We start from the raw sequence: 287,489 nt of genomic DNA, 5'->3' as shown, positions 1-287,489 counted from the left end.
TTCCATGGTTCTGTGAATTATGGTCACGTGTTTTATAAAGATGTAATGGCAAAGGGGTTTGATTGTGAGCAGTGCTCCATGCACATGCAGCATAAGCTGATTGACGTCCACAAGTTATATGCGCATTTATAGGTTAAGCATGTACTTCAGCAGAGGTCATATTATCTACTTCCCTATCATTTTGTGACTCAAGCGAATCGTCTTTTTGATGAGCTGAGACATGCCTTACTTTTAAAGGATACCTTTGTACACATCGCCAGATTTGTTGCCATACATCTGCCTCCTATATAGGGTATTTTTGTTTGTGCCAATCCTCTTGGGCCCGGCGCAGTAACCACATTGAGAAGTTTTGGTATGCAACCCAACTGTCAGTGTGTAAGTAATGTGCCTTCCCCTCCAGCGCAGCAAGGGATGCTGCAATAAATTCAGCCCACTGACTAGATGCCTGTGTGCCTGTTTGCCATAATATAATTTCTGGAATCGGGGCACATGCAGCTGCTTTCCATTGTCTTTGTCCAGTTGCCGTGTACATTGCACTTCCATCAGCAAACCAGGCATCTCTCTTGTGCTCTTCTATTAATGCATCATAAGGGGGAGCCCACTCCACAGGAGATACAGCGATATCTCCAAGCAGAAGAGTTTCCCGTAGTGTGGGCATTTGATTAAATGGTACAGTTCCTAGAAGAGTGGTGTGTGGAGTGGCTAAAAGTAGTTTTCCTGGTAGAAATTGTTGCTGTGAATAATGTTCCGATTTCCAAGGGGTGGCTGCTTGAGCTACCCCTGCGTGGGCCCAAGGGGGTCCTTAGTAACTCAGCTGTGAATAGGTACGGGGGAGCGTACAATCATTCTGTCTTGGCCTGTGATTATTTCAGTTTCTTGTAGTGACAGGACTACAGACAAATTTTTTTTTGCTATTGGGGTATAATGACTAATGGAGGTTTGTAATGCCTTGGACCAAAATCCCACAGGTGCTTTCTGATTTTTTTTTTTGGCCCGCTCATCTGCCACAATCCCCACGAGACTATATCGTCTGGAATTGTTACTTCTAAATCAAAAGGGCATCCTCGCCTAGGAGTGGATAATTGCACATGCTCAATCAAAGCATTTCTGCAGGCATCAAAGGCTTCTTGTTGCTGCTTGGTCCCCTGCTCGACACCTTTCTTCCTAGATAATTTCTGCAGAGGGAGCATTAACCCTGCCAGATGTTGGGTAAAAGTTCTCCAATTCCCTAAAAGCCCCAAGGTGGTCTGTAGCTGTTTTGCTGTGGCTGGTACAGGAAATCTCTGGGCTGTTTGCTGTACCCAATTTGGTATTTCTCTAATCTGTCCATGCCAAGCTACTCCCAAAAACTGTACAGTAGTCCTAGGGCCCTGTATTTTCTTTGCATTAATTGCCCAGCCTCAGTCCTGCAAATGCACTTTCAGTGATTTGGCAGCTGCTTTGCTTTCTTGTTGTGACTCTGCCTTAACTAATAGATCACCAATATAACGGTCAACAGTAAGTGCTAACTTTTGCCAGCAGCGAAACATTTCTGGTGTTGTGATCCCATCTATTTCTGATGGTGGGATACCAGGGTGTACAAGATCATTCCCCATTTGTTTCCTTGTCATCTGTGCTGAACTCTTTTTGGTTTTGCCGGCTTTCTTTTACTCACCAGGCAAACAGATGGTCCCAAAATTACAGCCCCAATTTCCCTCATAGTATTTGCTAGGGCACCTACACTACCCGTAGCATTTGTCACTGCTGATCTAATCAAGGGTTTCAGTGAGGCAGATGCTTCTCTCAGAAATTGCATTTTGATACTTCTCGTTACTGCTACACTGTCCGGATTTGATCCCGTAATGCATGAGCCATCCCCGTCTGCCGCACCAAATTAATACCTTCCATTGTCCCCCAGTTTCCGAGGGACGACACTAATCGGACACGTTCTGCATGTGCTGTTGAAACTGCTGCACACAGCCATGGATATAGTGCAGGTGCAATAACGTCTTGCCTGTCAGAACCTCTGATATTTTGCAGCTGAGCATATCCTCGTTGTATCTGATCATCACTGGCTTTGAGGCTTAACTAATCTTTTTTACCCATTAATAAATGGATAGATGCAGGTCCACTACCCTAAGCTCACAAAATCCATGCCAGTATGCCTTCCCCACTCTTTTGCTGTTAGATCTCTAAAAATTCCCTTAATTATTTCAAGCTGGAAGTACACGTGATCTGCACTACCCTGTCTGCTTGTTTCTGCTGCCCCGTCATTTGTATGAGGGGTCGTGCTTCCACCACCTCCCTGTCTTTTAAATCCATCTGGAATTCAAACTCAATCTCGGAGGCTGGGGATTCACTCCAAATATTTCCATCCCGTTCCTTGCGATCCCAGGAAGGTTTTGTGGTTAAAGCATGAACTTGGGAAATCAAAAACCTTACTTATTTCCATATTTGTCCCTTTGTTTATTAGTGATACACACTAGCAACTGCCCTACGCTGTCATACTGAATGCTGCCCAGTAGATGTATTCGATAAATATTCAGCATTCTATGCAGAAGTTTCGAGATGTTTCAGCTTCGAGTTGTTAATACGTCACTAGAAGCCCAGGCTTTTTTTCTGCTGTCCATTTCAACGGAAAATGCGAGTATCTATGGTAGCAGGTAACTGTTCTCAGCCATTTTTACCAGATATTGTAGTTAGAGGGTAAAGAAAGACAAAACAGAGTTAATTCGGGTTAGAAAAAAAATACTTTTAAAAATAATATATGATACATTGAGTTGGGAGGAGCTTTTGTTTTTTTTTTTTGGTAATGATATTTGTCTGAAGAACTTAAGTCCAAAGCTTTCAGGTTTGATTAGATGCAGCTTAGACACTTCTAAACAGGAGTCAGATGTCTTGAAATGTTCATGTGCCTGAACGATGTTTGAAAAAAATTAGTGTTTTACTTCAGCATGAGAAGAAACACTCTAACATTGTTCACAAATTCATTTATTTATTTTTTTAATTCCCTGGGTGTTGCTCTCGGAGCATTCTTAGCTGTGCTCTTGGCAGCATGATGAGGGGCAAGCAAATCGGTGTGTCTCCAAGGGAGGAGCAGAGCAGCCCTACCTCAGTACTAATGTAATTTTTCTTGGTTCTCATTTTAAACATTTTTATAACTGGAGCAAAATGCCAGGTTTTAGGACGAAGTATTGAACCGCGTGAGCAGTGGTGGATGTACTGGCAAGGTGCACGGGTTTCCAGGGTGCTTCATAACTGAAGCTGTGTCTGCATTAGCCAAAAAAACAGACAATGGGATAAAGGTACAGGAAGCATCCTCTGGAAAAGATGGTAAGTTTTACTTTAGTAGGGCTAGGGTTTCATTCTGAGCCTGACTTTGTACTTGTATTAATTGCCTTTTGCTGTAGCATAGAGAGGACAGTAACCTAAAAAAACCCCAAAAAACAAACAAACCAACCCAAAAAAAAACCAACCAAAAAAGAAACCAAAAAAAACCCCCTTGCATAATTCAAGACTTGTGTGTTCACTCTGTTCTTCCAAGCAGCAGAAGAGAAGTTCTCTTGCCCATAGAGAAGCAGTGTGTTCTCCAAGGTTTCAAAACTCCACAAACAGTGCAAGGATGAGATATCAGAACCAGCTGGTCTTCAGACACAGCCCTTCTCTGTGGCTCTGCCTGCTCTAGCCACGATACCCAGTAACTCTCAGCTACACACAGCTGCTTGGGCCCCATCTGGATAACAGGTCATCTTCTTACATATGTCTGTTTCCAGGGTCTTAATGCTGTAAGAGTTTTGGTACTGTATCTCAGATGGAGATACAGCCCCTCGTGCTCCTGTTGGGTGACTATGTTCGGACAGCTCTGAACTACATGCAACCAGGAATGTGGCCTGGCAAATTCCCTAATCTCTCCCTGTAAGAGCCAAGATTATGCCTGGTTTTACTCTGGCAGAAACTAACTCAAGATGTAGCCCCTCTTTTATTCAAGCCAAATACAAAATAGGTTCAGGGCTGAGCTCCATGCACCATGTCCAAAATATTTCTTCCTCGCTGGATAGTTATAGTCCTTAATCACACAGCTTGGCTTGACTAATTCACAGAAGGGGAATGGAGCCACCCACTGGGGAAGATCAGCGTTTGGACCAAGGCAATTAGCCATTTGAATTGAAGCAACAGTTGAGATAGACGACCTTGGCATCCTGACAAGGATAGTTCTTCGGCTTGAGCGCTGGAACAGCAATCCTGCGCTTGGGTCAAAACTTTGCATCAAGACTACAAAAAAGTTGAGCCGGTCTCACGGTATACGGGGGTGTGTGACAGTAGGGGGGAAATTAAGTTGAGAGAGAAGCGGTGTGTTTCACCCATCCTTGTATAGCTTTCTCCAGGGACCACTGAATATTCAGGAAATGTGTTCCTACTGGGGACTGGCAGGAGTGCAAGTGGCAACTTGAATGGACATGATGGAGTGCTTAGATCCAACAGTATAGTCCAGCATGGCAGCCTGGGGCTTCTTGGCAGAGTGTTGTATTTACTTCTCAAACTGGGTGTTCTTCAGTCGTGAATGATTTGAAGTGTCCCTTGGGTTATGTTGACATTTCCCCGGGCATTTGGCTTAGCTCTGCCCATGATGTCCATGGAGCTCACCAGGCCCTCCTGCAAAGACAAAAGCTGAAGGAAACACAAGTGCGTCAGAAATCAATCTTGCTTGGTAGCTGGTGCCTCTTTAAGTAATAAATCTGACTTATAAAAACCAAACGCAAAACTGCACATCTAAAAAGCAAGCATGCAGGCCATACCTAAAGAGTGGGCAACTGGGAAGCAGCAACCATACAAAGGCTCGAGCACCTAAACAGGAATGAATAAGCAGTGTCCCACCCAGGGTCTCCAGTTCAGTTCAGGTGGTGTACGTAACTTCATCAGATGTTTGTGAATGCTCTCTAGAATTGCATCAGATACAAAAGTTGTATTAGGTTTGATAAAGGATACACTTTTCTTTGCATGGCTTAGACTTTTAGAGGCTGCAGAAGCCTGGATTGTCCTGAACAGAAGAAGAGCAGCCTCTGTGCTGGTGACAGCGTTTGCTCTTCCCACACCCCTGCAGTGAGATATAAGCTTAACTCCTCAGAGGTCTGCGGTTCCTCTGCAGTTCCTCCAATTAGCAAGTCTGTATGTCTACAGTTCCTCCAATTTAACCGAGTCTATATGTAGCTCTTCACCATGACTTACTTGCTGATCTCCAAAGTATGGATATATTTTCATCTTCTACCTGTAAGTGGATTGTCCTTACAGTGGAAAACATGTAATCCTTGCTTTTCAGGACAGGGCTTTCCCAAGTGCTGCTATTCAGGAGAATTTAAAAGTTCTTGATCCCACATTGCCTTCTGGGATCGAGGATATACTGGTTGGGCAAATATTCTTGCAGTCAACGAGACTAATATTAGGCTTTTACAGTTTAAGCAAAGAGAACCAGAAAACTAGGAGGTACTGTTGGAAGGAAGGTAACAGAAGGTATGTTCAAACCAGGCCTCTCTGCAGAAACCAGCACCTGCCTTTGTCCATAACAAGGCTCCTAATTCTGTGCTCTGAATCTCCCCCTGGAGAAGCTGCTCCCAGATGACTGCACAGGGAGCCTGGTCTTGGGATGATGGAAACGTCTGAGGTGGAATACTGTTGTTGGGTCTATGCTAATTGACTGCTAGATAGGCTGAAGCACAGTGAATTGTTATCTTCTTTGTCTCCTTTTTTGATGATGTAAAAAAAAAACCCAGCAAACTCACGGGTTTTAGGACAGCACGGCTTAAAGCAGCTCAATGTGTGTCTGAGCAGGTGACCAGTCCTACTGATCATCTTCAATCCATACAAGTCTGTTAGTGCTAATATTGTCTGCCTTGCTTTGCTGGTCTTCTAAGAATGAAGCTGTTTCAAATAAAAGGTGCAAACGACATTTTTTGTAAGGCTGACTTCGAACTAGGGAGCCCCAAGAGCTCTAGCTGTAAGTGCAGACACAGCTATCTCCAGCTGTGGGCCAGATGGGGACAAAAGGATACCAGAGGTTGACCTGCTACCTGGTTATTGCCACCAGCTGTATTCACCAGTTGTGGATTTAGATGTCCCTGCTCGGGATTTGTCTCCACCGCAGAAAAAAATGTTGGATTTCCCAGTCTGAATGGATATTGCGCATCCTGGGCTGGAACTGGTATGAAATTAGGGTCTGCTTTTGCTCCAGTTCATGCTGTACTTGCTGGTTCTTGGTTGATCCATACATTCAGTTCCAGTGTATCGTGGAAGAGCTTGGCTGGCCTACTGAGACAAGGCTGAACACATGTATAGCAGAGGAGACAATTCAGTGTTTAATTGTTGGATGCTGGTTCTGAAGAAGTCCTGCAGCACTGAGTGCAGAGATTGCCTTATCATGCAAATATGGCACAACCATCACATCATCTCTTGTGGTTTCAGAACACCTGTCAGAAAAGGCAACCTGCATGAGGATCCACCTTAGATCTCCAATGATATCAGGGCGATGGGTGTTAAAGTCAGTGGTGAAGCTTGGAACTGGCAAACTCCTTGCTGGGTCTGGGATGGTGGTGCAATTATGTGGCAATGTTCAAGAGAATTGTGGTATTTCAGGTGGAGAAGGTTGCTGCTGTTCTAGGGACTTGTCAAAGGACTCCTGAAATGTATGGGGGCTGTCAATGGCTCATCTGGGCTGAGGACTGCCATCCTCTGCTGACGCACGTGAATGTGTGCAACGGAGTTTGATACTGAAACATGCCTGACAGCCTACATTGCTATATGTTGTTGACTAGTCAAGAGTCCTTTCCAGCTTGTAATGTTTTGTGAATTTTACCCACTGCTTTAGTACTGTTTCCCACTTCTCTGGTCCAGGCAACCCTCCCCGGAGTTGAAAGCAAGGGGGGAATAGGTTAATGTGCCACTGGGTGAGTACAGAGTGGCAGCAGAATGGGCGTTTGGCTGTCACGAGGCCCTGTGTGCACATCTGCATTTTAAAACCAGCTATTTCATAAATTCAGCAGTCAAATTCATGGTCCTTGGAATGGAGGGTGGAAGACCAGGCTGAGGGGGAAAAGCACCTAAAAAAATCTCTAAGAAAGGAGACTGAGAGCTGAGGCCTCAGAGAACGCAAAGGGAAGAGGGTGCAAATGAATTTACCATTTCTTAAAGATGCAATATTGAAGACAGAAAGTAAAACTTGTTCAATGCTCAGGAAAGGCAAGTGCAGTAAGGAGTCAGTCTGTCTGATTTGCAGTCTTTTACCTCAGGCGAAGTGGATACGAGGACAACTTACACAGGGTATTACCAAAGAATGGCATGAATGTGCACAGAAGGAATTGGAAAGGCAAAAGTGGGCTAATAAGGCACTAAACCTACAACAAGAAAGTATCCCCAAGAACACTACTGTAAAAGCCAAGGAAAATGCTAATCTTCTACTTAAGAGAAAACTATTAAATTGAACAGTTTAATGACAATATTGCTTCAGTTCTCATGAAAACATCCAATTGTAATTAGGCAGCTTCCAATATAAAGATGGCTGACGTCTTGGACTAGGATCTCAAATGAACAGGCCAGAGGGAAGTTAACCCAACTCAAGATTGGGGAAATCAGGTGAGCTTGATGTATTTCACCTCAGTGTCAATTTGAGGAGATTTGAGAAGACTGGGTGTGACTAGCCAGTAACCAGCCCCCCCACCAAGGAGGGGGGGAGGTGATCATCAGGGGAGTCATGTTTCTGCAAGTTTTCCCCAAAATGTCACTAAACAAGCTGCTGGCAAGTTAAAAAGCCCTTGTGGCTATGGATAAGCAGCACTGTCACATGTCTTGGCTTAGTAAGACTTCAGATACCGGACACTTTTGTGAGCATGGAGAAACATGTTCTGAATGAAGCTTCTAAGATAGCTGTAAAACTGCTGGAAAACCATGGAAGCTCTGTCAATAACTCCCTGTCAAAGAGGAAAGATGCATGGAGCATGCTTATTGTGGAGCAGGAATAATCGATTTCTTAAATACGGATCAGGGAACTAATGGCCATATAACAGTTCTGCAGGAAAAAATCCGTCAGCAGAGCCCACAGGTGCTGTGGGTTCAGGTCCAGCTTGTGAACCATGGCAGTGATGGCTCACAAGCTGTCTCTTACCCCACTGCATCATGCTCTGATGGAAAGGAAGAGATTACACCAGAAAGTGTGAGCAGATGGGTGGTCTGGAATGGGATGGCTGGTCAGAATGTGGAATAGAATCATAGAATCGTTTGGGTTGGAAGAGACCTTAAAGACCATCTAGTTCCACCCCCCTGCCCTGGGCAGGGACACCTCCCACCAGACCAGGCTGCTCCAAGCCCCGTCCAACCTGGCCTTGAACCCCTCCAGGGATGGGGCAGCCACAGCTTCTCTGGGCAACCTGGGCCAGGGGCTCACCACCCTCACAGCAAAGAATTTCTTCCTAATCTCTAATTTAGCAGACCTTCCCCTCCACAGGGTGCTGAGGCCTTTGCTGCAGTGGTGGGTCCAGTGCTGGACACTGAATGAAGAAAATCAGGGCACATGAAAGTGTGCAGCAGAGATCAGTTTGAGAGACTGGAGAGCTGGAAGCGTTTGAAGGAATGAATCCTGGAATGCTGGTTATTATTGGGCTACTGTAAAAGCAGAAAGGGAAAGAACAAGAAACATGCAAATACCATATCTAACTGGTATTTTCCAATATATCAATATGTCAAATATTCAGACTTTCAGAGAATAGACAAGTTACTGCTGAGCTGATCCCAAAACAATTAAAAGCTTTGGCTCAGCAGTTAAGCTCTTTAAGCAAAAGCCATGTATATTATATCCCCTGTTAGGTGAGGAAGGAAACTCAACTGTGAGTGACCCAGGGAGCCCTGCCAAGGCAATGAATGCTGCTGCTTCTGACCCAGCAGTTGTAAAAACTGAACTCAGGGCAGCTCCTACAGCAGCAAATGGTCAGTGTGCTATGTGAGCTTCAAAAGCAAGAGCAGAAATAGAAGAAGAAAGAGAAAAATAAACCATCTAGAGGAGCTCAAGTCCGATGAAAGCACAGAAATACATTAGGGGTTGAAAGCTTCTGTTTGTGGTCTTTTAAATAAGAGCTGGACAGGTTCCAAATTATAACCAGGCAGCGTTTAAAACAACTTCAGTGAATGGCCTGGTCCCAGGAATGTGTCCGTGCATCTAGCCTTCGGGCGTGTAGATGTAGGAACAGCATGGGATGCGTTAGAAGCTCTGGGGCAGGAATAGGCTGTGAAATAATTAATACAGCTTAAAAAAAAAGGTAACTGTAAGGAAAAGGACTGGCCTTTGCTACTTTAGCTCCCTGACACCTTTTCTTGGGGAAGGACAGAAAAAGAGAGTGACTGGGTAAGAAGGAGTGACCAGATAACGTAACCCATGAGGGAGCATCAGATAAATGTTGCAGCGATGGACCTGCAACAGGAGCAAACATGAGCTCGCATATGGAAACGGCCTCGGGGGTTTGGGGAGGATGGGAGGCAAGTCTTCAGGATGCGCCCTGCTCGAGCCCTTGACAGAGATCAGGATGAAACAGAGGGATGGTGAGCTGGGGGCCTCCATCACACCAGGTCTGGAGCAGGGATGCTCATCACCTGCTTTACCACTGCCTGTGGACCAGAGAGCGCCCTGCAGGTACAGTGAATTTAGAAGGTGAGAGGGCAATAAAGAGCCCAGGATGCTGCTGGGCACTTGTATGCCCATCAGCATAATGCTGGGCACCTGGCTACCAGCCTCCCTTAAGTCAGGGTACAAGAACAACTATTAAGCTTGAATTTTTTTACCAGATGCACAGCAAAATCCCAAGAAATTGGATCTATTGAAGTATATATTGGCTTCGGGAGAGGAACTAGAACACTTTGTACACAGCCTAATGCTAAGAGCCTACCAGCAGAGTAAGAACAAGACCTTCTGCCTCTAGCCTTTTCGGGAGAAAATGAATTAATACTGGATTTAGCAAACCAACAAACTGATATTCTGTCACAGAGAGAGTCAAAATACCCTTGGCCACAGTGGAAAGCTGGACCCCATCCCAGAGGCATATTAGACCAAGCAGTAGTTGTCCAATGTCACATGCCTGTAGGGATCCCATTTGGCATGTCCGTAAAGCAGATGGCAAGGCTCACCAGCTAACACGTTCTTGTTTGTTAATTAATAATTCCAATTTAAATTCTAATGTAGGACCAACAACATTTTTATCCATCATTTTTTAGGATTAAATGCTATTATGAACCAAACAACACCTGTCGTAGCAAACACCCAAAAAAGCCAGTGGCCCTAAATGTCATAGTGGCTGAGGCAAAGTGGTTCAGTGTAATAAACTTAGCAAATGCATCACTTGCCCTACTACTAAGCAGTGTTGGTACAAGTTTGTCTTTGCAATCAAAGGACGGCAGTAGTGCTTTACTCCGGTTCACCAAGGGTTTCACAGCATCCAGCAATGTTATCCTTCCATCATCTGGATGCAGGAAAAAATATCCTAAGCTGATAAAGCCCGTGTTTCATACGTAGATGCAGTGTTTCGTGGTCACTGGAATAGAAGTTAGTGTATTAAACAAATGTTAGCTATAGTTATGGCAACAGGATTCAAAGTAAGTTGGGAGAAGAACCTACTTGGTACAGAACAAAATAAAATGCCTGGGAGTAGATTTGGATGGGAAGGCTGTCTTTGCAGGGGCTCTTCTAGAAACATGCTCACAACTTCAGACCAGCAATGGCGCGCGAGACCTGCCTGAACCAGGTTGCTCTGTCCTGCACAAGCCTTTGAACCCAAAACTTGGAATTCTTTGCAGAAACATCCCCATTGTCACTTCAGCAATGACTGTGACGCTGCCTCCCAGCTGTGCCAACGTAGACAGTGCTAATGTGGTAAATATGGGTGTAAAGGTCTTGTGACAGCAAGAAGGCTGTCAATGAGGAGGTTAGTTATCAGGATGCTATTATCCAGCTCTCCAGCCATACTCATGGGGAAGAGCAGCATTCAGGGGAAGGACAGCAGCAGACAGCCCTGACCCTTGCAGCTTAAGTAAAAAGGAGGGGGGAGTATCTACCTGTAGGTTGTTGTGCCATACCTTAAGTTTATGATGTTTGTTTCCCCTTCCACTACTTCAGTTTCTCCTTTTTTTTAAAGAAAAAAACAAACCCAAACAACAAAACAAAACACCAAAACTCCAAACCCCAACATGACCATAGTCCCATGCTAGCAAATAGTAAAGTCCTACCTGTTTCCAGTCACAGTCCACGCCGTTGTCATTCGCTTCTGTCTCAGAAGGCCCCCCTGGGGTAACTGATCCTTGTTTCGTTTGTTGGCTGCAAAATTAAATAGCATTACATTGATGAAAAGGAATTGGGAATATGAAATTACAGCCTTTGCATTTAGAACTGTACAATCAGGTCTTCAAAAGAGCAAATAGTCCTGTCAATCTTTGACAGGAGTTGCCCGAGGAAGAACTAAGGTCATAATTTAAAAGAGGGTAGCTAAACTACCTTAGACCCTGTACAGATCTTCATTTAAACGGTTTAGATTCAGTTTGTCTGATGAATTTTCACAGGCTGAACTATAAAAGTACACAATTTTCTTGAGCAGCCACGGGTCGTTCCCCTCCTGCCACCCACCAATGGTGCCCCAGTGACATCCCAACGCTGTACTGCATATCAAAGTCCGTCCTTGCCCTAGTTCCATGTTAAAGTGTGATGAGGAAGGTGGTTCTTTCTACTACAGTCCTTTAGGGAGAGCGGAAAACTGTTTACGAGATTTGAATCTGCCCTGGCTGGGTCCTGATTGAAGCAAATGGAAAGCAGGGCCAGCAGCGTTGAACTACAGTGCCAAGATGCTTCTATTAAAACTTAATGAGCAACAAGCGCACTGGTCCAGTTTTAGATGTTGCTTTGTTGGATTTGTAATAGGACCACAAATCAGGTGGGAACTAATGCAAATTGGAAACAGAAATGTCATTTTCATTCACATCTCTCGCATATGAAGTGGCTAAGGCAGAGACGGGACCAGATGGCAGGCTTTGACAATTAGGTGTGGAGATGGGGAAACCAGCAGGGGATTAGGGGAGAAGAGAAACCTTTGCAGCTGGATTTCTTTTCGCCCCTCTTTGTTTCTGAGGTCCCAGAAATTCTGTCTTTCTTGTCCCCTTCCTAGTTTAAGAATTCATTAGATTCCCTAATCTCTTTACATTTTCCCTCATCTTTACATTCGCTACAGAAATATGTGTCTGGTCTTTCCTGGTTCATTCTTTTTCGTTCTTTCTTTCTCCTTTTCACCCTCCATTTCTTTCTTTGCTTCTGCTTCTATTCCCCCTTACTAGTTTTTCTTCTCTATTTTTCTTTCCTGTACAGATTGGATTTCAAAAATCTGTGCTGATACATTATGGCAATATAGCTCTGCAGATATAATATATCAATGCAGTTTGTTGGAAACTCTTTGCCTTCCCCAGAGGTTCTCGCGATTGGGAGACAATGGTCTGAATGACTGGCGTCATTTGCACTAGATGACTTACCAAGATTAGTTATTTTTCAGATACGATCAATGTGACTGCTGAAACTTTTGCTGCCGACCTGTTCTGTACTACAGATAAAGATGTGTTTCAAGGTTCTATATCGCAGTAGATAAGAATGAACTGTATTCCAGGTTTATTGCTGCTCGGTTAATATTGATGGTTTGATCCCCTCCTGTGTTTTTTGCCCGTACGTTGCAAGAACAAAAATGCAATCATTCTTGGCTCAGCCTTATTCAAGCCCTGCCAATTTCATCACAGAAATCAATTAGGAGGGATATTACATCACCAAATATTTTATAAATATGGAGGTAACGTTGCTTCACCTTTGTAGATAATGAGTAAGGTATGTAATAGGCTGACTTAACTCCTTGCTTAAGCTATAAAACCCATGTGGGTTGGTTTTTTTTTCCCATTCTTTTGAAATGCAAGATTTAAAGGTGTGGGCAAACGCGTCTACTTTTAAGAAGGAGGGCACAGTTAACAACAAACGACTTCCACGTTATGTTTGGGGTAACCCCAAGCGGTGCACAGGTCTTGCCTGCCTTTATTTAGGTGCGTGTTATTTTTGGTACGTGTTTCTGTCCTCAATTCTCTAGCCTCTACATCAGGAACAGAAAACTCACTTTTTTCTCTGCAATACCTAGAACAAATTTAAAGGAGCTGCTTTGACATGTCACCCATTTTGCTTTGAGTAACCTGACTGGGCCTGAGTGCACTCAACTACAGCACCTCGAAAATTCCAGACTATACATTAACAGTTCTGCAACGGTGAAATCAGTCTCCCAGGAGATACTACAGGCAATGCTGGTTCCTTATCCAAAGAAATGGACAAATACATTTAAGGGTCAGCAGGCACATGGTTTGTTAATACATAAAATACGCTGCCCTGGGCTGGTGACTCCCCCATCACCAAGCGGGAGAAACTTTATGCTGAGGCACTGAGGGCTTAGTTCATGGTGCAGAAGAGCTCGGTCCTCTCCTGAATTTCTGTCCTCCTCCTGGTAAATATGAATGTTCTTGTTAGTCTCGTGAATCTCTAGCCCTTTCCTGGATCCTGTTAAGCTCTTGACTACAACTTTATTTCATGACTGCGAATTTCACATTTATTTCAGTGAGGTAATAAAACATTCTTTATCTGTTTCAAACCTGTTGCCCTTCACTGGTGTCTCCTGCTCTTCCATTAAAGAGATACCCTGATTTTCATAATAATGGGCATGCTCAGATGTAAGTCTGTTATATTTCCACCTGTTCTTAATTTCTTACTGGAATTCACTCGCTAATTAGCATAGCTGCACCTTTACAATGTATGTAACAAACACGTGAAAGACATTTCAATGCTAAGAACTTCTGGAAACTTTGCTATTTTCATCTTTCTCATGACTTTTTGGGTTAAATATTTACATTTCTTTGAACACAAGGAAAGTATTTTTATTCAGAAAATTTTTTTTTTGCAGATGACTCTATTTCCGTGAAATCTTAATAAATAAAGCTTTGTTTAGGATTGCATTGGAAGAAATAGTGTGGTTGAAATTACAGAGAATAGAATTCAATTAAAGGAGGAATGAAAATTGAAGTTGTTCAGCTTTGGCTCAACTTGAAAATCAAGTTTCCTATTTGGGACCATTCTGTCAATAAGTCAGAATTCTTTCATTGTTATAGAAACCTCATGCAGACTTTCTCATATCCTTATAAAGTCCGTGCGTTAGAAGAAAAGATCTCACTGTCTGAAGAACCATTTCCTTTTGAAATCTTTCATTACAAAGAAATGAAATGTTTCTTCAAATCCAAAAGAATGATTTAAGCATACTTTTGATCATAAGAGAAAAATTGTCCCGAATTATTCAGTAGTTTCCTGTGAATTTTACAGAGAAGACGCATGAACTTTATAGCTCCTAACAGCATATCAAACTGTGGGATGGGCAGTTGCTTTTTGTTGTAATATTTGTGGTCAACGATATATTTGCATATGTAAATATTGGGAGGAAATTTATATTGCACTGTTGATTCACACTTGTTTCATTCCTCCTTGATAGACAATTAGAAACTTTTTGAATTTCCTGAGTGTAAAAAAACTCAAGGAGGCGAACTTGTTTTCAGCCTGGAGTGTCAGGCAGTGATTTCTTAGCTCTTTGCTTTGGATAGCCACGGACGAGCATTTGAAAAACAGCAAAGGGCAATTAGTGGGACAAAACTTCACAAGATATAATACGATAACCCCAAGAATGGAGTTTTGCATGAGTGCTTGCAGATATGATACATTACATCAAATAACTTCAAGACAGAAGGGCTTACCAGCTCCTTATGTTCTCCAACACGCTGTCATTCCTGTTTCTGACTTCCTCTCACTATATTTAGAGTTTCCTTAAGCGTGTTATTTTCTATCTCCAAGATCTCTCTTCTGAAGCCTTCCTTTTGAAGGTTACGTTTTATGGCAAAGAAAACCAAAGCCCTTCGTCCAGGAAAGATGCGTCTTCTGATTCCATCTCCTACCCTGTAAGTAGGGGATGTCACCCCTGTTCCTGTCCTTTAAAACAAAGCCAGGGTTATCACTGCAACCTGGGAGCTACTTGATCCTCTTCAGTGTTGCAGATTAGAATTATATACATGGTGTTTATGGTAAATTATGTAAAAGTTAATGGAGGAGCAGGAATGTTCAAAGTACAATCCATGAAGCAAAAAGAAAAAACCGAAGCAACATAAGACAAAGTGAGGAATATGAAAAATGGCTGAGGAAGGCATCACTTAGACGCATCTAGAAAAACTCCATGTTGAGTAAAGAAATAATCCTTCTCCTAAACCTTTTGGGATTGCTGAGTCTGCACAGTGCAGACCAGCAGCGCCATTGCCAAGCACCTTCTCCTAGTCTTATCAAGAGATGCACATACTGGCCTGAAAAGGAAGGGACACCCAAAGCCTTTTGGTGCCACCCCACCCATTTTATGCATGTTTTGTCTGTTGATCTTGAAGATAAGCCCCTCAAATTTCCATGGGGGTGAATGGTAGGGGCTAAGGATGCACAACTCCGGGCAGCGCTGCACGGCAGTGTTCCCATGGTAGGTTTGACGTGATGCGCTGTACTCAGAGCTGCACAGACTCATGCCCTGACACGGGGACACATTTAGCAGAACTATTAAGTACAAGCTCAGACTCTGGTACGCTCAGGGAGAATGGGATTGCAATTGTTAACACAATGTTTGGGCTTTCTTCCTGGACAAAATAGTTGTCTAAAATGCAGCAGCTACCTATTAAAACATGTTTATGGGTCAACCAAGCAGCAAATTGGAGGAGAGATTTGGAAAAGCACAAAGATTTTTGTTTCCCTGATCACCTTGTTGCTCCCTCTAAGCATGCTGCTCCCACAGCCCTTGTTCCGGTTTTGAAGCTCTGGCCCATTTGGCTGCCCTGATCCATTACACTGGGCATCTCAGACGAATGACTCACGGTTTTGATTTCCAGCAAGCTGCCAGGCCGTTCCTCAAGGCTGCTGTGAACCTAATCCTCACTCATTTGGACAATCTCCCAGAGAGAGAGTCAATAGCACGGTTTATTTCAGGAATCCCAACTCAGTGCCTCAATCATAGGCCTTTGCAAAACTCAGCTGTTCTTTAATGAATAAATAACTCTGGTAAGGTTAGTGTACTGCCGAGTCGATGCACCAGCCATGTGGCTTGGCAGCTGCAGGTGTATGAGTGTGGCTCTCGGGGCAGAAGTCGTAGCTTGCTGCTGCTGGGGTTTGTTGTGCTGCTTTCAGTGCAATCTCGTCATCTCAGCCTGCAAATGCTGGTCCGGTTCTGTTGACGTAACTAAATCTGTGACTCCAGGTGCAGAACGTGGCAAATACCGTCACTTTGAGACAGCATTTGGGAAGGAGAGAGCCTTTGAGAAGCACTGTGAGACCATGAGTACATCTGATGGTCTCAGAGGCAGCGTGATCCAGCAGAATTGCTTCCATGATCTTACGGTCGGTTTACGCACAGTTTGAGCCGTTGGTTTCGTGTATGTTAATAGCCCCTTAGCTTAGCTCCTAAATTTAAAATAATCTCATGATCAAAGGTGAAGGCAGACAGAGATTAGAAGGGAATTCCACTCCACCACATTATATCTTCTTAGTAGAGTCTACTGTGCAGAATCGCGGGAACTGAAAGGTCCAGCAGATACTGTCACATGAGACAAAACACAGGGTTTCAGAGATTGGTGCACCCCATTGTGCCTCAGCCTGCTGGAACGGGGTTCCTGTGTTTTACCTGGGGAAAACAGTCAATTTCCATCACACAATCGTGCCGGAGCCATTGCCACGGTAAAGCTGAACTAGCTCCTAAAACTGATGCGATGTGCCTTATGCAGAGAAGTTACCGGGCAAGGCATCCCTTCGGTGGAGAAACAGATACGCCAGAGGCACGAGGCAATTTGTGATTACAAGGAACTCATGTTTTGGTGTCTTAAGCAAAAGCACTCCCAGCTACTGTGGAGTGACAAACAGGCAAGAAGGAAGAAAGATGCACGAAGTGAGAGGATCTGTGGCAATAGGCAGAGCACGGCTCTGAAGAGGCACTGTGGTATGGTCACGCAGTTTCCTCAAGACAAACTATATGGGCAAAAAGAACACTTTCCTTGGGTCAAAGACACAAGCCTTGCCTGCATATCCAGTAGTAAATGACATATATTTCACTGTAGCTGTACGTATGTGCACCTGTATGTGAATACATGAATGTAAAGAATGCTGAAATAATGAAACAAGCTCTACGCTAAGACCTGGTTTGAGAGATGTGGAAGGAAAATAAAATGAGAAGTAGCCAACAGAGCTTGGAAAATATTTTCTAGCCCCCATAGCAACAAAGTGTCACCCAGCTCCCTGTCATCACAAGAAAGGTTCCCACTTTCCCTAGTACCAAACCAACTGCAAGATTTTCTACCCTGCTGGGAGGTAAAGAAGAAATCTCCTAAAGCTAGGGCAAAGTATGTGATTCTCAAAGACAGATAACAGTTACTAAACGTTCTTCTAATGAACCATAATGGTCCCGTTCATGGAGATACAGACTTTATTGGACTATACTGGAATAATAAAAATGAACAAGTTCTAAAAGTCATGCTTAATTTTGCTACCTTAATTGCTCATGACAGCAGAGATCCTATGATAAATAAGATGTTTTTTCTTGCAGGGGACGCATTCTGCCTCGGAGAGGTCTCCACACCAGCCTGAGAAATATCGCTAAAGAGCGAAGCCCACAAAGCAAAAAGGTGAGTGCTGCTTCTCAGTCTGTTTTGCCTCTCTCCTTTTGAGCTTAAACTCTGCACAGGCCCCCGAGAGCAGAGCGGTTTCATCTGTTTTCCTTTGTAAAGCGCAAATACTGCAGCTTTGCTGAGCTGATGGCTGGTGGGTCTGCTGCCGGGCAAGAGACCAGCACGGTGGCCTCTGTGGAGGAGATGGCTCATGATGACTAACTCAGCTGTGAACTGTTGTGGCTAATCTATGAGGCCGCGACTGCTCCTAGCTCACTTATAAAGTGGGTAAATCACAACATCCCTTTAAATCACAAAAAAGCTGCTTTTTGGTTCCCCTCCTCTTTCCTGTCCTGCAGACCAGGGGCTCCTGGGGAGGGAGAGATTGAGAGATCAGGCTTTCTTGAGCTTTGGTTTTGATTTGCTTTGAGGTTAAGGTTAAAGATGACACCCCATGACAGTCTCTTTGTTTAGTGGGTGTTGAAAGGTATTGTTCTGCATTCGGGTGCATTTCTGGGAAAAGTATTGCTATTGTTTGGTTTGCTGTCTTAACTGCCCCATGGAAAAAAATCAAAACAGCGGAAATTGGTGTCAAGGATTGTACTGGATTTGGGTGGCAAGGTTTTGGTAGCGGGGGGACTATGGGGGTGGCTTCTGCAAGAAGCTGCTAGAAGCTTCCCCCATGTCTGACAGAGATAACACCAGCCCGCTCCAAGATGGACCCGCCACTGGCCAAGGCCGAACCCATCAGTGATGGTGGTAGCACCTCTGTGACAACATATTTAAGAAGGGGAAGAGACTGTTGCACAACAGCAACAGCAAATCTCTAGGAGTGAGAAAATGTGTGAAACAGCCCTGCAGACACCGATCAGTGGAGAAGTAGGGGGAGGAGGTGCTCCAGGCACCGAAGCAGAGATTTCCCTGCAGCCCAAGGAGGTCTACGGTAGAGCAGACATCCACCTGCAGCCCATGGAGAACCTCATGCCAGAGCAGATGGATGTTCCCTGAAGGAAGCTGTGATCCTGTGAAAAGCCCGTGCTGGAGCAGGCTCCTGGCAGGACCTGTGGACCCATGGAGAGAGGAGCCCACACAGGAGCAGGCTCCTGGCAGGACTTGTGACCCCGTGGGGGACCCACGCTGGAGCAGTCTTTTCCTGAAGGACTGCACCCTGTGGAAGGGCCCCACGCTGGAGCAGTTAATGAACTGCAGCCCGTGGGAAGGACTCATGTTGGAGAAGTTGGTGGAGGACTGTATCCCATGGGAGGGACCCCATGCTGGAACAGGGGAAGAGTGTGAGGAGGAAGGAGCAGCACAGACGACGTGTGATGAACGGACCACAGCCCCCATTCCCTGTCCCCCTGTGCCACACGGGAGGAGGAGGTAGAGAAATCGGGAATGAAGTTGAGCCTGGGAAGGAGTGAGGGGTGGGGGGGAAGGTGTTTTAAGATTTAGTTTTTATTTCTTATTACCCTACTCTGATTTCATTGGTAATAAATTAAAAGAATTTCCCAAGTCAAGTCTGTTTTGCCCATGACTGTAATTGCTGAGTGGTCTCCCTGTCCTTACCTCGACCCACGAGCCTTTCGTTGTATTTTTTCTCCCCCTGTCCAGCTGAGGAGGGGAGTGATAGAGTGGCTTTGGTGGGCACCTGGCGTCCAGCCAGGGTCAACCCACCACAAGGAAGGAAATATAAAATAAGAAGGAAGATTGAATGGCTATATGTGGCAACACGTACGGTTTCCCACAAAGAGATTTGTACTGAAGCCCGAATGTTATTCCTGCACAACTTCCATAGAGGATCCAGCTCTGCAGGGGTCTGTCTTTCTGTAACCACTTCGAAAAAAGTGTCATTTCAGTACTTAACATCCTGGGCTTTTCACAAGAATCTGGTGAAGCACAATAGAAAGACATAGCAGAGCTGCTGAAAATGCTTAGCTGCCGCCACAGCATCATAAGAATATAACATGAGTTTCACCTCAAAACAAACTTGAAGAAGGTAATTCTAAATCTTTGGCAAGTTTAAAGTAGCAGCTTCTTGTCATTTTTTCTCTATTTGTGAAGGTGCAGCTTGGTTTTGAGTTGAATTCTTAAAACAGAGAAGTGCTGTTGGATAGTTAGTACAAGATAAACTGGCACCAGAAAATGCAGGAGAAAGGGTGATGCTCTGTCTGTGAGGGCTGAGCGGAGATGAAGCCACCAGCCTGGATAAACCGAGCTGGTTCCTACCTGTGAGGGGTCAGGCTCGGGTGCGTCTCTGTCTGCAAACCCATGGTGAGCAACAGGTTGCTTAGGCTTTAAATACCTTAAAGAGTGGCAGACCCCTTGTCAGGCAGAATTGTAAAGCAAAAGGAGACAGTGACACCTGCAGAATTTGAGCCAGCTGCCAGTTGCTTTCCTGAAAGACCGGTATCGGGGGAGAGTCTGTAAATCTGCCAGCTCAAAGGGGATCAGTTTCTAAGTAAACAGATATATAGACAAAACTGTCAAGGAGAATGGCATTACCCAAACTATATTTCTTCCAAGAATAACTTCCTGAAATGACAAGGTGCCTATTTAGATTTAAAATATTACAAATTGTTGTATTTAAAAGAGACCTGGATCAAATGCTGCAAGGAATGAAAGCGCTTGCCGTATCTGATAACTGAGTGACGTGCTAGTAAGCGAGAGAAAGTCTTAAAAAAAATAAAACAACCTCAAAAAAAGAGATGTAAAGAGTTTGGAAAGACTCTTTAACAACAGTAAGCATCTTTTTTTTTTTTTTTTTTTTTTCCCCCACCCCCTCTCAGGCCTTGTTTTCCCTGCAGCATGAATCGAAGCAGTTAACGCTGCAAGCGGGCTACCCCAAACTGTATCACTGAGTCACAGCGACTACTGCGTGCACGCTCTTTACCCATGATGGATGCTGCCTTTCGTCATCCCCCACTGAAGACCGTTCAGCTAAAGTGCATCGCTTCGCACTTGCCATTGGCTAAACACTTGACACAGAGTTACTGCAATTGGGTGGATGTGGTCTAGTGACCAGTAGCTTAGCAGATGCGGCCACTTGCTGCCATACCCTAAATTACTCGTGTCTAGTTTCCCAGTTTAAGCGTGTATCTTTGTTATTCATAAAAGCGCCCTCTGAAATGCCTCTATATTGCAATATGGAAATGATAAAGCGAATAAAAAGATAAAATTTTGAGGCAGAGGTAGGTAATGCTCCATTCGTGGCCCAGGACTGCATGGATGGTTATTGATCTTCGTGGTTGACTGGTGTGATGGCTGTTACAGGCCATCAAAATAACTCGTTATTGCGGGTATCCTGTTTGAATTGACCCATTCGTAAGAAAACGTACAACGGGGAGTGTTGCACTGTTACAACCTATTACTGGTAGAAATACTGCTTTGGAAATGGGCCAAGTCTCTGCCTTTCAGGCAGTGTTAGTAGTTTCAGACTATGGAAAGTGTACTGGCTGAGCTTAACGTATCTCCAGTTTTCCTTTCATTTTTCTGCAAGGACTCTGAGTTGCACATAAACCTCATGACAATTACATAATATATGTACTAAAGAGATATAGCAAGAAGTTGTTTTGTGAGGCCAAAGTTGATAACAAAAGGAAGTGAAAAATGTTCCTTTGAAAAAAAATTGGGTATTGATTTCATTACCAGATGATGAATCCCACTTGCTGGGAATTCTCAGATCCCCTGTAAAACTTCCTTGAGCTGCAATTTTTCATGCTGAGGTTTAAAAATTAATATTGGTGGCAAGCGTGTCGGAAGGAGCTACGTTTTTAAGAAAACGTGCTATCGGTTTTAATTGTAGAAAGTGTTTGTTTCCTGCCTGCAGGTTAAAGTTCTCCAGGGACGTATGTGATCAGGATGTTCTTTCTACTTTCATTTCAAGTTCAGGTTTCTTGCAGCAAGATGGCTTCAATTATTTCTGTAAAAGAGGATTTTTATTTCGTGATGTTAGAAGACTTTGTTGTAGATTCTCCAGGAAGAATCTTTCTGATGTTGCCTGTTCAGACAGAATATAACTCTTGATCTGGATTTTCTTAACTTCACCATGTATTACAAAATCACAGCAATCATCAGAACGTTTTTCCTTTTGATGCCAGTTCCGGTAGAGCAGGTGGACGGCAGGAGGGTACTTGGACTGAGCAGAGACTGAACTAGCCATGCTCCGAGGCCTGAGAGCTGCCAAGGGCTGGGGGAGCAGAATGCCTGTCTTGCCTTCTGAGAAGCTTGTGTTAATCTGAGCTCTGACCAACGCCCTGCGATGGACCCATCGCTTCAGGTTCAAAGCTGCTGCCACGCTCCGGGATTTATGCCTGTGGATCGGACCTGAATGAAACACATGGCTGAAAGCACAGAATGCGTCCCCAAAGAGAAAACAGAATGACTCTACAGCTTTGTTCCGACACCTCTCAGGGCAGGAATCATCTTCACAGAATCATAAAATGGTGAGAGTTGGAAGGGACCTTAAAGCTCATGTCATTCCACCCCCCTGCCCTGGGCAGGGACACCTCCCACCAGACCAGGTTGCTCCAAGCCCCGTCCAACCTGGCCTTGAACCCCTCCAGGGATGGGGCAGCCACAGCTTCTCTGGGCAACCTGGGCCAGGGGCTCACCGCCCTCACAGCAAAGAATTTCTTCCTAATATCTCATCTAAATCTCCCTCTTTCAGTTTGAAACCGTTCCCCCTCATCCTATGGCTCCCCTCCCTCATCCAGAGTCCCTCCCCATCTCTTCTGGAGCCCCTTTAGGGACTGGAAGGGGCTCTAAGGTCTCCCTGGAGCCTTCTCTTCCCCAGGCTGAACCCCCCCAGCTCTCCCAGCCTGTCCTCACAGCAGAGGGGCTCCAGCCCTCCCAGCATCTCTGGGGCCTCCTCTGGCCCCGCTCCAACAGCTCCGTGTCCTTCTGCTGTTGGTGCCCCAGAGCTGGAGGCAGCACTGCAGGGGGGTCTCCCCAGAGTGGAGCAGAGGGGCAGAATCCCCTCCCTCGCCCTGCTGCCCACGCTGCTGGGGGTGCAGCCCAGGGTGTGTGGGGGGCTTTCTGGGCTGTGAGTGCACGTTGCCGGCTCATGTTGAGCTTCTCATCAGCCAACTCCCCCAAGTCCTTCTGCTCAGGGCTGCTCTCAATCCTTTCTCTGCCCAGCCCATGTTTGTGCTTGAGATTGCCCCGACCCAGGTGCAGGACCTTGTTGAACTTCATGAGGTTCGCACAGGCGAACATATCTTCCTACATGTTTGCAGAGACCACATTGTGAAAAAGCCATAAGCATGAGGGAATCGATCTAACGAATTACCTTATGGGTTGCTGCACATAGATGCAGTCTTGGGCACTTCCAAGTGGCTTGGTGGGCACCTGGCCTCCAGCCAGGGTCAACCCACCACATGCTTGTTCATCTCTGCAGGCGGGGGAAAGTTCCAGATTGTGTTGCACAGAGGGATGTGCAAGGGAAAGGCAAGAGTCAGAGACAAAAGAAATATACTTCTCAGAAGCTACCAGTGATCTGATGAACTAAACATGACTTTTGTATGTATTTATCATTGCCATTGGTTACTAATCCTTACCATTTACTGTGGTTTGGTTTATTCACTGCTGCGGCTATAACAGAAGTCATGAATTTGGTCAGGAAACAGAGAACTGTCTTTTTCTTCTGGAATAAAGGAGTGATAACAATAGACACTGAACTGAATTTTCTCCCCTCCTGGCAACTGGGATGGCAGACTGTTTACTGCAAGAGGCAAGACATTTGAGTCAACTTGTTGGCGAAACCTTTCAGCTAGGGATTCCCAGCTCCTCCTGTACAGAACGGACACCAGGAGCTTCTGTCCCTCTCAGATACCTCTTTCTAAACGGTTCCCTGCTGAGTGCTTGCTCTGCTGTGCGCTCCCTTATCTTCTGCCCAGTGCCTGTGCCATGGAGTTACAGCACAAATCTGTGTTAACCTCATCCACTCAAACTGTGGCAGCAACCGCTACCAAGCTTAGAAAATGATCCCAGTTGTCTTCTGAAGCAGGGCAGGACTCACTCCATGTTGGAGGCTGAAAGGGAGTGTCTGCAAGCAGCAGGGAAGTGTTGAACATCAGGACCCCATGGCTCTACAGCCTGTGGTTTGGGAGCAATGTGTAATCAAGTGCAGAACAATAGCCACAAAAATGGTGTCCGTGGCACCAAAGCTGTGGAACGTATGTTCTGACAGGCAACGGAACTGAAGAGAAATAGTCCATGATGCTTTAGTGCATGGGGTTCCTGATTCTTGGTAAGCTTTTCAGGGGAAAGAGGTATGTGGAAAGGGATTTTATTCCTTCTCCAGCGCTGCTGCTCATGGGTCAGGGAGAAAATGGTTAAAACAGTAACATGGACACACCTGCTGGAATTCCTGAAAGCCAGGCTGTGTCCCCTAAGGGCTTTCTCTGGAGAAAGGCTTTCACCATAGACAGCCTCTCCGCCAAGCCAAAATCTGTCCCTTCACCAGGGGATGATTCAAACCAACCTCCTGGACCAATTCATTTCAGAGCATTTCAAATAAACACCCTCTTTCTGCAAGGCTTCAGTCCAGCCTTGGTCGTGACTGTTGCACCATAACTTAGGAACTCGGAAAAAACAAAACATGCCCTCAAGGGTGCTTATAGACCCTTCAGAGCACGCTGCCTTTCAGCAGGGAAAACCTCAGAGCCTCTTAGAGCAAATTTTAGTAGCTAAAAAGCTCGATCCTTTTGAGGATGTAGATGGGGATGGATAAGTCTTCCCGATGCTCGAATTCTTATGCTAACACACGACTGAAAGTTTAAAATCTATAGTGTGGAGTGGAAAATGCCACAAAATGAGAGTACTAGTGTGGCGTGCAGCAAAGCAGATGAGTGTGAGTCAAAGCTTCACAAATCTCCAGGCATGTTTCAGCTGCTTTCTCTGTGCCTTCATATGGCACAGAGAAGACCAGGGCGTTCTGAGGAAAAGTATGTTTTCCTCTCCTGAAACTTGGACTCCTGAGTTCTGTTTTCTTTCTCACTTGGCTCAAAACAAACAGAAGTATTCAATACCAAGGTGGATGCTTACTTGTTAAGAATTTCATGGGGCTTTTTACCATGAAAAAAAACACTTGTGGGAAACCTCGAACGACTCTTTGGGAGTCCAGGGTTTTCCAGACAGCTGCGCTGTGGAGATTGTGCTGCTACTGACAGACGCAGGGAAAGGGGTGCCTGGTTCCCCTTTCCACCTAATGGGTTTCTTTTCTGGACCTGCATCCTTATGTTCAAACCCAGACAGGGCTGGGAACTAATTTGTATTTAGTTTTGTGTTTGTAGTTCAAAGACAAAAAACATTAGATGGGTGGTCAGAAACCCTGGGCTATCTAAAAGCTTAGTCTTTCCCTTCGTAGAGCACCCCATAGCCACCAGCAAGACTATCTCCTCCTCTGGTCCAGTTCCCACAAGGATGTTGCTAATTACTTTATTTCTTTCCTTTTTTTTTTTTTTATTTGAGTGGTCTCATTTGTGCCTTTCTAAATGATTTTTCTTTGTGTCGGATAATCTGTTTTCTGTTTGGCTTATTGCTGTAATACAGACTATTTTCTCAGCAACTGTATTAGGCACATGTTCATCATCTGCAGAGGCTGGAGAAGCATCAGCCAGAGCCACACTTACTTGGCACGTGTCTTGCTGGGAGGGGAGGTTAGCTTCTGCAGTTAAATAGGGCTAGTTCTGGACTTACACACATACTACATAGTATAGATGAGGGAAAGGGAGCACTGATGCTTGCTTGATGTGGATTTGGGTTTCCTTCAGACATGGAGCTGGGAAATAGTTTTGGTCTTTCCCTTCTGTAAAAGCACCGGTCACTGAGCTGACTGCACAGAACCTTCTGCTGTGAGAGCGTGTAAAGATAACAGAGGGAAGGAGACAGGAGGTTACCTTTGCCATTCCCTCCTCCAGGGACCATACCTACAATTAGTGCTATCAGAATGACATGATTTCAGCTGTAGGAGTGGCCCAGCGCCCAACGGGTTGGAGATCCATTACATCCCAGGTCAAGCCCAATGCACATTTGCTTAAGTAGCCTGAATAGTCCATGAGGGAAAGCTCAACGACTTTCTGGCTGTGCTTGGTGCGGAAATTTTGTTCTGCCAGATGTGCGCAGAGCAAAGCACACACAGCCACGGTTGTCCTTATGGAGGTTGGTCCATGTCCATGTCCTTCTGCTGTTGGTGGCCCCAGAGCTGGAGGCAGCACTGCAGGGGGGTCTCGCTAGAGTGGAGCAGAGGGGCAGAATCCCCTCCCTCACCCTGCTGCCTACCCTGCTGAGGATGCAGCCCAGGATGCCAGGACCTTTCTGGGCTGTGAGTGCATGTTGCCAGCTCATGTTGAGCTTCTCATCAACTAACTCCCCCAAGTCCTTCTCCTCAGGGCTGCTCTCAATCCATTCTCCACCCAACCTGTATTTGAACTTCAGACTGCTCCGACCCAGGTGCAGGACCTTGCACTTGGCCTTGTTGAACTTCATGAGGTTCGCGCAGGCCCACCTCTCAAGCCTGTCCAGGTCCCTCTGGATGGCATCCTTTCCCTCCAGCGTGTCGACTGCACCACACAGCTTGGTGTCATTGCCAAACCTGCTGAGGGTGCACTCAATCCCAACATCCAGGTTGCCAACAAAGATGTTAAACAGTAACGGTCCCAGTATCGACCCCTGAGGAACGCCACTCATCACTGGTCACCAGTTGAACATCAAGCCATTGACCACAACTCTGAGTACAGCCATTCAGCCAATTCCTTATCCACCAAGTGGACCATGCGTCAAATCCATGTCTCTCCAATTTACAGGCCAGGATGTTGCATGGCACAGTGTCAAATGCTTTGCACGAGTCCAGGTGGGTGACATCAGTTGCTCTTCCCTTATCCACCGATGCTGTAATGCCATCGTAGGAGGCCATCAAATTTGCCAGGCATGATTTGCCCTTAGTGAAGTGATGTTGGCTGTCACCAATCACCTCCTTGTTTTCCATGTGCCTTAGCAGAGATTCCAGGAGGATCTGCTCCATGATCTTGCTGGGCACAGAGGTGAGACTGACCAGCCTGTAGTTCCCTGGGTCGTTCTTTTTTCCCCTTTTAAAGCTGGGGGTTATGTTTTCCCTTTTCCTGCCAGTGGGAACTTCAATGGACTGACATGACTTCTCAAATATGATGGACAGTGGCTTAGGAACTTTGTCTGCCAGTTTCCTCAGGCCCCGGGGATGAATCTCATCAGGTCCCATGGACTTGTGCACCTTCAGGTTCCTTAGATGGTCTTGAACCTGGTCTTCTCCTACAGTAGGTGGTTCTTCATTCTCACGGTCTTCTGTGACTTGCCAGTGTGGCTAGAACACTTGCCGGTGAAGACTGAGGCAAAAAAGTCATTCAGTATCTCAGCCTTCTCCATATCCTGGGTGACCAGGTCTCCTGTTTCCTTCCGGAGAGGGCCCACATCTTCCCTAGTCTTCCTTTTATCTCTGACATACTTACAGAAGTTTTTCTTATTGCCCTTGATGTCCGTGGCCAGATTTAACTCTATCTGGGCTTTAGCTTTCCTAACCTGATCCCTGGCTGCTTGGACAATTCCTCTGTACTCCTCCCAGGCTACCTGTCCTTGCTTCCACCCTCTATAGGCTTCCTTTTTGTGTTTGAGTTTATCCAGAGCTCCTTGTTCATCCATGCAGGCCTCCTGGTGTTTTTGCCTGACTTCCTCTTTGTTGGGATGCATCATTCCTTAGCTTGGAGGAGGTGATCCTTGAATATTAAGCAGCTTTCTTGGGCCCCTCTTCCCTCCAGGGATTTATCCCATGGTACTCTGCCAAGCAGATCTCTGAAGAGGCCAAAGTCTGCTCTCCTGAATTCCAGGGTAGTGAGCTTGCTGTGCGCTTTCCTCGCTGCCCTGAGGATCTTGAACTCCACCATTTCATGGTCACCGCAGCCAAGGCTGCCCTTGAGCTTCACATTCCCCATCAATCCCTCCTTGTTGGCGAGAACAAGGTCTAGCATAGCACCTCTCCTCATTCGTTCCTTTACCACTTGGGGAAGGAATTTATCGTTAACACATTCCAGGAACTTCCTGGATTGCTTATGCCCTGCTGCTTTGTCCTTCCAACAGATATCAGGGTGGTTGAAGTCCCCAGTGAGGACCAGGGCTTGTGAACGCCAGGCTGCTCCTATCTGTCTATAGAGGGCCTCATCCGCTCCATCTTCCTGGTCGGGTGGCCTGTAGTACACCCCCACTGTAACATCACCTGCCCCTGTGTTCCCTTTAATCCTGACCCATAAGCTCTCAGTCAGCTCCTCGTCCATCTCCAGGTGGAGCTCCATGCACTCCAGCTGGTCATTGACATAGATGGCAACACCCCCTCCTCCTCTCCCCTGCCTGTCCTTCCTGTATCCTTCCATTCCAACACTCCAGTCATAGGAACGATCCCACCATGTCTCCGGGATGCCAGTAAGATCATAGCCTTACAGGTGCGCATATCTCCAGCTCCTCCTGTTTATCCCCCATGCTACGTGTGTTCGCATGGAGGCATTCAAGTTGGGCCCCTGATGAAGCTGATTTACTGGCTGGAGTCCCTGCAAAGCTTCCGTTGCAGGTGCAGTTACCACGGCAAGACTGCACATTGAACAGAGTATCTTTGGCCTGTGTGAGATGGTGAGTTGCTGGAAATGGGATTTTAAAACCCACTCGACATCTGCCTTTTTGAGAGATTTATTTTGACTGGGCTTAAGTCAATCACTTATAAATTTAGGTAATAGGAAGAGAAGCTGTTGCTTAAGTGAAATACATGCATTCACAAGATTTGTGCCTATGTGACAGTTTAGAAATGGATCTAATTGCTTTCTTTTTTATTTCCAGGACTTTGAATTCTACAACCGAGATGCAGTTTGATTCTGTCAACACTTAAAAAACTGTGTTGATTCATATTGTCAATTACCACTAACAGGTATGTGTCAACTGCCAGTGAAGGGGCTATGATGAGAAAATAACCTAAAACGTATGCTCTTGTGTATCCATTTTCTTCCTATATTTGCCTGATCAAAACTTGTGACAGAAGGCAGCATTTCCATCAAATCTGGAAAAGGTTGTTTATGGTCTTGTGTCATTTCTAGACATATATTTGACATTTTTAACCGCATGCAACTTGTTGAAATACAGACACGGAACAGAGTGTTTTCTGGCAGTGAAGTTAGGACTTACTCCTTGTTTAAATTGATGCAATTAAAATCTTGCTTACACATGGTGGCGTTCTTGATCAAACCCATTGACCGTTTTTCCTGAGCAAGCTGCTACTCAAGAATAGCAACGGTGCTTTAAATGCTTTTGATCTCAATTAAGCCTCAAGTGCAGGAAAGTCTTAAATAAAAAAAAGCGACGCCTCTGCAAATGCGACTGTCTTGCAGGTGGCTTCTGCACCTCCGTAAGAGGAAAAAAGCCTGACGGGGACAGGTAGTATTGTTGCAATCTTCTTACGTACAAAGGCAAAGTCCCCTGTTCCTATGTATACAGGAGGAATTGACCATGAACCGCGTTCTTGGCTGTCAGGACCAAGCCTTGCTTCACTTGCCCTTTCTCAACCATATTTAGAGCTTGTCCAGGCCGCGCGTTCAGTTTCCTTTTTTTTTTTTTTTTTTTTTTAATGCTCGAAGGTGTTTCCCCTCTTTCTCCTCCTATTTTCCATCTGCATTGAAAACATTACCTACCGAAACGTCTGTCTGCATATTACTTCATTCCCGAATGGATTTGTCTTTGATTTTTGCCATGCAAAGCAATAGGAGGGACAGCAATGGCATGTGCTCTGGGTTTCCTGGGAGCTCCTAGAGAGGTTCTAGACTATGGCTACCAAAGCTACCAAATCAGGTAAGCAGGAATCTGACTATAAAAGCTACATTACAAGGGCTACGGTTCCCAACCTGAGAATTTTTCACACACTGAACAAGATGTCTATTTTAAAGGACACTCTGTGCAGTTATCCAGGCAGAAAGTTTAGAAAACTAAATTGTGACATAGGAGAGTTAGGCTCTCTACATCCATGGTTTTCAGTGGATTGTGAGTACCTGATTTGTTTAGCACCTGTTGAAAATGTCTGCAAACACCATGTTCAAACTAGCAAAGAGTTGGAGACAGACAGAAGAACTAAGCCCTGCCTTGCCCCCTTCCTCTAAAACAGTGAATGGTGTGTTTAAACTTCCCTTTGCAAGCAATGATCAAGCAGTTTCAAGCGTAAACCTCTGCATTAGCTGTTACTGCCAGATTTGAACTGAAAGCTGGCCAATCTACCAATGTTCTAGGACAAAAGGGCTCTGATCTCTACCATGAGCCACCATGCTCTCCCTTATCCCCTCTCCCAAAAGAGGCGCAGAAGAAACGGAGCAGTGCTCCTGCCTGGCATCACAACATCTTGCTACCTGCGGGCTGCAGAAGTCACCATAGAAGCAAACCATCCCAACCCAACAGAGGGTCCTGGGACCTTTCAGACCCATAAGTTCCAGCTTGAGCCAAAGCATTTTCAGTGCTGTCTTCTTTCAGGGTGCCGTAGTTGGGGCAGATCATCTACCTGTGTTATCAGAGAATGTCAGGGGTTGTAAGGGTTCTCTGGACATCATCTAGTCCAGCCTCTCTTCTGAAGAGGGTTCACCCAGAGCAGGTTGGACAGGAATGCATCCAGGCATGTTTTGAATATCTCCAGAGAAGGAGACTCCACACCTTCTCTGGGCAGCCTGTTCCAGTGCTCTGGCACCCTCACAGTAAGAAAGTTTTTCCCTCATGTTGAGATGGAATTTCCCATGTTCCAGTTTGTGCCCGTTTGTTGCGTGAAACGGGGCCAAGCGGTTTTGGCAGAAGATAAACCCCCTTGCGTTCTAACACTCCTCACCGAGGTGGGAGGCTAGGTGCGGCTAGGTTTAAATTCTGAGTGATGCCCAATTCAGCACTATCAGTCCAATCGCGTTTAATATGTATTAAACTACTACGATTTGGATACACTAATAGTGGACTGCACCTTCAGTCTAGTCGTGCTCCTGAACTAGCACGGCCTCTCTGTAGTTTTGGTCGCGTTCAGTGAGAAAGCGGAACGACTAGCTACTTAAACAGTGCAGTTTATTTAAACAACAGATATACAGGTTCCTTAGGATTGCCGGTGATAAATACACTGTCTGCAAAGCACGTGCAAATAAAGATATTGCTAGGTATACAAACGCGCGACAAAATTATAAACGATACAGCCTGGCTATAAATGTAGGGTAGAGATTCTCTAGAGAAATTTCTAAGTCCCGAGAAAGCGCTCAGTGTAATCGAAGTCTTACCCAAAGGCGTCCCTATGGGGGGGAAGAGAGGCTCAGCCCGTCGACTGATCCTGGAAATCAGCGGTGGAATCCTTCGCGATGGTGTCTTCCCTGACATCCCCTCTCTCTTGGGCTATTTATATATTATTTTTTTATCTTCAAAGTGGAGTTTGAGTGACTTTAGTCATACATACTTTTATTATGATTAATGTATTCAAGGAGGAGTGTTCACACCTCGGGGGCGGATAGCCTCCGGGATGGAGGTGTGTTTTGGTACATTGTGGTGAGCAAAGTTCGCACAAAAGGACAGCATTTCATCAACATTAGACGAAATGTTGGCTCGGGTAGCGTGTAGGCTGCTTATCAGTTCCGTAGTACCATCTCGTCCCCATATCTGCTACTTGTCACAAGGGAAGGCCACGGAACAAGCGTGTTCCGTTCCATCCCTCATGTAGTTTCGCAAACAACCTTGTACAGGGAATCACAGATGTTGCATTCTTCGTGTGCTAGCTGCGGCTGTATTCTACCTCAGAAGCCTCTTGATTTTATGACTTTCCTTAATGTGTGAACAATGCTGTATTTTTGTATTCTTGGCCAATTTAGTAATTATTCCACATAATCCACCCAGTGACTACAGTCACTCAAGCTCCACGATAATCAATACTGATGGGGAATATCACATGTCCTCTTATGGCGAGGGATATCAAGTGCAAATACTTCTTGTGGGGTGATTAAGCGAGTTAAGCGTTTCATCATAATCCAAAGTCTAACATACAAAACAATTGTCAAAGCAAAGCACAATACAGTGAGTACTAGTAGAACAACAACAGGATGGAGCATCTTGTTAAAAAGTCCTGTAGCTGTTGGTGACCATCCAAAGAGGGTGTCCCACCATTCATGTCCTCCGTCTCTCTTGACCCTTTCCAGTACATGGTGTATTTCTTCAACATCATGATGGACAGTAATCAGAGTTCTTTGTCCATTTTCTTGGGCCTCTTTCAACAATCGCTTCAATTCATCATGTTGTAGCAACTTCTTCACTAGTGAGAGATTCATTCCGATAGGGGTAGGCAGCAAATCTCGAATCAATGTGTAATTAGATTGTAGCAATTGAAAAGACGTAACAGGAGCTGAATAACTGAAGTCACATCCAATGATGTTAGTAAAGTCACAAACACAAAGATTTGAGTTATTACTTGTATCTACTGCTATGTCATCTACGAATACAAAAGTACAGGGAGACCTCATGCAAACACACCCTTTCCCGATATATACAAGCACAGTTTCTGGGGTTTCATCAGGTTGTATCTCAAAATGACAAACATTCTGGTTGGTGTCAAGACAAATGTCTTGTGCCTTGAGAGTATTACTCTCACAAATGAATCCTTGTTGATCTCGTGAAATGCATGCTTCAACATCAACAGTTTGCCATTTATTCTCGTTTTGTTGTGCCCACACTCTGTGCTCTACCGGATGGAGTATAGCTCCATGGTGATTCAACCCCAGTGCGATGATTGGGTATATGGTGTATACTGAGGCATTGCGTATCGTTAAGACAAAAGCTGTGGCTTTGCTCTCAGTGGGATCATAGGTGAAATTAACCAGATACCACCAGGATTGAAATTTTCTCTCAAACTCAATTGCATTATCCCATATTACTTTTCGAATTTCGGTGGGCAAGGTGCCTTCTTCACCTTCCCTTATAATTGCGGCTGTCATAGATTGCATCCACAGTTGGGCTTGGATACAACTAAGGGCCAAGGAAACATTGTTTTGGGTTGTACCAAGTGCATTTGTGATCAGCTGATGGTCTTTTTCACCTGTTTCCTCCCACTGAGGCAATATATTCGATAAAAGCCATTGGTGATTTCACAATGCTGATAGAGAGGACTGTAGAGGATGTTTTAATTTGTCTAGATCACTAGTAGTTGTGACTAGTTTGTTTGCAAGTATCTCAGCATCTATACTATTTAAGACTCCCAGTCCTGTTCCTAAGATACCAGTCACCTCTCTCTTCAGTCGTTGTGAGGTGGCAAAAGTTCGTCTGTCCACGTACAGTTCATTTAAGGTTCCTGTAAGACACAAAAGAAAAGGGAATCTGCTCGGTCTTACTTGACCGACGGGGTTAAAAAGACAGCGAGGTCCACCAGGAATAGTTGTTAAAAACACTCCTGGTCCCCAAGAATCTCCTGCTTCTTCCTCACTCAGCATAATTCTGTCCCCCCCTTCAGAAGAAACTCGCCACACGTACTCAACAGCTGACTCTTCTGGTCGCCTCGAATATTTCTCCCTTATTTTTGTTAACTCGGTTGGTGTCCATGGAACGGTACGCACAGTGGTGTGAATTTCATCATCATCATCAACCGCAGTTTCAGTTTTAACCAGAGGACGTAAAGGAAAAACTTGGGATTTCAAAGTAAAAGTCCTTTCCTCCTCATCTTCTTCGTCATCCTCACTATTAGACAAAAAATCTCCGGTCTGGGTTCCGGAATTTGGATAACACATTAACTTACGAATCTGTTGGACCTGGGTCGAGGGCTGCATTTTATCTAAGAGCCCAGTCACCCTTTCTAATAATATTTTAAGTTGAGCATTCTGGTTTCCTAAACATTCATTCTCACTCGCAAGCTTATCAACTTGAGTTCTTAATTTTTCTCCTGTCTCCTTTTGCAAGGCTAATGATGACTTCAGCACCTCATTCTCCGATTTCAGGGTTGCATATTCTACAGCTGAAATCAGATTAGGAGCAGGGGTTTCTCTAGCTTCTTGTTGTGCACAAGATAAACAGGCGCCTAACACAGCACAAATCACACCCTTGCCTTTCCCTGCTCTGAGCTTCTGTGAAACCCGACACTCTTCAATACGTTCCACCACTTTCTCTTCATCCTTCCAAAATTTTTGGGCCCACTCCTTCCCAGCCTGGGAAGGGGCACAATCATATTTTTGCAGCAGTTTATCCATGGCAATCCTGCCGACTACGCCAATTCTGTTGCGTGAAACGGGGCCAAGCGGTTTTGGCAGAAGATAAACCCCCTTGCGTTCTAACACTCCTCACCGAGGTGGGAGGCTAGGTGCGGCTAGGTTTAAATTCTGAGTGATGCCCAATTCAGCACTATCAGTCCAATCGCGTTTAATATGTATTAAACTACTACGATTTGGATACACTAATAGTGGACTGCACCTTCAGTCTAGTCGTGCTCCTGAACTAGCACGGCCTCTCTGTAGTTTTGGTCGCGTTCAGTGAGAAAGCGGAACGACTAGCTACTTAAACAGTGCAGTTTATTTAAACAACAGATATACAGGTTCCTTAGGATTGCCGGTGATAAATACACTGTCTGCAAAGCACGTGCAAATAAAGATATTGCTAGGTATACAAACGCGCGACAAAATTATAAACGATACAGCCTGGCTATAAATGTAGGGTAGAGATTCTCTAGAGAAATTTCTAAGTCCCGAGAAAGCGCTCAGTGTAATCGAAGTCTTACCCAAAGGCGTCCCTATGGGGGGGAAGAGAGGCTCAGCCCGTCGACTGATCCTGGAAATCAGCGGTGGAATCCTTCGCGATGGTGTCTTCCCTGACATCCCCTCTCTCTTGGGCTATTTATATATTATTTTTTTATCTTCAAAGTGGAGTTTGAGTGACTTTAGTCATACATACTTTTATTATGATTAACGTATTCAAGGAGGAGTGTTCACACCTCGGGGGCGGATAGCCTCCGGGATGGAGGTGTGTTTTGGTACATTGTGGTGAGCAAAGTTCGCACAAAAGGACAGCATTTCATCAACATTAGACGAAATGTTGGCTCGGGTAGCGTGTAGGCCGCTTATCAGTTCCGTAGTACCATCTCGTCCCCATATCTGCTACTTGTCACAAGGGAAGGCCACGGAACAAGCGTGTTCCGTTCCATCCCTCATGTAGTTTCGCAAACAACCTTGTACAGGGAATCACAGATGTTGCATTCTTCGTGTGCTAGCTGCGGCTGTATTCTACCTCAGAAGCCTCTTGATTTTATGACTTTCCTTAATGTGTGAACAATGCTGTATTTTTGTATTCTTGGCCAATTTAGTAATTATTCCACACCGTTGCCCCTTGTTCTGTTGCCGGGCTCCACTGAAAGGAGTCTGGCCCCATCCTCCTGACACCCGCCCTTTAGATATTAATCAGCATTGACGAGATCCCCCCGCAGTCTTCTCTTCTCCAGGCTGAACAGACCCAGGTGTCTCAGCCTTTCCTCAGCGGAGAGATGCTCCAGTCCTCTGAGCATCTTCGTAGCTTCCACCAGACACTCTCCAGCAGTTCCCTGTCCTTCTTGAACTGGGGGCCCCAGACCTGGACACAGTACTCCAGATGCGGCCTCACCAGAGCAGAGTAGAGGCGGAGGATGACCTCCCTTGACCTGTTGGCCACGTTCTTTTTATTTTGGTATTTTTTTCTTAATTTTGGTAAAAAAACAAAGCCAAAAACCAAACAACACTCCCCGCGTTTCCCCCACAGCCTGTTTTATTAGATCTTCAATTTCTGTTGCCTTGCTGTTTTTCAAGGCTTTGTCACTCTGCCCAGGGGAATGACAGCAAACATTGGGGTTGTTTTTTTTTTTTTCGCTTGCTGGCCCTTGCCAGAGCAGCCCGTCGGTGGCTCTCACCCGGGGGACCGGGGCTCCCCACGCCGCCCGTCCGCCCGCCCGCGCCGCGTCTGGTCGCCTTTGCGCCGGCGCCCTCTGCCGCCCTCGCCCCGCATGGCCCCAGCTCGGAACGGAGGAAACGGAGATGAGAACTTCCCAGGAGTTTGGGAGCGGTGAGGGGTTTCTCTGCGCGCTGGGGTGTGCAGGGGTCTCTGCGGCAGAACCCCCGAGGGCTGCGAGGGTCACAGATACAGGACGAGGGGCGGTGACAGAGGAACCTACACGCCAACGGCAAATCTTGAAACACAATCACACTGGTAAGTAACCGGCGTTTTGACCAAGTGCTGGATCCCTTTGGGAAGAGCATCCCCACCGTATGAGTGCACTGATTAAATTGCAAATTCGGCTTTTCAAACACACGTGTTGTTAAAGCAAGCCCACGGGAAGGGTTTGAAATCCTCCCCTCCTCTTTTTGGCTGTTCCCCCTCTGCGCAGCCAGAACCGTGTCACCTGTGTCTCCATCAGTTGGGCTTTTGGCTGCGAAGCAAACCTTTCCCTGTCCTCACTCCCAGGGTGTGATTAAGTCCTGCAGGCTTCCTCTGCCCGATCCTCCGCACAGGGGTATTTTTTGTCGGGGCTGCTTTGCTAGAAAGTTCTTTTTTTCCATGTGACTACTTTCTTCATAAAGTGGTCGTATGGAAAAACCTCCTTTCACCCATTCTCCAGGCTTCCCTAAGAGCACAGATTTTGTTTGCTCCAGGTATTTATCAAGGATCCTGCTTCTTGCTGTTTCACTCTGATGAGGGAATATCTGAAATCCAAGGACCCTCTTGTGTTCCTCTCTTTTTGGGCAGAAATAGGGCTACAATTCTGTCTTACAGATACCTTAAGCAAAGGGCAGTGGTTAAACCCCTGTCAGCTGTTAGCAACGCTTATTCCACAGCAATCTTTAGACCAGACATTTTAAAATTAAATTACTGAGAGCAGAATTCAGTGCTATGCATAGATTTAGTAAAAACTGACTTACACCAAACTTAAAGCAAAATCTACTTTAAAACTCAATGCTTACGCAAGCCTTAAATTGCGTTTAGACTTAAACCAACATCGTGGAAGCGTAAGCTTCAGTCTGTACAGAAAGAGATGCTTGGCCATCACCTAACAGTGGCCAGAATGAAATTCTTCCTTTTGCTCCCTGGGAAATCATACAAACACAGCTGAGATTGAAACAGTCATGTACAATTCTATAATTTCAGTGGATGTGTGTAATAGCTACTTAAAATAGCTGTCTGATACCTTCAGTTCTTGGCGTGGTGTGAAAGCATGGCTTTGGCAGCACAGGGAGCTCAGAGCAGGGCTCAGAATTCAGTAAGGCACATTCACAAGGTCTTTTTTTTTTCTGGTGGGCTGGGTAATACTCAGCGGGAAGACACACTCGCAGCCTCCACCAGCCTCTTTCACAGGATTGCGATTTTCATTGAGCCACCTGCCCCCCCCGCCCCCGGATTCAGGGCTGCATTTGAAGTTTATTCATCCCAGACTGTGATTGCTCATCGCTTTCAGACTGTAACTTGGGTAACTGCATATAATACTTCCAGTGCACTCCATTTCTGAGCTTTAGCTATCCGAATTTTAGTTAGTAAAGTTAAAATTCTACTTGACATGCTGCATCATATGTCTCTTTCTTAATATGTCATGACTGTTGCTCGTCAACAAAATAAGAAAAAAAAGAAATGTTTTCATCTGCATGTTTCTGCAAACTCATGTTTTTTGTCTGTGTGTTTCTGCAAACTCATGTTTTTCACACAAAACCAAAACTCAGGTAGGACTTTTTTCCCCAAGATACTAGTTCCAGCTGTTCTTGGTCAACCGTTGTCACTGGTAAACAACTAATGAACAACTAATGTCACAGCGCTCTTAAGTTTCTGGAACGTATTTAATTCACAAGGAAAGCAAAGAAGAAAATAGGACAGGAAAGTCCTTCATCCTGAATAGTCTTTCAGCAGAGGAGGAAAAATCAATAGAAGGCGGTCTCCCCGGCATGCCTTTGATGTCGAAGTGTCTGCAGCCAAGAGCTTCAAAGACAGCATTTTTGGTTTCTATCTGAAGATCAGGTCGTAACTCCAGCACAGCACTTCCAGCGGCGCCCACTAGCTTTCCTTCGGTCATTTTCCGAATATTGTGTATTATGTATTATGTGCATACAACTTTATGTATTACTCATTAGGCAGCCCAGCTGGAGGAAAGCTCGGGATTTTTGATCACCGAGTATCTTCAGGGTATTTGTCACCGATAATACTTGGTCCCCAAGTATTACTGCCAAAGAAAATGGTGAATGTTATTCTAGAGTGTATTAACATCTATGTTATGGATGAGACACTGGGGGGAAATGTGCTTCTCTGTTTGGTACTGCCGGGGCATCGCATGAAAATGCCATGCTCAGTACCGGGCACCGCACTTAAGAAATATGTCCGTAAGTAAGTGAGGCGCAGAAGATCGCAATGAAAACGAGAACAAACGATTATGATCTCGCGAAAAAGGTCGAAGGGGCTGGGTTTGCACCTTTTGAAAAAGACGACTGTGGGAGCAAGACAAGAAAGGGCACAGCACCACTCCAAAGGCCCGTGGGATGTCCGTGAGCTTTTGTGTCCTCGGGGGGCACTACAATAGGCATCGGAGTAAGTCACAGCAAGGAAGACGAAGACGCTTTTTTGCCAGGCGCTTGAACAGGCTGCAGAGAGGATCTCTGTCCATGGTGGTTTTTAAGAACAGCTTAGACAAACGGAATTGGGGGTAATTTAAAAATACAGTTATCCTGTCTCAGGGCAGGTTGGTCTCGGTGAGCTCTGGGCAGGGGGTACAGGCACAGCCGTTAGCAATCCACGTGCTCTGGCTTCATGGCAGTGGAAAGTGTTTCGGTGCGAACAGTCTCAGGGAGGATGAAGTAAACGCTTGCAGCAAAAGAAGAATTTGGCGGGAGACCATCTTCAGCACTACAGCAACATTAAATGTGTCTGCTCCGCTTACCAACAGCATTAAAGAGCGGCTGCCTGCAGTACCTGAAAATCCACGGTGTCCCCACGACATAACGGCAAGTGACAAAGACACAAATGCTGCAAATACCCAGGGAAACGTGGTGGTATCGAAGCAAAAGAGAAAAATAATCTTTTGAAGTTGCATTTCAGAGGTTTAACAGAAAAATATTGTAGTCGTACTGGGAAAAGCTAAAACTGATCCTGTCCTGGTGCCCACTATGTCTCCAAACGAATGGCTTTGCGTGCAGAATATGCTGGGTGTCCTCATTTTTGACTGAGACAAACAAGAAAGGTCGATGAAAGGAAGACCAAGGACAGACAAGATGGGCAGTCTTTTCTTGTAGGTGATTAAAAAGTTAAATGATATTGTGTGCATGATCTCCCGCTAGCGTAAAAAGCATAGTGCAAGTTTACACCACGTAATGGGAAGTTATGGGACTCCAAGAAGGCAAATGGTCCGGAAATATTAAAATGTAAAACATCCTGTAACAATGTGTGGGCTGATGGCTCTGTCTGCTTTAACACTAAATCTTGCATGAAATGGCTGACCTTTAAATTTCAGAGTTGGTCGGGAGGCAGAATTTTAACACGTACTTTGCGGTAAGTAATTCTGTTGTGTACTAGTGCCATATTCTTTTATTAGCTACTGTCAGGGAAATGGAACGAGGAAGAAGGAGGAGAAGCTGAGAGAGGCTGGATTGTTAAACCTATAAACGAGAAGGCTCAGGGGGATCTTATTAATGTGTATACGGGGGTGTGTGTGCGTGTGTGCGTGTGTAAACAAGACAGAGCCAGATTCCTCTGGGTGATAGGACAAGGGGCACAGGTTGAAATGCAGGAAAACATAGAAAAAACATTTTTATTGTGAAGATGGTGGAACAGGTTGCCCAGAGAGGTTGTGGTGTCCCCACCCTTGGAGATAGTCAAAACCCAGCAGGACAAGGTCCCGAGCAACTAGTACTCTGCATGAGCAAGCAGGTTGGAGCAGACGCTCTCCAGAAGTCCTTTCCTACACCAAGGAGTCTATGATTCTGGGAGAGGGAGGAAGGTCTGCTTTTTTTAATGATGGACAAACGGTATTGCATGTCTCCCCTGCTTTGATCAGAGCAACCACCCAGTTCTCTCCCTCGCCTGCGCCTCAGCCCTGTCATTTTCTGATATAGAATCATAGAATGGTTAGAGGTGGAAAGGACCTCATGGACCACCCAGTGCCACCCCCCTGCCCTGGGCTGGGACACCTCCCACCAGACCAGGTTGCTCCAAGCCCCGTCCAACCTGGCCTTGAACCCCTCCAGGGATGGGGCAGCCACAGCTTCTCTGGGCAACCTGGGCCAGGGGCTCACCACCCTCACAGCACAGAATTTCTTCTTAATATATCATCTAAATCTCCCTCTTTCGGTTTAAAACCGTTCCCCCTCGTCCTGTCACTCCCTTCCCTGATGAGCCCCCTCAGGGACTGGAAGGCCGCTCCTTTTCCCTTCGTGCTTTTGTGTGCAATAAAACTGGAAAGGAATGCTACTCTTCCTGGGCCAAATAAACCCCTGGAAAAGGCGCCCTGGGAACACCAAGGACACCCTCAGGGCACACAGCCCTGACTTCGCGGCGGTCCTGCCTCCGTCGCCGTCCGACCTCCCTCCTCCTCGCACCAGCAAGAACGGCCGCGCCCCGACCCCTCCGCAGCCCCTTCCACAGGCGAACGAGCCCGGACGGAGGAGCCTGTAGGAGCCGCCTGGGGATGCCGAGGGGGAGACAAGCTCCGCCCGTTGGACGCCAAGACGGGTGACAGCCCCGATTACTCCAGCGGCGAGGAAAGCCCGCCCCACGGCCCCGCTCCCGCCGCCCCACGGCCGCTGGCTCGCTCGCGGCGCAGGCGCAGCTCCGGAAACGACATCTCCCGCCAGGCGCCGCGGAGGCCGCGCAGGCGCGGGGGGAGCGCGGCGCTCGGGGGAGGGGAGCGCTGATGCAAGAGGCGAGCGCGGCGGCTGCGGGTAACGGCTGACCGCGTCCCTCCGCTCCGCTCCGCCCGCCTCCCGCACCGCTCCGCACCCGGCCGCAGCCATGTCGGGCGACGAGGTGAGACCCGGCGGCCGCCACCCTCGGGGGAGGCGGGCCCGAGGCCTAGAGCCGCGGCGGCCGCCGCCATGTGGGCGAGCGGGCCTGAGGCCTGCGCCAGGCAGCGAGCGCGGCCTCCTTCCGCCCGCAGGCAGGGCCGGCGCCTCGCTGCTCGGGCGGTGCGGGGGCCCCGGCCGCTGCCCCGCTCGCCGCTGTCCCTGAGCCGGGGGGCGGCCGCGGGCGCCTCCCGGTGCGGTGGGCGGAGGCCGGGCCAGGTCGGGGGCTGGCGCCTTCCCCCGGAGCCTTCTCGGCCTCTGCGCGCCGCGGAGCCCCGCCTGGCCCGCGGCTGCGGGCTGGCTCCGCGTGTCGTGGGAAGGCCTAACGCCGGCCCGAAGCCCCCCGTGTGCTGCTGGCGCCCGCCGCTGGCCGGGGGAGGGCCCGGGGGGAAAGCAGATCTTCCTGCCGTGTTTCTTGCTCTTCTAACGATACGTAGCGTTTAGTCAGTTTGCTTAGCGCACTGGCTTTATGGAGCTTTAATATCTTGTCCTTTAACCCTGGGACCTAAATAGCTACATCTTAAAAAATGATCACTTCGTTTTTTCGGGCTCCGATGGTGTTTGCTTAGGCACACTTCAGGGAAGCAGATACATCTGTTTCCCAGAAATTTTTCGTGTTGTATGTACCATATGTCGGCACCTTTACTGCCCTCATTTCGGTTGCTCTCATGGGGAAAAGGAAAGGTGTAGGAGGCTGTGAGCACCCTGACGGACGACTGTGTGTCCTGTGGGAAACTGCACTGGCTGAGTCCACGAGATGGCTGCTTTTGGTCTTGTATATTTTTCCTGGCGTTGTTTAAAATACCTGTGTGGCTTGTTTCCTTCTGAGCAAAGTGATCACTCTAGCCTTGGAGACAGGCAAGTCATAATTTGTCCTACATAATAAAGGAGAACTAGTGTAATTACTAATTATTTTAATGGTAACTGAGACTGACTTACTCAGCTCCTTTAACATCTAGAATGAGTGTACTGCGTTTTTACACTTAATTATGTCCCTGCAACTGCAGTTCTAATGTCTAGATTGTACTCTGGTTCCAGAAATCAGGACCCAGGAATCCTTGCATCAGATGCTTTCTGTCTCAGGTGATCATAGCACCATAGAGCAGTTCATCTGGAGTTTTCTGTTTTGTATTCAGCTTAAGTGTCAGTAAAATTATTTTTCTTGCATAACGCAAGAGATTGTTCTGGCAGTGAGGTGATATCGGGAATATCTAGTATAGTAAAGTTACATCTCTGGATTGCTTTATGTGGCTGCCTGACAGAGAATAAAAATGGTAGCAGATATCACAGTTGAACTGTCGCTGCTGGAGCTTCTGGCTAGTGTGTGCGTGAGAGCGCGTGAGCGCACACGCCTTCCAGAACTTGTATATCTTACTGTTAGGAGCAAAATAGTTTGTTACCGATGTTAAGTTGGTGAAACTTTTTAAAGCCAGTGATCCTATAAAGATGAGGAGGGTGAAGACACATGAAGACAAATTCGCACCTTAAACTGGTATAGGTGTTACAAAGCTTTGTTTTGTAACTGTAGCTTAAAATTTTCAGAGCTGTGTACAGAATGAAACTCCCTGGTAGAAACGTTTGTTGTCCAGTGTGAAACTCTGTGTCCAGAGTGCTGCCCAGAAGTGACACAGCAGAAGCAACACAGGCCCTATTTGCAAGGGGAAGTAGTCCATTAACATATATTTGCTTTATTAAAAATCCTACTATATATATAATCCTACTAGATATCTAAAAGCTCCTCTGGCCCTGTAGTTTTATGAAGCTCCAGAAAATGATATTAGAGGATGCTGTGTTTTGAGCAGCCAGCGGGTTTAGGTGCAGGTTGGTCTTCATAATTTTGCACGCCATTGTAGACATCAGCTCAGTGTAGTGTAAGGATACCTGAACTAACTTTATTAGAGCAGAGTTGCTGTCTGCTTTGTAGACATGCCTGTGTTTATTCAGACTAACGAAACGGGATTTATTTGTGACCTCTGTTAGAATCCGCAGCATTCGCCACTGTCGCAGCAGTTTAGAGTAATACTGGCTTCTGTCTTGAGAGTTGGCGTTCAGACTACGAATCTCTGCTGCCTCTTTTTCCCCACCTCTATTCTTTCATTTTCTCTCTTTCTGTAAGTCAGGATTGTGACTGTGTAGGCATTTGAAATACGGAGTAGATATATAGAGCTGGATGTGAGAAAGAACTGTGTGGTCTACAGAAGAGAAAACCTCATATAGGAATTTGGCTCTGAGAGCAGAAAAGGGATGGAAATTTATAACCATTTCTACACAGAAAAGCACAGGGTTTGGTGTATTTGGGCTGGGGGCTGCAGTTCGTTCTGTAGAGGGCCTGCAACTTGGTAAGAGTTTTTCAGCACTTAAGTGGTGCCATAAGGCTTCAACTAATCAAACATACTGAATAGAGAAAAGGAAGTAAGATTTCTAAAATATCTAGTTCAGAAATGCAAAACACAGAATAGCCTGGTTATCAGGCTCGTTAGTTTATATCCTGATTTGTTAAAGCATGTGTGACTGAAGACTCCTGCTTAGTTTTCATTGAAGCCCTTGATGAACAAAATACTTCAGGCATAGACCTCCTTCTCCAGTTGTGGAACTCTTACATTAGTTTCCTGAGAGCAGTTAGCATGTTATAACTAGGTCTTAGGTTTGCAGAAGCTTGGCTTGACCTGACAGGATGGAGGGGACCTTCAGAGCAGTACAAGGCCAGCTGCGTAGTTTTAATGCTGGAAAAAAAAGAAAAAGGAAAGCTCCTGTGTCCTTGTTTGTTAACTTCAGTTTAGTGTGGTACTACTGAAGATGCATTCGGTTTCTTGTGTCTATACAACATATGCTTTATGGTGGGTGAAGTTGAAAGATGTCTCTCCCCCCCGCAAAAGCGAAGAGTGATTTGGTACAGGTGGGTTGGTTCCTTCTCAGAAATTAATACACCCGATTTAAGCATAATTTTCTGTTTGCTTAATCATGGGAGAAGATAGAAAACTCTTCAGATTCTTGCAAAGCTCCTTCATTGAAATGAGTCATGATCTCGAAAATGGTGTTCGTGTGCTTGTTCCCAAAGCTGTGGACTCTTGCCGGTGCAGGCAGATTTCCTTCTGTTTCAGCAGACGGGAGGTTCCAAGAGGAAGCCAGCAGACAGCGTAACCGGTTGTGCACATTCTTTGATTACTGTGCGTTACAAGAGCATGATTCATACATGTGTCTGTCGAAGCATTAGAGGGAGGCCCTCTGACGCAACTTTTCTCAAAATCGTTCTAGCGCAGTGTGTGCAACTAAAGACATGCTTCAGCAGTTTGAAAGCCTCAAGCTTCAGTGTCCCGTATGTGTGGACGTTTTTGTGATGCTGTGCTTCGGACACCCTTGTGTGCGGTTTACTGCCTTTCAGTAGAGCCTTTATGAAACATACAAGTTCCAGAAAATTGGAAGGGTATCGCAAGAATATCACATGTAGGAGAATAAGAAGTGTGAGGAAAAGATTGCTTTGTTGGGGGGAAACCACCAAACTTGCAGGGTATAACAAAACAAGAAGTTGGAGAACTGCTCCTTTGGTGAAGTGGTGGTATTTTCATGAGTGAGGGTATTCATGATGTGGAATTTTAACTATCTGTTAAATAGAACACTTCAATTATTCGGTAAGAAAGACTGGAGAGGCTCATTAAGTGTCTGAAGTTGTTTGATGTATTAAATATATACTATGGTGTGAAAATATGGCTGGTTGTAGGTAACAAGACTGACCTATTAGCTATGATGTCAAACTTGCATCTTAAGTGAAAAAAGTAAGAAACGTTCCCACGTTGGAAAACTGAAGAGCTCGTGTGTTAAATACCTCAGGTCTGCAGATGATGAATAGGTTAAAAGTGAGTCTTGGGGTTAGTGCCTTCTTCCCAGTCAGACTAGGTGAACTAAGCTGCTTTGCTGGCTAAAGAACTCATTAACAGCTTTTAATCACTTGGTCTCTGAAGTTCAGTTTCCCACCTGTGAGGGAAAAGAACGAGACCTTTGCTACTTCCTAGTGTTGAGAGCCGATACAGGTCTTGCTGTATCACCAGCCCCTTCCAGGTTTCTCCCTAGTCCAGAGCATTCTTGTCAAGAGAGTTGTTGGTAAATCTTGCCTTTTAATAAATCTGGAAATTAACGTGTCTCACAAGTGGAAGTACAAAGTGTAACTGACACAATCAGGCTCTGTGGGATAGGTGTGCATGAATTTTTTTTCTGATGCTGAGTGTGGTTCAGTGATTGCTTTGCATAGTCTTACTTCAAAATTTGAGTCCGTAATGATAATAAAACGGCGAAGTAGCCAGTAACTAGTCTGTCAAAGAATTGCAGCTTTAATACGTTTTCAGATGAACTACTACATAGATGGCAGGAAACTTGTACTGTCACAGGGATCGTAGCAGAAGCTCTACGCTGTCAATTGGTCTTCTCTTGTAGTTGGTCACATCAGTTATTCCCTGGGACAAGATCTGTGTCGTTTTTAAAGAAGCCTGTGTAATCACTGTGTTGAGTCAGATGACTTGTATTACATTGTTACAGATCTAGAAAAATCCCTAGTTGAGATTGAAGCCAAGGAACAGTTTGGGTAACTGAAGGAAGAGGGAGAGAAGCTTAAAGGTGTTATAAATATTAAATGGTAGGAGGTTATTATGCTGCTAAGGAACTCTTGACTTTTACAGATGATTTTCGATCCCACTATGAGCAAGAAGAAGAAGAAAAAGAAGAAGCCCTTTATGTTGGATGAGGAAGGAGGGGATACACAAGTGGAAGAGACTCAGCAATCGGAAACAAAAGAAGTTGAACCAGAGCCAACAGAAGACAAAGATGTTGAAGCAGACGAAGAAGACAGCAGGAAGAAAGGTAAAGTGAATCCACGTAGATAATCTCAGAGGTAGTCCTGTATTTTGAGATTACAAGCCCCATTTCAAGAATTTGGCCTCACAGTGTATAATGCTGTGGCCCGGGTTTGTTTAGAGGCTTGTGAGTAATACTCTGCTGCCTGTTTGGAGAGTGTATTTCCCTCCTGCCTGAAATCACGTCCCCAGACATCCAGCAAACGACCAGTGGCTTATGTAAATGCCGCTTTCCTGACTCGGGGTCTATTGTGTGAGACAATGAAAAGAGAATCCCTGAAATAGTTAGCATGAAGTTCTACGTCCTCCATGTGCAGTTGCAATAATTACACAATTATGGCTGTGTTTCATTTGAACAACTAAGCATGTGTGATAACAGAAATACGGTTAAAAGGGTTTCTAGTTTTTGGACAACCGTGTGATAACTAGAGTGTTCTTCAGAATCTTTCAGGAAATAAGGTTGTGATTGTGTATATAACCTTGCTTTTTAAATTGAGGCCAATGTCATTTCAAGATGACCTGATTCAGGGAATGCTGTTAACTTAAAACCAGTTTGTTGATAAAATTGGCTCCTGCAGTAGACCACAGAAACTATACCTTCCTACTACAGTTTTCCTGTTTTTCAGGCATATCTACTATAATGACAAAAGTTGCTAGTGTCTTTTGTACAGCAGAAAGAAAAATTAAGCGTTTAAAAAATAAGAAAATGCAGACGCAGAAACTGTAAAATAGTACTGAGCTATGTGGGGTTAGAGGGGAATAACCTCTTCAAAGCCTGAAGGGTATCTGTAGGGACTGCAGATCATTGCTTATGTCTTACTGTAATGTTTTGAACATTTGGATGTAAAATAGAAACCTTACTGTCTAAACGGTTTCTACAGTTATACTTTTTTTGGCAATCCTTTGGTTTTTAGACGCAACAGATGACCTGGATGATTTAAACTTCTTCAATCAAAAGAAAAAGAAGAAAAAAACAAAAAAGATATTTGATATAGATGAAGCAGAAGAAGGTGTAAAGGTTTGTTTATGTAACTAGGCCATCTTGGCTATGGCTGAAAACTTTCTTGCTTTCATTTTCTGGGGATTGGCAGTGCAGGAATTGTTCCGAGTCTGTCATTGTGTCTTAGTGCAGTTAATAACGAAACACTCACTGTGAAAGACACTTTCACTTTGTCTTTCATGTATAGTAGGTTCTGCTGAACATGTTGCTCCTGCAGGGCTTTTTGCCCAGAAGTGAAAAAATCAAACTGATCTGCACAGTGAGCAAGTAGTCCTGTAATGTGTAGGAAGGGTTGACTAGCATCAAGGTTAATTGTCTTTTGGGATAAGAGAAGTAAGTGGATGTCAGAAGCCACGCATAGAATAGTCCTCTAAAGGCCAGCCCTTCAAATAAAAGATGTATATCTGCTAAGAAATCTGTTTTACTCCGGTGTTTTCTTTAGAAATGATTGGCTGCTGTTCTTTATTCCAGAAAGTGTGTGAGATATTTCTACTCTTCTCAAGTTTTATTCCAAGTTGTGTTTTTATATCGCGTGTCGGTGTAACTGGCAAGCCCAGACAGCACGAGGACAGAGAAACGTTATGTTACTTGTAAACCTCTTCTTTAGATTCTGCCTTTTTGGGAAAGAAAATGTCCTTCTGATCTGCCCCAGACAGGCGAAATGCTTGCTCTGTGTTCTCTATATGTGCAGAATTGTGTTAACAAATCGGACTGCCTGCAGGTAGCACAGGTTGTGCTTTACCTTTACCTTAAAACTTTGCCTTACCTTGTTGTCGGGCATGTAGGGTGTTTTGTTCCCTTATGCCCCAAATCGCTGATGCTTTTAGGCAAGTATCGCGTGACCTTGCGCCTGAGCAGCCAGAACTTAGACCAGAAGATAAAAATCTGGCCCTGCTTCATGGTAGTAGTGCAGTGCTCTCTTCAACATACTTTAGTTCGGTTCTTATCTGTTATGTTTCAGGTTTGTGGTGGATATTACTAGTATTCATCTAGTATAGTGTGCTACTAGTATTATTTCTCTTGCTGTGTAATGGAGTTTTGTGTTAAGTACTGTAAACTATAGTTTTATTATTTCTCTGCAGGACTTAAAAATTGAAGGAGATGTGCCGGAGGCAGTAGAACCTGAAGATGACCTTGATATCATGCTGGGCAATAAAAAGAAGAAAAAGAAGAATGTGAAGTTCCCAGATGAAGATGAGATGATGGAGAAGGACGAAGGTAAAAGTATAACCTAGCTCAATGAGGTGTTGAAAGTGAAATGTAGTCCATGTTGTAGGTGAATAAGTTCTGTTCAAGTGCCTTTTTTGTTTCTAAACTCACTTTGTTACCTTTACGACTATATTATTTGTCAGAAAAAGATTCTGTAAAAGCACTGTATAAATTTGTCCTAAGTGCTGACGTCCCTTGTACACAGACAAACGGAGAAGAGTTGTCTCCACACATTACTGGAATCTTCTTTGATATACCTTTTTGGAATGGAGTAAGCATGAGGTTAAAGAATGTTTCTGTTCTTAATGAATCCCAAACAACTTTCTTTGCAGCTTTTGAGGATGAAGATAGCAAAAAAGATGATGGAATTTCTTTTAGCCTTCAGTCAGGGCCTGCGTGGGCAGGCTCAGAAAGGGACTACACATATGATGAGGTAATGTTCAAAAGACTTTTAAAAAATACTTTCCGTGTGGATGCGCATCAGTAGAGCGGGGCCTTTTGCTCGTAAGTCCTATTTCTAACTGAAAATTGAAGGACTTGAGTAAAAAGCTCATGAACAGAAAAATAACAAAGCACATCTTCTACCACAGTTAATTTTCATATAGAGTAATATTAGTGATATTTAGAACACCTCTGCAAACGGTACTGAGGTACTTGTAGGTTATGAAGTGTACCCTCGGGGAAACAGCTTTTATATTTTGCATTTATCAGAACTTTTTTTTTTAAAGTATGTTTTCAAAAGCATATGGAGAAATGTTAATGGGCAAAGATGGTCTAATATTCACTGTGAACGCTGTTTCAAGTTTTTTTAGAAGTGATGTGCTTCATTTGAGAAATGCAAGATATTCATGTTGATGAGAATCCCTTTTTTTGCAGTTGCTCAATAGAGTATTTAACATCATGCGAGAAAAGAACCCAGATATGGTAGCTGGAGAAAAACGAAAATTTGTCATGAAGCCTCCGCAGGTTGTAAGAGTAGGGACCAAGAAAACATCTTTTGTCAACTTTACAGATATCTGCAAATTGTAAGTTTCCTCTTTAGATGTCCCAGGAACGGCAGATAAATGCACTTTTCTGTGCTGTTGGGTTGAATGCATGTTTTCTGGCGAAAGGCTATGTCAAACCAGAAGTAACGTGAAAGCTATTTCAGTCGTACTGCTATATCAGTCCTCTACGTTTCTCCGTGAGAAGATGATTTATGAAGAAAATTTATTGAGATAATTTCTTATTTTATTCTTAAATTATGAAAATGGTAGACTTGCTACGTGGGTCTCATGGACTGAAACTAAAACTGTTGCCTTCGTGAGTGCACTGGCTTCTATCAAGTCTGCAGTTGGGTCACCAGTGATATTTATTAGCAAGTCTTGGTCGGGGGGTAGGGAAAGTCCTTTCTAATTTGAGTTGACTACAGATACTATTTTCTTGGTAAATGGTATGAGGTTCGGTAATTTTTTTCCACTGTTTTTGCAGTGCTTTCTATGTATTTATTATTTCTTGTGAAGGCAGTTCTGTTCTTTGTGGGAACGCGTATCTGATTTGTTTCATAAGTGTGCCAGAAAATAATGCTTACGAAGTCATACAGAGAATCTGGGTAGTATACCAAAGTGAATTTTTAACGGTAGGTAAGTAACACTTTTTTCAGGGAATGGCGGGGGGATGGGAAAATAAGAATGGAGAATCTCAAATAGAAAACTTGGTTTTGATAGTTAGTCTAATTGTGAGTTTGATTTGCAGGGGGATGCTGGGTTTTTTTGTGTGGGCTGTTCAGCTTTCTCCTGTCCTCAGTCGTTGTCTGCCTGTGCTCTTTGGTGCAGACCGTCTGGCACTGCTCCCTTTTAAACTTCGTAACTTAAGATTGTTTTAGCCTGCCAGTCCTGTATGAATATCAGATTTCTCTGAAGCGGGGAGGTTAAACATATTCTTACTTTATTTTTAGATTACATCGTCAGCCAAAACATCTTCTGGCATTTTTGTTGGCGGAATTGGGTACGAGGTAAGGCTACTGGGCTATGTACGTGCTTATGCACGTAGGAAGCAATGGCAACGTAGTTGACATTGTCTAATCAAAAATAAAATTATTGGGTTTAGGTCTTGTGCTTGAACATCAGGCTTTTCTTCCCTGCCCGTAGATGCTGTGCTGGGTGATTGAGAGATACCATCTTAGGGAAAAGAAAATTTAAAACATTCAGCTTCCTGTATCGGAATGGCTAGAAGGAGGATCTTATTAGTGGTATTACACCTTACAAGGGAGTTGTCTTGCTCACTTCTGTGAGATAAGCAGGTGTTCATTCTCAATTCTGTAAAGTTCTGCTGATTGGGTAGCTTAACTATGAGGCTGCTCCCTGCTGGAGTTTGCTTTTGCTGCAGTGAGGGTTGTGCTTGGGCAAAACTTCCTGTAGGTTTTCAGGTGCCTTCAGAATTTTGCGGTTTTTTTTTCCACAAAGTAATTCTGGCTTACTCTTATCTTGAAGAATACGTTGTTATTTAGCTTCGTGTTCTTGGCTTGTTTTAATGCTTGACGTCTTCTGCAAATCAAATAATTAATTTTTCTTTTAAATTAGTGGCTCAATAGATGGTAACAACCAACTTGTAATCAAAGGAAGATTCCAGCAAAAACAGATAGAAAACGTCTTGAGAAGATATATCAGTAAGTATAACTCCCTTTTCCATGACAGACTTCTCTCACCCCTTTTGATGACCAGTGGCCGATGTACGGCCCCCATGTGTGTGCACGCTGTGGAGGTTATGTGCCCAGAAGCTACAACTCTGCTGCGGTTTTATAACGGAATAATGCAAGTACAGGAGGTTCTACCGTGGTTATAATAAACACATAGATCATACTCTGTCCTGGCACTAAAACATACCAAGGGAAACAGGAAGAGCATTTGAGAATTGCTTGGTTTCATCTGACTTTCATTTTTTGGCTTTGAGGACCATGGAAAATAGCAGTAATTGCTAATTTTAAACTCTGTTGTACATGTTAATTAAGAAATACAGCGTGCGTGCTGCTGGTCAAAGGGCTTGCAGATTATATGTAACGAAAAATACTGCTTTAATGTGAACGTGCAAGAGTTGCTGACATCTGGGAATGCTGTTTCAGCAGAGGAAGTTGTGGAACGCCAGTGGGAAGTCTTAACTGGTCGTTGCTATTTTTAAAATGCCAGGGTCAATGCATAACGTACCATATGAAACCTAGTCTTTATTAACCTGGGAACTAGGGGGAATTTTTAGGTTGCCTCAACCTCTGTGATTTTCCCGGTAAGCCACTTCTGAGTCGGTAGATACGTTTGAACAGCCTTTTGAGACAACTGTTAAATTGAAGGCTGAAGAAGTGGTGACTTGCCCACTGATAATGCATTCTCTTTTAACTGCGACTTAATTCCTTTTCTGCAGAGGAGTATGTCACCTGTCATACGTGTCGGTCACCAGACACAATCCTACAGAAGGACACCAGATTATATTTCTTGCAGTGCGAGACCTGCCACTCTCGCTGCTCGGTCGCCAGCATCAAAACTGGTTTCCAGGCTGTCACAGGCAAGAGAGCACAGCTCCGTGCCAAAGCTAACTAGTTTGCTAATCAACACTGGATTTTGCAAAGTGTTCTGGGGAGATATGACTGGACAGGTTTACAATCGGAATGGATTTACCATTGTGTTAAAACAAGATTGTAAAAACTACAAGAAATTTGGCTTTTGATTGATTGGTCTGTGAAATCCTTGCAAGGTGCAGATCCTCAAGCTGTTCACATACATTTGCTCATTGAATATATTTTACCAACTGTAAGGAACGTGATGGGAAAGGAGGTGCTTTTTAATCCGTTCAGACTTCTGTAAAACACAAGATAAATTAAAGATACTATAACAGTGAGTGTCTTTTGATTTGGATTTTTCCTTCAGTTTCCTCTTAAACAGTTCATGGGAATGGTTGGCCTGTTGTTCTGCAGATCATGTCACTGAACTATGTCCAAGACCCAGAATAAAGTTTAAGATAAAGGTTATTTTGCTTTTACATAACAAGTTTATTTTTAGTTAGGCTATCATTAAACAGAGAAACCGGTCACAGAGTCACAGGGATGATACACCAACGTGAGAACCGCTCGTGCTTTTATAGCCACATTTATATGGGAACGCATTTTGCACAGAAAGTGACATCAGGACATGTTGATGCTGCTTAATTAGGCAGAATGTAGCTCTGAGATAGCTGAGACACCATATTGATGCCGAATCTTAACATAGAATTGATCAACTGTACTGTAAGCTTTCATAGTGTCATAATACTAAATTTTGCAATTTGTACTAGAGAAGTGTTTATATTTCTTAAGTCCTGCGCTCTTCACCACTTTAAAAAGAATAACTAAATGCAGCAAAAAAAAAAAAAAAAAATATAGGTGACATCATTCTACGATGGCTGCGACACTGTCTTACATAAATCTTGAACTTACAGAAGATACTGCCAAGTAGTTTGAGTTCCACATTAACACATTATGCTTCTTGATCGTAACGTGCACTTCTCTCCGCCGGCAGTCGGTATCGGTCATCTCTAGGGGACACGCATAGGGCTGTCCTGACGAGTTTTTCTAGGGCTGTAGAAATTTTGTTACAGCTGCCAAGTACAAAGATGCAAACGGGGAGGGAAGTCCCTCTTGAGTACTGTTAAGGGGGGACAATTTTCATTTAATTGCCAAAATGGCACAAGGGTCAGGATAAGGTGTAGTAACTCAGGACCCCGGGCACCCATCCCTGCAGGTAAGCGGAGTAGCCTCCTCCCCAGGGAAACAGTGATCGTTCTGAGTGCAGTTCATCAAGTCACGGAAACTGAAGGGTTTCTACTAAGTTTTAATCTTTGTATGTATGTTAATACAGAACACGGTCTCGCTGGGAAGTCACTTACTTGCTATTTGAAAACTTGACAGCACTGTAAGGCAAAAATCAAGGTTTTATGGTTGGTTTCTTAAAAGCATTTTGAATTTCAAGTGAGCTATAACAAATGTTGGATGTATCTGTAAGTGAATAAAGCCAGGATCAGTGCCTCTTGTAACATTATCGTTGTATTCTTGTTTTTTCTCTAGCAAATAGGCATTCTCCTGTTGGAAGTCAAACTTTTTGGAGAAGTGCTAGTTGCCGTTTTGTTTCAGTGACTTCTGAAAGAGCAAAAGAAAATGCCGCTTTCTGTTTTTAAATGCTTACTTTTTCCTCGGTTAAATACCTTTAACATACTTTAAAAAAAATACAGTATGGCCTTGAGCTGGTGCTGTATTTTAGTGCATTAAATACAAAGTCTGACTTCGGTATGTTTGGATCAAAAAGATCAAGTTGTTAAAGAAATAATTGTTCAAAGCAATCATCCATGAGCTCTCCTGGCTCACATAGAATGATTCGGGTTGGAAGGGACCTTAAAGATCATCTAGTCCCAGCCCCCCTGCCCTGGGCAGGGATATAGCTGTATTTTGAGCGTGCGCATGAAATCTTGAAGACATTGGTTTCGATGACTAATATTTGAGTGAGACGTTTTGAGCTGTAAACTCTGATTTACCTGTGGAATAACTTCACTGATGCATAAAGTGTCTTCTGTTTCTAGGAGCAGATATTAGTTGATTTTTTTTTTATTATTCTTTTTTTTTAAGAACAAGCACCTTCTTCCAGTGCACGTTCGAAAAGGAGTATAGTCTACCACAAGTGGTGTAGGAGCATGAACCTCTTTCTGCTTGTAAGGCTGATGTAAGTTTGGAGCGCAGTCACATTCAGAGGCAAAAAAAAGGAAGAGTTTTGTACCTAGATGAGTGCAAGCAGCCTAAGGATGGAGTTCTTAACGGAATAAGGTGGTAGCCTTGTTTGCCTTGGGTCTGCACGCAGGCATGTGTTTGGAGGCAGACAGAGCTCTGTTTCTGCCTGCCTTTTTCTCCGTGAGCTGAAAACTGGCCGTATGATGCTGATGGAGATGTGGGAACTGGATTTTTCTTTTTTTTTAGGTAGTGAAAAGGCGGCGGAGCAGAATGGGATCCCTGTTTGAAGGGGCTGGGGAGGAGCCTGGGGGCTAACAAAGAGCCCAGTGATGCAGCCGGGTGGCTCCTCTCCACGGCTCTGGCCATGCCTGGAGATCTCTTATGTCTTACCCAAGTAATTTAAGCTGTTGCAGGGCTGTTCCTTTCCTGCGGTGAAGATAAAACACATCTTTCAGCCCAGACCATGCAAAAGAAAATGTGAGCCTTGTCACTGGAGGTCCTAGGAGAACTGCGCAGGAGTTGTGTCGCTGTCAGTCAGCCTGAAACTTACTGATGGCCTTAGAAGAAGAATGATCTCTTTATAACTTACTGCGGCCAGGTAAATGCTTTTAGCTCCATTGTGTAGTTGGGGGGTTGGAACTCAAAGGGTTGCACGACCGTGCTCAGATCACCAAAGTAACTGCTGAAAGGAAAACGATCTAGTTCCCCATCGGTACAGATGCGGCGGGATCAGCTGCCGTAGTGCTGCTGTGGGTCTGTTCTGCTGAAATAACTTTACTGTTGTGAGGACAAGTGAAATTAAACTCTTCGTGGAAGCTTCTGGCCAGAGGAAGGATTTAATCAAAGCAGTCGTATTTTTACAACCAGAAATGGTGCAAAGTATAAGAAGTTTCCATTGATAGCGTGGGATTTGTGGTTAGGGCTGTGCGTGGGTCACCGTGTGCTGTGTCCTCCAGATGGACACCACAGCCTGAAATCCCTGGCTTGTGTCAGCTGTGGGCCACTTGACAGGGCCACTTGGTCACCTAAGACTGTAAGCCAGGAGAAGAAAATGCAGACTTTCAAAGCCGCTGCTGAAAACAGGAGACGTTTTGTCACGAATTGCATGGGATGTTCTGTTGTAGTCAGGCGAAAGCGCGTATGATGGTGTCTAGTGGAGGAGGTACAGAAATAGCAACAGCAGGAAAGCTCTGGAAGTCAAGAGAATATGAAGCTGAGTGTGATGCTGACAGCTAAGACTCTTTAGAACTTAGCTGCTAATCTTTTAAATAACATTTCTCCAGCTTCTTCTGCCCCTCTGCTAGTTTTTTTCCCTAGAGGTTCATTCCAGTCTACCTGAGTATCCAAGCAAGTGAGAGGCCAAGCTTTGGGAAGGAACTGAAGGCAGATGTTTAAGAGAAAACGGTAGCTGCACAAGAATTACCAGTTCAGCTTCAGCCTGTAGGGACCCCAAACTGCAAAGCCACGCCAGCTTCCAAAATAATTGCTTGCTCTTTCTATTTTTAAATTGGTTTTGCCGTAGCAAAGGTTGGTCCCATGTAGCAGAATATAATTTTCTGTAGCTTTCCGTTTGACAAGTGGTTACCCTCATGGTGTGTGGGTTTGCCCCCTGGCTGCTCCAGCGCAAGCTCTTCCCTGGGAAACCTGTTCTTGGCCCCTGCCAGAGGCAGGACGTCGATCTGGATGGACTGTGTATAACCCTGGCCGGTAGGTCTGGCTTCGTTTCCCCTGCTTCCGAGCTGTCCTCTTAACTGTTGTGTTTCTCCAGCCACCAAGCTCACTCTTCCCTAGAAACGTGAAGGACTCCAATGGTGGGGGAAATGGGCCGTTCGCCATCCCTGCAAGGAAAATGGCCAGAAACAGCCAGGTTAGAGAGAGTGGTCGGGTGTCAGGACAAGCCTGTCCTGATGAAAGCCTCTCTTGGGCTCTTCCAGCAGTGCCAAAGTCTGCAGGAGTTTGGATTCCCACAACGTTCATGGGGATCGCCCGGGGTTAGGTTGGACCTTGATGGTTCTACCTTGCCGCCTGCTCTCTGCATTTTGGCAGTTAACCGAGGCCACGGCTTGCTCTAGTCCCAGGTGTCTCTCAGCCTTGGGAAAACTTTTCTCTAATGGCTCTAATTTGGGCTAATAGCTAAAAGGATTTTGGATAAACAGTAAAATCCTGTGGTAGAGAAGGGAGCGCAAGTCCACATGTCCTTTCCCCCAGTGCGCCTTCCAGTGCAGAGAGCGGATGGAGAAGAAAGGTTGCTCTGATCCTCACCAGGTGCTTAAATGATCTTGTGACGGGAGGAGGAAAAAGGCTTTTGAAGGAAGATGTTGTGGAATCCTAAAGAGAAACAGGTTTGAGGGCTCTTGCTGATCTTTAACGTGCACTACCTCACCTGTGAGAGCCTTTGGCTTGAAGGGGCCTCACCTGGTTCCAGTCCCTTGGCTAAGAAATCCAGTTTTTTCAGCTCTTTCTGTAGTCAATAATGAAGGCAGGACGTGCCTCCAGAGGCGATGCAGCCACTCTCTTAGTTTTTAGAAAGAGCCTAGGGAGACTGCTTTTACTGCAGATGCTTCGCCGTAGATGAATGTGGATAAGATACGTATTCACATAGGTATCGCACGTATAATGTACAGTATACACTCCTACATATGCTGTATATAAGAATATGGCGGAACCTGTGCTGTTAGTCTCTGGCACAAGAACATACATACATATTTCTTCATACAGAAGTAGCCATATTTCTTCCATACAACCGTATTTCTTCATACAGAAGTAGCAATTTAAGCTGGCCCTGGGAACACGTTGTTGCCTGATAGACATGAGGAACTGGCTTTTCCTTGCAGGAAGAAAAATACTTTCTTACTGCCCTTCCGCTTAGAATCACAGAATGGTTCGGGTTGGAAGGGACCTTAAAGACCATCCAGTTCCAGCCCCCTGCCCTGGGCAGGGACACCTCCCACCAGCCCAGGCTGCTCCAAGCCCCGTCCAACCTGGCCTTGAACACGAACGCCAGGCTCGTTCCTTGCTGTGTGAGCTTGCACTTCCTCCTTTTTCCTTTTTGCATGTTGCAGGCAACCGTGTATTTGTGAAATAAGAGAGTCATAACTTTACATCTGTGTCGTTAATCATTTTTCTGCCAAATACCCAGCAGAAACCTGGGGATGCCTCCCTCTACATCCCATTGCGTCTTCCACAGTGGGGCTCCGGGCTCAGAGTTTTCTAACTTTTCTAACAGTTTTCTGGGTTTTCTAACACAGAAGCAGCTGCTTTAATTCTACATTCTGTATTAAAGCAAATTAGTTCTTAAAACCTTTGTTTCTTCCCCCAGCCTCGCTTGCTGCTTTGGGTAATTATCCCATAGGTTTCGTGTGTTTCTTCCTTCCATGTGGAAACATTTCACGTGGAGTGGGACCGTGGGACTTTGATGGCAAAACCATGCCTGTGCCCTAATTGTCACCAGTGTTAGGTCACATGGCTGGATCTTGGTGTTTCTAAGGTGGTCTTACAGTCCTCTTCTGATAATATTCATTTTCATTAAAAAAGTAAAAGGGAGTTTTGTTGCCTTTGTTCCAGGGAGAAAAGCTAGATGTGATTCATTTTGAAAACAAGGCACAAAAGGCACGTAAAAGAATAAATTTTTGGTTCTTTTTAGTTTTGCGGACTGCACTGTCCTTCTGTGCTGCTCATTGTCCTCGGAGCCTGCTGCAGGCCTTGTTCTGTGCTTTTCTTCAGCACCAAAATAGCCTTTTTTTCCACCATGAACGTGAAAAAAATAAAGAAGTTCTGGGAAACATGAGCTCATCTGAAATAAAGCTTAAAATGTTTTTCTTCCCTGAATTGTCTCTGCGCTTTCTGACACCCTCAAACAATGGGTTGCTTTCCTCCCAGTCCCAGCCAGCAGGGAGGGTTGCGTTTCTCTCTTTTTTTGTCTTCCGAGGGAGCTGTGCAAAGATCTCTTGGGCTCTTTTGAAGTGGTTATGTAGATTTGAGGCTATGGTTGCCACTGAGATTTCCCTGCTAGCGAGAGGCTGCCTGGAGCTGGCCATGTGGTCGCAGAATTTTTTTTTGTACATGACAGTTTGTTTTTAATTCCAGACCTACTCCACTTTCCCAAATTCATTTAAGCTGCGTGCTGAAGCACATTGTTTCCCTCTACACTTTGTTCTGGGTGAGGGAGGTGGCCATTGGATCCCGCCCGCGACCAAGAACATACCGGGGCTTGGAGAATGAGGAGTGTGCTGGGGCTGGAGTCCCATCTGCACCTCCTGGAGATGCTGCAGGCAGAGAGGTGTCTTCTGAGCTGGCCAAAATCAGGAGGCAGGACATTTTGGCATGTGTGGATATGAAGGGGATCTTCTTAAGGAGGGGACCAAGCTGGAGCACTGGGTGAAGGTCAGGAGTGGATGTCCCAGCTGTGTTGTCCTCCTCTCCTCGGGTGGCTCAGGATCACCCAGCAGAAGGAAACTCCAAGCAAACACGGGGAGCATTTGCACCGTCGTGGCTCCGAGCCCCTTCTGCCGGGGCTGAGCTCCCCTCCGCAGCCCGAGCCCCGCCCTGGGCTGGCGTCTCGCGTCTCCTGCTTGCCACCGCGGCAGTCCCTGCCACTTCACCAGAGACGGAGCTACGGTTGTCCCCGTGCAGCCAAGAGCGGTTTTGCTGTGCAAGTTGAAGGGTTCTCGAAGATAGAAAGGAAATACGTAGGTAACAAAAAATAAGATTAAACTTAATGCATAGAAATAACAAAAGGCGAGGACTGGGCGAGTATGCAAATGCCATAAAGAAAAAACTTAAGAAATGTAAGTGGAAAGGTGTCAATTTGCGTGTGCCGAGGCACCGGGTCTGGGCTAGTATTCCTGCTGTCTTGAAATACTGTTGTTTGAGAGCTCTGCTGTTACAGCGGTGATTGCCTGTATCGGATTCACCTTTTGGGTGAATTCACCTAATTGGGATTGTAATGCCCAGTGTTTTCTGAACTTTCTCTTCTAGAAAACTGAGTGTTTTCTAGAAGAGTATGACACTCACAGGGGGTCTGGCACGTCCAGCCGTGCGGGTTGGAATGGTGCTTAAAAGGAGCGAAGAAGCCAGAGGAAAGGGAGAGGGGAGCGCTGTGGGGAGCGGAGCTGGTGGGGTGAGGCAGAGGTAGGAGCTAACACCGGGCACAGCGACAGCCCCTTGAGTGCTCTGCCGAGGCACCGCTATGGCCAGCCCTGGTCTTCTCAAGTACAAAAGGGATTAGGCTATATATACTTTTTTTCACTGGTTCTGTCTGTATGTTTTATATGGCCACATAGGAATTAGGGCGTGAGCAGCGTTTTTCCCTCTCTAAGTTGGGTTGCTCTTTGTGTAACCTCTGTGCCACCGTGTTCTTACAGTTTCTTTACTGGCTTGAGTTCAGCAGACTCTGTGCGCTGGTCCCCGCTATGTGTTCGGCAATCGTCCAAGACGTTCTCCATACGCATCCGGCGGTGATGGACAGCAAAGGTGTTAAGTTGGATATCGAAACGCAAAGCCCATCCCATTAAGATAGTTCCTGGCTGTGCTTTGGAAGGACACAGGACGTTCCCACACGTCTGAGCTGGAAAGGCAGGGAGCCTTGCTGCTCCTTTGCCAATGCAATTACTTTTAATTTGGTAAGAAAAGAGCAGAGATCTGTCTTGGATTGGAAAACGATGGCACAGCAAAAATTATAATGTGGGAAATGGTATCAACTATGATATTGTAGAAAGACAGCATCATACTATTTTCAACATATATATTTATAATTAACGGAAAAAGCTGTCTTTTACCAGAAAAACAGCTGAAGTGATGGCAATAAACCCAGGATTTTTTGTTCCTTGCAGTGAAGAGGTATGAGAGGCAGAAATAGTCTTAAAACCATGACAAACGAAACATACCTCCTGCAAGTCAGCGCTATGGATTTTGCCCCGGCTGGCCGGTTCTGTGTTGGTTCAGTACCTCGCTCCCAGATTCAGTGCAGGTTTTGTACGCTCTGCTGCTGGGGAAATGCTTTTCCTGCTGGGGGAATAATTCCCATCCATTAAGGCATGAGCTGAAAGGTGGGTTTTTTTTGGTTTGTTTTTTTTTTTTGTGTGCCTGTGTTGTAAACGAGTGCAGCGACGGATTGTGATGTGGGATGATGGGGAGCATATGTTGTGCCACGCAGGAAGAGCAGAGTCCTGCTTGTGTGTTGCCTGTTGCTACCCCACCACATACCCCCATTATCTTCCCGGGCTTCTCTCTCCCCAGTGCAGGGGCTGGCTGAGGTAACCAGCCCAGTGAGGATGGACGGGCGGGTGTTGATGTGCCCCCATGGAATATCGCTCTTTAAATGCATCGCTAAGGTTTTCTGCAGATGGGAAAAATTCCCAATGGACCATCGCCTTTGATTCATTGAGGACCAGATTTCTCCAAAGCTTTTTGTAAGCACAGCTTCAAAGTGTTGACATCCACAGCTGTGATACGTTTTTCAAAAGAACTCGACACCCACTGCATCGAGTGGTTTTGAAAGCTGGACCTGGAGTGAATTAGAGAAGCCAAGTACATCTTTTGTCCTTATTTTTGCTATTAAGGTTCTGAAACATTTGAGTTTTAGTGGTGGCTTTGTGGTGTTGGCATTGTTCATCTCAGCCACGTTTTGGGCCACTTTCCCACCAGCGTCTCAGTCCCCGCGGACGCAGCACTGCCCTGATCCCGGTGCTCCTGCCGACAGCCTTGTGCTGAGCAGGGCTGAGTTCCACAACCTGGGGAACACTCCTGGCGTTGCGAGGGAGGAAGAGGAATTTTTATGATGGCCTGGTTGGGAAAACTGTGTCACGTGTGTGCCAGGTAACGGTGAGGCCGGAGCAAGGGTGCCTTGCTCAATCAACTGCTGCTTTTGGGGAGAGGAGAAGAAGAGCAGGGGAAACATCAGATGAAAGACCAGCCGCTTGCACGGCCCGGAGATTCAGCCGTGTTGACCTGCCACCCCTGTACCTTCTGTTTCCCTCTGGGCAGGAAGAAATGCCGCCTGGATGAATTTCCTGCAGGAATTCTTCCAGGCAGCCCCCAGAGAGCTGCTTTCCCTCAGATTTGTCTTCCCTCGGGAGAGCGGCCAGGCCATGGCTCTTGGGTTGGAGCCAGCTGGATTCACCCAGCACCAGACAGAGTGTTGGTGGGACCAGCTGTGTCTGGTAAGGCTTAAAGCCGGGCTGTTCTGTAATAGAGTAACTGGCTACAAGTAAAACTGATAGGAATGATGTTTTTGCTTCAACGGAACCCCTGGGTACCCCTCGAGTTGCCGTGCTGCTGCTTCCTCGGATGTCCCGTGTGTCTGAGCCGTGGGAACTGGAAAATTTCACGGGGATACAGGTCTGCTGGGTTACACTTCAGGCAGCAAACGTAGGTGTCCCGGAGGGTTGGGTGCCTGTGACACTGTTTTTCTTAAAGTCTTCTTTTTCTTTTTTTTTTTTTTTCTTTTTTTGCTGTCCTTTTAGTTTAAATCCACCTTGCCGCATTGCTGTTAACACATCTTTGTTTCTCCTTTTATCTCTCCTAGTGTCTCTTGAAGTTTTGGCTTTTGAATGCAAATGCCCGTCCCAGGTGGCTGCATTGGCCACAGTGCTCCCAGCGCGTAAAAGTGATCTCTGATTCCTTGTTCATACCCAGTCAGCCAGGGGCGTGTGAATTATTTAAAAGAGCTTTTAGGTACAAAGATAGTTCATTACGGTATGTTTAAGATGGTTGTACTTTTGTTCCTGTTCCTCCTGCTGGCTGCCTGCTCCCTGCCCAGCCTGAACTCCCTTCACGTAAAGCTCTTACCGCATTTACTGAAATATTATATTAGATGCTGCTACGCAAACAAACTCTTCATTTCGTGCGTTAGCAGCATGTGCCCACGCTCTCTCCCCCTGTGATACCGAATTAACAGCCAGCTCTGGTGGCCCTTAGACATCCCTGCTTTTGCCGCCGGGTTGCTCTGCCGTGGTCCGGGGCTGCTGGTGCAGCTGGGCAGAGCCGCGCGCGGGGACGGACCTGCCTGTGAGGACGGCTCTCCTGTCGTGCCGGGCTCCTGCATCGCGATGGGGCAGGACACCGCATTTGGGTCCCTGGGCCGTGCGGCCAGACTGGTCTTTAAGCAGTTCAAATGGATATATTTAATTGTTGCCGCCTTGTCGCACCCAAAGCAGTTTTATCAAAGGAGACTGTCCTGGGTTGAGCAACACGGGAATGACTTCTCTTCTAATGCTTGGGAAAACTGCATTTTTAGAAGACTCCAGTGTCTGAATTTGTGAAAATATTTACTTTATAGCCAGCTGGGCTCTGTGGGATTCAAGGTCTCGGTGTTTTCAAGCCTTGCCAGGTGCAGGGATGGGGAGGAGCGAGACGCGGGCACTTGACCCAGGGTGCCAACAGGATTATTTCATACCACAAATGCCACGTTCAATATAAATTAGAAAGTTTGCTGCCTAGTTTCTCTCTCCCTTGATGTTGGTGGTCCAGAGAACTCCTTGCCCCGGTGCCGGAGCACTGAGCCCTTCCCTTCCTCCCGAAGCCGCAGCGCTCGCAGTGTCCCACATGTGCTGTCCCCTGCCGGGAGTGCACGGCTTCTGCTGATGGAACGGGTTGAGCATAGTCCCTGTACATCTTATATTGGTATTGGGATCAATAATGGCTCTTTAGTATTATTGGTAGTTATTTGGTCTTAATTTTATTAAATCTGTTTATATTTTAACCCTTGGACTTCCCTGTTTTTCCCCTGATTTCCCTTCCCGGGTGGGGAGGGCTCAGCAGGTGAGAGAATGTCTAAACCACAATAAACCGTTGTGGATTCTTCAAACCATAACAGAGACGTGCAGACGAAAATTCCTGAACCCTCCCAGGTCTTGGTCGTGGTTCCTAATGAAGGAAATTTTCACCTTGGCCTCAAGGATCTTCTTCTGCTGTGCCCAGCTGTGATGGTCTGTGCCCCGGCGCTGCTGAGAGCATTCCCACCGGCCGCTCGCAGCGAGCCCCCAGCCCCTGGGGCCAGCTCTGCACCAGCGGGGCAGGAGGGGTGACGGAGTGGCGGGGGAGCCCACGGGGGAGGCTGCAGCTTTGATTCCTGCTTCACCCTCAGCCCCGTCTGCTCACAGACGGGAGGAGAAGGTGTCGGCGTGGAGGCTTGCGTGCTGCAGGCAGCTGCGTGGGCAGGGCTGGGGGACCGGGCTCCTGCTCCTGCCTGCGTCCCTCACCCCTGCCCGTCCCTTTTCCCCCTCTCGCATCCCGGCTATCTCAGCCATGCTTTCTCCGGGCCTCCTCTGCAACTAGTTTGGGTGAATCACTGGGGCTGTGAGCCCAGGGAGGGGGTGAACGCTGGGATCCATAAGGAGCCACGTTTGAGGAACCTTCTCAAACCTGTCAGAGAAAATAATCCACCTGCTAGGAGGTAAACCTGGGCCACGAAAAGGTGCTGAACTGGAGGGTTCTCTGGCTAAACTGGTACAGCGTGTCCATACTGGCATGTGCCCATCCACGATGGGTAACGAGTGGTGCTGGTGGCGCGGGGCTTAGTGCGGGAATGGCTGTTTGGACCCCTCTGCTGGACATGTGCAGAGGATTTCGGATATGGTTGAGTCCTTTTGGCATCCCCATCCCAGGCTTGGGTATGTTTTCCTGGCAGAGGGTGGACAGACTCCACCAGGAGCCCTTGGGGTTCTTGACACATCTCCAAATGTTTCTACAACTTTCTTGAGAAGAGGAAAAATATGGAATTAAATCTCTTGCAGATAATGGGAAGACAATGCAGGAGGGATATGACAACTGTCACAGAGGCAGCAAGTGGCTTTTACAAATTCTCCGAAGAATGGGTCCTGTTACAGCTGCAATAACTCAATAACTGGAGTATTTCCAAAGCGCTGCATGGACTTTAACCATGATGTTCATTAAAGTAAATGGGATTTATTAAAGTCAGTGGGGGCTTTTCGTTGCGTCTCCTGACTCAAACTGAATGCAAGATTACAGGCGTTTTGGCCCGACAGATAGTCTTTCCGTGTCCAGAAGCACACAAAAGGAGGATGTGGGACTGGAGTAACCTATTGCTTTATTGCTCTAATGACTGCCGAGGCCAGACTATGAAAAAGCAGAGCACCAAAACTTCCCGCACATCTGCGGTTCCCATCCAGAGCAGCCCATGTAAGCCCAAAATGTGCCGGCAACCTCCCACATTTCCTGTTTCCTGCGCAGAGGTGCAGCCAAGGCAGTGGGGATTGAGGCCTTTGGTTTCGTTTCCAACAAAGACCACGCTGACGTCGCCACCAAATGCAGGTGGGACAACAACAAGCAGAGAAGCAAATGGGAGAAACCAAGCAAGGTCCGGGGCACTCGGTAACGAGATCTTGCCTTTGTGGGTGGTGGGAAAAGGCTTTAACACAAGCATTTATTTTTTTTCCACTTCATAAGATAGAAGCTGTGTGTACGTTTGGTTGAGTTGCTCCGTTTATCTTGGTCATTTTTCATCAGAGTGTGCAGATGTTGGATTGGCTGTTGCTGGGGAGAACAGACTGGCCCAAGCCTTGTCTCCCCACATCCCAGAAAGGGAAGAACAATTTACACGGAGTGACTTTATGGGGATCTGCTGGATCATGGAAAAGGAGGTTGGGTGCATGAAGGGTGAGACCCCTTGATGTTGATTCAAGAGCTAATGAGATCCGATGGATTTTTTTGTATCATGGATATTTAAAATGCTTGGGGAGGACCACACATCTTTCTGTTAACCAGGACAAGCCCAGTAACGGGGCTTTGGCTCTTCACGGCGGTCTGTTCCCCTGTGAGCGCGGCGCATGGTTTGGGCTGGGGTCGAGGATGAGGGTGGACGGGCTGTGCTTGTGTTCTGAGCATGCAGCACGCCACACCGCATCTCGAGCGCGTGGTCACGCTTGGAAAGATGGGGCGGGAGGAGCTGGGGAACAGGAGCTGTGGGCAGGTGCACACTTAAACAGCACCGATGGCGTTGTCTGCACCGTGTGTGTGTGTGTTCAATGCTCTGGAGTCCTTAAACACCTCCAGTCTGTGTGCTTTCACCCGCCTCTTTCTCCAAAGCTCTGCCTCCTGCCCCTGCAGTGGGCATCTGCCTTTCCCCCTGCCCTCCCTCTCCGTCCCCGCCAAAGCAGTGCTCAGCGGGATGCGGTGACACCTCCTCTCCCTCTGCCCCTCTCCTGATGGACCCAGTGCAGTCAGCAGGAAGCTTTGCAGCTGCTCTACGGCCTCAAGGGGTGAAAGGGAAGGAGCGGTGACGGGTTCCCTTTCCCACCCTGCTGAAGAAAATCTGGATGGTCGCATACAGAACTCAATAAGCACAAAAACCTCAGAACTCATTTCATTGAGGCCCTGTCTACAGCCAGTAGCAAAGCTAATTACCACACAGGGGCCTGCCTAGGAGCTCCCAAAGTCCCTCGCTCTCCCCCCAAAATAATTAACAGAACCAAAACAGTTGTTTGCTGGGAGACCTCGACCCTGCTCTAATGGCCTGAAGCTGATGAGTTGCCCTGCGCTGCCATTACCCGTCCCCAGCCAGGGAAGCTCACCACCCTCCTCCGAGGCACTGGGCCACAGTCGCTCCCAGAGCTCAACGGCCCTAAGGTTGAGCTGATGTTGATCTTCTTGATAGCCAAATGTTTTTATTTGCTTTTTTTCTTTGTTTGCCCCGTCTTTCCTCCTTCTTCCCAGCTGCACGTCCAGCCATTAGTCTGACCACGCGGCTTTCCTCATCTTGAAATGAACTGATGATGGATGGCAGGATGGATGGACGGACGGACGGATGGATGTTCAAGGGACGGATGGATGTTCAAGTATCCTCAGACTCACCATGAACTTGAACGGGGGCAACAGGCAGCTTTGTCCTCCAGTGCTGGATGATGGCTCAGGCCAGGCCCAGCAGACAACTTTCAAGGACCGAGAACTTCAAAAAGCATTGAAAGCGTGGTAGCAGCTGGCTCCTTCCCATGTGGTCACTGCTGCCCTCCAAACACAGCTCAGGTGCCCAACGTGCCAGGGTTTGGGAAAATGGCCAGAAGACATGCTTTAAAAAGCATTTATTAGCACCGTTTTCTTGTGCAAACTGAAACAGCAGCCTCATTTTTCCAGTCCGTTATGAGCTGGACCAGTGCAAAGTCCAGAGATTAAAGGCCTGGATTTGCCCCCTGCATCAAATGAGTTTCGCGGCCTCCAGAGGAAAAGTCCCAGAGCCAGAGACCAGTCCCAGAGTCAACCCAGATGTTCTCGCTCAGCCCAGTGGGACACCCTTTGTGTAAGGGAAAGCAAATCCTGCCGGCAGGGCTGAAGCTTAGAAAGGGAAAGAAGACTTACTTGTCTGAAATAGAGGAAAAAGGCGCGTGTGTGTGTGTGTGTGTGTATGTGTGTATGACAGAGAGAGAAAAAGCAAATTAGATTTCTTTATTTTATTATACAGGATTGTATGTACAAGGTCACCTTTCTCCCAAACATCAGCATCACAGTCAGTTCATAGCAAAAACTGCAGCTCGTCTCTCAAAGCCTAGAAAACAGCTCTACAACGGCTCAGTACAACGCAATGGATAAATTGTACAGGAACCGGAAAAAGGTAGGGGAAAGCACAGTTGTCCCTTTAATCCCTCACGAATATTTGAAACTAAGAAATGCAAATAAAACGTTGTGCTTCAAGAGCCATGCTTGCTCCGGGCTGGCCCTCGGGGGAGGGAAGTGTGGCCCCCTGGGACCTGTTTTCCCCTTCGCCCTTCAAAGAGAGATGCTGTGGATGAGGTCTGGCTCTGAGCGCTGAAGCAGAGAGCAGGAGTCCCCTTTCAGAGCACTCCGTACGACCTGGGTGGGGGGTGCCACGCATTTTCTGGGAGGTTTTGACCAAGGAGAAGCTGTAGACACCGGTCTGTGTTCAAAGCGCTGATATGTGTTTGTGTGTTTTGGAGGGGAACGGTGGAGACGGGCAGGACACATCTGCTCTGAATAAAGTGCTGCATGAGATTCTGTCCCTTCTGAACTCAGAAAAACAGGAGAAGCCCAGGAAGGAGGAACGAACAAGAAGAGAAAGGCTGAGAGACCTCTCGGGTGCTGCGGTGTAAGGGGGTTCCCACGACAAGCTGCCTGCTGCAGCCTCCGCTGGCAGGACGCGGTGTGGGTCAAAAGCAGCTCGAATTTGGGTAGGCAGGGGAGGTGCTTGCACGCCCACATGCATCGTGCTTGGGGGGATTCACCGTTAACCAGTCTCATTACGCTCAAGCAAACTGTCGTCAGGCTGGTGACAGAGCGCAGCCTTCGCAGTCAGGAGCAGGAGCTGCCGCTCCGCTCTCCTGGTGTGCCAGGTTGGTGGGAAGACCCAGCAAGGCTGGGGCAAAGAGGAGATGCGAGCACCCTGGGGAAGGGGCTGATGTCTCTGGCGCTGGGCTGGAGAAGCGGCTGGATGACATCCCTTCTAGGGAGCAGCTGGTCCAAGAAAAGGGTCTCATCCACACATGCTCGCACCCCCTCACTCGGCAGAGATGTGCTCAGCCTTTACGTCGTGGTTTCCCAGTGGAGAACGAGGAGACCGAACCATTGAAGATGACGGATGCTTTGTTTCTCCTGCTTGGGATCACTTCTTTCCTGCAGGCAGCTCCTTTCCCCTTCCCCTCTCCTCAAGCAGCTGCAAAGAGCACAGCAATGCTCCAACACCGACTCCTCTCCAACGGGACGAGACTGTGTACCCACGGCAGCTCATGGGGCAAAAGAGACACGACAGGAGGTGACCACTCTGGGAGGACAGGTCACCCCACACCCGCTTCCTCAACGTGACCTTTAGCGTGAGAACACAAATTGTCCAAACTGAGACAGTACTTTTCCCCCAGTCAGCAAATGCTCTGGCTCTCACCCAGCACGGGAAAAAATGTCTTTATTGGGTTAGGCTTAATTCTCCCTCCTCTCCTACAGAAAGTTCTATAACATCTCTGACTTTTTGGGTGACACAACTGCTCTCCCGTTCTCCAGTCAGTGATGGGTACGGACCGTGCAGGGGTCGGTTCCTGCCTCTGCTGGCTGCAGAGCTCCGGATCCATTGCACGGGGTAGTGGGGATTCACTGGGATGATGAGTTTGTCTTTGTCTTTGCTTTACAGATGGATGGAAGATGTCGGGCCGTGTTTCTCCTTTTGAATGCCAGGTAGAGATGACAGCAGCACTTCGATTCAGCTTGTCTTGCTCAACGTGCCAGGGTTTAGCCTCGTGCTTTCCTCACACTCTTGCTCACTGCTGTTCTGAAGGGGCTGCACGGAGACAAGGGGGGGCGGGAAAAAAAAAGTACATCATTTTCCTTGAACCTCAAAGGTTTGTGACTTAGGAAAGGGAGCGAGGGGCTGATCAGCGACCCAGCTGAGCAGCCAGGCTCAGTGCTAGGAAAACACAGAGGAAAAGAGCATCTTCAGAAGCGGCAGCTTCCAACCCCAGCATGCATGGAATGAAAGCCATTGCTCAGCCTCAGCCGCTAAAAAGCAGTGTGTGAGCTGTACCTGGTTACTGTAGTCTGGCATCCTCCACATCTGTGTAATGGCTGTTCTCCTGGAGGGAAAAGGGAACCAGAAACAGTAAATCAGCACGTGTCCCTCCTGCCCTGCCTGGGACACCGTGACACCTCACAGGTGGTGACCAGCTGGCACCATGGTGTGGGAGAGCATCAGGTTGCTCAGCGTGGTGGAGGAGCTACAAAACACACCTGGTGTGGACACCGGGCACCGCGGCTGCAGTTTCTGCCAGGCAAAACCAGTAACTTCCTCTGTCTCCTTATTCTGGAAGGGCTCTGCCAAACAGACCTGGGACGTGTGATTCCCTCTTGGATTTTGAAGTCTGGGTCCTGCTGAACCTCAAAGGGACTGGGATGAAATGAAGCCCACCTTGCCTTGTGTAAAGTCAGGTGTCGGATCTGGGCTACCCCAGAGCCAGCACCTGCAGTGGGCACGTCCCAGGGAAGGTCTTGAGCCTGTGGCACGAGTTGCCGTGCTTAGACTGGATGCGTAAGTTCTGCATGGCCAGGTTAAGTCCACGCTCAGCACTTTCATGAAGTTTACTGCTTGTGCTTGCGCAGCTCGTGCTTTGTTGTAGCACTTTGAGAAGTCAATTTGGGACCTAGGAATGGCCTGCACCAGGGAACGGGCATTCCCGCGTCACTGGAACAGCCCGACGATGTTAAGGTGCAGTCAGTCCGCTATGGCAAATCATGCACGATGTAACGACCCTGCTGTTGGACACAGAAACTGGTCCCCATTTGCAGCAGAACTCATCATCCAGAATGGTAACACTCATAATATTCATCACTCCAGAGGCCACAATAATAGCGCTGAACCACTCCCCACGCAACAGCGGTTTGGAAAGGCCAGTATGTGAAAGTCCCCCTCCTGGAGCCGTTCTGCAGTGCAGTATCATTAAAAGAATTAGATGCTCAGCAGTAGTGTTTTATTTCCTGCATAGGCTAAATTTTGTGGTGAATATTTTTGGAGATGGAAATGGCTCCAGGAGATGTCTGCGGGGGATGCTAGGTCACCTGAAAAGAAAGGCCAGGGAGCCCAGTCCCAACCCTGTTGGCAGCAGCTGGTTTACAGGGCACCAGGAGAGATGATAAATAGATTTTTATAATTAGGGAGACCAACGGGGTCTTTGCAGAGACCCTACAGGGGAAAAGCCTGAGGACTGCAACGCATGAAGAAGGGACAAGATGGAGTCTACACTCAGAGGAGAGCGATGGAGACTCCCAAGAGAGGGAAGTCTGGAGGCTCGTGACTTCTGGCAACAGAACAAAGGCTCCTTCTCTGCAGTCACAGAACAGGTAGTGCCCTGGGAACAGGCTCTTCCGGAACGCCAGGTGAGGTGGCGTGTGCTCCGGGCAAAGGAATAGCCCAGATGCACAGGGATTTGCCTTGGAACAGGCGACGAGTCAGCTGAGAGCTTGTGGGTGAGGATCAGGGGACAGACCAACATGGGTGCCATCATGTCAGGCATCTGCTACAGACCGCCTGATAGAAAGGCTCCTCTGTGTGGCTGGAGGAAGCCTCCCGATCGAAGGCCCTCGTACTCCTGGGGGACTTCAGCCGCCCTGGCATCTGGTGGGAGAGCAGCAGGCCTGGGAGCAAGGAATGCAGGAGATCTCTGGAGGGTGTCAAGCAGAGATTTGTGCACAAAACCAGGGCAGCCAACTTTGCTGAAAGGAAGTATCTTCCCAGCTCCCCTTGACTTCCAAAGGAAATTGTGCGTCTGACTCCCTCGGGGTCTAAAATGCTGCCCCTCACCCAGCTGGGGCTAACGCCACTGTGAAGCACCACTCTGCTTCGCCGTAGTACGAGCTCTGGTTCAGTGACCTCCCCTACGAACAGGGATGCCCAGGGCTGCTGGTCCCCAGGAGACATCCGACATTTGTCTACAGGGTATAGGTGGGACCTAGACCCAAATCCAATTGGATTTTCCCCACTTGTCAGTAAGGGGAAGAGGCTCGTGGCAGGGAAGCCGCTGTGCTGGGTACTGCCCAAGCGTTGGCAGGTCTGGTTCCTGCCTTGCATAAACTGTGTCTTTCCCACTTGTGATGGATTCCTGCCTCCGGTTTGAACTAACTGGACTTTGGTCCAGGCAGACGCTCAGCCAGCCTAAACAACGGTGTGAGGCTATCAGTGAGAACCCAGCATGCACACCAAAAAACCAGTCTGGCTGGAGACTGGGCTGGTAAGCGGCTGAAACGGCACGAACACAGCAGCAAATCTGACTACGAATCAACCACTTTGCGCTATAAATATCTGCAGCCATCGGGGCCCATCGAGCTCTCCCTGCACAGCAGCTGGCTGCACGGCGGTGACCTCCCCTTGAGCAGGGAGGCCTCTCAAGGTCACTCCTCGAGGCTGGGAGAGCCCTTACCTGACACCAGACATCGGTGGGTCGGTAAGTGACATTTTTTGCATGCATGTAATATTTAAGGTAAGTATAACGAGCTTACATGACAATCTGCGCATCCCATAGTAGAGGACTGACCACCAATCCAACTGTACTCACTAAATGTTTTACATACCAAAACTTACTGATTGCAACTCAATAAATTACTAAATTAGATCTATCTGAGTGACCCCTGACCCTTCTCCTGCCCCACCACTGCCCCTCAGTGCCAAGGGTAGATAATGCTTTTAGGGACCGGGGTGGGACCATGTGGTCCATGGACAGCAGGAGGTGAAGCCCACACTGATGTGTGTAAGCCAAAGACACGTGGGATAAAGGAGTCACTCCCCAGGAAATGGAAAGACTTCAAAACTCTTCGGTGTTGTAAGCTCAGGAGCAAAATATAAAGGATGGCTTTCATGAATCACCTTGCAGCATTTAAGAGAACATCCCTGCATATGAACTGCACACATTGACCTGCCCCATGCTGAGCACATGTGAGCCCGTCTGACGTTGGCAGTAAAATATTTCTGATCTCAAGGCCACTTTAGGACCAGAGAGTTACAGAATACAGAGATGTAAGGGAGCTGAAATAGTCAGCTTGTTCATCCGCTCTTAATGAAGACCAGCTCTTCTTAAATCATTGACAGCAGATGTCTGCCCACTCTGTTTTCTTATCCCACGAATGGCACAAAAGTCCACATTTTTTTGTTGACAGGCTGCGTGCTGTTTTATCATCATTAGCATCAGCAAGTTTCCCCCTAATTTCTACCATCTGTTTCCCTTGATGAAATTAAAACCTGGCCTTCCTTATCCTAATTGACATACAGAGGTCAGCTTTTGCCTTTCTTCTTTACAGCATCTGTTGTGATGTCTCCTCCCCCCTTAATCATCTCTTCTTAGCTTTACCAGCAGTCATGGACTTCGGCTATGAGGCCCCAGACAGCTGGAAGACCCTGGTCAGATCCCTCATCCATCACGGCTAAGGTGGGGCAGACCAGAAGACTACAAACAAGCTGGGAAGTGTTTTGAGTTAGAGGAGGTTTTTGGCCGTAGGCAGAGTGCTGCGCACGTGCAATGTGGTGGGGTCACCCCAGCGATGAGGGGGTGAGGAAGAAGAAAGGGATGCTGCGCTTCATCCTCACTTCTGCTGCTGCCAGTGCCGGGGTGAGGAAGGAGCAGAGCTGCTGCAGGGGACACGTGCTACAAAGATGTCCCTTCTTACTGCAGGGGGGCTGGACTAGATGACCTTTAAAGGTCACAACGACATTCTACGGTTCTATGATTCCACATGCTCAGAGGCTGCCCCGATGTGCCCTAAGCCTCCGCAGGAGAGCCTTGCCGGCCAGCCCAGCTTCCCAGGAAAGGCAGCAAGCAGGGATGTCCTTCCACCCCAGCACCTGGTTGCCCTTTACCTGGGTCGGGAGCTGATCTTGTTCTCAGAGGAGTCTTAATTTGAGATAAACGACAGTGCTGCCAGCGGTAATGCAGCATTACCCTTACCCTCAGAGTACCCGAGAACAGAGCTCCCATCCAGATGCTTTTTGGGCACGTGATTTGCTCACTGGGTTCACCGGGAGTGTCCTTATTCGGGGCAGGACTAACACCGACGGGGCTGACGTATGCCTGACCTCAGGCCCACCTGCCCTCGCCCACGTGTACAGCTCCATGCACAGCGGCCCTGGCTCGCTCCCACCTTGTAACTAGGTTTATGCCATTTGGTGTCCGTCTAGACGAAAGGGCACCGCAAACGCACATCGTTAGTAAAGTGTAGTTAATATAACATGGCCTGTCTTTGCCATATGTTTCAATCCATCTGAGAATCACTTGGGAGCAGAGCAACTTGTTTTAACCATTAATAATTAGTTGTGAAACCAAGGATAAATCTGGTCCAAATTTCAAGAGCCGACCATGTTTCTTCAGTGTCTACGCATGCATTTGCTGGGTCAATGCTTTTGCAAGCAGCAGAACAGTTTGAAAGAACAAGCTGGGAACAATCACGGGATTTAAATACAACAGTTTCTTTTGAGGAAGCAAAACCCATTTTTCTGGGGATTTACTATGTTCCAGTAAAACCATGGTCCATTACTGAACTCCTTGGCAGGAGGGACTGCATTGCCCAAACTCTCTTACCAGTTCATCTTCACACTCGTCCCGTGCGAGACCCTCTTCCTCACCCTCATCCCCGTTCAGCGGCTCCTCCGTGTTGACCTCTGCCTCTGACGCCGTGTCTTCCTGCGAGATTTCGCTTTTGCTGCCATCCGCCTTCTTCCGTACCTCTGTGAGGGCAAGAGCCAAGCCACCGGCATCAGGGGCTGGGGGAGGAGATGGCCGGAACCTGATGACACTAATCCAGTGGGGCCCCGAATTCAGTTGGGAGGTAAAGAATGGATCTAGGTTGGGTTTGTTTTTGTTTTCTTTTTTTCTGCAATGGGAAGTTTTGCTGATTTGGAGGAAGCTGCCTGAAAGCAACCCTGGAGAGGGCACAGCAGGTCATCATTCTGTGTCCCCCCGGAATGGGTGTGGGAGGCAGAGAACAGAATCGAATAGAACAGAATTAGAATAGAATAGAATAGAATAGAATAGAATAGAATAGAATAGAATAGAATAGAATAGAATAGAATAGAATAGAATAGGAATAGGAATAAGAACGGAATGGAATGGAACGGAACAGAACAGAATAGAATTAGAATGGAATAGGAGTAGAATAGAATAGAATAGAAATAGAATAGAAATAGAATAGAATAGAATAGAATAGGAATGGAATGGAATGGAATGGAATGGAATGGAATGGAATGGAATGGAATGGAATGGAATAGAACAGAGTAGGACAGGATAGGATAGGATAGGAATAGGAATAGAATTAGAATGGAATAGGAATGGAATAGGAATGGAATAGAATAGAATCAAACCCAACAGAATAGAACAGAACAGAAAAGAAATAGAATGGAATAGGGAAAGGGAAGGGAAGGGAAGGGAATAGGAAAGGGAATAGGAAAGGACAGAATAATAGAACAAAAAGCACACTGAAAAAATACAAACTATATGACAAAAGAAAAAAAAAATCTCATCATTTTAAAACCCAGTTCCATAATTTGGGGCATTTTGGCGTGTAATTTTGGCCTGTGATTCCACCCTGGAACCTGGGAGTCGACACTTCACCGTCAGAGCCCGGAGGATGCTCCAAGCCATGACGGTTTCAGGGCCAGCTCTGCAGGGCCTTCCCTGCATTCTTTGCCGGTTCTGGGACCGGGACACCCAACTGACCTGTGGACACCTTCTGCTCCTCAGTGATCTGCTCCAGCCGGCCCAGGAGGGCATCAATGTTGGATTTGATCTGCGTCAGCTCAGTTTTGATTGTTTGCAGCTCGCTGCACTTCACTTGGAGGAAGGAAGGAAGGAAGGAAGGAAGGAAGGAAGGAAGGAAAAAAAAAGGCATTTAGTGCCCCATGGAGCACCCGTGGCACCTGCTTCACCCCTCTGCCTGGCCCAAGCCACCTCGCCCAGCAGGTTAAAAAATCAACTGGAAACCCCACGCTAGGAACATACTCCTCACATCCCGGGGTCAACATGCGGTGATGCTCACACCTCACTGCATGCTGTATTTGGGCTTGTCTACGCTGGCAGGAGCCGCGGTGAGTGGTGTGAGGGCATCCTGCACAGCAATGGGGGCTCGGTGGGCAGGCGAGGAGAGGATGGCTTTGCACGGAGCACCAACGCGCTCTCCTCCACCACCGGCCCTCGCTGCCCTGCTGCCTGTTACGGCAGTGGCAGCGTGGTGTGGGTGTTCATATGCACCCAAAAAAGCCCACGTGTCCGTCGTCCAGGCACGTTGTGGAGACTGACGCCAGGCTTTGGCACGCTCAGGTCGTACTTGCGTCTTCCCCTGCTGCATTCGCAGCCTCCTGGCTTCTGGAAGGCATGGGCTGTTGTTTACAGATGTTTTGGGTTATTTAAGGTTTGCCCTGGGAGCACCTGGCCCCGTGGGTGAATGCCTGGGGACAGGAGGTCCATGAGCACGCCAGTCTCCGCGCCATCCCGCTGCACCCCCACCCCCAGCACATACTCACGCTTCAACTTGGCCGAGCTGTTGGCGATGGCAGCCGATCTGGCGAAGAGCTTGACAGGGAGCGTCGCCTTCACCCGCCGGACGAGGGGGATGGTGACCCGCGGCCGCTTCACGGGAACCACCCTGGGCACCGGGGAGACCCGGCCCCGGTACTCGAAGAGCCTGGAGTTGGGGGAAAGAATGGGGGGGGCTGAAGCAGCCCTGCAGCACCCCCAGCCCTGCCCTGCTGGTGACGGGGTGCCACAACCCAAGCAGGGCTGTGGGTGAGCCGGGGCCATCCCACCGCACTGTGCCGGGCTGGATCACCCTACGCCCCACGTTGCTGCCCATGGCAGCAGCCGCGCTGCAGGGAAGGTCCTGCCCCATAGAGAAGCCCTTTGGCTGATGCCCCCCCTGCTCACCTGTCGTAGAAGTCATCTCTGTAATAGTCATAGTCGAAGTCGTAGCCACTGCAGAGACAGAGTCAGGATGGCACAGGTTAATGAGTGCTGGCAATTTATTATTATTACTTCCTCACCACCTGCTGACCCTCCCAGGTCCTTTATTTATTCCCCCTCCACTGGGGAGCCCCTGAGTTTCCACCTGCAGGACGTGCACACTCGTCCTCCTGCTGCGAGGGTCCGCGGGGAGGCGGGCTGAGCCCGGGAGAAAGATCTGGGGGTGCTGAACGCACAGGTCAGGGCGATGTTGGCAGCAAATCGTTAACCTGGTTATCTCAAGGTGGAGAAAGAAGATGTGTGGGTCGATTAAAACCTACAAACGTCTGCAAGCACGCTGTGAGGACGCCTGCCGAAGCGACGGCTGAGGCTGGGGAGCCGGGAGCAGCCCTCCACCCTAGCTAACGGGTAATTAAAAGGACAGCTAATGGGTTGTGTCTGTAAAGCGTCAGTTGAACTGTTCTCACAGCATTGCTGACATCCCTCCCTCCTGCCTCCTGTGCAGCAGGACCGTGTCAGGAGGGCGTTACTCTGCCACCACCCCCGTACGATTATTTTTTTATAGCGTATATAATTACTGGCGAGAAGTCAGGAAAAAGGTTATATTTATTAATTTAATATCTTTGCTATCGAAGATGCTTAAACCTCTGTCCTCCCAGCGAGACATTGCCCATGTCCTGTTTTCTTAAGCTTGAACTGCATTTTAACCCAACGTCGGAGTGATGCATTTCTCACTCCCTGGAGACCCGGTAAAATGCTTCCTCTCTTGCTGCAACCGGTTTTTCACAAGGCAACACAAACCAGGTGGTTACAGCAGGCAATCGCAGCTCTTCAGAGACAAGACCCGCTCTGGTGCTGCCTCATGCCCCAGCCACCCCAGAACGTACCAGCCTTCCCCAGCCAAACGCAGCCCGCAGGCCCCTCGTGTGCCGCGGGCTGAACTGATGCTGGTCAAATAAGAAGTTACTCTGACGTTCCTTCCTCTCTGCTCTGAACAAAGAGAATGGTTATTGCAGCCCTCGAAAGTGAAGAGTCTGTCCTGCATCGTGAAACCGTCTAAAAAGTGGCTTATAAAAAAAGAGAAAATCCAATAGGAAGAAAGAGAGAGTGATGGGGAAGGGGAAGGAGCCTGAGCCAGGAGAAACCGGGGAGTGGGGAGAGGGAAGGATGAGTGCCCAAGTATGTAGCCGAGAGAAAATTTGGTGTCCGGCATCTTAGGCAATAAGTGACAATGCGAACATGTGGCTGGCCAGGATGGCTGATGGTTTCGACCAGAAATTCCAGGCTGCACCCAGAACGCCTGTCCTGCCCTATGCAGGCACCGGGCTCCCCACACAATGTTTAGCCTCAGTAACCCGCTGGTTTCTTAAATGTTTTTTTTTTCCATGCTCCTTTGTTGCTCCTTGGGTTTCCCAGAAGCCTGTGGCAACACGCGGAGACTCAGGCTATGCCTCGGGGCGACCCGAAGCACACTTTGGATGGTTGGAGACACCCAGGCTCCTCTGGGGCCAAAGACAGTTGGCGCAAGGGGTTAAGGACAACAAGAGCGTTGACACCTACTGCCTCCTTCGGGGTTTGCTGCCACCATCACGCGCTGCCAGGGTGACTTCAAATGAGGAGGTATTTTATAAAGCCGGAGCTTATCTCTGAGCAGCCGCTGACCACGGCATCCACGGCTGGGCAGGATGCTGAGCGCGGGGCTTGCTGCTGGGCTGGTGAGAGGGGTGTGGGGGGAGATGTGACCATGGAGGTATTGGCACCATAAGCCTTCCGAATTCAATTGCATGATGAAAAGCAGCCATTTTGCTGACAGTCTCAGCACAGATGAATTTCAACATCTTTGCAGCCTTGGCGTCCTCCCCCTCTGACCTGACTCGTAGACAACGTTTCTGCTGGGCTCACAGAGGAGAAATGAAGGTCCCATCAGCGCTCTGTCCCAACCACTGCATGAGCTGTGTTTATTCCCTTGGGTGCTTTTATGAATTGCAAGGGAAAGGTAAATCCTACCACCTCAGCTCTTGCTGGAGTACAACCGGCCTGTTCCTACGGCTGAGATGGGCAGTATGGAACGAGGAAATGTATTTTCACGGAGATTTTCATGACTCCTAACTTGATTTTCATTCTGACCTGTGACGAAACCTAGAAAACCAGAAAATCTCCAAGAAAATAGCTCCCCTTGGCCCACCAATCTATTTTTATCACCAAAGATGTTTGACTCCAGTTCTGCTTGAATCCAATAAGCACAGAATACAATCAAAACAGGAAGTTATTTGAAAGGAAAATTGAACTAGGATGCTTCTACGCTGTCAGACTCCCCCTCTTCATTTATTATTTTTGGTTTGTTTGTTGTTTTTTTTTTTCGCCCCTTAGATGCAACTTAAATGAAATTGCTGCCGTTTTGTAATATTTGTCAATCCTGACAGGCTGTGGTGAACTGTTCTGGCGAGCTCCAGCCATGCCCTGGAGCCAGTGTTCTCTCTAGTCACAGGCCTAGAAGACAAGAGTCTTCTAGTCACAGAGTCCCAGAGAAGACGGTGGCATCTCCCTGCCCCTCCCTGCGGCTCCAGGACCCCAAGTGGGATGAAGCAGTGTCTATTCATGGCAAAAACTCCCTCCATGGGCTGCTGCTCTTGCTGGGAAGCTCGCTGTGGCTTGGTGACCCCAAGGCAGCTTTAGACCATTTGCTCATAAACAACACAAAGCCTGGGGGCATTTGGCAGGATTTTGAACCGCCCGCGCTCCTTTCTTCGCGCTCTGTTCACACTCCTGCTCTGAGCTGGCTTTTCTTCCAAGGCTTCGCTCCCTGGTAGAGCAGTGGACACCATGGGCTCCACGCACGGCCGGCTCCCTGGAGAGGTGGGGATGGAGAGGGACTGCAGCTCCAAGGCCATCGCACGGGCATTGCCCTGCTGCTGTCAGCGCTGGCCCGGGCAAAGCCGTACATCTAGGAACAAGGAATGAAGCCCCGAAGGGGGTGGGCACCCCCCATCTCCATCACTGACCCTGCCCTGCAGCGTTTGGGCACCTCCCCCTCACTCCTGGGCTCGACTCCAGCAGCAACAGGACAAAGCCCAGCCTCGAGTACCTGTAGATCCAACCGGGTGCGGACTGGAGAAGCCTAAAACCTCAGGCGAAGTCCTAAGTCTTTTTCAAGTCTAGTCAAAACAGAGGTTTGGTATATGAAGTCTCTAACAGACACTTTTATAATGTTATTACACTATTTTTGCAGGGAAGGTGTGGGCGAAGCTGAACAACCTCACCTCTTTCAGGTGGAAATCACTACTGGCCTGATCTGCAGGGCAGCGGGTCCAAAAGAGCCTTCGAATATTTGTGGGTGAGAAGCAAGGGGGTGGAGGGGTGCTCCTGCCTCAGGCGATTGGAGACACTTCCACTAATTTCAAAAGGAATTAGCGGCATAATTATCCTGGGGAGATGGTCCTGACTTCCCCAAAACAGCGGGATTCATTTCACTTGGCTTCAGACGCTGCGAATGCAAAGAGATAAATCCAAGCCAGGGGGAAAAGAAGCAGTTCCAGGTCATGGTACATCACATCCAAAGGCAGACATCTAAAATACTGTCAGGTGAAGAACTGGCTTTATATCCAGCAAACATAAAGGGAATCCAGATAAGCAGACCACATAAAAGCCTGACAGCACAGAGGGCTGAACCCACGTGAAATGACTCCAACCATAGACTCAGGGCGGCGCGGGATGGCAAATACTCTGATCTCCTCCTCTGGCAGTACCGCTTTCAATACCTGCTAACCATGAGACAGCCCTCAAGGAAGGCAGCGGGCCGAAATAAGGAATTTTCGGAAGGCTGTGACTGTATGATCCTGCTATAACATGCCAGTCAGGTCATGGCTTAACAGATGCTGCCAGGGAAGCAGTGGCTGGATGCTTTTACCAGTATCCTTGGAAGTCAGGCGTTGAGCAGAAGGCAGGTCTTCCAACACGCGTGCAGAAAAAAACGCTAGTAAAAAGCGGGTGCCTGCGCGTGGGTGATTTATCTGCACATTGTGTGCCTGAAAATTTCAACTGCACGTAGGATAAACCTTCCTGAGGCTGATGGATCATTTCTCAGTGACCTGGTAGGGCTTCCTTTGTGTACAGGAATAATTTTTGCCATTTTTCAATCAGTTGGCGACATTGCACCCTTTAAAAATACAGCAGGGAGAATCAGAGTGAGGGGCAGCAGAGGGCTGTAAGGCTGCGTCAAGTAACACGATGCTTCCACCTCCTGATGCTTTGTTTTTCCTTGGAAATTAAATAACATTTATTAGTGACTCACAGGTTCAAAATCCAAATATTCATAATGGAAGGGCAATTGTTTGTACGTGCTGCCTTTACATGACGTTTGTGGTGGCATTTCTGAGCGTATACCTGAAGAGCAGATGTACATTTGAGCGGCTGCGCTTTTAATCAGCAGCTGCCAGCCCTGCACTGACAACCACAAGTGACACGTCGTGCTCAGCTCCCATCCTTCTGCTAATTGCACAACCTTAATTATTGCAGCAGTAGAAATAACACCCGCTGGAAAGCTACTTGGAAAATCCGGCATTGATCGAATAGTGAGCTTGGAAGACCTTGTGTATCTGGTGTGAGATTCCTTCCGCCTGCAAATAGCCAAGGTAGTGGGAAGCCGGGAGAGAAACGTGGGAAGGGAGCCTGGCATTTCCAAGATGCCGGGGCTGTGGAGGCTGAGACAGCGCGCGCGTCCTCGCTGCCATCCAGCGTTGGGTCTGCTGGGTTTGGGTGCCGTGGTGGTTTCTCAGCCCTGTCTGTGTGGATCTGGCGCCAGGGCTTGCTGGGGTGTCTCTGCTCCCAGCACCGCTGCCGAGGTGTGGCAGGAGCGGATCTGTTTGGAGACGGGCTGACCCCAGCTGTCTGCAGGGATCACGATGGGTGTAACAAGGGATGTGAATCCCAGCTGAGCTGGAAGGACATTGTCCACTTGCATCTGTAGACTGGGAAAATAAGTCAGTGGTGGTTTGCGTCTGTCACCATTTCAGAGACAGTTCCTTGGGCCACTGAGCTGCCAGACCCTCGGTTGCTCTTGGAGTTCTTGCTTAGGTTGTCCTCACCGTCCTTTTGGCTACAGAGCGACATCAGCACCAGCATTACGGGCGACGGCAAAGACGCGTGCCTCTGAAGCTCAAGCGCAGCACTGGCAGACCCCCCTGCCCTCGGGCAGAGCCGCCTTCACTTCCCAGCCCACGGCAACAAGCAGCCAACTCGCAGCACAGCAGGATCACTGGCACCAACCCAAACGTGGCACAAAACGTCCCAGGAAATCCTGTCCATTCGCTATGCAGGCAAAAAAAGTATTGCCAGAAGGCAAAAGTGAATGTGAATGAACGTGAAAAAGTATGTGAATGGGGGACATGGTCAAAATGCCGGATCTCCAGGCATGTCTGCATTCAGCAGCGGTGGCCGGGGTGCCAGGCAGGAGCACCTAGGAGACTTTTCCAGGTGCAAAGGGATGCTCTGGGAAATGCCGGAGGCAGAGGGAAGGAGGGCCTGAAGATCTGGAGAGATCAGGGAAGAGCAGTGATGACAGCCAGGTTTTATACTAACTGAAGGTTGCTCTTGTGGAAAGACCTGAGAAAATTTATGACAGCATGAACCTGGGTGTATGTTTTACCTATTGGAGGTAGGTGGGAGGCTACATCCCAAAGGATTTCTATTAAACACCCAGATACTCCCCCTGGGCTGGTGGATCAAGTAAGACTGTCAAGATTGTTGCTTCCTCTATGTCCAAAATGAGATTCTCCTCCCTTCCCCCTTTTCCTTCTCCTTCCCCCTCTCCTTTCCCCGTCTCCTTCCCTTCCCGTTCGACCTGGTCATACAGACTTGGAGCGAGGCAAAGTAAAACCCAACCTTTGAAAAAATAATCTTACATGTTTAACACAGCATTTCTATAAATTATAGTGCTGTGATTTTTGAAGTCTAACATTTAGAGAAATTTATGAACGTTAGGGAAGCAATAACCACGGCTCACTGCAAACCTGGATTCCCTGCTTTCCATGAGATATCCTAAGTTCTGCTAGTCCAGATGGCAAAGTTTAAATCTGTCATCAGTCTGGGATGACATATTGCTGAAGCTCAGTGCAGTGTAGTTCTCTGGACCATATTTTAGCATATCCATATTTGTGGGAGGAAGCAAACATCTCGTGTTCGCTCGCTTTTCATCTACGTGGCAGCCTGAAAGTCTGAAACATTGGTCATTTCAAGAGAAATGGATTAGCGGTCAAGGCACGGAAGAAGAGTAAATGAAACACTCTTTATTGCAAGATGTATGGAATGAATTGATTTGCGTTATGGCTACCAGCACCAAGGAAGTAGTATATGTACAGCTAAATAGAAAGATTTGTGTCATCTCTGTTTCCACACATCAGCGAGGGTAATGCAGAGAGTCCACTTTCCCTTGACTGGTGTCCCCTGTGAATCCAGAGGGCCAAGTTCTGGTGAAGGCCCAGAGTTCTGGTGAAGGGCCAAGCTGGTCCGAGGTGGGTGGAAAAATTTGCCTGGTGAAGGCTGCAAAGGAAGAGCTCAGCTGGGAGACTCGGGAAAGGTCTCAACAGATGCCATGGGGGCGGTGGTGGGAGGGTTGCTGAAGCTCTGGTGGGTTTGCCTACGCCAGAAGAGCATTGCCACCACTGAGGTTTGCCATTTCATAGCACACTGCTGTTGGACTGCGTGGTTGAGTCTGAATTATAGTTTTTTTTCATTGCTCTTCATCCCTCTCACTTTTTTTTTCTTTTCGTAGAAAACTCTACAGTCCTCTCACGATTTCCCTTTTTATTGCACCCACCGCTAACCCTGATACTGATTTTAGCCTTTGCTTCCCAACATCACACCATCTAAATCCTGACTCAGTGCCCCCGTCTCCATATCGTGAGACTGGCATAAAAAAATCCCATTTTGGGATCTTGTTACATGTTTTTGGGTTCTTGAAACCTGCAGGGTACTCTCCAAATACCTTTTCAAGTTTTCCCTTCTGCAACCTCAGGAGCAAGAACTTAATGAGTTTCCCCCATACTCCCGTGACTCCAGACTCTGGGGCTTAAATGAAAATCTTCACTTCTTGTGAAAACCTTGATAAAGTCTGTAGAGCTGGCAACAATGGCACTGAGGGCTCACCCTGACATTTTTAACACCCTACCTCTCCCACAGACCTATTCCATATCCCATTTGTCCCTGCAGTTCCCTTGATCCCTTGGTCATTGCTCCACAGTACAGGTTCCCTTGGGGCTTCCCACCTCCTTGGTCCACCTCCATTTGTTGCCCCAAGGGCCTCCCACTTTCTTCCCTTCTTCTCTCTCTTTCCCTGACGTTCTTCTCTTGCCCTTTTCTCCAATGTCTTTCCCTAAATTATCCCCATTCCCTGTTCTCCCTCAAGACTCAACGTAAGCCATTGTGCCCTATTCCTACTCCCCAGCTGGCAGAGCTGGGCTGGAGGGCAGCGCTCCTCCTGCTTCATCTCTTTCAAGACCTCTGATGTGGTCAAAGCAGGTACTGCCCGCCTTTCTCCAACGATCTCCAGGTCCAACGCCGTTCACAGGTTGGACCATGTCCAGGCAGAGTCCCCCAGGGCCACGGGTGTTGGCCAACCTTGGGTCTGCTGCTGATGCCTCTTGCTGTCTCTCCTCCCTGCAGCCTACCACCGAGGGGCATTGCAAAGGCCAAGAAGCCCATGGGAGGGGAAGATCTGAACGTGCAGCAGTGGCCCGGGGCTGCCTGGGGTAAGGGCCAGGGGGCTCAGGACAGCAGCCTGTGGGGTGGGAAAATCAGCCCCAGCCAGAAGGCAAACACCAGTATGGAGACCTTGTCGCAGTGGGGTGGCATGGTGGAGACGTACCTGTACAACGCGGAGGCTGCTCTCTTCAGCCCTTTAGGTCTGTTGGGTTTAGGTTCCCCGGCCATGTTGATATCTGCAATGAACGGACACGCAGCTGTGACACGGCACGTCCACGCTCACCGGCAGCTGCGCCCAACCACGCAGCAAGGAAGGCCGTGCACAGCCCTGCCATCAGCAGAAACAACCTCCTCCACATCTCCCACCGCATTCCCACCTGCTTTCAGCGTGTCTGGGGCCCCGCTGGGCCTCCACAGGAAGGAAAATATATGCTCGCGCTTGTCAAGTCTCTTCCCTTTCCTTTACAAAGCTACTAACCATTTATTTTTGAAGTCAACGCCCCGCACACAGTCTAACCCACGCACACAAATTCAGGACAGGTTTCTCAGGAGAACGCGGTGCTGTTATGATACGGCACGGACAATATATAAAACCGCTGCGTGCTGCCTACTGCTAACAATTTATGCCTTTGCTTCTTCTGGAATAAAAATGAGTGCTAAGCAGGAGCCAGCCAGGCACCGCCGTGGACTGGGCTGTGTTAAAAGCCGCACGGGGTGCAGGCACACGCCTGCAGCCACCCCAGCGGAGCTCGGAGGAGCATCTTCTACCACGGCAGGTGAGAATGAGCTCTTCTAATCCACTGAGGAAATTTCACTCCTCGGCCTTGGTGCCAGAGGTGCTTTTGACATGAGAATAAAGCGATACAGGCAATTTCATGGAGGTTGCCGAGAGCCTGGCAATCTAACGCTGAGTGTGGCCCCAGAACCGCAGAGAGGGGAACACAAGGCTTCACCTCCGCGTCCTTTCTTGGCCTAGGAGCGAACAAATTCCCTGCTGGCATCTCCAATCAGCCCTAAACTTTTTCTGTTTTTCAGATCTATTCTGTCTAAATAGGTGCCAGACCTCTGGGTATGCCACATCCGAGCCAAGCAAGACAGGATTTCCTTACGTAGTCTGCACTGGGCTGGACACGGGCTGCCCCACAGCACTGGGACAGGTCTTTGTGCTAAGCTGGTGGCACGAGTTATGGCTTCTGAGGTGCAGGTGGATTTGGAGGTCCGCATCTGGGGCTCAGGGTTCGTGGATCTCTGACTGCAAACCGGGGTATTTAAGTTCTCGCCTCTTCAGGACTTGCAGGATGCGCCATGAAACTCAGCAGGTTTAAGCTTAGCAATTGTTGCTTTTTTCACGCTGCATGAAGGGGCTTCATGGAGAAGCATAGACAGGCTGGCCCGCTCACCATCAAAATAAAGAGCTTGCAAAGGGATCCGAAGTGAACAGCGTGCTGATTTCGCTACTAACCAAGAAAACCATCTCGAGGAGCACAAGAAAGCTGCAGCACTGCTGAAGCAACCTGAGCAGGAGCGGTACAGGCTGCAGACGTGGGACACGGCTCTGGAGGAGCACGGACACGCTCCCACTGCCCAAAGGTCGTGCTGTGCAATTCCTCAGGCTACCTTTTAGGGTCTAGCAAGAGACATCATTCCTACTGAAGCTGGAGCTTAGCCTATTCATAAGCTTGCATAACGAATGTGGTATTAGGGTGTCGCTCAGCCGTTACATTGGATGTTCCCCCGGAGGCACATTCAGATCAGAGCGTGTGTTTTCTCTGCTGCTTTTCACGCCCCCCCATCCTTCCATCCTCAGCTGCTAAGGGGGATGCAGAAGAGTGCAGGGGCTGAAGCCTAGCAGGGATGCGCGTGGCCATAGGACAGGTCTGTGGACAACTACTGCCAGCACATTATGCAGTCTGTGGAGCAACGCAACGTTTGTGGCAACGCTGTTTGTGTAAAGGAAGAGAGGAATAAATGCTTCCTTGGTGCATCCCAGAACACATCCCTGCTCAGCTCCAGTTCCCTTGTCGTGAACTCTTTTTGCTGTCAGGGTGCATCTCGCCAACTGGCAGTCACTTCTCTTGCAAAATGGAGAGCTAATGACAGCACCGTGCTGATTAACACCCTTCAAGGGAGACGCGACGAAAGCCCAATGGAGGATAATGACAACAATTAGCTCAATTTGCTGGTATGCACCGCTAGAAATAGCACTGCTGAGCTATTGTCTGCATGCAGACAGACCAGGAAATTTATACTTGCAACCTGTAGTGGTGATGAGCAGTCAGATCCCTTGGGACTCCCTTGATAGTGAACAAGGAGAGACAAGAGCTCAACATGCACATCAGCCTGGACAGATTTTGCATCTCATTCCTGTTCTGGCTCCCTCCTCTGCATCGCTGAATCCATCCGCGCACCCCAAGGCAGTATCCATCCCTCCTGCTCATATCCCGGCACCTCTGCCCGCACTAAATGGGGAGGTCGTGCTATGTCTCGCCAACACAGCAGGGTGCCGTTGGATCCAGCTTCCAGTGCAGAGCTCCCCCACTGCCTCCCTGCGATGACTGGGGTGTCTGGAGCCTCTGGAGAAAGCACAGAGGTGGCCAGAACCTGCCTGGCAGAGCAGTCCATGTCCCAGCACATGATGGGCTACAGCCGTCGTTTCAAACACCTCCATTTTGTGGTACATTCAGTATCTTGCCGATGCGTTAAAATGCAAGTCCGATTGTTTGCATATCTGGTGATGAAGACGAAGAAAAAAGACACAATGGAAGAAATGCTATCAGACCGCTCAGCTTGAGAGCTCACCTTAGCTGGGAGATGAGAGCTAGAAAGATGCTGCTGCTTCGCCCGTTCATTCTGGTACATGCTGGAAAATGTTACCTGCAGACTATCATTGGCACTGGGGAGCAGAGGCAGAGCTCAACCCTCCTGCCACTACGGGCACGTGTGACTGTCCCACGGCAGTGCAGGCAGCTGTTCCCCTGGAGAGATACGTACCACCGAGAGCTGGAGGGTTTCTGCAAGGACCAGCTTTTCTGTGATCTATTAGAAGGAGCTGCAAGAGCCCCGATGGATGCTGCGAGGGGATATGAGATCCTTCGACTACGCGCCCGCTCAGGTGAGTCAGGCCCAGCACTCACAGCACGCACCAAACTTGCATTCAAAAAAATGCTTTCCCACCACTTTTCTTAAACGCTGCTGCAAATTCTCTTTGCCATCCGAACAGCCGCGGCAGGAAAGGCAGTTTCACTCGAACGGTGCCATGCAGGGCTGCCGCAGCCGAGCCATCACAGCAAGTGCTTGCGGTGCAGGGGTGGCTCTGGATTCGGACAGGGATGCTGTCCTGCTGAGGGACCACCTGCTGGCACCGGGGAGGGGTGGCCTCGCACTATCAACAAGCTGCTGCCCCTGAGCAGGTTGGGGGTACTTTGCCCCTACGCCGGGCGCTGCCTTGAGCCACCGTGTGGGCAGTGAGTCCCCGTGAGCTCCGGCCATGCCGAACGCAGCCGCTTGCCTGGCAGTCATGGTTTGCAGCTCTTCCAGAAGATTGCACGGCTGCACCCTGACGAAGTTACTGGCTGGAGCTGCCAGGGCAGAGAGTAGCCAACCTTCCTGCTGCCCGCCTGGGGAGGGAAGTTTCCTCGTCACCTCGAAGGACACCCCCAAAACCTTGCCCATGAACAGGGGCACGGACAGCCTCTTCAGCAATGTGTCTGCCACATTCCTTGCCTGTCCCATCCCGTCCTTCCTCTCCACAGTCCCGCGTGGCCATCACCTCCTCTTTTTTTAGGGGTGGACTTTCTACCTTGTTTTGCGCGAAGACATTTTCTAACCACATTGTTCAAGCTCTTCTTCTCTGCAGGATTCTCCTGAAAGGGGAGCGTCCCTGTGTTCATACTCGTCCATGAAAGCCTGCTGAGCTCTTCTGTGGTAAGCCTGTCCCATGAAAGGAAGGCAGATGAAAGGGATCTGAATCTGCACCTCGTCCAGTACACGTGCAGGGCTCACAGCTGTAACACAGTCCTTTTGTCTTGTTGGCACGCCAGACCTCTGGGACCAGCACTGAGAGTAAGTGGTTCCTATCACGGTAAACCTTTCACCTCTCTCTTGAGCTAAGGGGGCAGGTGCTGCCCATCTCTCAGCTGCATCTCCTGTATCTCTCCGGAGCATAGCGACAAAGCTCCTTTGCTCCCCAAGGCCCTTTTCATCATATCTACGAACCCTGCATCCCTGGGCTGGAAGCATCCCTGGCACACCACGCTCCACCTGGGTCTGCGGCTCCGCTCTCTGGGCCGTCAGAGAAGTGAAAAGAAGTTTCTGGTATTTGAATATACCATGAATGGAAACAGCACACTGTCTTAAAGATCAGATCCAGCACGCAACTTTTTATTTCAGACTGCTGTGCCAGAAGCAGGGTGGGAATGGGCTGCAAAACGCTTTCCTGGGTGCCCAATGCCCGCTGCCTGCAGCAGGCTTGGAAATAAGCATTTTTCATTAAAAATACTATCGTCAGTTCCAATTCTCAGCTTGGAGCTGGTGACAAGAGCTTCTCAGCAGGTGACACTTCAGAGCAATCTGCAAAATCAGGATGCAGCTGGGAGCAGCTGGGGTGGTTTTGTTTGTTATTTCTTATCACACAGCGGAGCAGATGAGAGACTTCCATGTGTCTGGGGGGCAGTTATCTCATTTAGCATCAGCTGGCTAAAGATCGTCTGAGCTAGTCAGAGCTAGACCATCACCTCTCTTGACACGCAACGGGTAAGGCCTGGTCCAGAAAGGGACCCAGGCAATCTCTTTTCCCACCCTTGTTCTTCCCCACCAGATCAAGGACAAGGACACGGGATGATTCACTGTGTTTTAGCTTCTACAGTTGCAGCCTGTAATATGAGTTTTTGGGCCACAATGTCACAGCTCTGAGGTTACAAATATCCCTGAATGGCCATGACCAGCCTCACCCCTGACCCCTGCCCACATGGGACCCAGGAGCCTTCAGCCCCCACCTGAGCTGTGCTGTAGGAGTGCTGGTCTTCAGCTCTGTCACAGCCATGCCTGTGCCTGGCCATGGACCCTGCTGATCCCGACCCTCTGGCTGACTTCCCAGCCTGGCCCCGGACCTGCCTTGTCACTACGGACCTCCTCAGCCATCACTGGGTTGTCTTTGGCCTGCTCACCATCAGTGGACCTGACCCTGATCTGCAGATCGATGTCCCAGCTTGACCTTGGCCATCCGTTGGACCGGCCGTCCCTTGACCATCCCCTAGGGAGCAACCGTCCAGGTCCGGGTACAACCCGTGTTGTACCCGGACACCCAAATGGCTGAAGAAAAGACTCACCCAGCGTCTGGCCAGCAAGCACACGCCCGTTCTCGCCCAGGACAGCGGCTCGCGCGTGCCTCTCGTTGGAGTACTGTACGAAGGCATAGCCCTTGTGAACGGAACATCCCACCACTCGGCCGTACTTGGAGAAAATGGTCTCCACGTCGGACTTCTTGACCACAGCTGTGTTGAGGTTGCCAATGAAGACTCTGGAGTTGATGGACTTGGGGTCATTCTTGTTTGTGATGTTGCTCGTCTGCACCTTCAATGACATCTTGAACACCTGAATAAATAAAGTGGGAGTCAGGAAAGTAGGAAGGGAATTACCGGAGTCTTACAAAAAGGGGGGGAGGGGATAAATCTCCCAGCAAGCCTGGAGCGAGGGAACTGTCTCCTCAACTTCAATTGGTTGCAGCTGAGGGGATCCCATCTCCAGAGAGCACCTGTGTGCTGGGGAAGGGAATGTCGCAGCCAGTGCAAAACTTTTGCTGGAAACCCATGCATCAGGCTGACGCTCTGGGTGTAAGCTGATTGCTTTTGGGGGAGAAAACAAGATTTAAATAAATTTTACATCTGACTAAAAGCTTTAATGCTATTATAGGAAAGCTTTTACCTCTCTATACTTAATTGCGATGCAAAGAACTGCTCTTTTTAAAGCAGTTTTGCATTCAGCACCTTTGTTCATGCCCACCTTTCTGGGCTTTCCCCCGCTGAGCACCTCCCCACACAGGCCAGATCTCACCAGGCACAGGGACAGTTTGGTCCCTGCGGGCCCGCGCTGGCAGCTGGAAAAGGACTTGAGCTTTCTGGATGGAAACGAAGAGATTTAATGGTGAAGCGACCCATGTGCTCCCATCTGCTATCTGCACTCTGCTGCCCGCCTGCGCATTTACACGCTGGGCTCGGAGCTGAATTTTGTGCAAACAGGAGGTGTCACTGTTAGCTTGGGAATCACTAAACCATCAGCCAGATCTGCTGGAAGCCACTCCAACCCGCTGCCGGTAGCTTCAAGGTGTGATCCTCCAAGTTTCTTGCCTGGGCTATTTCATGGGCAGCCCCCAAGAAGAGGCTTCACCTCTGAGGACCAAGGGACAGGGATGGAAATGGTGTGAAATTAAAGCTAGTCTGGCTGCCCCATCACACTTCTGCAGCAAAAATTACAGCTGCCCAAAGACATCAGTTTGATTTTCATCTCCCAGAAACAGAGGGGATGCTTTGGGATCGCTGTTGCGTGCTGCATACGTAGCGCGTGGCATTTACCCGGGAAAAGTCAGCTCAGAGCCGCGGAAGGTATTTTATGATGCTCTTCCCCAGCCCCTTCCAGCAGCGCCCGCAGGTACTCCCAGCACCCGGGGCAATGCCACCAGGATTTCCACAACTCCAGGCAGCCTCCAAGCCTGGCACGGGGGAGGCACTGTTACCACAGTGCCACGGTGTCCCCTCCCTGGTAGTCCCCAGCATCTGCCTTGGCACTGGGCAGAGCTAAAGCCCTGCCTGGCTTTGGGGCTTTGGCTCTGTGGGCTCAAAGTCCAGGTTTGTAGGAGCAGCCTGGCCCAAGGGGGCATGGTGGCACCTGCCTGGCTGCACGGGTGCAGCTCCTGTGGGCCTGCTCACCCTGGGCCCCCAGCCCTGGCAGGCTCCGCTTGCCTGCACCCAGCCTGCCCGAGGCACCGACACCGGCAGTGTGCGATGCTCTGGCTTCGCTGAGCCCTAAAACACATAGTTAGTCTTTCCTACACCCCTCGCTGTTCAGGCAGAGGCCTGGGAAAATGCTGCAACGTTTCCTGACGTGCTTTTTGGGGTTTCACCCAAGACTTTCAAAGAACCTAAGTCCTCCTTCTTCCCTGTCTTCTCCTACACAGAGCTTCCACACGGGACACGAAATCTCTGGCTGCACCTCTCTCCCCCTAAACTTTTTAGGGGGGATAACTTCGTTATACCTATCTCACCCCTTTGCCAGGTGAGCCCCATTTTGGCTTCTTGGGTGACGAATGTCCTTCTGACGGAGCCTGCTCAGCTGCTGGCCCCCCAGGACACCTCGGGGGGGCTGCTTCTGCCCATAGTCCCATTTTGCCTGAGGGTACTTCTACCCACGCGGACAAGCGTTAGGGCTCGCTGCTGCTACCTCTGTGTCTCCAGGACTTGAAACTTCAGTCCAGCATGGAGCTAAAGAGACAACAGAGGAGACGCACCCAGATGGTACCTGCAGCCCGACCCAGGGAGACACGGAGCATTTTAACACTGATTTCAATCAATGAGCTCTGAACAGACAAGCTGTGATGTCCAGACCTCTGCCTTTTTCATTTTCAGAGCACAAAGGACTGGACACTCGATTCCTTCCATCGTTTAAAGCTGGATCATACAGAGCGTTTGGAGATACCTGGCAAGGCTGATCCTCCACACGGAGCAGGGGGAGGAAGCGATGGCACAATAAATCTCGTCCGGCTCTAACACCTGTGACTTTATTAATCTGCCGTTGAGGTTGGAAATGATCTCCCTGCTAAATCCAATCAAAAAAAAGTTAGACGTTGTCTGAGTGTGGCTTGTTATATTTGCCCATTCACCCTCACACATTAAAAGAGCCGGAGACTTTTGTTTTATTTTTTTTAAAAACAGTTCCTGGCAGCACGGTGTTCCTAAAAACACTGCAAAAAATAACCAAAGGACAGGACTTCTAAGGCACCTAAGTGAATTAAATCCTCACATCTTTGGCAAGTGGTACCTGGCCTCTTCAAGTTGCTCAAAGTTCCAACCCGTACATAACCTCGTTTAATGCTATCTATTTTAACGTACTTTTGCAGTGCAGTCTGGAAGAGGTTCACAAAGGAAACTGTCTGCATTCTTGGTGCAAAAATGGAGAAATGGAGGGAAAGCCAAGACTGTTTCCAGTCATTCAGTCATTCTGGCTACCCAGCTTGAGCCTCAAGGACTCTCTTCTCAGAAATCACAAGTATCTGCAAAAAGCCTGGCCAGAGGCTGCTCCAGGATGGCCAGTTCCCGGACAATCACCATCCTAAGCCCTCCAGGATCACATGAGGCTGTGTGGGACCTTCAGAATGCATGCACACAGGTAGGGTATCCGTATCCAGGTAGCCCTGGACTGTCTTGCTACCCAAGGACATGTCCGACCCCTTGTGAACCCATGGCTCTCCCAGCCCTGGGGTTTCAGCAATGTTGCACGACAGTGACTTCAACACGTGGCTTTACACTTGGTGACTCTCGGGAGTTTCCATTTCCTGATGCCCATATTTTCTATTTCAGAGTAAATCTGCCCTGGCACCTCTCTTGCCCACACCAGCCCATGTCACACGGACATCTTTGGCCCCACGTAGCTACTTCCCCTCTAGATGATGCCCTCCCACTTTTCCATCCTTGCCTATCTGCCAGAGTTTATGCAAGTCTCCAACCCACTTTGCTACCCACCCTCAACCCTCCTTTCCCCCACCCCATGTCCCCGGAGGAACTCCTCTTGCAGCTGGCCTCCAGGCAGATTACGAGTCCTTATCACTGCCCTTGGAGCCCCACCATCCAGCTTGCACTGCTCTTGGAGGCCACCCATCTGGACTGCTGTGCCCCAACTTGGATGCCAGGGTGCTGTGGGAGATCACGTCAAAAGCCTTCCTGAAGTCAAGGCAGACAACACCCATGTCACCTTCTTGGCCACACACTTCGCCACAGAAAGTGAGTAGGTTGGTCACATTTGGCCATACCATTTCCACGTCTGGCGCGGCTGCAGGCTCTCTCTTCCTCAAAATAAAATATAGCGCTCAAATAAAATATACCCCTTTCTCTGTTTTCCCACCTCACCTCTGAAGAGCTTTACTGCTGCTACCCCAAGCCCCAGCTTAGGGATACATGAAGCTGCTGTTTGCCCAAATCCTTCCCAAATTCTAACGAGCCCAGAATTGTGTTATTTACAATCGCCTGAATCTCTGACCAGCTGTTTGCAGCTGCAAACACCAATTGCATCAGGGCATTGAGCTCCTTAAGCCCATGTAGGAGGGATGTGGGTTAAGCTGCCTCTGTGCACGGAAATAGAAAGGGCCGCCTGGAGGATTTGGGTAGGATGAGGAGTGTGTGGGGGCATAAAACATGTGGTTTCCCCCCCAAGATCTAATGGGCTGCCCTCTCTCAGTGGGTACAACACCAGCCAGCAAGGCTGCTGTCAAGGGATCCTGCACTCTGTGGGCTTGTTTTAAAAATAAAAGAGCTGGATGAAGATGGGCCGTTCCTCAGGTGGGCACAAAAACACCAGATGGATCTTCACTTGGAGAAGGACATCTAAGGCATCTCTGAAGGTATGACCTTGGCTGCCATGGAGGTGGGGGCGTGCAGGAGAACCTGTGCCCCTCCCAGGTCCCTGCTCCCCCAGCCCCACCTTGTACCCTCCTTGTCTGGCTCCTGTGACCTTCCCCCCACTCCTCTCCTCCCCACCTGCGACGCTGGGTCCCCCCGATCTGATAAAGCCTGTGGCTGTAGGACCTGGCGACAGGAGAACTGACTCCCAGCACCCATCGCGGTACCAGCAATGGGGCGGGTAGCTCAGCGTAACCCCTCCCTCAGCAGAGCCTTTCCCCCGGGGCTCCGCACATCGGGGCCATCTCGGGACACCGCAGGTCTGCGCAAGAGACGTGCCTGTGGCTGATGAGCCATGGGACGGGGCCACCAGATGGCAAACTCAAGGTCAGGCAAGGTGACGGCCACGCCGCTGGGAAAGACTTTTGGGAGGAAGCCAATGAGGACCCGAGATCTCTGGGGACGGGACGCTCTCCCAGTGCCATCTGCCCGCTGGCTTCGGCAGGGAGCATTGTCCAAGGCCAGGGAGCTGGGTCTCTGGGCTTCTAGTACGGCATTGCTCTGAGACTTCAGGCACCATCAGTGATGCCCTCCATTTCGCAAGCAGCCTGCACGGCTCTCATTTAGCAGCTTATAAAACACTCAGCATTTGGTGTTCAAAAACCCTGTGCAAAGCGCTCTTCTGCTGTCCCCACGCAAGCCTGGCGTCCCCGGGAGAAAACAGCCTCCCTCGCCTTCTCTGTCCCTTTCATTTAGGGTTTCTTCTTACACACAATATTCATTTCGCATCACTTATTGGCCCCCTTACTCCAACAACCGGAAAGGACATTTTAATCATCGCATATTAATATTTCATACTCCACCTAACTGCCTTCCAGCAGAGCACTTTGCGTTGTGCCCAGATTAAATCTAGCCGAGCGTCAGCCACGTCGGCTTAGCATCCCTTCCACGTGAAACGAAAGAGCTCGCCCGTGCAGGGCAACAAAGTACAACGTCTTCTCAAGCCGCCGGCTCTTTGATACGCCACGTAGAAAGCAGTGGCCGTGAGTCAGAGCAGAGTATCTTGGTGATATGTCTGATGAGAAAAATATACACGGCGGAGACACATATCACTGGTCATAGATGAATATTCTAATAACTCCACTGTCTTCAGCAGATGCATTTTCACAGCTATTATTTCACCTTTCCTCCCCCAACCCACAACGGCAACAAAACAGACTTGAGTTGGAAAACAGAACAAGGCAAAGCGCAACTAATAATAATACTTAGATATAGATAAATGAATGCATAAAACGGTTCTTCATCTGTAGGACCTCAAAGAGCACCAAGGACAGATTGGCATGATTATCCCTGTTTTCTGCAAGGTAAACTGAGGCCCAGACAGGAGAGGTCTGGGATGGGGAGGTTTGTGCCACTGACCTCACCAATGCTTACAGAAACGTCGTAACGTCGCCTCTGGCTCCCAATCGCCCCCAAAGACAGATGCACTTAAGGATGAGCTTGTCAGAAGTTCCTTCCTTCCCTCCTGTGTGTCCCATGTCCCTCTGTAATGGCAGGTGCCTGTGCTCGTGGGACCCCTGTGAGCTCTGCAGGGGACAGCCGTCGAGCCACACCATGGTGCCCCCAGAAACACGTCCGTCTGCACCCGGACGCCTCAGGGCTCCCTAACCATCCTTTGACCATCGTCAAAACCTGCCTCGACACGTTCCTGTGCCACCTGCTGTGGGTGACCCTGCTCTGGCAGGGGGTTGGACGGGATGATCTCCAGAGGGCCCTTCCCACCCCTGCCAGCCTGTGATTCTGTGGTCCTGCAACCTGACCCCGCCATACAACCCAGGACCGCAGCACTCCCTGGATTTATCCTACCCACCCCCCCGCTACGCACGGCACAAGGAAACCTGTTTACCACCACCAGGCTGAGAAGAAAATAGGACATGGCATTGCCACCTCCAGGCTGAGAAGAAAATACGACATGGTATTAACTGAGATTTCTACCCCAAGAACACAAGGACACCCCCCTGAGACATCTACTAGGGGTGGTGAGGACCACTCTGAGCTCCCAAAAGCTCCCACACTCGAGGAAAGGCTGTGCCTGCCTGATTGTGCCCCTGCTCCGGACACCCACCACCAAAATCCCCTCCCCGCCAGCGCTTCTCCTCTCTTCCTAGGACAACATGGCTGGAAACAATGTCACGCTCCCTGCTGCCGCTAACATTCAGGAATCCCTTAAAAATATTGATATTCAATCCTTTAACAGCCCAAGGCCAGAGCTGGTTTACTTGATAAGCTATTTTTCCTCCCTGCTTTAAGTGCCTTGCTTCACAGATTAGCTGTTTAATTGAGAGCCAGGTGTCTGAAAACCCCAGGGGCCTCAGTCTTAGTGACGAACTGTCAAAGAAGGCGGCTGCAAAGAAAAACCACCGAGCCCCACCACTCTCTCCTGCAGAAAGCGCTCTTTATTTCAGCGTGACAGCAACACGCAGCCGGGCTGTTATTCTCCTCTTATCACGCTTGTTCACAAAACGGGAGATGCGGTTTTTCATCCCGTCTCCATCCAGTAACAAGTTTTCCCAACTTAGCTGGCTTTCCACTGGGAGCCAGGTGACAAATGAAGACAAACGAGGAGCCAAATCCGCTCCCCGCCAAGTCTGGGGAAAATTTGGCATTTTGGGGTGCCAAAAAAAAGCAGCAGCAAACCTGCGTCCTGCCAGCACGCGTGATGGATGTTACAGACCGTGGTGCACCCACGACGCTTCAGCGTGGTCCTAGTGACGCCGTGGTGATGCTGGGTGGTCCAGGGCTGGTGCACCCCTGCTCAGATGCTGGAGGAAGCCCGACCGACGCAGCTCTTGGGTCAGGTCTGCTTTAACCATCTCGTATACTCTGGCCCAGGACACGACCCAATCCTGCACCGCCTTCTGGAGGCTTTTTGGAGGTTGCCCCCCCGCCTTCATCCCAAACCTTTGACGTCCGTACATCTTTCTCGCCGCTTCCTTGCAAGTGGCAAGAAAGATGATTTTTAAGGAGGAAGAGGACGTTTCACATGCCCCAGCACAGATGAACTGGCCCGGCTGTCACACGGCGCGCATCTCGCTTCGGTCAGCCATCAACCCTGACACTTGGCTCCGAGGGATTTCTGACTAGACCGGCTTTTCTTTTAGCCAAAAAAAGCAGTTTTAAAAAGAAACACGGCCAGCTACAAGACAGAGGGACTCCACTGATTGCAGTGCCACAGCCCCGCTGATAGCACTGAAATGCACACGCATTTAAAAGCCAAGTCCCTGCTGCCCCCGGTGCCAATCACTCCTCCCCGGGGAGCTGCGAGTAATTTGCTCGTGAAGTCACCAAACGCCAGAGCCAAGCTCTGAAGCATTAGTTTAATAACCAACACAAACCCTCCAATCTTTTTAATAACGTCTGAGTCCCCAACACGTCCTGCCTGGAAACCCGGAGGGGCTCAGCCCTCCTCCCAGAGAGCGCAAAGACCCAGCTCGCTCCTGTGCGGTTCAAGAAATAGAATAAACTGGAAGGAAACCTGTCCTTGGATTTTCTGGGGAAAACCAGCTTCGATTCTCTAACGTGACTGTTAGAGGATCAGAAAGTTATTAAAAAAAGGGGATAGACAACGAGGTTGCTATTATTAGACTAGTTCTGCAGGACCAGGGCTGTCTTTTGGGGGAATTTCCACTATGTTGAGCGAGCTGGAGGGGCCAGAAAGCTGGAGATCAGCTCAGCTGGAGCCAGACTTGCTTTTGTTGTGAAGCTGTGGGTTCCCTTTGCAAACATTTTTTCCCCTGTAAAGTGCAACTGAGCACAGCCTGGTAAGGGAGGATGCTCTTGCTGTGGGCAGAGCGAGTCCTGGGGTCTCTCGAGTGCTCTTTTGGGCTGTTCCACCAGACGTGGGGCTCCTTGTACGGGGTATGTGAATTTTTCCAAACGCTTCCCAGGGCTCCGCTTCGCAGACGAGTCAGCCCAGACCTGCCCAGGCTCAGGCTTTGTCAGTGGCAGTCACTGACCTGGCTCCCGGTCACCGCAGAGGTGCCCATCTCTCAGGAGCCCCGGCGCCATCCCCAGCCCGGCACTCCCTGTTGTCACCCACCCCTGCCCACTCTCCACACCCACGCCACCCCTTCAGGGCTGGGTGGCTGGGGCAGAGAAGGAGAAGGCACCCACGCTGCACCGCAGCCCACCCTGCATCCCCACAGCCCCCCCGACATCTTCGCTGGGGGAGCCTGTTCTGCCTGAGGACGCTGTTTCCTCCTCCCGCGCGTGCAGGCCCTGCAGGCTCAGCTGAAGGGCCCAGTTTCAGCCCCGTTGCCCCCCTGCACATCACATTTCCCTTCATAGAGTGAAATGGCATCAACACCTGACATGTCAGGAGACAGGCCGCTAGAACAGCCCTGGATGGGGACCCGTGATGACACCCAGGGTGATGCGTCTGCATGCCCCGGGTGCCGGGACAGCACCCAGCAATTCTTGCCTTCGCAAGCAGCTGGAAACTCCCAGAGGGCTGGGGGTCACAGCCATATTTATAACCCCATCTCATTGCCTTGCTCTCCACCGGTGCTCGGGTCTCAGTTTATGGGGTGGGTGAAGGGGGGGGGAGACCTGCCACCCACCCCTGGTCTCCGTCAGTCCTGCCGAGACGGAGTCTGCACCCGGCCTGCGCTCTCGCAGTGCTCAGAGGAGAAAGCAAAGCTGCCGAGCGGGTGGGAGAGAAAACATCAGCCGAGTCTGGCTCATTAAAGCACATTTGCTGCAGGACGTAAGCAAATAATCCAGACTGACACCATTAGCTCGTCGGAGATGCCGAGTTCTGCCTCTCGCAGGGCTCTGGCAGGAGGGGCTGACTCCATCCCCTTGATCCATCTCCCTTTATGCCACGGCTGACGCACTGGGAATTTTTTACATCGGCGCATCCTCCCCCAGTGCCGCCCTGGGCTCGGCGCGCCTGCAACTCACCGTCACCACGACACGTTGGCTCATGTCACCTATTGCCGAAGCACGGGGACGTCCGAGTGCGGGGACATCCGCGGTCCCGCCTCTGTGCCGGACGGCGGCGTGCGAGGCAGAATCCGTTTCCTGAACCTCGCTGGTTTGGAGCGATAAGTCCACAAATTTGGGGTTCATTCCCGTTTGGTGCAGGGTGCTGCCGCCCAGGCGAGCGGATGCTGAGCACGCAGCGGCGTGAACAGAATTAGCTCCCTCGTAATCTTCCTTCAACTGCCCGTTCTTGCTATGCAAATAGCCTCCTTTTTTTAATTTTTAATTAAAACAACAAGTCATTTCAAACTGGAGGAATCCTGCCAATCCTTTGAAAACCTGGCTCTGATTTAAATTTCAGTGCAACTGGTAAATCCTTCATAAAGAAGCAATAAATAATCAATTGCTGTGTTAATAAGGATTTAATCAGTCGTTAAAGGTACAACGGTTACAAAATCTATCAGGTCAGCATATAGTTTATAGCCATAGCTCTGCCCTACATATTATTCGTGTCTATAGAAAGCTTAAAAATCTATTCATTAGAGTCTTAAATCCTTCCTTATCAGCATGATAAAGGGATGACCTATGGCTGGAAAATCCGAGATCCACCCCAGCAGCCCCTGCAGCAGCCCTGCTCCTTCCCCTGCCCGTCCCCACAAATATGGGGCTCGCTCCAAACGCTGCACAGCTCATCGCGCACAGGCGCGTGGCCGTGCTGGAGCTCACGGGGCTCCCCGCGGGGCAGGACACGGCTCCAGTAAGGGAGATTTCAGGAGGTAAGTACATCGACGTGCTCCTCACCGTTGGGGTCACGATGCTCTGCCTTTACACCAAAGCTGCTGCTCTACGTCAGCTTTGGACCTGCTTGATAAAGCCAAAGTCTCTCCTTGGGCCGAGACAGACAAACGCCGTCCCACCAGCAGCGCGATGTGACAGCAAAGAGCATCCAAAGCGCCCCTGAGCCCAGTCCTGCCCTTCGGTTCAGAGCTGAATTCCTCGGAAAACAAGGATGTCTATTGTGAAAACAAGGATTTTCAGGCAAGTATCAACCTTGGCGGGTTAAATTTGGGTTTCCGCTCCCATGCTAACAACACTGCGTTTAAAACAGAAGAGCAAACAGGGCCAAAGAAAGAAATCCCACCATTAGTACTGTGCTAGAACCAAGAATTAGGGCATCTTCTGAAGCCCACACGGATCAGCTCCCCGGGTTTCCCCCTCCTCAGCAGCTCTTTGACTGTCTACCTGAACGTGGACTCCCCATTCGCATGGAACTTTTCTGGACTCTGATTTTCCATGGAAATATTTTTAAAATTAAGGCATTTTTCTCCTAAAAAAACCCACCAAAGCCAGGATCATCCTTTGATTGCAGAATATGCAACAAGTAGACTTTTCAGGAGTCTCTGCTTCTAATCATCTTGGAAATCTCCCGTGAACAGACTCACATTCTTTTTGACAGCAGCAAAATAAATTTTAAAGGTCAATTGAATCAGATAAGCCCAGGCTGGCAGCACTTGCAGATGCAGAATTCCATGGATAACATTTAGCTTATGTTTGAGAACAGAAACAAAATTCTTTGGAGGAAAGAATCTTTAAAAAGAAAAAAGAAAAAAAAAAGGAAAGAAAATGAAAAGGAAACAGCAATTAAATAGAATGTCATCCGTAATCCCACTGGTGCAGAACCTGATGATTACCTACTGGGCTATGGACAATGCTGCATGTATTAATCTAATTAAAGTCCTTTTTTACAGGCATCTGAAGCCAGCTCATTAGTGTGTTACTGAGATGCTCATTAATGGCTGGCCGTGACTAATTCCTTGAGAATTATTCTTTAATTCTTTATCATTCACAAGCCTAATAGGAAAACACAATGTTTCCATCCCCCACTCTCTCACTGGTACGCAGTGGAGACAGGTTCTCATCAGCCACCTATTGACTTGATGTTCCTTAACGAACATTCCCCGGCCCCCCCCCCCCCCCAGCCCAAATGTTGTTTTAACAGCAAATGATTTATTTATGAGGAATAGCAAGTGAACTTTCTGGGAACTTTCTTAGCTGTTAATGAACCGGCACCTTCACTGCTGCTTTTTGCATCTCCCTGCACGCGGCAGAGAGGAAAAGGAATGGTGGAAGAGTGGGGATCCCAGTCTGGCCCCAGAAGAGCCTCCTGCCCAGGTTCATGAGCCCTGTGCTCACCTCCTCATCCAAAACCCCTCTGGCCATGTCTAATGGGTGGCCTCAGGGGTACTCCCAAGCTCCAACATTGGGCCATGTCCCACCCTACACAGAGCACAACGCAGGTCCCTGTGGGAAGGATGTGTGGACCTCTTACCATAAGGCAACACTGAAGTAGGGGAAAAACGTGGGCTCCAGGAGGGACCTCGTTTCATGCTGCCAACCCACCATCAGATAATTCAATCCCCTGCCAGGGCCACCCAGCTCCCAAGATGGAGCTTCAGTGATGCAGTTCTTGTTATGCAGCTCCACCAGTGTCTTCTAAGCAGAAATCCTGCATTTTGATGCCATGGCTTCTTTCACACGCAAATACTGCTCTATTTCCAGCCAAACTGGTCCTGCCCATCCCCTAGGCTGTGTTGTGCTCCTGGGGCCATCCCTGCCTCTTCCAAGCCATGAGGGCTATGGTTGGTCTTTCTGAATGACTGAGCAGAAGTCAGGGATCTCTACATCACCATGTGCTTCCTGCCACTGGGGACTTTAGCAAAGCCCCACATGCCAGGAGATTTGGCAAAACCGTAAGCTGAGGAGGATACCCTGAGTGGAGTCACCACCTGCAGAGCAAAGGGGCAGCTCCAGTCCCCTCCAGTCCACTTGGCCGGACTGTTCCTCCAAAACACTTGTCCATGTTTTCCTACAGAGAAAAACAGCTGATCTTCCCCCCACCCGCTATGGGACTTCATGTCACGGGTATCCCCGAAGCCAGGTGCTCCCTCCCCGGAGATCATGCTGGTGGGGAGGGGAGCAGGACACAAGGTGGGGAGCCTTAGGGAGCACAGAGGGAGAGAAAGCTGCTGGTCCTTGGCACGCTAACTCTCAATTCTTTATAACAGCTGAGGTTTTTGACATGCTCCTTTCCTCTCTCAGGGTTAATTACCAGCTTTTCAGCCTTTCACAATTACTTCAGACACTTTAAATATGCAGAATGACGTAAATGATTAAGATACAGATCTCTGTAAAGTTGCTGAGATGTGGGCTCCTACTTCACTTCTGGTGGGATTTGCTGAGGTTTGGTTGTCTGAACGCCACCTCCGAGGCTCCACAGAGACTGGGGAGGCACCCTCACCCCAAAGAAAGCATCTGAGATGGGAGGGATGAAGCCTGCAGTGATGGGAGAGGGAGACCTGAAATGCAGCTGAGCCACTCGAGGTGACTTCTACAGCAAGACCCACACTGGTAGCCATCCCCTTTCCTCCTGAAAAATAGTAAATCCCGCTCTCCATCTACTGGCCCTTGCCTCTGCAGTTCTATGTGGATGCAAAGCCTAGGAGAACACCTGGTTCTACAGAGGTACACCCGCTCCCACGTGCTGTGCTGCTGCCCTCAGCGTCGGCTCGCCCAAAGCCCAGAGGTGACTGATGGTCTGGCGATTTTCCCACCGACGTCAGTGGGCTTTGGGTCAAAGCCAGAGATGAAGGTACGTCAGCTACTGCCCTCATTCGCCATCAATAACGTCACGCTAGCCTTGCACGCTGTGATTATGCGTGACGGTTCAGGACCGTGTGGACTCTCGGGGCTCCCTCTTGACGCTGGTTTCATCCCTTCACACTCCGCCGGCCCTTCTCCACGACAGTATCACCCTTCCCTTCGCAGCGCTACGCTCCCACAGAGCGGGTAAAAGACACAGACCCCTTTTTTAATAATACAGAAAGATTAGTAACCCATCATTGTTTGTTGATTATGGTCATTCTTTTCTGTAAATGAAGTTTAAAAGTCATTAAAAGATTTGTCAGCTGTGACTTATGAGCCCTTCTTGCCGTAGAGGAGTGAAGCAATGACAAATACCCTCCACCGCCGTATCATCTGTTATGTGTTAGAAGTTGCCACGTTCCAATTACCAGGGACCCACCGAATCCGCAAACGAAAAGCAACTCAAATATCCTACACAGCTGCTGGGACCATTAGTCAGAGCTGGCGGGTTTCACTGCCACAGCATCAGGGAGTCAGCAATAAATAACGCTTTGCATGCGGGCAGGGCATCGCTGGCTACCGCTTTATCCATGTTAATTATGCCTTGGGCCCACCTTTGGGGAGGTGGAGCAACTCCTGGCTTCCCAAGCAGGAGACACGGCTGAAGGGCTGAAGGAACTGAGGACTGGGACCACTGGGACATGACCAGCATCGGGTGGTGGGTCGGAGCCAGGACAGCTCTACAGCTGAATCAAAAACGAAATAAAAAAAAATCATCTTGCTTGTTTTTCTTGCTTGCAGCACAGCGGCAAAGGAGATGGTTAATGCCAAGTGCTGTGCTGCCCTGGAAGCCGCTTCCAATGAAGCCTTTCACGCTGGGGCAGCCACAAAACCCTGAAGACAGAGAAGGGCTCAGTTATCAATGATCTCAATGAGGAGACGGGCTCAGATCTCAATGATCTGACACCTTCTAGTGGGAGGTGTCCCTGCCCATGGCAGAGGGGGTGGAACTAGATGATCTTTAAAGTCCCTTCCAACTCTCAACCATTCTACGATTCCATGATCTGCCCTGGTCCTGCCAGCCTGTGCAGGCAGCAGAGCGCGGCTCACCCCACTTCGCCTTGTCCCCCCACCCAAGGAAGCTCCTCCTGATGGCACAAGGAGGAGGAACATGAAGCACAGAGAGCATGTGCTTGCTGTGAGAGCAGCTAGTGTTGTACATGGTACAGGAGATCTGTCTGGGGTGCAGGACACAGGGCCACCTTTCTCAGGTACCCAGGGAAGCGTCTGAGTCGCCCACCATCCCTGGAGGTATTTAAAGGACATGTAGATGTGGTGCTGAGGGACATGGTTTAGTGGTAACTTGGCAGTGCAAAGTTAACGGTTGGACTTGATGATCTTAAATGTCTCTTCAAACCAAAACAATTCCATGATTCTATGATTCATCCCGGCCAGCAGGGCCTGGCATGGCCCGTTGTGTCTGCTCTGGGATAGGGGGGTTGGTTCCCATAGCTCATCCTGACGGAGGCATCCGGTTAAAGTCAAATTCTCCTGGCAGGCCAGCGGCCAGCACTGGCACCAAACACTCCCTGGCTCTGTGGGGACCCTGCAGCTCCTCACCCACACGGGCTGCTGACCTTGCCCTTCCCATGGGATGCTGAACAGCTTCCCTGCACCAGAGGGGCATTCCTTCTGCCCACGCAGGGCTCCCAGATACCCCAGGGAAGTCAGGACCAAGTTACTGTCCCCTGAAGCGTGGCAGGACGGTAGAAGCTCTCCAGGTCTCTGTAGCATCCTTTCTCTAACCCTTGCCCCGAGGACCGACCCCTGCATGTGGGTTATACGCAGAGCTGATGCCCACCAGCAGCTCCCAGTGCTCGCCCACCGCGGGGGAAGGGCATGCACCAGATGTTACCAAACTGTCTGGGTGATGTCCAGGGAACGCTGTAAAGCTGCTTGTTAACAAAACAGCTTATAAAATCAATTAGATCCCATTAAATTCCAATTTGGCCCTCATCACACTTAACCTACCCTGTGAGAGGGGTAATGGCCCATGGAAGTTTATGGCCTGTTTGGCTTTCATTTGTCAGGCATGGTGGAGGGACCACTCACAATGGCAACCCTTGCTTTCCCAGGCAACAAAATCCACCACTGAAATCTTTGAGACGAGCTTCTCCCCAAGCTTTTCTCTACCGGAGCCCATTGGAGGAGTCCTGGAGGAGCCACAACAGAGCAGGGACGCGGCGCTGCCGTCGAGACCCACTCATGGGGCTGTCACGACAGACCAGACCGCTGTGTCAGGAGCTCTGTGTCCTGCCTCTGGCAGTGGCCAACACCCAACTGCTTCCCATAACGCCAGCAGAGAGAACTAATGTGCCTGCTCAGTGCGAAGAACTGCCTTCCGCTCCCCTGAAGTGCACGGCTGACATCCTCATGTATCAAGGCTGATTATCTTTCATTCACCCTCCCTGGTCACGCACAGCAGCAGGCAGGAATTTATCCCGTTAACCCTATTTTATCCTATTTAACCCTATCAAATCTGATCTTTTATCAGATTTGGCTGCCTGGGGCCGCGTCTACCATCACCAACCCACAGATCTTTGGAGACTCACCCGAGTCAGCATGACTTTCAGCCGCTGCTTGCTTTCCTTGCTCTGTAGGGCATCTTTGACTATCCCCAAGGACTGTGAGCAGAAACAGTTCTGTCTGGACACGACTGCTCCACAATTACTCATTTTAACAGTAGCAGTCATTGGAAAAGCAAAAGAAGAAGAATGATTTCATTTTCATAACCTTGAGTTCCCCCTGCCCTGCTTGTACGCGTTTGCCTGCATTATTTTCATCCCCCGGGAGCGCAGACACCACATCGCTCCTGCTGCAGAGCACACCACGCGTCTTCCACACACGCTGGAGACTTGGTCTCGGCACTGGGGTGCCCAGGGCTTGTTCCAGTCTGATGGGTGATGAACATCCCCCAGGGAACCTGCTATCATCGACCCTAACAGATAAACCCTGGGCAACCAACCCACACTGGGTTCCTCGGGTTGGTGCTCATCTGCAAATGCCAAATGAGCTGGGTGCTCCATAATAAATAACGAGGGAATTCATGCCGTCCGTGCGCCCACAGCCCAGAGCCGAGCACCGGCTCTTTGATGAACTGGAGCTGATGAAGTTAAATGGTGAATTCAGGGTGGTTTATGAAACCTTCATGGTTTGCTGCGGCAGGGTTTCACCTGTTCCCTCCTCTTCCAGTTTGCAAGGGTGCTGGTTGCGCACACTGATGCACAGGTAAACCCTCGAGATGATACACCAAATGGTCTTGGGAGAGCCCGATTCTGGAAAAGGCAATGAGGAGGTTTTATAATATTATGCGTGGCTATTTTACAGAGGAGTCTGAAACATGCCCACACCTCTCCACAACATGCAGCTATTGCTTAGGAACTGCAGAATACCAACACTAGAGACACAGAAATCAAAAAAATTCCATTTTTAAGTGTTTTGCTAACCCCCGTCCACCCATAAGACTTTAATTTTGTTAGGTCAAAGCGATGGCTGTTTTGTTCTTTGCAGGTGGAGTATGTAATGGCAAAGGGGAAGCACTGGGCATTCACATTTAATGACTGTATTGGGAGCCCATTGGTAACCGGCATTTTCTCCTGGCACCAGGTGATATTGTGAAACTTGTTTTGATTTTGCAAAACACAACTCCCAGCCCGCCTCTGCAGTGGAGAACAGCAAACGTATCCTAAACGCTTTGGCAGGAAGAAAGAGAAAAGAGTGTTTACTTTAAAAAATCCTCATATTTTTAAAACCAAACTGGGGAATAGAGTGAGGGAAGGAAAGACCAGCTGCCAAGTCTACGGAGTTGGCAAGAACTCTCTTCATCAGCTGGTGCGAGGCAGGTGATCTCCAGGAACTTGGAGAAACCTTCTCTGGGTTTCTGGAAGAGGCTAGGTGGGTTCAGGAGACTCCTCATCAAGGGTCACCTACTGAATGTGTTGGCCCTCAGGGGTCTATCGCCATGTGCCCTGAGGGAACTGGTCCCCCCCCAGAGAACCAGTGGCTGAGGATGTTCCACCCATGGGTACACTCTGCAGCTCCATGAGATCACTGCCCCACGGGAGCGATTGGGATGGACCAGAGATGTGATGGGAAAAAAAGACGGCTCACTTCTGATACCTGCAGCTTATGGGGCATCAAGTCAGCTTTTATCACATCATTTTTATTCCAAAGGAAGAATTCATAAACAGTTGTGTTTATCTTTCTGGCTTTGCAGAGGTGTTTTTCCACAGCGTTACCTGGCCAGCTGACCTCTCGCTTCTGAGCGAGGAAGAGTAAATATCACTGCAGTCACTTCCTCCTAAGTTATTTAATTTCTCAACTTGTCTATTATGGCTCACATGTGCTTCGTCTCTGCAACTGGCTGCCAATTCAGGAGGGCAGCTGAAATTGGGAGGGCTCTGCAGCTCTGCAGTAAGGGTGCTGATCATCCGTCACGTAAGGAGGTGAAAACCTCACCCTTGGAAGCACCCATGAGAACACCTTACGCAGCAAAGCTGGGAGAAATCCTCTTTCTTGCACTATGATCTTTAACCTCCCTGTGCCACAGTCCGCATAAGCATGAAGGGGTTGCTTTTTGGGTTTAATATAAAGTCGTGAAGATTTGTTCGTGGCTGCAAATCACCTTCAGGAAGAGCAACCTGCAAACGCAAACGATGACAGCGATAGCTGCTATATATAATGTCTGTAAGAACATTAATGCCAATCAACTCATATACGGAATATACATCTTGTCAAAGTAAAGCGAGATCATTTCACAAGAAGATCCCAAGCTGGGTTTATAGAGGTAATAACAGTATCAATAAACCGAGGCTTCTTCAAGATGTTTGACTTGGGCCACGTTTTGGATTAGGACCCAGCAAACCAGAGAAGTCTCCAACCATCAGCACGCAGCCACTACCAGGGTCCCACCACAGCTGGTTTTCACACCCATCCTGTTTTCTGTCTCTATTAATGACCCGGAGAAAGGCACTAGACCATCGCTGCCGCTGTCTGCAGGTGAGAGAAAGTTGGGGGAGCAGAGAATAACAAAGAGTGGGTCACAGCAGAGCAGAGCACGTGGGCTAGACCCACGCGGTGAGGCACCCTCCTTTGGGAAGCAGAAACTCTGGGAAGTCCTCGAGCCAATTGTGGAAAACTAACTGGACCCAAAACGGCTTATGAAGTCCTGGGGTGATCGGACCAGGAGTAGGAATTAGTAATTCTGCTTTTGGCTCTGGCAGAACTATTCCTGGGCAAAATCCTAGAAAAACACAGACAGTTTGGAGACAGCTTGGTCATAAGAACTATTCAAGGATTGGAAAGCACACGTTTTTGGAAAATCTTTGTTGCTTGACAAAGAAGAATTTACCTGGTGACTTGGCCAGGGGCTGTAAGTGCCATTATGGAGAGGGCAAATGGAAAAGAGAATTTATCAACCTGCTGGCCCAAGGCACGAGGGCATCCAGCAACGGGAAGATGAAGCCGGACAAAATCAGATTACAAACAAGGTACAAATGCTGAACGCTGTGGGTAATTAGTCTGAGCGACTACTTGTTTGATAGATTCTCTATTGTTTTTAAAGCAAGGCGGATTATTTTCCTAAAGAAACCCGCTACCGTTTATGTGTTACTTCAATATGGAATTCAGGGCGGTCCCAGGGCCTGATTTATATAGGTGGTCAGATTAAGGGATAATTCAACTTAATAAATTTATTCGGCACCTTACCATACTCGTGACTGCTCATGCACACGCTGTGTTTGTTTCCCTCCAGTTTTACTGCCAGGATTTCTCCTCCCTTCGCCGCCACCAGAACATGCCGCCAGAAGCAGGAGATGATCCCGTTGCCTGGCTAAAGCTAACGTTAGTTTTAATGCTTTATCTAGACCCCTAAAATCTATAAGAATGTACCTTTGGCTGTTAAATTATAAGTTCCTCCATTTAAAGGATGTTCAGGTCCTACTTTTAATTCTCTTTGAGATTAAATCCACATTTTCATTCATTTTTTGACAGCCGCTGTTACCAGATGAATCCTAATTTCAGCCCAGCACCACGTGATGCCGTTGGCATCACTAACACTGAGCAGGGAAGAGACACTCCAACGCGTACAGTGAGGGTGATGGATGGTCCATCTTGAATCTGCTGTCATCGAGATGGGTAAAACTCCCAGAAGGTGGGAGAGGAAAGGGACTCACAGAGGGTTTAGATAGAGATCCCTTTCTTCTTAGCTGGCTTTCAACTCATGAAATCATTATCTCGCATATTTGGCATTGCCCTTCCTTGATCTGCCGGGCAATGTGTCACCGCAGAGCTCCCTGGAGCACGGAGCAGGAGGGCATTACACGGGAATTTGGTGAGATTTCCACACCTTTACAAAGCTTCCCGCTGCCTGGACATCTCCTGACTGGAAAGATTAAAGGGATTAGAAGCTTACAAATGATGAGGCAGGGAAGTGAAGGGCTTTAGAAAATACCAAGGTCTTAATTTACAAGGGACGTTTGAAGAATGAATGGAGCGACGATTTTCTCCCGCAGGGAAGTGGGAAAATTTATTCTGAAGCAAAGTTACTTAACCAGTAAAATGGTTGGCTCATCCCATGTGAAAGTACTAATGTATATTTTATACGGTGCAGAGACAAAGGCATCTCTCATTTGCTCCTCTACAGATCAGGTGAAGCGAGTGAATAGGGTTAGTGGGATGGGAAGAGAATACGGCTTTATGAACCCAACAAATAAACACTGCTAGAGTAAAGCCGGGAAGCACATTTCCAGATGAGTAGTTCGTCTACTAAAAATGATATTTTGGGGTAGGCTGAACACTACTCCCAAAGCATGCAAAACATCCCACTGGAGCGCTCGCAGAAGGAATAAAGTGCAGATGTCTTATTTTCTAAGAGAGAGCTCGGCAGGGTGTTGCCAATGCTGGTCTAAAGTGCTCCTTTCACCCCCCATTCCTGCCCCTCGGGGGGTTGTGCTCTTTATTTCCCACACTAACTGGTTGCTTGGGCCAGTTTAGTACCCAGCCCTGGTTAAACCAAAATTTAACCAAGCCTGTAAAAAGCAGGGGGTGGAAAGAGCTCTTGAAGGCTTTCCAAAGTGGGGTTTACAAGTCAAGAATATGTTCTTCCCGTTCCATTCTCCCCAGGCACAGACCCGGCAGAGAAGGAAAGGGCAGGATGGGCGGCGCTGGAGAGGCTGGAGGATTCCCAGTCACACATTACTTCTGCTAGTAAGAAACCCCCACAGTCCAGACACTTCGGCGCAGAGTAAAGACTAAATGTGACCTCAAAAGGGAAGTAGCATGAATTTCTCTATAATTAACCCTGTGACAATTCTGAACAGCCTGAGACGTACAGAATCGTTTTTTAACTGATTCAGGATTGGTTTTAATGCAGGGTACAGCCAGATTTTCACCAGACAGCCTCTACGTCCTCAACCTTGATCCGATCTTCCCCCGCCCATGCGGCTAACACAGCATTAAGTCTCCTTCAGGTACAAAGGGTAGGTACGTTACGTGCAGTCCCCCCCAAACCCCGAGGAACACAGCCGGTGACGCTGATGGCCACAGACAGCATCAGCGCTAAAAGCGGCATCAGAGCTCACCAGCCCTCAGCGCTGCAAAGGCCACGCTGGCAGCGAGGGCTCCTGGCGCCCAGCTCTGCGCCAACACAACCAACCCGCTGCAAACAGGTTACTTACATTTTGTCTTAAATTAGCAACAGGGCTGCAGAGAGACGTAAAGCGTGACACAAAAAGAAGCGTCTCCACGATTTTGGGGTTGCGGTTAATATTTTTATGTAGTTGAGCCTCCCCTGCGGCGTCATAAACCGTAATGAAAATAGGTCCACGGCAGAGGGTATGAACTGCAGTATTAAACCTGTTAACCTACTGCAAAAACCTATGCAAAGTTAAAAGAAATTAAGACAGATTAGGGCTGTTAATGGAATTAATGGTTTCAGATGTTTCAGCTAAATCACAAAATCCCAGCCGCAAAGCCCAGAAGGTGGGTAGCAAGGATGCTCCACCGGGGCTTCCAGTTCCCAACAGCCTGACCATGGCCATAAGGTCTCTGGAGTCCGCTTGTCCCTTGGTTCACCTGCACTACGCCTTGCAGAAAGGGGCCGTATTTCTTAATTTGATCTGTAGTTCTCTCCTGCAGAAAAATCAATAATCACTGTAATCACACGCGAGCAGTGCTCCCGCTCTGGCCCTCTCTCATTACCCTCATTTTGGAGGGGGTGTAACTTTGCTGCTTTCCCTGACGTGCTCCCCATTTATTTCTAGGGTTGTCACCTGTCACTTTCTGAACGGCCCCCAGGCTGTCGCAGACGACTTGCTGGTGGCCCCTGGGGAGCGTGGTGGTGTGAAGGCAGTGGTCCTCCACCATGGGTGTTGGGGGGGTCCGGCTTCAGAGGGGCATCACAAGTGAGACGAACATGGGCGTACCCATTTCAAGTGCTGGCTGGCTGAGTTGAGGTACCTCTCAGGCTGGCACCTTGAGGCCAGGGCAGGAGAAGACCCTTCTCAAGCCTCAACTATCACCCCTTGAGGAACGCTGATGCACCGCGAGTATTTACCTTAAATCTGAGAATGGGAAATTTTAACTATAGGCTACTCTCTCTCTCTCTCTCTCTCATCCACCTCTCCACCTCTATGATGTGAGATACACATTAGCTTTATGGATGTGGATGCTCTTCTGTCCATTCGTTAACGTGTAGGACCTAAAAGCAGCACCTTTCAGCTTGATAGCATTGCCTGCTCTTAAGAAATTCCTGATTGGAGACCTGTACGTGTGTGTGTGCGCGCGCACACTCCTATGCATTACTTAGATATATATATATAAAAGTATTAATCCGTGATTTGTACCTCTACTCATATGTTTATGTATATGTATATGTATATGTACATGTACATGTATACGTATATGTATACGTCTTGATTTGGGATACCTTCTAGTAATTTAGTGTGAATCTTCAAATCTGTAACTAAGTCGCCGCTCAATTATTTTGTTCCCTCACTTTGTAAACCCTTAAACCGGTGAATGATTAAGTGCTGCTAAAATTCGACCCCTCAATCTGCCTTACATCGTTATTAAATTTTGAATAGCCGCTGAACCGTAACCATGTCAAATATTTTCACCCATAAGAGCGGCACCAACCACTGATGGCTGAGCACAGAGTTCCCTTCTCCCTTGGGTACAACCCTGGGGGTGGCTCTAGTGCCCCCCAGATGCTCCACGTGCCCCTGCTTCGGGCACCGTCTCTGCCGGCTCTCCTAGCAATGGCAGGGTGACTTGACAGAGCGCTTTTAAAACTTTGCAGGCTTCGGGTGAGATTTACAGAGCACCGGGGGTAGGAAAGTATTTATTGTGGAGCAGAGGCGACAGTGAACCCAGGGAGCGCGGGACAAGGGAAGGAAGGCAGCATGATTCATCAGCGGGGAAGAGCAAGACAACTTATCTGTTTTCTGCAATTCCACTTACAGCCAAGAAAAATGAGCCATCGTAACAGAAATTATGTGTGACAGGGAAGGACAAACCGCTCTAATCAAAACAACAGTGGTTCAGATAACTCCTGGAAGAACCCTGCCACTGGCACCCGACTCCGTTTGGAGGGTGATATTGGGCCGGGAGGATGCTCCTGGCAGGACAACGAGGCACAGACACCGCACACCCTCACCTCCTCCGGGATGGATAAATAAGTACTCAAAAAGCAAGCAACAACGCACCTCCAGAATACTGATTCCCCGGTGCTAATATTTTCTGGCTCCCTGCTACAAACCCAAGGCGATTTGATTTAAGCCAAAGCATAATAAATAAATGAGAACTTCCCAATTGTAGGGTGAGGTGAGGCAGAAGAGAAGGGTGAGGAGGAAATACGGAATGAAAACAAAAGATAATAATGCAAGTCACTCAGAATGACGGGCTCCCAGAAATGCTTGAAACGGCTCACGAAGGCAAAGCTTTCACCTGGGTCTCCAATACACTGTTCATTTTGCTCAAGTGAATTGTGAACTTCGGGGTCAACAGCATCACCTTGAAGCTCCTTTTAAGCTCCTCCTGTGGATCAGATGCTTTATTGATGCAAACTGATGGACCGTGGGTGACTTTAATGGCGTGGTATCAGTTTGCACTGGCAGAGGACTTGGGCACGGCCGATGAGATGTATAATGTTAGGACTGGGCTAAGAAGTAGATTTCCAGTGGCGTAAGCTGAACTCAGCATCAGTCAAGAAGCGTATCGTATGCTTTCCAAAAAGACGGAGTCCCAGTGATGGAGCTTTATCTAGGAGAATTCATTTCCAATTTGAAAAAAAAAAAATAATAAGAAATGGATCTTAGGGTTCACTGCAAAGGTGAGGCAAAGGTGAGGTCCTGCAGCTGCACATCTCAGAAACCTCTGCCCGTGGGCACTGGGTTAAACTTATTGGACTCACTGTGTTGTGAACACGTAGCCCGGGGCACACACCGCCCCTCCCGGGTCGCTGCCGTTGTACCTGCCAAGCGCTCGCCCTTCGCTGCAGCAGGTCCTCAGGTCTGCAGCCAGGGGCCAGGAGCTACGACAGCACGTTTCTCGTATAAAAAGACGTTAAGTAGACAAGATATGCAGGGAGTAACCCTTTTGCCAGGCAACAGCAGGGAAACCTTGTGTCCTAAAGTTTTCGGGAACTGCTGTGGTCCTGTGCTGGTGATGAGGGAAAGAGCACACAGGAGGCTCATGCTGGGAAGAAGAAATAAACTGGTGAATAGTCAAAAATAAGAGTTCAAAGACAGTTCATTTATTTCATTTCCAGTCAGGAGTACCCACGTGGTATTTTGGAGCACCACTTCTGCAGAGAAGGCAAAGACCAAGGTGAGAGCAGCCAGGAAGAAGGAAGAGGAAGGCTTTCACTGCTCTTCCTTGGGAGGTGCTGGAAGAAACAGGCTGGAAATGGGGCAGTGCCAAGGTGTGGTGGCGCTTGGGTGTCTCGAGGGTGTGCAGAACAGACAATGCAAACGGAAAGCTCGTTGTTCGGCATTAAAACAGGCTATGGCCACACTCCCCTCATGGGGTAAAAGCCACCCCACCCAGCTGGGAGCCCTAACGCCAGCCTGGGACGAGGTACAGCAGAGGGGAAGATGCCGCTTCACAGGGTGGGGGAAGCTGAGCTAAAGCGTTGTGGCCACTGGTCTCGCAAAGGCATGCTTCATTTTACCACTCCCTGCACTGCACCACGGTTTGTTACCCGATTTTGTGCAGTCTTTCTTTGCCTCTTTAACACCACGTGCTTTATTTTATACACAGCCCTGGTGCTCATGGCTTCTGGCTCTTGACTCTTCCTGGGCCTCCAGAAGAGGGCCTGCATCACTGTTCATCCGGAGAAGGACCCCAGGGCTTTCAAACCCCAGCTCAGAGGTCAGTTATGCCCAAAAAAAAACCCCCAAAGTCATCTGAATGCCACTGGGGGACACTCCGGATCCAAAGCACGGTGAAACACAGGAGCTATCTCCACTGCCTTGGGTGAGCCTTCAGGCCCTCCAGAAGACCAGTGACAAACCCAGTGCCCTGCAGCAAATCGGTACGGAAGAGGAGAGTTTGTGCCTCCCATCTCAGGGTCTCCAAACCCTGCTACCCCAGTCCAAGCAGAGCTTCTTCATTACCAAGCGCTGTGGACTCTGTGAGTCCAGAAGGTTGGCCTGTCTGCTGCTACTGCCGTGAGACACTGGACTGCTCACTTAATCCTCTCCCTCTCCCTCTTTTTCTTTTTAATAGTTGGGGTTTGCTGCTTTCTATTGTCTCAGTCCTTGCTGAAGGCTCACCCTTTGCCTGAAGTGTGAGGGGATAACCTGCGATAAGCTGGCATCGCTCTCAGCAGGCAGGAGAGATCTCCCTGACGCACATCTGGGCACCTTCTGGACAGAGAGCTCAAAGGGAACATAAGGGACGAGATCCACGCAGGCAAAGGATGAAGAGGGAAAAGGAACACGTGCAAAAATTCATTCCCAAGCTGATGCCAAAGGCCAGCTGGATCTAAAGGCAACGACAGCAATTAAAGTCTCTGGTCTGCACCATGGATCTCCTTTCTTGCCTTCACCAGTCACACCTGGAATTTACAAAATGCATCCTGAGGTCTCTGCCAAATGCACTATGAAAGTCAAAATTCCCCCGGGGCAATGCTGGTGGTGACAGCACCCTGCGGCGCGCTGGAGCACACACCGGTGTCCCCCCCAGTGAGCTCCTGCTCCTCGCGCACTGCCAGCTTGGCCAGTGGCCAACAAGGGAAAAACAAAGACCCTCACTTCAGGAGAAACAGGGCCACCGGGACGTTAAAGGCCTGAGCAAGCACCTCACTGTCAGTCCTTCGTGGGGGCTGCAGGTCCTCCCAAAGGGAATGAGAGGCCTTGCTTTCCCCATAGCTCCCCAGCAGGTTTGCCAGAACATCCCATTCCCGAGCCGGACGGCTCTGGCTCTCCTTATAGCTCTCCCTGTTCCCTGTGATGTATGACATCTGGGAACGCTCATATATCCAGTGGGCAGGCTCATTTATACAGCGTTTGAAAAATAGATGGTGTATGAAGTGCAATTTGGTGTTGTAGCAGAGTTCTGTCCCCCTTGGGGTGTCAGGGCATTTGATTAAAACCCTTTTATGGGAAATCGATATTTTACTCATTACAACTTTCATTCTCAGACCTAAAAACTACTGAGATGGACTTGTAAGATGCTGCACTACATGCATGCACACACGGGTCTATTCATTAAGGGAGTAATCCCTTAGCATTTATTTTTCTTTCATAAGCACACACAGAGGTAAATAAGCAGCGAGAGGGTGTCTTTCTAATGGGCTACCGACAGGCTGCGTCAGGGCTGCACCATTTACTGCTAGATTAAAGGCTCCCAGTTAGAAACACTGTCCCAGATCATCCCAAGATCCCGGCCAACGCGAGAAGAGGCAATCATCTTGGACAAAACTCTTCCAAGGCCAAAACAGCCTAAAGCTTTGAATTATACCCAAGGGCAGTGGCTGACACAGGAGATTAGAGAGACGCTCAGCTGAATGATATGAATAAAGCACTGACTTGAGACTCATGAGACGCAGAGTTGATGTCTGCCTCTGCCCCCCTGCCCCGGGAGTCCCTCTGCAGTCCTGTGCTTTGGTTTTCCCATCTGTAAAATGGGCAGAAGACCCTGCCCTCCCGTGGGGGAACACCTGCAGGCAGACTCACCTTAGGTGCTGGGGAAGGAGCGGGATTGTCGCTGGGGTTTTGGCACGGAGGCTGTTATCAGCCAGTCCCGGGCTCTCCCCAAGAGCGGTTAGAGGGGCGGCAGGCAGGGCTGGAGGCAGCATGGCACAAACTGCCTGTGCAGCACGTTGGGCTGCTCTTAATTACCACCCTGCAAACACCCAGCAGCTACAGAAGTGAAACAACCAGCAATAATAATAACAAAATAATATTTAATAATCCCTTCCCAAAGCAGCACTGATTTATTTCTCTAAGGGGTTGCTTTGCCTCCTACAACCTGATCCGTTAGCGCTGAAGCCATAGCAACAGCCCGGATTGTACCACACTACACACAAGGATGCGCAGCCGCTGCCATCCGCACCACCACCAGCAACTTGCCTTCATTTTACGACGACAAAAGACGTTTAGGTTCCACCCTCCGGCTTGCACCGCATCTCACAGCCGTACGACCGCGGGTGCTGCCCGACACTGGCTCCCCGGTCCCAGCCCCACTGGGCGCAGGGTGACGCGTGTGCTGGGACGTGTTTGCCAGGACCATCGTTCTGATGCCCAATCCAGCAGGAAAAATCAAAAGCAAAGGATTTTCCAGCACAAACTGGGGCCAGAAGAGACCCTCTCTTACCAGAGAACTGGAGCAGGTGAATCTAACTATGATAAAACCAATTTTCTTCCCACTCCACGCTAAGGAGGAGGCAGATGGACGTGTCCAGCACTGGTTTGTGTTTGTGTTTTTTTAATTAAAAGTACCACATTCCAGTTTATTGCTGGTTATTGTTTACGGTCCTTTTGCTTTTGGGAGCCAGAATAAGGGATGAGAGGGCAACACGGCACGTGATGGACAGGGAGAGGACAGGTCCGGTCTGAGAGGGCTGAGTGGTCCCCAGTCCAACCCAGACCCGGGCTCCTTATCCCGTGCCCCCCCCCCCTCATGCATCTCCCTATGGACTGACTCCGTCTTGCAAAGACACTTTATTCTCTTCTGTTTAAAGCAATTCAGCTACTCAACCCACCAGCAGGAACAGTAACATCTGACAAAAGGACGAACTTCTCGATAAGATAAAGGGAACAAAGTGACCGGAGATGGCAGAAAAAAAGGGACGGCATTATTTGCGGGTTATTTTTCTTTTTTTTTTCTTTCAAAATACAAAATTTCATTAACATTTAAAAAACACTGCCTCTTTTCTGCTTGCTTCCTGGAGGTGAGGAAGCGGGAAGGAAAAGCTTGCGACCGCTTCGCGACTATCCCATTGTTTCTTCTTGGAAAAATGTCCGATGTTCAAAACGCGTCCAAGGGCTTTGTGCACAAGCCGCACGGAGATAATTACGCTGCTTTGCAGTGGGATGAGTATGTATGAGAAATGCCTCCATTTAGAGGAAATGTAAGTGGGTTGGGGTTTCTACAGGATGAGGGGGATCAGACAAAGGGATTTTTGAAGGGGACCTACCTGGTTACCTGGGGACAACCTCGCTCGCAGTGAGAGCAGGCGGGCAGAGTCCAGGGGGGTTTCAGCTGCTGTAGACAGTCAACACCAGCCTGAACCTGATCTGCTGTCCACCTGCGCTGCGCTACCTTCCACGGCTCCTTCGCTGCATCAGTCACACGCTCGCAAAGCCAAAAAATGAATTAATTTGTCTGGGTAAAGACACCCAGGCAAGAAATCAAAACAAAATCAAGTATCTCTGCTCCAAGGGAGAGCAAATGACTCCCCCAAAGACATTCCTCAGGTCAATCCTATCTCCGCGCCCACGTCCCAGGAAGGGATCTCTAACACGGGGATGGCACGGGAGCAGCTCTGCCCTTCACCAGCCGCCTTCCCCGCGTGTCAGCCCAAGGCTCGGTGGTGCGACCACCAGGTTTGAACCTCAACGCAGAATCCACTGATCCCCTCCATGCCTGCATGGGGAGGTGGAGCCCAGGGCTTGTGGAAGCCCAGCTCAGCAGCCCCCCCGCCCCGATTCCTGTGGTTGGGAGCACCGCAGTGCAAGAAGCCAACAAGCCACCTCCTGTCACCCGCAGTGCTCTACGGCGGGGCTGGGGAGGGACGGGACATGTCCTACATGGGCTCATTTTGGGTGACGGGCATTTTATGGCCCATAAGGCCAAAACCTGCTCTTTCAGCAACGCGCAGGAGCAGGTACGTCCATCTATCCAACATCCCCACCGCTGGACAGAATAAATCCCCGGTATCTCCTGACTCAGCATACGAAAATACGGATCTGATCAGCCATTCACACTCCCCCTGCCCCAGTAATTTTAGGATTTGCCACTGAGGGATTTTTGTGATTTTGAGAAGCTTAAAAATGGGAGGGGAGCCCTGCTGCTTCCCAGCGCAGGCAGGATTTACAGGCAGGGGTAGGGGAAGGAAACTTTATGAGATTTATACAGTTTTTTCTTTCAAAAGTGTCATTTTCTATTTACTGACCTGGTTTCCAGCGCACGTACTCACAGGCACCCAGCTAGAGGATTAACAGCAAGCAGGCAGTGTGCTTTTTATTTTATTTTAAACGTATTAAGAGGAAAACCAGACCTCGCTCCTGTGCGCCCCAGTGAAACACGTCTATCGGGGTCCCCACGGCGCGGGAGGCCGGAGACATCACGGTGACCCGTGCACGCGCGCTGCGCAGCTGAAAGCGCTCGTCATGACAGGGCAGCTCTGTCACGAGATCGTGGGCGATCAAGAGCAGTCAACATGTAGGAAATCCAACATACGGCTCGAAGCAAAGACACAGCCCACTCTCTCCCCTCTTACAGGCGCCCTGTCCCCTCGCAGCCCCTGCCCACAGCTCCCTCACCTCGGCCGCGCAGGGATGTGGGAGGCCGGGGACCTCCGGGGGGGATTTTTCGGCTGTTTCTCACCGGGCGTGCAACGTGCCTGCTCAGTGAGTCACGGCACACGCACGGCAAGCAGGGTCGCTGCAGGGCGCGGGGAGACCTTCTGCTGTGCCTGGGAAGGTGCGAGTGATAACCCACACCTGCACTGGAGGGTGGCCAGATGCTGGGGGCCATGTCTCTCTGGGTAGGTTTCCCTGGACCACCTCTCCTCATCTCTGCTGCATGTCGTAGAATCACGGAACGGTTAGTGTTGGAAGGGACCTTAAAGACCATCTTGTTCCACCCCCTGCCCTGGGCAGGGACACCTCCCACTAGACCAGGTTGCTCCAAGCCCCGTCCAACCTGGCCTTGAACCCCTCCAGGGATGGGGCAGCCACAGCTTCTCTGGGCAACCTGGGCCAGGGGCTCACCGCTCTCACAGCAAAGAATTTCTTCCTAATATCTCATCTAAATCTCCCTTCTTTCTTATGGTGGTTCCCGAGACCTTGGCTTCAGAGGACGGACAGGGGGAAAACCTCATGTCAAGGATGAAGTCCATGACAGAAGGATTAGAATACGACAGTGTGCACATACTGAACCTGCTCCCAGCAAACCTGAAAGCTGCTCATTCTACTGCATCTTAGACATAAATTCCTACATGTTTCATAAAAATCAGTGTCTGGGAAGAGCATACCTCTAAGAAGGTCTTAGAGACCCTCTTGGGTAAGACTCTAACATGAGCACAAGACTTTTTAGACATCAGAGAAGTTACAAAGAGGAGTGAGAGGTTCTGAACAATCCAGCTGGAGAAAACCTTTCAGCCTGAGCTCATTATGCCTGAGAAAATCCATGTCTTGGCCAGACATTTCCTCCTGCGCAGACTCTCTAATGCCTGGCAGCGTGCAAGGTCTGAATCTCTTGCTACCATTAGAGCATTCATTGCTCATACTCATTTAGATCCACTGATATCTAGAAGAGTTCAGCTCAGGCCAAAACCTTGGCACAATTCAGTCAAAATGTCCAAAAACTGCTCTGCATGAGCTTCGGTAGCACCAGCTCCTCGCTCAACTCCAGGTTCTGCCCTGCACTCACGGAAGTCAATTAACTATTCCATTAACTTCAGTGGAACAAGATTAGTCCCTACTGAAACACCAGGATGACTTTATTTGGTGTTAATTCACTCTCTGGGAAGCACCGCCAGGTGACAACGCTCAGTTAAAAAACTACTACAGAGGTATTACGAAAGGATTTACAAACCCTTCTCTTTCCAGGATGAGTGAAAAGAGCAGGTACCTATTTTAGCCACCTTCTCCACAATGCCTTGTAATCTCAGGGTCTGCACAGGAGCATGATTCGGGGTGAAACATTACATCCTGTGATGCACAGATAGTTTGACTAGAGGCAATAACAGTTCTTGAACATCCACGGTATCTCAGAGCTTAGCAACCATCATGGCTGTATATAGACTGAGTCTGACACCACTTGTTCAAGAAGACAACCCACCACCTAGAAGGCACTTACAAACAAGGTCTTGTAAGTTGAGTTTGAGTAGGAAGAGTAATTTTTTTCCCAAAATTTTATCTCCTTGAGGACCTTCCTGAGTGAAACCATCTTCCCTCTCACTGAAGTGTCTTGAGTCAAAAGCCAGGGAAAACAAATTGGGAGCCAGCCTCGCTTAAGGAAAGGGCCTCCAACACCAGTAGCCCAACCAGCTGTTCCCATGTTATTCATTACTGAATTTTGCTTTTCACTGAGGGTGAAAAAGCATTGATCAAAACCTGCTGAATGACAGAAGAAAACCCATCCAGAAATGCAGGCACAGTCCTGATGCCCAAGCACAGCCAGAAGGAACGTGAGCTCGATGCCTCTCGCACACCATGGCTATTCCTCAGCTGGCTGTGGAACACAGCGGGACTTCAGCAGGGACCAGGAACAAGCACATGGACGTGCCGCTCCTCTGAGCTCATGAATTACCAGTATAAGGAGGAAAACCAGTACACAGGGGGGAAATCCAGTCCCTGGCTCCACGCTCCCACCCTGCCCTGGTGGGATGATTCCAAGACCCAGCCCAGTTTTGGGCACAGGACTGACACATCCAATGAGTCCCCGACACCCACGCTGGCTCTCACGATGCCTAGGGACACTTAGCCGGGGCAGGACACTGGGGTTTCATGACTTGAGAGCAATGAAACTGCAGCAGTCCTTTAAGAGAAACGCCCTTTAAGTTGTCTACTTAAGAAAATGCTTTCTCGAATAGACGTGCTTCCTTATGTGAGGGCCATACTAGAGGCTTTGCTGGCTGAAGCCAAATCCTGCCGCGCTGTGAATATCCTGGAATTTACTGTATGTGCGCTCAAAGTTTGGTTTAAAACTGTCCCTCAAAGTTTGATTTAAAAAAAATCTCTTCTAAATCTTCCTTAAACTGGGGTTTACTGCTATACTGCTATTTTTCATTTGTATAAAAGAAGGTTTTAAAGCTACGAAATTCCACGAAAGACGGAATTCCAGAAATTCACAAAAACCTGCGATTAAAAGCAGATGCCAAAACAGTTGTTCCTAATTGTGGAAGCTTTTGAAACTCCTGAGAGGTGCTTAGCAGCCGCGACAAACAGAGCTAATAAACACCTTCCACTTCTCCAATCAGTGCCATGTACTTTGGAGTAGATACATTCCCAGCAATGTTAAACTACGTTTGTTAGAAAGATCATTAAATTTCTTTTGATTAAGTGTCAGGAATAAACTGTAGATGAATGATGGAGTTTTTTAATGAGTTCAAAGTCCATGAAATAATTTTCTTCCCTGGGTCAATTATAATTTCAAAGCAAAATTCCTACGGGACCAATTTATTGGGAGTGCGAAGAGGTTTTTTGTTCTGCAGCTCCCAGCTGCTCCGTACGCTGCCTGACCCTGCCGGTGTTTGCTTAGCTGTGATTTCGCTTGCTCAGATAAGACGGTGAATGCCCCAGCAAAAAGCTCTGGGGAGTAGCTTTCTCTTTCTGGCTTCTAATACTTTTTTTGGTGCTATTACTTACAAAAGGAAAAAGGATAAATGTCCTGCACAATGAACACTTCCCACCGATTTCTGGAATTACCCAGGGATTTTTGCAGGCACGTTATGTAGACAGAGAGGCTCAATGTAGTGTAGGTAAAAAGAGCTCTTCTTCAGAGAATGAAGGTATGGGATTGGTGCTGGAACACCGGCAGAAAGAGGTCTTACCAACACAGGTCACGAAACGTGCCTTGCACAGTGCGATATGGTATCGCACTGCACGAAGCAAGCGCCGGACCCAAAGCATTGAGAACACGCCCATGTTTTAGTCCCAGACGTATCTGTGTAAGCCAAATATTCACAGTAAGGATGGGCAGAGAAGGTGGCCACAGGCACAGGGTCCGTGTGTACATCCACCTCATTGCCTTTCAACGGGATCCCGAAGCCGCTGTTGGACGTCTGTTGTGAGACAGACTTCAGCCCCCCAAAATCCCAGCAGAGTCATCGGCCAGCTTCAAAACCACTTAGAGAAACGTGACGTCTCCTGCTAGCACCAACAACCACAAGGACATCCAAATTGCTGGCCTGAGTCAAACCAAAGATCCATCCGACCTGCCCCTGCGGGAGGCTCGGAGAAGAGCACACGGGACAGTGTGTGTGCAGGGTGACACCAGGAACATCCATTAATTTAATGGAGTAACCAAAGAAACATGGCAGAGAAGGCAGAACAGGTGACCGGAGTCCTAAAGAGGCGGCAGCAGCAGTGACAGAGAAGAGGTGATAGCCACGCAGAATATAAATTAATTAAACCCTACCTCCTTATTCTTGCATGTGAGCTACACCGCCACGCGGTGAGCATACACAACCATGGCAGTGAGGTCCCTTACCAGCGCGACCTAGGCGTGCTCCGCTGCAGTTAACTGAAGTCTCATCGATTCGTCCTGCCAAATCTGGGCGCAGCATCTAACCAGCACAACCCTGGCACTGAACGCTCTCGGCCCATGGGAAGGTGCCGGGAAAGCAGAGTTATCGTAGACTGTTCCCTCTCGGGAAGGACTCCAGCCCTCCTCCCTCCTCTCCTCAACAGCAAAAGAGTTTCGTGACACTTTATTTACTGCCAGGTCTTCATTTTGTCCTCTCTTTACCCACACTGCTGCCCTCCATAAGCCCTGAACTTCCCATTCTGCTCTTCTTCCTCAACACAACTTAGACTGTCCTCCACAGAGAGGCAGGGAAAGCCTGAGAACTGACGGCACTCAGCATTTTGAGGGACCTGGGCATCAGGCTAAACAGTCTCTAGACCATAGACCTGGTCTTTGATTTAACCACCTACAGGTCCAGGTGCCACTCTGGCATATGAAACATCAGATCCAAAATAACAGGGCGTCGTTCCTGCTAAATCCATTCCTTGCTCAGTAGGATGCACTAAAAAATAGGACATTCAGTCTTCAAAACGTTCCTAGCACATCAGCTTCTGCAACTTCTACAATAAAATACAGCACCAGACCTGACGATGAAATAAGACGTGGGCTCAAGTGCTGCTTGGTCCAAACCTCTCCTTGGTGGCCTGAATTCCCAGATTTCTGATTCTCCACCTAAGGCAGCACTATCCTTTTCCCCTGCGAGCATGGCTCTGCCCTCTGGCTGACGGCTGAAACCTCCAAAGTGGAGAAGAAAAGTGGCCGAGACCTCCTCAGCCGCCGTTCCAGCCCGGAGCATTCAGTTAAATTGCCATCGATTTCCATGGCCATTAGCGCGGCAGGCTGGGCGCTGCCGTCGGGTCAGGCTGCGTCTTAATTCTGCTCTCAGAATATTCCGTGATTAAGCATCTTCCCAGCTTCAGATCCTACTACCTGGCTCTTTCAGTGGCAACAGTAAACAGGGTGGGATCCTAACTCTAAGTCTTTGCTATAAGCTGACCCTTGCCACCCACAGGATAATCCTGGTGGTCCTTTTGAATCCTGATGGAGGTCCTGCCTCATCCACCCGACTCAGCGGCACCTTCTAAAGTTCCCCTGTACCCCACGCATGCTCACTTTGTGTATAATTTCCCAGACTAACAGACTTTTTCCAAGGCTTTGCACCTAGAAAAGACACCATTCAACTGGCTGGTTACCCAAAGTGCAGGCATTTTGGAAAACATTTCCGCAATGCTTTCACTAAAATCAAGACAGGCTTCGCTTACTGCACTTCCCGTATCTCCCCAAGAGTGAAAATCTCATCAGACCCCAAAAGGGAGTATATCGACCAACTCCGTTTTACAAATACGGATCAACACACATTCACAGTTTTATTGCAGTGATGCCACTCACTTAACACAGGGCACTGACCATATGGCAATGGTGAAATTCAAGCCCTCCTGCCCTGGGCTGATGCAAACGCTGCCTGCCATGAGTGTGTGGTGCTGGGGACGGCAGATGGAGCCAAGCTGGCATCTCCGACATCATATTTTGCACTCTAACAGCAGGAGCTGAGAAAGGAGCTGGTTGAGCAAAGCAAAACATTTAAACACGTCCTCGGAATACGACCGTGAACTTTTCAATGAATCCTCCTCCGTGAGCGAGCACATCTGCAGAAAGGCAACCACAAGTCGCAGGCCCCAGTGGCAAAGCATCTCCAGTGGAAGTGGTGACTTTGGTAACTAACTGGCGTGTGACTCATGCACATATTCAGAGTTCTTTTGGTGGATTAAGGATTTCAAATCGGTGCTTACCAGGGAAGCAAGGACAACCAGCTGCCAGGCGCTGGGTGTGCAGAACCGAGGTCAAACACCATCCATGTGAAACACTGAGCTCCACAACACGAAGGAACAGTTGGCAAGGTGCTCAGTACCCTGGTGCTGATCCAGGAAACCAGTTAATTATTTGCACAAATCCAAGCACAGGAGCAGCCTAATTACACGCAACAGGACACTCCTCCAGCTTAAGTGTTTTGCTGGACCGGCTCTCTGATATAAAGTATAAAGCCAGGGGCTCGGTGCAGAATACAGAGGGATTTTGATTAAATTCTTCTGACGGGGAAGGAGGGAGGGAGGGAGGAATGTAACTCTCCTCGGTTTACAATTTATATTCCAAAAAGCTGTGAGCGATGGTCTTAAGTAAGGAAGGGGGAGATCTGTATTGCCCACGGTGTCCCTCCCCCTCTGCCCACCACGCCGCGTTGACATGAAGTCTAAAGAGGAATCAACCTTGTCTCATCTTTTCAGTCGAAAAGAAAAAAACTGAAGGCTTGTGCTTCCTCAAAGGAGGGACAAGACGGTGTGAGTGAGGCTTTCCCACTGATTTCGGATGCCTCAAAGGACGAGCGCACGCCTGCGGAGAGCTGGGCCATGAGCTGCTGCCTCACAGGAGCAACGCCTGCAGCCACCCCGTGAGTCCAACTGAGCGGAACCACCTCCAGATCCCTGGCAAACCCCACCTGGAGCTACGCAAAGCACACGGGAAAGACATCGCACGTGTAAAGACGGGGTGTCTGCACAGTTTGGAGGCGCTGAGTTTGCCCAGCAGGCAGGATGGTGAAGGGGAATTATCTCTACCTACCAGAAACCCCCCAGCTCTCTCTCCAAACCCTCCCCACATGAATCAACACCCCCGAAATCTTCAACAGACAGATCTGACTTCCCAGCTCCATGCTTGTGATGATCAAAAATGACTATTTCCCTCAGCCTGCAGAGCCCCAAAGATGTCAGCTATGGTAGTGACCTGATAATCACCAGCCATCAGCACAGTGAACACAGCGGGGACAACACCATGGGCTTCGCCGAGAGCCTCAACAAACCCTGTGTCAAAAAAACCCCTAAATCTCCCAAAGATCAAGCTACGGAGACTAGTACTCGAAAATATCCCAAACCAGTAGAGAATTGGGCATCCCGAAGGCCAGTGAAGGCGGTGGGGACGTTACGCACGGCGCTGATGGCTCCTGCAGTGGTGGGGCGACAGGGCAGGGACACGCTGTGTCACCGGCATGGGCTCTTGACTGCGCTGGAAATGACCAGCGTTTCAGCTTCCACAAGATGGCAACTTCCTCCTGCGCGTTTCCACCAGGACTTTCATAGGTTTCTTTAAGAGCGGCCGGTTTAGAGGAGGTTCACGCTGCCGCCTGCTTTGAACACGCTGTCGCCGTCAGCGCTCAGCACTAAATTGGAAACCAAGCTCTGCACATACAAACTACCGTGTTTCACCAAATTTCGCTGCTCTGAATTCATCTGTCTCCCAGTTCTTCATTCCTCCCAAGCCACTTTCTGCATCATTGCACCTCCGCTAGCCCATGCCCCCCGGAGCGCCGGACGGGTGGGAGCCCCCGTGATGCTGCAGCATCCCCAGGTCAGCAGAGCAGCCTCTCGGGGCCAGTCACAGGGTCACAGGAGAACGTGGGGATCTACATCCGGGTCCCCACTCAGCCGCCAGCCCTAGGTGCCACCTTAGGCCGCTATTTAACCTTTCCTGGGCCCCAATTCCCACCTATAAATGGAGCTAATGCAGCCATGGCTCGCACGGCTGCCGCTAATTCGTGACCCGTCTGTGGCTGCCTGTCACTGCCACCCCTTCGCAGGGAGATCAGGTCCTGCCCTGAAAAGATTTTTACAAAGGTCAACAAGTGAACAGCAAACCCACATCAGGGGCTGCTCAATTCTTATTTTTTCTTTTACTTTGGACACAGTTCCGTGCAGACTTGTACGTTGTGACACATTCACATCACTGTCCCTTCTAACGTGTTTTAAAATCCGGAGCTGGGTAGAGATGAACAGAGAATGCCTGCTACCTTCAGAAAATAAAAACGCTACTTTTGCATGGAGTAGTAACATTTGTCCCCTGCAAATCCATTTTTGAGTCTTTCTGCCTATACACACACGTGCACAGGGACGCTAGGGGAGGGGGCTGTGCAGTCTTGGCAATCCTCTGCCTTCGAACAGGTCAGAAATATTTATCGGGAGGAAAGACGGTAAAGAATGTGAGATGCTGGTTAGACCAAGAAGCTAAAAAAAACCCCACCTTTCACAAGTGACCAAGGCCATCAGCTGTGACTCAGAGGCGAGACTAAGCTTTGGGATTATCCCACTTAAAGCTTCAGAAGAAAATTCAATTAAATTACGGTCTACCTTGATTGCCACCTTTGTCAGGACAAAATGGGCATGCCAAAGCAGGTCTTCTGGGCCGACTAATTGAAGGAAGCTGGTTTGAGTTGGGAGGAGGAAAAGAGTGGGAAGGAAAAAGGCCGCATGTCAAGGGGTCGGAGATAGGAGATGTACAACCTAGAGCAGATACCGGAGCAGCTGGAACTTACCGATCACAGGAGATAATGTAAAGAAAGGAATTAGGAGAGAGAGGAGGAGAGCCTAGAACAACAAAACCCAGAAAGTCACTCCTTTCAAAACGCGGGGTAAGACAGGCTTAGCGGTAAGCGTCCCCGGCAGGGTGGGTCATACAGCCTGACCTGGCAGCGCGCAGGGAGGTTACAGCTGGATTTGAACAGCACTGGGAAGCAGAAAGCTGGAGAGCCAGTGGCTACAGCTGCCCCTGAAACGGCACTTGCTTAAGGAGTTGGCCACCGATCCCAAAGCTGGGTGATGTCTCAGTGGCATGTGGCTGATGGAAATGGGGGTGGGCACGCACAAACCCAAACAAATGACCCACCCGCAAACATCTCACTGAGATTCATTGCCTTGGAGGTCTCTCATCACCCAGCCTTGCGCTCTCCTGGGAGCTCTGCACCACCCGCTTCGAACCCAGCATCTGTTTCTCTCCAGCCCAAGCCACGCAGCCTGGAAAGCTCATTTTGGGAGTATTCCTCTGCCTCCTCCTCCTCCTCACAGCCTGGCAGTGCAGGCTCAGCGTAGAGCACGGACCTCTCACACCTCCTGTCCTTCTCTCCCCTCCATCTGTTCTCCTGGCTTGGCTGGTTTCTCTCAGTGGTTGACGTGAAAGCAATGTGGGATGGAGGAGCAGCACATGCCAGCGAGCCAGGCTGTTCGCTTTTGGCTGCCCAGTGCCCCTGTTACACACCCCGTAACTGCTTGGACAAAGGAGCACCAGTGTGTGATCCACAGGGTCAGGTCCATCATACCATAAGGTACCTGACTCCCACCTAGAGACCCGCGTGTCCATGGGGAGACTGGCTCTAAATATCTCCATGTCGGGCAGATGAAAATACTGAAGCCAGAATTGCAGATACGAAAAGCACCTTGGCATCTGACAGTGGGCTCCTTGTTTGTTATGCAAATACATGAAATACTCTACAGCATTTAAAAAAAACCAACAAACAAACAAAAACCAGACAAAACCCAACAGGCTGCTCCAGCATTTAAGACAAAATTCTTGCTGCTCATTAACTGCTGCCTGCTCGATGGACAGGCAGTCTTTATTAACCAACAACTGCAGCAGAAAACTCAAGTGACAAAGGAGCTCAAGAGCTAAAATAAATCTTAGAGACTCTCTCCAGCCAACGCAGTAGAAACACAAGGGGTTTCCAGCAATCTTGTGATGCCTGTTTAATAGCAGGGTGAAGGATGTTAAGAAAAGAAATTGGCTGGGCATGCTTTAACTACACTGAACAGATCACCTTAGGTTAGCAAAGTTGTAGTCAATACCCAAGCCTTCAGATTTAGACTTTCAATCAAGTGCCTAATTAACAGAGCCTAGGAAAGCAGGGTTCTGCAATTTAATGAGACACTCAACACAGAGCGAAGCGCTTCAGATATCTAAGCTTTCAAAAATCATGAGAGAGTGATAAAAAAAAAAAAGTGAAGATTATGCAAATATAACCCCTCTTTGGGTCCACTGTAAGGTTTGCTGAAAAGAAATGAGGATGCGCCGCCTCTGGAATGGCTCCGGGATGGTGACGGGAGAATTTATTAACGGGCTTGATCCTCAATGGCTGCAGAGTCCCACAGTTTCTTTGATTTCAAGAGGGTAGCCCAGATTTCCACCTGCTATAATGCCTGCACTGCCAGAGCGCTGCCTCCTGCAGTCCACTTTCCCTGGATATCTTCACCAGCAGAAAACGGTTCCTCTCAGGTGAACCAAGCTGGAGGAGCCAGGAAGCAACCAACGGCCATTGTGGCGGCTTTGAGAAAGTTTCAGAAAAGTTTGGGTCACTTAGGGTCTCTCCTTTTCTCCCCTACATATTCTGATGGGAGGATCAGAACGCAAAATGCCCAAGTAGAGCTGGAGGTGCCCTCGTTCCCTAGTGATGGTGGCCTGGGGTGCATCACTCTGCACAGGGAGCCTGGTGGTTCCAGCCTGGTAGACGCGCAGTGAGGGTTTGGGTGAACGCCTCCCTCCTGGCATTGCCCATCTGTCCACCCTTGTCCCCACAGCATGTCCCCAGAACAACCAAGGGAAAGAAGTAACGTCATGAAAGCACCAGGGAGCAAGGCCAGGAGAAATGAACTTTGGATCAATATAAATGCCTGTGTGCACCTGATCCTGAGCTGGTCTTTCCAAGAGGGGTTAAAGAGCCATGGTTGAGGAGTCAGAAATCATATCAGGTGTTGTTATCTGTACTGGCTTTGTTACATGAAAAGAAGTCTCATGTCAACTGGTGAGTAACTGATGCTGATTCAGCAAAAGAAGATCTCAGCTCAAAATGATATTGCCAAAACTGAGCCAGCTGTTGACCCACATTCTTCTCCAGGGGCTTATTTACAAAGGCAATAATAAATGGGTTGAGGTTATTTTAAACCGAAACTAATTCTGCATCTTCAACGGGAGGAGCCCAGACTGGGATTTTACAGTTGGCTGTGGCGGAGCAGAGCCAGCGCTGAGCTGATAACCCAGACTCAGGCTGCTTGCTGTGAAGAATTGCTCTGTGCAGTCTCGCACTCCTCATCCAAAGAGGTCTACGGGTGAGATGGTGCGATAAATAACCACACTGATGGGTCAGCACAGGCCAGCGGGGCCAGATACTTATCCAGAGAGACAGCAACGTGGACCTCAATGACGTTTGCTGTGGTTCTACAAAAGGCCAAGAGAGATTCTCTTTGCTCGCTGGTGGACTGGAGAGCAGCAGGGCTTTGAATGACCACCTGGCAAAGCCACAGCCAGACCTTTTCCAATATCCTTCATCCCCACATGAGACGGGGCCAGCAAGAGGATGGGTTTTGCGCTTGCAGCCCACAGGGCAGGAGGGCGCCCGTCAGTGCAAAGACCATGGCGGGAGGCTGCAACCCGGAGGTGAGCAAGGCCTTCTTGCCTTCTAGCAAGGCTGGGTGGAAGACGTGGACCCTGATCAGACCCATGCTGCATCCTCCTGCCAGCCCTTGGGATCCTGAACCCCAGGCGTTTGGGGGCTCCCTGCTCAACAAACATGGCGGGGGGTCTCGGAGGGTGAGATCCAGGCCATGGGACGGGTCTCATGGGAGTCTCCCCTGAGACTCGTCTCATGTGACAAGTCTCCATGCTCAGGGTTTGAGGCTCGGTAGGACTTTCGCACTTCTGATTTGAAAACGTAAACACCCAATTCAACATCTATATTTTACGGATTACAATAAAAAAAAAAAAACGAGAAAGTGCAGGATACAGCCACGAAGATGATTCGAGGGTTGAAGAAAATGCTTGACAAAGAGAAAATTAAAGACTTTGTTCTGTTTAGCTTATCAAAAACGAGATGGGAAGGTGATGTGATTACTCTGTGTAAGAACTTTCATCTGCAGACAATACCGGATACAAAAGGGCACTTTAATCAAAAGCGTAAAGACAGAACAGGAATAAGTGGCTGCAAGCTGAAGCCCGACCAATTCAAATGAGACAAAGGGCACAAATTTTAACAGGGAGATGATTAACCACCGGCACAAGTGACAAGGCGGGCAGGGGAGCCTTTGACTGTTGACATCTTAACTGCATTTCTGTTTGAAAGAGATACTTTAATCACATACAGGTTCCCAGGCTCAGTCCTGGCCACAGCTGGGTTAGATTGTGAGCGAACACCAGGAGGCAGAAGCCATGGTGGAGTGGTGTGATGGGCTGACCCTGACACCCTAGAGATGCCTCCAGCTGCCTTCTTAAGGAAGACCCTCCCCAGGGACGCCCTCCCATTGCTCGGAGGCAGCAGGTTAACGCTGTGCTCGGGGGAGACGCCAACCCGATGGAGGATGCCAGCTGGGGACCCCCGCGTCGGGACCCCCAGCCCAGACACAGTCCATCTTCCTCCGCCGCCCGGCCTCTGCCACACGCCGCACAGGAGAGCAGAAGAAGCTGTAAGCACTCGGCTATCTGTGTAAAACCGCAGCACCAGGTGAAATGTTTTCTTTGCTTCCTTAAATCACAGCCCTGCTTTTTTCACACTGCTCTAAACATGAATGTCTACCCCTCGGCTCCATTATCTCCAGCATTTCACACCCAGAGGATATATTCTGGCAATTTCTCCTGGTTCTGGTTTTTAAGTACAGTGAACAATTACACTCAACTGCATTCATAAGCCAATGTTAATGAGGCTCATCGACACACTTTACTGACAGCAGCTGCTGTGCATCATATTATTGATCGATGTGCTACAGAGAGATTGCAAACCCTCTCACTAAAATCCAAGTTTCCTCCTTTGATGCGACCGCTACGGAGTGAGATGTGCGCGAGCCCTTCCCCGCTGCTTCTCCTCTCCCTGTCACCAAACAAGCTGCCTGGTCTCCCCCAGCTGGAGGTTAGAGCAGGCACAGGCTTCCCACCAAGGTCAGTGCATGGTCACCCCCAGGTCTCTGCACTCACCGTCCCACCCCTGGCTAAGCCACTGCAGGCAGAATCACAGACTGGCAGGGGTTGGAAGGGACCTCTGGAGATCATCTAGTCCAACCCCCTGCCAAAGTAGGGCCACCCAAAGCAGGTTGGACAGGAACGTGTCCAGGTGGGTTTTGAATGTCTCCAGAGAAGGAGACTCCACACCCTCTCAGGGCAGCCTCCGGTATCCTCACAGTAAAGACGTTTTTCCTCGCGTTGACATGGAATTTCCTGTGTCCCAGTTTGTGCCTGTTGCCCCTTGTCCTGTCACTGGGCACCACTGGAAAGAGTCTGGCCCCATGCTCTTGCCACCTGCCCTGTAGATATTGCTGAGCATCGGTGAGATCCCCTCTCAGCCTGCTCTTCTCCAGGCTGAACAGCCCCAGGGCTCTCAGCCTTTCCTCAGCAGAGAGATGCTCCAGGCCCCTCATCATCTTCATAGCCCTCCGCTGGACTCTCTGCTGTCCTTCTTGAACTGAGGGGCAACCACCACAGACACCACCCCCTGCCCCAGTGATGTACTGAGAAAACTACGGACTGACACAGGTGAGTGTCTCTGCATAGTCTGGAAGCCCCGTGGGCTACCTGCTTCTGGGGGTCATCTCCTCTACAGACCATTTCCAGGGGCAATGCAGACCCGCTGTGGTTATTTCTCCAGAGGCTGAAGAAGTAAGGAAGATGTATTTTCTCTGCCCCCTAAGGACACACATCACCCCTCGAGGGACTGTGTGTGGCTCCGTGGGAGGACCGGGGAGCCCGACCTGCAGCTCATATGGGCATGGGCTGCTCTGCTCAGCCCAGGGCTCACTCATGCCGGCAGAAGACGTGTCCGTGTCTCCAGGACTGTATTAATAGAGTCACTGCTACTCACCACTCTAATAATATTTACCCACAGGCTGCCAAGTGCTTCTCGACAGAGCAAATATTTGTGCGTTACACCCCGACTGTCCCACTAACCGCCAACAGACTCATCGGGAGATGGATCAATAGGGAGCTCCACGGCTCAGGCTGCTCCTCAACAGCCGGAACCCTAGCAAAGACACATGGGTCTTCGTCCACAGGGGTGACAAGGGGGGCCATGCCTGGGGACACTTCAGGGTACCCTCCTGGGGGAATCCTGAGGCTGCTCCTTGCTGCCACAGGGCTGGTCTTGACCAAAAGGATGCTGCTGGGATTCCCCCACGTCGAGCCCTGAGCTGAGAGGACACAATGAGCAGCTAATAACTCCCTTCTGGAAAAGCCCAGCTCAAAGTGAGAGGCTTAAAAAATCTTTCTGTAGGTACAATCCTTGAAACCTCCTGGGCAAGGCTCCTTTAGGCTGTTCGAGCCAGGAAACGGCAGGTTTTGGAGAGGTCTGCACTGCCACCAGCTATTCCCACCCCTGCGAAATGCCGGAGGTCGCTGCTGGCAGTAACTGGATCCATCATCCCCTTCTCCGTGGCCAGGCGTGCTCCTGCCCACTCCTGCTGATCCCTGTGCCGGGGGTGGGAGCTGCCAGAGATGCCGGATTCAGGCATCACGGGCTGTCCTGCATCAGGCTCCTGCCTCTGCCGCAGGGGCATGAAAGCCCATGCTTGGATCCAAGGAGGACTCTGGCCCGGCTGCCCAAGACACGTGTCCAGAGAAGGGCAAGGAACCTGGTGAGGGCTCTGGAGCACAAGTCTCATGAGGAGCGGCTGAGGGAGCTGGGGGTGTTCAGCCTGGAGAAGAGGAGGCTGAGGGGAGACCTTCTCGCTCCCCACAACTCCCTGAAAGGAGGGGGTAGCCAGGGGGCGGTCGGTCTCTTCTCCCAAGTAACAGGCGATAGGACAAGAGGAAACAGCCTCAAGTTGTGCCAGGGGAGGTTAACATTGAATATTAGGAAAAACGTCTTCACCACAAGGCTTATCAAGCATCGGAACAGGCTGCCCAGGGAAGTGGTTGAGTCATGGTCCCTGGACCATGGTATTTAAGAGACAGGCAGACGTGGTGCTGAGGGACATGGTTTAGGGGTGGACTTGGCAGTGTTGGGTTAATGGTTTGACTTGATGATCTTAAGGGTCTCTTCCAACCATAATGATTCTATGATTCTATGACACAAAGCAATTAGTGCTAATTAGGAGGTGGATAAATAGGAACCGGTGGAGGAGAAAGGCTGCAGGGGCACAAAGGATGGGAGGACGGGGCGAACCATCTTGTTAGGGAAACAAGGCAAATGTTTTCAGCATCCTAAGGAGGGCATTTAGCAAGCTGTGATCTGCGAAAGCGCTGTGCCTCTGTATGTGTTTTGTCCAAGGAAAGGCTGGGCATGGCGACGGCCTTCAAGGACCCAAGTTTATTCCCCGTGTGCCCATTTGTCACTCTTATCTACGGCAGCCCACGCTGTTCTGGCAGGGCTTGAAAGCAAATTTTGCCCTTGAAGAATAAGCGTTTGCCGTGCAAAGAGATCCTTCCAAATGAGATGCACGAGTGTCCGCTGGAAGGAAAGCGGTCATCTCCGTGGAGTGAGACATGCTGCCCTGGGTCAGGACAAACGGCCGCCACGCGGAGCGCGGCCTTGCAAAGGAGCCCTCTCAAACCTATTAGAAAATTACCCCCTGCTTGACAGTGCCAGGGAGCAGCCGGTCAGGAAGTGGGAAAGGGTTTTCCGTGAAATATGTGAAATGAAATCGCAAAGCTCGGAGAAAAATAAATCCGCTGTGTCCTTTTTCTTAGATTAAAACCCCAAGTTACAATTTACTGTTTCTCAGTAAATGTTACGGCTTTCATTCTTCCTATTAAAAACATGACAGCTTCGAAATAAAATACTTCCTATGACAATCTGCACTGAAAAAGTGATTTTTAACCTAAAAAACTTGAATTAAAACTCACCCTTTTTATTTTTGTTCTGTAGAACAAAACCCCCAATGTTACCGCTATAGAGTGCTATGAAATCTCTGAAAGGGGGACAGCCCACCAAATCCTATGATCATCGCATTATTATATGTCGTACTCTGCGGCACTTCCCTGCAAAGAGAGTGAAAAACGCTGATTATCTGGAGCGTTGGTCAGCAAACTGCCAAGTGATAGACTGTTTGCTGCGCTGCTCCCACGATAAATAAATAATGCTGCCGCTTTGCCCTTTAGAGCATTGATTAGATCTGGTTAAAACAAATAGGAAAAAAAAAAAAAAATCACAGGAGGAACTTGCAGTTGCTCGTCAACTAAATCTCAGCCTGGGGCAGGAGGTATTACTATTAATTATATTGTTTCCAAGGCAGTTGCAGTGGGATGGTAAGGATTTAACACTCTCCAGCTGCAGCTCGATAACAACAAATACCGAAGTCAATGGCAAAGCCCTCTTTGACATTAGGGGTGCAGGATGAGAGGTTAAACGGCTGCTGCACGCCCCTGCGATGGGCGCCGCGGTACACGGGCGATGCTCTGCCCCAGCATCCAGACAGATGCAGAGATCTGATCATGATGGAGGATCATGAAAACGGAGCCCGAAGAGGCGAACTATTCTGGAAGTTCGCAAAGCCACCCAGTGAGCAAAAGGACTGCAGGAGAGCAGTGTCCCGGCGCACACCATACGAGCAACCCTTCCTTCAATCACCTGTTCCACCTCTTTGAAGAGCACCTGGTGGCCTCTCCCAACACCCAACATCGGCTATGGCACAGGGCCGTATGGAGGGATGGAGCTTTGACCTTTCCTATCTTGCTCCAACACCACCATTCATTTTTCAGTTAGAAGCCCTCAAAACTGCAGCAGACTCAGAGGCCAGGGGACACCACTCCACAGCCCCCAGGAGAGCTGCAGGGGTTTTGGCGGGGTGGACTCATCTTGCTCACCCTGCGAGACCTACAGCAACTGCCACCACCTGAAGACAAGGGCCTTCTACCTCAGCACCACCTTGATTTTCACCAGGACAGGAGGTGGCTTGGTGACCAGGCGGAGATGTCAGACACCCGACCCTAAGGAGAGAACAGCCGCACTGCAGTGGGACGCAGGCAGGACCCTGCCGTACCCACGTGGCACGTGGAGACGCTCTTAGTAAGGGGACACAAGAGGGCAACGTGCTGTAGAGGGGAATGCAGTCATGAGACCCAAATTTCTATTCATGTATGCCTTTTCCTCAGCTCTCCTTGCTTGCTTCCCCACATCTCCTCATTTCACTGCCATGCTCTTACACCTTACACCTATCTTACACCCATCCCCTCAGCATCTCCCTCCTCATCTCCCTCCTCCTCCTCACCGACAGAAAATGATGACACCGGACAGCCCCGATCTCCTTCTCCACAAAGACATCCCGTGCCAAGCATCGAGATTCATCAAATGAGTAAGAGCGGAGCCCCTTCTTAGTCTAAATGTTGATCTTTACTCTCCAGAGACTTCTGCCGCCCGGAGAATAAGTTTCCCTTCTCATTAATGGTGTTAATGAATCTTTCTGCACTAGCAAGCTTTCAGCGGTGTTTTTCCAAGGGCTTTGTCAGAGTGACACCGGCGTTGGGTTACCCTCCAGGGGGAAGCTACTTTGGAGAGCAGAGACCCCGCTCTGGGTTGAGGCACGTGCCTGTTTATTCCACAGTGTTGGGGCACTGCACCAAGGCAGTTCTGCTCTGGAGACCTCCTCTCCATCGGGAGCTTTCAGCGGGTGTCGCAGCTTCGTTCCACGTGCTGGCTTTAACTTTCCTCCAGGGGTGCAGGAAACAAGAGCTGCTTTAGAGACTTCCCTTTTCTTAGGAAATTCACGTGAGATGGGAGGAATCACTGCTTTCAGCTACAGACCAGACAGGCACTCTGCATAAGCAGGTCAGCCTTTGACACCTATTTTTTAGGAGAGAGGAATCCCAAATTACTCCTTCCAGCCAGAAACTCAGGGGGCTCACCTCACATGTCACAAGGTGATGCAAAGAAAGGTCGTGCCACCTCAGCTGGGACATACTCCGCTTTTTCTTCATGAGGTTTGAAAATCCAAAAGCTCCATCCTCCTCTCTCTGTCCAGTCCATCACTGGCCTGCCCGAGGCAGCGCATCTCTCACTCGGCCAAGAGCAATCCCTCGGACCAAGCTACTTGTTAGTTTGAAGTTTTATAGAATATAGATCTGTTTCCTTCCCAGCTCCGAACTTTGCTGACTCAAAGGAAAGTGATCTTTTTAATGGTCCCCTAGATAGCTGTATTTTTCTTACCTAAGTGCACACAAATTGCATCCTACAACCAATTAAACAGACAGTTTCTCATTTTTTCACCACAAACATAATTTGTAATTCCAAAATGTCAATAAAGAGTCCTTCAATTTTATATTCCATAGCATTTGCAACTCAGCTCGGTAATTCCGGAGTCAATAATTAAAAAAAAAAAGGCAATTAGGGCATTAATTGAGAATCGCCAAGTTACTTCATATAACATATCGCGCATTTATCCACTTGCGTGCTTTGCCCTACCTGCTCATCCCACCCTCAACGCTGTTCCATCACCGCAGCTGGAGTTTGCAGAGACACGTCTCTCCCTCCCCAGCCTTTCATCCCAGCCACGCTCCTGCCTTTAAACACCGAGGGAAGTGATGGATCGTGCACAGGGCGAGGGAATGATGAATCACGGAGGGATGAGCAGGATTTACCTTGAGCTAAGCTGTGTTTGCTGATTGGAACAAGGTGGGGAAAAACCAGTCTGTTCACTACGGGGAATTTTAGTGAGAAAAGAAGAAAAGAATTTTCCAAAAATGTTATTGTCCACAACCACCACAACAGTTTCGATTTTATAAATTATACATTTTGTTTCCTGCCTATTGTCCTGGGTTATTTTTAGAGCTGAAAAATAGAAGTCGCCCAAAGGAAAAGAGATTCTTGATACTAAAAAAATGATAGTGGAGTTACCAGCCCAAATGTCACTTCAGACATCCACGTATCCCTTCCACTGCCTCCCCTGCAAGAGGGTCTGCATACGGGACCCCTGAGCCAGGCAGGGGTCCCCAACCTCTGGGGAGGCTCAGGACCACAGACTGGCTACAGCCACACTTGCCCCTGGTCTTGTCTCGCACCAGGAAAGGGAGAAGAGTATGGAAGAGCAGAATGGGAGAGGGCAGAGGAAAAAGAAGTGAGCGTCTTCATCGGATGGGGCTGGTAGTTACCGAGTGTCCCCCAGTTCTGCAGACACAACCCAATGGGGACAGCTGTGAACGACCACCTCGCTGTGTCCCCTCCTCGCACCTCGGCAGCCGTCTTGCAACCTGACATTTTTGGAAATGGGATGTTATTTTTTTTTTTCTTCTTTTTTTTTTTTTTCACACTAATATCCAAATTCATGGGAGGCATTATTGATGTGACAGTTTCTTAGCAAATTCAAACACGGAGACAGAAAAGCAGCGAGCATACACATGCCCAGACACAAAGGCAATGCACTCTGCCTTCCAAAGCTCTCCATTGGAAGGGTATTTCTGATATCGGCGTGCTAATACAGTACGGCTTTAGATGGATTGGCAGCGCACCACCTGCGGTATTAAGACTTCCATCAGCCGTCTCGTCACACAAAGAGCAGTGTCTCCATAAAAACCTAATACCTTGAAATTTTGCAAGTTTGATATTAATACCAAGGCTTAAGAAGAAAGTACAAGTCAGCCGAATATAGGTGGATGTTCTTCCAGTTCGGTGATGCTACTGCCTGAGAATGAGCTTCAGTGCACCCATAAGGCAGCTCTGGCACTGTGGCAGTGGACACAGATGCTACAAAAGATGAAGGCAACGAAGCCCAAAACATGCCCTAGGGAATGACGCACCACTGTAGACACTAGAGAGCTATTTATGTAAGCGAAATTAGGTTAGGCAGAGCACAAGGACTGAGAAACAGAGAAAGGAAGGCACACATGAGAAGGTCTCGCTGACCAGATCAGAAGCTGGTCTGCGGTGCAGTAGGAGGCGTCCTATCTTCATAGCACGGAGGTGATGCCTGGTCACCATCATGGACCTCATGCACGTCTTGGGGCTACATCTCTGCTCCGTCTTGCCTTCACGAGAGGTTTCACAGAATACACAGACTGGGCAGGGGTTGGAAGGAACCTCTGGAGTTCGTCTAGTCCAAGCCCCTGCCAGAGCAGGGTCACCCAGAGCAGGTTGGACAGAAACGAATCCAGGTGGGTTTTGAATGTCTCCAGAGGAGACTCCACACCCTCTCTGGGCAGCCTGTGCCAGGGCTCCGGTACCCTCACAGTAAAGACATTTTTCCTCATGTTCAGATGGAATTTCCCGTGTTCCAGTTTGTGCCCTTTGCCCCTTGTTCTGTCGCTGGGCACCCCTGAGAAGAGTCTGGCCCCATCCTCTTGCCACCTGCCCTGTAGATATTGATAAGCATGGATAAAAAACAATTTTCCAGCACAGACACCATGACACTGGCCGCTACATCTTGCGTTTGAGGGGCTGTGCCTGGCCTGCTGCGCTCCAAAGCAGTGCTGTCTCAAGGAGATGCTTTACCAGACGGCACACAGAGCTGCCACCGGCCGGGTCCCTGCCTGCAATAGGTGTGACATCTCCCTCTGGGTGCCACCATTAGGGGAAGGACAGACAAAGGGCAAACAGGACAGCAGCGAGCGGCAGGCAGAGCCCCTCCTGTGGCTTTGTTTTCCCTTGCAATTGAATTAGATGCTGATAAGAGATGCTGAAGGATTTTCATGCCACATGCGGCTCTGCGATGGAACTTCTGATCTATGGATTACAGTTCACCAAGGAGACAGCTCTGTGGAAAAATGCTTATAAGGAAGAAATGCCACCGCTGTAAAGAAAAGCTCAGGGAACCGCTTTCTGGGGTCATTTCTCTTAGAAAAACAGCCCTATAAAATCACAGAAAGACCTGGCAGATAGCTCCGAGCAGGACAACCCCGACGCACTCGCTCTGCGAGCTCCTGTCCTAACCCCGCTCCCAGCATCTGCACCAGCACCTGCTTTGAGGCAAACAGGGCTGAGCTTGCTTTCAATTACTTCTCCAAAGAAATAAAACCAGTGCTGCCTGGTTTTACTTCTGAGGTCCGTTACGACTAGGCAGACGGCCCCGATATTTGGACTTGTGCCACGCATTAATCCAAGACCTTCTGAGCAGCCAGGCATGCCTCTGACCTTCGGCTTTTGAACTAATGCTCATCTGAATAAAAACCCGCGTGTCAGATACCGAGACTGACAGAAGACCAGCCTCCCCCTCTGATTAAAACATTTACCATTGACGTATCCGTAGCCACAAGCATCTCGCCTGCATCTGGGACTGCAGTGCAAAGCGAGTGGCGCCCTGAAGAGTCAAGCAGGTCATCGCAGAGTAGCCAGGAACATTGTCTGAGCCTGATTTGGAAAACCCTATTGGAACAGCTGTGGGTTAAATGTTAAAATAGATTCTTTTTACACGAAATGAGCCACTTTCCATAACCTGTTGGTCGGGAAATCCTTTTAAAGACGATGGGAACCACCACAGTAGTGTTTGCAAGCCCTGCATGCTGCCCCAGTGGTCCCAGTAAGGTGCACTGGCCAGGATGTGAGCTGTGAAACCACCTTCCCGTGTTGAGGGTGACCATGGACCGTACCTGCAGGGTGAGGATGCCTGCAGCAAATTCCCTCACCGCAAAGTCCTAAGGCCAAAAACCAGAGAAGAACACAGATTTCACAGTGCTCCTCAAACTTTTCAGCAGCTCCAATTAGTGCTGCTAACAACACGCAACCCTTAACTTCCTCCGTCTCATCGCAGCCAGTATAGAGTAGGCGTTGCCATGGCTTTCACCTTCAGCTCACAGCACTAAGTCCCTACAACAACATTCTTTTCCCCAAAATGTCCCCACAAATGGCCATCAGCAGACCTTCCGCAACTGGTAAAGGCAACTGCAGTTTCCTCCACCCCCAGCTCAGTGCATTGCTTTTGCCAGTCCACCGAGTCTTGAACCTCGTGGGCCAGGAATGCCATCGTTTATACTCTGCTTGTTGCCACCAGAAAGAAAAAGCTCACTGAAAGGCTTGCCTGTTCCTTATTAGAAACTTTCCGTGCCCTTATACGTTTTTTCCTCAAACTCCAAAACAATATCACGCGCTTTCACAATACTGTAGGTCTCACGTGCCACAAAGCAGCACCTGCGTGTGTTCCTGATTTCCGTATGGCTTTTACTTACAGCATCCCTTAATTGTCCTTTTTTGTTTAAAACGTACAAAGGAAAAGCTCCAGCGCAGCTCCCCACCCCCTGCAAACAGAGATACCGTTGTTTATTTATAGCTCCTTATTTGCAGAGAGCCTATGGAGACGAGAAGAGATGTCATTCACGGGGGAAGGCAGATGTATTGAATCAATCACCACGCGGAGGGGCCTCGGGTATTTCACAAAAGAACCACAATTCACAACAGAAGATAAATTATCCAAACAGTTACGCATCCTTGTCTGTCAGCTACCGTTTCGATACAAACTTCACACAAAATAAAGCAAAAGCCCCCTTTTCTAGGTCTAACAGAAAAGTACAGCTCTCTTCTGCAGTTTTTAAGCTTGTCCAAGTTGCAATGACAAATGGAGCTGTCTCTGTTTCGATTTCCCTGGCTATTTAGGCACATCTAAGTTTCAATCTCAAGCCTTGCCCAATGGATACGGCTGTATCACTAATTGACCACCCAAATCATAGAATCATGGAATCACAGAATGGTTTGGGTTGGAAGGGACCTTAAAGATCATCCAGTGCCACCCCCTGCCCTGGGCAGGGACACCTCCCACCAGGCCAGGTTGCTCCAAGCCCCGTCCAACCTGGCCTTGAACCCCTCCAGGGATGGGGCAGCCACAGCTTCTCTGGACAACCTGGGCCAGGGGCTCACCACCCTCACAGCACAGAATTCCTACTTTTCGAGGCCCACAGGACACCTCTGCCAAAAGCAGCAGCCAGCTCCACCTGGGGCACGGGCTATCTCAATGATACAGTTCCTGTATTTTATTTCCTAGTCAAATATAACCAAGCCAATACCTTACTGCGGAATGACAAGTATTTATAATCAACCTACCACTTAAACTAATAATGTTCAATTAGTTTCTCAGGGACAGACCTTCACAGGGATCTCTGGGACCTTCCTTTGGCAGGTGCCGTTCTTGCCCAGTTGGGCAGACCTGTCTGGTCCTCCCAGCTCTGCCCTCTCCTCCACTGCCCAGCTGAGATCTTCGAAGCTTTACATGGCCCATGCAATGCCCTTTGCAATTCCTCATTTCCCATATGGTGACAATATTCCAGGGCCGATATACTGAAGGGCTTACCAATTTGATGGCCTGGGAGATGGGAGGTTATGTCCTTAGCTAGAGTGAGTTTCAAACTCACTCTGGTCCTTCATCAGACGTGACCAGCCCAGTTACACGATGCCCCATGAAAATGGACACCACGTGTACGAGCACAGATACAACCAGAGTATTTTTCAGCAGGGACAACTCAGGGAACTATGCAGATAATCACAACTTTGAGCCACAGCACACCAATGTCCTATGGCTGCTCTACAGGACGGCAGGTAATAGCTCTAGATCTTGCCTTGCTGTGTGTTTTTTAAAACATATCGTTCCCACCTCTGACCCTCTCCCACTCTTGGGCTCAGCTTGCAAATCACACGGTTACAGATGACAAAATAACCCTGCATCTGCAGTAATGTGTTTTCCAAACCCATTGTGGTAATGGTAGGTAAATGGACCATTTATTTATGGATCATAAAGAAGAGCATTCAATTCTTCATAACCACAGAGCAAAGCTGAAGGTTCCCTCTTTGTCTGAGCCTGTGGACACCCAGCTTCTGTGAGCTGGGCTGTGGTGGGCAGGGGGCAGCTAAAAGACAGAAGAAAAGCCATTTATTCCCCCTCCCCTTTCACAATATCCTCAGAATTTAAATGTAGACCAGGAAAAAGCTTCAGAACAGAAAGAGAGTTGGGCTGTGAGCAGCCAAGGTCTCTCCAGGGCAGGCAGAGGTAGAGCTGCACTTTCTCATCTGCAGGATAACAGCAGGAATAAAGAGCTGCTGAGAGCACAAACCTCTCCCCTTGGTCAGAGTGACACCTGATGGAGTCCGACCCAGAGAGGCCATCCCTGCCCCTGGGAGAGGCTGCCTGCCTGCAGGCAACTCGGCCGAGAAGCTACATCAGGTTATGGCCATCGAACCTCTTAGATTTGGAGGATGTTCATTGGAAAAGGACCATTTCCTTATCACAGCAACTTGGATGGGAATTACTTAGAGTCGATTTTGAGACACTTGATGGTTGGGGTGGAAACTAAGCACAAGCAAGATGGGGACTCAACAAAGAGCAATCTCAGCCCTGTTGGGCCGGGGATTAGAAGGCAGCAAGGTCACTAATGGGGGGACAAATTCAGCCGAGCAATTTTGAGAGGGATGGAAGAGTAGGAGACGATGCTGGCAAGCACAGGGTGAAATCAAACTGGAGAAATCAATAAAGGGAAAGGACAGAGGGGGGCAACGGGACACGGGAAGAGATAAATTAAAGGCTTGCCCAGGGGTTATGATGGCTAGTGAGCAATAAATTAAATAAAAGAGGGCAACAGGGACGAGCAAGGTACTGTGAAAAATTAATTAAAAGGAAGGGAGGCATAACCAAGGCATAAAACATGGGTGTTGGTGGAAAGATTAGAGGACCCAGGCAATGAAGAGGCTTCGGAAAGTGTAATAGGAGCCAAGGCAGAGGCTGTAAAGGCTGTGACCACGTGTGAGGGTCAGATAAACAACGCAGATGCATTTTCAAGACTATGAGAAGCAGGAAACCATTGAAGAAGAAAGGAAGCATCTCACAGAAGGAGGCAGCATTGCTAGTGCGGAGGCGTTGGTATATTGAGTGCCATTCCTTGGCTTTTGCAGCCAAAATGTGGCGGGGTATTGACTCCCCCCATCCACATGGTCTCCTTCCACCGACCCCTCTGCCCCCAAGGAGCGGGCACAGGTGCTGCCTGCAGGATGAGGCATTGCAAAATGGGGTATTTTAGCTGGATATCTTAAATGCACGTCTGCTGAGACACAAGGAAAGAGGTGAATGGGTCTGACAGGAGCTGGGTCCCTCCAGGACTCCCCCCTGGCTCATGGGACAGGCAGACTTTGGGTGATGGGCAGAGGACCCTGGCCTCAGGGGATTTATGTGGGAAGCACAGACTTACATCCAAGTCCCTGCTGGGTCCGTTTTGAGTCATCGAGGACTGGAATGACTGGACAGGGGAGCACCCTGCTCCCCTCAAGGGTCACCCTGGCGTGAGCCCCCTTCACCCTTCTACGCTGAAGCTGTTCCACTCTGAACAAAGTAAAGACATGCACTGGGAGAACCAGAGATGGAGAAGGGGGTGGATGGAGAGAGCACAGCTCGGCAGCCTGGCCGTTGTGCAGCCCACTTGAGCTCCGGGGAACCTGGACGTTCCTGAAGCCCCGTTTCTGCCCACCGTCATGGGACAGGAGCGAAGCAGCTCTCCGCTGGCTCCTTGCTCAGCAGCCCGGCTGCACTGAGCCCTGCATTGAATCTCGGTGCGATGGGGGCTGCCGAGAGCTGCGTGGGGTCAGCCCAAAACCCTGTGGTCCATCACCCCCTTCCCAGCCCCAGGTGCATCACCAGGAAGGCAGCGATTACTCATGGGCTGGGGGTATGGTGGTTTTCAAAGGATTTACTGCTGTGTGCCAGGGAGGATAAGCAGCAGCTCATCAGCTCTGTGCAGAGCAAGGTGGAGTGTCCCAAAGCCACCATTTTTGCACTGACAGATTTTATAGAATGGTTTGGGTTGGAAGGGACCTTAAAGACCATCCAGTTCCACCTCCCTGTCCTGGGCAGGGACACCTCCCACCAGACCAGGTTGCTCAAAGCCCCGTCCAGCCTGTTTTCTGTCTGTAATTCAGGTCCCGTTCTCAGCTCTGCAGCAGTCAGGACTTGGGCAGCTTGGATGGGACCAGCTCCTCGGCAGGGACAGGCAGCGCTGCCCCTGGCCTCAAAAGGATCCGTCTTTTCAGCCCAGGACGCTGGTGCACTTACAGGGCTGGCCAAGACCACAGGAGCCTCCTCCAGTTATCACCTCAGCACGAGCAATGAGCTTTATGAGCTCCTGCCCATCACCGCAAAGCTCCCTATGTCAGTATTTCATTAGAGGGCTGTTAATTGCAGTGTAGTGTGGGTGGTGCTTTGCTTTTGGAGGATTTCTCATGAGGAGAAGGGATGCTATTTTTAGAAGAAGAGCCAAAGAGCGTCTGGGGGCATGTGTCGGGGAAATGATCAGGCAAATATTTTCAGGCCTTTCAAATCGCAGGGGGAAAAGAAAGAATTGGACAAGTCTGGATCTCACCTGCCTTTAAAGCAGCATTCTTTGAAATGAACAGGCTGCCTCAGTGCTTAGAGACGGCTAAGAAGATTATAAGCAGAAGATACCTATGCCAGAGGAGGGAAGAAGAAATAATAAAGGAATTGAAAGCTATGACAAGCAAATGAAAAAAAAAAAAAAAAAAAGAAAGAATAAAGCAGAGGTTCTGGATATAGCAGGAAGGGTACAGGCAAGATCAACACCCTGACAATGGCAGCCGAAGTGGGACAAGAAACAGATTCAGAGCATCACCACGGGGCTGAGCCACCCGGCCCAGAAGACAGCGCAAGGACTTTGACGGGTCTCAGTGGCCACCCATCAGGCACTCTGGTGGAATGCTTGTGAGGGAAGTAGGACAAGAAGTAATGGCTAATTAACAACATCAGAGAAAGCTAAATGGGCTCCCTAACCTCTCTCTGCCCTAACACCCTTCTGTTTGGCTCCTCTTTGAACTGGACTGTAGACAGCTAAGCGATAGCTCACTGTACCCTACACGTGTCAGGAAGCAGGTACGGTCTCGGGGAAGCTGTAATGTAAATAGAAGAGGAAAAAGGTGTATTCCCACTGCTTTTTAACATACCAGAGTGGAGACATACCGGGTGTTAGGATCCAGTCCAACAAAATATCAGTTTGAGTTCAGCACGGTGCAGAGACGGGAGGATGACAGGGAGCCTGTGCTGGATACAGAGCCGAGCACGCTGCTCCCAAGACCCCCCCCTGCTCTTACTTATGTGCATTTCTTAAAATTAACCAACTCAGCCCTGCAAACACAGCCCCTGGAGTCAGCTCCTACCTCCTGTAGCACTCCTGCTGGTTTTGCTACCAACATTCAGTGGGAATTTCGCTGCAGAGCAAAACCAAAAGCTGCCTTGTTCTTCTATACGAAGGCACAAGCAAGCGGCTGGGAGCTCTTGGGTTACTGCAAGGCGATGGCTCACCCTTCACCAGAGCATCACGTATGGCTCATCAGGTGTTAACCACTTGCACCGTAGAGTGCAGGGCCGGTGCCGGCTGGGTGGCAGCTCCTGGTCAGTCCGCCCAGATCCCCTGTGAGTGGAAATGTGTTGGGCTGTTGGAAGACAGACTCTTCCCCCCGTGTGTGGACTCTGTTATTGATGGTTCTCCCAAACTTTTATTACACAAAGCTCCATGTCCCCAAAGCCGCGTGAGAGGCCGATCTGCCGAGCAGGACAGCACTCCCTTCGCAAGTCATTTCTCTGAATACAACCGCATTTGAAGTTTTTGCCCTTTAAAGCACTAATTCCTATAATCACTAACCCCCCTAACTACAAAGAGTCACTGTTCAAGAGTATGGCATTAATGATGCCCTCATGGGGTATCCCGAGGGTGTTCAGCCTCCTGAGCTGGAAGATAAGGATGGAGAGCAGAACAACCCACCCATAATCCAGGAGGAAGTAGTCAATGATCTGCTTCTGCACCTAGACACACACAAGTCTATGGGGTCAGATAGGATTCAACCAAGAGTACTCAGGGAGCTGGCGGGAGAGCTCACCATGCCTCTCTCCATCATTTACCAACAATCCTGGTCAACAGGAGAGGTGCCGGATGACTGGAGGGTGGCCAATGTGACGCCCATCTACAAGAAGGGTCGGAAGAAGGATCCCAGGAACTACAGTCCTGTCAGCCTGACCTCAGTACCAGGAAAGATCATGGGAGAGGATCATCTTGAGTGAGCTCTCATGGCAAGTGCAGGGCAGCCAAGGGGTCAGGGCCAGCCAACATGGGTTTAGGAAAGGGAGGTCCTGCTTAACCAACCTCATCTCTTTCTATGACCAGGTTACTCGCCTTCTGGATGCGGGGAAGGCTGTGGACGTTGTCTATCTGGACTCTGGTAAGGCCTTTGACACTGTCCCCCACAGCATTCTCCTGGAGAAGCTGGCGAATCATGGCATAGACAAGTGTACTCTTCACGGGGTAAAAAACTGGCTGGATGGCCGTGCCCAGAGAGTTGTGATTAATGGGGTGAAATCCTCTCAGCGGCCGGTCACCAGTGGTGTCCCTCAGGGATCAGTTTTGGGGCCGGTTTTGTTTAATATCTTTATTAATGATCTGGATGAGGGGATTGAGTGCACCCTCAGTAAGATTGCAGATGACACCAAACCAGGTGGGAGTGTTGACCTGCTTGAGGGTAGGAAGGCTCTACAGAGGGAGCTGGACAGGCTGGATCCATGGGCCAAGGCCAACTGTATGAGGTTTAATAAGGCCAAGTGCCGGGTCCTGCATTTTGGTCACACCAACCCCAAGCAACGCTACAGGCTTGGGGCAGAGTGGCTGGAAAGCTGCCCAGCAGAAAAGGAGCTGGGGGTGCTGGTGGACGGCCAGTTTAACATGAGCCAGCAACGTGGCCAAGAAGGCCAACAGCTTTCTGGCTTGTATCAGGAATAGCGTGGCCAGCAGGAGCAGGGAAGGGATGGTGCCTCTGTACTGGGCACTGGTGAGGCCTCACCTCGAGTGCTGTGTTCAGTTCTGGGCCCCTCTGTACAAGAGGGACATTGAGGTGCTGGAGCGTGTCCAGAGGAGAGCTACCAGGCTGGTGAGGGCTCTGGAGACCAGGGCATATGAGGAGAGGCTGAGGGAGCTGGGCATGTTTAGCTTGAAGAAGAGGAGGCTGAGGGGAGACCTCATTGCCCTCTACAACTACCTGAAAGGAGGGTGTAGAGAGGTGGGGGTTGGCCTCTTCTCCCAGGGGAATAATGACAGGACCAGAGGAAATGGTCTGAAGCTGCGGCAGGGGAGGTTTAGATTAGATATTAGGAAGAATGACTTTACTGAAAGAGTGGTCAGGCACTGGAACAGCCTCCCAGGGAGGGGGTTGAGTCACCATCCCTAGAGGTGTTTAAGAAACATCTAGATGTGGCACTTCAGGGCATGCTCTAGTGACAGAGATTGTAGGAGTTTGTTTTTTTGTGTGTGTATGGTTGGACTTGATGATCTCAAAAGTCCTTTCCAACCATGAAGATTCTATGATTCTATGATTCAATTCATGCAGCTTCATTGAGGCCTGAGACTGCCTTGCTGACTGCACGCAGCACCTGGGGGATAGAAATCTGTTATTTAAGAGGATTCAAGCAAAATCTTCGGTAGTTCCTGGTTTTGGCTGCATTGAAAGGAATGCGAGTATAATGTGTACATCCACCCCACGGCCACGCCCACTGAGGTGGGCAGTGCAGAGCCCAGTCCCACCACCAGCCTCTTCTCAGGATAAGCTCTTCCCAACACTGCTGCTCCAAACTATTGGGTTGGGGAACCCCAGAGACAACCTGGCTTCGGTTCTGTGCTCAATGCGACCCAGGCACATGTTCCATCTGCAATCACAGCCTACGGGTGAGATGGACACGGCAAAGCAAATGAGATGAGGTGAATGTGGGGGAGGAGATAACCCATGGGAGGTCAACAGGGCGCAGGTGCCATGTCCTGGATACCAGAAAGTGTAGCAAAACCAAGGGTTTAGGGAAAGATGCAGCAGGACAATACAGGGTTTGAGTATAAGGCATGAAGGAAAGAATGGGAAAGCAGAAGACCAAGGCTGCCATGATGCCTGTTTGTTCCTCTCCTGTGAAGGCAGTAGGAACAGCCCATCACCGAGAGCATGTCCCTTCAGAACTCATCTAACAGAGGAAAGCTGGGGACCCAGATCAGTCCTCCAAGGCTGCCCAGCACACCCCAAGGTCACCCTTACTGACTTTCTGATCCTGTTTTTTTACTTGAACGTCCACTCTCAAGAAGGAAACAAAAAAACCCCAGGATTTTAGAAGAAAAACCCTCCCTGCTCCACACAGCTCATCATGAACACAGGGTGCGTGGCAGCCAGCATCCTCTGGATGTTACAGCACAATGGGAAAGGAATCCAAGGAATCCAGCCTGACCTCTCCAGGCACCACAGGTCCATATTTTAGCACTACGTCTTTGTGTCACACCGCAGCCTGTGAAAGGTCAGCGCCTCACAGAAGAAGCACGTACAGTAATGAAATGCTACGGAAGGGTGATGGTAAAATAAGCAACTTTTTGGCTCATTTACTGAAATCTCCAATTCAAGCCAAGCTGGAAGCAAATCTCAGGCCTGGATTTCTATTGATGAAGGAACGTGGCCATCTGTCTGTTTGTCTTTTCTGCATTTCTTGCTAACCCTGATTTCTCTCCTTAAAAAAAAACAATCCATGCTCACATGTCATATTTGATGCATCTGACAAGGTCAGAGCCATCAGATCCCATCAAGCATGCGCCGATACAGCCCTGCAAAGGGAAGCCGAGAAAAGATGTGCAAAGAGAGATCTATTTTTGTGTTTTCATTTGAAGGCATCCCCTTGACTTCTGCTTTCTGACTCACTTTCCAGCCCCGGTACTCAGAGCTGCGGCCAGAAAGCCGCATCTGGCTATGAGGAGACACAGGGAGCGAGCAGCACCGAGGTACTCATTCATCCCCAGCGTCTGAGCACCTCATGGAGCAATGTTTTCATGGCCATAACACCAGTTCAAGCTGGAGCAGAAAGAATATTCCCTTTTGGAGGCTGGGAATGGAGAAATTCAGGCCCAGCTCCTCAATGCTGACTGAATTCCTTTGATGGCTGAAGCCCAGCTGAGCGGCCAAGGAACCTGGGAAAATTATGGTGGAAAACCTGAACCCTGAGGCACACACTTAAACCTGTTTTCATCTAGGATTAAATCCTGTCCCCTGGCCTTTCTCTCCACAATGCACAATACTCCTTGAGTGGGCAGCAACTAGTTCTTGACAGGAGAGGCAGAAAACACCTTAGAATCACAGAATCCTTTTGGCTGGAAAAGATCTTAAAGATCATCAAGTCCAACCATTAACTTAGCGCTGCCAAGTTACCGCTAAACCATGTCCCTCAGCACCACATCTACACGTCTTTTAAATACCTCCAGGGATGGTGACTCACCTTGTAGATGATGGGGAAAACAAGCCAAGATGGTGAGGACCTGGTGGTTCAGAAACAGGTGAGTCCTTCTGGCCATCAGCTTGTTTCTCTAAGGAGGCATTAAGGTGTCAATAAATACAAGCCACCATACTCCAAGGCTGGGAGCACTCCCTTGAGTTCTTCACAAATTCATTCCAGCTGCATTTCTGTTCAATGGACGTATACATGGAGCTGAGAGATGCGTCTGGGATAGGCTACTAACACCTGGGGCAGCTCTGACCTTCCCTCTGGAGCAATTCCGAAATCTTTAAGGTTTCATTTTGCAAACATGTTCACCTGACGTTTGAGCACAGGCATTATCCTTAACCACAGCAGAAGAAATGACTCTTGCGATCATCTGTCAGCTGGTGCTTACACACGGAGTTATTTGGGAAAAGATTTCATATTTTCAGTTCACGCACTACCTTAACCTGAATTAACCTTCAAGTCTTGAGAAGCCCTAAGAAACAGATAATTTCAAAAAGCAAATCCAGAAATGAAAAAAAAAACCAACCCAAAACACCCCCCCCCCCCCCCCCCCAATCAGGCAATTTGAATTGAGGTGTTATTTTGATAAGATCAAGATTTGCAGAAAACTTAACTCTCAGATACTGTGAGAAAGAAAGGGAAGACTGGCGAGGAGGACACACTAATTGTTATTCAGTCTCGGGTGCTTGCAAGGAAAACACTTGCACTTAGATAACATCAGTCTGTGATGGGCTCGGGGACACCTTACCCAGCCCCTTGAGAATCCTGGCCTGTCGTGGAAGAAGATCAAAGCACAGTGAGGAAGCTCTGCCTGTTTGAACCCTTTACGTACCAACAAGAACCAGGAGTCCGTGTCCGCTCATGCTAACCAGGACTCTCCCGCCGCCAAGGACTCTTGCTAACAAGAACTCTCTCTTGCGGCGCCTGCGTCCCTGCTTGCGTGCCTCTGACCGCGTGTTGCTTCGGAGATTCCCTGGTCTGTGAGGTATCGAGATTAAGTTTGTTCTTTGCCTTTCATCCGTGGTTTGTGGTTGCTCCTGCGTCCTGCCTGCGTCGGCTCACACAGATACCGTATTCACCATGAATTGCTTGCTCAGCCTTTAAACGAATCAAACATTTTGGTTGATCGCAGGAAACCACCTCAGCTCTAGAGTTTAATCATTGACTCAGGAAGTTGTTATTAATCCAGGGCTTGCTTTGAGCATAAGAGTTTTGACTGAATTTATAGATTTAAAACTAGACATATGCTTGAGAGTTTTTGGTTTATCAAGATTTGAAGTCTCAAACCAGGTGGAGTCCAATCCACTGGGTCACGTATGCTATGTGAGGACATTTTTTACTTTCTGTTCAGCCTTGCTGTCCTTAAATAATACCAAATGACCTGCTCTTCTTGCACACCAAGAAACGACTGAGCTACGTGACATTCTGCCTGCAGACTGCACAACCAGCCGGAAGGTCCGGGGCAGGTAGAGCTGTCAGCAATGCCTGTCACGCGATCCATCCCTTGGCATCTGGAAACACCGCAGCTTTCTTGCTGTCTTGGCAGAGCGGTTGAGAGCTTCGTGCAGTTAATTTGCTTATTTAAAAGCACAGGTAACAGGAACAGAGCAGTGAGATCTTTATAAAAGGGTTAATGAGCATCTTGTCTTCCACTAACTCATGCCCAGACGGGCCATGTGAGCCTGGCAGGGCCAGACACGAGGAAGGAGCTTCTCAGTGAAGGTCAGCACCCAGCATCCACCTCTAAAGGCTCCAGCACAACGAGAAGAATGCAAACAAACTGATCGTGGGTGCCCCGGGAGGGGTGCTGCAGATGTTTCCAACTGTTGGCTGTTGGAAATGTTGGGCTGTTTCAGCGGCTGTTTGCAGCTCGTTGGGCAGGGCAGGACAGGAGATGCTGCACTTTACTCAAGGAGTGATGGTGGCTACTCGGAGGAGGAAGACTGCGCTCCCCACACCCACCCAAATGGATATTGGTATCCAGGTCACAGGCTGTGAGGAACGCCACAGCCTTTCACTGGCTGCGGGGGACAATGCTGACCATGGCTGCGTGCGGTGTGAGCAGGTTGATGACCTGCTCAGCCGGATGACACAGCACCAAGATGAAGCGATGGAGCTCAGAGAAGAGGTGAGTAGATTGAAGAACACCAGAGAGAATGAGAGGGAAACCAACCATTTCCACAAACAGCTCTCTACAAAAACGGAACGGGAGGTAACTCTTAGTGGACCAGAGGATTCCGTATCCTTTCACCAGCAAGTCCCCCAGCCGTCCCGTAGTAACCCCCATGAGCAGGGTCAATGGGAACAGGTCTCTGTCCGACGGAACAAAAGAAAGAAACGGAGCAAGCAGGTTCCTTTAAGAAGTGCACCACCCACAGTGCCCTTGCAGAACAGGTATGGGGCTCTGCAGGAGGAACTGGTTGCAAGCAAAGAAGAGGGCTCTCAATGGCCAGAAGAGCCACCAAGGCCAACTCGCCTCAGCCCGGCGATCAAAACTTACCCTGAAAAGAATAATGGAAGGGTCATTGTTGTAGGTGACTCCCTGCTGAGGGGAGCGGAGGGCCTGATATGCAGACCGAACCCACTTCATAGAGAGGTCTGCTGTCTCCCTGGTGCCCGGGTAAAGGACATCGTAGGTAAACCCCACCACCCTTGTGAGCCCTTCAGATTATTACCCACTTCTGGTCTTTCAGGTGGGAAGTGATGAGGTAGCAATGAGAGGCTCACAATCGTTTAAAAAAGATTTCAGGGCCTTAGGGCAACTGGTAAAGGGATCAGGAGCTCAGGTTGTGCTCCTCTGAGGAGTGATGTCAGGTTGTGGAGTCCCTCAGGGATCAGTACTGGGACCGGTCTTGTTTAACTTCTCCGTCAGCGATATGGACATGGCATTGAGTGCACCCTCAGCAAATTTGTTGACGATACCAAGCTGTGTGGGGCGGCTGACACGCTGTAGGGAAGGGATGCCATCCAGAGGGACCTTGACAGGCTGGAGAGGCAGGCCCATGCCAACCTCATGAAGTTCAACAAGACCAAGTGCAGGGTCCTCCATCTGGGTTGGAGCAATCCCAAGCACTGATATAGGCTGGGCAGTGACTGGCTTGAGAGCAGCCCTGAAGAAAAGGACTTGGGGGTGCTGGTGGACGAGAGGCTCAACATGAGCCATCAGTGCGCACTTGCAGCCCAGAAAGCCAATTGTATCCTGGGCTGCATCAGGAGAAGCGTGGCCAGTAGGTCGAGGGAGGTGATTCTCCCCCTCTACTCCACTCTCGTGATACCCCACCTGGAGTACTGCGTCCAGTTCTGGAGCCCCTACTACAAGAGAGATATGGACGTGCTGGAACACGTCCAGAGAACGGCCACGAGGACAATCAGAGGGCTGGAGCACCTCTTCTATGAGCACAGACTGAGGGAGTTGGGGTTGTTCAGCCTGGAGAAAAGAAGGCTCCGAGGGGACCTTATTGTGGCCTACCAGTATCTTAAGGGGAGCTACAGGAAAGCTGGGGAGGGACTTTTTAGGATGTCGGGTAATGGTAGGACTAGTGGGAATGGATTAAAACTAGAGATGGGACGATTCAGACTGGATGTTAGGAAGAAGTTCTTCACCATGAGGGTGGTGAGACACTGGAACAGGTTACCCAGAGAGGTGGTGGAAGCCCCATCCCTGGAAGTTTTTAAGGCCAGGCTGGACGGGGCTCTGAGCAACCGGATCTAGTGGGAGATGTCCCTGCCCATGGCAGGGCAGTTGGAACTAGATGATCTTTAAGATCCCTTCCAACCCTGACAATTCTATGATTCTATGAATGGCAAGTTGGCATATCAGGATTTGGCTCTCCCTAGAAAACTTGATCCTTTATCGGAACTGCTTGAGTTCCCACTCAAAGCCAGCTAAGCTCAGCTCCGCATAGGTAGAATGCATGTGAGGGCAAAGGGAGGGGATGGCTCTGTCATAGAGAACTTTGGAGGTGGCCGACACCAGGGTCTGAGCCTGCAGACCAAGATCTGAGCCTGCAAACGGCACTCCTAGAGCTTGCAACTGCTAAATGACTCGTGATCATCTTCAATCAAAACAACCCCTGACATGCTCTGCTTTCACATGCTCTGCTTTTACAACAAACTTCAGTGCCACGAACATGACTCTTCTAGCCCAAAACTTCTCTTCCTTGCAGAGAGTGGTCATGGACCAGGGCCTCTGCATGAGGAGAGCTCTCCTCTCACCTTGCATTTACCAGATGGGCTCCACAGCCCGCTCTTGCCAGCTAAGCCCAAACCTACTCAAGACAAAACCTGTTCCAGATGAACCAGCTGCTGGGGAACATCCTCCAGTCAACTGCTTACAAATATCACACATACCGTTAGTTGATTTCCAGCACAGACACCTGGGCAATCCTTCCAGAGAGTCTACTTAGGATTTTTAACTGGGTCTTTGCATTTATTTACTGGAGATAAGGATTGGGGAGCATTAGCTTTTGAGGGAATTTCTGTTTGTGTCCTCCACAGCCCGGACTACCCTCCTCCTCATCCACAGTTCGCAGACACATCAGCTCTGCCTCTCGAGACAAGGGTTGTGGCCTTATTTCATAGGGGACCTCACCACACTGAGCCTACAGGATTCCCAAGACTTCGGTAGAAAGGGTCAAGATAGGGTTATCCTCTTGGGCGGCCAGAAGGTTCCCATTTCCGGAGCACACCGGGAACGTGCACACTTGAATCTGCCTATCCTCATGGTCCCCTTTCATTTTCTGGGGACAGCTTGGGGTCGCCGGGTCTAGAAAGAGACAGCATGGGTGTGACAGACCCTGGGTGCACTTTCCAGGCAGCTTTTTAACCACTCTTCCTTCCCTCACTTCTTAGTTTGCCAAGAAGGGGCCTCTTTCTTTTTGTATTTTCATAGAATCATAGAATGGTTTGGGTTGGAAGGAACCTTAAAGAACATCCAGTTCCACCCCCTGCCCTGGGCAGGGGGACCTCCCACCAGACCAGGCTGCTCCAAGCCCCGTCCAACCTGGCCTTGAACCCCTCCAGGGATGGGGCAGCCACAGCTTCTCTGGGCAACCTGGGCCAGGGGCTCACCACCCTCAGAGTGGTCTATTTCGACTCAACAGTTTGCATCACAAACAACGGCCAAAGCAGGCTGCAGGTGACAGCACGCCCATCCAGTGCTCCAGCTGCAGAGAGACAGTGGTGACGGGTCTGAAGCCTCTCCTGCCTTTTACTGCTAAACAAAACCACGTACAGTGGGAATTGTCTGAGGGTAGCATCAGTTATTTGGGTTTCTTCTCCCTTCCTTTGAGGTTTTCATAAACACACGAGCCACTGGGGACAACTGCAGTTTACTGCACCCTTGCGAGAGAAGCCTGTCCGTGGTGAGAAACACCTGGGGCCGGTAACAGGGCTCAGGAAGCCCAGCGCACCTCACCCTGCTCCGGACCACCTGACACTTCATCTTCACCCGTCCCTCCACTGCAATCCCTGCGCTGGGGAGGGATGTTGCTGATGAGATAATTGCATTCAATAATCTTCCCAGCACGTGCTTGCCAAAGTACGCAGAGAAATAAAGAACGTTTGCATGCACACATCAGAATCCCCGCTGCAGAAATCCTGCCATCTAATCGCCTACAGAGGAATGAAAATGATAAATAAAAAAAAAAAAAGAGAAAACAAGCCACAAAGGGCAAAGCGAGTCTGCGCCTGGCACGAAGGACCGAGGGTAACTCGGTCCCACAATTAGGCTTTTTCAGACTTGATCACGAATGCTGTGGATGCACCGTTCACATCACGCCCCCCCACTACCGGACACGCAGCCCGGAACTGGAGCATCTGCGTGGGCACCAATACCCGCCGCCGCCTCCTCACCCGCGTTGTCTTTTCTAAATTAAGAACCCTGTTACATCGCTTCCTTCCTTGGCCCACGGGGTGCTAAGAAGGTCACTACCAGATTGTAGCTTAAAGGGCTACTGAGTGCCATCCTAATCCTGGAAGGACAGGAACTGCCGGAGCTGACAAATGACCCGAGCAAGTGATTACGGTCTGGGTTTATTTGTGATTAGACACGGTGACGGCCCGCTCCGACAGTGTAGGTTTTTTTCTAGGCAGACAGACAGAAAATTTCATCTGCCCAGTTGTTGTTGAGCTACCTAAGGATGCTCCGTGTCCTCTCACTACGGGACACTTCCAACCCTGTATGGGTGGACTCAGTAACAGGTATTTTTCTGCCCTTCCCTGCATTGCTGGAATAATGGGCATTTTCATCAGCCTTCCCAGTTCTCCAGAGTTACTCTCAGTGATCTTTTCCAATTGCCTGAATGACAGATATTTTCACAGCTTTTTCTGCATTCCCCCAAGAAATAGGTAGTTTCACAGCTCCCTCTGGAATCAACCTTTATTCTGTGTGCTCCCAATAATTGGAGGGAGAAGTGAAAAATGAAAAAGCAAACAATCAACCGGCGGCGTTCCAGAGTTCAGAAGCCCTGTGACAGTGAAGAACTGGCGGATGGAAGGAGGTGCTGCAGTTCAGGACCCGCAGTCTGCGCGCGCAGGATAAAAGACCCTTTCCTTCGCATACAGTAAATACCCCGTACGAAACGAAGGCTCCATAGTTTAAAGCACTGTTTAATATGTCAACAGCCAAATCAAAATTTAAAAAAAACAAACTTCTGGCAGTGTTCTTTTTTTAAAATGTCTTGAATATTAAAAAAGGAAGGTATTTCTTCAATGCTGCTGAATCCCATAATTCCATTGGCTGAGTTAAGTCCCGGTCTATGGAATTAGGGCAGAGTAGTTCTCTTATTCATGCAGAAAAGGGTTTTTAGCCAGCTCATTTGTTTAACATATCTGTATGTCAGTATTTTTTAGTCTTACTTTGTGTCAAGATATTCTCACTACTACTAAGGGAAGGTATTTTATGCCAGAAGCAGAAAATGGTTTTAGAGAAATCATAAGCAAACCCAGACTCCTTTTTTCCTTCAACTCCTGATTTTGGTTTGAGAAAGTTCAGGTGAATCTTTACCCCTCTGTTATTTGCAGTTTCCTGGATTAGATTTCCAGACGAGATAAGAAGTGTCAAACTCTTGGATCCTTATTTACTGTACGTGGTATTTCCTGGGGTCCACCAAGCAACAGCAGAGCTCCTACCCATATGATAAGAATTTTTACCTAATAACGTTTATGTTTTGTCCCTCCCATGTAAGTTCCCAAGGAAGAACCCAACCACGATACCAACTAAAACAAATGTGTTACACCAGGAGTGGAAACTCTGCCCAACTGGAAACTGGAGGACCTGCTTTTCTCCATCTGTCTGCGAACTGGAGATGAAAGTCCACTGACAAAAACATTACACCGCTCCACCTTCGTGTCATGAATTGTGTGTAGTACAATTACGCCCTGAAATCTTCATTCACCCTCTGCTGAAGCAAACTCCAGGTTTTATTATTAGAGAGTCCTGTTCTTATTGAAACAAAACTCCCACAAAACCGGGGAGATCTCCCAGCTCAGGCCTTCACTGACTTCTTTGCTTGGGAAGCACAGCACGTTTCTGAGAGCCGCAGTGATTCCTGGACCAGCATTTCCCAATACTTGGGGTCACGCTGTCACTGGGGCTGATCCCCAAACCCTCTTCCAGCCCACCACAAAACCTCTTCTTTTCAAAGAGGTGCTTCCAGCTCAGCCCACCCGGCCAAGCTGGGTCTGGGGGATGTCAAAGTGCACGTCCTGACAGTGCTGTGTCTGTTGGCACTTTGGAGATGGTTATCTTCCAAAATTGTGGCCTGAGGACACTGCTGCACCTTTTGGGGATGGGGGAACTGCTCTGTCCTGCTCAAAGCTCTAAGAAACACAGCCCTGATTGATGTTGGTCAAGGAAATATCAAGCACGTGCTTCCTCCCAGTTCATTTTCAAGAGGATGCTCTGCTCGTGCAGAGGCAGTAAAGGGGTTTTGACCGCATTCTGGGCGCCCTCCTTCCCCGAAGACCAGCTCTGTGAGGGGCCTGTCTGCCCCGGCACAGTGTCCCCCGTGGCCAGCGCTTCCCCCCAGGCCCTCCCTGCACCCTCCTGCTCTGGGGTGGGCACCGGGAAAGGCAAGGGCAGAGCCCACCCCGACATTACCCAGGAGTCGTGCTCGTATTCACTTTCACTCACCACGAACTGCAAACGCAGCTTTTAGAAGAAATACAAGCAATGAATCGGAAACAAAAGTGTGCTGAACCCCACCACGTCCAAACCGATCACAATCTGCCCATCAGGGTGTAATTAAAGCAATTAAAGCAGTTTCTACTGCCAGTAGCACACGAAGGAACTGCAGATTCTCAGCACATCCATCCACATTTGACTCTGTGAACGCCTCCACCAGGCCAGGACGCGGCCGCTTTCAGCAGGCTCCAAGAGAGAAAACCTTCAGCCTGAATCCACAATGAAGCCCGCTCATACGATTCAGCATCCGAAGCAATATGTCCTTGCTGTCCCGAGTCCCGCCTCACACAGCCGAACCGCGGGGATCTCTCGCGTCGCTCATCCCATCTAAAGGTACCTCCAGACACAGTTACTTACCGGGACTGTGGGCACTTGGGCTCTGTCAGTCCTTCCCGTCACCGGTCTGGGAGCAGGCGCAGCACCCCTCTACGGTCTCAGCTTCACCCTGCAAGAATCAGGACACAGAGGGGTTTTTTTCCCAGTTGGGGTAAGCAGATAATCCAGTACTTTCTAACCCCCAGCAGAGCGGGGTACGCTGCGTTGGGATGAAAAGCCGCTGGCGGGTTGTCTGCAAGGATCAGCCCCAGGACTTTCCGAGCTAAGGCTCTGAGCGGCTTAGCCAGGAGCTGGGAGCGGAGCAGACGGAGCCGGTTGTGTTGGCGGGGCCGAGGAGTCAGGATAGCGGCTGGGGAGGTGGCTCAGATTGGCTCGCGTGCGAGAAACCCCCCCAAGAACAGCGACGTGATGTTAATATTGCCGAGAATGAGGTAACTGGTGGATAGAGGTGGGCAGGAATTTTTGGTCACGGTGGCTGGGATTTGTTCAGGGAAAACGGTTTCTTCAAACTGAAATATCCCACAGTAAAGCAGAAACTTTTTCATGTGTGTGTTTTTTTGGTTTTTTTTTTTCTGTTTTGAAAATGCGTTTTGAAACTGAAGATCATAGAATCATAGAATCATTTAGGATGGATCAGATCATCGAGTCCAACCACCAACCCAACACTGACAAAACCACCACTAAACCATGTCGCTAAGCACCACGTCAACCCGACTTTAAAATACCCTTTAAATACCTCCAGGGCTGGCGATTCCACCACTTCCCTGGGCGGCCTGTGAAGATTTTGCTTTGGGCCAGGCTGACTTGAATTGAAACATTTTGTTGATAGAATTGAAATGTTCTGCTATAAATCAGCTCCTCTGGGTCCCCCCCAGCTTCCAGGATACCTCCTGGAACGTTAAGTTAAGGTGCTTTCCCTTCCCTGCCGTGGGCTGAGATGCCTGGCTGGACTGTACGCAGTGCCCTGATGTGTCACCTTGAGAGACCTGCCAAGTAGGAACGCAACCGGGATGTTCCAATTCAGAAGTTAGCACTGCAGGACTTTTTATTGCATTTTTATGCTGGGGAACACACAAGAGTCCTGGGCAGCAGCGTCGGCACAGTCCAGCTGGCGGGCAATGCTCCTCGCAGGGAAGGCTGCAGGGCATGGCTGCTCACCCCATAAGAACCGGCTTAATGCTTCAGAGGTGGGATCTAGGTCCCATCAAATCCTCACTCCTCTACAAGCAAACACACACTACTCCTCCCCGAATCCCAGCGACGCGGGCAAAGAACTGGGGTTGAATGGACGGGATGGGGCAAGATCTCCTCCATGCTCAGCGCTCTCCAGCCCTGGGACAAGGATTGCACCTGCAAACTCACGGCCTACACACAGTCCAGAGCTAATGGAACTGGATCCAGGTCTCCATGCTCCCATTCCAGTGCCTAAGCCATTAACGAGACTCAGTGATTTAAACCCATTCCTTCCAACCAGCCTGCTTGGGCTAGCAATGATCTACAACAAAGACAATAAATCACTAGGAGATTCCTGCTCTGCTTTCTCCACCCTCCTCAAACTGGTGATGATTCCCACCTCCTGCCTCGAGAACAACGTTTCCTGAGTAAGCCATGGCTTTATTGAAAGACCAACACTTTTTCCACCCTGCTCTGTGAAACACTCAGATACGTGGGCTGCCTGATCCCACCGGAGGGCAGGAGGGGCAGTCAGGGCTCCTGCCACTCACCATAAACGTGAGGGTGAACCATAGACCCTCCGGAATTAAAGGCTCACGTCAGTCTCAATTACACCACAGCATTGCAAAAGGTCAAACTGGAATGAAGCTTTTTAATTAAAACAGAGAAAGCACTAAAGAGACAGAGGAATGAACCACTGGGCTTCAACCAACAACGAGGTCCCACATATCTAACGAGCTGATCTGAGATGACACGCTGGATTTTGCAGCAGAAGCCTCTGCATGCTCCGGAAGTGCACCACAGGGATCATCCCTCCTGCACAGGGGTTCAAAGCTCTGCATGAAAAAGCCACCACAGTGCCAAAAGCTACAAGCAGGGGATGCTGCCACGTGGCCACATTTCCCATCATCCAAGAACCCAACAAAGCATTCAAGACACAAACTTCCCAGTGCCGTTTCCTCCGTTCCCCTCCATTTCAATGGACCCGTCATTCAAGTTCATTGGGCCTCTCCAGAGATCTGGTAGCGCCTCTCAGAAGATCAACTGAACATACAGAGTGCTGGAACCCATGATGAGTGCAGCAACACTCTGAGAGGGGGCCTTCATGCAGGAGAGATGGAGGAAAGAGGAGAGAGTAAGAGAAACCTGAGGCTAAACCAGGTCTGAGCAGAGCCCTGAGCACCAAAACTCTCAGAGACATGAGGGATGTGGGAAAGCAAACGGCTCACGGCCTGCTCCAAACATACCTGCTGGAGCCCTGCAGGTCCCTGCTTTGACATTGCTTGGACAGAACGGGGCAGATCGCAGAATCACAGAATTGTCTGGGTTGGAAGGGACCTTTCAGATCATCGAGTCCAACCATCAACCTAACGCTGCCAAAACCACCACTAAACCATGTCCCTCAGCACCACGTCTGCCTGGCTTTTAAATACCTCCAGGGATGGTGATTCAACCACCTCCCTGGGCACATTTCACAGGGTAACTTCCAATATTAATTCCAACATTTTAATTAAGCTTTCTGGGGTTTTGGGGGGGTGGGCGGGTGGGCTTTTTTTTAGCTGACAACAATCCCCTGAACCTCTTTGCTTTTTCCAGGAACAGGTACAAGATAGGCAAACAAAAGAATTTATCCACAAGCGTTGGCTACACCGCAAGATGTTCTGAAATGCATCTTTTTTATTCGAGATTTTATTATTTGAGAAATACAGAAGCAAATCCCAGCGAGGAAGGAGGAAAAGAGATTTTACCTGCGATCTGGATGAAGTTCTGAATGCCTTCCCCATCCTCCTCCCAAACTCACCCCGATGCCTCGACTGAGGCAAAAGTGCTTATCTTATTCCCAGCGCCTTCTCCTGCTAAGAACGACACAAAAGTGCACGAGGGGAGGGGAAGTATGAGGGGCAGAGGGACATGGGGCATCAAAGAGCATCAGAAGCTCCGAGTTCTGCTCTTGGCTCCGCTGTACACCTCTTTGAGACCAAGGGCCAAATTACCGCATCTCCTTTGAGTGCTTTAGGATGCTATGTTAGACCCATATGAGGTCTAATAGTTGCCTGATAACCCAAAGTGGAAGCTGTACAGGAGGCGGCGAAGAAAAACCTCACCACTAGAAGCTAAGAAATGGAAGCCCACCTCTGCTGCTGCATAATCCCTCCTTCCCCGAACGTACAGCTACAGGAAAGACCAAATTGTCCTGCTCTTATACCAAGTTCCTCTTCACTGCCTGAGTCCTAACGAATTCAGGCAGCAGGAGCAGCAGAGTCCAGCCCCCGCAAGGCTGGAGTCAATCAGTGCCCTGCACCATCCCGCGATTTTTCTAGAACCACTTCAACTTACGATGCAAAAGAGGAGGAGGAAGGAGGTAAGTACCCTGCCAAAATACAGCATCTTTCAAACAAAGTAACTGCACTAAAATGTGCTGGTTTATTTTCACTCTGGGCTCCCAAAGCATTTCCCTTCTCTCCCTGAATGATAACGGGCATAAAAATTAAATATAAATTCTCCAACAAAAAGCGAAACGCACTGAAGGGTAATAAATCACGGGGGCTGGATGGCATTCAGAGGAAGTTGGGGGAAGGAATAAAGGATGAAATAGTGTAATAGTGACTAAGATGTATCATAGACTCTTAAAAACCCAAGACTCGTCCTCAGGGCAGGGGACTCACCACAGTGGGCTGAATTTTGATGAAGCAGCACAGGGCACTTGCCCAGCGGAGCAGTGGGGTTGTCCCACGGTGCTCCCAGTCCCATGGGGCTCAGGGCACAGCGAACGTCACCCCAGCACCCCACCACCTCGCGTGGGGGTGAAGACCCCGACGAAAAAATCTTCCAATGTCCCCAAAGCCCCAGTTCTGTCCCAGTTGCTAACTGCTGAGATCAGAAGACCTGCAAACAGAAAGTCTCTTCTGGGGTTTTTTCCATATTTTGTACAGAAGAGGAGACATGCCCTTCTTGCCCCCCCGCAGGGATGTACCCACGGGACTGGTGCTGCCCCTCATTGTCCCCACGGCCGCCTGCCACAGGCAAGCCGCTGTGTTGGCACTGGCTTTGGGATCCATCGGGGACTCCAGAAGGAGTAAAGAGGGACCAGCTCAGGGCTGCGGTGGGGATACGCACGTTTCCGAACAGCAGCTATCACAGACTGGATGCTCTCTCGTCTGATGACCTGAGATTCTTACATCGGCATTTCCAGTAACCTGAAACGCTCCCCGGGGCATCACACAGCAGCACAACATCCTGGAAACGCTATATATCAGCACCGATTTTCTTCTAATAAACAAGATCACCTTCAATTTTGCAGGCACCTCCTACTTCATTAAACTTAAAGATCTTGCTCTCCGGGGGTTTCCTCCTCAACTGGGGCAGGAAATGAAAAGACAGAAAATGCAATTTAATTGGGGATGAAGCTTCATCTTTACACTGCCTATCATAATTATGTGTCATTTAAAAACAAGCGTGGAGCAGGTGTGAAATGGCACCAGCTCCAGATGCACATAAAAAAGGTTGACACCAGCAGCACGTCTCAGCAAGAATCAGATGGTGCAACTCGAAAACTCCTTTTCTCTTTGGTTTCTTTCTTCCTTTGTTTCCTCAAACTTCTCAGAAAAATTTTCTTTTGAAATGGGAGAGAAGAAATGGCGTCTTTGCCAAGTGGTTTGAAAGGAATCACAGACTGCCAGGGGTTGGAAGGGCCCTCTGGAGATCACGTAGCCCAACCCCCTGCCAATGCAGGGTCACCCAGAGCAGGCTGGACAGGAATGCATCCAGGCGGGTTTTGAACATCTCCAGAGAAGCGAGAGAAGGTAATTTCAGCATCATGTGCTGGAGCACGGCATCAGTCCCTGCAAAACGTGGGGCAGGGCTGGCGTGGGCGCAGCGGATGGGCGAGCGGAGGCGCGGCAGCGCAGCCACTGCCTTTGCGTGACACAGAGATGGTTGGGCTGCATCTGCTGCTCCTGCTTCTTCCTCTCTGGGTATCACTTTGCCTCCCCTGGCCATCCTGGATAACACGAACCCAGCTGGGTTTGACGCTTGCAGGTGAGACCACCCTGTACCAGGATGGAAGTGACCTCAAGACGCTGAAGTTTGCCCTGAGAACTGAGCTGGGTGGGAGAGGGTTTCTGTTTTCCCTCAGGTCGCCCAGCCCCTTTTTCCACGCTCCAGCACCATGAGGAACAAAGGGATGAAACACTTTTGTTAAGTTAATATCGAGGGTTTCAGTTGACATTCTGCAGGGAGCAGAACCAAGGAAGAGCAAGGAGAGCTCTGCGGATGGGTTATGCCGCTCGTTATAAGGGAAAGGAGACCTTCTGAACTGCCGGAAAGTCTTCACGGGATTTAGGGCAGCTCAGTCAGCTCAAGCCTTCCCAAAACAGCTTGCACCACTGAAGCTTTTCTACCTGAAGAAGCCCAAAATAAGACTCACAATGCGTGTCCCTCCATGCTGAGATCTTCTCCAGCATGGGCTTTCCATGTGGGCTGGGAGCTCAGACCTGCATGTGCTCCAGTCTCCCTTCTGCCCCATGGCAGTGTCGGCCCTCCCTGGCGAGAGGGCCACCCGAGGGCTAGGAGAGACTGTCAGGAAGCCTGGAGAAACCAAACCATTTGACTTCAAGACAAAGGTGGAGTTGGAGCGTCCCCAGGCTCCTGCCCTGTCTGCTTGGTTGGTGTGACACGTCTGTATCTTCCTCCTGAAAAGAGAGATGCCTGAAACTTGAGTCAGAGCAGAGATTTCTACCCTTTGTGCCTTTCTAGATATTATCAGTAACGCTCTGGATTTAAAAATGCCTATTTTTCTAACAATGGGGCACCTCCATTTACCTGATGCACATGAATTAGTTGCCCGTTGTTGTCAGAGCCCTGCTCTTACAATCTGATGCAAATTCACGGCCCTTCATTTTAAGCAACACGCCTGTTTGGCTTCAGCCTTCCAGTGATCCTTTAATGTCCTATTTTCTCACCAATGAATCAATATCCAGATCCTCTAATTGGAACTTATCAGCTCATCCAAGCCTGGGCTGGGTTTGTTCAGCACCTGAGCGGACCAGAGGCTTTCGCTGACGCAACCGGTGGAGCCGAACTTTGCACAGCGGCTCTCGGACGGAGCTGCTGCCAGCTGGGAGCCGGCTCCGCTCCCCTTCCCTCTCTCACCATGTCCCACTCTGGCCCTAGGCGAGAAGCCCACAGCATCTTCTGTAATGGAGAAGTGAAACCCAAACCCGTGTCCCAGGATGGGGTCAGGGACAGGTCAGTTTTCCCCTTCCACTTCAAGGGGCAAAGCCACAGCTCCCCGTCATTTCTAATTTTAAATCACAACATCTCCATCAGCTTCTGCCTCTAAATTCTCTCCCGCTGTCAAAAGGTCACCAGGCCAGTTGGAAAGCTATTTTTCACAACCTTGCTAATCTGGAGACACCTTGCTGCCTTCTCCCGCCAGGAAAACGCTGACAACAAAACTAATCGGTGGCCAGCAGGACTGCGGGGTGGGCGAGGCGCTGCAGACGGGACTGGCCTTTAAGGTACCAGCCAGAAATTCAAGAGATTCAGGAGAGGTTCCCGGCTCCTTCCCAGCCTCCCTTCGTGACCTTGGGCTCCAGCTCTGTGCCTCAACCTCACCTCTATGAACTGAGGCTAACAACACTCCCCACAGCTGGTCATGCGGACACATTAAACTTATGTTTAGAAAATAATGTATTACGATGCGCACAAGGGCCCTTTTAGAATAAAACCAGGTGTTTTTTTCCCTTACATCACCACTGGCTTTAGAGGAATGAAGCCAAGAGTGACTGAAACGCATCATGTCTGGGGCTGGGCTTTTTACTAGATTTGTGCATTTTTCTGAATAACCTCCCGAAGTTTGGGTTGAGTGAATCACAGCGACTGTTTGTGCTGAGGTCAGAGAGCTCTGAACCGTCCCGGAGGGGCACCGACGTGGCTGGCGGGTGGCGGCACAGCCCGGTTCAGCCAGGGAGGGCAGATCACACCTCCACGAGCTCAGCGTCTGCAGCCAGCAATACAAAAAGCGCAGCAAGGTGTCAATCCCGTGCTCAGCTCCGGGATCATCTCCCATCACCTGCTGCTAGATTTCTGAGCAATAGCAGCTTCCCAGCACCCTCCCTGAAACAACTGAGACTTTCCCAGTGTAAGGGCTGGGCCCACAGGGTTTCCGCCGGGAGCAAGGTGGGGTGTCACCGGGGATGGCTCAAGCATCATCTCCCTGCCCCAGGGTTTTACCAGGCTCCAAACCAAATTGCTCGATGAAAGGTCTTCAAGATGTCATGCCCTATCTACACACCGTGACTGATAATGGCATCAGGCACGTGCATTTCCCTAGCCCTGGGGGGTTTTGCAGGCAGTCACCCCCAGGCAGAGGGATACAAACCGCTCCGACAAAGGTCCACCCCAGGCCTGGTGCTGCAGGGCCAGGAGATGCTCCACAGCACCACAGCAGGAGGTTGATCAGGAGGGGGTTAACTCCTCACTCAGCTTTTGCTGTCATCTGGACTGATGAAATCCACCCCTGGGGAATGGACATCCACGGATGGACCATCGTTTGTTTTAAAATTAGATTAGGGACTGCAGGCTGATCCCAGTCTGTGGCATGAAGACAGGCATCCCCTCGGAGCTCCCATCGCTTCGCTCGTCATCACTTGTCCAGCACTGACACTGCTGGCGGCTGGAGGGAGCAGAGACCCACGGCAGCCTCCGGACACCCCCACAGCACCCCAGCTCAACTGCCCTCCGAACAACCCCCAGGAAGCTGGGACAACCCCAACTTGGAGAGAGAATGAAAAACACCTCAATGTAGTAGAGGGGTGATTCTGCCCCTCTACTCCTCTCTGATGAGACGCCGCCTGGAGTACTGCGTGCAGCTCTGGAGTCCTCACCACAAGGAGGACATGGACCTGTTAGAAGGGGTCCAGAGGAGGCCACAAAGATGATCTGAGGGCTGGAGCCCCTCTGCTGTGAGGACAGGCTGAGAGAGTTGGGGGGGTTCAGCCTGGAGAAGAGAAGGCTCCGGGGAGACCTTATAAATCCTTCCAGGGGGCCTAAAGGGGGCCTACAGGAAAGATGGGGAGGGACTCTTGATCAGGGAGTGTCATGATAGGACAAGGGGTAACAGTTTCAAACTGAAAGAGGGGAGATTTAGATGAGATATCAGGAAGAAATTCTGTGCTGTGAGGGTGGTGAGCCCCTGGCCCAGGTTGCCCAGAGAAGCTGTGGCTGCCCCATCCCTGGAGGGGTTCAAGGCCAGGTTGGACGAGGCTTGGAGCAGCCTGGTCTGGTGGGAGGTGTCCCTGCCCAGGGCAGGGGGTTGGAACTGGATGGTCTTTAAGGTTCCTTCCAACCCAAACCATTCTATGGTTCTGTGATCCCCAGCCAGCAATGGTTCCTCCCATCTATGAAACACAGAGAGGGGCTCAACTCAACTCAACTCAAACACAAAAAGGGCAAGAGGTGTCTGTTGAAGCCCAGCACACCGGGACCCTCCGGAGACAGAAGGGAAAGGGAAGGCCCTAAGCCACCTGTCAAAACTTCAGTAGTGGAGATAACTGGTTTATACACATTTATCCCCACACTCAATTATCAGCTCAGTTTAGTCTTTGATTTCACACGACTCCGGTCCAGCAGACCTACCGTTGTTCTGCCTGATTCTGCCTCTCTCACTCATTTATGTATATATTATCCAGTCCCTAAATCATTTTTAATAGCTCCTTTACTCGCCTACCCTCCCGTCTAATTCCAGCACCATCAGCACAAGGCAGGCTGCAGATACGAAGAAGCTGACATTTCTCTTTTGAGTAATTTGCAGTAGATTTCTTGCCTGTTTGATGTAGTCATTTTGTTCTCTGCGCTGATGTGACATTAATTATTGTTAAATATTCTTATCTGTTACATACAGTTCTGTTTAGATAAAGGTCAGTGCATGAACCCCTGACAGTGCTCGTTGCTGCCATGCTCTGAAGCCAATTTGTCATCCTCTCCCTTCAATACCCTCATCTTAGTTTCAGTCTATCTTTTCCATTAATTCAGGCACAGTAGGGAGTCATTAAAAAATGCAAAATATCTCAGCTGTTCAGATTGGCACTCGGATAGGAAATCATTAGCTCGGGTAGCCCCGGTTGCACAGGGAGGTCACGTAACGTTGCCTGTGCAAATACAGCACCAGCCTGCTGGTAAGGAAACGTGGGGCTGCCCCCCAAAACACATACAGATTTCTGCTTTAACTGGAAATTACCTAAGCCTTGTGCAGTGCCTTCTCCCAGCCTGGTCTGCAGTGGGATAATAGCATAAGCCCACACCACCCTCTCTTGGCAGAGAACAAGAAGGGCAAGCTCAAGCCATTGTCACCGAATTTGTCCGAATGGAAGCATGTGGCAGTGCTGATCCACCTCCCTGGGGACCCAGCCAGCAGCTGGACCCACACGAGCCTGCTCACACTGAGAAAAACCTACGCCTGCATCTGCTCAGCCTTGCTTTTTATCTCGCTGACCGAATAAATCCCCCCCCCCCCCCGCCACCCTTGCGTGTTGCTTCCCACGATAGCACCCATGATGCGGGGACGGAGAGGGCACCTTGGCTGGGACTTGCTCCCAGCATCCCAGACCCCACCTGCCTTGGGACACCTCCATGGGCATCCCCATAGCATATCTCGAGTCCCGGTGCTGGAGGCTGGGCTAGGCGTCGGAAAACAGCCTGTGACCTTGAGTGGCCCTCCCTGGGGACAAGGTGGTCATACAATCGTCTGGGGACACACGTCAGCGTGGCGCAAACAACAAACCTCAGGACATTTCATCTGCAGCAACGCAGGGCAGGAGCCGTCACAATTCCCGGGTCATCTTACACCAGCAGCCACCGGGCTGGCATCCCCCGGTGCCTTGTAAAACCTATTTTACTGCTTGGTTGTAGGCCACGCGCTTTTATACCTCCATCCGGCAAAGTGCTTCAGCATGTACGTAACTCCGAGCACACAAATAGCCTTAATTACACCAAGGGAGCAGTTCAGACACCGAAATTTAAGTCCTTGCCTATGCGCGTGTCTGAGTGAGGACTAGACGATCTTTAAGGTCCCTTCCAACCCGAACCATTCTATGATTCTATTACTTTGGTGCAGAAAGAGGGAGCAAAGAGGACAGCAAGGAGCGGAGCCCGCAGCCCCACCAAGCCCGTGACGAGGATCAGGGTGGAGACGCTGGGACGGGGCTGCGGGACCCAAAAGCAGGAGCAGGTAAATGCAAGGGCTCAGCTGGCTGCAAAGGTGGGTTCTGCCCCACAAGTAGAGAAGGATGCAAAGGTGGCTTCGGCCTGACTGAAACTCCCGCACAATAAAACACATGCTCGATTCAGCACGTGCCAAACGGAAGAACATTTGCTCATTTATTCAAAGTGATGTTTAATTTTGCACTGTGCTAAATCATTTTGTACCCTTAAATAAAAGAGAACAAACTCCCCAACCCATCCCCCTCTCAGTAAAATACAAAGAAATATTTCATTTTCCTGAATTTAATCAAACATGTGGTGTTTTTTTCTCCACTTCTTTGTATATGAATGAGATAAAAGATAGAAGGGAAAATCATATTTGGCTCCCTCCACTCCAGGCTCAAGGAGAAGTGTGGCTCACACCATGCTGAACCTGCCCCGGCAGGAGGGTATGGGACTTCTTGTTCGTCGTGGACGAGCGCACACACCGTGGTTCCTGCTCCATGCAGACCTACAGATCCCCAAAGATGTCCTCCCGCCAGGTCCACTGATGGAGACACACACAGGGCAGAAGCCCAGCTGCAGCCTAGACCTGAGCCTTGCGTCCCTGCCTTGTAAGCATGGACCGGTCTGCACCCAAAGGCTCCTCTGCCCTTATGTCGCTGCGTCTCCCAGAGATGCCGTCCTCATCCTCTCTCGAAGACTCTTACTCAGCACAACCATCAATAAACTCCCAGGCAAAGGGACATTCACATCTCAGGGCCTCAGCTCAGCTACACCGGTACAAGCGGGAAGAAACCGCGCTGCCGCCCTCCCCTTTTCTAAATCGGGACATGGAGAAGGGCGAGAGCTGGCTTCACACGTTTAGAAAGGTATGAGAAAACCCAGGTCCTCTCCAGGTTTGGGGACAGAGTGTCCTGCAGCTAAAAATACAGAGACAAGCCAAAAAGTCAAGGCTAGCAAGAGGCATCGGTAAGGTGACCGAAGACAAAAACAGAGCCTGTTTATTTATGTAGCCAGCGACTATCCAGCAAGAGCGACTGAAACCTCCGCACACATGCTGCCTGTGTGACGGACAGGCTCCTGCCAGCTGGAGGAGTCCAATTTCTCATGCAGACGGTGGGGTTCCCTCTCCCCTTCCCTCGTTGCAGGCTCACGCCTTTCTTTGCATTATTTTTAGCTGCTGCCTGAAGCAGGGTAACGTGCAGGAACAAGGGGAAATGGCAAGGGATGGAAATCACCGCTCTGGAAAAGGCTCTCCCCTTTGCCACCACAACTGGGAGCTCAGGATCCAGGCCTCATCAGGGACTATGCCCAAACCTGTCCGGAGCGATCAGTCCAAGATGAAAATCCCTCCCAGAGGCTCCATCAGCAACTTGGGTTGGGTGGGAGATGTCCTACGCCTGGTGCGGGATTGGGCTGCTCTCTGATGCCCAAAGGGCTCCCACCGCACCTTCCTCAGGGGTCCTGCCCTGCTCCAGACCTGGGCATCTGCTACAGGTGGGTTTGGTTCTTCACCAGCCCAAAGGGCTCCCAGGAAAAGGTCCATTGCCAAAAGCAGTGGGATGCAACTTCAAGGTGGCACGGCTCAGAGGCATCAGTCCTAAGGGACAGGGATGGTCCTCGAGCCCGCTCTGAAGTAGCCTCATCCCAGGCAGTTCAACCAGCCTGTGGATGGCCACGGTTGATAAGACACAAGCGTCAGCCACACAGGACTGAAGTGTCCCCCAGGAACTAGACAAGGGGAGCAGCCAGCCCATTTGGATATTAGCCTCTGCCCGGGCAGGTGACTTCCCTGCCACCAAAACGTTGTCTTCACCAGAGGTCCTTCACTACAAAAAGGGAGGAAAATGCAAATATGCCAGAAGGAATCTTTGAGACAGCACCTCTCACCGACCGATTTCTCTGCAGCAGCTGCTGCATGTGCGACAGGGTGCACCAGTGCATCCCAGTGCATATCAGGGCTGACCTTACCTGAAGTTTAACTGGGATGGAAGCTGTGGTCTGTAAAGCCTTCTCTTACCTGTTCTTCCCAAAGATTTCCAAGCTTCAGAAAAATGCTGCAAAAGGCCACGATAAGATTAAGGTTTTCTCCACCTGATTACGTTCCCATCTTGCTCTTAGAGGAGTTTGGGTAATCACAAGGAAAGACCAAGAACAGAAGTACGGATGAGACCCGGGGGAGATCTGCTTGTCAGAGTGCTTTTCTCCAGCAACACCTGCAAAGTTTCATTTACTGAGGTTAAACAGTGCCGAGCCAGAGCCCAGCGGGTGTCGGGAAGCAGCGGCCGGGGGGCTGCAGGGAAGACAGGGCATCCCGCTCGCTGTCAGCACCATTTCGAACCGCAAATTTTGAGCTAAGTGGAGTGAAGAAGCTTTCAGAAGTCTGGCCATGAGCAGCAAAAGGTCCTGCTGAATTAGCTCTACGGAGCAATGCATCAACAGCCAGGGGATGGACAGGGTGTGATCTATTACCCACGACAGACACGATTCACCAATGGGCAGGCAAAGGACAGGTGACCTTCTGCTGGTGACTGAACCATCAGACCCATTTCTGTAACGGGACACATGTCCTTCCCCCAAGCTCTGAGGCCAGCAGGAGAGAAACCAGCGAAGCATCTCTATGGCCTGAGAAGACATCAGGTCGACCCCTTCTCTTGGGCCACCTCGGCTGGGAACCCAGGGCACAGCCAACACTTTGTACCTCCGCAGTGAAGTGTCCGCTGTAGAATGCCGTGGGTGTTACAGCAGGCAGGGAGGCAGGTCCTGCTGGGGCGATGCTCAGCTGGGATACAAGGTGTGCAAGAGTCCAAGAGAGCTCTTGCCCAAGAGGTCACAGCTCGTGTCGGTGCCAGCTCCCAGGGCCGGGCTCCCTCCCTGCCTGGAGCAAGAGGCACAGCACGACACATCCCAGCACTTGTGAGCTCAGGCATCAGCCCTTCTAGCAGGGAGAGCGCCTCTTCTGCCCCCAAAGTCATGGCCGGATCCTCCATTTCTAGGAAACCCATCTGTGTATCTCCTCCCACCCAAATCCCGATGGGCTCCTTAATCCAGAAGACTGCCAGGCCTCCCTTCTCCTCCTGTCCCCCCCCGAGCTGCACCACCACCATTGGCACCCATCCACATCCCACCTGCTCCAGCTGGGAAGTCAAACACCCCCCCACAGCTCCAACTCCGGGAAGGGTTGGCAGGATACAACGATCCATATCAGAATTTAATCCGGGTTCCAGAGCCAACACTTGCCAAAGTGCCACGAGTGCTTCTGCAACAAATATCTGACGTCTCATCCAAAAGATGCTGCTAATTGCGATGCCTTGGAGGGCTCCCTGGGGAACTGCAGAAACGCAGGGCTGAGAGGCACCGAGCTCAGACCACCAGAGCAAGTGGTCCAGGAAATCACTACAGGTAAGTCAGAAACGAACCCCGACAACTACACGTACCCAAGTGTTTAAACAAAGAAACAAGACGGGAGGTTTGCTTTCTTGTTTGCAAGTTAAAATGACGGCGGCCCTCAGAGTTCAGCTCCTCTCAGGCAGCGTAAAGGAGCAAATTGCTGACACCGAGACACAGCCATTAAAAACACCAGGGGAGCACCAAGAGCCGCCTCTAAACCGGCTATATGCCAGGCTAAGCTTTCCATACAGGGCTCTTCAATTCGCCTTACTTCATTAACCTCAATGAATTTACACCCGAGACCGGCACTGAAAAAAATCAATTATCTATCTATTTAACCTCCCTGTCCTGATATTATTCCCTCTGTCCCATATTTGGCTCCCCTCTGATGTCTGAATTCTTGCAGACCTGCCAGAAATCTGGGCGCAGTCCCCATGCTGCAGGAGAAACTTCCTCCCGCCTTCACCAAGGTAAGGAAAGGATAAAGGCACACTCGGCTTTTGCAAGAGTAATTTCAGCAATAAATTACTGCAAAAATATAAATAGCAAACGCCAGACCTACAAGTGCGGCTGTTTCCTCTGCAGCTTGCACTCCATTGCATGGATTAAAGTCTGTGTCTTGCTGTAAGGAACCACCTCCTCCCGACAGGAATGCTGCCAGAGCTCTTGTGAGAGCAGGCACGGCCTTAGAGCCCAGAGGAAGAATCAACAGACCCCCGTTGTCAGTCGGCGGGGGCCTGACGAGCTGCCCGGCACCCGGATGGCAGGGCTGGCGGTATCTCTCTGCCCGCCGCCGTGGTTACGTGCTTTTATCTCGCTGACGACAGCAGACACACCTCGTAGAAAAAGTAAATCTGAGAAGTTTTACAAGACTGGCTTTCAGCAGATGACGGGGGCCATCCGTGCCAGGCGCTGGTGTGGCGTACTGGAAGCCGCCGAAGGAAAAATCTCCAATGGGGGATAGATAATTTTTTTTGTGCTACTTTGAGAGCCAACCAGATCACCAAGCAGAGCTGAGAAGAAAATGAAGCCAAGGCGCCTCTACCGCCGCTGAGCTTCAGACACAAAACCCACTAAATCCCAGTTCAGCGGCCGCCTGGCCATGGCGCACAGACCATAGTCCCTCGAAGCTCTGGCCAGCTGGGAGGGTCCTCCCTCACCCCCATCTTACACAGACACCTCTTGAGAACCTACTTATGAAAGGAACGAGCCACACGAGGCTCAGCTCGGCCACGTGGACCTCTCAGGGATGCCCGCACGAGCCGGTGCCTGCACAGCTCCAGCCGGAGAGGCGGATATTAATTCTGTACTAAATTGAGTGGTTTGTTGTACACAAGCAATTTCATTTTTTTAATGAAATGGGTGTATCATTATGATTAGGCATAGTCGTTACATTCAGCCTTTAATTAGATTTGTGTAATTAGAAATTCGCTGAGTTACTTCACACAGCGGAAAAAATATTGCTTGGATGGGGTTATACAAGATGGGGACAGATTCCTCTGTAGCTCCCAGAGCTGACTGCTAATCTGAAACAAATGACATCTTCGATTTTAAGACCTTCACGAGGTGTGCATAATGCTGAACCTCTGGCTGATTTTGCACGGCGAAGAGGCAGAAATCGGCCAAGAGCCAGAAATTGGCCAAGAGCAAGTGGAAAATCATGACTGGTTCCCACTGGTATTTTCTTCTCCTGCTAACACGTTCACCTGCCCAACTGGGGTAACCAGGACGTCGATGCTGGTGCTGCACCAGCCCCAACCACCCGGCCGGGCTCACCGCGATGGTCAGGGTCCACTGGACACAGGAACGGGACATTCCTTTACCAAACGCAGAGAAAGTCATTTGGAGAAAGCCTGATGGGTCAGAAGGCTTTTGCCAAATGCCAGACAGGCAGACGGGGGTGCAGACCCACGCCACTCGGATCCAGCTCCGTTGCTGCACCAGCTGGGAAGCATCAATGGGAGGTAGCAAGCAAACTGGTCGCCTGGTTTTGGCGTATTTAACCTAGCAAACGAAAGCTGAGGGGCGATACAGCTGCTTTCCGCAGGGGCAAGCATCAGGCCAGACGGAAAAACCATTTGAGCTAAAGGAGAGACTGCGGCAGAAAAAGGGGCTGGGAACAGACTCGAGCGATAAAGCCCCCCGCTAGCAGCATGGAGGGGCTGTGCTGGCTCCCTACCTCTCCTCCCTGGCAAAGCTGCTTGTGCAAAAAAAAGCAAACCCAGTTGTTTATGGTTGGGGTTATTCATGAGCAGTTATGAGACAGAAAAACCAGACTGGCCGCATCGGGTGCTCCCTCGCAGTCCTTCAAGCCAGCGTGCACTAGTGCAAGGGGCTGAGCCAGCCACGCTGGCTTGGGTTAGTTGTTTTAGCCTTCACAGATAATTTCTAGATCCTCCCGAGTGTCATGATGAACATCCAGCTGGAAGAAAAAACCTTTTTTTTTTTTTTTTTTCAGTTTAAGTGTCAGCACACTTTTCCCGACCACGGGATGCAACAGGCATGGGGCTGCCGTATAAGAAGAAATGCTTTCACTGGCTTCTGTAGGTTTGATCTAAGAGAAGCAAGGTCCAGGTGTCCTGGAATGGATCAAGCTTAAAACAAGCAGCCACCGGCATTGCTGCTGATACACAAGTAAATTAACCCTGCCAGCCAGAGGTTTCAAACAGAGGGAAAAAATATGGTGGTGGTGGTAAGAAAGGTAATAGGGGTTATTTTACTGTCTTACAGTGGTAATCAGCAAAGAAAAAATTCTCTCCAAGGTCATTTGTACACAAGTACTTTCATCTTTCCATCAAATCCTACCACCCAGATGGAAGAAAGAGGACATTTTTACTGACAAATGTGGTATTTGCTTAGGGTCCAGTTACAGAGTGAGCAGCTATATTTAAGTGCATAAATACACCTTGGAGCCTATGTGTATGTGTGCGCACGAGAGAGAGTTCCCTCATGGCATCCTGTCAGAAGCACCTTCCTCCGCTTCATCTCGGCACTGCCATTTCAGAAACCACCTCTTCCTCAGAGCAGCGTCCTCCTCTCTTCCTCTCGTGGATGCCCAGGTACCACAGGCTGTGTAGGAGATGAGTTTACTATTTCCAAGATGCTTCCCCCGACCGCAAAGAAACTGTTAACATAAAACCATTATAACATAAAAAGTTTATCTGATCATCCTTCTTTGGACATATCTGAACATAGAGCTTTTTCTTACATACACTCTTTCTTGAAGAAATATTTTTAAATTGGAAAAAGACTCCACCTAGCCTCGTACCAACAGCAATGTTGCATAATTCAAACATACTTTGCCTCCACATTTTCTCATACCCGGACATGGATGGAGTGCCCCAGCAGGAAAAAAGCCGGATGAAGCCACAAGTCACCCTCTGAATGACCACCAAGAGCCTCAGCCTCCTGCCACTAAAGACATGGGGTTTCACTGTAGACGTCCACCGTGCTTGGCCAAAACCACAGAGGGAAGTCCAAGGTGATACTGCCTGCTGCTTTGCTCATCCCCTGTCAGTCTGTTTGATGAGCAAACACGGGGACTCTTTGGCAGACAGAGCCTTCATGCCCTCACCCACCTGCTAAAAATGCCCCATTGATTCTCAAATGGGCTTAACTGGGTCACCACTGGTGCACTGCGTGAGCTAAGGCAGCAAAGGATGGAGCCACAGGGAAAGCATCAGCTGGAGGACACTGGAAAGCATAAATTCAACATTTTTTCTCCTTATTTTCATGTGACAGTACTGCAGCAAGCAACACCAACCTCATCCATCTCAATATACGTTTGGAAAGGACCTGACCCCGTTTTTACTGATGACTCAAACAGTTCATCGAGACTCCTTAAGTCTCACAGCTCCCTGACCCCTGAAACAAGTGACATCTCCAAGCCGGGTGCTCACCCCCCTCCTACCAGAACATCCACAGGTCTTCTGCCCACCTGAGCGTCAACTGCTCCCTCCCAGGCAGGTGAGGGTCTACCCCAATTCTGAGGACACGCATTGTCTGAAACGAGGGGCAGCAACGGGGACATACCAGTGGTACACCACTGGTGGCAGCCCTGCCCAGGCAAACCTGGCACCTCCGTCAGGCACTTGGGTACCACCTCTCCAGTTCATACTGGGAGTTGAGTGCTGCATGACAAACCCATGCTTCAGAGCGAGCACGTGGTCCTCCTAAACACTTCCACATGCTCGGTAACACAGATGCTTTTAGCACTCCAGCCAGGTGGGGACACTGAAACCCAAAGTCATTTTAATTCACCCCAAAGCAGAAAAGCATCTTGTAGCACAGCCAGGAGCAGGATCTGGACTCACTCCACAGCATCGCAGCTTAGAAAAGCTCCCCAAGCTCGCTCTTCTGCGATAGCTGTTGGCACATCACTGCACCAGGCACCTGTAACGGGCTGAGTGCTGAGGAAGACACCAAAAAGCAAGAAGCATTCAGGAAAGCGAGGGGAAAACGCTCTCCTGTGAGACTTGAGCCCGAGGTTTTCCCATTAGATTGTTTTTACAGCTGGGGAAATGAAGCAGAGACAAGAAAGAAATGGAGTTCGCTACTGGGAAGAGAAAAGCCAGCTTTACTATCGGATTTCCACGCGCCTGCCTTGCTACTCTCAGCAATATTTGCACCTTAAGTAACTTCTCCCACTTAAGCAGGGACACTGCAGCACAGCCAACGCCGAGAGGCTTTGCCTAGCGAGGGGGTGGCCAGGCGGAGGGGATGGCCCACACCTTCTCTTCGTTGGGCCGCAGATGGCCAAGTGGCCCAGAGCTTCTGAGAAGATAACACCTACACTCCGGCTCAGCTCTTGCTGTGCTGACTTACAGCAGGGTTTGAAAAAAAAGCTGGAAGAGATAGAAAAAGGCAGCTTGAACCCGCAGAGATGAAAAAGGTCCTGAAATCATAGCCTTCCCCTTGGAGTTTTTCCATTAAATTGTCTCTCAAGCAGCAGAGCTGGTGGGTGGGAAAAGGGGACCCAATTATACGAACAACTCACTCATGATACATAGATAAGAGCATCTGATTAAGGAGCACTTTAAAGAAAGTCCTTAACAAACATCTGAAGGACACCTAATATATGTTTGCAGTCATGTCTGGAGCTAATTTAAACAAAGTGTTTATTTGCACAACCAGGTGAGAGTCAAGTTATGAAGCAAAAAAATGTCGTTTTCTTCCTCTTCTACAGCTTTCCCTTAGGTACGCAGTCCCTGCTACTCAGATTTCTCCCAGTCCTGTTTGTGGGAATAAAACTTTTCCTCCCCACCTGCAGGCTTTCAGGCTAGAAGTGCTCATTTGCTCATTGCAATCACAGCCCCGAGTGACTCTTAGAAACCCTCTGACTTCTCAGGCCAATCACAAATAAGCAGCACCACTTGAGTTTCAAACATTTTTTGAAGCTCAACAACTCTGAGAGCACTTCATCAAAACCACTTGATGAACAAGCTTGGGAGAAACCTCGTGGCTGGTGCAGCAGAGCAAGCTGCATCCACCAGGAGCTACGGCTTCCGAGCACCCAGGGTAGCTGCTCCCAGTATATCGTGTCTTCCTCCTGAAAGGGATGGTGGGACCACAGAAAACTAGAGTTCATTCAGCTTTAGGGCAGCACCAAAGACCTTGGGCAGCCATCAATGAGATGAGCTGGTCCAAGTCTGTCTTCTTCCCAGTAATACCACCTACATCTTGTTCAGGACGGTTCACAAAGCAAACCTCCCACCAGGCAATGAGGAACTCTGGTTTCTGCACCCCTGTTGGGTGCCCAGCCAGCTCCTCCCGGGTACCAGCTGCTGGGAGAGGACCCCATCTCCTCAAGGTGGGCAGGACGGGACCACCGACCTCCGGAGCTACGAGGATGAGGGGCAGCAGCTTGAGCTGAAGATGCGAGTGGGAGTGTGCATCCGCTGATGGGAACAGCACCCCTGTCATCGCGCTGACCCCCAGGTGACAGGGCACCCAACACAGAAATAACGTGTAGTAACAGTTTACTCTACTCCTGTATTTCATTTACTTATGACAGAAGTTCGTTTTCACTTGGCTTGAAAGCAGAAATATTTCCATTGTAATCCAGAACTACTCATCAAAACAGTCTCTACAAAACGTGAGGTGACTGGTTTTGAAAGGAAGAAAACGGAAGTTAATTTGGAAAAAAAAAAAATAAAAAAAATCACTGTCCCAGCAGAAATCTGATCTGTACACCTGAGCCAGGTATTGAACGTACACATCCGTCACACCTAGGAGGGAATACTGAATATTCAAATATTCAAACTTTCAAAACTCTACACCTCTCCGGTGTTCAATTTGTCTTCTGCTTTTCCTCCAGTATAAGCTACAGTTCTGACCAGGACTGACATAACGGGTCGCTTTCACGAATTGCTTGGATTCACCATGATATTCTTATAATAGAAACAAACATGAAAAAAAGAAAAGAACACCTTCATAACAAGCTGAAATTTGAAACAAAGGAGTTGAATTTTTCAAAACTGACTTTAGAGTGGAACATTTTTTCTGTTCAACATTTTTCCTGCCACGTCTATAGTTTTGCCAACTTTTTTTCATCAAATTTGCAGTGCTGTTTTATGAAAGGGATCTCCTCATTCAGGATCTCTTCTTGACTGATAGCGCGAAACGATCTTACAACGATGCGTAAGTATTGATTTACCTAAAGGCGATAAGTGGGTGGCGATGAGAAAAGGACAGCTTTTTATATGCTCTGGGAGAAATAAGTGCTCCCGGCAGCACATCCCATGGGGCATATGATGACAGTGCCAGAGGGCCACCAGAATAGGTCTCTCCCTGTCTGTACCCCTGCCAAAAATCCTTCCCTGGTAAGATAATCTTTTATCGGCTCTTTCAGTGTACTTAGTAATTTCTTGTTTTCTTTGGGTTTTGATTTATTTTTCTTTTTGTTGCTAACTGTGCTGGAAACATACTGCGACTGGTGATTCCCGTGGCTGTTGGGGGAACGCTCGTTACTCTAAGATGACGCAAAACAGCTTCATTTCCCTCAAATTTGTCTGCGTCTTCTTCCAATGATAGGATCTAGCTCGCATGAAAGTCTCAGTCCTGCACTTAGACAAGGGCAGCCCGTACCAGCCTCCTTCCATCCCGCGGCACCAACAGGGCGTGCTGGCAACAGCTCCAGAATGATGGGCCTGCTGGACGTCACCCAAAGAAGACGAGCAAATTAAGCACTGCTTTCCGAAGTTACACGCAGAAGCAGAGCGTGGTGGGTGAAGAGCCTCACAGCTCTTGGACACGTATTGCCAACCAATGAGGATGTTTAGGGGGGGTTCCTACACCCTAAGCGGGGAAAAGGGAGGAGAGAAGAGCTCAGCAGCAGGTGTTGGGAGAGCTCCTTGGAAAAGGCCATTGGGACAGAGATGGAGAAGCCCGAGGAGGACGAACACCTGGATCAAGCACAAGACAGCAAGTGTGATGCGAAACACTAGTCTGTCCAAGCTAGGAAGATCAAACTACAACGCTTTTCCCAGATCAACCCCATATCCAGACATGTCTCCTTCAGCTTCTGCAACACCCCAGGGTTGAAAGGTCCCTTCCTACCTAAAGTGCTCCATCGTTCAAAGTCAGAAGAACTGTATTGGGATGGCAGGACCTTCCTCTTGGCCATGAGATGCCTGGATGCGCAGTCCGTAGGCAGCGGAACAACAGGCAAACAAGAAGGGAATTTTTAACTGGTTGTAGATAAACGTGAATGGCTTTTCTGAAGGGCTATAAGATGTCCCCTGCCACCAGTATATTCTGCTGAGGAATGCAAAGGGGGAATGATAGACCTCAGAAGGAGACATCAGCCCCTCTTTCAGCATACCACGTGTGCTGTCTCTAACACAAGCCCTGCTGTAGGAATTACTGCACCCTCCTCACCCTGCTGCGCTGCCCGTGAAGCAAGCCAAGACTTTCACAAAATCCCAAACACGAGTTGCTTACAAAGCCCTTTCGCTATGTGGCAGATAGTGCAGATGACTGACATTCGGGGACCTGGCGCGAGTCCTCCATCACACGGCGGTGGCAAAAGCAACTTCGTTAGTGACTCCAAACCCAGCTCTGCACTGTGGGGGTGCGTGGGGGGGTCCTTCAGCTGAATTGCTCTCCCCTGCGAGGGGACCCGACAGTTCAGTTGGGGTCAGTAAAGCTGTGGGGCAGCTAAAGCTGTCCCCTGCTCGCTCGGCAGCACGCTCCGGGCTCAGGTTACCAACATACACAGCTTCTCCTGGCCAAGACAGATGGAGGCAGCTGTGGGCACAGAGGGGACATCCTGAAACGCCCACCTAAACGTTTTGGAGAGGGTCCTGCTTCAGCAGCACCCCAGCGTGAGCTTCTCCCATACAAGGTATCCACCACCACTTTGAAAGATTTAACTCAGGTCCTGAGCTCTTTCCTTTGCCAAAGCAGCTCCTGACACCAACCCAGCTAACAGAACAGCCCCACCACTTTCCCCAGGCCCCTACTTTGGGCACCCCCGCTTTGCGGACACCTCCTCAGCACATGGCAAGAGCAAGCTATCACCGTTCACCACGGTACTTCACACAGGGCTATGCAACCCCAGGCAGGGACAAGAGCTTGGATGCTGGAAATACCATCTCAGAGTGGGAAGGGAGAGGCACCCCCACTGTCATCTCTGCAATGACAGTCTTGCTGTGTCCTTGCAAGACAGTGGAGGTGTTAAGGATTAATGGGAACATAGGGAGGTGCTAAGGATTAATGGGAATGTGTCACCACCTGCTGGGTTCTGCTTCTGCACCCAGCAGCCATGGAAGACCTGCTCCATGGGGGTTCTGATACAATTCCCTCCTGCTCCTGAGCAGCATCCTCTCCTGAGGATCCTTCCCATCCCCTCCTGAGGGGACTGACCATCCTTCACTGTTTTGTCTTCAGGAAATGAAAGGGATGCATGTGTCTGCATGGTCAAGTGGAATTCACAGCAAGATGGGATGGTGTAACATTGTGGTAATTAGCTTACAGGAGAAAGTGCAGGCTGCACCCACGGCTAGCTATGGCAATGGTTCCTGCCAGCCAACATCCACTCCGGGATTACCCCGGTAACAGAGCTGTGTCCATGAGGACTACAGTCACATGCATTTTCCTGGGCAGTCCTGTCCCCAGAGAAACAACATGCCGATATCTGCTTCCGAGGATGGTGCTCCTCTTCAAACAGGAGCAGTAAGTGCCTTCAGCTCCCCCAGACTCCACTGGGATTTGTGGCATCCTCCAAACAGGGCTCAGCACAAACTGACCCACTCTACAAGTCCCCAGCCCACCGCCTCGTGCCAATATGCCAGGGGAGAAGATAGAAGGGCCCAGCACCTCACAAGCCCCCGTCGCTCCACAACAGCCACGCTGGTGGCAGCTCACAGCGAGAGCTTCCAGGTGAAGGATCAGCCAGTGCACTCCCAGGTGGCACAGCCCACCCCGGCGAGCAGAAACAAGGGACATCAGAGTAAAACTACTGCTCTGCAGAGCACGGCAGGGTGCAGAGTCAGGCCAAGGGTCCCTGCTCAAAACAGTTATTTTTGCCTTAAGAACCTCAAGGTCTCCCTGGCTAGGACTTGGTGGGTGCCCCTTCTGCAGATGTAGCTCGCCCCCCCCATAAATCCTGCAGCAAAGCACATGCGCTCTGATGTGGAAACCCAGCATTTAGAGGATGAGGAAGACAAATGCATCTGGCTGAGCTTCCCCACCCCAAACTGCTGGTGGCCGTTTCCTGCACCAAACTATCCCATTATGCTTGGAAGTGGTCTTAAAAGACTCCTCTACTGCAAACAAAGCAGAGAAAGTAACCACTGGGACAAAAGAGCAGTGTCAGGGGCAATGATTTACACCAAAAGGCAAATTCTTGCCTTCCCAGCCTGGAGTAACACTGATTTCGTTTGCTCTGGAGCTGTGGGAACCAGAAGCCCCAGCCTTTTGGGCACGGGGAAGTCACCACCACGAGAACCCAGCTCGTCGAGCGTCACCGTCTCCCCCCTCACCCCCGTCACTTCCCCATCACAAAACCTCAGCGGGGCTGCAGCTGCCCGGTGAGACGCACAAAGGGTTTCCACTTGCCCAGACGGATGCCAGGGCAGAGGCAGGGGACGCGGAGGGACGTGCTGTCTGTCCCAAGGGCTCGTTAGAAGAGCTCAGTGCCCTGCAAACTCTACAAGCTTGTGTCCGGCTCGGAGCGTGGCTGTACCTAGAAAAACACAGCTCATCCCACCCGAGGAAGCCTACAAAAGGCTTAATGCCTCTCTGCCACCCTCCCCGCAGCCAGGGAGGCAGCAGATGTGCTCCAGGGCAGGCAGGCACCGAGGGAACAGGCAGCGTGAGGTTCCCAAGCAGCTCCTGGCAAAGCAACACCCCCAAACCCCCCATCACCCAGACCCGACCCCCAGCACACACCGGCCCTGGCAATTTTACCAGAGTCCTCAGCCACCTGGTTTAAATAAGCACTCCTCTGATTTCAAAGAGCATCATCCCTGGTTTGATTTAGCCCAATTTGTCCTAAATTGATTTCCCATTTCCTTTGGCCTAAGGGAAGAGGGAAACAGACTGGAAGCGTATTTCCGATGCATGCAGCTAAGCAGATCCAGGCCGTTTAGAAAACGTAAAGGCCTTGCTGAGGCAGGAACGTCATTGTGGAATTCCCACTTCCGCGCATGGGGGAGGACACTTCTCAGTCTTTTCTCCAATGCCCCTGTGCTTCCAGGAGGACCACGGGCCTGTTTCAACCACGAGCTAATAATCGCTATTCAGCAAAGGGCAGGTTCTTGCTATGTCTGCCTTTCTGCCTGTTTTCCCAGAATCCAATTTAAAACAATCTTTATTGGTACTAAAGCTAGATCATAGGAAATATACTGCATAATACATTAGAGGAGACAGCATGCCACCTACCTTTATATGATAAGATGTCTATATATAGGGCTCAGCACCTTCCTTTATTGCTGGCATTACACACGGCTTATGCACTCCCTCCCGCTGTTAGGCATGGCTTTTCAAAAACGCCTAGGGAAGGCAGGTGATCAAATGCCCTTGGAATTCACTGAGATGCAAGTGAGAGATGCAAGCCAGTAACATACTTGGGGCTCCTCTGAAAGTCCTGCCAGGGTATATTAAATACAATCTTACCTTCATATTATGCCTCTCATTTCAAGGGAGCCAAAAACTCTTCAAACGGGACATATGCTGCCCTATCTTCACCTGCGGAGGCATATCTGGACCGAGAAAGCGGCTGTTACTGAACATCCCCCACAACAGCTAGCGCTGACCTTCCCTAGAGTGACAGAAGAGGTGCCACCACGACAGCATCCCCGTCACCCACCTGGTGTTCCACTGTCTCTGCTGCCCTGCCTCTTAAAACAAACAACCAAAACACATCATCTTTCAACAAGAAAGAGTTTCCATGAGACATTATGCTCAGCCAAGTTTCTCGACCCATCTGTTCACTGGGCACAAAGTCCCTTCTACACACAGAGACACGAAGTCTCTTCTTGAACCCCACTGCGGTTCAAGGCTGGCTTCCTTCCTGGGGTATACGGGCAGGAGGAATAACAGTTACGGATATAAAGCTAATTTTCCACTCTAATAAAACCCAAACAAAATAAAATCCAGAACCTACAGTGTTTCTAGTGCATGTAAGTTTTGTTTAGTTTAAAGATGAAGCACCGGGACAATGGAAACGGTTAAAATCACTAGTGCTGCTTCCTTCATTTCTGATTTAAATGGCATGTAACCAGCCACATTCAAGTCATACGGTATAAAACATGGTAGTTCTTTGGCATCAGTATCCATCCTCTCACGTGGACCTGCAAGATTTTTCTCTCTCTCTCAAACCACGGAACAACTTTTCCTCTTTATAAACTACAGTGCCGGTTCAAAATTGGACAAAAATCAAAATGCATTCGACATTCCTCATCTGCGCTGGGCTGCTACGTAGGTTAGAAAGTGTCAGACAGCAAAGGTGATGAATTGGTTGGCACTGGTGTGTGTGGACAAGCACCCAAAGGCCAGGAATGGAGTCCAGGGCTCCCAGAAGCAGGAAAGACCAGAGAGAAAGGCTTGATGTGTTTTCTCTGGCTCTTGCACCATGGCTCCTCAGCAACCCAGAGAGGTCCACGGCCACCCAGAGAGGTCCACAGAGACCCTACCTTTCACCTTACCTCTTGGCAATAGGGAGGAGGTTGCTAAATTTGCCCTGGACTCTAAAGATGACTCAATATTAAGCTGTCTTTTCACCCAAACTCTGGCTGTAATGCCTCCTTAAAAACCGCAGCAGAGCAGAGCGCTTCCCAGGGATTTTTTGTGCCAGCCTATTTCAAACTGTCCTGTGATCTTCTGCCTGTCTCATCAGTGATGCAGAAATGCTGTGGAGATGCCAGACATATCTGTATCATTGTCACTCCAGTCTATTAGCTCAGCAGTCTCCAATGGGGGTTTTTCCACCATGCCAGAAATCAAGTTGTGCAGATGAGCAATTCCCTTACACCAGGAGCCTGGAACTCCTCGGTGACATCAGGAGAAGGCTCCTATGGGGCTCACTGAGCATTGCTGAGTAACAGGGCAATGTCTTGCTGGACCACGGATGAATTCATACCCACGTTTTATGCCAGATATCCTGGTGACTGGCAAAGTGACCACCCTGGCTACAAAAATGTAAGTTCCCCATAATAAAGCAAGAAGAGAGCACTCAAGAAATAGGGGACAGAAAAACCAGGCAGGGAGGGGTGATGGAGAGGAACGTGCAGGGAGGGCAGCACGACGCAAGCGCTCCCTTGCTGCGGCCACCTCGGCTCCTCACCCTGCAGCATCCCAAGGGGCTGCTCCTTTTATAAGCAACCCTCTAAAATAATTGCTTTACAGGGTCACCGTGAATTGTGATGAGAGGTTTTGTCCAAGTGATCCAAGGGACAGATCTGGATGGAGAAGGCAAGTGATTGAGACCTTCCTTTCCCCTTATCAGAGCTCAGGCAGCAGCTGTGATCCCAGCTCCCTCCTGGTTTAGGAGCTGGGATTCAGGTCTGAGCAAGCACTGAGTTGGGAGAGGAGGAGGTGCTCATGGCAAGCAGAGATTCAACCACCCCTGGGAGGTCCCGGAGCCGCTGCCCTTAATCCACCCCAAACTCCATGAGCTCAGCTGCATCACACCCAGCCAGAGACAGGATTCAGCTCCTAAACCTACAATCTTTCAATTCTCCTTGTGTTTAGGCAGCTTTAAAAAGCTGCTCAGCACTTCAGATCACTCAAGTGTAACCATATGGTGCATTACCAAGGGGTCAAAGCACGGCAAGCGTGTCAGTAACGCTGGGAAGATCACACCTATCCCCCCAAGATGCTGGGTGCGAGGCATTTGCCTGGGGATCTCCTAAAGCACGCTGCCCTCGAATTCTACCAAACGGTGAGGGCATCAAACTCAAACCTCATCTCCAGCAGCACAATATCTTGCTTTGATCCAACACAGACACGCACCCCCAAATGCGCACAGAGCGGGAACCAAACAGAGCTTGTGAACACAACAGCAAAGGGCACATTTCAGCCTGGAGAAGAGAAGGCTCCGGGGAGACCTTAGAGCCCCTTCCAGCCCCTAAAGGGGCTCCAGGAGAGATGGGGAGGGACTCTGGATCAGCGGGGGGAGCCACAGGATGAGGGGGAATGATTTTAAACTGGAAGAGGAGAGATTTAGACTGGATATCAGGAAGAAATTCTTTGCTGTGAGGGTGGTGAGCCCCTGGCCCAGGGTGCCCAGAGAAGCTGTGGCTGCCCCATCCCTGGAGGGGTTCAAGGCCAGGTTGGACGGGGCTTGGAGCAGCCTGGTCTGGTGGGAGGTGTCCCTGCCCAGGGCAGGGGGGTGGAATGAGGTGGTCTTTGAGGTCCCTTCCAACTCTAATCATTCTATGATATTCCTACCAGCATGGCAGTGTGCACACCAACAGCCATGGGAGGGAAGGCTTTGGAGGCCTGGGGCTCACAGGGCTCAGGGGTGGCACTGGCAGGACAGTCACTGTGCACATGGCTCAGCTGAGATCCAGCCATGGTGTTCAAGGCACGCTCTGGTGCCTCAAAGCAAGGGATGGCACCCGGGCACTGGAATTTGCAGGAACAGTCTGGGGAATCCCACATACGAGCATCGGTCCTCACAAACGGCAATCCCTCTGCAGAGTCAGAACCGTTCCTCTGCACGACGACTGTTTCTTTTTGCAGCAACTTTTAGGTTAAAAAACCTGAAATAGCTCAAGATGGTATTCGGGGCTTATTCCATTCCCAAGTCGGGGAGGGTTCAGTCCGAGTTAACACGGGATGAGCGCACCAAGATCCAAGCCTCTGAGCAAACAGCCTCCCCAAATTTTATATGAGAGAGAGCCACCAACATTTTGCCTTCCACGGAACAGCACGTTTGATGTAGTTACTTTACAGCCCCAGGCAACTATATGTATAAGGCCATCACTCATTTTGGTCCCAAAGTCCTTGCTGAACGTTTGGCCACCCTTCCACAATGAAATGCTGGGCTGGAGAACAGCGGAGCACGGCAAGCCCTCCCGCAGGTCTCTCAGAGCACAGCTAATTAATTGGGGTATCGGATTAGTGAGGTGAGATCCAATTAGCTCAATTTGACCCAGATGCTTTAAGCAACATTTTTCTAATATATTGGAGCTTGTCCTCATACAAGTTCATCTTGGCATCAGGTAAAAAATGACCTGTCTCAGGGCAGGTGTGCCTCCATGACCCTTTGGGATGCATTTCCATCCTTTATGTGGGTGCCAACGTGCCCAGCTGCAAACAGCTGAGGAGGAGAGACCAGCCCAGGACTTGGGAGATTCTCTGGCCAGAAACAGTCTCTGGGTCTCCACTGCTTGTTGGAGGAAAAAAAAAAAAATAAATGTATGGACACTCAACACCTCTTTCTATCCCACTTACTCCAAGTGTAACTCGTTCAGGGCACAGCTCAAGTTTAATAATGCCCTTTGCACAGCAAGACCCTGACCCAAGTAAGGGCAGCCACAGAGCTACCATTTCTCAGGTGCCACAGCATGGTAAAACCATCCAAGTACCAATTTGACCAAAATTCCTTTCCACCTGCAGAACGAAGTGGTCCTCCTCTGTCCATTTTCACTACAAGAGTGGAAGGAAGGGGAAACAGGGAAAGCTACTGCAAAAAGTGTACAAAAACACCACTTAAGCTGAAATTCTTTCTCATTATCAAGGGGCAACTGCTCGGAAGAGGTGAGGGTGCCTACAGCCAGAGCGTTGGACCTCACCCCACTCGTTCAGATCCCAACAGCTCTAACACGAGTCACCAGGAATCAAGCTGTCCCGCCAAGGTACAGATGTTGGCTGTATCTTCTCTTTAAAAGGAGGAAGCATATCCCAGAGGTAAGAAAAAGATTAGCAGATGAGGAGGAAACGGCAGGAACAGTAAAGCCGTTTCCTTCAGAAGAGCAAAGCGAGGGATGATGCTGGTTCTGTCCAACAAGAAGTCACAACCACAGCTGAAAGACACAGACCAGAGGAAGACCAAGCCACAACACCCAGGCGTGCAGCAACCGCCACAACTGGGTTTTTTTTTTTTGTTGTTTTGTTTTTTTGTTTTTTTTTTTTTTTTTTTTTACAAAAATTAACTAATCCTCAACAAAACTGTTTCCATCTTCCTGAGAAAAAAAATGTGCAATTATTTTTTTTTTTTTTTTCCAAATGACAAATGTGACAGCAAGAAAGGTTTGATTTATTTTTTTTTTTTTTGAACCGGTATTTCCAAACATCAAAATAACCCCCATTTTAATGCGTTGTTTTATTGACAGTCCCAGCAACGCATTCCAGAATGGTACTGCAAAATCCAACGCTGAAGTAGAAAACATCAAATTCTACGAATCCGCTTTTATTCTGTGTCTACCGCTTTCAGTATATCAGGTGTTCTTGTCAAAATGTCAGATACTGAAGCTTTAGAATGCTACAGACGAATTGCCATTTCCAGAAAGCCTCTGCAGACACAGCGGGCTGCTGCTCAGCAGACCTTTCCCAGCACCGCGCTGCTCTGCGGCTACAGCCCCTGGGGGGAAAGGGGAGGGAGATTCTTTCAAAGGGATCCAGCAGAGATGAGAAAAGAAACATCCATCTCTACCTTAGAGGACGTTCAGCCTCCAAATTCCACACTGCAGCTCCAGGCAGTTTGGTTTCTCAATGACCGGGATAACGCCACACTTCCCCAGCCCCAAGCCCTGCTGCCGGATCATAACGAGGTGTCCTGCGATGGGGCGCCGTGGGGTGTCACTTCACCTCTCCATGTTCATCACCACCTGGGAAGAGCTACACCCCCTAATCACAGGGCTTGGGTGCTTGAGGTCCCCTCTTAGGGCTTCCCTCATCACCCCAAGACTGGAAGCATCTTGTGCCCTCCTGGGGACCACAGCGGGACAACCCCCTGCGGAGCGAGGCACCCCCCCAGCTCCATACATCAACAGCACCCACCATATGGGACCTAACCGGGATGTCGCCTCTCCCTGCTCCCACAGCGCTTATGGGAGAATGCTGGAAGGGTGAGTTTGAGCTGGAAGGTACAACTCTTGCAGGGCTGAGGTGACTTTCCCCCCCCTCAATGAACAGAGAGGCAAGACCGAGCAACATAAATGCACTCACTGAATAAGTGAAGAAGCGTTACACAACACAACCATGAACCTTCCTGCCTACCTTTGACTGAAATCATGAATTTTTATTTATTTTTTTTTTTATACATCATTCACTGACATTCCCTTATCACTGCCAAGCCTAACAAAAGCAATTAAAGCTAAGAGACTCTTAATTTCTTTCCCTTCTTCTGAACAGGCTCCATCATTTTTTATTTTTTTTTTTCTCCAAAAAAGCCCTGAAATGGAACAGCGACTGAAGCCACAACTTTAACAAATACAATTTGATAGGCAACCCAAAACCCCAACCCAAATAGCTCTTCCACCAGGATTCCCAAACGCACAGCCTCAAGAGCTCAGGGAAACGCAGGGTGTTTGCGCACAAAGCTACAAAATAAAAATTAAATGTTGTGTTGGGCCAAGAAAAAAAAAAGCAAATTAACAAGGGGATAATTCTTTCTGCCTGAACTGGTTTCAGCTGGCAGCATTCCTTCCCACAAGCCACTAACGCAGTCTGATTGGGGGGGAGGCATGGAGCACAGCAGCTGCTTAGCAAACTTTATCATTATTTTTCACAAGGTCCCAATTTTCCCTGCTGCATTGGATCCACTGCGCCTCGGTGTATTTTACTGTCCTCTGCTTTATTTTCTTTCCCCCCTTCTTCCTCACCACTCTCTCTGCTCATTTTATAGCGATACCCAGGTCTGGCTACCAAAAAAATGCCTTCCCAAGCCCCTTGTGACTCTGCCCTGAGCAGAGCAGGCAGCGTGTTGTTGCGTCCCAGCACAGCTACTCCACGGCCCACGGGGACAGCAAACCAAAACCAGCCCCTCTCCTCCGCCACATTCCCCCCGCCACACCAGAGCAGTTGGCTTCACACGCGTGGGAAGAAGCATCCTACGTGTGTCTTTCTTTTATGGCAAGAGCAGATGATCTAAAGATGGTAGAGGCAAAAGGCGAGCAAAAGATTAAGCCAGAAGTGCCCAGTTCTGGGCTCCCCAGTTCAAGACAGACAAGGAACTAGTGGAGAGAGGCCAGCAGAGGCTACGAAGATGATGAGGGGCCTGGAGCATCTCTCCGCTGAGGAAAGGCTGAGAGCCCTGGGGCTGTTCAGCCTGGAGAAGAGAAGACTGTGGGGGGATCTCGTCAATGCTGATCAATATCTACAGGGCGGGTGGCAGGAGGATGGGGCCAAACTCTTCTCAGTGGAGCCCGGCGACAGGACAAGGGGCAACGGGCACAAACTGGAACATGGGAAATTCTGTCTGAACATGAGGAAAAGCTGCTTTACTGTGAGGGTGCCACAGCCCTGGCACAGGCTGCCCAGAGAGGTGGTGGAGTCTCCTCCTGTGGAGACATTCCAAACCTGTCTCGACACGTTCCTGTCCGACCTGCTCTGGGTGACCCTGCTCTGGCAAGAGGTTGGACTAGATGATCTCCAGAGGTCACTTCCAACCCCTACCATTCTGTGATAAGACACATGCACTGTTTCTCTGCCCGGGCTATACGTGCACCAAAGCATACCCCAGGCAGACACTACGGCAGGAGCATGCTGCAGGTGGCACGGCCATCAGTGCGCACACACATGGAAGCAGCACTCCAGCACGGTCTGTGTAACGCAGTTTGATCACCTGCATGGCTTCTCTCATTTCATCGTGCACATCTCTGGTCTGGCGTTGAGCTGCTTGGGACAACATGAGAGACCTGGAGCAGACTCAGTCACGGACAGGACTCCTCTTCCTGCAGCCAAAAATACTAGGCATCTCCACCTTGGCAGTCTCATAAGGAGTCAGGTGGAAGCAGGAGACCAACAGGCTCTCTGCAGACCCACCTAAGAGCACAACTAAAACGGCCTTGGCCACGGAGCCTCCAGCAAGGAGACAGGGCATGCGGTGGAGACGTCCCAACTCACAGGACAGGCAGTACAGTATGTCTGTCCCATCCCAGCTAGCAACTGAAGGCAGCCAGCAGAAGACATCTCCTGCTAAACCCAGTGAAGAAACACCTTGATGAGCGAGGGGAAGCCAGGCTGTATCAGTCAGTGGTTCCTAGTTCTGGAGCAGCTGAAGATGCACCTTGCAGGTGGGTAAAGCTACACCTGCATCATTGGGGCCAACCAGCCTATAGACAAGGTTACGTCGGCTTCTGCTGATCAAGATGAGCCCAAAGATCAGTATTTCCCAGGTTAGGAAAAACCAAGTCTGGCTTGCATGGTAGGACACCCTCATGAATTATCTTCCAAGGTTTCACCATGGGCTGTAGAACAGATGGCCAAAGATTTTTCGGACACGCTCCCTAGCAAGGATGAAGGGACCCAAACCCAGCATACGTCTCCTATACACACCTCCCACCCAGCCCCTATCACAACACAGCCTGGCACAAAGCTGATACCAATCATTTCGTCATTAGGCACTAAGAGGTCCAATGCTCCAACCACACGGCCAAAGGAAGACTATCCTTCGGAGTGAACCCCCGCTGGCCGGGCGCCAGCCTTCGTGCGTGCCTGCAGCCAGTGCTAAGGATTTATACACTTCATCTTCTGTCATCTTCTACCCTGGAGGAAGCAAGCCTCTAAATTGAATTATCACAAAGAAATCAATTCCAGATCAAACCTCTGTGAAATTATAATTGCTTTAATGATCTGCAGGCTGGAATAGACAGGGCCCAGGGAAAGCGTCATATACTTTTCCTCTTCAATTCATAAAGCTCCTATAGGAATCAGCCTTTGTTCGCAGGAAGCATTAGTGTTTTCTAATTATGTATTAATTTAATCTACTATTAATTTTCAATTATTGTTATTACACAGGCACTTCCTTTTTCCCCCAATGCGACTGCTGTGTAAGATGCTGAATTCCAAACAGCCCTGTGGTGCGCTGACAGGCAGCAGCTTAGCCTTTAAAAAGGGGAAAAAAAAAAACCCCAACCTTTAACAACCAATTTTGATGAAGACATTCCAGGCAAACAAAAATTTATTAAAAAAAAAAAAAAGACACAGAAACCTTTCTGACTCATCTGAAGATGCTATCAGCAGCCTGCTTAGCCTAAAGGCTTAAATCACTTAGGTATAGCATGTCTGTGGAGACTTTCATTAGAATTGACATTTTGACAACTGCAAAAAAGCCAAAAAAACAACCCTACAACAACCTGACTCACAACATCACGGGCAGCTTAAAAATAATTATCAGCCACAGGACAGAGACACTCAGGGAAATGAAGTTTCACTAAACTCTCTCCTCCCTGAAGATGCGGGTGAATATTGTATTAAAAAAAAAAAATCAAGTATTCCTCCTTGATTAATTGTATTTACAAAAACAGCTGAGGATTTTCAGCATTACACATTAGGAAGAGCAGAAGCAACACGGCCGTGACCAGGGCTGGCCTGGATGGACAACAGGAGCTTCTGCGAATGCGGAGGGATTTAATTCTTGAATTTCACATTCCAGAGATCCTGCTCATCAGAAAGCTGCTGGCACTAAGGGTAAGACCCTCTTTATTATGGAAACAATCCAAGATGCCAAAGAGAAGAGGAAGAACCTGGAAAACAAAACACGTTTCAAGCCCCCACCGTTTTGGTTCTATGTTGGGGGAAGAGAGGGGACCGAGAACGCCTGCTTGGGGACCTTGGGCCAGTCCGCACCAGCTTGGCAGGCTACCCTCCAATTTTCCATATACAGCAAGAATCACATCCAAGAACTAGTAAACTAGTGAGAGACTTTCCAATGGCTTCAATAGCTTTGGATCAGAGAGACTCACACAATTCCAGTGCATTCAAAACAAGGAATTAAGTGATACCGCGAAATAAAGGCTTGGAAGTGCTGTTGCCTTTGCTGGTACAACATCACGCAGGATGAGTGCATCTTAGCGGAGACCAAGCACCATTACAGCAATAAACAAAGCTCTAGAAGTGGCACAGGCAGGCAAATCCTGCTAGGGCTGTCCTGCATGAATCCCATGGAAGATCCCACCTTCAGGGCTTGGATGTCCACCTTGGCAGATCATCTCTTTGAACTCACTCACACTGTTACTGAGCAGGGATCAGCCATTCAGCGAGGTGACAAAGCCGATTTCCCCACAAACTTGGGGCACGCAGGTCACACCCCAGAAGCTTGTAGCTATCCTACCCCTGAAACACGAGGTCTAACTTGTGTACCACAAAGAGCAAGGAAACCTTCGGACAAGACTCCAGAAGAGAAAGAACAGGAGATATCTTTTTTGTGTCAAAAGCAAAGTACCAAGGCTACCTCATGAGGCCAGAAGGTTTCTTTAGAGTGGTGTGGTCCAGGTCTACTGTCATCTTGCCCCACTAAGGCCCTATTTATCATAGAGTTCCATTCTTCTATTACATTACAGTATATCAAAGCAGCTGCAGTGAAACCAGAATTATTCCCAATTCATACCAGAATATCAGTAAGCTAAGTTTAGGTCATCAGCTGTAGAAGTGTTTTGGCATGAAAAAGCTCCACAGTAAATAAAGTCTTCTTGATAAAAGGAAACACCTCTTTGTGTATAAGGTACCTGACTCCCCAAGTCAACGTTGCCTTTGCAGGTTGCCTGAAATCAGCTGGATTTTGGCCTGCCTGGACACCCAGCCTGCAGCAGGAGGTCACAGCCCTTTGGGGATGAGCACTGGGCCTCCCAGTCTGTCCAACATCCAACACATATTTAGGGCAAACAAAATAGCAGTGCAGATTATCACGGCCTGCCCACAATGCGGGCAGCAACTGATGGAGACAGCTAAGATTCCCCCTGGAATGCTAACAGGGCTTGCCCAGCCAGCTATCTGCTTCAGCACGTAAGTGAGAGAGACAAATGACATATTTGGCCTGGAGACCTCTCTTCCAGAGAAGAGATTGCCACCTTGCACATCAAGGATTTGGCACACTTTGAAGACAAATTGGACTGTCAGAGAGATAAAAGTAACAACTCCAGATGTCTTCAACAAATAGAAGTAGCTCCCTCTGCCTTTTCTGCGCTAGCACCCCTCAGCCAGGATCCCAATCCTGCAGATCTATGGTGTGGGTCAGGGGGACAGTCCAGGTACCACCACATGCAGAGAGACACATCCGTACAAAAAAATCCTCAAAGTCACCTGACTACTTCAGCTAAGGTGTGGACCAAGATGAACATCAGACTGTGTTCGTTGACACATTTTTCTGAAAGGGGACACAGTGACACCCATGAAATCATCACGTAGAGGCACCTCGGTCGTTTGCCACTTCATCTGCCTTTCTGGGAACAAGGTCAATTTATACCTTTATAGACCCTTCTAGTCCCTAAAGGGGCTCCAGGAATGCTGGGGACGGACTCTGGATCAGGGAGGGGAGCTATGGGACAAGGTGGAACAGTTTTAAACTGGAAGAGGAGAGATTTAGATGAGATATCAGGAAGAAATTCTTTGCTGTGAGGGTGGTGAGCCCCTGGCCCAGGTTGCCCAGAGAAGCTGTGGCTGCCCCATCCCTGGAGGGGTTCAAGGCCAGGTTGGACGGAGCTTGGAGCAGCCTGGGCTGGTGGGAGGTGTCCCTGCCCAGGGCAGGGGGGTTGGACTAGATGGTCTTTAAGGTCCCTTCCAATCCAAACCATTCAGTGATTGCACATGAAGTGTGAAAAGACACTTCATACCAAAGCACAGACACATGTTGGTCCTACAGAGAGCGAGGCTGAGGAGGCCTCCTCTCCTGACACCCCAGCAAAGCTCCCCAGACTACGGTTATGAAACTTTTTAATATCTATCATAATCATTTTCCCATGCCGCCTTTCCAAGATGATTGCTGTTCCCTGCTTTAGAGCTGGTCTAACAGCAAATGAGTACACAGAAATTAAAACGCGTTCAGAACAGAGGAGCCCTAAGGAACCTCAAGGATTTAACTGACTTTAGGGGCCTAAACCAGAATACTACTTTTTTTTTTTTTTTAGTAAAAAACAAACAAACAAAAAAATCCAAACCCCCTTGCCTTGTCCATATGCGAAGGTGCAGCACGGCATTTTCAAGAGACTGTCAGGCACCTCTGCAGCGGGAACCTGCAAGCGCAGCACAAGTCTCTCCAAACACAAGGTACAGGGTCACCAGCTCCCACCACCTCCTGAGATTTGGCGGTATTTATTTTGACCCTTAGGGCTCCTGAGGTCAAACGGTGTGAAATTCTGAGGGTCTTTTGGGGTTTTGTTCGTTTGGTTTTTTGGTGTTTTTTTTTTTTTCCCCCCCTCCCAAGTCTGCTGCTGGCCATCTTGCTAAAATGGCTGCGAGAATAAACCTTGCAGAATAAATCTTGACAAAAATAGCCCTGGAGAAGTTCACGCAGCAAAAGGTAGAGGAGAAAGCAAAAGGTAGAAGGGAAAAAAATGCAACGCTCAAAAAACAATACAGAATTTGAAGTCATGAGACCACTCGTTATTTGGGGGTGGGATTAATCTTGGAACAGCAAAGGGGCAGCAAAAACACCAAGAATCTGAGACGTGTCTATGGAGCACAAAAGGTTAATGAAAGATATTTTACTCAGGGAACACGACAAGTAGGAAGGATGTTTTCTGACTCAACTTTTTAGCTGCTTGTACCAGATTATTACCTTGAAGTGTATGAAATTTCACCCCAGGGAAACACGCAATTGTGAGAGGACAGCACAGGCGTGCAGGGCTCCACCGAAGTTTCACACATGACTTCTGAGCCCTCCCCAGTTAACATCGTTCAGTCATCGTGAAACCATTGCATTTCTCCCCCTTTACGAGGCATTAAAAGTTACTTCTCCCATCTCCTCAGTCCCTTTCCAAGGAGGACAAGGTGACATACACACAGCGACCAGCACTTGAAAGCTTCAGCCTAGGCTGGGGGAGCTCCTCACCGCCATCATGACACAGAGAGAAATAAAGTTTCGCCAAATTGTTTTGTCTGGCATACATACATATTTTTTTTTCTTCCTTTAAAGCAAGTAACTCATGCCAATCCACAGCTAAATCCCACAGTCTAGGAGGCACTGCTGACATCTGTAAGGAAATAATTCCCATTCCAAAGGACAAAGAAGATCTCATCGACAATATCCACTGTCATTTTCTTATCTAAAGGCGTCTCGGACTCTGCTAAAAGCACAGGAGAAACCTGGTTTGGAACATGATTTCAAGAATGTCCAGAAGCACAAGATGCCCACGGAGGAACAGGCTGGTTTTTGCAGGGTCATGTTTTATACATGACACAGCACTGCAGCTTCTGGAGCACACTGCTTTGAAGAGTTATTGCTAATGAACGTGTTATTTTCATAAAACTGGAGCAAGCAGAGGACACAGGCTTCCCAGCTGGGGTGGCATTCCTGTATGATTTAAGACCAAAATAATCCACGTGTGCACGCAGGTAAATCAAAGCATGCCCTTGGTGACACCTTGGTGCACCAGCAGAAGGGCTGGCAGCAGGACCCCCCAGCCCAGCACCGCATTTCAACTTCCCCTGTCTTTTCATACCACAAGCTAATGGGGACAACCTCAGTGAAGGGCTGGAGCCGCAAAAGCGCCTCCTGAACTCTGACCATGATGGTTTTTTTCTGGATCAGCAACAGGGATGCATTCAACTCCAAGGGAGAAGGGTCTCCAGGCAGGCAGATTGCAGAGCCCAGTCCCAAGGACAGCCTTGAGGGCACAGGCAGTGTCACCCCGATTCCTCCACAGCCTTGTACTGCCTCGGCTGCTTTGGACAAGGAGCAGCTAGACAGAAAATAACAGCAAAATGTTAATAAGTTCCTCTCAGAGAAGGGCTGGAAGCATTTAGCATGACTGAGGGGATCAGAGTTACCCCGAAGAGCAAGTGTAGACCTTTTGACAGTCCTAGGACCTCTACGGCCCTGGCTGTTCTATCCGAGATGTCGTGCTTGGTTGTAAGGGAAGTTATTCCAACAGCTCAAGCACAGCACTGTGATTTCCTTCTAATTATATGGAGTGGGAGAATGAATGGGCTGCTTGAGGAGCAGCCTGGTCCTGGAGACCCACACACCAGTAATTACAAGTCCTCTTGACGCAGAGCTACCTGCCTCCAAGTGGCACGCAAACACCACTTTCCTGGCACCGCAGGACTGGTTGCCTTGACCAACCTCTGGGGTTCCTCTCTGGCAACCCCAGTTACTGGGTTCCTCCGAGCAAGGTGGTACCCACCAGCCCAGGGGCAACTACAGCACCTTTGTACTACCACAGGCCTGATAACAGCAGGGAGCCAGGCTTCAGCCGCTCGTGTGGATCAGTGCCCAAGAGCCACAGCCACAGTAAAGACGGATGTCTTCAAAGTGTCTGCACACCAAAGGCTGAGTTTTCCAACACCTGGGCTTTCGTACGTCCGGCAACTGAGGCCTTCGAGCCAAAGGTCTTTGCTAGGAGAAAACCAGCCCCAACATTTGAAAAGCAAGTCGGTTATTAACAAACCGGGTAAAGCAACGGCCCCTTGTCCACGGCTAGATGTCCTAACGAATGCACAAGCCTATCAAAATCCTTTTCTCCTCTGAACTTTAAGGCTATTAGCAGCACCTGAACTCAGCCTTATCCCACACTCTCCCATCTAACTCTGAATTTACATAAAAGTAATAAAGGCTCTGTCAAGCTGCTAGAAGGCTCAGCCAGGCTCGCTCCCCTAGAAGCGCAAACTTCATCCAAACCTTTCACAAAAAGCCTTATTGCCATGAAAATGCTCAAGACTACTTGTTTTGACCAAAACAGTTCTTTCACTTACATAAACGCAAGGCAGGGAACAGCGTTCTCCCTCCCTTCCTTTTTTATTCTCGGAAAATAAGGGGTTTACACCCCGGTTTTAAAAATCAAGTCGGGGAAAAAAACTGCAAAAACATTTCAGCTCCTCTGTTTGCTTCTGAGCCGGAATAGCTGAGAGACGCCCGACAGCCCTGGGGACGCCGCTTCTGTGCTCCTGCATAAAGCAGCAACGACAGCAGGGCAGATTTGTACACCGCGCTGATCGCTGCCGTTACTTCAAAGCGCCGCTGTCACCGCGGCGTCTCAGCTCACCTCCTGCCCAAAATCAAGCCCAACAGATTTCCCAGTGGCTCTCCTGACTCACCAGCACATTTTCCTTTTAAAGGTCAAAAAAAAAATAAATAAATGTTGTGACAATAGGGATTTCATTAGTTTCCTCTTAGTTTCAGCTGGTCAGCAGGGACTTCAAGATTGGTTGCAGTCAGGAGCTTCCTTAACAACGCACCATCCATCTTATTTAGGAAGAAGGGAAAGAGCAGTCATGGGAAACGTCTTGTCCCTTCATTTCCTGCTGAGCACGGCAAGCGAGCAATTAGCAAGGAGGTCTCTCCAGCAGAGACATCTGTCCTGAGATGTCCTCACACACTCAGTTCACATATTTCACACTGCAGATGAGTATTCCAGCTGGAATTCTTGCAGAACAGGAGAGGCAGAAGTTTCACTCTAATTTCCCCTCAAGTGCTCCAACACTCCTCTTTTCCAAGCAACTCCATGAAGTCCAGGGTCCACTTCCCCACACTGGGAGCACATTACAACCACGCCCCCCTTGTTTCCGAGACAAATGCTCCTACATCCAGAGGTCAATCACAGTCAAGTCAGCTTCAGGTTGGCCATCTCCTACAATTTACTGTTCAGGTCACCCAGATCCGCTCATGGCTGAGAGGTCCTGAAGTGCGGCTACTCATCCAGACGCTTCAGAGAACAGAACTCCATGTCCAATTTTAAGTCCCTCAGGAGGCTGGTAGTGCTTGTAGGCGACCATTCCTGCGCTGAAGGAAGAGCTGTAGATAACATTTATTTGGTTGCAGATGCTAGTCACCTGCCGAAGGAGGTGGTGACTGGCACAGCCCTTCTTTCATTGCAAATGTTTCTTGATCACCTTGTGGAGGAAACAGGTCAGCTTTAATACTGGAAATATCTTCCATGCTGCCTTGGATTGCATAAGGACATTCATACATTCACCTTCATCTACTCCGATCCTCCTCTGCCACTGTTTCAATCGTGGTTGTTTGCAAGGTCATCTTAGCTGAGGAAAAGTAATTTGGGTAGCAGAGCCAGCCAGTTCCCTCTTCAGCTTTAAAATAAACCCTAGATCCTCTCTTTACCTGTTTTTCATGGATGCTTAGGGTCCCATAAGGTCACATTTTCAAGGTTTTCCTCCGCAAAACTAGGAGCTTCTTACTGTGAGAAACAAAGTTCTCAGATCATCACATAACTTCAGGACTGAAGACAAAAGAAACTCCCCAACATGTAGAAACCAGCCAGATTGGTTTAGGTCACCTACTCCACGGACGGGAGTCAAACTAAGGGGATGAGAGGATGAAGCTCAGAACCGTATCTTTGTTCCCCGCTAATTTTACCCGAGGAGAGCCTCTTCCACAAGGCCAAACACATCTGGATCTGAGGCCATGGCCACCAACACAAGAGGGAGACTCTCAACCACTTTCAAGCGTGTTAGATCAGGTTCCTACCTAACGTGCTTCTGGGAAGACAGGTTGTCTGTTTTCAACTCACTTTATCTTCTACCGCAGCCCAGGTGAGAACAGGTCAAGAAACATCAGCACAGGAGTTGCTGGGGGGAGGAGGAAGGAGGAGGGAGAGCGATTTGCATTTTAATAAATACAGCAGCAGAAACACAGGCTCCAGAGATTAGGAAACAGGCTTTTTATTCGGAGCAAGGCAAGAGGCATCTGCTGGAAGCCTGGCATGGAACATTTAGCATTTTGAACTCTAGGGCTAATCCGATACGACACTCCTTCAACCCTGGATACGCAGCTTAGATAAATCTTTCATCAATAAAGCTCATCATTGTCACAAAGCTGGAGCACATGGTAAAGCCAACATCCTTCACCTGCACATGCGTCCCCTTTGGGGTCTTCCCGTAAGGACGTTCCTTATGGAGCCGGCATGTGAATTTTGCGAGTCTCCCTCCCTGGTTGCAGAAAGGAAACGCTGTCGAGTTTAGTCTCCATAACGAAGTGAACACACATCTGACCTACATAGAGTGCACAGATGTGAGTAGCCTCACATAGCACTCCAGAGACTATTATTTTGGTTTTTAACGCAAAAAAAAATAAAAATTAAACCACCACCTGCTTTGCCTGGAAACATGCAGGAACCAAAGCCAGTTGTAGACGGGAACGCTGCACCGGGCTTCGGACGGGAGCTCAGGATCACCACGTCCACCTTTTCTTCCAAACACACTTTTCAACAGATGATTTTATAGATTAAGACGCAGCTTTTGTTACCAAGACCGAAAGCACCGGTAACTCTGGGCAGGAGTTTGAAGAATCAATGTTTGTCCTGCCCTTGCGGTTCTGCTCCGTGGTTAACGGCAGGAGCGCAGGACAGAGCCCGGGAGCTGCCGAGCCAGGCCAGAACTGCAGCACGCCCAGCATCGCTGCCAACAACCTTTTTTTTTAAATAAGCTGCCTGCTACTGCAGCATCCAGGTGACCTATCAAAAGCCCAATTGTAACGCGCGTCTGTTGCCGTACGAAAATCCCGGAGTTTAATCTTGAGACAAAAGAAGTAGGAAAATAAGTAGATGCAAAGTGAAACGCAATGAAGACGCTCCTCCCCACCCTGCCCAGCTCCCGGCAGGGAAGGTGCCCAGACCAGGGTGACCCCCTCGCAAGCCAACGCCGAGCCTCGCGAAAACGGCCGCTATGCTCCTGCGCCGAGCTAAATACCACATGCCACGCGTCTCTCAGAGGCTGGTCCCCTCCACGAGGCCATCGGCTGTGCCAAGGTGAAGCCTCTGGGAATGGGAATCCCAGCAGCGGGCTCGGAAGGCCAGGCTGCGGCACGCGAGGCACTGCCGACCACAAAGCCCGATTTTGCGGGCAGGGCTGAGGGAGGAGAGAGGGTAGAACAGCGTTACTAACATCGAGGAGGGCGAACGGGGAGCAAGGAGGAGCTGGCTTCGTTCCCAGCTCTGCTACCACCCAAGGTCAGGCCAAGTCGCACGCCCTCCTACCTTTTATATATTTAGAGCGTAAACTCCAGAGCCGCGGCTGCTTCTCACTAGCTGTACGCACAGAGCTTCAGATACATCACACTGTAATCAAAGGTTGGCTGTCAAGTCCTCCAGATTTTTGATATTTGTTAAAAAAAAAAAATAAGTCAGATCTCTCTTTTCCACGGAGGGGAAAAGAACCAGGATGGTGGTGACTAGAGGGTGGGAAGCCTTATCAATACCTCCTGCTCTCCTTTATTCTTGCTAGAAAGCTTCAAACTAAATTCAAGGAATAAACAAGAATAAAGCAAATTAATCAGTTCACATCTATTAGTTAGTATTTAGCCTACTTGCCAGGTATTCCCCTTGCTCATGACTGCGAGACTCTGGAGGCAAAATAAAAAGATGACAGACTTCAGAGTAAGAAAAAAAAAAAATACATCCTAACTTACTGCCTGCTTTTAGCCAGAAATTTAAAAACCAGCCACTGGAAGCAGAAGCCCACACTTTGCAATTGAGCATAAGCATCTCGTCAGCATCGGCCTGTTCCCTACCGACACGGAGAGCAGCCCAGCGCGGGCAGGAACTTCCAAAAGCCTTTTCTTCTCTCAAACAGCAACTCAGCGGCTCTAAAGGCTGTTTTCCACCAGCGCACAAAGCTTTCTCACTCACATCACTGCAGGTTACAGAAACGCTTGGTAACACTCCCCTTCCGTCACAACCAAGGAAAGAAAGAAAAAAAGTGTCTGTATTTATAAGATATTGCTGGGCTGCGTTGTCCAACTGCATTTTGCCCCAAGACATGGCAACTTTTCCAGCCTGTTGAAGCATGGAGTTTATCCCCTTTCTTGGGACTCGTAGAGAAAAGGCTTTGTGTAAACACACACTATTCACTCCCCATACACAAAACACACACTATTTACTCCCCACACACACTACAGCTTGGCAACCCAGCTGTGAAGACTTGGGGCAAGCTATAAATCACTCGCGTGTCTCAACGGGTAAAATTACTTGCTGAGCCAGAGTCCCATGCACCAATACCTCACAACGAGCTACAAAATATAGATGTTTATGTTACATACACGGCTAAAAATCTATCAATCCTGAGGTCACGAGCACTGTGTTCTCTTGCGAATCAGAATTTTAACGGGAATACATCACCGGCTCGAAAGGCGCAAAATTGGATGGTGATACGACACTATAAACTGAACTGCAGAGGGCAATGCTAATAAGAGCAACGAACGCGGAGGGCAGCCTGTACCACAAATACACCCGCAGCCACCTCCTCTGCTGCTGCCCAGGTTGCTGTACCACCCATGGGCTTAGCATCCTCCAGTTGCCCCGCACCCCAAAAGCTCCCCTCACCTGTATTTCGGAACACGCTACAGGAACAGGGGTGATCATCCGCCTAAAGAACAAGCCAGCTATGTGCTCCCTTCCAGGTTAACTCAGGGAAGAGGTGGGTATGAGCCGTCACCATTTAAGTCCTAAGACAAAAAAAAAAAAAAAAAAAAAAAAAAAAAGCATCTGCATACATAAAGTAGCCATCAGAAGCACGCTACATAATTTTAAGTCTTGCTTCCTGTTCAACTGTAGCTTCTGGGCTTTTCCACACTGAATTACAGCCACCTCCATCGTCTCCTGCTTCTTTTATAGAGCCAATGTTTTGCTGTTGTGGGGGTATTTTAACCCAGCCCTGGCGGGTCTCAAGTGCTCAAATGGGAAAGGAAGGAAGAAATTCAAAGTTGTTTGTCTCCTATTTTGATATTGAGCTACCCTGGCGGCAGCTACCAGTGCCGGGCATCATTAGAGCGCTGCTGCATCCCACCGGCTGCGCAGCATCACCCAGCGGAGCCCTCCCATCCCTCTGCAGCGAGCGGCACAAAGAGGAAAGATCCCGCTGTCGCAATAAGGGCAGAGCAAGTAATTTTTAAACAGGATCCCACTCACCAGGCAGAGCACCGGTAGCTTTTGCCTTGAAATTAAGTAGTACTTTAGCCTTCTCCTCTCCTGGAGCCCCTGCTGCTTTCCAGACTGGGCTGGAAGGGTAATCCAGCAGAAGTGGGAGCAGAGACATCAGCTGATTTATACTTTGGCTGAAAGAGCTTTACTCTTCGGGACCATACGCACGGCCCGTTCATTTGGGGAAAAGAGGTAATTTAAGATTCCTTTTGTAATGACTGCTGGCAGAACAAAGATGAAGGACGGCAAGAGATGATCAATGTTTAAGCCCATCTTCCAAGTGATTTGGGGAGCTGCTGAAAATAAACAAGCAATCAGGGCCCAGGAGCCCAGGTAAAAGCTGACGAAGAAATTGCTTTTTTTCCTAGGCAAACAGAAGACGGCTAATAGCTCAGTTCAGAGAGGCTGAACTCCCTCCCCTCCTAATATGAGCAGGGCAAGAGACCAAGTTTAATTTCTTCCTTGCAACAACTTTAATTAAAATCATCTAAGCCCTTCCTGCCTCTCTCCTGCCACGAGGTGTGGTTCTGCTCACAGGAGGTATCAGCAAACCCCGGCTTATTAACGTGCCCTCCCTGAAAATGCTGTTTAGACAGCAGTCAAATGGCTGGGGAGCCCATCTGCAGGAAAGCACTCCACTCCTAATTAAGAGGAAAAAACACAAAGCCCACCTTTGATGTGTATCAGTGGCAGCAGTCATTCCCCCAGCGCTGGTGAAGCTGCTCAACAGCGTCAGCTTCCCAGGGCATCCTTCCAGTGGAATTTAGCATCAGATGCTTTTCTTCGCCGTCACCCGTGCTCTGTGGGTGCCCAAGATGCTGCTGGAGGTAAAGGAAGGACACTGGCTGCATGGGATGAGCTGTACCAAGGATTTTTCGGTAGTTTTATAAGCACAGAAATCTCAGAGCCAGTTCCCCAGTGACATTCTTGTGACACGATCCACGCCTGTGCCTGCACAGACGCGGTGATGTGGGGAGGCCTGTCCCTGGGCTGGGGAGAACTTATGGGACCCCTCCAGTCACCACTGACGCGGGCAGCATTTGTGCAAGGCAAAGTTCTACTGGCCTGCTGAAACGCGTGAGAACGAACGGGAGTTGCACGCAAGATTAAACTGTGGAGCAAAACGTAAAAGTTATAAATAAAAAAAAATTTAAGCCTAAGTTACTAGAGGAGCTCAAGAGGATTTCTGCAGTGCTTATAACTCTTACCAACTCCCAAAAGAGTTTCAGGAGTTGGTAAGAGCTGTAGGCACTGCACATTGCAGCAGAACCAACAGTCACAAGCAAATACCTGTTTCACAAGTGGATACAGCTCCAGGGATGGAAACCAGGAGCTGCTGAACCACCGAACCACCACCACGAAGCTGCCCTTCCAGCAGGGATGCGCTCAGTCAGGCCATGCAGCACCACCCGCTCTGCAGCGTTACGTCCCAGTGCAACCCCAGGGTTTCTCAAATTTATCTAGGAAAAAACCCCAATTATATAGGAGGCTAAAGGGAGCCTTGCTCCTAGATGAAACTCTATGCCCAGTACCAACCACCTGCCATCTTCTACGCAGGGGCCATATATCAGACCAGGAGAGTCACCTTTTTTCCTGGCTAGTCTAGGATGCCACTGAGAAGAGAGAGCAAAGGCCAGGTGAAAGTGGTAACATGAACACTGACAGCAACGCCTGCCAGCTGACTGCCATACGATACCATAGAATCCACAGAAGCAGTTGCCACCATGCCACCCCGTATGGTCGCGGTCCAAATCTCCTCCTTGGAGCACAAAATTATCCGCGCTTCTCCAAGGCAGTGAGCTTCACCACAAGCTAAATTCAAACAGACATCCCACCTCCAAGCAGAGGTATTTTCTCCCCACGCAGGAGGCCTGACAGAACCGGTGCTCTCCCCACGTCCTCCTAAAGGAGGCACTTTTCTCACAAATGCTCCCAAGATAGCTTTCAAAAAAAGAAGTTTGCTAAAGGCAAAAGGAAGGCAGGAGCTTTGGGCTAATAAAGACATCAAGAACCCAGGTGGGGACCATCTGCAACCACCTCTTCCATCCACCTTGTGTCCTTTGCCAGCCTAGTCCTGGACTCACGAATTCATACGTTACAAAGAATAATAATGTTGATCTATTCCCAGCTTCCAGAACAAGCGTCCATCGCCATCGTTTCCACAATATTTTCTCTGACAGATTCCATCACCCTTATTCCCACGTTTAATACTCTCGCTATCAGACAGACGCCTCCGTGGAAGGATGTTCTCCCTCCAAGGAAGGTGGGACACAGCAGGAGATGGAGCGGCACTGCCTCTGTTATTGCTCTTGCTCATCCATTTAGCCCGTCCATTCTTATTCTGCTCCTAGTAGCAATCAGAAGATGAGCTCGCATTCATTCCCACCGCGGCTGCGTTTGTTGAAATAGAAGCTGGTTGCAAAGGCAGCAGATAAAGCTCGGCCACTTTTCAGCGCCTATTGTGCGGTACCATCGCATGCCCCATTCAGACGATGTTGCAGACTTCACCTGGGAATCGCTGAATTCATGCAGACGTAGCCCAAAGGTGCCCACGCTATTTACCTCATTCTTGTTTTCTTAGAAAAACAAACCGGCATTGTGCTTTCTATTTTAAAATAAGACTTTGTAGAGCGAAAAAAAAAAAAAAAAGGGGGAGAGTTGTGCAACATCACTGGCAAAGCCTACAAATGGCTGTTAAGTAAAGGAAATGCCTTGCTGCAGGTACAGGGATGCTATCGAAACCAAGTCCAGCATCCTGCCCTTCCACGCCAGCATCAGGGTGGATGCAAAAGCCCAGAAGCCCCTAAACCAATGCGGGGCGGGACCTTCCCCGCAAAGGCAAGGGCAAGTCTCGCCTGGGGAGCTTCTCCCTGGCACGTATCGCTCTATCTCAGTATTTGGTTTCACCATATTCTTAACGCCTGCTTTAAAAAAAAAAAAGTTGTTATTGTTATGTGGCAGTGACAGATGCAGGATGCGTCCCTGCGAAACAGACGCGGCAGCTCATCGGGTCCCCCCTGGAGAGGGGGTTCGTCCACACCAGGTCTCTCCGTGTTGGCAGATACAAGAGACCTCCCTACGCAGAACAAACGGGATTGTTTGTGTTGAACAGTGTTATACAAGAGCCAAAAAGGTGACTCACGCCACCCGGATAGCCCTTCCCTGGCTACCCAGAGCCAAGCCAGGCACAGCCACAGAAAGCAGTTGTCTCAGGGGGGTTGGGGGGGGTTAACTCCAGGGACACCTCCCGCCCTGGCGACACGCTCCGGACGCTGTTTGTAACGCCAGTGCTGCTTCAAGATGGTCAGATTTTAAGACAAAAACGGTTCTCGTTTTATTTAAGAAAAGGAAATCATTACAACGCTCCTGGTATTTCGCCTTTATTAAACAAGAAGGACCTCACTGGGAGCTTACAAAACTATAGATTTTAGGCAATACACTTTTCCCCATCCACGTTTCGGCATCATCGCTTATATCCTGCACTATCCCCCACCGCAGGCTCCACAGAAGGAGCTTCTCTTGTTTGCCCACAGCCTGGCAACAACACGATACTATTTCTGATTGTTTTAAGCTGCAAGAAACATGAGAAGCCAGAAAAAAAAGCTTTGGATTCCCTATTTGCACGCATACTCCTCATCCCCATGCAAGCTGAGGATTTCCTAAGACGCGCAAAAGAACACAGTCTTTGCTGACTGCTACAAGCCTTGGCTTTCGTAGTTCCAGCATCTTAAATGCAAAACTAGACGCTTGCAAGCAGATGTTAATTCTGCAGAACACCAGTTTTGAGTCGATCTCTGCCCCGGTGTCACCTCAATTTTGCCTTTTGTAAAGCACACACAATTAATTTTATATCGGAGCTAGCAGACAGCTGACCTTCTAATTAAATATACACTTTCAGGTGAGAACCAGCATGTAATATTACTCACTTGAATTAAACAGGTACACTGGCACCGGTGGCAGAAATAAAAATAGCCACAGTTCACACCACGGCGAGGAAGGCGGCAGCATTCCGGTGCACAACAGCAAAATCAACTTAATCACAAATGACAACTTCGGAAAGCCTTTCCTTTGGTTTCATCCTTGGCATTTTTCTAGGCCAGCTTGAAAACAAAAGCTTTGTCTTCTTAAAATGCAATTGCCTGAGGCACCTCTAAAAAAAGTGACATAACTCAGGTCTGAAAAAATGCCTCCTGGGTTTCAGAGTCTCCTAAGAGCATCTTTGCTATTCAGCTTGATTCAGATTACCCAGGTCAGCACAAACTCTGCAGATTTAAGCTCAGCTACCAACGCAGGTATAAAAAGCACACATTTAGGATTATAAATGTTATTTTAAAAAAAAAGAACTTGTTATTGATCCGAATATCCCTTTTTGCCAGTATAAACACTCTCTGATGACGGTTTATTCTGAATTTCACTCTGTCTAGCTTATTTCAGGATTTTTTTCTAGCATGTTTTTCTTGCTGGGTGTTTTCAAGCTTCCCATCACAAAACTCAAGCTGTGAAAAGAACGAGCAACTCGTTTTAGAATCAAAACTTGAGCCCAAAATTTGATTCCTTGTTTCTTCTCCCCTACACAAACCCTCTTTCATTTCCGTAACTCCGCAGGCAAAGCCCTTCTGCTTCTTCAGACACAGGGACACAACCCTGCACCAGGCGAGACCGTAACGTAATGGGGGGGGGACAGGGCAGGGAAAGCTGCAATTCTCTTCAAGACAGGCACCGCTATTTCTAATGCCTATAATTAACACCTTGGATAATTCTACAGTACCTTTAGCGTATCAAAGATTTTTATATCCGTGGGCCATTTGCTTTGAGTGGATGCAAGTTTACTTCTAGGTCTGAAAACTCTTTATGCAGCCATCCCTGAAAAACTCAAATCTAAAGAAGTTCTGTTGCCTTTATTGAATAATTTGGGATAAGGAGAGCTGAAAGCTCTCTTGGTGCTGGGAAGGTGTTAGAGTCTTATTTTTCCGAATGATCAAGTCCCATCGCTTATTCCACATAAACTGCTCTCTGTCAAGAGCTTTAATCCTCTCTTTACAATCCCTAAATAAAACACCCTTCCAAAACTCGCTGCCTATTATCTGCCTTTTCGGAAGAAAGCGGTTCCTAAGAGCCCCACCTCCTTCTGCTTTGCCGTTCCCCTGAAATCCACCTACGACATTAGCTTGACAGAAGTAAAATACAGGCAGTCCTTCACGGGCACAGCACGGGGAGCTAAATGAGCATCTGTCTCAACATCGTCACCTCCTGAAGACAGGTACCACATGCAGCCAAGCCGAACGCCCTGCACCGAAGACAAGAGTCATCAAAGAACTTCCAGGAATGTGAGCAATAAACCTTGTGACGAGCTGTCACCGAGAGCTGGCAGCCCATGGAGGATGCTACAGAGCCACTTTGCTGTGCCTTAACCTGAGGTTTCGCTCGTGGCGCAGGGTCCTTATCTCCCTGCTCACCCATGAAGACCAGAAAAAGGCAGTCCTAGTCCTTCCCTTTACAGCAAGTCAGCGCAGGTTCCTCAGCCAGGAGATGAATTATTATTATGCTGGCTGTGCTTGGAAAACAGGCTCCTTCCCTATCCTTTACCTTAATAAAAAATAACGCAAAGAGCCCAAATCAGAACAAACTGCAGAATAAAGGACAGGAGAAAACACAAGCGAGAGCAACCACCTCCCCCTTCTGAGCTGGGAAAGGGAACCCAAGAGTGGAAGCGCCTGTAGAAGAGAGCAGGGTTCTTCCTTCCAGCAGGGATAACCCAGGGGTCCTGCCGTAGCCTACACCTTCCACCCGCAACTGCTCACCGCGACGCCAGCCAGCATCGCTCAGCGCGAAGGGGCTCAGCCTGGGCACCCAGGTGCCCAGCAAACACAGATTTGAACAGCAAACACCAGCCCGAACGCTCACACCGGCCCTGCCAGCTCTGGAGAAACCACCCACCGCGGCAGACGCGGGCTGCCCAAACCCTGCCACCAGCTATTGATTACCTTACCGCATTTATTTGCGGGGGAAAGACAGTAATTACTTCCTCAATATGAAATAAGAGGGTCTTTTTTATTTTTCTGGCCTGGAAAGCAACTAATCGTGATGCTCCCGAGTTCAGTCTCCCCTAAAGCCTGATCAGAAGGGTGACCTGAAACCAGAGCAGCTGCGGGAAGGTGGGAAGCCCCAGGAACCTGCAGCCCAGGCCAAGCCTGGTTCCCGGCTCAGGCTTCCAGCTCGCACCTTCCCCATGCCAGAACACAAATTGGAGAATTACACTTGGAAGCACAGTCCGGAAAATAAAGGTGCACATCCACGCATGCAGGCAATTCATATCTTAGCCTCCTGGGCTCTCAAATCATAAAAGAAATTAGCTGCGGAGCCACCCTTATAAACGCAAAGCCACAGCCCGAACTCGCCAGCTGACACGGGAAGCCAAAACCACCCTGACAGCAGCAAAAATCGGGAGTTTCCTACATCGCCTCAAATACTTCTAGAAAACATATCCGCGCCGGCTAACGTTCCCAAATGCTAGAAAAAGTGCCTTTTGAGAGACCGTAGCGCCCAAGCGCTGACACGCCGAGGAGCGCATTCCGCAGCCCCTCTGCTACCGGGGTACAAGCCCCGCTGGCCCGGCGCGGCCTCAGGAGCCCATCGCTCCCGTCGTTCAGACCGATTTATGGGTACGAAGCGCCTCAAGCGGCCCCCAGCCCGCCCGGGAGCCCCCCTCCCGGCGGGGCCGCGGGTTCCTGCCCTGCGGGGGACACAAAGTAACGCGCGGCCGTTCCGCCGCCACCCCCGCGCCCGGCACCGCCGTTACGAGCCTCCCAAGCACCGCGGGGGGGGGACCCTGCGGCGTGGGGGGGGGACGGGGGGGACTCAGACCAGGAGCCGAGGCGGCAGCGGGGACGGGTCCGGACCCAGCACCCGCTGCTCAACGCCCAAGTTTCCCGTCCCGCGGGTGCCGGCACCTCCGCGCTTCCCGTTAAACGGGGGAAAAAGCGTAAATCGTGGAAGAAAAAGAAAAAGAAAAAAGAAAAAGAAAACAAAAAAATGAAGACAGTGAATAGCGGCGAAAAGAGAAAGAAAAGAGTGAAGGAAAAAATAAATAATAAAGAAGGCAATAACTCGTTTGCAGCCAGCCCCCCCGTTGCCAGCGGAGCGCCCAGGAAAGCTCCGTCTTTGGGAAGACGGGGTGGGGGGGGGGGGGCGAGGGGGGGGGGGAACGGTACGGGCGGCAGCGGCCGAGAGGACTCACCGATCAGAGCAGAGCGGCGCGGAGGAGGATGAGGAGGGAGAGGGACGAGGCGCGGAGCTGCCGCCCCCAGCCCGCCTCGCCCCGCGGGAGCCGCCGGCAGAGTGCCGCGCACCGCCCCGCCGCCCCGGCTCCTTCCCGCCGACCGTACCACGGCGCCGGCGAGGGAAGGGGGGGGTGACACGGGGGATGGAGGAGGCGGGGGGGGGATGTTGTCGCCCACGCCGACGGTCGCTGCCCGCCCGCCGGTGCCGCCGCGGAGGCGGCCGAGCCGATCCCCCCGGCGGGGCCACACCGCGCCGCCGGGTCTCGGCCGAGGGCAGCGCCGGGTCCCCGCACCCCCCATCGCTCCGCAGCCGGCGCGGTGGAAGAGTCCAGCCAGGGGGGGCCGGGGGGGGGAAGAGCGCGGGGATGCTCCGGGGGCGGCGGGTCCCGGCCCCGCAGCGCGACCCCGGGAGCGGCCGGACAGCCCGTCCCGGGGAATTCCCGAAGATCTGTCGGTTTGAACCATCCTCGGCGGAACCGCGGCCGGGCGGCGGGTGCCCCGAGGGGCGCGGGGCCGGGCGGGCAGGGCCGGGCTTGGGGGTGCCGAAACGCCAGCCCCGCCGCCCTTCCCCGGGATTTCACTGGGACAGATGAACTCCCAGCTTGGCTTCTCTGTCCCGTGCGTCGTTGCTCCTCGCTATCACGATATAGTGGCGTGGTTTGGGTTGGACTGGCTACTAAAGCCAACGACAGATGCTCTCTTCTATCTCAAACCAGGACAGGAAGGAATCAGATGTTTTCTTACCAAAGGTGTCCGGCGTTTCATCACTCAATCCATCCATGGGGTGTCCATGGCAAGCAGAGGCATGGCAAGCCTTGGCAGCAGAGGGACAGACACATGCAGACATGACCACCCCCTGCCCTGCAGCGCTGCCTCCAGCTCTGGGGCCACCAACAGCAGAAGGACACGGACCTGTTGGAGCGGGGCCGGAGGAGGCCACAGAGATGCTGGGAGGGCTGGAGCCCCTCTGCTGTGAGGACAGGCTGAGAGAGCTGGGGGGGTTCAGCCTGGAGAAGAGAAGGCTCCGGGGAGACCTTAGAGCCCCTTCCAGTCCCTAAAGGGGCTACAGAAAAGATGGGGAGGGACCCTGGATCAGGGAGGGGAGCCATAGGACAAGGGGGAATGGTTTTAAACTGAAAGAGGGGAGATTGAGATGAGATATTAGGAAGAAATTCTTTGCTGTGAGGGTGGTGAGCCCCTGGCCCAGGTTGCCCAGAGAAGCTGTGGCTGCCCCATCCCTGGAGGGGTTCAAGGCCAGGCTGGACGGGGCTTGGAGGAACCTGGTGTGGTGGGAGGTGTCCCTGCCCAGGGCAGGGGGGTTGGAACTAGATGGTCTTTAAGGTCCCTTCCAAACTAAACCATTCTGTGACTATGATTCTATAAAATAACGCAGGCAGCACTGTACACAGCATCAGTTGACAATGTGCACACAGGTTGCACACACACACGCACGATGTGGTCCCAGCTCGTGGGAAGCTCATTCAGGTCACTGGGACATTTACCGCAAATAATTCTATGCGATAGCTCTCTGCAGCCTGTACTGAAGAGCAGGAGCCCACTGGCAGGAGCGACCCATCAGAGCCGTGCTCACTGCAGCCCTTCAGCGTGTTCCTGTTCACAGGTTTCTGGGATAGCGTCAGAGCACAGGTGATTAACTGGCAATCAAGGCAGAGAGAGTTCCCCCCAGAAGTATTCTCCATTGATCCCAACATAACTACGGTGGTGGCGAAGTGCTCCGTTATACAAAACTACCCAGCATAACGCGCGCTCCTGCTGAGGCTGGTGGGAGTGATGAGGTGCTCAGAAGATACCTCTGAAGGTTGGGTTGTTCAGTAGTAGGAGACCCCTTAACAAGGTGAACCCTCTTGCCAACACCAAGACCTGACTGACTGTGGGCTGGAGGCAAGATCTCTGGGTACTTACCAACCCAAACGTGAACAATTAACTGTTTTTTTCAGCTTAGTTTTTCTTGGGCGACTCACATATCTCTTCCAAGCTTCACTTTTTCACCTGCAGAGTGGGCTTCCCAAAGAAGGGTTGAAAGGCAAAACCTCGTCAGCTTCCCAGTTTAATATATTGGCTTTTCCACTGAAATCCGGATACCTCAGTCTGTCATGGGACATTGCGCTCCCTCTCTCTTTGGAAAACAATCTCCTCCTTGGGTTTTGCCTCCCGTGATCAATCACACCCCCCCCCGAGAGTGAGGGGAGACAGTGCATCATAGCGGTACTGCGTTCAGGGTGTCAAAGTGCATATCCTGGGCAAAGGAGTCTTCCAGAAGGAGGATCAAGAGGCAGCAAATTATAATTTCTATGGAGCTCTGCAACAGCATTTCAGAATGATTTAGAGATATTTTCCAGTGTTGGGACACTCAGCTTTTTGACCAAAATTCTCCGCCCACAAAGGCCCCAGTCCCCAGTAACATCTGTAAACTTCTGCAAAAGCAGGTGCTTCTCATATTAGTCCAGAATTAAGTTTTCATCAAAACCTGATTTTCTTTAAAGTTCCTATTTATTATTGCTTAACGATCACTTTGAAGTCTGTGGGTGGGAAGCAATACAAAAGCATCTTTCATTATTCATTAAGGACAAATGGTGCAGGGGTTTTGGAAGGGAATAGAAAGTACACGTACTTTTCTGCACTTAAAACAGTTATTTCTTATTAATAACCCCGCAGAAAGGTGCCCCACGGAGAGCTGCAGTTTGGGTGCTTTTGAAGTAAAGTCTCTTGATCACAAAAAGAATTATTCTTCCCCTGTGACATTCCTGAGCAGACATCCTGGGTAATGTTTTGTTTTGTCATTTTTATTTTTTTTTAAAAGATTTAGATGCTTGTTTTTGGGGGGGTGTCCTTCATGGGACAGAAAAGTAATGTAATCGTGGAGATCGAGACCTGTCATGAGAATAAAAAGCTGCAGCTACAGAGCAAACACGCAGCAGGTTTGGGAAGAAGATTGAGGAACCATAAAAACCCAGGAGAGCTCAGGATGGAAGGGGCCCTGGAGACCTCATCCAACCTTCTGGGGGTTTTCTGGGCTTACTCCAGTTTTGCACCACATTTCTTGTCCCAGAGGTGGCCCAACTGCATGTGCTGTTCCAACTGTGGTGGGCACGTGCCAAGGAGAGGGAGTAGGCATCGCCCTCCATCCACTGACCACACAGCTTGGTCTACTGTCACCATCCGTGCTACCAGGGTGCACTGCTTCTCAAGGTTCACTAGCTCCCTGGTGGCACCCGGGGGCCTTTGCAGCAGAGCTGCTCTCCAGCTGGTCAGTCCTCAACCTGCGTGGGGCAAGGGGACAGTCCCTCCTGCGTTCAGGGCTTTGCACTTGTCCTCACTGGATTTCATAAGGTCCCTGTTGGCTGGTTCCACCAGACCATGTAGTCCTTGCTCAGGGGCAGCCCTGCCCTCAAGCATATTGACTGCACCTTTGGTGTCATCTGCAAACTTCAGGGTGTGTTTTGTCCCCTCCTCAGGTCATTGCTGGGGCTATAGGACAGTGCCCAGGAATGACCACTGAGAGGTTTTTCCCTTGGTATTGCCCCTTGTAACTGGCCTCCAGGTAGACCATGACCAACCCCTAACCTCCTCAGAGCCCAACTATCCAGCCAGTCTTTCACTGCTTTACAAAGCCACCCATACGGACTGTGATGTCCTAACTTGGATGCCAGGGTGCTGTGGAAGACCATGCCAAAATCCTGGCCAGCACCAAGGTAAATGGGGTGGGGTGGAACCACAGACAAGAGTCCACCTCATCCCTGGAAAGGGTGGACAGGGGAACTCCGATCTGCAGAGCTGAGGATGTGCTACTCCAAGTCCGTTGGTCTGTCTGCCCTGAACAGAAGTCATATGCTGGTCCCAAGGCTGAAGGAGCAACACAGAGCAATGTTGCCATGGTCCCACTGGTGAGGAAGGGCCCCAGGGCACAGCACAGCTCCTCTGGCTGTGCCTCGTGATAGGGTCTGTCCCTCCAGTCCTTAAAGGGTGTCCTTGAAAGAGCAGACTGTGAAATTTAGTCAGGCCGTAGAAGAAGTCAACGTGGGGCCGTGCACAGCTGCCTGCAGGGTGCCCCGATTACCACCACCGTTGCCAGCAAAAGAGGTGCTGGGAGCCCACGAGCAGCGTCTGTGTGGTGAGGGGCTGGTCCCGGGGTCTCACCTCCTCATCCCGTCCTCTCCCTGCCACCTCCTGCCCCTGCCACCCTGCTTGGATGGAGCAGCCCAGACTAGAAGTGATGTCCTTGGGGACTCAGGGCCACGTGGGGACTGCGGGTGCCCACCCGGCTGGAAAGGAGGGTGCGTGGGGACCTGCCATGCTCAGGGAGAGGGGGCGAAAGCAGAGCACACTGCTTGGGGACCTCTCCGGGGCCACAGAGCAACTCCTGGGGCTCCTCCCAGGGCTCACTGCCTGCTGAAATACCCTGGAGAAAGCAAGTCCTCCGGTGAGACCCTTCCCTGGCTCCAAATTTGATAGCAGGACCCTGTAAAGGAGGCGACAGGTGCTTTTTATCCACCTGTTTGTCCCGGACACTGCCGTGTTCGTGGCTATGAATCCTTCAGACATTTCACCCTCTCACCCCTCTCTCCCCATCGCCCTCATTTCAATCTTCTACATTCGATTTTTTGCGATGGGAGATGGAGAAATGCCGGTGGTTTTCTTTCTTTCCCTTTTTTTCTGTGTTTTTAATGAATTTTTCATTTTGTTCCACCGGTACAGGAAGAATAACAATGAAGCAACAGTGTCAACACAGAATTTTCTCCAAAGTCACACCGTGGCCAATCTGCAGCAACAATAATAGATTTTATGAATCCCACTAAAGAGGATTGTTAGCGGAGGGGGCGGGGGGTGCATCTCAAAGGCTCTGAAGTTATTTGTGCTTTCCACGCCACGAGGCCCTGTTGTAAGCAGCTATTTAAAGAACAAGCGGAAAAAAAAAAAATATCATTCTGCAAAAGCAGATTTCTAATAGCAGAGGAACAAAAAAAATATATAGGCGCTTTATGATGTTTAAAGAAAATAAGTTGCCGAAGAAGGCAGGTCTGTGCCGCTTGCAGTGGGAGGTGCGCTGGATGCTGCCCGGGGCTGGGGACCACAGCTGGGCTGAAGAGCGGTGGATGGGCTTTGGATTTTGGCTGCACTTGGGGTCCTGCTGGTCCGGCTCCACAGCCGCTGCCCCCGTGATGGATAGGCTTACAAGTACCAGCCAGGTTGTCTTTTTATATTTGTCTTTTTTTTTTTTATTTTTTTTTTCCAGGAGGTGTTAACACCAATTTATGAGCTCAGTGGGCTGGCGGAGACGGGTGAGCAGCCCTGACCTTGGAACTCCCCTCTGGCAGATTTCTTTTTCCGCCCCATCTCAAAGTCAGTCTGAAAGCAATAGAAGGATGTTGGAGCCGGGGGAGCCGGAGCTCATCCGACTTCGTCTTAAAAGAGAAAAACTCAGTGAACACAACCTGAAAAATCAGATGCCTCCAACGTGGTCCTGCAGCTGTTGATCTGGGATGGGCTGCCCATTCTGTGTCAGTCTCCTGCATGCTGCTGCTGCCCTGAGCGCAGGAACGCCCCCGCAATGGGAAATTAATACTGGCATTATTTTTTTTTTTGTTGTTCCTGCATATATACCGTTTATATCCAAGTGCCTTTTCTTCCGGGAACTGCACACTACGTGTGGCTGCAGATGGCCTGAAAACAAAACCTTTGCTTATTTTCTTATGTTTTCTTAGTGCTGTCCAAGTGAGGAAATCAAAGATGTGCTCTTAAGCACTGAGTGCACCCAGGGCAGGCAGCTGTGAATGGGAGAGAGCACAAACGGGATTCGCTCTAAAAAGAAAGAAAAATAATTAACAGGGCGGGGAGGGGGAAGCAAATAAAGAATATTACTTCCAAGGGTCATTCCAACTGAACCTCTTTGCCTGAATTTTGGAGGCTAAACAATCAAGCTGACAGTGTTTTCTTCCTGAAAATGACACGTTGTCTGTCAAGGTGCTTTTTGGCCCAGAAACGCTGCCCGGCTCCGACCGTGATCCTGTTTATGAGCTATCAAGTGAAGGTGACTGCCTGAAATGGTTGTCCTGAGGGAAGGGAGCAGAAATGCTGGTGGCACACAGCAACACCTGCCCAGGTAGCGCTCCTCCTCCCTTGGATGATGCCTGGGCACAAGCACTGATAAATCTGCCACCGTATGGGTACCAGCAGCGTTTCCCAGCTCGACATTTCCTCTGTTTGGTTCGAGTGCCTGACAAATGATGGAAGCACAAGAACAATAAAGACTAAATCTTATCTTAATAGTCTTTCATTATTAACTGTCTCCAGATTTATTCATCACTTAAGGAGGTACAGAGTGAGCCAGACACGACTGGTGTGAACCCAGGCGAAGTTTCTGACTTTGCCGGTGCTGTCTGACCTCCATCGGTGAGATCTGACCCTGCAGTTTGTTTCTCTTTCAAGGTGTATGCTGACTACGGAGAAACGCTGGCCACATGCTGCTCTCGCCGACCACTGGCTCTTGGCCTTCGGGTCCTTCTCCTGCCCTTGGATCCAGTGGGGACGGCAGCCCCGTGGTGAAGCAGAGGCAGGGACCAGCCTCTTCCCTCTGCGGTGCCTCAGGATGCTCCTGGGGAAAAGGGAGAAGGGGGGAAAACCAGTGCTGCCCAGGCGGTAGCTGGAAAAGAAGAGCATCGAGGGGCTGGATAACCCAATTCCTCGTCGGTGTGCTTTCCTCTGCCATTTCCACGCTCTAGGAAAGGAATGTGAATGTGCTTGAACGACGCTTTATTCTCCAGCACTTTATGTACCGCCCTCCTGCCAGACACTTGCCCAGCGGCCCTTGGCCAAATCACCTGGCATCTCAAAGGGTTTCTTTCCCGAAAAAGCTAACAGGGTCCTTCTCACTGGTCGTTCCCATGGACGTGCACTGGTAAATGGGTCCAGCATCGTGAGAGCTGGCTGGGGAGACGGGGAAAGGACCAAACTTTTACCTGAATAGAAATGAGAAATCCTGAATAGAAACAGAAATGAGAAAAGGGCAGTGGATGAGGGAGAGAAGGAATCTGAGAGCAGAGGCAGGGTGCTAAAGCCTGCGGCCAGCAATCCTGCTGTGCTGCCGGAGCCTGTGCTGATGGCTCGCAAACCGGTACAGCAGCAAAAAGAGAAAAATTCATAGTGGCTCGGGGAAATGTAGATCAACCCCGCGGCAAAACTCACCCCCGCCAGCCAGCGTCTCCCAAACCACGTGGCATTTCTGCCCGCTGTAAGCGCGGGATCATTTTTCTAGACAGATCTTCATTTGTGTTTCCTTTATAGAATCACAGAATTGCCTAGGTTGGAAGGGAACTTTCAGATCATCGAGTCCAACCATCAACCTAACTCTGACAAAAACCATCGCTAGACCATATCTCTAAGCGCTACGTCTACCCGTCTTTTAAATACTTCGGCGCTTTTCCCTAAAAAGCCAAAAAAGGACAGCTTCTGCTGAAGGTCCCTCCCTGGAGTTCCCCTTCTTAGTTGGACCACGTCCACTTCTCAGAGGCCTGCTGTCATTAGGTGCCCAGCTGAAATCCCATCGAAACGCTTTAATTAAAACGGACATTAAGAGCTCACTTGTTCAAGCCAAAGAACATTAGGCGGAATTTAAATGAAGAGGTTTTTAAATCTGTGACATTTGTTCTAATGAGAAAACACTTTCTAATCCTGAGCGTCTCCTAATTCGAAACAGATTGGAAAGACTGCAAGTGAAAATAACAATTTTTTGATTCTTTTTGTCCTCCAAAGAACACATCCTGTAATTAGTAGACCTAACTGGCAAATAACACGCATCTTTTCCCCACAGCTTCCACAGCAGCCTGGAAGCGGGCAGTGAGAAGTAGCGTGTGGCTGTACCCACACATCTATGCTGTTTGTGGTAGGACAGGTAACGGAACTCACGGAAATTGCCACCCCATCAATCCCGGCATCCGAGGAGGAAAGCGTTACGGAGGATGCGGAGCACTCCTGGCCCACCTAATGGAAGGCGTATTGCTGCCACGGCGTGCTGGACGCTGAGGAAGAGCAGGGGAACAATCTGTTTGCAACGGAGGAAAAAAAACACCCTTCCAGTAATTTGTCAGAGTAGGACTATTTCCATCTGAAACCACGGAGATAATGAAATGTAAAATAAGAGCGGAAAGAAAATTTTGAAGCCTCAAATGAGAGTGACTTGGGGACCAAGCAAACCATTTCAGGGGTGTTTTAGACAGATGCTAGAGAGATAAAATGCAATCCCTCTCTTCATGGTTTTTCTTTTTAACCGTCGCCATTTCCCTGTTCCCTTATGCTATCTCAATAGGGTTTTTTGCAATCATCTCCTGTATTTGCTAATTTTCTGGGGACAGAAAATGTCCCCAGTAGACAGACATGTCTACTTCATGTGCACTTCAGTGCTTCGCTCCACACTGAATGGCTTTTGATGGAACCAGACTACCAAGAATAAACAAAAGGAGTAAGCTATTTTTTGTTAAATTAACAGATTTTAAGGGAGGAAGAGAAGGCAAGCAAGCAGGCTACTTGTGAAATCTGTAGGCTCCTTAATTTTCTATGCATTTCACAAATGAAAGCCTCACACGGTGGAAAGTGACGCGATCCGCCTCTCCTTCGGTTGTCTTTTATCTGGGAATATTAACCTCAGCACAAAACAGCACTTGAGGAAAACTTGTTGGGTACTACTACTACTTGTTGGGAATCCCAGTCATCCATGGTCATTACGGACTTTAGCCTTTTCCCTAGGAAATAAAAGACTTGACTGTACCAACAGAAATCCTTACAGTATCAGCAGTCCATGAGCTCGCCGAGTCCCTTCCGTGCTGGGACAGTGAGCTCCTGCTATCCGAGCTTACCCTGTTCTCTCCTCTACAAACACAGTGACCAGCCTTTGCTGGGCCGTCATCAGCATCCTGCTCTGCTCCTCTGGGCCCTTGTTTTGGTGTTTTAGTGTCCTGTGACCAGAGGCAAGGCAGCACTGTTTCACAAGCTGAACACCTTCTCCGAGCTGTAGCCTGGGGATTTCTGAACGAGGGCACAGTGTTCTGGTGTACTCAGCAAAGCAGACCGACATCAGCCTGAATCCAACTTCCCACCTCCTTCAGATTTTGCAGAAGTTGGCTCCAGAACTAAAATTCACTGGCAGCCTTATTTCTCTAATGGGGCAAAAAAAATCTGGATACGACCCCCCAGATTCTGAAGTCTGGATCAGGACATCTGTGGCACGTATCTATCTTTAGTTCAATGCACAACGTTATCTTCATCAACAAAGAAAGCGATTGCATAGGACAGTATCTTATTTAAGTATCCAGATCTGGCTCGTTGCTATTATTGAACGGATGCAAGCGCCAGTGGTTCCGGATGGGCTGCGCTTGCATTGCTTCTTGCTGTCTTGCTGTAAATACACAAGCATAAATGACAGCAATATTCCCAGAAACACCTACTTTTAAGGGTGTATCAGTAACTTTGTGAAAGTGCCTTTGAGTTCACCCTACTGAGTATTCACTTTGGAAACATGAAACGCTTTACCTATGAGTCCAATTAAAACAACTTAGGCTTTAAAGCTTGGGTACTCATAGCCACTTTCTTAAAAGAATAATCCTGCGTTGGCATAAATGGATATAAATCAATGAGGATCAAGGGACTGACACCCGTTTATGCTCGCTGACAGCCCAACTTAGATCTTGCTCAGTAAATCATCTCAAATACTGTGGAAAAACTCAGAACTGTTCTGAAACATCTGCAAATAAAGAGACAGAAAACGCATCCCTTATTTCAGTGGGAATTAATTCACTGGAAATATGGGTCTCCTCGGCTTCTGGATGCAGAATCTGTAAACATAAAGCATCTACAATCGTTTGCCAGTTTTGAAAATGGGTCTCTCAATTCTGACTGTCCCCTCTGAGATCTGAACCTCCAGGCAGCTCTGCTGCTGTTCTTCTAATCTTTCGTCCCCCTTTGACTCTTTATCACCATGGATGACCCACCATGAATAAAAGATAAGGATGTAGCAGATTCAAACACAGCCTTTGCTCCTGGGGTCAACACACTGACTCCTGATCTGTTGGGCAGGAAGGTTCAGCTGCCCGAAGGGTTCAGCTCAGGTCTCCGTCGTCCAGGTGCACCTCCAGTCACCTCCTGGTCCAGGTTGAGAAGATAACGCTTCATCTGTGACACCTAAAGGGGCCAAGGCAATGCTGTGAAGGGTGTCGATTTTAGGCCTGCTTTCAAACAGATAACAGGGTACGCCACCAGCAAATCCACAGGAGGGTAGATTGGGTGAAGGCTCAAATGGTGGCCAAAGGAAAAAATTAAGGATCTAAACTTTGAATTTCAGCCCACCATTTCTTGGCCCTGTCTGCTCCAGCCCTGCACCTGAATGCAAGGAAGGGGCTGGTTTGTGCCAGTGCGGTGCTGGGCTGGGGGACACAGGCCTGACCTTCCCTCCTGAAGGTCATCCGGCACTCGTCTGCAACCATCTGGCATGAGGCAAGGCTGGTCTTGAGTATGGGCCCAAGCCTGTGCTGGTGCCCCAGAGAGAAGGGGCCCTTGGTTTGCTCCTACCCTCGACTCGGTGGAGAACCTGCCCTCACAGAGTGACCTGACTTACTGAGTTTGAAAGCCAGAGGCTTGGACATTTTGAAAGCAGAAGGGACCATAGATTATGTCATTTGACGTTTGGTACATGAAACGGGATTTTGCTCAGTTGTTGCCGTATTGAGAACTTGTATAGGGTTGAACTGGGTTAAACTTCAAGGTAGGCAGCAGAGGGGAGGTGCTGGTCTCCTCTCTCTAGTGACCAGCGATAGGACACGAGCAAATGGAGCAAAGCTGCATCAGGGCACGTTCAGATTGGACATGAGGAAGAGGTTCTTCACTGAGAGAGTGGTTGGTCCCTGGAAGAGGCTCTCCAGGGAAGTGGTCACAGCACTAACCCTGTCAGAGCTCAAGGAGCATCTGGACGACGCTGTTAGTCATATGGTTTGGTTCTAGGTAGTCCTGCGGGAAGCAGGAAGTTGGATCCCTATGGGGACCTTCCAACTTAAGATATTCTGTGGTTCTATGATTCTATGAAACGTACCTCCCTGCAAAGCACCCGACTAAGGAATTTGCCTTGAGAAGGTATTGAGAGAAGGTCTTTAGGCCACCATTTTGGTCAAGCCTCCTGATGGTTAATCTCACTTTAAAAACACATGTCTTGTTTCCTCCAGCAATTGTTCAGCTTACCTCCACTGCGCTGAAGGCCACTTCTTCTGCTGTCTTCCTCTGAGAGCACTTACCCAGCACAATCAGATGCCTCATGACCCTTGACACAACCCAAACCGACAAGCCGCTACAGCTCCCACCTCACGGCACCTCTCCCATCTTTAGGTCATTCCAGTGGCTCTTCTCCGCACACGCTCTCACCTCTAAGAGCCTTTTAAAACCCCAGGCTTGGTGCTGTACGTAGCGCTGGTTTTCTGAGAGCTGCAGAGGAACATAAACCAGCCTGACTGTTCCCCCCGACTCCCTGTTGAAAAACCCAGTGATCACATTGTGAGTAGATAAGAAGTGATTTTGAAAAAACTGATTTCTTATCAGTTTGAGGTCCAATTCACCACTCATGCTGTAGCCTGATACTTTTCTCTGGAAGCAACCTTACAGAAACTGCCGGGACAGCTCACGGGCTGTGGTGGCACTCAAAACATACAAGGATGGCAGAACTAGGTCTGCTGAAAGGAAGACAGAAATGAAATTCACCTTCCAGCATTCACTGCAAGTGAAGCTGATCTGCATTTCTTATACCGAGCAAAGGCTGCAGCTCAGATGCTAATTTTATCTTGCTGGCTTTGTAGCGTCCTTGATCTTCAAGAGAATTCAAAATAACATGTAGCAAATGTATAACTAAGTTGTTTTAAAGAAGTAACTGCAAAGTGCATAACACTGCTCAAGGGGAAACAGCTTCTCTGCTAAACACAGAGCAGGAAATCAGATCGCCCTGGCAGATGGAACAAATGGACTCCTTATGCCCTATCCTCACACCTGGGAGACCAGGGCAACTCAGTCTCCGTCTGCCCTACAAACCCATCCCTGATGGTGGCATACATCAAGGCCAAGTCCATCGTCACCTCCTAATGGCTTGTGACGACAAGAGCAGACATGGGCCATCGTCTGTCACGGAGATCAAGGCAGCTTTGTGCTAAATGTTGGACACAGCTATTGCTAGAGACCCTCCCCACCCTGAGCATAAATACCCAGCGCCAAGCGCTGGGGTAGGGACGGGCTGCTCCTCTCTCTGAAGACAGGCAGGACCCACCGGGATGGTCCCAGCAAACACAGCAGAAGATGAGTGGGGAAGCAGGCGGTCCCACCGCTGCCATGTTCTTGCCTGGCTGGGGGCATTTGCACTAGGAGGGGAAAGACAAGCCCAAGAGAGACGGGTCTGGAGTGCTTTAAGCCCTGCCAACAGCTTGTCAATGCAGCTCCTGCGATCAAAGCTCGGGCTTCTCCCTCCCCGCAGAGCTCCAGCTGAGGCAGGAGTTCAGCATGAGCTTCAGGGTTTGATGCTTGGTCCCAGGAGCGGGATCAAACCTGTGCTAAACTGACGGTATAGATACATCTGCTGCAACGGTTTTGAAGGCTGTTTGGAAGCAGCGTGGGCAGGTACAGCTGAACCCGTCCAGAAAGCAGGCGGAGGCCAGCTGAGGACAGGGGACTTCCTTGTCCCCCAGTGCACGGAGAAACGAGGGATCAGACGACAGCCCTCTCACAAAGACGCTGTCTCCCAGGGCACCGCCTGCCATCATCGTTACTGAATTATTCCCCATCAAGTGCTTGCTTTGAGGCTGCTATCCAGGTATGGGGGCCTGATTATCCTCATCCTTATTAGGTTACAGGTGAGTTCTTACAGCATGAAGAAAGGCTGAGGGACTTGGGTCTCTTCAGTCTGGAAAAAAGATGACTGAGGGGGGACCTTATCAACGCTGATAAATACTGAAAGGAGGGGTGTCAGGAGGATGGGGCCAGGCTCTTTTCAGTGGTGCCCAGGGACAGGACAAGAGGTAACGGGCACAAACTTGAGCATAGGAAGTTCCACCTAAACATGAGGAGGAACTTCTTTCCTTTGAGGGTGGCAGAGCCCTGGCGCAGGCTGCCCAGAGAGGTGGGGGAGTCTCCGTCTCTGGAGACATTCCAAACCCGCCTGGAGGCGTTCCTGTGCCGTCTGCTCTGGGTGACCCTGCTCTGGCAGGGGGTTGGACTAGATGATATCCAAAGGTCTCTGCCAACCCCTGCCAGTCTGGGATTCTGTGAGTTGATGAAAAGCCCAATTTTCCAACTGGCAGTTTTCAATTATTTTCTTAGTCTGAACCAGGCAGAGCTCGCTGGCAGGGAGGAAAAAGAAGATTTCCCAATACAAGGGGGAAACGTTCTTGTCTTTCATTGGTACCAAACTCAAGAGAAGTCCCTCTTTGCCTGGTGACAGGCCCAGGGGTGTTAGGAGCAGTGCTGCAGAGTGGCAGAGAGCTCCTGGACAGACGGCAGGCTGGCTCCCGTGGCAAGGATGGCGTGGTGCCACCAGGACAATTTTTGCACTTTTTTTCCAACTCCTACTAAGCAAAGGAGGAGAAAAATGAATAGCAGCTCTGTCTGGGAAGGAGAAAGATAGATGCCTGGCATTAGCTCTGGCAAAGTGCACTTGGAGGCGATTAAAACAGCTCTACCACACCGAATAACAGCCTTTGCAATTCCTCCTCGCTCTGGTAAGAGGGACCTGGGTCGGAGAAATGCCGCCTGAGCATTTGTGCAGCCGTGTGGGCCATGGTGCTGCTCAGCAGGGTCCAGGCCAAGCGAGCTGGGGTCTGGCACAGCCTCGCAGAAACACCCACCATGACAGGATGGTGGGCAGGCTTCAGAGATCTCTTCTGGACAGAGGTCAGAGGAGAGAGACAGCCATTCTTTCTTACTACCTTCCAAATTCACCTTCACACTTTTTTTCGAGGCTATTTGACCATCTTAGCCAGCATAAAGGTCTTATTAAACGTATCTGTCTCCTCAAAGAGGGGTCATGGGCACGTCCAAAGAGCTGGGTCCTCACGAAGATGGAGACAAGGAAGGATTTGATCTGACGGCACCACAACCTAATCCCCCACGCCTGCAGGGCTGAGACGCCGCTGGATATGCCTGCTCCACAAGTGGAAGAGGGATATTTGCCAGGGAGTTTAGACTCTGCTCCCTGCCTGTATTTTTTCTCTGGTTGGAGATGAGTAAAATGAAAAGAAGGAACTGGAGAAGCTACTGAATGGAAAACGAGAAGCAAGCTGAGGGTTTGGGTTTTTTTGCTTGGATTTAAAAATGCTTAGAAAAAAGTACTGAGAAGCAGATACTCTCCTGAGCTTCTCGTGCCGTCCCCACCGCTCTGCACCCACTGAGCAGGGACACTGCTGGCAAGTGCTGGAGGTGAACCATGAGAGATGCTGAAGTTCCCTCTTTCTTGAGCATGCTCGTACTCAAACCACTTTCTCTCATCTCTCAGTGCTTTCATTAAGTATTTCCCCTATTTTCAGAGCAGGTGTTTGTTCCCATTCTTAATGAATCACTCTGCCGACTTGTAAACAAGACCTTTATTAGCTCCACAAGCATGCGTTTCTTTCTATTTATACCTTTCCCATATCAATATTTGAAAGCACACTACCCTGTGCTGAATTCCTTCTCCATGCCCTTTTCCATCCCTGCTGCTTCTTTCCCACCTCTTCTTTCTCTTCCCTGTCTGTTCCCAGCTTACACTCGCCCAGGCTTATCTGTGCTGATAAAAATCAACCCTAGATTTTACATTTCCTTTGTTGACCTGGATTAAATAATTGGGAACTTCCTTTCTGAACAGCGTTCATTCAAAGGAGATCTTCCCATCCCTCTATTGGTGTAGTCCTTTATGTACATTAGAAATTGGTGGGAACTGAACAGCTAAATCCTCCAGGCAAACCTCTGAAAGTCCAATGTCCATCTTGCTCTGGAGAAAGCTACACACCTACTTATTCACTGAGTGCTTCTGCACCTTGTATTTTAAATTCTGATCTTATTAGTATTGGGAATTAGTGTCCTGGGGCTTAAACACGTGAAAACAGGGTGCTGCTTCCACTCTCCCACCAGCTGTATCCGGGGACAAGACTTCAGTTTCCTTTACCACAAGTGCTAGGAATAGCTTTGTAATGTAAATAGGCACTTACGGTATTTTTAACAAGCACCTGCTTTATCACGCTGCCTAATGAGAGCCTGGACAGAAATGCAGTGAAAGCAAAGGCAGGTAAGACTACTATTTAAGCTAATTAACGGCAAATTAAATTAAACTGACACACACATATATTTGGGGCCTCTGCATCTAAGGCGAGAGAGCGCTGCAGAGATTTCATTATTCACATTTCCCATCATCTTTTTCCCAGCACCTACCTACCCAATTACCTGGGGAAGGAAGAGGGAGAAAGATACTAAAGCCAATAAGATAATTCTCATTTACATAATAATTTTTCAGCATTGTGTTTAATAGTCTGTGAGTAACTGTAGACGAATATATAGTCCATTCTTTAAAAAGCTCCAATGCACTAATTGAAATTAAATTACACGGAGCTCAGTCTCTGTCTTCTGTTCATTGGGAGATAGTATGCGAGCCACGGTTTTATGTGTTATTATTAATATTGATAGATGAACCACTGTACTCACCACAGAACCACTTCCCAGATGTGTTTCCCTTTCCTTTAGCTGCAGGTGAGCCTGAAATGATGGTTTTTTTCCCCATTAAAATGCCTCATTTGCTGCACCCAGGATTGCGATCCTTTAGCATTCAAGACAGCCATCACTGCAGGAAGCAGTGCCTATCTGCGGCGTTAACACCGCGTAATGCAACTGCATTCTTTTTTTTTTTTTGCACATTACCTTGCATATGTTACAGCTCAATCAAACCTGTCAGGGTGACATTCCCATCACAAACAAAATTTAAGAGAATTTAATGCTAAGTTGGCAGGGCCTGGGAAGCGGAGGCTGATGTTGGATTCCTCGGAAGAGGTAAAACACCAGGACCTCCTTCCCCTGCTTCCCAGCCCATCACATGAGCTGCTGGGGTGGGAGCACGGGTCCTGCCGGTGCTTGCAGGAGATTCAGGCTACGTTGCGGCTTGCTCCTTGCCTTTTCTCCCAGGCTGCTAACAAGGGAGCCAATTAGTGCCGGTTGTGATGTGAGCCCTTTTTTTTTTCCACCAGGAGCTTCCGTTGAAACCTTTAATTCATTTCACACAGGCAGAGGCACACACGATGTTCAAGCATGGAAAAAAATCCACAAATTTGGAGGGCTTAGACTATTCCCATGGATTTTTTTCTTTGCTTCAGACTTGAAGATTTCATTAGAAAAAAGAAGAAAAAAAAAGGTTTCTCGCCCTTCTGATGGCGAAACTAATTTTCTTCATCTAGACTAACGCCAAGCCTCCCTGAGCTACTTGAGCTGAAATGGCTCCGGAACCTTGGAATAACAAGTTTCCAAGACTGGACATCAGTCCTCGCTGCCCACCACAGCAGAGACAGCCTGCCAGCACTCCAGGCGCCCCATGACATTACCCGGGACAAAGCAGAATAACCAAGGAACTCTGTGCTGTTGTCTTTCAGGTCTTTATGATCTGGAGTGAAGAAGATGGGGATGAAGAGTCCCTCCATCACTGTCTCTGCCCCACGTGGCCTAATTGCACCTTTGGCTCTCAGCAGGTTCTGCCGAGGAGTGCAGAGGAGTGGTCCTCACTGCCATCACGGTCCAAAGTGGGAAGGACAATGATCCGCTTTCCTGCATCAATACTGCCTCCTGCTTGGACCTCTGCAGGATTAAAGATAAGTAAACTGTCTCTTCTCCCACAGGGCTCCTTCGGGACCTGGTTTCCCTCCTCCTGCAGACATCCTAGGACACGCAGGACGGACTTTTGCTCTTAGAGGACACAAAAGGAGGTCTGCTGGGACTGTGCAGAACTGTCCCAGAGGATGTTTTATACCAGGCAGCTGCCTCACCCGTGCCCAGGGAGTCCTCCAGTGGTCCGGCAGCGCTGAGCAGCCCGGCGGAGGGTGCGGTGTCCCCAGCACAAGGCTACAGGGACTGGCACCTTACAAATGCGGGAAGTGCCATGCCCAGCTCCCATCAGCAGGGACAGGGAGCATCGCCACTGAGTTTGAAGAAGGCTGGACGTAGTTTAGGTTACAAAGTCCTGCCCTAAAGACCTGAGATCTTCTAGAAGGATGCAATTTCCTTTCAAAGAAACCGATCAAACGCTAATGGGAGGGTATCATTTCCCACCAAGGTAAATGGGAATGCAGGCACCCCCCTGTGCTTTAGATGAGTCATCAGGCAAACGTTCCTGAAAACCTCCTGTCAAATAGACTTTACATTAAAGGCAGCATCAGAAAGCACAAAGTGTTTTTCTCAGGACATGTATTAAGTCCTGCAGCTAATTAAACCATGCATTTACAAAAGAAAAGCTTGACAATACACACAGTTCAACTGAGTTCAAGATATGAAAGAAAATATCAGAACAGGAAACCTACACATCTCCTTTGGTCCGTAACATATCTTCTTAGCAGCAAATCCCAGAAAGAAACTACTACTTCTTTTTATTTTTTTTTCCTCTCAAGTAAAATCCTCTGTGTCAAAACTTGGGTTTTTTTATTCATCCCACTGAACTTGTGGGTGTGAAAACTCTGTGTAAGGACTCCAGGTTCTGCACCTCTCACTTTATTAGGAATGCACTTGGGAAAGACCATCACCCCAGTGCAGGTCTCGGTGGAGATGCAAATACCTGAGTGCAGAGGAAGCAATGCAGAACTTCTTCCTCAAACACACGGCAGGTGTATTTGGGTACCTGGCTGGAACAAGCCTAAGGAGGATCCCACCGGTGGACAGTGGAGACATGGCACTGATGGCTGGCTCACTGAGGTCCAGCTCTTGGCTTGGGTGTTCACCCCAGCATCTCACGGCTTTTGTGGCAATAGCACAGGATTCTGTGCAGGGCTGAGTCCCCTGTCCTTGGGGGGAACTCCAGCCCAGGTGAGATAGGATGGAGAAACCATCCAGTCACTGGATATGATGGCTTTCCAAAGAGCAGATGGATTTTGTGGAAGTGGCTCCGTTAACTACCCCAGTGCCCCAGAAAAAGCAGACCCACAGCAACATAAAGGGAGGGGGTTGGAAGCTACAGTGTGAAATGAAACTAAGGGCCTCTGCTTGTTCCAGCAGGTGCTACGGCCATAAGTCTTCTTGAATAGCATGGCCATGAGAGCTGTGCCACCACAGGCAATGCTCGCTGTAAATACTGACGATCTCCACCTTCAGTAAAGCCTTCCCCTGTACAGGAGTCTCCAGCAGTCGGTGGAAAGGCATGAGCTCTCGTGATCTGAGACAGACAAAGCTAAGGATAACAACATCCCAGGAGCATGTCGACACTCGGCTTGGAGGAGAAAGAAGAAAGAGGTTGCCACAGGTTGAAGATTTAGGAAAGGGCAGCAGTCACAAGTGTAATCCTGGAGCTTGGACTCCGTGGGATGAACAGCGCTGGCCCTTGCTTTCTGTACCAAGAAGGATTGCGCCCTGCCTAATTATTTCCTGGAGTGGAATTGGGAGTCAAACGGTATTAATTGCTAGTGCACTAGTTTTATGGGGCTTCTGTAGGCTTAATAATTCAGTTTACAGCTGTGTAGTTGTATTGCTCATTCCTTTTGTCAACAAACGAGGCCATTTACAGAGTTCTGGCTTGACTGTGTGGGGTTTAAAAGCCGACCAGCCATGAGGACAGCGGGAAGGATTACACAGACTCCTACACCAGTGACAGTGTGGCTCCTTCTCCGGCACCAGTAAATGAGTTCCCTGGCACAGTTTCATCGCCCAGCACTCACATCTGAGCCATGGAGAACACAGCTCCGGGCTCAGTCCTGATGGGATCCAGAGGGAAACGCAGTGCGTCAGGCAGCCTGTGAAAGGGTCCCAGGCTGGAAGCCACCCCTGTGCCACACACACCAGCGCTGTCTGGGAGCACGGGCTGGCTAAGGGCGGGTTTCACTGCAGGAAACACACCAGATGGCCAGTGGGAAAGAAAAGATCCCATTTATCGCTGTGCATGCAGCTATGTCCACGCTTACAAGTCCCAGCCCTCAGGGCAGCCTTCCCACATGGCGACACAGCTCCTGCATCGCTGCCCGCACACCGCAGGCACGAAGCACCAATGGAGCTGCTCTGGACCGGGCTGGGCCTCTCTGGGCAGACACGGACAGTGGGTCTCCATGGAGAGTGCAGTAAAGGGGAAGAAAAAGGAAAGCCTTACTCTAATAAATACCTCAAATTCATCGCTGACACCATTGTGTGTTTTCAAGGTACTGAATCTTTCTTTTTTCGTTTCCCAGAAACACACATATAACATTGCTTGAATAAACACTGGCTTCCAGTTCTCAACCGCAGAGTAAATATGGAAAAGATGAATAGGAGAAGATACCAATCAGCTACTGAATGGATTTAAGAATGAATTAATCCAGTCTTGTCGTTTCTGTATTCAGCAATGCCCAGTCTACACAAAAGCCCTGGAGAAGCCCAGAGATGCTGGTAACCGTGTATGGCTGGGTGCTACCTACGCTGGGTGTGCAGCGTGACTGACGGGCGCAAGGGATGCTCCGATGCTCTGAGCCATGAGGTCCTAGATCCTGAGGTCAGGAGGCAGGGCTGTGAGGGCTCTGGCAGTGCAGGCCTGTACCTCAGGATGATGCTATCAACATACAAAGCTCATTTCCCATTTCCTGACTGGTTTAGGCAGGGCAGCATGTACTGCAGATGGTTGGGACAGGGCAGCAGGGAGCCAGGACCATCCAAATGGTCTGGAGGCTGCTAAGACCTGTTACGTTTCCTCTACATAAAGACCTCAACAAATGGGCAGGTGGGGGACAGAGTGGATTTCAAGTTATTCCATGTGGCTTAATTATTTCATAATAACATCTTTAATGCATCTTAGAAGCTTGGAAGGACTCCTTTCATGCCTAATTGCAAGGCTTTCTGAGAAAGCAATCGCTGCTCAGAGGCATTTTCCAAGGATTTTTCTGTCTTTTGCCGTTGCAACATCAGTCAAGCAAACCACTATTGAGCAGTCTCTGTAGTCTGGCTCCCTTTTTAACCTCTCCTGTAAAACCTTTGGATATTATTATCCTTTCCCTATTTGTTCATGTCTTATGAGTACAGATGCTTATTCAGAGCTTGCATTAGCGCGCTCACCAAACAAAAAGAAGACATGAAAGGAGCAAAGAGAGCAGTTAAGTTGAAAGTCTCTTGGATGGGCTTGGAAGTTATTTGTTACCAAATGAGAAGCAAATCTTTCATCTGCTCTCACCTGGCGCCGCTTCACTGGGGCAGGGAACGGAGGAGGAGGGCAGTCACCCAGCCGCAGGTGAGGAATCTCTGCCAGCGGCTCCGGCGAAGGCTCCCTCAGGGAGCGCGGTTGAACACTTTTATCCCCGGGCTGCAGCACTACAAAGACTCACGCTGAGCAGCGGCATTTTCACCATGTCAGTCACTCCTCCTGGCTTACGGGAACAGTAAAGTCGAGTCTAATACCCCCGCTGTGCGCGGGTGCACACACACAACGCTACCAGCAGCTGCCTGCCTGCCCGGCATGGCTGGCACGCTCTGTGGCTACAGCACCGCCAGCAGCCCTAGCCACCATGGCCACTTACCCCAGAACAGCCGAGACATGGGAAGAAGAGTTTCATGAGGGGTCTGGAGCACAAGTCTCATGAGGAGTGTCTGAGGGAGCTGGGGGTGTTCAGCCTGGAGGAGGCTGAGGGGAGACCTTCTCGCTCTCCACAACTCCCTGAAAGGAGGGGGTAGCCAGGGGGGGGTCAGTCCCTTCTCCCAAGGAACTCCCCCAAGGAACAGGTGGTAGGACAAGAGGAAACGGCCTCAAGTTGCGCCGGGGGAGGTTTAGATTGGATATTAGGCAATTTTTTTACACTTAAATGGGTCTCAAGCATTGGAACAGGCTGCCCAGGGAGGTGGTTGAGGCACCATCTCTGGAGGTATTTAAAAGACGGGTAGACATAGTGCTTAGAGATATAGTTTAGATTAGTGATGGTTTTTGTCAGAGTTAGGTTGATGGTTGGACTGGATGATCTGAAGGGTCCCTTCCAACCTAGGCGATTCTATGATTCTATCATTCTATGACGGGCAGAGCTGGGTGAGGAGATGCAGCGAGAGGAGTCTGGCGCAGGCTGTGGGAGCCATCCCCCCCAGCGAGCAAGGACAGGGTGTTCTCCATCCCTCATGTCACAGTGGCTTCGCAGACCTCCTGGGAGTAAACACACAGCAACTGTGACCTTTCGAAGCGATCTTCCACTGAGTAATAGTTCTCTCTAATCACACAACCTTTAATTGTTTCATAATAAACACATTCCCTCAGTAGTCAGTGGGAGCTGGACACAATGGCTCCGCTGCTCATGCTTTGCCCCAGCTGTTCCTGCGGTATTGATCCTGGAGACACCCTTTGTGTGGGGCCCAGGCCCACTTTAAATAGAATAACTAAAGGGGACAGGGCTACTATATGACTGGTGTCGCAAGGGACATTAATTCCCCTCCCGACCAGCTGCATTTCGAATGGGAAGCCAGCTGGTGGCTCCTTCAAAGTATTTCATGATCACTCCTCAGAGTATTTCACAGCCTTTGACTCCTCAAAGTATTTCAAGAGCTGCTGCTTTAGCAGAGTCAGAAATACCCAAAGAGCTTCTCTTAATACCTGAGCTGTATGTTGGCACCTCTCATCTCTGCAGGGTAACCTGGAGGCTATGTTGAGTTATGGTACCACCAGGTATGTCCCTTCTTACTATAAGGAAACCGCACGCCCCGTCACACATGGACCGTAAGTCCATATTGGGTTCACAGGCGGAAGGAGGTGAGCAGAGTGTCAGTGCATGGCAGCAAGTACCATAGCATGGAGCATGACACTGCTTCCCCTCCAGTCCCTCCGTGGGGGCCTGGAGCAGTGAGAGACACTTGGCGGTTGTGCCCAGGCCTGTGTTCTCCTGGTTTGGAGAAGTGGTGATGGTGGGGTTTTCCTTCTGATGAGGTGGGGAGGAAGCATCAGCAATCACAGCCACCCTTTTGTGACCCCTGTTGTACATTTAAAATCCAACTTTACAGTAAAGAGTCGGGCATCGCCTTTTTAGCTACATTTTTTTCTGTCAGTTCTGGACAGATAAGCAGCAAAGCAAAAGACAGGAACCATAAGACTGGCAAGCCCACACTGGAAATGGTCTTTGCACAAAACCCGGGGAAGTCTGATCTCTTATCAGACGGCATCAGCCTACCGAGCTGCTGCAGGACACGGACATAGTCAGCCCATTTAGGTTTCCTTTTGATCTGCTAAACAGACACCAGATCTGCCGCACAAGGTATCTGTGTACACATCTGTCACACAAAACCCACAGCTGGCACCTGCGATATCCCTGCTGAAACCACACGCAGAAGATATGCTGCTAGCAGTTAGCACTCAGGCTCTTAAAAATACAAGCTCAGAAAACCAAGACCTCTGAGAAGTGTCCTTATGAGAACAAACACAGGTCCACCGAGTGTTACCGCTTCAGGTGTGAAGAGAATCTGTTAATGCTCTTTTCATTCTCCGTCACCACCTCACTAGTTTTCCTGACCATCAGATCGCAAATCAGTTCCACGAGGAACATCCCTGGAGACAGCCATTGCCATCAGACTGCTGCTTCTCCACGCTTCTCATTAACGGGGCTTTCCGAGCGCTGCTGGCCTGCCTGGCTGCTGCTGTAAAACCCAAAGGGAAGGGGTTTCTCTGCTCGAGGTTTTCCATTTCTTGTTTGCCCGTTCATTTTAGTTTGGGAAGGAGACAGACTCTTTTCATTTCTGCTGTGAGTAGAAAGCAAACTGAGGTTTCTCCAGGCCTGCACCTCACAAGGAATGGTGTCAGCGCCAGCCTCACCGCTCCATCAGCATTGTGGCAGCCGAGAGCACTCAAACACACCACGACTGCTAACTCCGTACCACACCACACCAACCCATGTTGCCATCCTTTGAGCTTTTAGCCGAGGCCAGATCTCGAGACCCCTCAGTTGTTCGGGAGAAGCTTCCCACATTTGCAAAGAAAACTCATCTGGTTTTTGGCTTTGTCAGAGTCACCCTGACGCTCCCACATTGTAGATCTTGTCCAGAAGTTGAAATAAGGCTAGGCACCAGAATTAGACATAAGGGAAAGAACAGGGTGCTGTTATGTGATAAATCAAAGCATTCGGTCATGAGGCCAGAAACATTTGCATCAGAGGGAGCTCAGAATAGAAATGGAGCATCAAACATTTTGGCCACCGGAGTACCACAAAGATCTAACGACTCTAGTGTTTTCACGGCTGATTTTAATAGCCGGGTCACAGTATCTGTGTTGTAAATCCGTAGTCAAAGCATGTTACACGGACTCTTTTCCTACAAGTCCATCAAGGGCTTCACCTGGCCCAGCTCCAGGAGAGAAGGTCCCACCAGATCTGGCGTAGCTGGTTTTGGAGAATACGTAGTTGAGCAAGATCTGCGCGAAGCTCTCCACTTAGATTAGTGTCATACTTCACCTTGATGATAACTAAAAATAAAGTGCTGCAATAATCAACTAGATTGACTAAGACAGATGCTGCTTTTAACATGTGTACTGTAATTAACTTACACAAGGCTAGAAAGCTCCATCTCAGCCTCTTCCCACAGTGGAGGAAGTTTGGCTTTCTAATAATAGGAGCTGGTAACACATGTTGAATTATAAAGAAATCAAAGTTGGTTTTGGCAGGAACAATCCAGATTTGTCGTGCTTCCATTTAATCTCCAAGTCTGACAGGCGTTCATCTCCCCATGGACCGGCTGCTTTTTGCGGAGTTCCTTCTGAATTTCTTTCCTCTGGCATAAGGTAGGGCACAAATTCTTTGCGGTGGGAGGGGAGGATTGCTTTCTCTGCCCGTCCTCTTGACAATGCACGTGCTGACTTGCTCTCACGTGCCATATGGTTTGCACACACTAGTTAGCGACCACACACACACACACACACACGCACGCATCGCGGCTAATCTGGACGCACGCTATGTGTGCACACCCCCACAAAACCTGGTGCAGTTATAAGCTATAGGCTTCGGTCGGAGCGGCCTCACCCGGAACTGTCACATATGGGATTACACGGCACTGTCTGAGCAGCGGATAAAAGATGCTTCACTGCCCTCCTCCATTTTCCAGCCTGCAATGTCCTTTCATTGCCTTTTGCTGCTGGTGGCACAGATATCCATTGTTATTCTGGGACACAGCCTCGACAGTAAATCTTAGTTAGTGCTTTCTGGTTTATTACCTTTCCTCACAAATTCTCCCCTAGTCCCAATTTTCAGATCCTGATTCCAACCTACCGTCCTGGCACCCCAGCTCTCTTGGGATCACCACTGGAGTCACCAGCTCCCTCCCGCACACCTGACATTCTCCTTTCCTCTGCAGCTCTCTTCTCTTACTCGCTCGGCCTCTGCTTGGCCAAATCACGTCTTTCGGTAGCCATCTCGCAGGCATGCAGCTCAGGCAGCCCGTTCCTTGCTGGCTTTCATCTCATCAGCTCAGCTGACGTCCACAGCAATGACGTGTGAGCAAGGGCTTTTTTGTATTCTAAAAACCCAGAATCCATACACAACTGTTAATTTTTGGTTGCTAGACCATGTCCTGTGCCTTTTTTCTAGTGTTTGTTGCCAGGTTAAGCAGCCCATAATGCCCTCGCGTCTCTAGCTTGCCTTGTCAAGATGCCCTCCTTCACACAGCCCCGTGCACACAGAGCATCCCGGAGGGAGCGCAGAAGCTGTCCCTCTTCATCTCACCACTTCGGATCAGCTCAACTAACAATGACGGACCCTCATTCTGCTTTGACACTTGCTGCCTGCATTTCCCTGTGCTCTTAGGCCTGCAGAACCATTTCTCCTAGTCTGACTCCTACTTCCACACATGAAAAACTCGCTCCCGCAGTAATATTTGGGCACTGTTTGCGTTCGTGTGTGTGTGTGTGTGTGTGCAGACACCTGCTCCAAATCCTCACTCTTGAAGGGACAGTTTTGGGCCCCTCGCTACAAGAGGGACATTGAGGTGTTGGAGCGTGGCCAGAGAAGGGCTACAAAGCTGGTGAGGGGTCTGGAGGACAAACCTTATGAGGAACGACTGAGGGAGCTGGGGTTGTTTAGCCTGGAGAAGAGGAGGCTGAGGGGAGACCTTATCACCCTCTACAACTACCTGAAAGGAGGTTGTAGAGAGATGGGGGCTGACCTCTTCTCCCTGGTGACAAGTGATAGGACGAGAGGAAACGGGTTCAAGTTACGGCAGGGGAGGTTTAGATTAGATATTAGGAAACATTTTTTCACTGAAAGGGTTATTAAACATTGGAATAGGCTGCCCAGGGAGGTGGTGGATTCACCATCCCTGGAGGTGTTTAAAAAAAGGGTAGATGGGGCACTGAGGGACATGGTTTAGAAGTGGCTTTTGTCAGGGTAGGTTAATGGTTGGACTTGATGATCTTAAAGGTCCCTTCCAACCTCAGCAATTCTATGATTCTATGATCTTGGAGGCAGAGAAGAACGGCTGCGGCTGCAACGGGCCAGGGGCACGCTCACGCAGACAGCCCTCCGCTCCAAAGGCTGCACCTCCCAAAGCCCGCGCTCAACACGTCCAAAGGCTTCAAAACACTCAGGGCACTGCACACACAAACGAGCGCCCTCCCAAGCTCCTGCACCCCCGCGGTTCCCTAGCTTCGGGCGGGGTGAAACTTCGCAGACCTGCTGGGGACAGCCAGCACCTGAAAACCTCACCTCAGAGTCCTCAGACGTTAACGGGAAGTGAGCGACGGGGACTTCATTCAGGTGCCCTTAGAGAGTTATTTTTAAATAATTTTTTCACCAGTTTTTATCTCCTTAGGATGCCAGACAAAAAGCTTTCGGCCGCGTCCACGCTGACCTGGCTTCCACGAGCACCGTCTGCCTCCTGTGGCCCTTGGGGAGGTAGAGCAAGCTCAGGATCCGGCAGGCAGGCAGTGCCCGGGTGGACAGGCACAAGTGAGATCTCCTGACTGCCTGCTCCAAAGTAGACTCAACAAATTCACCCTTGAATTTGCTTTGCTGTAAGACCTAGCCTCTCTCTTGCGGCTCGCTTGTTATTTATTCATTAAGTTTGGCTATTACGCAAAGCAGCGGTCACTTGCAGCGCAAGTACAGTGCTGAGAGGAGTCACAGAGGATTAGATGTAGTAAATCAGCGTGGTTTCCTCCTGATGTATTAAACAAGGAAAAAGCACAAAGCAGGAAAACATTCTTGTAATGGGAGAGACGGACACGCGCAGAGAAGATGGAGAGGCAGAGTGTAACCACGTTAACTAAACAAGCCCTGCAGAGTTTACTGTCCCTTATGACTTTCATCCCTATCTGTTGAGCTTCCTAATGAGGACACGTGACTTCATTTTGCCCTCACGTCACTTCAGCCGATGCAAATCAGGTTTGCTCCTGTCTGCTCCGTCTGTTAACATCGGCAACAGGCAGGTCGTGTCCCTGATGCCCTCATTAGAGGCAGCGCCAGTAGCCCTGGGCCATCTGGGTGCCTGCTCCGCTGCGCTCAGACACATCTAAGGAAGCTTAGACACAGGTCCTGAGCACACCCGAACTTGGGCGACGTGAGCATCACGAGCAGGTTCTTCAGCTCCCCCTGCACCTCAGTCGCTCCCCCGCCTGCTGGGCTACCAGCTCTGCTGTGCCTCAGGAGAGCTCTGCACGGTGGCCATGCCACAGCTGCCTTTCTCCATGAGAGAAGGGGACGGCGGGGAGCCCCTCAAAGCCAGCAGACCCTCTGTTTCAGGATCCAGTCTGCTGCCACGCTTCCCCGGCGCTTTATTTACAGCTCTACTCTTCACCACACAGGAGAGCTCTGGACTGCGCTATGATGCACTGCAGCTTTCATGGAGGCAAGAAGCGACCGCCTCACGTGGGATGGGGTGGTCGAACAATTGAACAAAAAGAAGAGAGAAAGAAGCAAACAGCGTCCCCAGAGCACTGTCGCTACCAGAGTGGCGCTGTTTTAGTTCCCCTTTGTAACCCAATGCTGCGTTTCAAAGCATGATGCTTTGATTCAAGCTAATTTAAACAAAGTCCTGGGACTTTGTTTGTGGAAGATGACGAAATCTTGGCAAGGGTCGAGTTTCATGGTATAGAAGTTACATATTGCAGGAAGTGCCATGTGCTGGACAATGTGTCCCTGCCCAGGGCAGGGGGGTTGGAACTAGATGGTCTTTAAGGTCCCTTCCAACCCAAACCATTCTGCGATTCTACGATTTCTGGCATCCCTTGGGGCATCCCTCCCAGCAGCACTTGCCCCAGGCAGCAAGGTACCAGGATTTGCTGTATTGCAGTTACAGGCATAGTTTCCCAAGGTTCATATTTCAGTTGAATCAAAAGTTTTCATCCAAACATGCAAAGGCTTCTCAGGTAGACATAAGTAATGTAAACGTAACTCTTCCAGTTCTCTTCCAACCCAGAAGAGAGGAATGACATTTCAGTTTCCTCAGATTTGTACCTTTGGACCAAAGGTTAACCAAAACCAAGCTCCAGCTCTTCCAAAGGGAAGTTAGATCCATAAATACAAAAGGTCAAATGGAAGCATGTAGCAGAGGCTCTGGCTGCTCTGACTTGTGAAGGTTTTGCACACGGTGCCAGGTAGGAAACACAGCTCTGAACATCTCAGTGATTTCCAGAAGAGAACACATGCTCGCAAATACAATACACACAGAGTGATCATCTGCACAAATGGCAAATTTAGCATTTATCCAGATACTCCATCCCTTTATTATAAGCTACTGCTCTTCTCTCTTGCTTCTCACTGCTAATTAGCACAGGTAGCCCGCGAGCTGACCAGGGAAACATGGTAGGTGGAGCATTTTGTGATCAGCGAGAGATCCCCCTTCCCCTTCTGCAATGGAACAGGGAAAACCCACCCTGCCTGGACCGGGCTGTTTCTGGGATGAGCAGAGTCAGGAAGAGCCCTGGCTGCCAGGCTGGGAAGGGACCTCCATGCCACAGCACAGTCCACGTGGGAGGGTGGCCATGTCAGACTGGGAGAGGAGGCCCCAGAATTAGTAATGAGGGAAGGGAGTAAGCAGTGGGTGATGTTTTGGGGGACTAAACCATCAGAGATGATAAATACTCTGCCGGGGACTGAGAGGCAGGACGAGGACAGGCCGGACTACAGGGAGTCCCATGTCCCCAGAAACCGAGAGCTCACAATGGAGGATGATCTGATGGAGGGTCAGGTGCAGCCCCCCCCCACAGGTGGATTGTGACATGGTACTTGTCAGCACCAAGAAATGCCAAACCTCTCGGCAGCTGGAAATGCCAAGCCCTCTTGCTGCCACGGGACCTCCAACCAGAGGGGACAAGAGCAGAGGAGAGCCATACCAGGGTTCCCTGCCACCTCCTCCCCAGTTACAACCACAAACCCTCAATTCTTGTTTCCAGTAGAATTACCATTTGTAGCAAGATCACAGCATGCAGCAGCTGTAAACGTAACAAAATTGGGCTGGCTGTTTTTTCTATGACTCGAAATGTTCTCAAAATGCAGTCAAAGCCACTTTCAGCTAGTTTCACTTAAAAAAAGTCTAGCAAACCTGCGAGTTTCACACAAAATGCAAGCCATAAACCATCAAAGGTTCTGTTAGAGGGTTGGTGAACTTTAGCAATGCCTTTGATGAAAATGGTCTGAGTTTCAAGGGTGTAATGAAACCCCAAATCATTCAAGTTTCACATGGTTGCAAATATTTCTCACAGTTCTGATCAAAGGTGTATTCAGCAGGGAAGAAGCTTTGATTTTGCAGTACAGGGGACGTGCTGAAATTTTCAAAGCCGGGCCCTGGGATTTAAATGAGCAGTTCTTCTTGGAAGCGATACAGCTAAACTTAGCAACGCTTAGGGGGAAGTAACGTGAGAATGGCATGTGTGGATTCCTCCTGCTACCCCTAACCCCCATCTCTGGGGGAAGTTTTAATCCCCTATGCCAACGTTCAGGAGGCTGCATCCACCTGCGGCGTGTTGGGGTTCAACTGCTGCCCTCCCTCCATGTCCATTTCCAATGCTCTCCCCGACTTCGCTCCGCCGGCTGCTGACACTGCTGCTCTGCAGCACAGCACTTCAGAGGAAAAGCGCAGGCGTGTTTCGAGGAGGCGGTGGCGTTAATGCGGGGCTGGTTGCTGACCCACATTCCGGCAGACAGGCGCAGAAGGCAGGCACCACGCCTGGGGACCTCTTCCTGGCCACCTCTGATGGGTCCCTCCGCCACCCTGGGTCTCCCTGGCCAGCACCACCTTGGGTGGAACGGGAAAGCAGCTGCATCTTTCACTGCACGCGGTGAGGAGACCCAAATCCCCCCAGAGCCAGAGGCATATGTAAATGTCTGGTTTTAATACCACCGCCTTGCTGTGAAGTCTTCATTTGTGACAAAGATTTCCATAGCAACAGACTGATCTCGCTAGCAGGACTGTGGTCCCCTTGGAAGAGCAGGTGGAAGGAGGGAATAGAGAAAGCACAGCGCCGCACAAAATGCTAAAGAGAAGTAGAGATGAGTATTTATGTAAGCAGAGTACCAGTCTCCTGCATGCCAACACTCCCAAAGAAAGGGAATTCACCAGGCAACCTGTGCAGAGGATGCTGCGAATGTGTTAGACTGGGCCTAAAGAGACACAGACTCTGCACAAATCGCATCGAATGGTTAGAGTTGGAAGGGACCTTAAAGACCATCTAGTTCCACCCCCCTGCCCTGGGCAGGGACACCTCCCACCAGACCAGGTTGCTCCAAGCCCCGTCCAACCTGGCCTTGAACCCCTCCAGGGATGGGGCAGCCACAGCTTCTCTGGGCAACCTGGGCCAGGGGCTCACCACCCTCACAGCAAAGAATTTCTTCCTGATATCCAGTCTAAATCTCCCCTCTTCCAGTTTAAAACCATCCCCCCTCATCCCATGGCTCCCCTCCCTGATCCAGAGTCCCTCCCCATCTCTCCTGGAGCCCCTTTAGGGACTGGAAGGGGCTCTAAGGTCTCCCCGGAGCCTTCTCTTCTCCGGGCTGAACCCCCCCAGCTCTCCCAGCCTGTCCTCACCGCAGAGGGGCTCCAGCCCTCCCAGCATCTCCGTGGCCTCCTCTGGCCCCGCTCCAACAGGTCCACGTTCTTGTGCTGAGGACTCCAGAGCTGGACACAGTACTCCAGGTGGGATCTCCCCCAAGTGGAGCAGAGGGGCAGAATCCCGCCCCCCTTGCCCTGCTGGCCACGCTGCTGGGGATGCAGCCCCCCCTTGATTTGCCCGTGCACAGCTCAGGGATCCCAGCGCTGCTCTCCTTTGCTGTGCCACCGTACCTATCCAAAGGGACATGCTACAGGGAGCTCGGAGGCAGAGGAGCACCTCGGGGTGCTGCAGCCCTTCAGCTAGAGGTGTGCAGAGCAGAGGACACACCTCACACCCTGCATCAGCAGGAGGAAGCTCTTGTCACAGCCCTGCCAGATATTTGCTCTCTCCCCAGATCACCTCACTAGCCTGTTTCTGTCCTCCAAAGATGGCTGCTGGTAACACTGACCTACCAGACTGTTCCATAATTAGCCACAGGCTAATCAATGTTTAGATACTGCCTTTAAATCTTCAGTTACTTGGCGCTGCAGGAATGCAAAGCTTTGTCATGCTGATAGGCACAACTCTGTTACACCAAAGATACATTGCAGATGCTGTTTTTCCTGAGAACAACCCATTTTACAGGCAGCCTGGCATGATACTACGATTCATTCCCACATCCAGTTTCCAATCAGGACAAATAATATGCACACGCATTACAGAGCCATCAACTGCTGCCTAAGAGGCAGTAACAATATTTGGTCAGAAAGGGCTGGGGCAGCCAAGGACTTTTTTGGGCAATAGCAAATTTTTCTTTCTAATGTGTTTTGCTTCTTGATAATTTTATTATTTTCACTGAGATATTACAGTAAGTGGCCTGGTAGCACCTTGTGATTCTGACAAATAAATCACATCACGGCAATTTAACCGCAAAGGTAGCACCTTTGGCTGGCATATTTCACTTTAATGTGTCTAGAGGCATTTATGCAGAAAGCCCTGCAAAGGCAAAGCAGATTTTTTTTTTTTCTTCCAGTCTGCGTAACTCCCTATTTAGTTGTTTTTATGGTCCAAATAAGAGGCTATTGTTATAACAGGTTCAAAGACTAGAAGCTTCAACGGGGAAGGAGAACAAGATCCAGCATCATAGAAAACTTTTGTATCTTCAGCTTTGGTATTAACTGACTTAACACTTCACCCAGCAACACCAAAACTCATTGCTTCTGAAATTCAAGCCTGATAAGGGTTTTACTGCTTTCTGAGATACCGGCAAATATCTTGAGGCGTTTTTTCTTACGCAGATTTCTCTGAAGGTCTGAATGCTTCTATTGCTGAAGGCACCACCATTGTGAGAGTTGTAACCATTTCCCTTGCTAAAGCCAGTAAAGAATGACCCAAAAAGAAACATCCAGTTCTTCGGGTTAAGGACAACTGTATGGGTTCACATATTTGTTAATAATTCCTACATACAGTTTTGTCCTTACCACCACTAGCTTCCACTTACCAGAAGCATCACCCTGCTGCTCACGTCTCCTACCCCATCGCTCCCAAAGTGGAAAGTTGAATTAAAGGGAGAAAAAAAAAAAAAAAAGAAGCCAACAAAACCAACAACCCAAACAAAAAACCTTAAGCACAGGAAAAAGCTTTAGTATCACCCCCTCACAAAGTTTAAACATAGAGGAGTACTTATAGCCAGCTCCAAGCACACCAGATGCCCCATCTCAAAGCGCTATCCTGGGCAAACCCCCACCTCTCTCCTCACACCAGCAAATCCACAAGCATTTTAGGAGCCAACCTCTTATTCCTCCTGAGGGTAAACAATCACCTTCCTGCCTGATTTGCTGAATTGGGTGTTTTCTCCCCCTTCATGCAAACGAGCCGTTAATTATTTACAAGCCTGTCTGTAGTGCTCTAGTTTACATGCTGGAATTTACATGATTTATTAAACAAAATAGCATTTAAAAAGAAACCCTGTCATAGATATGTCAGCCTTAAAGGGGACTGAACCTTTTTTTTCTTAAGAAGTAAGTAAATTACGGAATTGCTGAAGATGCCTTCTTTTGTTTGCAGCCATTTACCCACTTAAATAAACCATCTCCCTCCTCCCTTTCATTCACAGGTTTTGTGATGAAGTCTCCTTAGTTGACTAACCTTTTGTGAGCGTGTCGGTGCTGCAGCAGGAACTGCTTCATGAAGAAGATTATGCATTAATCATGAATTCCTAAAGGACCGTCTTAAAAATCTGGGAAGGTCAGCTGGTAACTCTGTGTTGATTAGTGGCCCAGAAAGCGCAACAGTGAGAAATTAAAAGGGTATTTAACCCTTGCTTAGGTGATTTTTATTTTTTTTAAAACCCAAGCTTTTTTATTTTTTTTTTCCTGCTGTGAAAAATGAGATTTGGCCTGACAAAACATTTGATAGTGACTGTGGTGGATTGTTCTGATAAAAAGCCTTACAAATGTAGCAAAAGAGATTTCATTTTCCTACTTCAATTTTTTTCTGGAAACAATATCCCGTTTAGAAGGGAACCGCTGCTGCATGTTCCTGAGCATTATTCGTTACAGAAACAGACCGTGATGCTGTCGAGCCCGACTGATTTCTTACTGGGAAGTACTGCGTGCTTCTCGGAGCGGGACCCTCTCTAAATTCAGAGTCTACAGCCTCCAAACGCAATTAGCTGAGCAGCGTCTCCCTTAAGTGGAAACAAAGCCTAATGCATTTAAGGCCGAGTCAAAATGGTTGAAACTGAACTTCAAATAATAAACATATCAATCATTTTTCCTTTGTCGGATTACACCTGTATCAATCATGATCTTCACAACAACCACAAAAGCACGCTTCCTAGACTTCCCACTGCTTTAAGTATCGATGTCCTTGCGCTTGGCACGGGCGACCTGCAATCTCTAACTCATCTCTTGTCAGGTAAAATGCCTTCTAATTTCCTTTTTCGACAAGCAGGTATGATCCATAACTGCTGAAACCCTAGTTTCATTTGTTATTGCAGGAAATTATCTAACTTAATAGAAGTTGCCCTGTAAAATCAGTAAATAACAGGAATTTGGCTGCAGGTAAAAGCTAGATATATTCAAATAGAAATAAAGTTCACATTTGGGCAGTGGCAGTACTTAAGTCGCTGAGTCGGGTTAGTGAGAGATGGATATGGAGTCTTTTGAACTGAGGCCCAGTGTCCTTTTCAAACCCAGTTTTGCTGCCAGTCGCTGGCTTTGATGTAGAAATCCTGGTGTGAACTGTGCTTGCCCGGGTTATCAGCAAGATTGGGCTAGATAAGCGTAACGGGTCGTTCTGGTCTTAAAATCCCTGGCGAGGTAAAGCAGTGAATCCGAGGATGAATTTTTCAACGCTGACACTAATGTCTCTCTTTTTTTGCAGAGTTGAGCTATGGAAACACTTGCCGGCAGCAGAATCCACACAGCAGCTTGCACCAGAGCAAGTGTCTGTGGGAAACACTCCGAGCAAGATTATTACAAAATATTGTCTTGCATCGTGTTAGGGACGTAATCGATGGAGTGGATTATTTTCTTTCTTTCCCGCTGTTGACAAAAGAGCTTCGCTCCCAGCCCACCTGGCTCCCCTCTGATTTTGGGCAGGCTGGAATGACTCTAACTAATGAAGTGACTCTGGGCTTTTGGGAGTGTGAACGGAGTGAGACTCCAGCCTCAGGGGATGCACAAAATGAGCCTTGTTTTCCTCTAGTCTCACGATATGGGAGAAAGACGCGTGCATAATCACAGATAAGGACATCCAGCTAATGTGAGATTTGGGCACTCCCTAGATTGATGAGATAAAGCTGTGACTAAACCTACTCTTAGCTGTTGAACCCAGTTAGGGATGGGCCCAGGAGCCCCAACAGCGTTAGAGGATGAAGGGACAACAGAGATGATGTGGGAAAGACAAACCTTACGGAGCAAAGACACAGGTCCCCTCTGGATTGCAGCATGTGTCAAACCAGAGTGCTGCCACCTGCTTCTGTTCCTTGGTTAATGAACATTCTCCGAGGGAAAGAAAAGGATGAGCAAATCATTACTTGATGAGGCAGAAAAAATATCTCAAGACTCAGTCATTTTCTTCCCCTGCCTGTGAGGCTGGACTTACACTTTTTGATTAATAGGATAACAGCGGCAGTATGAGCTTCCCCTCTGACTGCCTCTTAGCTAAATGCGCCATCTCCTCAACAAAACAGGAGTCTGGAACCTTGGGCTCAGTTAGTTCTTTAGCCTGGACATCAGGCAGATCACGATAGCTTATTTGTAATGGGTGGAAAACTGAGAGCACCACTATATGGTGGAGACTTCAGCGCGTGGCTCCGGAACAGCCAGCAAATGACCTGGGCCTGCGGTCAGCAAACAACCCGCAAGAGTCACTGGGAGCTTTTCCACCCACCCCAGTGGGCAGTGGATTAGATTTTTAGGGTCTTAACTCAGAGGCATCCTGCGATATTCTTCAGTATGACGTGTGCGCCCCGAGCGACGCTCAGGAGGTGCCCTGCAGGCTCGGACCCGCGCTGACCCAGGCCGGGACTGAGCAGGGGTGGGAAGGCTGAGAGGTTCTTATCTCAGCCCTAGTTCTCTGAGCCCCGTCACTGCTAATGGTTTGCTCATTTTCTGAACGCGTGGTTTGCGTTATTAAGATGGTAGCATCCCTCGTTTGTAGCCGTTTAGCCTCTTCCTTGATTGGTAGTCAAAGGGCCTGTCTCAGACAGGTTTCACATGGGCTTTTCTCATCAGAGCCTGCCTGGAGCATCCTGGAAGGAAAATTCTCTGAGAGGTGAGGATGAGGATGAAAGTGCCACCTCACACAAGGAGCCTTGAGAGACCAGCAGAGTCCCCAGGACACACCGTGCCAGGTAGGTGGCTTTATGAACAGCTTGTCTGGAGCATGTATCCTTCCAGTACGTTGTTCTGTGATGCACACATAAAACAAGGCTGTCCTCCCACTTTGTACATCTGACTGCAGCAGCTCTTACTTCAGAGAGAGCATTGAGCTGGCAGAGGGAGAGATAAAATGTAGAAGTTGCTTTGGACTCCAGCTTCTAACGCTGTCTTTGGAGCTGAATCCTTCTTGCCAGTGCAATCTTGGCTTGATTTTACACAGGGTTTCTTGATTCTCCCTCTCATCTGCTTCAAACATGGGATTAGGCAAAGCATTCAAAATCAGGAACAACCACCAAAAAACCCCTCAGCTGTTGAATAAACAAACACAGGCCTTCACAGGGTGAAATCAATTCCTGTTAGTATTCTGTGCAATGCAATAGAAGCAATTCTACTTAGCTCTGCCTTAAATGTCACTGTGTGTCACACTTTGCAGAAACTGATAGTTCCATTTTCAGCATATTGATCTCCAATGAAATCAATGATTTTGAGCAAGTTCACCTGTCTGATCCACAGAGCAGACTTGAGACACCCGCTCTGCAGCAGGCGTGTACGGAGAGGTCTGAAAATGTAATCGGAGTTGTAGAAGATCATGTTATGCTGCACACGCACGTAACATCGCTGAGCTCCAGGATGTTTCACCTTGTTCATTAAGGAGCTCGTTTCTGTAGGAACACCCAGAGGCCCCATCTAGCAGGAGCTTGGACATGAACAAGGGAATCTGTTCAGTGACAAATGTGCGTGCAGGATGTGGCCAGAAATCTCCTAGTGGCATTTTGAATGATGGATGGAGGCCAACGAAGGGAAAGAGCTATTGAAGTGCAAGGGAAAACATGTCAAAGAACACAAAATAATTCAGGACTCCTTTCCAAGAAGAAGACCTCGCAATAAAGAGCAAATGACGCTTGGTGCATTGGTAAGGAATGGTGAGGAAATCATATATACTCTCTATGTCTCTGCAAAGTCCATGCAGAGGGAACCAAAACCCTTTCTTTCACTTCTGGCATCACCACAACCAAGTAAATGTATATATGCCCTTATTTACATAGTCTGAATGTACACACCAGTTTTGGCACCAGGGTACAAAATGACAAGAATAGTACCTTCCTTACCCTGTCAGTACCCAAAATACGAAACCCTAAAGGAAAAAAAGGGATTTGCCAGGCTTTTAGAGAAGATCTGAACATCTTCCCACAAATCGAGCTAGGCAAATAACTCTCAGAAAGGTTAAAGTCACGAATAAGCTCTGAAAGTTTTCACCCCATGGCTGAAGGACGCTTTGTGTCCTGTATAAACAGGGCCAACTGTGCAGCTTGGTTTCAGTGGGAAAAGGGGATGTGACAGCAATAGCAGCAATGGGCGATTTTTGCAGTTTGGAAGAGCTGTCATGTGCCTTGCTGTGCTTTGGGCACGGATCCAAATGTTGTAGGTCTGAGAAGGACCGACCTGTCCACCACAGCGGTGTAACCTCCGCTCACTTTTGTTTTCTCAAAGCCTGTGTCATTTCCATGGCGGTCTGTTGGCCCTGTCCATCCCAACCTATGGCTCTGGGTACACTTTGGCTTTCCTCCAGGCTGCGACTGCTGAGATCACCCCCCTTATGCCCCTAGAAAAGGGTTTGTGTTCAGCCAGATCAAGTCCCTGGTCCTTCTCGTGGCGTGGCCTCGTGGACAGTAGGTCTGGTGCAGAGAGGGGATGGCTGATAGGGGTGGTCTTTGGGCTGCAGGGTCACCTTCTGCCACGGTCTGAGAGAAGAGTAACAGCGCTAGGTTTGTCCTTGGGAGCCGAGGATGTGTCAGGGATGCCCAGCAGCTGTGTCCAGTGCATGGCCACCAGGGGCAGGGACGGTCCCCTGTGCCTGCTGGGCACAGGGGCCAGCACCCAAAGGTCTTCCTCAGAAGGTTGCTGGGCAGAGGGGGGCCCATCACCCTCGTGTCACTATGCCACCACCCGGCAATGCAGCAGTTATAGAATCATAGAATCATAGGGTTGGAAGGGACCTCTAGAGATCATCTAGTCCAACCCCCCTGCCAATGCCCCCGCCAGTGCAGTCACAATGCCCCAGGGCAGGATAAAGATGGCATCCTTCCCTGTCCCACTGCCAGCCTGCTCAGCTTTGCCATCAGGAAGAGCTGGCCTGGGGACAGCCCGAAGATATCCAAGAGGAATTCTTTGAGGACCCAGTGGAATTACTTGAAGAGGGCTGAGGGAAGAAGAGTGGAGGGTGGACGAGGCTGCTGGAGGCTCTCTGCTACAAGGCCAGCTCCTGGTGGGGCCAAGTTTAAAGCTCATCTGATGCACTGAAGTTCTGCCTCAGCCTTCGGGGAACAGATGCCAGGTCCTCAGGAGATGAGAAGAACCACCACCCCCTGGAGTTGTCCAAGACTATCAGGCATTTTCGTCTGGATAACAGTGGCAAGACAAGGGAACGCCTTTTTGAGAAGCACTGCAGAGCTTGCTGTCCTCATCCCCTGCAGAGACAGCAACCGTAAGAAATAGGACGCACAGATGATGCAAGGGGTCCCAGTGCTTTGGAGCACCCACTGGTGTCCTACAAGGCATGGGAAGGATTCATGACCCAAGGTCGATCAGGCCAGGGGTATTTGCCTCTGAGATAGCTCCAGGTTGAGGGAGATAGGGGTTGGGCATCTTCTGGGAGGCATGACCAGCCCGTGGGACAAGGAGGCAGGTCTTGCTCACATGCTCAGGGAGGAGCCAATCCCCAGCTCTGGGGTCAGGAAGGAATTTTCTCACAGGGTGGATTGGAACCGGTCCCCTGGGTTTTTTTGCCTTCCTCTGCAGCATTGAGCATGACCACGACCACTTGTCAGGCCTCCTCTGGTCCATTTTGGCTAGGTTACTGCCTGCTGCTCATGCCCTATGAAGATGGGCTCTCATGCCCTGCAGTTAGGGGAAAGGCGGCTTTTTTTTCCCCCAGAGTGGACAGGCAACTATCCCTGGGGTTGGTTTGCTTTCCTCTGTAGCACTGAGCATGACTACTTGCCAGGGTTCCTTTGGGCCATTTTGGCTAGGTGCCTGACGCTCATGCCCCATGAAGGTGGCCCCCGTGCCCCGCATCCCAGGGAAGGAAGCTTTCTTTGTCCCCAGGGCAAAGAACTCTGCTGGTCCTCATGCTGAGTGTTACGTCAGTGCTGAACACAGAAAGAGCACCTCATGCTGAAGTGCCAATTCCTTTTTTCTGCAAAACCAAGATCTCCTGTGCAGGAAGTGCATTGAGCAGACAAGCCTGTAAGATCTAGGGACAATATGGTCAGGAGCACTACGGGGGGACCGCTGGGACAAGGAGTCACCTTTCTTCCTTACTGAGGACTACATTTAGACCTGCTAGATGCTGCAGTCTTCCCCCAGAAGAAAACTGCCTGAAGGCGTATGCCTTAAAGCTTGCGCAGAACGTGCTAACATAACGCAATGGCAGGTTGGAGTACTGGGATAAATTAATCACTCGCGTGGCTCTGACCCCACGTTCGCTGCTAGTTAACTAAGAACCAGGCTGAACGTGGGCACTGGGCACAGCAGGCAGCAGCAATCCCAGAGCCCTGGGTTGGAAGAGTTGTGTTCCTGTTCGGTTTTTTGAAATGAATGTAGCAAAAAATACCGAAGGCTCCTAATGGCTGAGGCTGCATTTTATTAGAACACAAAAAATAACAAACTAGAACAAGACTAGCAAGATTAACTCCAGGACAAAAAACCTAAATCTTTGCAGATTAGACCTGACTTTCAGGGTTGAAACAAGTTTCTTCTGGGTCTTTGTCTGTCACCTCTGCTTCTGGGCAGAGAGTTGTTCCCTGATGGAGGAATTGGTGTTCAAAGTTCCCCAAGCATCCCCCGGCCATGCTGATGGCTCTTAGAATGATAGAATTGCCTAGGTTGGAAGATACCTTTCAGATCATCTAGTCCAACCTTCAAATTAACTCTGTCAAAAAGCATCACTAATCTAAATCACATCTCTAAGCGCTACATCTACCTGTCTTTTAAACACCTCCAGGGACGCTGCCTCAACCACTTCCCTGGGCAGCCTGTAAAGAGCTATGTATTCTTCATCTTCTTCACCTGCCCTCTTGTTCTCAGGACTGCCTCCAAGCCAACATTATATCAGAGAATAAGCAATCTCCAGGTGCGAGGACAATGCAATCAAACGGTCTCTCCCTTCTGCCTGGCCACACCACCACTTTAGCAGGATCACAGAACCCCAGACTGGCAGGGGTTGGAAGGGACCTCTGGAGATCATCTAATCCAACCCCCTGCCAAAGCAGGTTCACCTAGACGTGAACACCTAGGATGTCTTTGTCCTGGACTACGAGCAAACAGTTTTATCACCTGTCTCCTGCAGATATGCACAGACCCTCTTCTTACTGGGACCTTCCCAGATTATGTAGAGGCAACAGCTGGAGAACATTCCCATACAGGACATTGTTAATTATTGGGGTCATCTGAGATTAATGACAATATTTACCCAGAAACAGGCTGGGCAATTACTGACGACCACGTTGGGCACAGGGGACTTTTCACAGTGATCCCATTGGTGGACAAATAGAAACACAGAGAGCAAAAACTTTCCCCACCTTGCTCCTTTGAGCAGAAAAACAGATGGTGCTTGAAAAGGGGCTTATGGAGGAGATAAGTGAAATATCTGATGAGAAAGCTGCTTTGCTCCTCCACTGGACAAACTGGAAAACGGAGTGCAGGAGTTGCATGAAGTGCTCCAGCTGCATTCAAGATGGCTGAGTTCTAGATACTGTGCCTTTTACGTCCTTCATTCATATGCCCCTGATGCTCTGATGGGCTATATTTATCAAGCCCCTTTGACAGTCTCCTCTGAACTTTGAACATCAATTCTTTCTCCTTTCATCTGCTTCGAGTTGCCTCCATTTTTTAAGAGCAGTCTGCCAGAGGAATGTGTTCGGCAGAAATTTGTCACTCCCTTCCACCCGCACACACGCCCCTCTGAAGATGAGCTGTACAGGGTGCTGTCGCCAAGGCTTTAATCTGTGGGAGGCTTCTCAGTACAAACCAGTCTCCCGGGGGGTGAACCTCGCTCTGCTGTGCACTAACCTTGTCTCTGTTGGGCCCCTTACGGCACATGTGGGGCAAGAGTGGAGAAGCTGGTTTTGGTGGGCTTAGGGAGACTTGCAGGGCAATGAGCTTTCTATGGGGTGCTGGTGTGGCACAGGAGGTTTGCTGGGAAGGAGGCAGCCCAGGGCAGGGAACGTCTCTTTTCCTAGTTGCAGAAAAGATCCGTGCTCAGAGAGTCAGCACCGGTCCAGAACTGTGCTAAGGACAACAATGCAAGGAACGAACGGTGGGCTTCCAACACCCGGGTGAAGCTACACAGAACCAGCTGCAGCCCATAAGGCCCCAAAATGCCACGCTGTTGGTGTGGCCTGGATTGATGCTTTTGGGAAGATAGAGCCTGGAGAAGAGAAGACTGAGAGGGGATCTCATCAATGTTGATCAATAGCTAAAGGGCGGGTATCAGGAGGATGGGGCCAGACTCTTTTCAGTGGTGCCCGGTGACAGGACAAGGGGCAACGGGCACAAACTGGAACATGGGAAATTCCATCTCAATGTGAGGAAAAGCTTCTTTACTGTGAGGGTGGCAGAGCCCTGGCACAGGCTGCCCAGAGAGGGTGTGGATTTTCCTTCTCTGGAGAGATTCAAAACCCACCTGGATTCGTTCCTGTGCCACCTTGCTCTGGGTGACCCTGCTCTGGCAGGGGGTTGGACGGGATGATCTCCAGAGGGCCCTTCCAACCCTGGCCGTTCTGTGACATTCAAAGTCTTTTCGGATCCATGGTGACTTTGCATTGTACCAGCTCTGGCAGCGCTGCTTCCTTGGCAGGGTTCCACTCCACAGGCATACCCTTATCCCTGCATCCCACCCTCTGAGCCCTCCGTACGCTAGCATCGTTTGCACGGCAGTAAGGAATGGGCTGAGAAGCACGGGGATTTTTTGATCAAATATGTATGGAAAGTATCTCTGATACATTTATTATGTTCTTACATACCTGCCTTCAGCAGAGCGCCATCTCAGCAAACCCAGTTTCTCTCCATATTTTGAGAAACTTTAGTGCAATCAGAGTATTTCCTACTAAATAAAGAAGTACAACTTGCTCAGTGGGGATTAGTCCTAAGAACTTTACTCTTTCCAGTCTGCTTCCTGGGCCCATGATGGGTACAGCTCCGTCCCACTCGGAGGCTGCTTTGTCCTCTTTCTCCCCGCGCTCTTGGATCCTGTGGGGAGTCTCCTCCAAAGGCAGATTTGAGCCTCAGCGCTTGCTGGGGCAGCCGACAAGCCCGAGCAGCCCCGGGCAGCCCACAAGCTGAGCCCAAGCCTGAAAGCCCAGAGGGTGTTCTGAGTGACAAACAAGAATATTCTGGAATAGGAGCGGGAAGTAATTTTCTCCTTTTCTGACCTATTGTTAGTGCAGTTGTAGGGGAAATGGCAAACTCCACTGCTCTGGTCTTTGCTTCTAACAAGCTCTCCAGCACCCCTGCAAGGAATTTTATTTTAGCATGATGGGTTTTAGAATTTAATTTTCAGTGGTTCAGAATTTGTGACCCTCCAGTGCACCTGAGCTCATGGAGTACAAAAGCATTTGCCGCTTCTCCTCACCACACAGAAAGATACTTGGCTGAATTTCGCTTTTAAGTTTTAGAGCTGGATAAAGAAAAGAAAGGACTCATGAATATTCTTTTGAGCCAGCTCTGCATATTCCTGGACCTGGGCTTCAGAGCTTTTCCACTGATTTTCCAACCATTTGTATAAGATGGGTTTTTCATTCCCAACAAAGGTTGGCCAAAGCGAAAGTGTCCTGAATATGTGGAGACCAACTTCATCCCTGGGGTGGCAGGCTCACGGTGCTGGATCCCATTGCACCCCATCTGTTTTTCTCACCAAACCAGCTGGGAGTCAGTTGTTTCCGTCTTCGTGTTGACGGAGAGTCTGCAAACAGTAGAAGTGACCAGAGAGGTTCTGCAGAGCAGGGTGGGCTCTCGGCACCGGCACAAAATGGGCTGGAGGCAAGGGAGCAGCCTGGCACAGACCCTGCTGCCGCCACGCTCCGTACGGCCGGATTTATTTACAGATCCTTTATGTTCTTTCCGTCTCCTGCGGAGTCTTGCCTGCTTCACGGACCCCAGCTGCTTTGGAACGAAACGTGGCGCTGGTGCTGAGAAAGCTCTCTGGCAGCATGGCTCCAGGAAGGAGAAGGAGGAGAAAGAGGAGGAGGCCACGTGAGACCGTGTCCAACCCCAGCATGGGATCTGCTGCGTCATCTCCGATCCGTGTCTGCGATGAGGAGGGCACAGCAAGGCAGGCCAGGGCTTTTCCTCTGTGATGCCGAGCTCAGACAGAGCAGGAGAGGAGCCCGGTTTCCCAGGGCTGTTCCAAAACACAAGTGGAGAGAAGCAGCTGCTTCCTGAAATGGCAGGATCCCCCCCCCCCCACGCCGTCGCCAATGCCATGAAACTGTTCTTATAACAGCTGTTTGCAGCTTTTAAAATTTTCCTGGCCAGGTTTGAATCTTGCTTTTAATCCTGTAAGACAGTTGTCTAGCCCTGAAGCAGCTACCAGGCATCGTTTTTAGAGCAGGACATGTTATCCCTGTTCTCACCCTCCCAGCGCAGGCAAGGTGAGAAGCAGAGCCGAGAACAAAGGTCACCGAGCATGTCATTAAAACTCTTCCATTTGCCTGACAAATAATCAGGATGAACCTGAAAACGGTGACAGAACTGCAACAGCGTTGGCATCGAGGAGATGTGGTGGGATGCGCCACAGGATGGGCCGTTAGCGTTTGGCTGAAGCGATGCCAATCCGGGCCTGAAAAACACGCAGCCCAATTCCTGCAGCTATACCGCTGAAGTGGTGGGGAGCTCGGGGGGAGGCACTGATGAGCAGGTCCCTAAGAGGCTAATGAGCAGTCTGGCTGCTCTCCATCGAAAGCCTAGTGGAAGTGGGTACAAGACCCCTGGGATGGTGCAGGAGGGGAATGTGCGGACTGGGAAATGTCCAAATAGAGCATTAACATACAGCGTGAAGTGAGTGGAAGCTTGTGCCGAGCACGTGGATAAAGCAACTTAAATGTGACAGGCGCATGAGAACCGACACGTTCTCAAAAGGGGCTATATCTGCATTATACAAAGCACAAGGAATAGATTAAATGTATGTTTAGGAGAGCCGTTTTAGAATTAGAGTTTCTGGGTGGCTGGAAACACCTTTTGTTCCAGCTAGTGGAGGAAACTGCCAAAAAAAATCAGCCTCTTGGGGTTTGATTATTGAGGAAGAGTAGAGAAAAAGAGAGAACAGGGAAGAGCAGGTGGGTGAAACAGCAGGTTTGGGAGGTGGTTTGGGAGGAGCTGCTGAGGATGGGAGAGGAGGAGATGGGCAGGACCAGAAGAGGACTTTAGGGAGAGGCTGGGGGTGGCAAGAATTATCTGATGCCCGTGGAGCTGGAGCCATTAATCAGGCAGTTATATCTGCTTTCTTGTAAACAACTGACCGCCTTGTAAACAACATCACTAGCTCCACCCCTCTGTACCGGAGGCCATGTGAGTTTTAGCAGGTTTCTACTGCTCCTCATCATAGGGTAACTGAAGCACTTTCTGTGGATCTCAACATCCAAATCCTGCTAATTAAATGTGTGAGAAATCAGTACTGCTGGACTGTTGGATATTTTTTCTTCTCGGCTTTTGATTTTTTTTAAGAATCCCTGAGCTCAGGGCATTAGTCAGTTGGCAAAGCCGAGATCTCAAAAGCTAGACAGCGCCTACACATCCTAAATTCACCTCTCCAATTCTGCATGATGCAATTAATTTTAATGAACTGTTCACATGCATGCAAGAGCTGACCTGCACCTGCTTTCCCTGCCTCCTCACGCTCCTGGCAGTGCAGCCCCTGCAGGTGTTTGGTTATCGGCTCTTTTCTTTGGGGCTGGGCAACAGCAGGTGACAGGGATTAACTGGGATTCAAGATATTTTTCCTTGACAGGCAGCTATTTCAGCACGTGCTAAAATGTTTTTGGGAAACGTGGCCCAGGATAGGTCAGAATTGGAGCCCCAAAGAGTTTAAGGAACCTAACGTTCTCCAGGGTGAGTGAAAGAGTTGATACAAATTCCAGTTATTCAAGAGATGATTGAAAAGCATCTGTCACAACAGCACATGTAATGTTAGCCTGCCCAGCACGTGGGTTACGGCCCTGCCCAAAAATGCTGGTGATCTTTCTTAATCAGCCTCTAATTTCTTCCTCCTAATTTCTTGCAACATAATGATCTTGCTGCACCGGATCTTTTATTCCCGAGTGATGTCGCAGAAGCCGTCGATGGTGTGTTGGCAACCTGAGAGGAGCCTCTTGCCTCGAAGTGTCTGGGTGAGGATCTCGGAGGGATGCAGAATAAGGCAAGATATTTTGCAGCATATCATCAGCCGCTACTAAAAGTGCTAACATGAATCCCTCGCCAGTCATAGGTTGCAAGCAGCAATCAGATCCTGCCTGTTACACCTTTGATGAGGCAAGTCGCAGTGTCTTGGAAGTAAAACTGTCTGTGACTGACATATTTTCCCTCAGCTGCCAGGGTAATAAGTTATTTCTGTGCAAAAACTGAGATGTAATTATTCCTAATGGTGTCATGTTGACTTGCTTCTTGTACTGCTAGGCAGAAAGGTAGTTTCTGTAAATACAGGAAACTAAAACCAATTAATAATAAAAAGGACGGCTTCTGCAAGTGTACGCCTGAAAGAAGAAAGCAGAGAGATGTTTGTGAACACTTATTCCAATCAAACCAACAAATTTTCCAGCAAGTTATTTCTGATCCTTTCTGTCCATTCCTCATCAGCATTCATAGAAGTAGATATTGTTTGTGAGAACTTCTGCGAGTGAAGGAGCATATGAATATTAATGGAAATTACAAGAAATGACATGCGACTGCGTGTGCAAAATCTGTATGAGAAGCACTTGGGTGCCCACCCTCTGATCTTGGTAGATTTTGCACAGTTTTGCAACACCTATGTGGGTGCAAGCGTAGTATTAGGTGACTGATCAAATAGCTAATATTCAAGCTAAACGAGCCCTAGGGAAATTCTTGGCTTAGACCTTTATTGCCTGCAACATTTAGTTCGGAAATAAATATACCTATATTCTGCTAGGCTGTTAGGGTAGGGAGTGAAGAAAACACCTACTGACTTCAACGAGGTCGGGTACTCACCTTAGGCTCTTCAAGCACAACTTCTGAACCGAGTTTGCAAACAAAATCGAGCTGCATTTATTAGTTAATCCTGCAACTGAACTTGGACCTGGAACTGCTGCTTCTGCTGCCTTCAAGTAAAAAATGAACCACCAACGAACAGGGCAAAGCAGTGTCTCTCTGAATGGAGAGATACATGTATTAATATAAATATAAAAATCAACTGTTTAGAATTCGGGATTGTTTTCTGTTTCACGTGAATACCTATCCAAGGTGGTCTGGCACCGAGAGGTTAGGAGTTCTGTTTCACCCCCTCTCCGTCTCCCACGCCGTCAGTAGGGTGACCACAGGGATGCTAACGGAGGTGCTGTTAGCGCATGTGCTATTAACCCTTTTTCCCTAAGTTTCAGCATTGCACGTGGTTGCTCTTGAGCTTCTAGCTAAATCTGAATTAGAGATTAATTTTTAGTGAGATCTCTGCTTAACCAGCTTAGGCTGCTCTCAGGTTTTGGAGTGTGTGTTCCCATTGGGGGTACATTAGTGCGTTTTTCAAGATAATTTCCTAAGGGATTTTGTTTGGTTTTTTTTTTGTTTGTTTGTTTGTTTGTTTGTTTTAGTTGGTTTTTTTAATGATGTTTGCCCTTGACCTTTTTTTTCATATTGAATGGCAGTGTTTGAAACTATTTTGTTTCATTTTGTTTTGAAAGAGTGCTAATAGCGTATTCGCATTACTGTTTCTTCTCCTTTATTAAATGGTCCACACTCCTTGTATTCTCTGGACCTACAGGCTCCAAATTTGCTGTCTGTGGATGTGATGCAACCTCTGGTTAAATAAGGTTGCTTGTGAAGTGCTTCTCAAAATAATAATAAAAAACCCTCCAACCAACCTACGAAAAGGGCAAAAGTTAATTTAATGGGGTGTAAGTTCATGGGGACATTTGGAAACGTTTGCTTGGCTCTGAAAGCTGCGGTTCACAGGCCCTTTTCTCTCCAGTGCCTTGGGAAACAGAAGCAGGAACAGGGACAATCAAATTAAAGGTGGTTAGAGTGCTGCCACCTTTTGGTACAAAATTAGGGAAAGCTGTTGCCAACACGGACTTGGAGAGAAAAGCCTTTTCAACACCTAAACAGGAGAGACCAGGGGTCACCTGGGTGTAACCTGCTTGACAGGAGTGTCATCCCCTGTAGCTGCTTTCCTTTCTTCCTCCTCTGCGTGGTCCTTCCTTCCGTCAGCTCTTTATTTGCCTGTTGTTTTCGCTAACAGTTTTTGTACCGTTGTTTGTCATGTTTCTATCTATGATGAATGCAACATGAAACCGCTTGCAGCATCCCGCAGCCTTGAGAAAGGACACGCTGATGCTTCTTTTAGAAGGAGCCGTGGCTTAAATCAAAGACGTGTAGCAGCTGAGCAGGTTGTAGAAAATTGCTTGACGTGGAAAAACGACTTGCGTCGAAGCGTTGCCTGTCTCCTGGCACTCTGGAGCGAGGATGTGGATCGAGCTGGTTTATCAGCCTCGCTAAGAGTCAGGGGTGATACACAAAGAGGCTTGAAACGCTGCTTCTTCCTCCACGCACCATTGAGGGACAGAGAGAGATAAAGGGAACAGCGTGTCGCGTTTACGTGCGGTTTCACTTACTGTCACAACGTGTTTAAATGCTTCTGGTGAAAGTTTTATGCAAATTAACCCATAGGAGAAGGCAGACAGTATATACACAGGTTATAGGAAATTTTTTTTTTTTTTTTTTAGTGTGGCTTTTTGCACGATTGAAAGGACATGGGACCAAACCAGAAACCCCACTTCCTTTCAGAAGTAAGTTTCTTGGAGGGGATAAGAGACGCCATCCAGAGAGACTCCCATGTCACTTTCCAGAGTGTGGGGTGGCAGGTTGGCATGCAGATATCCATAGGGATGTCTAATCCCTCATTGCCGGATCCCGTAGGAATGGAGGCTGTACCTTAATCGGGCTGATGTCCCCACAAAGCACCTCTGCAGCGCTGGCCACTGGCTGATGGTGGGGCTAATCCTGCCCTGAGGAACGCGCCGCCAGTGCTGAGGGTGTGCTGGGCTACTGGCCCTCCCTGCGGGGGGAGGTGCTGTGAGCAGCAGGCTCCAGATAACCAGCAGCTGCCTAAGGTTTTAATAACCATTTTCAGGGTTGGTAATGACAGTAATATTTTATTAAGTGAGAAAGCTACCCATTTCTTTACTCTGTAGGCTCCGGCTTATAACTGATAGTTAAATACTACTATAATTTTACTTTACAATACATTCAAGACCTGTTTTTACAACTCTGAGTTGTACTTTCTCCCAGGAGCAGGTTCTTTGACTTTAAAGACAACGGTCACGTGAACAAAAATGCAGAATAATCTCTTACGTCTGTGTTGTACGCGCAGCACGTAAGTTATTGGCTGGATGCTGTGAATTGTTATTTCTGTACATGTTATGAAGTCAGTGTTATTGCTTCTACTAAGAGTACTGATAGTGAAAAACTGAGAGAAAGCTACAAGGGAATCTTAGTTGATATGCAAAATACAAGATGTCAAGATCTGACATTCTTCATCGCTTATAAGAAGACATCTAATAACTCATAAGTGAATGTAAATGTCATATCACTCCTAAAACATTATGCATTCTCTATCAACCAGAATAATGAATGATTACAAATGTTCCAGCACACAAAATGCCAACAAAACAAAAGTGAAGCATGAAATTAAATTAAAGAAATAAAGCGGAAAACAATGATAATGCTACTATACCTTGCTTTATTAATACTTATCATCCGGAAGGATCTCAAAGCTCTGTGGGCAGGATGGCTGCTTGCTGTCTCCAGACAAACCTGACCACACGTATGTAAATACTCGTACATCATTTATATATAGCTGTTGGCACAGAACTGGGTTTTTTTTTTTCTAATTCTTTGTGGACTTGCAACGAGGCAGACATAGTATTTTGCAAAAAAAACTAAAATGCTTTTTGAAGGTTTCTTTGCAGTTGCAAGCACTGGAAAATTAGTGTTGGCAGCAATAGCATTTGTAATCGCATGACTCCAGGAGCTGAATCCTGTAATTCCTCCCTTTGAGCGGCCAAATGGGCGATATTCTGCTTTCCGAACATCCTACAGCTTTTCTGCAAGGGTAGATGAAAAAAGGAACATCGTAACAACTTATTTTTTCTCATTTCTGTCTTTGCATTTTCTGTGGCCAATCTTTAAACATTTTTGTCTCTGCTATGCCTGAAACAAGCCAGGGAAATTCTGTGCCTGAAATGTCCATGCTGTCATTTTCCCCCTCCCGTTTTATGCCGATTTCTAGTTTCCTTTGGGAATTTGGGTGGAAGACACAGTTGCTGTTGTTATTTGTCATAGTTGGTATTTTTTTACCCAAATAATAAGTTGTTGGGGGTTTTTCCCCCCCCCCCCGGTAACTGTGAAAAATATTCATCTGCAAAATGTCTTAATATGCATCAGAAATCTATTAAAAAAATGCAGTTTTAAAAACTGTTATTCAGAAGCTTAGATCACAGAAAATATTGGGTCTATTCCCTTTCCCACACTTTTGGTGAGCTCTTCTCCTTTTAAAAAGTCACAAAGCCAAGTGGTAGTTAGGAAAAAGTACAGGTTTTTTAAATCACATAAAGGCAAATTCAGAGACTACACAGAGGCGTCGTAAGCCCATCTCCTACCGATGTGTTGTGGGATTCTGGTACCTAACTGCAGGTTGCCTGTAAAAATTTTCTCCCTTGCCGTATATTTTAAAATGAATATTTCTTTCAGGGCGGGAGTAACTGGGCTAAGCTGGCTTCTGGGACAGAGAAGGTGATCATTATACACATGTTTCAGAAAAAAACCCATAATTTAATGCTTTACTTTGACCATATGCTTCTGAAGCCTTGCTCCTAAGGGTCCTTTATTTAGAATAAGCACTCCTGGGCAGATATCCTCATAAAAAATGAACCAAGCCATTATCTCATGTCAGCACTTACTGCAGTGGCTGTTGCTGTGTTTTCACATGTGCTTGTACAGTGCAGTTACCGTATGAAGGATGAGTCAGAGATTGGAAAGGGCAAAAATTGTCCCCAGGTAGGTTTTAGAGCAGACCCCAGGCTGGGCGGCAGTTCGGCTGCACATGGAATGTCCGCTGCTGGGGTGAACTGTGCAAGCGTGGCTTGGCCTGCGGCTCCTCCCCGATGCTGTCGTGAAATAGCAGGGAAACTCCATAAACCTGGTTCTGGGGCTAGCTTCTCCAATAACGTTTGCTTCCAGCCCTGTAGGTTGCCTTTTACATGAGCAATGTACCCCTTCCTTTAGCTGTTCTTGTTGCCAAGGTTCTTCCTCTCCGACTCTCTTCTCCCATTTCTGTGTCTGTCACTACCAGAAGACATTTCCTTCTGTCTTATTCTTACCTTGGCATGTCCTCCTGGGTCACCTCTTCCTTCTTGGCTCTTTCCTTCCTCCAGATCCATGAAACCTGCTGTCCCAAATCCCTTCTCCTTCAAGAGAGGAGGCTGCATTCTTCATTGCACTTTCATAACGCCAGCTGGCTACAGCCTCTTGACCCTCAGACACGGAGTGTTCACCAGGGGCTGGTTGTGCCAAGCTGTTTGGCTTCTTGTCGCAGGGCAGGAAGAGGAGAGGCGCAGCTGGTAGTGGAAGAGGGGACGTATGGCAGAATTCCTGGTGCCAAGCCAGAATCCAGAGGAGAAGCAGTGAAAGGAAAGGGCTGGAGATAAGTGCAGGCAGCAAAAGTCTAGGGCTTTGGCTTGCAAGTGTCCTGTGATCATGAGAATCTGTATTCTGGGATCCTGACCTGAGCTTTCTTAAAGAAACAATGACTAAATTGTGATACGATGTTGTACGGATATAAAAAAAAAGGGTGGGAAATGTATTTGCAAGCATCAGCTGTTGTGTTCTGTGCCCCTGTAAAGCCCATGCCCGTATCATCCAGGCTGTCTGCAGCAGCACTGGGAGCGAGCGTTATTCGTAAGTCTGTGGAAATCTGTGCCCAGAACAGGCGTCTCTTTAGTGATGGTCTCCTGGCAAAGGGGGAATTTCTAGATGATCATGTCCTTTCTCAGGAAAACGATCTGGAGATACCTTTTCATCTACCATGAACTCGATCTATAGTCTTTCAGAGTCACTCCCAAAATTTATATTCCTGTATTCTGTTAAGTCGTGTAGGATTTTAACATAATTTGTGTAGAACATTATTAATTTGTTATCTGTTAGTGTCTTACCTCGTTCTCCACCATGAGATGAGAAGACCAGTGATTAAAGCCAGTGCATCTGAACGACTTGCATCCTGCCTCCGCTTCGTTCATTTTCCTACTTTTTAAGTCTCTTTTCAGATGTTTAGTCCATGGATTGATCACAGGCAATAGGCACAATTTGTGTCACAGCTTCACTCATGCGGTGGCCTGGTGACTCACATGGCTTCGTGCTGTTCTCTTGCTTAGAGAACGCATTATCAACACAAATATTTGCAGGGTGAGATTTTTCCACCTCTGCCCCTAAAGTGGCCAGAACTCCTCTAATGCTGATGTGCACTATGTTTGTGCACACAGTACTGAATTCATGGCAAGGGGCATTTTATTTTGACTCGAGAGTTGGTATATCTCAAGGGCTGTGCTGATACAAGTTCACAGCACGGATTATTACTTTAATAAACGAACATAATTTTTCCAGAAGAAACCCTGCAACAGCATCTTGACCTTGTTCCTTCTTGCCTCACACAGTGAGCATTTCCAGAATTCCCTGCTTAAATCTGCCGATGGCATGTTATAACTAATGAACAAACCTTTTGTGGAAACTCCTAAGCAGACAAGAGTGTTTATAACCAGAAATTACAATATACACTAAATCATTCAAAATGAAACAGTTAGCACACCAAATAAAGTAAATGTATTTTATTGTTGTCTCATTATATATGCTCAATCGCTTCCAGCAAAGTATTGTATATGCAGATATAAATATTAGATACCTATTTAAAAAGCCTTACGGGAAAATAGACAAACCTGGAAATGAAATATATGCTGTAAATTCCATGGTAGTTCAGCAGAGGTTGCCAGAGCAGTCGCTGTACACTGATATTTATTGAAGATGATGCCTTTCTGTTATAGACAGTGAACTTGGTGAAGTGACCTCAATTTCTCATTGTGATGCTGGTCGAGCCTTTTTGAAAGAAAATGGTATTGATTATGCAAAATGTTCATAAAGCATTTTTTTATGAGGGAGAACCAAGTGCACTAAAACAACAGGCTGTTGGGGTTCAGTTGAAAGCTGAAGCATGAGGAAGGGTGAGGGAATGATTTAGAGCCATCCCAGCTCCAAATCTGTCCATCATCAGTGTGTCTCTTGGGAGCTGTAGTTCAGATCCCCTGTGTCCTTCTCCAGGTCAATGTTCTCAACTAATGGGTGTCCACCAGTGGTTGACCTAGGGCAGGGACTCTCCTGGTATGTTGGGATGTCAGCATGGCAAATGGCCTGCGTTGCGGCTGTCCTCTGTAGTGGAGCACTGCAGCAAAGTGCACGGCTGGTACCTCCCTCCCACGAGGTACCAGGGTGGTGTTCAAGAAGGGAAAAATTTATTCTCCAGAAGGAGCTTCCCTTTTTCCCTTTGTTTTTTCCTCCCTGTGCACCAGTACAGGTTAGGTGTTGACCTGCTGGAAAGCAGCTCTGCAGAGAGGGACCTGGGAGTCCTGGTGGACAACAAGTTGACCAACAGCTAGGAATGTGCCCTTGTGGCCAAGATGGCCAATGGTCTCCTGGAGTGCATTAAAAAGAGTGTGGCCAGCAGGTGGAGGGAGGTCATCCTTCCCCTCCCCTCTGCCCTGGTGAGGCCACAGCTGGAGTACTGTGTCCAGTTCTGGGCTCCCTGGTTCAAGAAGGACAGGGAACTGCTGCAGAGAGACCAGTGGAGGGTTATGAAGACGCTCAGGGGACTGAAGCATCTCTCTGATGAGGAAAGGCTGAGGGTCTGTTTAGCCTAGAGAAGAGAAAACTGAGAGGGGATCTCATCAATGCTGATCAATATCTAAAGGGTGGGTGGTAAGAGGATGGGGCCAGACTCTTCTCAGGGGTGCCCAGTGACAGGACAAGGGGCAATGGGCACAAACTGGAACACAGAAAATTCCACCTCAACATGAATTTGAGGGTGACTGGAACAGACTGCCAGGAGAGTATGTGGAGCTTCCTTCTCTGGAGAGAATCAAAACGTACCTGGATATGTTCCTGCCCAACCTGCTGTGGGTGACCCTGCTTTGTCAGGGGGTTGGACTAGATGATCTCTGAAGGTCCCTTCCAACCCCAGCTGTTCTGTGATTCTGTGAAAATGGACCGTCCATGAAAGTGTTTGTGGGTCCCCACGGTGCAGGCACCCAGGAACTAGCAGAAGTGCCAGTGCAAGTGCTCTTAGTCTGTAGGAAAAGGGGAGAGGTCCGTACTTTGGCTTTGCTATCCCCATTGAAGGGACTTCCATCAGGAGCTGGGAAGCACAGAAATACTTGCTGATGGTATGTGCAAACGCAAGGGAATGGAGAGACCTGTCTCCTGGAATGACATACCTGCAATGTGCTGGTTTGGTGACAGTGGCAAGCCTGCCCCTGACTAGTTTATAGCCATTTATGCTTGTCTGTATGCTGCTTAACTTCAATCAGGATGTAATTTTCATGAGGAACTGGAGCAGATTTCCTCCAACGTTCCTCAAGGTATAATACTAAGCTCAGGAGATCTTGTTAATAACTTCTAGTTACCAGTAGGGAAACTGAGGCATGCGAAAGTGGCATGAATTGCTCGGGGGTATTCAGTGACATAGACATAACGCCCGTATGCTGGGTGTCCCCGTAATCAGCGCTCCATTTCTCCTGTACATGGTGTTTAGCAAATAGCTGGTGTATGCTTGCAGTGTTACAGCATCCTAACGGACAGTCCTTAAGGACTAAGTAATAAAACAATTTAGTACCAAGTGTAGATCTGTATCCTGATTTTTGGAGGGGAATGTGATGGCCAGACTGTCAGTCCTGCAAGTTGAAGTCTACCTGATACTTCCCCCTTCCTCCCCCATGTCCTTTAATGAAGAGAACACTTATAAACGTTAATTTCAGTGCTGTTAAACTGCTGGCTCTTCTTCTGAAGCCGATGGAAAGGAGACCACTGCATTTTTATTTTTTATTTCTTTTTTCAAGGCCCAGAAGGAGGAAAACAAGTGCAGAGAAGCAAACACATTAGACCTGAGCAGCGGTTGTCGTTTGTCTTGGTGAACCCTGCGATATCTGGTGGTTCACAGGTGCTGGAGATGATGTGACTATATAAAACCTTTGGTTTATTAGAGGGGGCCATACCACAGGGCAGTAGAGATACTGAGCTTGTCAAGCCTGGTTTTTACGTGAGTCTCCACACTGTTCTGCCCCGACTCCGTGTCCCTTACAGTCTCATCCTCCTGACATCTCCTTTGCTGTCCTTCATCCTGTAGCTATAAGCAAACCAAGAGGCTGCACCCTGCTTCTGAGCAAGGTTCAGGTGGTCGACTGCTGAAAGAAAAAGGGTAACATAGTGCTCAGCCTTTTCTCTGGTGGGTGCTGGTTTAGGTCTCTTTCCTCAGTCCTGCTTGTGATTTTCAGGAGACAGAAGAGATAATTACATACTTAGAAAACATTGACTCCTTTCCCAAACTTAGTTAAAATTTAGCCAACTGTTTCAAATAATCCTTGGAAAATTGGGTTGGGAGGACCAACATAGGCAGCGTAGCTACACAGATCCACTTCCCTTAGGAAACTAGGCTAAAAATATCTTAGAAGAGGCTCTAACAGTTCATCAGTGCAAGGCCTGCACTGATAGACAGTGATTAACTACCCTTTCTTAAAAACCTCGGAAGGGGATTTCACTGTGCACTTTGGCAAAAGCTGAGTTGACAAAGTCTGTCTTGGAGGAGTGTCACAGATTTAGGGACCTACTATTGCTACTGGTGTGTTTTCTTTCTATTCCCATCTCCCAACCTACAGTTCCTCCGATTCGCATGCTGCCAAGGCAGCTCTTTAAACATTAGATGTCAAGTTGGACACATAAAACTTTTTTTTCTTTGAGTAGGCAGGTTTTAAGTAAAATCTGTGCTGAGCGCTCCCCTTCACTTGGCTACTAGATGAAGCATTCAGAACAAAATAGGAAAGTAGTTTTAAAAATCAAATAATTCTACGTCCATTTTTAAGGATGAAGTGGAAAGTATTTCATTGGTTACCCCACGGATAAAAGAAAAACTACCATGAGGTCATTCCCAACCATGAAGGATGAAGAAATATGTGAAATCCTCATCGTAAATCTCAAGATGGTGCTAAAACCACCTTTGAACTAAGTGGGAATTGTCCCAGGCTTTGCCTGAAAAGCAGCGGGACTCAGGTTTGGCTTTTTCCTTCTTCTTGGTCCAGGAGAATTGTGACTCTCAGTGGAAAACTGTGTGAGTTGAGAAGTGCAGCATAGTCAGAGCTGTGCTAAAGGTTAATACAGAAGTGTTAAGCTTTCTGTGCTTGGACTCAAGCCTGGAAATCTCCTCCTGGCTATATGGATCATTACCAAGGGGAAGAGCATTATGGAGATCTTCATGATTCTCTGACATAAAGAGATAAGCAAGTTCTGATGAGTTTTGCTTTGCTCTCCAGTGAAAACATTTCCTTGCAAAGTTGCTCTCAGATGGCAAAACGGCAGGCAAAACAAGATTAAAATTAAAAGACAAAATTTAATTTAAAAAAAATTAAAAAAAAATAATAAAAGAAACACATGGTTAGCTTTGTGAGTAATTCGAGTAAGCAGAATACCATACCACATGATCATACAGGATATAGTCCTTTTCAATAGCACTTATTAAGAATCTCATGCCGTATTTCTGTGAGTACAGCATACCCCACGAGGCAGCACTCGTGTAAAGTTGTCCTTGAGTGCACACCTAGGCTGTGCCCAAGGACACACAAACCTCCTGTGTTTCTGTCAGCTCTGGGGTTGCTGAAAGAACTCAAGGCTTTCCAAAATAAAAAGGTTTTATCTTTGGAAGAGCAGGTCTGAGGCAGCACATTTGAGAATACAAGTCTGGGATAACGAAAGGTGGTCGAAGGTTCATGCAGTACATTTCAAAGGGATGGTCTCCATCACTTTTTTCCCCACAGGAGCCGCCTCTGCTGTTTTCTGTGTGCTGGCCTTGGCAGGACCCACACCTTGGACAGGCATTGGAGAGGAGCCTGGTGTGGGGGATACTTGCCCTGCTCCCCCCTCACCTGTTTGCAGTTCTGAGAATGCGACTATAGTTGGGAAGATGTATGTTTAATTGCTTTTGTGAAGCCCTTTGATATGAGCAAATTAACTTTGATCTCCAGCTGCTAAATGAAAGGCTTTTGCCTGGATCAGGTGGAAAAGTTCCCTTAAATAACGAGGATGAAGAAAAACACAAGGGTGATAGGGCCTAGTAACACTTCCAACACCAAAGGGGTGGAAACACAATAAATCCTCAACACAAGGTAAGGAGAGCTTTCTGAACGTTGAGGCTGGGGGGAGACCGGCGCATTGTGTGAGACCAAACCTCAGTGAATAAATCTGAAATGATAATTGCAAACACTATTGGTGTTGATCATGGAGTATAAGCTACGTTTCTGATTTTACTATGAGACAATGCGAAGTAATGGCAAAACTTCTTTATTACAGACCGGTAACGTGTCCAATCACTGACCACCATACAGACAGTGCCAAGACAGGAGACGTCATGCCACCGTCTGTGTGGTGGTCAATGGTTGTATCTTCAACTGTCTGAGGATGGATGGATGGGCCGCTTGTTTACCTGTGTGATCAGCTCCTCCCCCTTCGTTGCTTTAGCCCTTTTTCCTCTTTCTTGTATCAGTGCCCACAAATTGTTCCAGCAGAGTGCGTGTGTTGGTGTCACTGGTGTTGCAATTAATGCTCCTGGTGGCGAGAAGGTGTGTGGAACTGAGGCAAGTGTGTTGGCTCATGTCAAATTGGCAGCTCAATTTAAGGAGTACTTAGAGGATGGGTGTGGATTTGCATAGGAGATCTCTAAATAGATGGATGGTACAGATCAGGACATGACATAGCATATGGAAAAAACATGTTCTTTTTCTGAGCTACCTGAGGTTGTACAATTTGGATAGGCAATCTTGCAAGAGCTGGAGACTTTTAAGGACTTCCACAAGTATTTCAAGAAGCGGTCACTTAAGAGCTATTTAATTTTTCAACATGCCTGGATGTAAGCAAAGCCCTGTTCTCGCTAGAGAGCTACCACTGTCTTTCCAAGCAGAATTAAATCAGACGAGATTCTCGTATGAAACGGAAACGTATACCAGAGTGATCAAGGAGGAATTTTTAAAGAGAGAAGATGAAATTTGGCTTGAATGAAGTTTTATCCAGCCCTGGTTTTATTTGACCGCGCGTCCTGGTTCCGGCGGGGCCGGGGCTAACCCTCCCGGGCACCCCGTGCCCTGTGGGCCGCTCCCGCCGCGAGCTGCCGGGGGAGGGGGCGGGAAGTCGCCGCGTGGAGCGGGCTGAGGCGGCCCGGGCCCGGGTGGGGAGCGGCGGTTCCGTAATCAGGTTTGTATATTCCTCTGTCTGCGTTATTGTTGTTGTTTTCTTGTTCCCTTGGCTGTTCTGTTAAACCGCCTTTGTCTCAACCCCAGAGTTTTGCCTTTTTTTTTTTTTTTTCTTCCGATTCTTCCCGTATTGGGAAGGCCCAAGCGAGCGGCACGTGGCTCTTTGTTGCCAGCTGAGGCCAAACCACGACACCAAGACAAAGATCTTCTTTCTACCCACCTTAGCATCAAATAATCATTTTATTTTTTTTTTCCCAGGAAAATACTTCAAATTGGCAAAGCAGCGTGTTCCGTGGTGGTAGATGTGTAGACTGTACATCAGCTATGCAGGTAAAAAATGTTTTAAGGCTAAGAATCTGTTGCCAAAGCTGAGAAATGCCTGCTTAGTGATCTCGCTTAGCATACTACTGTATAGCAATTTCTGTGAAATGGCAGCAAAGGCACGTTTGTGAAAGACTTGGCTCCCATTCCGATCTGCAAACGAGCATGAGATCAGCGGAGCAAGAGATGTTATTCCTCCCAGCTTGGTGTGCTCACCCCTGCCAGCACGTGTGTGGTTCGGGTCATATCTGTTTAATTAAGGTACTTATGTGATACGAGGGGAAAGGGAAGTTGTCTGCAGGACAGGAAGAATTGATCGAGAGCAAGAAAATGAAGTTACCAAGTAAGATGGGCTAAATTGAAGGCTTTTATTGAAGCCTCTGTACGTTAGGATTTGGTGATATTAAGGAATTTGTATCTTTAACCGTCTCGTGGCCTTGTATTTGCACAAGACAAGTTATATGTGACTTCGATGCTGGCTTTCTAGCTATATGAGGCTTAACATAACAGCTAGCAAGGGAGGGCACTTGGGCTCACATTATAGGTGAAGTGATTCCAACTGGGGCACGTGGATCTTATTTGGAAAACTTGAATTCAGAGTTACAGACCTCTGTCGCCCTGGGAAGAGCCCTCGGTTATCACATAGGTGTCTTCTCTGGGTTGATCGCTGTCGTGATCCGCTCAGTGGGGACAAAGGACACTATCACAGACATGTGCCTCTGAAACACCAGACAAATAACTGTGTGCCATTCTTCTGGAGAAGCATCTCAGCATTTAAGCTTTGCTTGTAGTAAACCTTGAACCAATTAAGCTAACATCATGCTTTTAATTGCCTTGGTTAAACTGGTGCAGACCTCAGTGTGCATGCTCATAAATCAATTTAAATGCAAGCTGTACCACTGTAGTGAAATTTGCATTAAAGCAGCACAATTCTTTTCTCCCCTCGTGCCCCCCCCCCCAAAAAGGAAACCGACAAAAACCCCCCACTTCACCAGAAGTTTTTTAAACAAAAATAAGAATGAAGAGGAAACAGTTCTCCGTGACCCTTTGCAGGTTCCCTGAGACGTGGCGCGTTGCTCCAGCACTGGCCGTTGTGTTGTGCCGCAGTGGCGGAGTGTGGGATGGGGAGCGAGCAGAGCTGTCTGCAGTGGCTGGTGTCCCCCTGCCCCCACCACTGGCTTCTGTGCAGAGAAACAGGAGATGCTGCAACGGGGCTCACTTTGGTCAGTGCCCCAAAGCATGACCAAGTCCCATCTTGTTTTAACACACCAGAAGCTACAATAAGGTGTTAATTGCTTCTCAGGTGTGACTGTTTCAGCTTTGCCTTGGGCAGAGCCAGCTGTGGATTACCTTTCTTCCCCAAATCCTGGTGTTTTCACCCCAAGTGTCTTGTAAATCCAGCTTTGATTCGGTGATTTTATCCTCATAAGATTGTCTGTCTGGAGGGAAAAGGGGAAAGCAAGCCTTTCTTCTCTCTGCCACGCTCCATTAACTCAAACCTCCCTGCACAGAGTTTCCCTCTCAGTCCCCTCAGCCCATCACTGCAGACCGCATGACTTCTTACGGCTCCTCGGGGAGAGAAGCAAATGCTTCAAGATTAAGAACAAAGTTTTGGTCAGTCCTGGAAAAAAGAAAAAGAAGGAGCCCAGTGACAGGACGAGAGGTAACGGGCACAAGCTTGAGCATAGGAAGCTCCATCTCAACATGAGAAGGAACTTTCCTTTGAGGGTGGCAGAGCCCTGGCACAGGCTGCCCAGAGAGGTGGTGGAGTCTCCGTCTCTGGAGATGTTCAAACCCCACCTGGACGTGTTCCTGTGCCACCTGCTCTGGGTGACCCTGCTCTGGCAGGGGGTTGGACGGGATGATCTCCAGAGGTCCCTTCCAACCCCTGCCAGTCTGGGATTCTGTGGCCCTTGTTTGCTCCTGCTCCCGCCTGCAGACACTCCATGTGTACAGCCAGTGCAATGGGTACGCTGGGTGAAACAGCCTACCCCAAGCCCCTTGGTTCTCACTCCAACTTCTGTTTTCCTTTGGTTTTCAGGATTTTTTTCTCAGAGTTGATCAGCCAAAGCAGTCTGGGAGGAATAAATACAGCCACAACAGATTATTAAACCTCTAAACCCTAATTTTCAGTGCCGTACTGCTGTTGCTGCTTACTCCTCTGCCTGTGCCCAAGGGCCTGGCAGACCCTGGTGCGCAGTACTGATGGAGGTTAGCGGGTCTGGGAAGAAGGCATGAGCAGGAGGAGCGCGTGAAAGGCATCACTGTGCACATCTCTTGCTCATATAGGAAAGAAATGAGAGGAAAGGAAATTTTCTCATGAAAAACTACAGAAATTTCTTAGGGCAAACATCTAAGCAACTGCTCAGCAGTGAGGAATCCTAGTGTCATACAGCACTGCAATTTATTATTTTACAGGTATATTATTTGTCAAGAGCTCTTCTTTTTGTCTCTCTGTTAATCCTAGTTACATAAACTATCACTGTGGAAAAGGACATCAAGTACACAACAATCTTGCATTCACCGAGGTCTCTAGGGCTGGAATTCCTACAGCTGTGAAGCAGCGACAGTGTCTCCTTAGTTCTTGTGATACTCAGCTATGGTTAATGATCATTTAATAATGCACATAAGCCTCTCCTGCCTGGCTACGATGTTATGAAAAATTGCATCCATCCATGCTAGAAAGGACATCCTGGGTTTGTGTAGCTAACGTATGAAGCACAAATAAATGAGTCACCATGAGGGAGCTGAGCTGTTGTAGGAGTCTGTGAGAGCCAAGAGTGCACGTGGATGGCTGTAGTAGCACAGTCTACGCGCCATTACTCGTAACTTGCTTGTGTGAGTGATCCTAGAGGAAGCTTCCTCAAAACACCCATGCTGGAAAGGACAGACAGGATAACCAAAGTAAATTTAGTTCTACACGTCAGATCTTTGATTAAGAGACACTGCCTTGAGGAGCGATTTGGGGTTTGGAACATAGCGAGTATCATGGAGGTGGTAGATGAGGTGTTACAGGATTTGCCAAATCTTCTCAGTTGGATTTTGAGTGGGAGCTGGGGAGTAAGGATGCACTGGAGGAGGGCGCCAGCCTCATCAGCCGCGTTAGCCAGCACAAGCCGGAATAGATAAAAAAGAAACCTCAGATAGAAAAGGCAGAGGATTAAGGATTAATTAATTACTGCCTTCTGACTGAGTTTTAAACTTCTCTGAGATGTCATGTCATTCTCCACCCATTGTTTCCCTTCTGAATCTCGTGCCAGCTGTTCTCACAGAGCGCGGTTATTTTCAGGTGGTGGCTGGAGTGTACCCGCGCTTGGTGAAGGGGCAGAACTCCGTTCATGTAAGGACAGCAAATGTTTGCCAGAGCTAGGTTGGAGCTTGACTTGTGCTGGTCAAGAAGGAGAGCAAGAAGAGGTGTCTTAAAGAAAACTAAGTCTTTGCATTGCAGGAGGCCCTTCTTGTATACACAAACCTGCGCAAGAAGCCTGCAGATGAAAGTGGACACTTGTGCAGAGTTGTAACTTAGGCACTTTATCACAAAGCCATCAAGCAAGTGCCTTTTATATTGAGATCATATTTGTATATTTTTTTTCCTTCCTTCTCCCCCCTTTTTCTTAATTGGGTGTCAGCCACATGGCAAGGTTATTCTGTTAGACAAGCTGGGAAATGACAATGACAGGATTATAATTAAGTGCCAGGACACGCAGCCAACACAATTACCATGCTGTTATTACGCTGGATGATGTGCTAAAGCAGCTCATAAAAATGCTGTAAAGAGTATAAATCATGGGACATGTATACAGTTGGGGAAGACAATGTTTCCCCCTTTGCTGATGCCCCACCAGTGCTAGATACCTCCAGTGAAAGAGATGTTTTCTTGCACTGACAGCTTTCCTACTTTCACGTGGCTCTAGTAGGAGGAAATGCGCTTTTTTTTTTTTTTTTTTTTCTTTTTTAGCTCCCTGCACAGTGCTAACAAATCTGAGTAATTTTTAAGCCGGTATTTTTCCCCTCTGTTTTCAGAAATTGTTTGCCTTTGTATCTGCACCATTGTCATGTCTGGCCAAATCTTACCAGTTGTCAGGATTCTCTTGGCTTTGTGCAGGCACCTGTCGCCGCTGGCAGTACTGTCCTATTCTACTGATTTTCTTGGTTGTCCTCTTGATAAAATAGTTAAACCAAAGCAAGTCTGAATCTTCTCGCTGAAGGCAGAAGAGCCAGGGAACTTCTGTGGAAGACACCTATTACACAAAACACTGATTAACAGCATTTGCCTCCAAGCCTTATTTTCAGTCTTTTATTCTTCAGATGAATGGTAAATTTTAGGTTTGTGCTTGTCAACATCCTACCTTAAGTCAAAAAAATTTGACGTTCAGTCCAAAAAGGAGGCGGATCTGTTAGTCAGCGCTTTGATCTTGCAGACCTTGGGTCTGGAGCTGAACTTTTAAAAAAAGCAAACTCCCTGAAGCAGGGCTGGCCAGGAGGAGCTCTCATGCTTTCTGCAGCCAAAGGCAGCTCTGCTGAAATTGTAATGCTTTGCCGCATTCCTGGTTTGATGAAATTTTTGTTTCAGATCATCTTCTCCTTAGAAAGTCGCCATTCTGCTATCTTCAGAAAAAGGACAAAAACCTTTTTCATCTTTTAATTGGCATGGCTTTCTGCTGTACTGCACAAAGCTGAAATTTCAAATAGTCGAATTTTATCAGTTAGAAAAACCCCGTACTTTGAAATGAAGCGTAAAAGAAGTTAAATTTTCTCCCCTGTCTGTTTTGATTTTTGATCTAAACATTCTGGTAATTTGAACGATTTGAGGATATTTAGGGCTTTGAATTCTAGACTAACGTGCTAAATTTGCAGCCCTTGAAGTGCTCACGGTATCTCAGATCTGCTCCCAGCACCTTCAATACCTTAATTCCTCTTTCAAGGCTAATTGAGGACAGATTCGTCGTGAATGGATATTATCCAAACCACAGACTGGTTATCCCTAACCCTGCAAAACGCCCTGGGCTCTTGAGCCACATTGCAGGGTCAGGCCTTCTGGTTGGACCGTTCATCTCATTAAACTGAAATAAAAGCAGAGAATAGGGGATTCTGCCAAGCCTGCATTGGTACAAATTTTGAAATATGGATCCAATGAACTTGATTTACTGTCCCAGTAGTTGGTAATTAGCGTGGCTATTTGTAAACGTTGTGCTGCCTAATCTCCGCTCCTGGGAGTTTCATCAGTCTAATCTCGCCCAGACATGAGCAGTTCCTCTTGCTGGGAATTTACCCGACGCCTGTTTCGGGAGCGCGGGCTGAGCGGAGGCAGAGCGGCTTGTGGGACCTCAGCAAAACCTCCGAGCCCTGGGGATGGAGCCGTGGGTCTCTGCAAGCTGCCTGCGCCACAAGGGATTGCCAAAGGGTATTGGGAGGGCCCGTTGTGATAAAGGATTTGCCAAAGGCCATGGGTAAGGCCATGTTGTCTCCAGCTGGGTTTTTCTTTCTGTAAATTCTTACTGCATTCAGCTGTATATAATGGAGGGAACTGCAGAGATGACAGGGCTTTATTATTACTTATTATTATTTTAAACTTACTCTTTTGTAAAAGGCAGGACAAGAGGCTTCTGCCTGACATTTCAGTCAATTCCTTTATTTCATATTTTAAAACGTAATGAGGAGCCTGATGTACTGACTGGCAGCTACAGGCGAGCATCTTACTCATCAAAAGATTTAAAAATAAGGGAAGCTGCTCATTCAGCACTGATCTCCTGCTGGGACACGGGAGTCTGTAAGGAACAAAATACATGGGAAGGGTTTGCAGGTCTCTTCCGTAGTTGCAGGGATTCAGGCGCAAAGGCATCGCTCATGGAAAATCTGTCTTCATCGGTACCATGGCTGGCTGACATGTGCGAGCACGTTGGGATGGGGTAGTCCCCGCATATATAGGGAACAGTGCTCTGATGAGCTATAAGGGCTGTGGAGCAACTGTGGGTTCAGGGCTGGCTGGCTGTGCTGCCGCCGGATGGACGGACTCAAAATCTTGTGCCAAAAGTGGAAAAGACGGTCCCCATGTTGTGGTCACGGGGACACTGCTGCTGTGACCTGAGTGCCCACAGCAAAACCCATGTAGCCACGGGGGTTTATTAAGTTTCTATACCACCCTCCATAAGTGGAAGGGGATGGATAATGTGGAGAAGCCAGGGGTTTTCAGAGCACGAGCTTCTCCCATCATGGCCACCAAGGTGTCCCCTGTTCCCCCAGCTCCACACCCGCTGGCTCTGTGTCTCCTGAGCTCTGCTGCCCTGTGGCCGCCTCCTCTCCCTGGCGCTGCTCCTCTTGCAGGGCCCCGTTTCTGTTGATCCTGTTTTTTCCGCTCCGGGTGTATTTTTGCCATTGACTGAGTGGACGTTTGTTGCATTAGCTTTATCTGTAACGTGCTGGAAGTGGAGGGGTTCCCGTGGACTTGCGTGAGCAGTGCTCCCTCTCCATTGCTTTCCCAGCTCCTGAAACACGCAGATGAGCATCCAGTCTTCCCTTCTCTGCTGGAGCAACAGTTGAGTTCCATTTCTGGAGTGACTTCGGTGAAAGGGAAAGCTGTTAATTGCTGGCAAACGTTGCCCAGCAATGAAGTTTACAACAGCCATGCTGCAGGAGTACTGGAGACCAAAATACACCTGGGTCTACATGACCTATTCCAAAGATTATGGGTGAAATACGACCTTTGTAGGAGTGTCATTGTCTCTGTTTGTCTCTTTTCAGAACATGTTCTTCTCCTTTAATGTCCCTTCCCTTGGAAATGTGATGAAGTATGAATTCCATCTTTTTCTCTTAATTTTCTCTTCCCTCCAAGTGACTTTCTAGTCGTCTTGGTTGCATTTTGGTTTGAGATTTGAACTTGCAAATTCTACATTACTGGTTGTTTTTTTTTTTTTCCTAGCTTTGTAATGATTTCTGGTCACTGAGGATAGGCAGATGCTAGACGGGATCCTTTCCCTTGGCTGGCTGCTCATGCATCCCCAATTAGCCCATGTGGCAATGTAGTCTGCTGTGCTCGGATGATGCCTCTTGGTCTGTGAGCATCAAGGTGCTCAGCTCATTCTCCTGCCTGCTGTCTGTGCCACACAGCAAGGAAAAAATGAGCAGTGATGAAAGCAAGAAAGATCAAGCAAGAGTTTTATTTAAACAGGCTGTTTGAAAGCTTGCCTTAAATATTTTCTGTTGGGGTGAGGGTGGGAAATGCCTGGAGGGGAGTAGCAGGGACTTGGCATACAAGGCAGCTGACCTTATTTTCAACATGTCACTAACCCTGAAACTTTAAGCATGAAAGACAAGGGATCTTCTAAAGACTTGTGGTGTCTGAGGAGCAGACTCTGCCTCGGAAAGGTTCAGGAAGGTTTTCTCCCTTCATATGTCCTGCCATCGGCTGAGTCTGAAAACATTTGTGTTCCCCTAATTGTCACTAATATAGAAATAACGATGAGACAGGAGGCATCTATGGGATTCAGTGCTTGTGTTTGCCGACCAAAAGGAACTCAGGGTGTCAGACTTCAGAGCCGAGTCATTTCAAAGAGGAAGAAATAGCAGAGTAAGATGGAGAGCTGATCCTCGCTGTGGCTTGAGTTTTCTATGTGTGCCACTGCTCTGATTTCATTGTTTAATCAGAGTCAGAAAACCATAGTTGAGGTCTGGGCCTTTTTCTTCTCTCTTTCTTACCCCAACGAAGATTCAGAAAGACAGCACCAAATGTACCTCATTAACTACACTTAATAATCTGCAAAACTGAATTCAGGGGAGTGAAAGATCAGCAGAAGCAACTCCCTTGAAACACAAGGGGCTGACCTTGGATGCCCCCTGGTATTACTGCTGCTCAGGGGCAGTGGGGGATGCCCAAGTTCTGGCCCTGGTACAGCTGCATAGGAGGAGGCGGGGGCCCCAGGATGCAGGGGGGGCTTGCTGAGACAGGGGTAGCTCTTTGACTGTCCTCCATGAGAATTTCCAAGGGGATGAGAAGGACTTGGAGAAGAAAAGATGTGTTTGAGGGAGGAAATAATAATGGATGGATGGGAAGCTTGGCTTTCTGGTACTGGAACCCAGGCAGATGGTGGATGGTGGTATATGGGGGTGTTCACCGAAAAGGGACCACCGCAGTTTTATCCTCAAAAGGGAGAGACAGCTGGAGTGCCATTAAGGTATAAATAAAAGAACAGCCAGAATAATTACTGGTGGCATTCAAATGGGAAACGGAGGCGAATCTGTTATGCATCATCAAAAGGTCTACTCTGCGGTTGTTTAAATAGTACGAATATCAGACACGTGTGTGCTGGCCATAGAGGTGCTCGAGCTTGCACAGACCGACTCTGTTCAGAGCTGACGGTAGTACAGCTGCAGCATGGAGAACTTGTCCCTGTGCCGTACCCTGCAGGCATTCGAAGGGTCCTGTTGTTGGTCTCCTCCATGGACTGGCACAGCAGATGCTGAGGTTTGGACTTTCTCGAGCAAGGAGGAGTTGTGACCAGCTGGTGTGACTTGCAGGGTGTGCAGGGCCGCAGATGGTGAACGTGACACACGGCTTAGCAATGGAGCCGGGAGGGCTCCAGACAGCGGGCACAGCCCTCCGTGCCCGTTGTTTTGTACACTGTGTCCAAATCGATCAAACAGGAATGATTTACGTACAGAGCTAGGTTGGATCCTCCTCCAAGATCCAGTGCAGAATATTTATAAGTCTGCCATTTCCCTCCAGTTGAAGAGTCATACTGGGAAACAAGAGGTCTGTGCTAAATCATCAGTGGATTTTGGGTCAGATGCTGCAACCGATGTACTCTCGTTGTCCTGACGTGCAGACAGTCCCTGCTGCTTTCCTAATCTTTCCTCAATAGGTGCGATAACAGAGTAGATGCAACATGTTGTCAGTGGCCATGCAAAACTCACGCCAATGCAGCCAGGGGGCAGCGGGTCAAAATGGCATGGCCACAGTGAGCTCTGAGATATCGGTGAGACCTGGAAGGCTGATTTCCTTTGCCTCACTCATGTTTCTCTGCTCCCCTAAGAGCTTTTTCGTTTGAAATTCAGCAAACAGCCCAATTTGCCCAGTTGACTAGGAAACGGATATTCCCAGAGCCTGCTCTCAAATAAATGACCGACTAAAAATAGCTCTGGTTAAGAGCAGGTGAACCATACTGTGGCAAAACCTGTCTAGCTGTTTTAGTAACTGCAGCTTGCTGATCTTGGAGGCCAAGGTATTTGGGTGTGTTACCTCTGTTGGAGAGCAGCGAGATGCAGGTGTGGTGTTGACTTCCAAACTTAGGGCCTGCTGCTCTTTAGCTTTTATTTGGATATACGCTTAACCCTTGTTGCAACTGTGCTACCCTCTCTCACAACTCAGCAAGGAGTCTCTGATCCGACGGGGGCTCCGAATTGTCCGTGCTGTATCCAGCAGCGCAGGAGATGTATCTGACTTGGGGGAAGGGGACAGCATTTTGAGGTGTTCTCATTGCTTTAGCATTCATAATTTTTGGCTTTGGCAACCAACAGGATAAAGCTGGGCTCTGATAGAAAATGGGGAGTCTTGACTGGAAAACTTGGGCAACTGGATTTGTTTGGCCTTTTCATATCAAGTTCTGGAACTGAAATGGCTTCTGTTGCGTCACCAGTGAAAAATGTTTCTCTAGGCTTCAGTTCTCGTGCTTTTAGGAATGGAAACTTCTGTGGCTGTCTCTGTTCAAATGCAGACAAATCTTTTGTGATTCTTTTTTTCGTGGCTCTGCTCAGCACTTTCTCCTTCGCCTCTTGATAGCAGATGTGCAGAGGAAAGGTCAAGAAATGCTGCGCTTGAATCTGTCCTTGGCTGCCGTCTCCCCCTCTCTTTTGCGCTCTATGAGTGATGTGCTCATGCACGTGATGGGACCGATGTCACTTCATGACTAGCTCTTGCATCGATCTCTGGAGAAGTTATGCCTGATCCGAGTGTGATGTATGCAACAGAAGAATAATACTGTGATTTCTTTGCATTTTAGGGAATTTGTAGCATGTCCAGGGCTCGTCTTTTTGCAGCAAGTTGTGTTTGACGTCTGCTGTAGGTGCCGAGATAATTCTGACCACCCCCTTGGATGCATTCCCACTTTGCATTGGCTCTTTTATGCACTATCGGCTACTCAGGATGTCTCCTGGCATCTCTGTTTCCCTCATTTGCAGTCATGGGAAGCTGCTCTGAGGGTGTCTGTGGAGATGCCTGGATGTCAATAAGCTGCCATGGTGATGGAGTACAGAACTAGCTTGGGTGTGCGCAGCAAATAAACAGTGCTGGTGGAGGCTCTGCAGAGCAGATCAGTCACTGCTCTCCTCTGCCATGCCTGACATCTGTCCTGGGTTTTCAAGCCAGCCCTCTTCTAAATGACTTGCAGGCCACTGCAGAATGATAACTGCTATAAAAGGGAAAAAAAAAAAGGCAGGCAAGCAGAGTAGAAATACCTCTGTATGTCCCATTTTAGACTTCTCTTTTCTTAAAAACAAACTAGATGGCAATACTGAAATCAAGTGTTTATTAATGGAAGTGGACAGAGCACGATGTAACAGAGCAAATCCGAAGGGCTGACTTTCTCACAGTGTGCTCGTCGTGAATAATTTGCTTAATGGTTATATCTGAAGGATCTGTTCTAGGATAAGGATGCAACTTTAAAAGGTGACTCACAAATTAATGTAACCAATGAAGGAACATAAGACTTGTCAGGCTGGATCAGACCCTTCTTGCTTAGACTTCTATTGCAATTTAAAACCAAAAGTAGCTGCTTCAGAGCAAAGTATGAGAACTTAATGGAAACAGGTGTGGAAGAACTCGCCCACGCGTTATATCTTCTCTATCTTTAATGATTAACGATTAGTTTCAGGTCTGATGAACAAAGTTGAAAAACCCTTCCACAATACCTTTGAGTATTCTCTATTAATGTAAATGTCAAGAGTGCTTTCAACTCTTAAAACTTCACCTGTCTTGGTGAGTGTTGATTGTGCTCAAACTCGCTTGGGACAAGGTACAGAGACAGAGCCTTTGGGTTCCTTTTGCATCCTTTAGCATTCCCACCTGGTCTGTTTTCTTTTGTGCATATTAATCAGCAGAACTCTTCAATTTTCCTAATATACTGGCACCCACCCAGTCCTTGTTTTGAGTAAAAATATTTACAATGAAATTATTTGTCTCTTTTTGAGCAATGATCCCGTTCTTTTTAGTTTATGCTTATGAGCATTTTCTCAGTCTTTTTAGTATTCTATGAATTCTTACTATCTCTACCGTCCCTGTTTTGAGCCAGGATCACCACTACAGTTGTAGTATTAAATTAGACATCTGTGTGTCCAAAGACATAGTAGCTTCCTCGAGAGAGTCAACTGATTTTGCTGTCTTGTCTGTTCTTCTCTGACTCCTGAAGATCTCAGCCTCCTCCCTCTCGAGAATACTCTTGGGCATTCTCATTATTTAATTTTCTCCTATATAGTCTGTCTTTATTCTGCATACTGAAGAGTCTCTGGTATCCCCTTCTTCAGAAGCTGCATTAGGGAATCTGCAGTGCTGTTCTCGTGAAGCTGAGCTACACGAGGGCACTCAGAGGGAACAAGAAAACTAGTGCTTGATCGAGGGACTCCCCACCCCTCCATGTGAAGCTGCCAGGTGTATCTGCACAACACGTGTCCTCGGCCTGGAACTGTCTCAGAAGAAAGAGGAGGAGAGGAACAAAGTGATTCCTGACAAAGCCTGGAGGAAAGCTGGAGCTCGGTGCTGCATGGATGGGGGAAGCGTTTGTTTAATTCCGTATTTCACACTCAAAGCCCTCTCAGCGTGTAGATAGTCATGCTGGAGAGCTTGCTTTCCAGGACCGTGCGTGGCACATGGAAGCCGATGGCTGAAGGAGCATGACAAGGGCATAGTGGGGCTTGCATGCCCCGAGAGTGTCTGATATGCTGTCCCGCTCCAGGAGGGAAGGTGGTGTCTAAGTCCCCAGAGCCACCTTTGCTCCTCCTCTTGCCATGAGGTTCTGGTCTGGTTCCTTACTGCTGCGCTTCTGATTTACACACATTATTGAATCAGTCCCTGTTTTCTCTTTTCCCTGAGAAGGCTCTTTGCTCTTCTTGTCCCTGGGAATACGCTTTCTTTCCTAGATTTCACGTAGATTGATTTCTTTCACCACCACAGTCCCATTTCTGCATAGAAATCTAGATTATGTTGATTATCCAGCTGAGAAATTGCAGGAGAGGAGTGGAAAAGGACCACCAGCAGGTTCAGTTTGAAGCTCAGATCCAACCTGCAGAACTGGAAGATATAAATCATTTAAGCTGTGCTTCATCGGCTTATTTTAAACTTTGCTACTTTGAAAGTGGCCTGTTTGAAGGTCGACAGAAGGTGTTCCACCCTTTTGCAGAAGGAGTCGGTGAGTCATGATGTTTCCTGTTGGTCTCTGTGCTCTGGAAAGCACCAGGAATCAGCTGCAGACGTGGGTTTCAGAGGGGACAAGGATGGCTGAGCTTGGAAGGGATGTGTTACACCCACCCCAGGACCGAGCTTTCCTGGCTGTGCATACACCGTTGTGCAGAACAACTTTCTCCTCTGCCTTCTGATGTACCTTTCTCTGACCTATAGCGGGGCCTACACTCACTGTGGTTTGGCTTTCCTCTGCCCGACTAAAACATGCGCAAGTCTGTCTGTTGTACAAGGAGAAAATGGGAGAGCCAGAAGGATTAGGCACCGTTATTCTGCCATATTCAGTCATGCTGAGTAGTGTGAGGTGGTACGGGAAGTTGGCTGGGGATGCTTTTGGAGGAACACGACATTCTAGTTGCAGAGTTCCTGTTTGAGACATAAGCAAGGCTGTAGAGAAATGTGAGGTAGACTTGGGAATTCCACATTTTTACAGTGCCTCATTTTGAAATAAAAAACTGTTTATATTTTGAGTTTTTTTTTATTTTGGTGAGGGGTCTGGAGCACAAGTCTTATGAGGAGCGGCTGAGGGAGCTGGGGGTGTTCAGCCTGGAGAAAAGGAGGCTGAGGGGAGACCTTCTCGCTCTCTACAGCTCCCTGAAAGGGGGGTATAGTGAGGGGGGGTCGGTCTCTTCTCCCAAGGAACAAACGATAGGACAAGAGGAAGCGGCCACAAGTTGCACCAGGGGAGGTTTAGATTGGATATTAGGAAAAACAGCTTCACTGAAAGGGTTCTCAAGCATTGGAACAGTCTGCCCAGGGAAGTGGTGGAGTCACCATCCCTGGAGGTATTTAAAAACCATGTAGGTGTATCACTTGGGGACATGGTTTAGTGGTGGACTTGGCAGTGTTAGGCTGATGGTCGGACTTGATGATCTTAAGGGTTTTTTCCAACCTCAACTATTCTGATTCTAAAAAAAACTACCCAGCCATATGAAAGGAATGACCTATTGTTGAAGGTCTTTAGAGTGCTAGGACAACCAAAGCATATTAACATCATGGAATAAAAACGTGTGTGCATGGTGGCTGGTTTTGACAGATCCCTTTGTAGGTAGTCTGGGTGGCTAGAAACACTTCTTTGTCCAGCTGTGCTCTTAGGGATGCAGATGGTCAGCTTTCCAAGGGAGTATTAGGAACGGGTAAGGTAAGTGTTAAAATCTTACGAAAATCCCCCTTAACTGCTCTTTGAACTGTAGTTCTGTGGAGATGCTGGCGTTTTAACTCTGTGGCCCAAAACCTGAGTATTTTAGATGGAGACAAACAGAAACTATTCTTACATTACTGACAGCACGCATTTCAAATTGGAGCAGATACAGTACTTTTTTTCAGATGCTGTCTGTCAAATGCAAGAACGTTGTTTGAACCACTTTAGAAAAATCACAATGTTTAATCCAGAAAAACTTGAAACATAACATCAACACATCCACCCCTCTTTTCCTTAGACTAGCTGCTGATGCAGTGGAAGTCCATGTGGGTTTGATTACTCTAAAACAGGATGTTTGGTGAGGAAAATTATTTCTTCTCAAATATTCACCTTTCTTCTTTTTCTTTGCTTGCATCTATTGGTGACAAGTTCACGCTGACTCATTACTCCCATTTTCTTCAGTGAGATACTTTATCAGGCTGATTCACTCCCCATGAAAGAAATCTAATAACCTTTGAAGAGGTCACATGCTGTTGTGTGTGCTGACACCAAACAGCCACATAATCGTGGTGCTACACCCTGGTTCAATCTTGATTCTGCTCAGCAGCTTCACCTCTTACCACCTCATCTAGCTCTTGCCTGGTTTCGCCAGAAATGGGTTTGGCCCGATCTGGTAACTCCTGAGGCTTCTTCAGTTTCATTTTTTCTTATGCAAAAGATGAAAGTCTAAGGCTCCCTCAATGTACGTGTGAGAGTCTAAACCAACTGCATGAAGTCCTCAGTCCTCCGTTTTAATAGCTGAGGTCTGTTTACACCTTGTAAATGAGATTTAATACCATTTAAAAAAAATATCTCTTCAGTGTTGAATAGTCATACTTCATTAAATTATCAAGTCTCTTCTTGTTTCCGAAGTTCAAAGCCTTGGACATCCTGCATTTGACACTCCCACAGAGCTGCTCTTGTTTGGGAGAGGGCATTCTCCTCCTGAGTTCGACTCTTAGTATGTCACTGATTTTATTTTTTTTATTTTTTTTATTTTTTTTTAAATTTGTTCCTGTGTTGGGAAACAGCAGAGATAAGTGTGTACTCTCCATTTCCTAGCTCTCTCAGGACTTTGATTAAGCTGCTGCTTACTCCCTTTCTCAGGTAAATTCATGTTTTTGTTCTCTCTCTGTAGAGAAAATAAAAAATGCTTCCCATTACTGCTCTGTGAATCTCTGCCAAGCCCAAGCTAGCTGTTTTGCTGGGCTTGGTGGACACCAGGCAGGTCCTGATGACGTTAAGATGCTGGTTTGCGTAGGAGCATTGTACTGCCTGGTAATATTTGCCATTCATTACACACCTTAAATTCCTGTTGGCCACAGAGGCAAAAATATGAAATGTTAAAATAAAACTTGTAATATAGCATTGGACTCTGTAGTAATAAGACAAGCAACTGATTTTAAAGCTGTGTCTTAACTATGACTCTCCACTGGGCAGCCACATTAAAATTAAAATGCTGACATCCCTAGAGCTTGGCGTGGCAGGGCTCTGAGCAGTGGTTGGAATCTATGATGTGGCCCAGATCTTTATAAAATCAGGATTAAAGACTGATTTGATGAATGATGAATGATGAAGACAGGGCCGGGATTCTGAAGCATTTGCTTGTTTCAAATCTCAACGTAAACTCTGGAAATAGGTACCCTTTCTCGGTGCTCCTGTTCATCTCTTGCATCCTCCAGACAAGGCAAAGTGGTGTGGGGGACATACCACCACATTCAGCAGATGTCTGGGCTTTCTGCTTTCTTAAAATCTGTTAAATTTACACCCATTATTATAACATGCAAATTCCTTGGCTAAGAGGAGAAGGAAATGCAGATTTCTTTTCTTTTTCATAATCATCTTTGCTAGTCATAGGGCAGTTGGAATACTGTGTTCTCTTTCAAATGAAAACAAAGGCATAAAAATAGATCTTCGGAGCCTAGAAGAGCGGCAAGAAGATCTTTAAATAAAACCCCTCAGAATACTCTATTTTCAAATTTGCTGCTTCAAATAGATTCACCACCTCGCCTTCTCTCCAGAAGATGCTTTTATCAGATCCCAAACTAAAGGATATCTCGTTAGAAAACCCTTAGTGATGCTTTTCTAACAACTGGCTGCAATACCTTAGCCAAAATCAAATGTCTGTATGTGCACGTGTATATAGAGATTTCTTTGCAGTTTTCATTGGATGCAGTTGTCTTCATTCCTGTCCCCTGCTGCTGAATTGCTGCAGAGACGGCTGCACTTTGTTGATATATGAAGTGATTCCAAATAATCCACTGTCCATGGCAGTAACTCATTTTCTTTAGGGAAAGTCCCTTAGCTGGAATGTGAAGCTTAACAAACAAAACGGTGCCAAACTCACTTATGGATGAAAGAGGAGGAAAATCTCGGGGCTTAATTGGTGTGATGAAATTAATATATTTTCTGGGCAGTGTCCATCACCTTATTCTCTCACACTGTGGGTGTGGGTCACCAGAGCAGGAAGAGTGGCTGCTGACCACTTAAGACGAGGTATCCTTGTGGTTGTCAAGCAGAAGAGCAAACGTCCTCGGGATGCAGACTTCAGGAAGGCAAAACCATCATAGAGTTCACCCAGAAAGCTGGGTACCTGAGCTGCATAAAGCTGCATCCTTGGTTCACCATTAAGTGCCCTGGTGACCCAAATGTACGTCTTGATTCCTGAAAATTAGTCTCTTTCCCTTTTCTCTGTGGCTAATGAATTACCATGGACATGTTAGTGCCTGTCCAGCGACGATGATGACTCTTCTCTGTAATATTCTTCTGCAGAAGGAAAATCCTGGATCTGAGCAATGGAATAGGTCAGAGAAATACAAGCATTGCCAGGTTGGCAGCTAGAATTTCACACTCGAGCAGATTGTTGTTGCCATTCCAGCACCTCCAGCAGCGGGCTGGCTTGAGCACGAATGCTGGAGCTCGGCAAATCTAGCTTTTGGTTTCTGGCTTTTCTACAAACCCGCTGTGTGAATTTTGGCAACTCGCTTAATTTCCCTGGGCGTGATCCAAAACCTGGGGAAGTCAAGGAGAGTCTTTCCTGGAGCTTAAATATGCTTTAAATAGGCTCTTTAGGTCTCTGTTTCTAGTCTATAAAATGGTAAATGCACTCTTTCTCATATATTGGTTGTAAACTCTGCATGACAGGGTTTGTTTCTTACTGTTAGCACAACAGAGCCCTGCTTGTGGTTGGTATTCTGTAATTTGGAGGTAAACATAACCTGTGACCGCCCTGCAGATACAGGAACTCAGCTGGGTGGCAAGCATCATCCATCCAAATTTTATGCTGCTCGTGTATGGGGAAAAAGTAAAAGCTGATTCCCACTGCGTGGAAAAACAAGTCATCCAAAATTAAAAACAACAGGAGAAAGGGGTCAGGCACTTCTGTTCTTTATGGCTACAGTTTGGCTTCTGCTCATGAAGCTACCGACCCACAGGAATGATCACGTTTGTGCAAACATCTCCCTTTACCTGTTTTCTGTATGTTTTGTGGAAACGGAAGTGCTAACAGGGCCTTTTTCGCGTTCCCCAGGCCTGGATCTGCCCCACTCGTAGGCAGATCTGGGTTCCCGTTGATTTCAGCAGCGTCTGGCCCGGCTGCTCGTTGGGACCCCGGAGGTGTAACTTCCCTGCCAGGAGGCCAGGTGGCCGCAACAGCCCAGTCCTCTGCCCTGCCAGGCAGTGTTAGTAATTACCGAGCAGATCACGCGTCCTGAATAGAAGGGCTTGGATGGCTCATATTTACCCACTGAAAAAAAAACCCCAAACACGCAAAGAGGTTCGTAGTTAGGCTGGTCGTAGGGGGTTGCAATGGTAGGGGAAGAATGAAGATATTAGGATGACTTAAACCAAAAGAAGGGTTCCTGCAGGCATCCCCTGGTCTGTAAAGGGCTTTTGCTTACGGCATGACAGAGCTTAGCACAGCATTTGGCATGTCAGAGCCAGATTCCTTTTCTGCTCCATGGTGCTCGCCATCCGGTAAAGACAAAGCTGGGACTTCATTTGCATCGCTGCCTAGGAACTGGGTAGAAACTCATGTCTCTCCCTGCTTTCCTCCCGTCCTTCCTTCCTTCCTTCCCATCTTCTGCAGGTATCCGCAATTAAAAATGTCTTCTTGCATCTCCTTTTGAGCTGGGGCGGGGGGTGGTGTGTGTGTAGCTGAACCCAGAGGTCTGCCCTGCATTCCTGCGGAGCTCAGTAAATGTCACGGCAGGGGAGAGTCGGGTGGTACTCATTCCCCGCAAGCCTCAGGGCTGGGGACACCAGTTGCAAGCCAACTATGTTAGAATTCAAGTCCCCTTCTCACACAAACTGCCCTTATGGCCTAACGTAAGGGCGACTGTGACCATTCTGCTCCTAAGAGGAGGATGTAGCTGAGAAGCTGTTGTCTCGGGCTGGCTGGAGTGTCATTTGTTTGGTCACGTATGGATTTGGGTCCAGATGCTGGAAACAGTGGTGCTATCTGGGATAGAGCGGGAGGATAGGAGTAGCTCTGGGATGGATCTGCAGTAGTTTGGATAGTTTGGATGATAGATTTTGGGTTCTTTAGTGGCCAAGGAGAGGATTATGTGGGACTGGAGGAGGGGGGAGCTGAGAGCTCTGGAGTCTTGAATCTCTGAGATAGAGGATTAGGGAGGAACTGGGATGCAGAGACATGGGGCGTTAAAGGCTGTGGGCAGGAATGGTTAGGAAGGGCATCATGGGGACACTTCTGTATCGGGGAGTCCTGTATTGAATCAGGACTCGGCACGAAGGTAAGGACTGCCTTCCCCATGCTGTGTGCCTCTATTTTTGCTTCTGGAAATTCAGTCATTCTGGGCATTCTGCCGCAGGGCTCCAGGTGTGGTGCCTGAGTAGGAATGTGCTTTGCAGTGGTGAGAGAGACACAGAAAGGCTATGAAGCCGTGTGGTTTCATGCCTTTACCTACAAAAGTCTGCAGGTCACTGTGTGGCCTAGCCAAGAACAAGCAGGTTTCTCCAAACTCCTGCTGCACTGCTGCAGCAATTTATGGCTCCCAGGAACTGTGTTCATTTAAGAAGTGTCCCTGAAAGCATTTCTCAAGAAAGGTCTTTCTGGTGTATTTTAATGGAGGAGGAGTGAACGTATGTATTTTAAGTTGTGCGCTAGAAATCTGCTCCATGCTTGGCGGGGAACTGTTGTCCACCGCTGTGATATAAAAGAGAGGAAATGCGCTTTTAATTGTGAAAGACAAATCTATGTCCAAGAACACCCACTGCACCCAGCGCCGTTTTGGGCTCTCCAGAGAAGCTTACAGTTCAGCTGGCTTTTGCTTTTGCAGGTCTGTTCCTGAGGTCAAACCTAAGGTTGTGCAACTCTCACTGGCTTCTGAAAAATGTAGATTTAGGATTCTTTTTGCTCACTGGCAATTTTTATTCCTTCAGTGCTACCATAAGTTCTGTTAACCTGGAGTTTAGCTAAGGTTATACTGTCAGATGAGCATAATAAAATGCACTACCTTGACTATGGAAAGTATTTCTTTCATGGTGCTTTAAGAGGTCTATAAAGCTGTGATTAAATGTTAAGTTTAGCTTGTCTGCAGCCTTTTGCTGAGAGCAGAAGCAAAACCTTGTTGGGACCTTTTCTTTAATACGCCACTGTCACAGCAAGATGCAGAACCATCAGACCTAGCAACTCCGCTTATTTTAAGCCAGCGACAGCTGAGGTGCCAGTAGTCCCATTGCAAATGCTTGTAACGTGATGCTCACGTAAGTGACGGCCCAATTCATTCTGCGGTTCTGGGGAACGTGTCGGTCTGCGCACAGGGAGCAGCTGGCAGCGGAGGGAGGGCTGAGAAATGCCTCGCAAGCAAGTGAGCTGGGCTGAGCTGGGTGCTTTGAAAGGCACAAGCTGTGCAGAGTCTGTTAAAGTGAAACAGCTGCATAAAAAAAAAAAAAAAAAGAAAGGAAAAAAGAACAGAAAGCGAGAAAATCTTTTGTCCAACCCAGTGGATACTCATGGCTATTTTGTGCAGAAGCTGCATTGTTTTTGTGGAACAGCAGCAAGAGGAGTCTTGCTTTTTTTAGCGTGTTGTTTTGTTACTGAAGTCTTTCAGCTTCCTTGGGGTTTACGGGGAGGAAATCGCTCCCCTTGGACTGAGCCCGTCCCTGACGTGTTGCACAGCCAAGCCAGTGCGATGCTGGTCTCTGCTCTGTGCGCCACTGCTGGACCACTTCTGAGGGGACACAGTCACGTAAAGAAGGCAGCTCGTGTCCCAGTCAGGGCAACAGCCTTCTTTAGGGAACTTGAGCACGGCAATTGAGTGGTCATGAAAAATCCCTGCCGTTTTACTGTGTGAAATGCCACATGTAGCAAGGAGCTGAAGGCCACGATTAGAGAGTGCTGGAGATTAACACCAGTGGCTCAGGCTCGTGCAGCCAGAAAACTTAAGGAAGACTTTCTTCTGGAAGTGAACAAAGCGGTTGTCTTTTGAAACTGAAAAAGCAGAGCTTGTTGCTGTGGTGTTATTTTAATACAGGTTGTGTAACTTCACCTTGTTCTGAACTCCAAAATCTTTCTGGCTGGGAACAGGAATGCTGCCATAGCACGAGCCTAGAAGCAAGAAGCCTTGGAAACTTCCCAGGAAGGCTGGTGAATCAAAGATGTGCAGCTTAATATAGGGACAATGTTTAAATGGGTATCAAAACAGCATGCTCTTAGATGCAGAGTCCGTACAAATTCACGGTATTACTTTTGTGGCTTCCTGTCCCTCAAAAGAGACAGATGTGTAGGGATCTCTTAATCTGGCAAAGAGAGGGGTCATCAAGTGATCCCTGCAGGAATGATTTACCTGTGTGCAGCCAAGTCACGAGACTAAGTTCCCATGGTGCTGTAGATTTGAGACAGTCCTCGTCCGGTGCGTGAGGAATCATATGCGATGGGAAGGAGGATCTGTAGGTACAGGAAGGGACAGTGACTTCTGCATGGTCACAATCAGAGGAGTGGCAGAGCAAGGCAGAAAAATAGAGGGGACTTCACATCATGGGTCTGTGCCAAAGGCAATGAGCCAGTGGGCTGCTTCCAATTGCAAGGATGGGGAGGGGAAGGGCAAAAAAGGGAGGTCTCCTCCTCCTGCCTCATCTGTACTTGGCCGAACAGTTCTGTCCACCTTAGTCCCAGTCCTGACACCCCATCACTGTGCTTAGAGCAAAGTCTTCCAGTCTCTCAGGCATTTCCAGTGGAGACCTGCTTCACAGAACATGTCCAGCCATGTGCTCAAAGTCTTTCTCCTTTCAGCAGAGCCAACAGACCATTTGCAAGTAAATTCTAGTCCCAGAAGTGATTCCCTCCAGCCTCTGTGACAGCTCTAAGTGTTTTAAACTGAGCAGTAAGTGTTATCCACACAAAAATCTTGAAATCCCGGTTATTGTGCAGGATGTGAGAGGGACCTGCCAGCCACTGGTCGTGGTCATGCTCTGCCAAAACTGCTTGAACTCAGGACCTTGTTACCAAACACATGCTCTCTGGGGCAGGTCACTCTTTTCATTACATTTCCGCTTTCATGCGGCTTAAGATGGAAGGCTTGAAAGAAACACCTCTCCCTTTCAAGTGAGCCTCCTCCTGGAATACTTAGCTCAGCCTGTAAATAGACAGATAACTCACTCGACTGAAAAGGACTTTGTGTTGCCCCGAAAAGGTTTCATCTAATGCAAATGTACTTCATTCTAAGTACACCAGAAGAAATATCAAGGCAAAATCTTTTATGAGAGCATCACAGAGATTAAGAGGTGTAAATGTCAGCCCATCCACAACACCCAGTCGCTCAGTTGAGCTGCTGGTCCAGTAGGCAGGGAAGAACGGATGGTTTTTCTTTTCTTTCTTCCGCAAGGACCTGTTCCTGTGGAAAGCAAACTGCTCCTCTCATGAGAGGACTGGCAAGGTGGAGTGGGCAACAAGGTGAGCTTGCTGCTCTCCTTAATGGGGCAGGAACAGCCCAAAAAGCTAGCTGGTTTGGTGTGTCCAAGTCATGTCTAACTAAGCATCCCCCAGCGGAAGGGAGCCATGCCTACAATTTAGACGTGTCCACAGTAAGCCAAAATGAAAGAATCGGGTCTGACCTTGCCAAAAGCTATGGGATAAGTCCTTAAGTACATGTTCTGTTAGTCTGCCCTGAGCCGTTCTTGCAGGATGCGGTGGTTTTCACCGTGGTTCCTCCCACAGTCATGAATCCTTGCCTTGTGTGCTGAAATGTCATCTACCCAAAGAATGCAGAACGGTGGGACCTCTGTCTCTGCTCCCTGCTGAAACATCTGCAGGGTAGGGTCTCCTCCTAAGATACACTCTGATGGTAAAGCAGAAACCAGCCAGAGGTCAGAGCAGTTTCACGATCTTGGAGAGCAACTCCTAATACCATAATTCCTCTTTCTGGAACTTTTTGTCTAGCTTCTACTTTTGCTTTTGGTAAGCCCCTCTGAGCCGTCCACTCTCAAGCAAGTGAAGGGAGGCTGAACATTGCTTAGAGCAATGATACTGGTTGTTGTAAATGCTTGGTGGTGAGAAGAGATGGAGCTGACATCTTGTGTCTGGATGCTCTGAGCTTTGAAAGAACTTGCTTCCAGGTGCAAAAACTAGGATCCCTAAGCATATTTCCGAATTCTCATCGTTTGATGCAGGTTAAACTGTGGCTTATGAGATCATATTTTGATCTCATAATATGATTATGCATTAATGCACTTCAGAAGAGACAGTTCTTCAGCATGAGTGAATTATCCGATTGCCCCACTGTTATATTTTGAGGACTATCACTGTCCAGCACATTTTTCTTCAGTAATGCCACCTCCATGGATAGAAAGTC

The 287,489-nt window shown here is 48.8% G+C and overlaps 2 protein-coding genes across 3 annotated transcripts; one reads left to right on the top strand and one right to left on the bottom strand.

The window, feature by feature from the left end:
* Nucleotides 1–40,248: 40,248 nt before the first annotated feature.
* EIF2S2 (eukaryotic translation initiation factor 2 subunit beta) lies at nucleotides 40,249–51,704 on the top strand. The gene is made up of 9 exons (XM_074604781.1): nucleotides 40,249–40,749; nucleotides 45,455–45,635; nucleotides 46,543–46,646; nucleotides 47,711–47,846; nucleotides 48,170–48,270; nucleotides 48,714–48,862; nucleotides 49,774–49,830; nucleotides 50,399–50,484; nucleotides 51,231–51,704. The coding sequence occupies exons 1-9, from the start codon at nucleotides 40,735–40,737 to the stop codon at nucleotides 51,404–51,406; spliced, it is 1,005 nt and encodes a 334-aa protein (XP_074460882.1). The 5' UTR covers nucleotides 40,249–40,734; the 3' UTR covers nucleotides 51,407–51,704.
* Nucleotides 51,705–65,943: 14,239 nt separating this feature from the next.
* Nucleotides 65,944–207,994, bottom strand: RALY (RALY heterogeneous nuclear ribonucleoprotein). 2 transcript variants are annotated; one of them, XM_074605310.1, is made up of 11 exons: nucleotides 207,842–207,968; nucleotides 181,244–181,329; nucleotides 156,380–156,467; nucleotides 87,971–88,235; nucleotides 82,807–82,879; nucleotides 74,910–74,957; nucleotides 74,510–74,670; nucleotides 73,707–73,820; nucleotides 72,573–72,718; nucleotides 68,039–68,087; nucleotides 65,944–67,795 (listed from the first exon to the last, which is right to left on the bottom strand). In XM_074605310.1, the coding sequence occupies exons 4-10, from the start codon at nucleotides 88,224–88,226 to the stop codon at nucleotides 68,043–68,045; spliced, it is 843 nt and encodes a 280-aa protein (XP_074461411.1). In that variant the 5' UTR covers nucleotides 88,227–88,235; nucleotides 156,380–156,467; nucleotides 181,244–181,329; nucleotides 207,842–207,968; the 3' UTR covers nucleotides 65,944–67,795; nucleotides 68,039–68,042. The 2 variants fall into 2 exon arrangements, with proteins under 2 accessions (XP_074461411.1, XP_074461410.1); XM_074605309.1 differs by lacking the exon at nucleotides 181,244–181,329 and having other exon boundaries at nucleotides 207,842–207,994.
* Between the last annotated feature and the right edge of the window lie 79,495 nt (nucleotides 207,995–287,489).

The sequence above is a fragment of the Larus michahellis genome, chromosome 12 (genome assembly GCF_964199755.1).
Source record: "Larus michahellis chromosome 12, bLarMic1.1, whole genome shotgun sequence".
Lineage (NCBI taxonomy): Eukaryota > Metazoa > Chordata > Aves > Charadriiformes > Laridae > Larus > Larus michahellis.
Note: the sequence above shows the minus strand (reverse complement) of the source record. Positions and strands in the feature narration are given on the sequence as shown.

Bases quoted from the DNA above. Each gene is read 5' to 3' on its own strand.
- EIF2S2 (XM_074604781.1), top strand. The intron at 46,647-47,710 runs GTTTGTTTATGT...ATTTCTCTGCAG, and splicing joins AAGCAGAAGAAGGTGTAAAG to GACTTAAAAATTGAAGGAGA. The intron at 49,831-50,398 runs GTAAGGCTACTG...CTTTTAAATTAG, and splicing joins TTGGCGGAATTGGGTACGAG to TGGCTCAATAGATGGTAACA.
- RALY (XM_074605309.1), bottom strand. From the start codon at position 88,226: ATGTCATTGAAGGTGCAGACGAGCAACATCACAAACAAGAATGACCCC. The intron at 74,671-74,909 runs GTGAGCAGGGGG...CCCCAACTCCAG, and splicing joins AGAGATGACTTCTACGACAG to GCTCTTCGAGTACCGGGGCC. The intron at 68,088-72,572 runs GTAAGAGAGTTT...TTTTCCCTCCAG, and splicing joins ACGAGTGTGAAGATGAACTG to GAGAACAGCCATTACACAGA.